This window comes from Tiliqua scincoides, chromosome 1, assembly GCF_035046505.1.
Source record: "Tiliqua scincoides isolate rTilSci1 chromosome 1, rTilSci1.hap2, whole genome shotgun sequence".
In the NCBI taxonomy this organism is placed as follows: Eukaryota; Metazoa; Chordata; class Lepidosauria; order Squamata; family Scincidae; genus Tiliqua; species Tiliqua scincoides.
In genome coordinates, this window is record NC_089821.1 from 249,808,709 (window position 1) to 250,097,066 (window position 288,358).

At 43.3% G+C, this 288,358-nt stretch overlaps 3 protein-coding genes and 1 pseudogene across 3 annotated transcripts; all 4 read left to right on the plus strand.

Annotated features, from left to right (window-relative positions):
• The first annotated feature begins 6,641 nt into the window (after nucleotides 1–6,641).
• Nucleotides 6,642–63,855, plus strand: LOC136636547 (calpain-8-like). Its single transcript, XM_066611678.1, has 21 exons — nucleotides 6,642–6,878; nucleotides 15,473–15,542; nucleotides 19,927–20,045; nucleotides 20,425–20,558; nucleotides 20,776–20,944; nucleotides 22,530–22,613; nucleotides 23,259–23,344; nucleotides 25,023–25,097; nucleotides 28,367–28,527; nucleotides 39,339–39,514; nucleotides 40,520–40,531; nucleotides 44,324–44,535; nucleotides 46,835–46,871; nucleotides 47,350–47,415; nucleotides 48,603–48,660; nucleotides 50,882–50,946; nucleotides 54,746–54,814; nucleotides 55,891–55,969; nucleotides 57,065–57,181; nucleotides 59,724–59,782; nucleotides 63,832–63,855. The coding sequence occupies exons 1-21, from the start codon at nucleotides 6,642–6,644 to the stop codon at nucleotides 63,853–63,855; spliced, it is 2,109 nt and encodes a 702-aa protein (XP_066467775.1).
• Nucleotides 63,856–104,933: 41,078 nt separating this feature from the next.
• Nucleotides 104,934–105,049, plus strand: LOC136638450 (5S ribosomal RNA; annotated as a pseudogene).
• A 15,808-nt stretch (nucleotides 105,050–120,857) lies between these two features.
• Nucleotides 120,858–243,205, plus strand: SUSD4 (sushi domain containing 4). Its single transcript, XM_066611679.1, has 6 exons — nucleotides 120,858–121,021; nucleotides 185,887–186,099; nucleotides 238,444–238,635; nucleotides 239,036–239,180; nucleotides 240,732–241,114; nucleotides 242,716–243,205. Exons 1-6 carry the CDS (start codon nucleotides 120,868–120,870, stop codon nucleotides 242,742–242,744), a joined length of 1,116 nt encoding a protein of 371 aa, XP_066467776.1. The 5' UTR covers nucleotides 120,858–120,867; the 3' UTR covers nucleotides 242,745–243,205.
• Nucleotides 243,206–258,531: 15,326 nt separating this feature from the next.
• On the plus strand, nucleotides 258,532–271,833 carry TLR5 (toll like receptor 5). Its single transcript, XM_066611680.1, has 2 exons — nucleotides 258,532–258,550; nucleotides 268,608–271,833. The coding sequence occupies exon 2, from the start codon at nucleotides 268,617–268,619 to the stop codon at nucleotides 271,221–271,223; it is 2,607 nt and encodes an 868-aa protein (XP_066467777.1). The 5' UTR covers nucleotides 258,532–258,550; nucleotides 268,608–268,616; the 3' UTR covers nucleotides 271,224–271,833.
• Nucleotides 271,834–288,358: the final 16,525 nt, after the last annotated feature.

Consider the following 288,358-nt stretch of genomic DNA (forward strand, 5'->3'; position numbering starts at 1 on the left):
TTGACAGTGAACCAACCCTAGAAGAACTTCACGTGGTCCTGGACTCCCTTGCCTTTGGCAAGGCACCTGGAAAAGACAGCATCCCTGCTGAAGTCCTAAAATGCTGCAAAGAGATCATCGTCACTGAGCTGCATGAAATCCTCTGTCTCTGCTGGAGAGAAGGTGGAGTACCTCAAGACATGAGGGATGCAAACATCATCACGCTGTACAAGAACAAAGGTGACAGGGGTGACTGCAACAACTACCGTGGCATCTCTCTCCTTAGCGTTGTAGGAAAGCTGTTTGCCCGAGTTGTACTAAAGAGGCTCCAGGTACTTGCAGAGAGCGTCTATCCAGAATCGCAGTGTGGATTCCGAGCCAACAGGTCCACCACTGATATGGTATTCTCCCTTAGACAACTGCAGGAGAAATGCAGGGAACAACGACAGCCACTCTTTATAGCCTTCATAGATCTCACAAAGGCTTTCGACCTGGTCAGCAGAGACGGCCTCTTCAAGATTCTCCCCAAGATTGGATGTCCACCCAGGCTCCTCAGCATCATCAGATCTTTCCACAAGGACATGAAGGGCACTGTTGTCTTTGATGGCTCCACATCAGACCCTTTTGACATCCGAAGCGGAGTGAAGCAGGGCTGTGTTCTTGCACCAACCTTGTTTGGGATTTTCTTCGCTGTCCTGCTGAAGCAGGCCTTTGGAACTGCAACAGAAGGCATCTATCTCCGGACCAGATCAGATGGAAAGCTCTTCAACCTCTCCAGACTGAGAGCAAAATCCAAAGTCCAGCTGAAATGTCTGCGTGACTTCCTCTTTGCCGACGATGCAGCTGTCACTACCCACTCTGCCAAAGATCTCCAGCAGCTCATGGATCGTTTTAGCAAGGCCTGCCAAGATTTTGGACTGACAATCAGCCTGAAGAAAACACAGGTCATGGTTCAGGATGTGGACTCACCTCCCTGCATTACAATCTCTGAGCATGAACTGGAGGTTGTCCATGACTTTGTGTACCTTGGCTCAACAATCTCCGACACTCTTTCTCTCGATACCGAGCTAAACAAGCGCATCGGTAAAGCAGCTACCACGTTTTCCAGACTCACAAAGAGAGTCTGGTCCAACAAGAAGCTGACGGAACATACCAAGATCCAGGTCTACAGAGCTTGCGTCCTGAGTACACTTCTGTACTGCAGCGAGTCATGGACTCTTCGCTCACAACAGGAGAGGAAACTGAGCGCTTTCCACATGCGCTGCCTCCGACGCATCCTCGGCATCACCTGGCAGGACAAAGTTCCAAACAACACAGTCCTGGAACGTGCTGGAATCCCTAGCATGTATTCACTGCTGAAACAGAGACGCCTGCGTTGGCTTGGTCATGTCGTGAGAATGGATGATGGCCGGATCCCAAAGGATCTCCTCTATGGAGAACTCGTGCAAGGAAAGTGCCCTACAGGTAGACCACAGCTGCGATACAAGGACATCTGCAAGAGGGATCTGAAGGCCTTAGGGATGGACCTCAACAAGTGGGAAACCCTGGCCTCTGAGCGGCCCGCTTGGAGGCAGGCTGTGCAGCATGGCCTTTCCCAGTTTGAAGAGACACTTTGCCAACAGTCTGAGGCTAAAAGGCAAAGAAGGAAGGCCCATAGCCAGGGAGACAGACCAGGGACAGACTGCACTTGCTCCCGGTGTGGAAGGGATTGTCACTCCCGGATTGGCCTTTTCAGCCACACTGGACGCTGTGCCAGAACCACCTTTCGGAGCGCGATACCATAGTCTTTCGAGACTGAAGGTTGCCAATACAATAGTGATATACTGTACCCTAAAAGCTGGCTGTTGTTGCATGTCACCTGCAGGCTATCATTCTAGCCTCCAATCCCTAACTGAGCTGCTGCATTATTCCATACCAGGGAAAGTTTATAAGTATTCTAATTTTTTATGGAAAAGGGCTAGTGATTAAATGCTGACTAATAACAATATTAAAGCACCTAAAATCTGCACAGACAGTATGTGGCAGTTGAAAGGTTAACTTGGCTGGGAAAAAAGTCTTAAAACAATGCTAAGGGAAAGGGAGGGCTTTGCAATGCAAGGGTTGTGAGAAGGCAGGATATTTAGGCTGCGATCCTAACCACACTTTCCTGAGAGTAAGCCCCATTGAACAAATAGGACTTACTTCTGAGTAGACCTGGTTAGGCTTGTAACCTTAGAGTCAATAAAGGGGACAGTGGATCAAGGAGGCAGGGAAGTGATGGGAAAAATGCCCACATTTGTGAGTGAGTAGTGAACAGCTTCACACTGTGGTTGTAGGGGTCTGGAATGGTGAGGGGGAATGCATTTCCCATGATTTAAAACAGAGGTCTCCAAACCCCAGCCCGGGGGCCAGGTGTGGCCTGCGGTGAGCCTCTATCCGGCCTGTGGCCAGCCTCTTGTCCCCTGAAAGCCTCTGGCCCACTTGGCCAAACATGATTGGAGCTGTGCTCTGGTTGTATCTGGAGGGTGTTCTAAGGGCCAGAGAAGTTGAGTGAATGAGCCCATTCATTCATTATTCATTCATCTAAGTTCCATCTCTAATTTATTTATATAAATTTTATATTTAAATTTTTTTTCTGGTCCTCTGCACCGTGCAAGATATTTGATGGGGCCCTCTGGTCAAAAAGTTTGGAGACCCCTGATTTAAAACAATGAATCAAATATTTGGCTCTCTCTAGTAGCTGAGCCAGTAACCATAGCAGGAGATTACGAATCAGGGAGCCATCTAGTGGTATCTCTCTCCCAACAGCCTCAATTGCACCAAGATTACTTCACCTTTTAGTTTAATTCTCTTGCCCCATGTTACCTTTTCTAATCCTGCTCTAACTTTGAGGAGCCTTCTTTATTGAGGTTCAAACTATATGCCTGTTCTCTGCTGCACATTGTCCTTGAGAGAGGATTCTTTGCAGCAGACAATGAGGGAAAGACAGGACAGCATTCATTCATTCAACATTTTTTCCTTGCCTTTCCTCATTGAGTACCCAAGGCAGCTTACAACATATAACAATTCTTCCAATGCTACAGTACCTGCCTTTCAACTGAAACTCCATCCACCCAACTGCTTCACCCAGAGAGATTCTGAACCCACCTTTGAAAGATTAAACAGTGGCTGAAATATTGGCAGATGTGGAAAGGGGATGTTTCAGGGAAAGTGGCAGAGCTAAGTACCCCTTTCCCCCATTCTTTCTCAGCTGCAATACATCCCTTTCCAAGAGAAGGGCCTTTTGTCCTAAGATTATATGTGGGTTGTGTAGGCATGAGAGACAGGGTGAGGAAAGCACTGGACATGTGCACTAGGCCACCAGTTGTCAGTGTGGCTCCCCATACTTGCTCCATGCATTACTTGTGAAACTCCAGACTAGCATGCATGCCTTATGATGAGAAGTCTTTCTTCCTACCTGTTCAGGTTGGTTCACACACTGGAGACAGCTCCTTATCAGTACTGTATACTTTGCTTCAAACAACAAAAATTTGTGCATTATTTGGAAATAACACCTGTTGCTCTTGTGACACTGGAACCTCTGACACTGATTGGCTGAGTTGGCATGATGGCACAGAATATTTGTGAACATTCCTAGTAATGTACTCAGAAAGCAAAACTCAGAATGTTTGCAATCTGCTTAATTTGAGGGAAGAGAAAACTGTCAGTTTGGCTGGAATAAAAAAATTCATTGCCTCCTAGATAAATGAGAAATAGTGGGATATGCTGATCTGGGAGGTAGGGAAGATAAGGAGCAGGGAGGCAAGGGTGAAAAGTAGGAAACTGAATGAAATTAGGAATCCCAGGGAAAGGTAGCTGAAAGAGAGGTGGAAACCAAATTTCAAATATTTATTTAAACTAACCAATTGGTTCTTTGGCTGCAGGCTACTGGTAGATGTTGTATTAAAGTAAAAACAACTTATCCAGTATACTATACACTGAGGTGAAAAATTTATTTATTTATTTATGCTTCTGGTTGATACAGTGTTTATACATAGTGACCCACCTAACTTCAGTTGAAATGACAAACTCTTTCTTACTTTGGGCCAGCAACAGGTATGTGATTTGCAGAAGGTTTGAATATGGCATATGTTGACCTTGTAGGTATGGGAAGGCAATGAGTTTTTAATGGGAGAAAAACCCCCATGAGATTAAAACAAAACCCTGACAAAATCTAATAAAGTTATCACACTATAAAAATGACATGGCAAGGAGTGGACAAACAATTTGCAGTGAGTAGACAATTTGAACTCTGTTCAGAGTAATGATGTATGTGTGTGCACAGTGACTTATAGTGCAATCCTATGTATGTTTTACTCAGAAGTCCTACCATATATATCGTTCCGTCAACACATTCATTTCGACAATCTAGTACAGTTTCTCAATCCACATCCATACACCAGGAATTTCTGAGTTCTTCCATAACCTGGCATAGACCAATCTTGCTGCAATGATCACGTATAACAAAGTGTGTTTGAAATCACTGTTATATCCTTCAGGGAAGATATTCAGTAGAAACTATTCTGGTTGTAAGGGTATTACACAATTGAAAATAACTTGAAGAAGAAGTCCTACTATATTGAGTGGGCCAATATGCAGAGAATTACAGCCCTGTGTGGCGGTGCAGAGGAACAAACAAGTTTGGATTATTAGGGCTATGCAGGTACAAAGCACTTATGGATAGGAAATGCATGAAAACTATGTACCATTTCTCACCTGGTGCTCCCAAACAGTGTCCTAGAACAGTGGCAGACCTCCCCAGCCCCACGCCCCAGGGCAAAGGTCCGCAATGGTGCCGCCCCCATGCAGAAATTCACCCTCCCACTCACCTAAGGCTAATGAAGCCTCACCCGACCATAGACTGTGCTTTAAACTGTGCTTCCGGAAAAACGGGAGCCTTAGAGAGGCTTCTGCAGGCCTGGGGCATTTGCCCCATCAGCTATAATGGGAGGTCCGCCACTATCCCAGAAGGTCAAAGAGAAGCAAGGAAGCCTGTAAATGGCATTCCATTATGTTGGGCTGGAGCTCAATAGCTAGGAGTTTTATTTCCCTCTTCCAAATTGTGAATTTCATTGTTCCTGAAAGTAGGGATGGAGGACTGTCACTTTCATGAACCTCCCTAGCTGCTAGATGAGAGAAACAATATAGGGTGCAATCCTAACCCCTTATGTCAGTGCTTTCTAGCACTGACTTAATGGCAATGCAGCTCTGAGGTAAGGGCTTACCTTACCTTACTTTGAGGAGGTCCCCGTGAGTGACACCCAACTGCAGGATGCAGCACATATCCCATTGGCACCGCTATGCCAGTGCTGGAAAGTACTGACATAAGGGGTTACGATTGCACCCATAGTGTAATGGCTACTGTGTCAAACAAGGAGCAGGGAGACCACAGTTCAAATCTCCCCCCAGCCAGGAAGCTCTCCATGAGGTCTGTTCTGAATGTTCTTTTCAGTGGAGTTGTCATGTTCCCCACTGAATCATTTAAAGACCTCTCAGTCAGTTTTTTAAAAATGGCATAAGATCCTTTGCAGTTCACCCTACGCCATACCTCAGTTCTAAAGCAAGCAGTTGGAAAACTGAGGTTCAGGCATTGATAGTTCTACTGCATTTCAAGCAGTATAGCTGACAATTGTAATCAAGAATTGCAGAAACACTAACGGTGTGAGTCATTCCTTGAGCTTTATAGGGCATAATGTCAAAGCTGACAGCCTGAGAATTTGTACACATTTCCTACTTTTTAATTTCAAGTGCTGCATTTTTGTCACAGTGAAGAGCTTAGTTCAGTGTGGGCCCAGGTATCTGAACAAGGTGCATATTTTTCATTTGCACTAAACAAGCCAGGTTTGCAGGTGATTAACTTCTCACAAAATTGCAGTCCCACATGTCTGAGGAGTGGAGAACAGGTTTCTGTCTCCATAAGAACTTAATGAAAATCGCATATCCTTTCCTTCAGATAACATTACAGCTGCGACATTGTGAACCGTGTCATACCGCCATGCTTGGCCTACTTCTGTTCCCTCATTTTTGGCTCCTCCCCCAATGCCTCAATTCTCTTATGTATTTCTTTGACATTCAGCAGCTGGAGAGAAAGTTTATTAAAGACATTTATATCCCACCCTCCCAATTTCCAAATAGAGATATCCAAAGTGGCTCACACAATATTTAATTAAAGCAACATAAAACATGACAATAGAAATATAGGATAGGACAGGACCATAGTTCAGTGGTGGAGCCCATGCCTTGCATGTGGAAGGAGATTGGTTTAACTCCTGGCATCTCTAGGAAGGACTGAGAAAGACCCCCTGACTAAAGTCTTTGAGAGCCGCTGCCTGTGTGGACAAGACTGAGAAAAATGAACCTCTCAGGATAAGACAGATTTGTATGTTCAACTAGCATCCCCTTCTCATTGAAACAGTAAGTGAATGTATGCTACAGTGGTTGTAAAACATCCCAGATTTCACCCACTCTCCCAACCCTTTCCTCCTGAATTATGTACATATTTACCTTAGACTGCTTCCTCCTCCTTCTACAGGTGTTGGGTTGTGTAAATGTGTTTGCTTGCTCCACCCACGCTTATACACGTTCCACGTTTCTTTTTGGCTTTCAGACCCTGCAGTGTTTTCACTTCACAGGAGCCAAACGCTATGGCAAGTATAGCAACTAAGCTGGTCAGAGAGAAGGCAGTACTGGAAGGTCTGGGTTCCAATGGGAATGCAGTGAAATACTTAAAACAGGATTTTGAAACTCTGAGGAAACAATGCTTGCAGTCCGGGACTCTCTTCAAGGATGAAGAATTCCCAGCTTGCCCTTCTGCTCTTGGGTATAGGGATTTGGGTCCATACTCTGCCAAAACTCAAGGCATTATCTGGAAACGACCTTCGGTAAGCATTTTATATCATGTTGATAATCCATTAAGTTTCAATAGCGCTTTGGGCCCAAAATTTGACAACATTAATTTGGAGCTTCTTTGAATTGTAGAAAAGTTTCTTGTCATCTTTTTCCATTGATAAATCTCGTAGGTTTAGTTGGGGATGAATAGGCCAAGGTTTCTTTCTAGAAGATTCGTTCTTTGGGAACTGATGAGGTTGTCAGTCAAAGCAAGCATCAAAACTCAGGAACATTCTGGAGCTGCAATAACTGGACTGAGGTTGCAATTCTATACATGCTGACCTAGTTCTGAGTAGACATGCATAGGATTGCTTTGTAAGAGACATTCATTAAATTTCATGGATGTATGACACATGAAAGCAAAAGGCATCCATTTTGTCCTGTGGACTGTGACAGCCTGGAATAAAGGACATCTGGCAACATTCAGAGTTGAGAGTGCCTGGAGATATTCTTTTTAGATTTCCTCCAATGCTCTGCATATTTGTGATGTTTGAGTGTGCTTAAACTTTGCCAGGCTTATCAAAAATAACTTCTACCATTTTAGAGGACCTTGTTGCTTGACAAGGCATATTGCTGACATATGTGCTTCAGTTTCAAAGCTAATTACACACAACATGGAAGTTGCTTAAAAACTCCATCTTCCTTTGATAGAATACTGGGCTAGTGGAATTTTTCCCAAGCATGTAGTAGAAAATGATCTCTCTTTCTCTCTCTTGTTTCTATCTATTTTCTAAATGGTTTCCCTTTTATTTGAAAGAGTTTGGTTTCATTCTCTTTCTATCTCACTTTCCAGCGGTGGTTCTCAAACCTGCTTTATGTGTACTCAGGTATTGCATTGGGGCATTTTATTTCCTTCTCCCCATTGCAGCACTCTGAGCTCTTAAAGACCACTCCTAAACCTCCTTTGTATTTTGAATGCTGCAATCAAGAGAACATTTAAGGAGCACTGATGTCTTGTGTTGCCTATATCACTATTTATGATAGTGTTGCCCGCTGTTGCCAGAGGCTGGAGGTGTGTTGGGGGAGGGAATGTTTTCAGGAATATTTGTTGAAGTTCTTTGTAGTCTTCCTTTCTTCCTGTCAGCAAAAGTGTTGTGAAACAAGGAGAAATGGTAAAAATAGGAAAAAAAATGAGATGAGCAGAAAATGAAGAAAAGATAAAATAACAGTTGTGAAATCCCATAAGCTATTTCAAATTTTTACTTGCTTCGCTGCATCCTCTACATGTCACGCTGCAAAGCTCGACATGGAGGCTGTCAAGTCTGTGCCAGCAAAATAACAAATGCAGACTTGAGAAGTCCCATTGAGGGGCTTGGGGCTTTCCCTGGGGGAAGGGGATGAAAGTCCCCTTACCCTGAGGATACCTCCAGGTTCCTGTCATATCTGAGAGGTCTTCAGTGGGGCGATCAGAGGGTTTAGCATCCTTAGTGAGGTGGATGCTGAATCCACGGCTAAAGAGGCTCCACCTGTATATATGATCTGTAGAGAAATCGATTTTTCTACACCACAGTCATCAACTATGACACATTTACTTATATCTGTTTTTTTCATTCTGAAATTGAAAGTTAACACAGAATTTGGCTTTATTTGGCAACCACTGAATAAGGCAGTACTCAGTACAGCAGGTTCAACTATTCACCATTGAATAATAGGGAGGTCAACCATTTCAATCTGCCAACGCTAAGAATTGATGTTTTCATTTGAAGTAGCACTGACAGGTCCCAATCCTACCTTTTTAAAGCTGCTGAAGGAGTTGCTGCAATCCAACTTCAAATGACACATCTTTTTAGGCTATTCTGTTTCCCTGAGGACATGTAATATGGAGTGCAGGATACCCTGCTGGTACAGACAAGACAGCCCCTCAATAATTAGGGGGTCCTTCCTATCTGCCATGTGGATCTGGGAGGGATAAGCAGGAGATGGGTAGCCCAATCCTGAACTTCCTGGTTCCGCTGGAATAGTGGTGCCAAAGCGGCTGCTGCTGTATCCAGCAAGTGTTGTGAAGCAGCCAGAGGTCTCCTTGGAGGAAAGGAACTTTAGTCCCCTTCTCCCAGGGAAAGCCCCAAGCCCCGCAATGGGGCTTCTCAAGTTTTCTTCCACATGGAACTTAAGACAAGAGGGGTTTTCCATTCATCTGGGTGTGGACCAGACCTACATCTGCTTAGGCTGTAGCATGTGATCTCAGACTTTGCCCTGGGATGTAGAAGGCATTAGTGGACGCAGTGCAGCTATCCTGAACCTTTTAATTTCCTGTCTTCAAAACCCTCTCTTGGGATGGGGTGTTTTTTTAGAGACCAGTAAACAATGAATATGAAGCAGTGCTGAAATCATCAGAATTCTATCATGTGGCCTGTCCTCCACTGTTCTCTACACATTCCCAAGGCAACAGGCTCCTGATTTTAGAAATGGGTTATGTCAGAATGCCAGATGCAAGGGAGGGCACCAGGATGCAGGTCTCTTGTTATCTGGTGTGCTCCTTGGGGCATTTGGTGGGCCGCTGTGAGATACAGGAAGCTGGACTAGATGGGCCTATGGCCTGATCCAGTGGGGCTGTTCTTATGTTCTTATATCTTTCAAGCTGACCGATTATCTGCTGCTGTATCTCTCGCCTTCATGCTGGAGGCAAGCTAAAAAATAAGCCACTGCTCACCCTGCTTGCTGACTCATCTCAGGATCTGACAATGTGACATGAGGGGATCTGATCTTTCAGTAACTGCTAGGTAGGAAATTTCAACTGCCTCTTGAAAGCTGTGCCACAGTGGCTTCCTCCCATGGCCCACAACTGTCAACTATGTACAGCCTTTCACCTTCATTTAGAACAGTACACAATATGCTTTGAGAAACAACAGGGTTTTTTTTTCCTTTCTTTTCCCTGGAGAGCCTTGGTTGATTTGACATGAATTGTAACTGGAGGACACTTCAGGTTTGTTGTGGAGAGAAATGGTTGTGACTATTCAGCTTGGTCGCAGGCTCCAAATTTAGACCGGAATAAAAACCTGAGAAGATGACAATGCAGCCTATAGAAAGGGGTGTGTTTGTGATCCTTTCATGAACTTTTTTTTCATTCAGCGCCACAAAAAGAGAACTCAAGCACCTTTCTACAGGATAACCATCACGCAGAACTGACAATGATTGTGTGCTGATTTTTTTGTTAATGCAGAAAAATTGAGCCGAGTTGATGGCCACTTGTGATTCTGACTCACCATGTATTGGAACATCTTCCTTTGGATTCAGTACTGTTCTAGAAATCTGATTAGCTCAACCCAGGGTCTAGGAGAGGATGGTAAAGGGGGTAATTTGTACCCGGGCCCAGGGTCAGAAAGGGGGGCCCAGGAGCCAAAGGAGCAGGCCCAGAAATTTCCTAGGATCTGACACTTTCCTGTCTACTCAGACTTTTGCCTGTACGGGATGCAGGGGACACTAACCATGACTGGGGATGCTGGGGACACTACTGATGCCATATGGCTGGGTAGACCTGGGCTCCAAAGACTTATCCAGCTGTCTTTACCCTTCCCTCACCCTGCTTTGCCCCTCCCTGCCCCTATTCTGCTTGCCTGTCACCACCCTTCCCCACTCTTTCACCCCTCCCCCTTTGCAAAGGGGTCCAAAAGAAACTTTGTCTCCCCTGATACAGTTCCTCTCAGAGGCCCTGCTACAACCTGCACTTAAGTGTTCATAAGTTCTACATGCCAAGTTCTTTTCAATAAGCATAAGTTCTACATGCCATGCTCATTGAAAAGAGTCAGTTGTGGTTAACCATTGCATTAAAAAGTGGCTAGAATAGACTAACAATGCAGTCCAAACTTTGCCTTGGGCCGGCACAAGTCGTGAGTCGGCTAGACAGGCGCACAGAGGCGCACCAGCCTGTGGAGGCACCGAACCTTGTGTTGGCCGAGCTGGGCTGCTGCAAGGTTCTGAGGCGGGTGGGTAGGAGGCGGGAGGGAGGTGTTCTGGGGTGGGAGAAGGGTGGAGATGGGTGGCCCTGGGGGCGGGTAGGGGGAGCGGGAGGTGGGGCTGGGACCCAGCAGTTATGCAGGTCCCAACATCTGTTCCCGAGGAGCATGGATAGGTTTCAAGGTGGCGCAAGTTCGAGGAGACCCATTGGGGCCAGGATGGCTTACCTGGAGATAAGTTGCCCCCTACCTCTGGCTGAGCCACTTTGGGCACCTATCCTGCACTGAATACAGCATAATCCTTAGGGTGCAATTCTATCCTGTGCTCCACCTCAAGAGGTGGCACAAGTTCAAGGAGATCCATAGGGGCCAGCAGCCCTTACCCAGAGGCAAGGGGAAACATTTCCCCTTACTCTGGGTGAGGGCTGCTGGCCCCTATGAGTCTCCTTGGACTTGCGCCACCTCTTGACGTGGCACAAGTCCGAGGAGACAGGAGCGGCTTGAAGTCGCTCCATTCCCCCTGGGAATGGGGGTTGGGACTGCCGGATCCCAGCCCCGCCTCCTACTCCCTGCCTGCAAGGCACTCGGAGGAGGCCGCCATGGAGGCTGGATTCAGCCTCCATGTGTCGGTGCATCTCTGTGCGCCGATGCTGCTTCCTCCTTGTGGCATGTTTGCAACCCTCCTGGGCCAGTGCAAGGGACTTGCGTCACCCCATGAGCACCTTTGGATTGCGCCATTAGGCTCATATAGGGCACCCTGAATGCCTTGGAAGGAGAGTGGGATACACATAAGAAATAAATAATTTGAATGGCCTTTGCAATGTGGACAAACCTGAATTTGCTATTTTAGCTGAGAACCAATTTTACGTAGAAAATGGGGGAAAGAAGAAACTGAATCAAAAAACATTTTTAGGGCTTCTTCCCAAACAAATGCTTAAGCCAGTGGTTCTCACTCCTTTAGCACTGGGACCCACTTCTTAGAATGGGAATCTGTCAGGACCCACCAGAAGTAATGTCATGACCAGAAGTGACATCATGAAGCAGGAAAATTTTTTAACAATCCTAGGCTGCAATCCTACACACTTACCCAGGAGTAAGTCCCATTGTTAAAAGCATCTTCATAGTAGCCTGATAAACATACAGATCTGTGACATTTCCCCAAATGCAGTCACATACAATGGTAGCATCAAGTCTAATATATTAAAAAAAAAATATTGAAATGAATGGGGACCCACCTGAAAATGGTTTGCGACCCACCTAATGGGTCCTGATCAGCAGTTTGAGAAACACTGTCATAAACCGTGTGTACTGCATAATGTATCTTTTTCTGGGACTATGCATGTACACCATGTTCACACATATACTTCATGTTCCCAGAGCTAATCAGAGTCAGGACCGGTCTTAGGTGCTACAGGGCTCAATAGGAAAAGGTTTCTGCAGGGCCCCTGCTTCACAGCCAAGGTTTGTTGTAACCAAAAAGGGCTGTTATGTTTTAAGGGGAATTATTATATTACCCTTTTGGAAACCTCAGGATCGCAGGCTAGATAACAAGACAGCGTAATGCAAAGAAATTCCTTGTTTAGCTTAAAGAGGGGACTGGGAGAAAGATAACTTTCAATCAACAATTATATTTTTATTACAAAACACATAGGTAAACATAATGCACATGGAGAATTGATAAGTATAGGTTTCTAGTACTTGTGTCTAGTGTACCTAGCTTTATGGTGGTTGCATGTGCCGTGTATTTGGTGCATCCACGAAGGAATCAGAAAAGGATAGGTTGTAGGGAGGGATTTTAGGGGTCTCTGGTCTGCATAACCCAGTTGCTAACTAAGATGGGGAGAGAATGGGAGAAATAGGTGGGGGAGAAGGGAAAAGATTCCAGACGCAAGATATAGTTACCTGTCCTGGGAAGCAGTCGGGGGTGGGGGTGGGGTGTAAGAGTCCTATGGAGGACCTGTGCCTTGGGGGGCAGCCAGAGAGAGAGACCATGTGGCCAGAGCTTTCTCTTAAAGGGTTGTGGCTGACCTGAAATGACCCGGATGTGGCCTCCTGGATGCGCATGCTCAGTACACACAGTGGTACACGTGGAGTATGTAAAACAGTGGAAGGGTTCAGAAATCAGCTATCAGCAAAGGCTGACCCTGGGGGAGGGGGGGGTAGCTTGCTTCCTGTTGCTACTGGACTTTGGAGTCAGGATGTAGCTTAATGGCTGTGATTTAGTTAACAATAGGTGGAGGCTAGGTACTTAGACTTTGCTGCTAAAGTCTTCCTCCCTTACGGTGTTTGCATATGCAGTGATTGGATCAGGAGGCACAGTGATTAGGTTAAAACAATACACATTTTTAGGGGACTTTTAAGAGAATAGGAGACATTTGCTTGTCCCTATAGAACTAGGTGATCTGTAGCCATGCGCTTGTGACTTGACTTGGCTGTGGCCTGTATGCTGAGGTCCCGCCTACACAATATTCCAGTCCAAAATACATAACCAGATATAAAAATCACAACTTAAAAGGAAAAGGGGGATTTTTCACGTAACATTGTAGCATCTTAGAGATATAAATATTATGGACTTTATACCCCTGTGGTAGAATGGAAAGCGATCCAAATGAACTTTTAGTTGAAAAGCAGTATATAAATACTGTTAATAATAATAATCCAAATGTGCACATAAAAAGTGCATGTTATTTTATGGACCAAATGGATCTAAGTACGTTTTAATACAGAATTGCATATAAGACTAGAATAGATTACCCTAGTGTGGTGACCCTTTGGGTTTGGGGCCCAATTGGGAGCAATTGGTCCTACTGGCTTAAAGTCAGAGTTACCCAAGGCATGCATGACATTTTTGTGACTACTAATAAACCCAGGTGAATTTTGTGACCATCTAACAAATCTCAGTGACACAGCAAGTGAATGTAGATATTGTAACTGTCAGCAGTCATATTGGGTGTCCAAGGTTCCAGATACATGTGTACATAATCATGCAACTTGCCTTGATTGGGGCTTAGGTTTAATGATAAAGAACAAGTGTGGAGGTCAGCTGTAGGGCAGGGTAAAACCACACCCTGGGAGGGGGGAGCCTTTTGTAGTTTGCCATGTCACGGTTTTGATACCAATTGCATCTTCCTGCATGTCATTTTTAAATTAAGAAAAACCTTTTGTTGAAAGCCAATGGAAGTGTTTTTTTTAATTTAGAGAGTATGCAGTGGGAAGAGTAATCAAGATCAAAACTGCAGCAGTGGCAAACTGCGAATGCCTCCCCAGGTCCTGATGTGGTTTTGTCCTATTTTTCAGTCCCCTCACTTGCTGTTTATCATTAAACCTAAGCCCTGGTTGGGCAAATTATGCAATTTGCATAATGGCCAATCCTACCTAACTCCCTGCATGATGATGCAATGGCACCAATCTGGTGACTACTGTATCCCATGGGTGAATTTCAGCATGTTGGCGCTTCCTCAGGAGAAGAGAACAAATTCTGGGGTAGGTCCCTGTTGCAGTCATGGATATTGCTGCCACAAGTTCCTGTTGATAGGTGAAGGTGGATCAGGCTCAGGTATGGGGTTAGAATTTGTCAGGTGCTGCTGTCGTCAACCTGCCTACTTCCTGGGCTTGATCCTCCCTCCTCCTTCTGCCCACCTCTCCCCATTCCATCCTCTCCCTGCCTCCCTGCCCACCTATGTGTGAGCTTACTGGTGATGGCAGGTGTCCACTGTCCGTTGTCACGCAGACATGACCACTTGCAACCAAAAGCTGTTTATGTCATAAAGCTGTTTACGCCACTGGAACACTTGTTCAGGCAGTGTAAATGGCTCGTAGAATTGGGCTGCAAGAGCACATGTAATTGGACCTTTAAAAAGGATACATATTTATTTATTTATTTAAAGCATATACCCTGCTTTGTCTCCTTAACGGGCATATGTGTGTTAATATACAGTGTGACCTTACACTAAATTTTTCCTGTATCATGGGAATTGAGGCTCAACAGACCATACTGTGTGAGATCTATGAGCTTCAGTAATCTGGTCTTCTTGTGGATAAGATACGTAAGTCCCATTTCCTACACTGCAGTTAATCGAGACCACTGTGTTTACTGCATGTGACCAGGCAATTCATCCACAGGAAGAGCTCATCTGGTGAAGAAGCACAGGTGACAACATGTCTTGGGGCCAAATCCTATCCAATATTCCAGTGCATGCACTGGGGGGCATGCACTGTGTCCTGTGATGGGAGGCAGTCAGAGAGGCCACCTCAAGGTATGGAAAGATTTGTTCCCTTACTTCGAAGCTGCATTGCAGCTGCACAGGTGCTGGAAAATTGGATAGGATTGGGCCCTTAGACATTACAGCTTCTGAGCCTGTGCAGTAAATAGCAGCTTTCACATCAAATAGCAGCTCTCTCTCTCTCTCTCTCTCTCTGTGCGTGTGTGTAATTTTCAGTCAACACATAGTGAAGGAGTAAAGGGCTCACTCCCCCCTCCCCATTCAACACAGTTACCATCTAAATTTGTGTCCACATGACTACTTTCTGTTAAAAACAAACAAAATACATAGGGAACCCCCACAACAGGTGCAGGATATAGGGAATTTATTTATTTGCTTAATTTTTCTTGGTCCTCCCCCCCCCCATGGCAACCCAAAGAAATGTTCAAAACAGCATGCAAATACAATGTTTGATTCAACAATTATTTTCAGGAGCTTGTCCCTAACCCTCAGTTCATTGAAGAAGGAGCCACACGCACTGATATTCGTCAAGGAGCTCTGGGTAAGTTGAAGTACACATTTGCTTGAGTAGAAGAAAATAACATCTTGTGCAATCTGGAGAAAAGAATTACAAAATGCACCAAACTTCCATGTGCCATCATCAGAGAGCAGGTGTGCTGTGCCAAGGTGCACATCAAACAAGTTGCTCGAGATGACAATATCAAAACACTGAGTATGAAATCCAGTATGCAAATCATGTTGCCTGAACTCCAGCTTGGCACCTTGTTTTGCATATGACCCAGTGACTAGACTCTGCAGCAAAAGGCACTCCTCGCCCTTCTGTGAGTCTTCCGTGAAACGTTTTCCTTTCAAAACCAGCACAGAATGTCTAATTTAGAGGAATAAGAGACAGGCTGTCTCTAAGGTCTTACTTCATTAAACGTTATTTCTTTGTCAACAGTGCAAGTTAGATGAAACATCAGCCAGGCGAGTCTCATGAGAACTCGGCAGACTTTCAATCCTTTGCATACGCTGTTTGAACAAGTTGCCTTAAAAAAATAGGAGCTTAGTTTTGGCTTAAAAATGCATAATCATGCTCACAGTCAGAATAGTGTGATTTAAAGGTGCTCTTGGAAGGCCCTTTGCATTTTCTATAGTTACTAACCCTATCATGTATTTATTTGCTGAAAACTTCAAGTGGCAAACGGCAGGGGCTTACGTTTGATATTATTTTACAGCTCTTGGCATTTACACTAAGTTTGAAATATCTTTCCATATCCTTGCCATTTCCACTTATTAAATGCCTTGAAGTGTATCAAAGCAGTGCACATGTCTGCAGTGCAGGGCAAATTCCTTAGCTAAAAGAAACTGGAGGGCTTCGTAGGTGGGAAATCTCATTGAAGGGTGTTGCTCAATGGCAGAGTGCATGCTTGGCATGGAAAAGGTCCCAGATTCAGCCCCCTGGGATTAAGAGGCTTTTGTCTGAAACCCTAGTTAACTGCCAGTCACTGTGGACAGTACTGAGCTACTTGGATCAATCCTCTGATTCAGGCTAAGTCTTCATCATATGCATGATTCACTTTTAAAAAACACATGAGTTCTTTGTCAGGCATCCATGAGGCCAAAAAGACATGATGTGGATGAAAAGGGATCTACTGCTATTTTTTTCTCAAATTTAAAAGCAGCCATGCGTGGCCCCAGTTTGGATAAGGACTGCAGCATTGGGGCAGGGACTAAGTCTTTCCTCCACACTCTTTTCATGATTGAAATTTTTCCCAGCTGCTATTTACGCATCTTGGTATCTCAGCTGCAGCAAATAGAGTTTGTCTGGCAGGAATGGGGAAGTCTTCAATTGAGAAAATGATATTGAGGAAGGTATTAACCCCCTCCATCAGTGCTGTGGTTTGCACTCAAATCAGTCCTACATTAAAAAAAAAAAGAGAAGCAGGATCACCTTTCTCCTGTCTAGTTTGGCTCTAAGAGCCCAATCCTATGCATGTCTACTCAGAAGTAAGTCCCATTAGAGTCAATAGGGCTTGCTCCCAGGAACGTGTGGATAGGATTGTAGCCTATGGGCACAATCCTATCCTGTGCTGCAACAGGCAAGCCAAGAGGCCTGCGCTGTATCCAGCACAGGATAGGGGCCAGAAGCAGCTCAGCCACAGGCAAGGGGAAACTTTTCCCCTTACCCCTGGGTAAGGGCCGCTGGCCCCTATGGGTCTCCTTGGACTTGTGCCACAAGTCTTGAGGTGGCACAAGACTCAGGAGAGCAGAATGGCTTGAAGCCGCTCTGGTCTCCCCGGGAATGGGGGTTGGGATCCGGCATAACTATTCCAACTGCATAAAAACTCCAGCTGAAGGTCCTTCTGCACCAGTGTATCACCGTTGGCACACAGAATGTGGCTGTACCATTGAAGCTGGGTTTCTCTCAGCTTGTCGGCAATTGGAGCAACGCTGTACCACTGCTGGATGTTGTCATTGCGGATGTGGTCAAAACGAGTGATACCACTGATCAAATGCAGCATCTTTGTCTCCATGACTTCTGAACATCTTGTTTGGTCTTAAGGTGGTTGCCTAGGGCAGCAGCTTGCAGAGGGTAGAACTGTGGCAAATAGAAGGGGGTGCTCCTCCCAAGAGGGTTTCATGGTGCACTAGCTTCTTCTGATTTGAAACAAGCAAAAGCAAAAGCTTGACATGGCCTGATAGAGCACACAAGTCAGGGTGATAATGGGAAAGTGGTCTAATGGCCTGGGTTTGTTTATAATTGGAAGAGAAGGGCCTGGTAGCAGTCAGAACTGATGTGCAGGCTGACAGGAAATTCATTAACTCCACAGAAAAATTCAGCAGCAACATTCTGATTGTGGACTCACGGAATACTGATGAGTTACCACATGTAGAGTGGACTCTGTGATTGCAACACAGATGTGAAGCAGCCTTAGAGAACACTAATCACTTGGCATGATACTCAAAAGGAACACAATTATGGCCCTAGGCAGACGTAAAATCCCTGTGGTTAAATAGTTGGGTTGTGCAATTGCATGCTTCCTCCCCTTCCATTCCTTTCAGGATCGTGTCATTCTCCCCAAATGTTCTTTATTGACAGCAGCAGCCCAGTCTTATCCCCTCCACCATACAGCATTCAGCTGCACCAATAGAGCACACAATGTATGCTATGGTGGTGGTGTGATCAGAAGGCCAATCAGAGGTAAGTAAAAAACCTCTGGGTAGGCATTCTGTCTGCCTATGGGTCTTCTCAGATCCATGCCAGGTATTTTGCTGGCATAAATCCAAGAGAGGAAGGAGTTAGGAGGCGGGCTAGAAAATTGTGGATATGATTTAGTGTGTGCCTTTGCCATCAAGATCCACCATTTCCAGTCCACTCCCCGCCACAGAATGTCCCAGAATGTCCCAGAACACCCCTGAATCTCCCAATCCCCATCCCTGAGGCTAACTTTCTGACATTGGAGCAGCCTATGGGAGCTGCTGGCATGTAAGCCCCATCTCTGGCCATTTGCTCTAATGGCCTGACAGTGTGCAATGGCATCCCGGCTTTTGTGCCACTCCAAAGGACCTTGCACTGTTAGAGCACAAGTTCCAGCAATGCAAGATCCAGATGGAATTAGGACATAACTGTGGCTACATAATTGCTTCATTAGTGACACTAATGGTATCTATAACCAGGATTGCCACTGAACCAGGATGTGAAACCAATTTGGAACACTAGATTTGTGATGCTTTTTGAAGGACTATAGCTCAGTGGTAAAACATATGTGTCACATGCATAAAACCCCAGAATGATTCCTTAACATCTTCGGTCCCTTTTAGGGAGAAGGGCGGGATATAAATAAAGTTTATTAATTATTATTATTATTATTATTATTATTATTAAAGCATTTTCAGTTAGTAGAATTGGGAATTATCTCTACCTGAATAGAAACTGGATCCAGCCTGTTATATATGTAAGTTATGCAGGATATAAATCCTGCATAACTGATTGGCCCAGACTGATGGATTGAAATCCTACCATCCGATTGGCCCTCTAGTAAAGTTTCAACTGCACCAATCATGGGAAGTCTGGGTGGAGTTAAAGGCTATAAAAAGCCAGGGGTTTGCCTTGTATTTAGCTAGGTTCTGTTCTGAAGATGGAATAAATGTATTGAGCTGTTATCACTATGCCTTCCTTTATTCGCATGGACCCACTACATAATGCTGCCCATGGGCTGCTAGTTGGCCATCCCTGAATAGACAACCCTGGGCTTGATGGACTAGTGCAGGGGTGCCCAAACCCCTGCCTGGGGGCCACTTGTGGCCCTCAGGAACTCCTAATCCAGCCTGCGGGGAGCCCCCAGTCTCCAATGAACCTCTGGCCCTCTGAAGACTTGCTGGAGCCTGTGCTGGCCTGATGCAACTGCTCTCAGCATGAGGGTGACTGTTTGACCTCTCATGTGAGCTGTGGGATGAGGGCTGCTTGCTGTTTGTCATATGTGATTCAGTAGCAGCAGCGAAGGAAACACCGGCCTTGCTTTTTGCAAAGCCTTTTATAGGCCTTGAGCTATTGCAAAACCTTCATTCATTCATATGTTCCATCTCTAATATATTCATCTATGTAAATTTATTTAAATCTTATTCCTGGCCCCTGCCACAGTGTCAGAGAGATGATGTTGCCCTCCTGCCAAAAAGTTTGGACACCCCTGGACTAGTGCATTGGTTCCAAAACTGAACTCACAGAATAGCCCTGGTATCTTCTTTTTCCTGGGTCTTCTCTCAAAATCTGAGGGTGGTGGTGCTGTCATGGCACTGCCATAGCAGGCCACCATGGAAGAAGGGCACTGTGACCACGGTAAGTTTGGGATCCGGTAGACTAATGCTTTGACTTATGCAGTTTACTACACTCCTATCAGTTTCAGCTATCATATTCAGCTCTTTCATGGACTTGAAATTTTCAGGAGACTGCTGGCTTTTGGCAGCTATTGCATCTCTCACATTGGATCAAGAAATCTTAGATCGTGTTGTTCCCAAAGATCAGAGCTTCCAAAAGGGCTATGCTGGGATCTTTCACTTCCAGGTATTGCTTTTAAAATATTTCTATATTAAGACAAGGAGTAAAGGGAAAAAAAGAATAAACTTCTAACATAAGTGTAAATCCAGTGTCATATAACACAAAAAGGTCAGGCTTTGCCCATTGTATGTCTGCTAATGCCTTTATAGTACAGCCTATTTATAATCTCAACAAAAACTGTCTTCTCCCCCCACGCCCCAGTCAGGTTGGTATTGTACCTCCTTACATGTCCTCACTGTAAACTTCACAGTTATTACTTGCACAGAAAGATAAAGCAGTATTGGAACAGGTGTTTAAAGGTGTTGTGATTCTACATGTGGCCCAGGCTGGGACTGAGATTTGGCTTGATTTTTCAATAAAAGGGCCTTTTTTTTCTTTGGGTCAGTTCTGGCAATATGGAGAGTGGGTGGATGTTGTTGTTGATGACCGGCTCCCCACCAAAAACGGACAGCTACTCTTTTTGCACTCAGAAGAAGGCAATGAGTTCTGGAGTGCCCTGTTGGAGAAGGCCTATGCCAAGTAAGTTGGAGCTAATTCTGAGATAGTCTCCATTTATAATAATAATAATAATAATAGCTATTTATAGCAGTCTGCATCAGATCAATAATTCTGCTTGATCACAGTGCTGAATGCTACCAATTGACCTGTACTGCAAGCTGGTTTTAGTAAATGTATGAAGTTGGCCTCATGGTCTTTTTGTGCATCTTTCTTTTTAAAAACACTTCTTTTCCTGTAGATTGAATGGCTCCTATGAGGCTCTTACTGGAGGATCTACTGTGGAAGGGTTTGAAGATTTTACTGGTGGTATCTCTGAATCTTATGACCTGAAGAAAGCTCCACCCAACCTCTATCAAATAATCCAGAAGGCCCTTCGAGCAGGTTCACTGTTGGGCTGCTCCATTGATGTGAGATGCTGGCATCATTGCTTTTTTGAACTTCTGACCTGTCTGGCACTATTGGGATCCTTATTTTTAAAAAGATTCTATAGTGCTATTAACAATTGACAGTGGTTTCATAGTGAAACTTCAGACCAGAAGCAGGTGTCTCTGTCCTTGAAGTGGGCGGCTTTGCATGAACGTCAGTGAACTCTGACAAATAAAAAGGCAATTATCCCCTTTTCAAGAAGGAGTGTTGAGTTCAGAAATGGCAGAGAAATAAGGTTCAGCTATAGGAAAACATTTTCTGTTGTGATGAAGGTTGCTTTCATACTTACTGCTTAGCTCAAATTCCTGTAATCCAGGTGTTCTCAAACTTCTTGGGAGTTAAACTTCTGAGGAAAGTCCTTGTGGGGGAGGGGGGAATGGAGCGATGTGATCCTCAGGATCGTGCTGCTGTTGGAGGCAAGGGGCTTTCTTTCACTTATACATCACAGCAGCAGGCTCCAGGGATGCGGGGGGCCCTGCTGAAGCCTCCGCAGAGCTCCCTGATGTGTGGAGGTTGTGAAAATAACAATCACAACCCACTTCAAGTTTGCGATCATGAAACCAGAAGCGGGTCGCGATTGTTCTATTTTCATTCTCCGTGCATTGGGGAGCCCTGTGGTGTCTTCTCTGGGGCTCCCTGCACACCTGGGAGCCTGCTGCTGCAATGTGTAAGTGAAAGAAAGTCCCTGCTCCCCAGCATGATCCGGGGTGCAATCCTCAGGATCATGTTGCTGCATTTCCCCCTCCCCACCTCTTAAAGTGGTACGGGCAGAGGACCTCAGGCTGGGGTGTCACAATGCCCAGTCTGAGAATCTATTTTTTTACACAGGACCCAGCAGATGCTGTTGCAGTCCAGTTGCATTGCAGTATTTTCTCAGTTGTCCTCCAACCTTTTTTCTGACTTTTCCCATTCCCCATTTAAAATGCATATTATCAAACTATTTTGAAACATTTGATATATGTTCCTATGAAGCATAGGTATGAAACAGATTGGTATGATATATCTAGGCCTTCAAATATGAATCCAGGTTTTGAACTAACACCTCAGTGGGCAGATTTTGATATCTAGGAAAATTTGGCTCTTTGCCCCTCGCTCTTTCCCATATTTTCTTCCAATTTAATAGGTGCAGTACCTATTGCCTCATTTTCTGTACCACTATGTGATGTGTACAGGGATACTCGTGTATCTTCTTCTAGATATGCCCGTTTACTGCTAGAGAATCAGCATTCTTATTTATCTATGTTAGAATAGCATATTCTGATTTTGAAAGTGAAATTTTTAGGAGGTAATTTGATACATGATACACTATTGCAGTCCTATACACACTTTCCTGGGAGTAAGCCCTATTGATCACAATAGGACTTACTTCTAAGTTGTTTGTGCTCCAAGTAAAATAAATTTAACATAATTATTCAAGTTCCCTTGAAGGCAAGGAAAAATATATCTTGAACTTGAAATCATAAATTCCAGTCTGACCATTTAAAAGATTCACATATCTATTTTATCTACTAAACAGTGTGTGTATGTTGTACATGTCATGTCTTGACAATCTTTTTATTGCCCTAGATCACCAGTGCAGCTGAAACAGAAGCAATCACAAGTCGCAAGCTTGTTAAAGGTCATGCTTACTCTGTTACTGGAGCAGAAGAGGTAAAAACATGGACGGCTTATGCCATATTAGCACGGGATGATCAAGAATTGAATTCATGCTCAATGCCACTTTTAGACTGTAGTCCTTGGAACACTCCTTTAGAGCTGGTGCCTTTAAAAAAGTTTAATTCACACAGTGGATGAGCTACTTACATTGTAAGATCAGCTGGGCAGTAGAGCACATTTCCCAGTGAATATGTGGAACCTCTTTCCCTGGAGCTTTTAAAGAAAGTGTTATAGCTAGGAAAAACAGGTTATTGCAAGGGTTGCAGTAGATGACCCATGATGAGAACCTGTTCAGCTCCAGTTCACGGTTCCATGAATTCTGTTGCCAATTAGTTTGTGCCACAGATAATGAACAGATCATGTTCCTAAGGTAACACAGGGCCCAATCCTATTTAACTTTTCAGCTCTGGTGTAGTTACAATGCAGCTCCATGGAAAGGGAACACATGTTCCCATACCTTAAGAAGGTCCCAGTAACTGCCGCTTCACCACAGGATGCAGTGCACACCCCACTGACACAACTGCACCAGCACTGGAAAATTGGGCAGGATTGGGCCCACAGTCAGGTACATAATAGAGAAATGCAACACTATGTGAAATAACTAGGTGCCCGAGATTCTGTTTGTGATGTTTGCTGCAGGTCAACTATCATGGCCGCCCAGAGAAACTAATCAGGATAAGAAATCCATGGGGCGAAGTGGAGTGGACTGGAGCCTGGAGCGATAAGTAGGTTATTATGTGCTATGTGTTCTTTCTTGTGTCCTAGATCACCACTGTAATATCATATCCTGTTTCCTGGCTTGCACATGCAAAGCGTTGCTCATTTAACACACTTGATATGATTTTAATTATGGCATTGGCCCTAGAGAGTTTATTTCCCCTCATAAATAGTGCATGTGGGGCACTGATCGGGACCATGGGAATAGGGCTAAAGTCCTCATTCTCCATCATGGTTCCAATCTGCATCAGTAACTCCTTGCTCCAGAAGAAATGCCAGGGCCAAGGATGTGATTAAGTTTCCCTCTAGTTTTCCATCTAGTTGTCTTCTTAATTTTAAAATATGTAACCCCCCCCCCCTTCCTCTGCCATGGCAAAGGAAAGAGGGACAGACAATTCTTTACTACAGACAGTTGCCCTAGAAACAGCCACAGAACCCAGAAGAGTTTTTCAGTAATTTTCAACTGCTGTGCTCCAAACTTATGTTGCACACCTGTGGACCTTTTGTGGCATACCAATGTGCTGCAGCACAATGGTTGAAAAATCACTGCCCTGGTCCATTACGCTACCCTCCTCTATCTACATCTCCATTCTCCTCTTTCTTTTCAAAACTAGGGAGTGGGAAGAGGAGGAGTGGGTGGCCACCCCTCACAAATCAACCACAATATATGTGTGCATCACTTCAGCAATGAAGAACTGCACACAGGCCTTCATTGTGGGTTTTTACGTCACTTACAAGTGGGTCCCACAGCTTTTTCTGATCATGGCTTGTGATAATTTTTTTTTTGAAAGGAAAAACTGTGATTGACACCACCCCTTCATACCTGAGGTGATACCTAAGTGCGAAATTACTTGTGAAAAGCAGCTGGATGTGTTCCAGCCTTTGTGCTTTGAAGCAGTATCTTTCTGGGCAGCCTTGCTCTCAGCCCAGATGTCTCTCATTACTTAGTAATTCCAGTTACAGGGAAGCTACGTGTGTGAGGTTTGCTGCTTCAATGCCACCCAGCACCAACTGAAATTCTGAAAACTAAAGGGAGAAATGTCCTCAGCCTTGAGTTAAATGTGTTGGCTGCAAAATGGTGCTCTGCTAGCTGAGGCATGAAGCAGGTCCTTGGAGTAACTGAGATACAGTTGGCCTGTGGTACAACTGAAGTACCAATTTTTCAGTGAGTGCAGCTGACGCAGATGGGCTCAGTGTCAGGAACAGTAGCCTTCTGCATCCACCTCAGCATGGGCACCGAGGAGGCTGTTTGTATGAGCCTTCATTTCACAGCAGCCGGTTTATATTGCTGCAATTGTGGTTCTTTTGATCAAATCTTTTCTTCCACTTTCTGTACTTCGCTGGTTTGCATTTCACAGAGATGTGGGAACTGACAAAAGAGCTAATCTCCAAATGAACTACATATTGCGACCCAGTGTGTGTTGTTAAATTCAACATCCTTTTTTCTCACAATGGGTAACCAGAAGCCTCTGGGAAGCCATGAGCACAGGGTGAAGGGGCACTCCTCTCTCCCCCCCCCCCTGCTGAGCTGGACTTTCTCTGAACGTGGAAGGAGCATGTCACCATCAGAACTCCTTTTCAAGCCATCCAAGTTAGCGGCCATCAGATCTTGTGGCGGCAAATTCCATGCATTAATTGTTCTGTAGGACAGCCGTGTACCAGATTATTTTCCTTCTGTCCCTACAGTGCTCCTGAATGGAATTATATTGACCCCATGCAAAGAAAGGCTCTGGATAAGAAGGCAGATGATGGTGAATTTTGGTGAGAATCTTTAAATTGAGGTAATATTAGTAGGATATGGACACATCAGAGTTTAATCATATAACCTGATGCAAAGGTACCGCGCAGTAAGTCTCATTGATGGCAGCAGGACCAGGGTTAGCTCCAAGCCTTGGAAAGATGTCCTTGCTGGAATCCCCTCATCTCTGGGGGGTCTCTTCCTCCTCACTGCCGCCAGTGGCCTCAGTTGTTCTGCCTGGTCATCTCTTTGCTTACCCAGCTAATTAGCAGTTGTGAGCAATGAGTAAAGTGGCAACAGGGGTCATTAGACCCAGCACACTCAGTTCTTGCAGCTACCCAGAGAGAGAGAGGGGGGGCAGAGGAGTAAGCAAGAAAACAGATGGTATCGGCTCCTGCTGCTCCTTGTTGCTGTCACCACTGGTAAGGATGCTGACCCCAGCATCAGACCTGAGCAGGGCTGGTTCAAGACTTCCTAGTGCCTGAGGCAGTGTGCCAAATGGTGCCGCCCTTTGCCTGGTGCCAGCCTCTGTGCTTCCAGAATGGGAAAAGGAAGAAGAAGCGGAAAGGAAGAGGAAGTTGGAGGAGAGTGGTAGTCAAGAGTAGGGGTGGTAGTCAAGTGCATTCACACTGTCTTCTTCTCTATCCTCCCCTTCTTTTTTCCGATTGGGAGAATGAGGAGCAGAAGGAATAGTAAAGGCAAATGGACAGATGGAGGTGGTTACCTTCTACTAATCTCATTCCTGAGGCACCAGTCTAAAGGCCCAGTCCTATCCAACTTTCCAGCACTGGGGCAGCTGCAATGCAGCCCCAAGGTAAGGGAACAAGCAGCACAGCAGCACCGGTACTGAGAAATTGGATAGGATTGGGCTCTGCAGGTTGCAGAAGTAGCCGTTTTGGTGTTGCTGCATTGGTGTGGGGGGAAGGATAGGATTGGGCTGTGAATCTATGATTAAGGGCCCAAACCTATTCAACTTTCCAGCACCGGTGCAGCCTCAATGCAGCCCTGAGGTAAGGGAACAAATGTTCCCATAACTTGAGGAGGCCTCTGTGACTGCCTTCCCATCACAGGAAGCAGTGCATACCCAATTGGCACAGCAGCACTGGCATTGGAAAAATTGGATAGGATTGGGCCCTCAATCAATATATCAGATCAATATTTATTTCAGGGGGTTACAGCCCAGAGAAGTGTCTTGAGAAGTGTACAATACAAGACAAAAATGCATGAGATGCATTCTCATTCTGAAAATGTCATTATACTCTTCTTGGAAATGTTATATGTAAGGAAGCAGTGAGAAAATGGCTGTAGGCTAGGCCCTCATTAGTTCTGTCAGAATGGTGAGACATAAGGAAGAGATGTGTACTTCAGAAAAGATCCCATGAGCTTTGCAAGCTGGGTGATACATATTTGAACTTGACGTTGGGGGTTCAAAATAATCATGTCCTCCTTTCCTGCTTACTTGTATTTTCAAAATGCAAAAACAAAAGAAGACTGCAATTGGTGGGTAGGACAGTTGAACCCTTCATGAGTTTTCAGCTGTGTTCTCACTTTGCTTATAGGGACTAGACCAGAAGTTTCAAATATAAAGCCTATGACCCAGATATGGCCTGTGGAAGGTTTCTATCCAACACACAGGATAACTAGGTGCTCTCAGTGCCATGCTCCCAGCAGCACTGCTTTTACTGGGAAGGTGAGATGGAAGGAAGCCTCAGAAGGCAAGGAATGCTACGGGCAAAGGGGCAAACCAAGTGAAAGAGGGAGATGCAGCTGAGGCACTGGGAGAGCCGAATTATCATGCGTGCCTCCCTTTCAGTACTGCCACTTCTGCCGAGGCATTGCTTCACAGAGCATGTCTCAGCTGCTGAACTGTGAAGTGACACATCGGCAGAAAGGAAACTGCTGAAAGAGTGGCCTGCATGATAATTGGGCACTCCCAGCATCATCATCAGTTGCCCTCAGCTGCCTAGCACCTCTCAGATGCTGAGCTGCAAAATGATGCCTTGGCAGGGTGGCTCTGCTGAAAGGGTGACTCATGTGATGATTAGTATCTGTGCTCTCCCATATCTTGAAAATATGATCAAGATTTCCATATTTCCTCCTGTTGTATGCAGCTAATGAGTTTCCATGTGAGAACAAAGTGCTTATTTCTGTCATAATCTACTTCCTGCTAAACACATCACTTCCAGCCCTCAGCAGGCACCATATATGCTATATAAAACAAGGTTGACACCAATGGGCTAGACAGTCATGTGCCACCTCTGGCCTGGGTGATTGTGCAATGTGCAAGGTGAGAGTATGCCCCAAAAATCTTTGCAATGGTGCAGAGAGGCCCTGAACCATGCCCATACTTTGCACAGGGACAGGAACTGGAAACGAACCGTAATGACTCTAGTGTTTTGGTCTGGTTGGCAACCTTCAGTCTCGAAAGACTATGGTATAAGCCTACAGTACCCAGTATTTCCAGGCGGTCTCCAATCCAAGTACTAACCAGGCCTGACCCTGCTTAGCTTCCAAGATCAGACAAGATCAGGCATGTGCAGTCTACCTGGATTGTTAAGTGCCGGAGTTCAGGCACTGTATTTTTAATTTCTAGTCCAATGCAGTGTTGTCTGCAACTAGTAGCTGTGATGATTTTCTCTATCATCTCTTGAATTAAACAAAGTAGCCATTTGGTTTTGCCCTTTCTGTGTGACCTTTCCTTCATGATATGTAACAATAACAGCATTCCGGCATGTGTGCAAACCCACTGATCCTCCAATTGTCTCTGAGCATGTACAGAGTGCTTTCATCTCACTCTTGCTGCATGTCACAGCATGCAGGATGAAGGTAGTGACCATGAGATAAAACCACTCTGGACATATTCAGATATGGCCATTTGCCCCCTCCCCCCCTTTTCCTGGCCTTTGAATGTGGAGTAGATGGTACTATAAGGGTTTAATTGCCACAGGATGGCCTGGTGTTACAATTCACTTGTCTCCTCTACCACAGAGCTTTTTCTTGAACTGTAATGTGGGAAGCAGTTCTGTGTGATTTGGGGAAGATGTACTAGATTCTAATCCAGTGTGAAATCAGGATAACATGACTGGATTCAAGATACTGATCACTGAGGAGTTCAGGTCTTAAATATTGGCAGGGAATTCCTAAACGCTTCAAAGCTTTGAGAATCCGAATGCCAAGTTGTTCCCTCATGTGATTGCTCTTTGAAGCCTTAGTAGAAGGAAAAAACAATGGCAAGGAGTATATGGCCAGTTCCAACCTCACTGAATAGGCTTGTGTGCTCTTATGGTGGCAGGATATCCTACTCGGATTTTCAAAGGCAGTTTACAAAACTTGAGATCTGCAACTTGACTCCTGACACGCTGACCAGTAATGAGATTCACAAATGGGGAATGACCTTGTTCAGTGGAAGCTGGCGACGAGGAGCTACAGCTGGTGGCTGCCAAAATTATCCAGGTAAAGTGCCAAGGGAGAAGGGAACCACTACCCACAGCAACTGCCCACATAGCTATCTTTTCTGTTGTAGGATCACATGCAGGTGGTTTCAGTGGGCTGTCTTTATGAGCCCCCATAGAAGTTGCAGACAGTACATCAGATTCTAAGTGCCTTCACTTCATGAGAACATAAGAACAGCCCCACTGGATCAGGCCATAGGCCCATCTAGTCCAGCTTCCTGTATCTCACAGCGGCCCACCAAATGCCCCAGGGAGCACACCAGATAACAAGAGACCTCATCCTGATGCCCTCCCCTACATCTGGCATTCTGACTTAACCCATTTCTAAAATCAGGAGGTTGCGCATACACATCATGGCTTGTACCCCATAATGGATTTTTCCTCCAGAAACTCATCCAATCCCCTTTTAAAGGCGTCTAGGCTAGACGCCAGCACCACATCCTGTGGCAAGGAGTTCCACAGACCGACCACACGCTGAGTAAAGAAATATTTTCTTTTGTCTGTCCTAACCTGCCCAACACTCAATTTTAGTGGATGTCCCCTGGTTCTGGTATTATGTGAGAGTGTAAAGAGCATCTCCCTATCCACTCTGTCCATTCCCTGCATAATTTTGTATGTCTCAATCATGTCCCCCCTCAAGTGTCTCTTTTCTAGGCTGAAGAGGCCCAAACGCCGTAGCCTTTCCTCATAAGGAAGGTGCCCCAGCCCCGTAATCATCTTAGTCGCTCTCTTTTGCACCTTTTCCATTTCCACTATGTCTTTTTTGAGATGCGGCGACCAGAACTGGACACAATACTCCAGGTGTGGCCTTACCATCGATTTGTACAATGGCATTATAATACTAGCCGTTTTGTTCTCAATACCCTTCCTAATGATCCCAAGCATAGAATTGGCCTTCTTCACTGCCGCCGCACATTGGGTCAACACTTTCATCGACCTGTCCACCACCACCCCAAGATCTCTCTCCTGATCTGTCACAGACAGCTCAGAACCCATCAGCCTATATCTAAAGTTTTGATTTTTTGCCCCAATGTGCATGACTTTACACTTACTGACATTGAAGCGCATCTGCCATTTTGCTGCCCATTCTGCCAGTCTGCAGAGATCCTTCTGGAGCTCCTCACAATCACTTCTGGTCTTTACCACTCAGAAAAGTTTGGTGTCGTCTGCAAACTTAGCCACTTCACTGCTCAACCCTGTCTCCAGGTCATTTATGAAGAGGTTGAAAAGCACCGGTCCCAGGACAGATCCTTGGGGCACACCGCTTTTCACCTCTCTCCATTGTGAAAATTGCCCATTGACACCCACTCTCTGCTTCCTGGCCTCCAACCAGTTCTCAATCCATGAGAGGACCTGTCCTCTAATTCCCTGACTGTGGAGTTTTTTCAGTAGCCTTTGGTGAGGGACCGTGTCAAACGCCTTCTGAAAGTCCAGATATATAATGTCCACTGGTTCTCCCGCATCCACATGCCTGTTGACCTTTTCAAAGAATTCTATAAGGTTCGTGAGGCAAGACTTACCCTTACAGAAGCCATGCTGACTCTCTCTCAGCAAGGCCTGTTCGTCTATGTGTTTTGAGATTCTATCTTTGATGAGGCATTCCACCATCTTATCCGGTATGGATGTTAGGCTGACCGGCCTATAGTTTCCCGGGTCCCCCCTCTTTCCCTTTTTAAAAATAGGCGTGACATTTGCTATCCTCCAATCTTCTGGTACCGTGGCCGTTTTGAGGGACAAGTTGCATACCTTAGTCAAGAGATCTGCAACTTCATTCTTCAATTCCTTAATAACCCTTGGGTGGATGCCATCAGGGCCCGGTGACTTATTGATCTTTAATTTATCAATGAGGTCTGAAACATCTTCTCTTTTAACCTCTATCTGACTTAACTCCTCGGTCAGGAGGGGCCGTTCGGGCAGCGGTATCTGCCCGAGGTCTTCTGCCATGAAGACAGATGCAAAGAACTCATTCAATTTCTCTGCCATCTCCAAGTCTCCTTTTATCTCCCCTTTCCCTCCCTCACCATCCAGAGGGCCAACCGCTTCTCTGGCGGGTTTCCTGCTTCTAACATATTTGAAGAAGCTTTTATTATTCCCCTTAATGTTGCTGGCCATGCGTTCCTCATAGTCTCGCTTGGCCTCCCATATCACCTTCTTACATTTCTTTTGCCACAGTTTATGTTTCTTTTTATTCTCCTCATTAGGGCAAGACTTCCATTTATGGAAGGAAGCTTCCTTGCCCTTCACAGCCTCTCTAACTTGGCTGGTTAGCCATGCGGGCACCCTCCTGGATTTAGTGGAACCCTTCTTTCTTTGCGGTATACACCTCTGCTGGGCCTCTATTACTGTTGTTTTAAGCAGCCTCCATGCACTCTGGAGAGATTGGACTCTTTTTACCCTCCCTTTCAACCTCCTTCTAACCAGCCTCCTCATTTGAGGGAAGTCCGCCCGTCGGAAGTCAAGGGTTTTTGTGAGAAATTTGCCTGGTATTCTTCCCCCAACGTGCACGTCAAAACGGATCGCAGCATGATCACTGTTCCCCAATGGCTCAGTAACGTTTACATCTCTAACCAGGTCCTGCGTACTGCACAATATTAAATCCAGAGTCACCTGTCCTCTGGTGGGCTCCGTGACTAGCTGATCTAAGCCACAGTCATTTAGCACGTCAAGAAATCCGGTTTCCTTATCATGACCAGAACACAAATTGACCCAGTCAATATGAGGATAATTGAAGTCCCCCATGATTACAACCCTGTCCCTCCTTGTCACCTCCCTGATCTGTTTCCTCATTTCAAGGTCCCCATCAGATTTCTGGTCTGGAGGACGATAGCACGCCCCCAGTACTACATCGCTGCACAAGCCTGGTAATTTAACCCACAGAGATTCTACGGTGGAGTCGGATCCACCTTCAATCTCTGCTTTGCTGGATTCTATCCCTTCCTTAACATAAAGGGCCACCCCACCTCCAACACGCCCCTGCCTGTCCCTCCTGTAGAGTTTATAGCCTGGGATTGCGGTATCCCACTGATTCTCCGCATTCCACCAGGTTTCCGTTATGCCCACTATGTCAATATTTTCCCTTGTCACCAGACATTCCAGTTCTCCCACCTTTGCTCGTAGACTTCGGGCATTCGCATAAAAGCATTTATACATGGAATGCCCCAGGATGGGCTGCTTATTCGCTCCTTTGTCCCCGCATCCTCTCATTGTGCCAAACCGTCTATCACATCCCATCACCCTACCTTTCCCAATTTCTTCTCCCACCCTGCCTTTGTCTTGTTCTCTAACCTCCCCATCCTCATCCCATAGGGATGAGGAGTCCCGAACCGGATGCCCCTCGGCTCCTGTCGGCCTTTCCCCAGGGATCAGTTTAAAAGCTGCTCTGCCACCTTTTTAATGTTATGCGCCAGCAGTCTGGTTCCATTCTGGTTCAAATGAAGCCCGTCCCTCTGGTACAGGCCCCGCTTGTCCCAAAAAGTTCCCCAGTGCCTAACGAATCTAAACCCCTCCTCCCTACACCACCGTCTCATCCACGCATTGAGACCCCTGATCTCCGCCTGCCTAGCTGGCCCTGCGCATGGAACAGGTAGCACTTCAGAGAACGCTACCTTTGAGATAAAAGTATCAGCTGGCAAGGAGCAAGACCTTCACTGCTGTGGCCCCAAAGCAATTTCTGTTTTGAAATGGGTCGTTTTTATTGTTTGTTAATATTTTTGGTCCAGTGATGTGCCTTTTGCTAAGGACAGACAAAGTAATAATATTTTAACCAAGGATGGATACAAATGTACATCATTTCAACCATGAGCCCAGTATAGAAATGCATTCTTTATGTATCTGAGGCAAGCACTAAATTCTCATACCACCAGAGTCAGGAGAACCCAGTTCTGGAGAAGGATCACCAGTTCTTCGTTTCAAGAACTCACATGGATGGCAAAAAACGCACTATAGCAAATTAATTTAAAAAACCAAGTTTCTTTGCTCTGGTGATTTAAAAACAGCCTTGCTTACCTTTGTAATGCACACAGAGGCCATCAGTCTCTCTCAAGGAGCTTAGGCTTCACTAGGAGGCAGCAATCCCTCCCTTCACCAGGAGCCCCAGGAAAGAGGAAAGAATGGAGAAGGTGATAATAGCTACCATTTAGCCTTAGTTCACGTGCTCAGTGGGAAGGGAGGAGTGAAGCCTGCAGAGAGAATGACTGATGGATTGTCAGCTAGCTGACTGGTTTCCTTTAATTTAAAGGGCCATTCTCATCAGCTTTAAGATAGAAAATCTGTGAATACTTAGGTTATACCTGTAATCACTTGTATGACTCTCTGCAACAGTAAAAAGCAGTTTTAAACTGTGATTTTATAGGGGTGGATTTTCTCTTTCTCCAAGGTTCAGCACATTCCTTCTCATATGCAGAGGCCATTTGTGTTGAGTCAAATCCGTGTATAAAAAAAATCCATGTATAACAAGGCTGGACCTGTATCTTTTTAAAAATCCCGCAACCCAACCCATCTGGAGATACATACTTGTCTCACTTGAGGAGGGGAAGCAATCATTGCCCTGCAGCAAACACCCCTCCTGCAGCTGCTTTCTTTTTCATCATGCCTGTATGCAGCCTGTGCTCCTGATTAGAAATAGCTTGAGTGACTGCAGTCTGGAAACCCTCTCACAAAGACTCTGTTTAGCATGGTCCAGAAGGAACTGAGAAGCCTCATGGGCAACAGCTGCTGCAGGCGCTCATTTCAGGAAGGACCATATGAATACACTGTTTTTAGGACAACTTCTAGATCAGAACAGTGATTAATTCATTCACCAGGCTGTACACTAATCTTATTTGCTCAGACATAAGGCCTGTTGCATTTGATGAACTTCTTAGAAAGATCACATCCTTAACTGTCTGTGTGTGTTAGATGGTGGCAGGAGATTCCAGTTAAGCTGAAGGCTGAAATAGAGCTATGGTTCATGGTAGATGCATCTGTGGTCTTTCATGCTCCTGACTACCTAGGGGTAATCTGCCAGTCTGAAAGGGCAGCATCCTGATTAGCAGCCCAGAAAGAGCTCCCTGATGCTCCCCTAACATTTCTAATGTGAAATTTGACTTTAGTGTTTTTGTACTGTCATTTTTAATGTATCAGTATTTTTTAAACATGTGTGTGTGTGCATATAATTCTATCATTGCTATGGCATAACTGCACTGGAAAGTACCAAGCCAAACAATATACAATTAAGGGCCCAATCCTATCCAACTTTCCAGAGCTGGTGCAACTGCAATGCAGCCCCGAGGCAAGGGAACAAATGTTCCCTTACCTTGTGGAGGCCTCCATAACTACCCTCTCACCACAAGATGCAACGCACACCCCATTGGCATGACTACACCAGGGCTAGAAAGTTGGATAGGATTTGGCCCTAAGAGTGCAATCCTAACCAACTTTCTAACACTGAGATAAGGGCAATGCAACTCTGAGATAAGGGAACAAACATTGCCTTACCTTGAGGAGGCCTCTGTGATTGCCCCCCAACTGCAGGATGCTGCACATGCCCCACTGGCACAGCTGTGCCAGTGCTGGAGAGTTGGATAGGATTGCACCCTAAGTATATTAACAGTTGAGCAAAACAGTTTTGTTCTTATTTTTCTAATGCTAGATTAATGTCTCAATCTATTACTGTTTGTGGCTGTTTGTTATGCACAGCTTGGATATGCAATCCAAATGAATAGTAATATTGTGTGTTTAATTAAGTATTTAAAAATGTTTTCAAAAGGGAAAACAGCTTTTCTGTAGGAAAATTAAATCTTGATTTCATTTGTAAGCGCCATTGGTAAATTCCATGCTGTGGTAGTTTAAAAAAAAATGCCTGTAATTAAGTAAATCTGGAAGACTTTATGCCATCTAATCATGCTATAATGGTGAAAGTAAATATTTGAATTCACTGCTGATAAAGTTCATGGACCACTGGGTTGAATCAAGAGTCCCTTTCTCTGGAGCAGTGGTTCTCAACCTATTGTCCGCAGAACACAGGTGGTCCACAAGAACCTGAAAAATGGTCTGCAAGGTCTCACCCCTCTCCAAATGATCAGCATTTGGTAATTTTAATAAGTACTTCTGATCAGAGACATCCCAAAGGAGTGTGATACCCAATGTAGCCAACACCCCTGTGGCATGGATAGGTTCACCTTGAGTAGGCCTTGCTCCTTCCAGGCTGCACCTGTGTGCCGATCGCTTGTGGAGCTGCCTGCTCAGTTGAATGTGGTCCACGACTATTCTAACTTTTGCATCAGTGGTCCAGGGTCTCCTAAAGGTTGGGAACCACTGCTGCGAAGGAAGAAAACTCTTTCAGAGGAAGGAAACCTTTGGATAGATACAACCACATACATGTGGAAGTAATGTCACGTTTTGCAGTGGGATGTTCTTCTGGGATGTCTGTTTGGCACTTGTGTGATGAGAGATCAAAATAACCTTTGCCCCCTCTTTTGATATTATTTTAACTAGGAAATTGAGAACTTGAAAAAATTTAACAAAAGACTAAATAAAGAGTGATTTGTGACTCCCTAAACTAGAAATTAAATAGCTCCTGTAATATGAATTTTGGCATAGGGACTCCTCCCCCCCACCCCCCACCCCGCCCCCGTAGTAGGTTGAAGGTTAAGTGGTATTTGGATTCAGATTGTCTGGTAATTTAATAATTTAGATCTTGTTCATGTGCTCATTTCTGCCCAACTTTTCATTGCATGTGTTTGTTATAAAAACATGAATTGGTTGAAAAAATTGTGGTTTTGGTTCCCTATACAGGTGGGGCCTTGTTATCCAAGGGGGATCCATTCTTGGACCACTCCAAGATAGATAGATACAAAAAATTGCAGATAATCAAATCTGTGATTTTTAGCCCCAGTAAGCCCTCTGAAAGGGACTGGAACTATGCTCTGGTCACCTCCAAAGGACTTTCTGAAGCCCACAGAGGCAGTGCACGTCTACCTGCTGAAGCTCATAGAGACAGTGTGTGTTTTAGGCCATATAAGATGGTTGTTCTCACACATTTAGCACCGGGACCCACTTTTTAGAATGAGAATCTGTCAGGATCCACTGGAAATGATGTCATGACTGGAAGTGACATCATCAAGCAGGAAAATTTTTAACAATCCTAGGCTGCAATCCCATCCACACTTACATGGTAGTAAGCCCCATTGACTATCATTGTTAAAAGTATATAAATATTAGCCTGTTCTTCTGTTTTTGTTACAGCAACTTCATTCCCATAATAAATGTCAAATCCGTCTTCCTTTTACCAATATTCTCTCTTCTAGTTTTCCTATCAATAAAGGAGTGAGGCAAGGTTGCATCCTTGCCCCTCTTCTTTTTAATTTATTCATTGCCGATCTTCCTGCCAGCTTAACCACCACCTCTCATTCCTTTCCTGTAATAAACAAAAAGCCAATTCCGATTCTTCTTTACGCCGATGATACAGTACTTCTCTCACTCACAAAATCCGGTCTTCGTGAGCTCATTTCCAAATTTCAAGTTTATTGTCATTCAAATGATCTTGTAATTAATGCCAACAAAACAAAAATTATGGTTTTTCCCCGCTCCTGGGCTCCTTCTAAATGGTCAATCAACTCCCAATCTTACACTCAAGTTAAATCCTTTAAATATCTAGGTTTACATTTTCACTATAATTTATCATGGACTCAACATAAAAAGTCAGTTATTTCTTCAACAACTACCCACCTTTTGGCTATAACAAATTTTTATTTTAATGCAGGAAATCAATACATCCCAGCAGCGATTCAAATTTTTAAAGCAAAAATTATTTCTCATTTATTATACGGTATCCCGATATGGATACAGGCAGTTTCTAAGGATTTGGATCATATTGCTTCTTCCTTTTTTAGAAAGATATTAGGTATTCCTAATCTTATACGGTTGCCCACTATTCTTTTAGAACTTGGTTTACACCTTCCCTCCACTTATGCCTGGCTTTTTACCTTTAAGTTTTGGTTAAGGATTCATTTATCTCCTTCCCCTGACTCTTTAATTACAGAATTAATGAGTGACACGTATATCTTTATTTGGTTTAAAATAGTGGAAACTAAACTCCACTCCATTAACCTATCAGTAGAATTACTTGCTGATCTAAACTTATCTCAAGCTTATAAAATTATCAAAGACCACCTTTTCCTAGCTGAATTCAATACTTTAAAAAATTCTCTTAATTTGACCTGTTCCCCCCCTTTCCCTAGGTCTTTTTCCTCAACTTGTTGTTGCCACTTCAAACTATTTTTTTCACCTCACTAATCCTAGACTGAAGAGAGCCTTCATGCTCGCTAGACTCAACATATTTCCCTCAGCTGTTCATTATGGTCGTTTCATGCGAGTTCCTCGCGAGAAACGATTATGTTTATTCTGTGGGGAGACCCCGGATACTCTTTTACATATTTTGCTTTTTTGTCCCTCTCATGACTCCCATCGTAGGATTTATTTAGAATCCTGGATTTCTAATTTCCCCCCTCAGGTATCACCCCTTCCCCAGTTGTTGGAAGACTCTATTGCTCCCTTGACGTATTCAGTGGCTAGTTTCCTGGCCTATATATTACAAAAAACGCCGGACTTTAGTTCTATAAAATCTTCTTTAAAATTTTTGTAGTCACCTTTCTCCATCTAACACCTGTTTTACTGAAAGGATAAGGCTGTCCCTTCTGGCTCCTTTTCTTTCTAGACCCTATTTCTTTTTTCTCTATTTAGTTTTCCTGAACTAGTCTAGTGGATAACGGTTGTATTGTTCCACTTTGTTGTCAGTTGTCTGCTGTAATATTTATAATGCCAATAAAGGTTAACTAACTAACTAACTATTAGCCTGTTAAAAGTACATGTCTATAACATTTCCCGAAAGGCAATCACTTACCATGGTAGCATCAAGTCTAATATTTAAAAATAAAGAATTGAAATGAATGGGGACCCACCTGAAAATGACTTGCAACCCACCTAATGGTCCCAACCCACAGTTTGAGAAACACTGATATAAGACATTCTGAGGCCTTGGAAAGCCCTCCAGGGGCTTCCCCTGGCCTCAAAATGCCTTATATGGCATAAAAACATCACTTTTCGTTTGTCTTAGAAAACCAGAAGTAGCGTTTTTCAGCCTATGAGGCCATTTTGAAGCCCGCAGAGGCAGTGGGCGGATGCTTGCTGCCTCTGTGGACTTCAGAAAGCCCTCCGGAAGCGACCACAGCTGGCAGCTCCGGAGGGCTCAGGTGGGGCCAAGACTGTCCCAATGCGAGTCCAGGGGACCCATGTTGAACCAGATCCGTGGATACGGAGGCACCACCTGTACTTCTCTCTTTCGGAGAGAATGTCTTGTTGATTGCGTCCTGTTGTTGTACTAGCTGGTACAGTACTATGGGCCCAATCCTATCCAACTTTCCAGTGCTGATGCAGCCATGCCAATGGGATGTGTGCTATATCCTGTGGTGGTGGCGGCAGTCACAGAGGTCTCCTCAAGGCAAGGCAACATTTGTTTCCATACCTTGGGGCTACATTGTGGCTGCATTAGGACTGGGAAGTTGGTTAGGATTGGGTCCAACCTCTCCAAGGTAGCTGGTGAGTCTCAAGGGAGCTAGGAAACTCCTATTGCATTAGGAAGCTAGTAAACTACTGCTATTAACCAGCAGTATACTAGGGGTGGCATATAGTATAGAAACTATTTCTGCTTATAGGGCTCACAATCTAGCCTCAGGTTTCCAGAACTTATATCTATGAATCTGTTTCTCAGCATTCCATCCCACATTGTCACACTACTGAGTGGCCATGAGGGCTATGCAGCTAGCAGCAGGAAGCAAATTGAGCACTCCCATTAGAGACAGTGCAATCTGTCTGTGCAGAGATTCATTGCAGGACTGTGCAGAGATTCACTGCAGGACTTCCAGCTGCCTTTTGAAATACTCCAGCCATTTCTGCGCAAAAGTTCTGCTCATCATATTGATGTTTACTTTGCTAGTACCTGGGTTGGATCCTAACCATCTCTTACACTAACATGGTCTCATGCTCACGCAGTGGAGGTGGGGAGAGAGCAAGAGAGAGACATGATTTAGGGTGGTTCCCGTGTTGTATACCATCTTGTTTCTAAGGGTCCCTCAATCCTCATGAGCAGATTTTCAGGGATGCAGGAAGCTCAAGAAGGAAGGAAGGGGTGGTAATCAAAAATCACCCCCTTTCCCTCTTGCATGAGACAGTGTGAGTACAAAAGAGAGTTTGGATCCAACCCCCTGAATGTAAAGAACATCGTTATAAGATATTGTTTGCTTCAACAATACCACACTGCAACCTCCTGGATGAGAAACTTGTATATTGTGATATAAATTTGGAAGTGCTGTAGAACAGTGAAGGAGTAGCTGAGTATAGACCTGAGCAAAGTTGTAACTTAGAAAGCCATAGTTTGTGGGTTTTTGTTTTTTTTAAATTACAGGATTCATTTCCAACTTGCTTTTGGGAGTAAGTTTATTGGAACTAGCCCAGGAATTAGTACACTGGGAATAAATGACTGATTTGTGTTAATGGCAACAGCCAATCTCAGCTGGTCATATCTCCCCCTGGATATACCTCTTAGCAGTTTGATTTATTATTACAGCAATAAATACATAGTACAGCTGGGGGTGGGGGTGGGGGGGTAAGGAAGCACAAAATATAATGGGATGGCAGGGCTGGAAGCCAAATATAGTCCTAAACCTATTCCTTGCAGTTCTAACAACAGTCAACTTGGCTGCATTAGCCATTACCTCTCCTCCCCCACCAGCTCCTGGTTTTTTTTAATACATATGTACATTTCTGCCTTGATAGCAACATATTGGACCAATCCCCAGTTTAAAATAAGGCTGGATGAGGCCGATGATGACCATCAAGGAAGTGTGAGTGAGCCATGTTGCACGCTGGTGATGGGCTTGATGCAAAAGAATCGCAGGAGGCAGAAGAGGATGGGCGAAGGGCTACTCAGTATTGGCTACTCCATTTATCAGGTATAGACTCATTGTGCCTTATGACCAATATAAGAATGATGTCTCTTACATTTGGGGGAGTAGGGCCATTGCTCTGTGTTACAGTGCATTCTTTGCATGCACAAGGTCCCAGGTTTAACTCCCAGCAACTTCAATTAAAAGGACCTCTGGTAGTAGGACTGTGAAAGACTCTGCCTGGAGATGCCAGGCTGGCAGTCTAGGCAGGCATCTGGGGTACTTGGGCCATTTGATCCAGCACGTTATATCTGCACAGAGTTCATCCTAAAAGATCAACTGTGAAGTACCCCAAGCCTTGTGAATTCCAAGCTGTGTGTTGACTAGCAAAAATGAACACATTCCAGGCTGTTATCAAACAAGTAATAGTTGTTGGCTTTAGCCTTTCTCATGCATGAAATAGCTTCAGAACCAACATTGATGAGGGACTGTTTTGTAATTAGGTATGATGGGCTGATACCAAATGTTTACTTCTGAGATAGAGATAGAGATTGTCCTTGTGGCTGTTCAGTGATAGATGATCTAAAAAGCGTTTGTATAGTTATGTTAATATGATTGTATGCTTATCAGTACTTTTCATGTACCGTATATGCATTTGTCTTTACAAGAAGTATGAATAGCTACTGATCTCCGACTTAGCACTGTGTATAATTAGATAAATTGTCAGCGTTGGGAAAGACCTTAGGATACTGGGCATTTGAATTTCAGAATTGAGAAAACTGTTAATATGCAGAGCAATACTATGCATATTTACTCAGAAGTAAGTCCCACTGTATTAAGTGGCACTTACTCACAGGGAAGTGTGCATAGGATTGCAACCTTAACGTCTTAGTTGAAGCAGAGATACTGCAGAGAAAATTGCATATGTCACTATATGCAACAAATGGATGTTATGAGTAAAAGGCCAATGGCTAGGATCTATGAAATGTTCTATTTTGCTGCCTTTTCGTCTCAGTGTTTGTGAAAAACATGTAACTCTCCTCTTTCATTAACTCTCTTTATGTTTTGCAGATCCCAAAAGAGGTATGCACGATGTGCTGGAAGTGTGCCCCCTCCACCATGACTTGTAGATAATCAACTTCTTTATCAAGGTTGATGCCTACACTCAGACCATTGCCCTGGTGATATGTGGGGACATTTGATGTTTTCCTAGGGGACTAGAATTTCTTTCTAAGGATGTATACAGAATATTCTTTTTCTTTTTTCTTTTTAGTAATCGGATAGAAAACAGCACTTCTAATTATTTGTCTGGTAGGGGCTACAGGTGCTCTCTTTCCAGGCCCACTTCTGCTGTAGCTCAGAGCATTCTATGAGTGCAGTCATAATTAACTCCCCTAGTGCTGATGTAGCCGTGCCAACACAGTGCATGCTACATCCTGTGGTGGTGGTGGGCAGTCACTGGGACCTCCTCAAGGTAAGGAAACATTCATTTCCTTACCTTGGAGTTAGCCTCTGCTTCTTTGATGGGTCTCTTCACATCTGTGCCAACTATTTTGCTGATGTTCAAGGAGAGTAAGGGAGGGGGAAGTGGAAAGGGAATGAGGCTAGGATCCTGGTGTACACTGGTGCTGCCAGGAACCACCCTCTCCTCTCCTGTTCCTCCCTGCCCTGTTCCTCCCACCCCATACCAGCTTACTTATGCTCCCACAATTAACCAGTAGTGGCAGTGGACCACCAACACTACTGTTGTTTGCAGCGGTGGTTCCAAAATGGCTGCTGGCAGCATGCTACGTGCGCCGCCATGTGACCATTTACAATAGCAGAGGAGTGTGTCCCGCTGCCATGAACCCGGTGTTCGGATTGGGCTGTAAGTCTAATTCCCCCCCCTCAGTTTTACTACCTTAAAATGAGGATTGTTTGGGCATCAGATTTGCTCAGCATATTTCAATACATCCGCATTGATCATAATATTACCATGTAGTCCAAATAATTACTGGGGGGTATTGATTTATAAGCTATGATTAGTAGTTACATTTCTAGCCTGCCATTCCTGCACAGAAATTAGGATGATGTGCAAGGTTCTCTCATTCCCCCTGATTTGATTTTCACAACAACCCTGGGCTAGCCCAAAGAGTGAGTTCCTAGGTGAGCAGGGACTTTACCCAGACTTTACCCATCTTAGTCCAAACACTCTAACCACTACACTGGATGTCTTTATTCTGGTTTTAGAAAAACATGACTAAAGCAGGGGCAGGGAGAGCGATGAGTAATATGGAAAGAGTGACTAAAAAGATGTTTCGCCTTCTCTCTTGATACTAGAACTTAGGCTCACCCAATTAAATTCACTAGCAGTAGATTCAGGACAGGCAAGAAAAAGTACTTCTACACCCAGTTCATAAATAACCTATCAATAAGGTATGAAGTTAATTGCTGCAAAGAGTGGTGATGACCACTGGACACCCCGCCTTCCCTATCTTTCTTCATGGGTAGCTTGAAACCATTTTGTCCTTGCCTGGCTCTTTTTGGCTTAAGAGCCAGGATAGGGGAAAACTGCTTGAAAGCAGTGGAGTGCAGTGAGGTGCAGTGGAGGAAGTAGGTTCTGCAAGTTTTTCTCCCTTCCTCCATGCACTCCTTATCAGGGATGCAGTTGAGGAGGTGGGGGGGAGGACCTTGGGTCTTCTACAGCAGGAGTGGTGACATCGGCAGAAGTTCTCAGCTGCTGTCTTTGTTCGATGCTTGTAGGCAAGGCTGGCCTTAGGAGTTGTGGGGCCAAATGCAAAATATTTTGCTGGACCCCCACCCTTGTGGGGGGGGCCTACTCACCAGAATGAATTGCAGTGGTAAGGCACCCAGCAACTGGGTGGGTGGATGGGAGAGCAGTCCAACAGCCATGTTCCACTTGTTGCGTTCTCCTTGTGATGCCTCAGTATGGAAGATTCCATGCCTGAGCATCAGCTACAGAGCGAGGTGCCAGCTATGACTTTGCTTGCCTCCCAGTGTGGGGCCCCTCCAGGCACGGGGCCCAATTTGGCCAAATAGGTCCTGCTTGTAGGTTTTCCAGATACATTCGATCAGCTACTGTTGGAAACAGGGTTCTCAACCAGACTTTTGACCTGATCCAGCAGCACTTTTCTCATGTTCTGATGATGAATTAATTTGATCATGGAGGGACTACACACTTCACCTGTTTAATTTTTTTAACCCATTTTTGCCTGGCCCGCAGAACATTTGGTCCCTGTTGTGTATATGCAACTTTGGGCAGAAATGGCTTGTTAAACTTGTGAGCTCCCACAGAGCTGAACTGCCAGTCTACTAGCTGACCCTGGAACACTCAAGCATCCTTTTTCTAGCCAATGATAAAAACTTGTACTATGCGTGCCTTAGTTCTAAAGCAAATGAGCAGCCTTATGTTGAAGAAAGGCATGGAAACAAAATAATCAATGTTCAAATAGCAACCTCACTGCACAGGTTTGCCTTTCAAAACGTGACTCATACAAACCAGGTGGAATTTGTTTGCAACAGGGTGTGCTACATTGCCTACTGATAATATATCTTTCTCAACTAGCCTAGCCACTCAGCAGTTACACTAAATATATTAAGAACTGAAATCAGATGTATGTTTCCATGCTAGGTTGATGACATTTTTATTTTGCAATAATCATACCCCAGAATATATTTTCTGTGATATCCACGTATGAATCAAAATGCTGATTTTGAGGAAAAGGTGTTATAGGAAGAAAATGATTGAGATACTAGGAAAGGGGAAGAGCGACAGGCTGGATATTGTAACATGTTAAGGGTCGAACTTTATGTGAAGTGAAGAATTGTTGCATTACTGCCTTTTTAAAAAGCCATGGGGGTGTCCTGATCCAGATTGGGACTGTGGCATGGGGGAGGGATGTTAATCCAGGATCTGTTGTTCATTAGGTTCTATCTAGGTGTTAATCAGTTTGCTTCAGGAAAGTAGCTGCTTGAAGTGTAAATATCTACTCCCATCCTAGGATAAACAGCAATTGGGGGCAGACTGTCATTGAGGAAATTGTATGGGGATAGAGGTAACTTCCTCCCCTTCATTCCACACTCCCAATCCAGAGCAACCTCATCCATGGCTGCTACTTTTAAAAGCAGACAGAAATGCAAATACAAATTTCATATCATGTGTAGCTGGACAGTGAAGAGGACAACTGTGCACTTAATGCCAGCTATGACTTGCCCAAACCAGCAGAACCAGTGCTTCATCACATTTTCTGTTGTGCGACTGGTCTGTGACATTGACCATATGTGTTCTCTTATGGTGGCTTTACACTTTGCATCCAGCCTCTGCTGTTGGAGGATACAGTGTAAACATTACATGAATGAGTAGAACCCCTGGGAGGGCATGTACTCACCCCACACTGCTGTTCTTTGCTCTTCCCACCTAGGCTTATTCACATTCTGTTCAGATATACAATGTGAATGAGCAATAAAACTGTGTTCAGGTACACACAATACATAGTGCTGACCTGAATATAGTTTATTGCACCTGTATCACTTATTACTTTTGCTCTTCAGAAGATGTTTCCAATTGTCTAAGGTGAAAATGCATAAAGCACCCTTAACACTCTATCCCACCATGGTAAGGAAAGGAGCAAGAGCTCCACCTGTCTGAGCTCCACCTGGCAGGTTTGTCTCCTTTTACTGAGTAGTCCCTTAGTGTCCAGTAAGGCAAATGTGTTGGTCAGTGTCAAGGGGATACCCTGATGCTCTCACAGGGGCTGGGAGGGTTACAGTTTGAAGCTGAGCATGTGTGACTTATGACTGGATGGGAATGTTTGGCATGCCCTCTTCCATGGTCTCGGCCTTACACTCATTTTTCAATCTTGCTACTCTCCCTAGTTGCAAAATCAAACGGATGTTCATCTCAGCAGAGATTTCTTCTCGAGGAACAGACCTGTAGCTCGCTCCGAGACCTACGTCAATCTGCGAGAAGTCTCTAGCCGCTTGCATTTGCCTCAGGGAGAGTACCTCATTGTACCGTCTACCTTCGAGCCATTCAAAGATGGAGAGTTCTGCCTTAGAGTCTTCTCTGAAAAAGAGGCCAAAGCTCAGTATGTTTTGTTCTGTCATAATTGTGCCAATATGCACTGTCAAATTTTGCATGCAATGCGTGGAAGCTGTGTTTGTGCAGATATCTAATCAAGTTTTTTGCTTTCTTAAACCCGTTAAGGAAAAAGGGCTATTCAACTGTGCTCCAATATCCTTATTGTTATAGTGATTGAAGTTATATAATAACCCCTGTGTGAGAAGGTGCTTGGAGAGAGTCTGGGAGTTTGACAAAGAAAATCCTCAAATACACATACAAATATGTATACAAGCAGAACCCCAAAGAAATTGTGTGTGTTTGTGCATGTGTGTGTGTGTGAGAGAGAGAGAGAGAAGAAGAAGGGGCAGGATATTTCTCCTCATCTTCCTTCCCCGTCCTTTTCCTGCTCCTGTTTGCCCTGTTCTTCCTCTTTGAACTGCAGTCTGCATGCTGTCCCCTTCCCCAAGCACTGAGAAGTTCCAGAAGTAACATTAGCCAGGTTTGGTTTCTTTTGCAGAAGACAACATTGGAGACATATGGCAATTCTGTAATATCTGCTTTAGTTACAGATATTTGCAAGTAGAGCATAAATGGAGGCAAATAGCAGGTAACAAGCAGTGGCAGACCTCCCCAGCCTCGCATCCCAGGGCAAAGGTTCGAGAAGGTGCAGCCTTGCAGGATGATGGTGCCCCCCAGGCTCAAATCTGCCCTCCCCACTCACCTGTGGCTCACAGAGCCTAGCATGACTGTGGGCTGCATCGCGGAGGCTTCCTGAGGCTTTGAACTGTGCTTCCATTTTTCCAGAAGTACAGTTTCTGACCCAATCAGGATTCTCAGAGAGGCTTCTGAGGTGCCCTAAAGGCTCGCGCCTGGGGCATTTGCCCCATCGTACATAATGGGAGGTCTGCCACTGAGTCCTAGATGGCAGCAGGCCCAATACTCAACATCAGATCTCCAGGTCTTTCAGCTACTCTCAGCGATTCCCTCTTTTTTTGAACTGAATTAGATGTGACTTTAAATACAACAAATCTATGCTTATGTTACTTGATACATTTTTTTAAGTGGTCATGGGGTCCTCTAATCTTGACTGGGGCAATGGTACAGGGGGTGAGGGTATTAACTCTGTCCCCTGCACCATTTTCCTACTGAAAATTCCCCTGCTCAGCACTGCTCTGAGAGAAATTTTTTTAATCAGAAAATGGCATAAGGGGAGAAGGGTTAACCCTCCTAATCTCGATGAAGACCCTCCTGGCTGCTTCTGATTAAATTAAATGCATCAGGAATTTCATGTACAGCAAAGACTCATCTCATTTTAGACACATGAAAGTCACAATTTAGCCCTCATAACCAAACTGAACTTGTTACTTTGCACAAGTGTAAGCACATTCTCTGCTAGTTCATGCCTACAGATGACAAGAGACCCTAACTTCTGATGGATTTTTCATTCATTCATTCATTCATTCATTCATTCATTCATTCATTCATTTTATAGCTGCTTTGGTCCCAAATCAGTACAATGTCAATCTTCCAATCATTACTTCCCATTGACAAATATCAACCAACCATTCAAAGTTATTAACAAGAAATTTCTCTAACTAACAGCCCAGTCCTATCTAGTGCTAGCATTGGCAGAATGTGCATTGTGTTGACGCAGACTGTCACAAAGCAGCTATAAAGCACTTTGTGGCGGTGCAAGAAGTTGTCATGCTAGTGGGAAGGCCATGCTGGTGGCAGATGTCATGAGGCCTGCTGGGAGCCTCGCAAGGGGTGAACAGAGCAGGAGGCAGGGAGGGGATAGAATGAGGCAGAGATGGGGTAGGGAATGGGTGGATCGAGCCCAGGAGGGGATGGGTTCGGCAACAGTGGCGCACACCTGCCTGGGCCTGATCCGCCAATGCAGACCAAAGTGGAATTGTGCCAGTGATATTGCTAGTGCAGTTCCAAGTTGCTCCATAGCTGTTGCTGGAGCTTACCCCAGGGCAAGGGGACAAATATCCCCTTTCCCAGTCTTCCAGAAGCTGAAAATCTACTGCAGAATGCAGTGGAAGCCACACTGACACAGTGTGAAGATTTAGGTATGATTGGGCTATTAGGAAGATCAGCCAGTAGCCCAAGCATTATGTTTCCTTGGGTCTGTTTCTTTTGAGGATCCTGGGAAAGATAAGTATATATTTATACATTTAAAAGGAAAAAGAAGAAGCAAGTGTATGCTATTTGGCAGTAAAGTTATTAAATAAGAATTAAGTACTTTGACTATTGTTCCCTGGTAGATAAATAGTTTGAGATCAGTAATGGTTATCTTTTTTTTTTTTTTTAAATCTTAGGGAAATTGGCAACAGTGTGGCTGCAAATCCATATGAGGTAAATAAATTAAGCATGGTGAAATTAACAGATTTCTTTTGACATTGGTATTTAGCCCAAGGTCTTGTAGCTGAATAAACCGAGGCCTCCAGCTATGGGTCACATCAAGTAACTGTATTCACAAGAAAAGAACGTTTTCTTTGCACTGTGACCAGGTTTTCTTCAATGCCTTCTTTGCACGTCCCATTTCTGGAGAACTGAAACTGTGTGTCATACCCAGCGTGAACTCACAAAGCATGACAAGTGCAGCCATCTCTATATACTTTTGTTTAGGAAGCGGAACCTTTGTAGTCTCTTGACACTGCTTCTCCATAGCCAAAGAGTAATCAGACTCATAAACAACATTGAGTAGGCTATGCAGACTTCTGCTCCTTTGAGAGCTTCTGCTGCTAATCCAAAGGCCCTTTGCAAGAATCCTCAGAAGACCCCTCTGCTTACTGGTGAAATGTCACATTACTCATTATCTCTTCTCCTTTAGCCTCATGTTGCTAACATGGATATAGACAACGAGTTCAAGAGCCTGTTTCAAAAGCTTTCTGGGGAGGTAAGAGGGTCATTGTATGTTTGATTAAAGCATCAGAAATTTTGTCTAAAATGGAAAGAACCAAAAGAGACACATACGTACTTTGTAGTATTTGTGAAAGGTAACACAGGGCCCAATCCTTTTCAGCTTTCCAGCACTGATGCAGTTGTGCCAACAGGGTATGTGCTGCATTTTGTGGTGGGAGGGCAGTCATGGAGGCTTCCTCAAGGTAAGGGAACTTTGTTCTCTTACCATGGTACTGCAGTGCAGCTGTATCAGACCTGGAAAGTTGGATAGGATTGGACCCAAAATCATGTTTTAAAAAAGTATATGCATTTGAAACTCTCTAGGAAGAAAAGTGGCAAGGTGGGAGGTTTGGGAGCAGAAAAATAGGTAGCCAGGAAAGGGTGAAGCATCTCTTGTTCCCTTCCACTGTTCCTCCAGGCCTGATTGCCTTCTCCCAAAGCTACGTTTGGCTGTTTAAAAATAAAGTGTCATCAGCATAGCAATGGAACTTATTTCCTCTGTTGAAATGGGCTCCATAGTACAGCCCAATCCTAGATCATAGTCAATGTGACATGCTCACTGGGGGATGGATGAGCACGGAGGATGAAGATTTGCAGACTCCTGTGCTGCTTCCAGGGATCAAAGATACAGTTGCTGGGCAAGCACAGAGTTTATATCAGCTTCTTGGCATGTTACTCAGGTTGGCCGGACAACATGGCTTTTAATTAGAGGGAAAAACACTATTTTGTTTTGCATTAACGTCCAATTAGTGGTTCAGAACTTCTTGTGGGTGTTGTGACTCTGTGTGCATATGGCAGAGGATTCCAAATAATGACAGTGATTAATAGAGCATATCTATTATTGTTTAGAGATTTCCAGACTAAGGGAAACAGCCTGTTGTAGAGCCCAACTGACTTCTTTTTGATGAGCCCAGACAAGCCATCACAGCCCCAGTTTGGTGCCTGTGAAACGTGCACAGTGCAGCAGTCCCATTCACAAAACTGAAATGAATGGAAAAGATTGTACTTGCACAGTCATGCACATTGGACTGTGATGAAAAAGCTTCCTTAGGTTTTTGTTTTAAATTGGATCTGGGGTAGAGGCTTGGGTCAACCAAGAAGGTGAAGGGTTGGTGACCAGTGCTGTGTCCTTTCTTAGTGTGGATGGTGTTGCTCAATCTCTGGTTTATCTTTGATCTGCAGGACTGCGAAATAACAGCTAATGAACTTCAGACTATTCTGAACAGAGTTTTATCCAAGAGTAAGTTACAGGAGATGCTCATAATTGTGGAGGGTGGCATGGTAGTCACATAGCCCAATCCACCGCGAAACCAATGTGGCATCTGCTGAATACTGCAGGGAGAGTTTTGTCCTCCAGAGGCCTCCTCAGGGAAAAGGAACGTTTGTTCTCTTGCCCCAGGATAAGCCTCGGTGGACCAGGTGGGTCAACTCAGACCCACGCCAGCGATATCACTGACGCAAGTCCATGTTGCTCCAGGCACTGCTGCAGCCGAAACTGCCCCTTCCTGGGCCTGGTCTGCTCTCCTCCCTGCCCCATTGCCACTCTCCCTCCCCATTCCCCCCCTCCCTGCCTCCCTCCTGTCACTTGTGCAGCTTTACCTGAGGTGGTGAGCTTCTGGTGTCTGTCGCCATGCAGATCAAGCCACGTGTTGCTTCCAGCTTTGGCCAGGCGATGCTCTCCAGCTAAGCTGCAGTTGTAACAGCCAGAAAGTGCAGTAAGCTGGCAGAACACATGTTCAGCCAGCATAGTGCCCTTTTAGGATTATCCCTGAATAGTTATCCCTATTATCCTTATCAATAGTTATTCCTAAATGGCAGGAATAATGATATTGGCAGAGACTTAAGGGGGAAAAAAGACTTTTGCCTCCAAGAGATTATGTCAGTACCTCAGATTAGCTGGTGTGAAATGAGCACTGTAGTCATGGCTAGATCCACCACCATTAGCATGAGGGATCAAGAATGACAGGATCTGCCTGTACCCAGATACCAAACCTGATGGTATCTTCCAAACTGATGAGGAGATTCTTCCAAAAAAGTGGAGTAGAACTCGATTATAAACCCTATTAAGGTCCCTGGCATTGGCCGAGAACCATTGTGCCAGCTGGACCCATTGAGGGCCCATCAGAAGGCACCCCCGCAAATGACTCTTTGCTAAATGAGGCTGCAATATTGAGAGATCCAACATCCTTTTTTCAGGACTCTCAGGCAAACTTTGGACCCTGCCTAATTATTATCTGAGGGCTGAAGTACACCAGAAATTATGAGTCCATGCAGCAAGTCCCAAACAGTCAATGTAGCTCGCATTTGGCCTTCCCAAGCCTTCCCTCTATTAGTTGAGAGGAGGGAACAAGTGCATATTTGGATTAGGGCCTGGTTGAGATTCAGGACAGGAAGAGCTGCCAACTCCACTCTAAAACCTTCCGCCTCTTCCTGATGACTGCTGGTACAACAGCCTTGTGGAGTCAGTCCCCTCACCATGCCCTGCAAACCCAGCCCCTTCTGGATAGCTTCCCAGCTTGAAAAGCCAGTCACTGAAAACAAATCCAGAACTAGCAGTAAAACAATTTTTTAAATTAGGTTAAAAAACCTAAAACAGCAGCATGGGGTGTATTAAATGTGAAAAGCCTGTGCAAATAAAAGGTCTAAAGTGCAAGGCCCATGAAAGGCCCATGGGTGTTGGCTCCCTCCCTAGTCACCTCTCCAGCAAAATAACAGCCACAATAAACTTTTCTTTGTACTGGAAGGCTTATTATATTGTAATATGATATTTAACTTTGTGGCTTGTTTTATTTTATCGCTGCTTTCCAGTGGCGTAGCTGGTGAGGGGTGGAGAAGGTGGTCTGCCCCAGATACCAGCCGGGGGGGGTGTGACGCCACAAAGACCCAACATTGCTAACATCGTGAAGGTTAGGAGTAACCCCATCATGCTATATATCATTGGATGTGGAATTTCTAGCAGAATGCAATGCAAAAAACCGGGATAAAATATTGCCTTTCCGTCAAAAGTTATGGCCAAAAAATCAGAAACAAAAAAAATGCATGGAGCACTATGGAAAGTGAAACCGAGCTATATTGTGCGTTTACTCGTGTGTCGGGTGTCAAATGACCTAGCTATGCCTCTGCTGCTTTCATGGATTGTTTTTAGTGTTTTCTATAGTTGGTTTTTAAGGTAGCTTTTATGCAACTTTTCAACTTTTGTAAGGCATTCTGTTTATACAAATACTTAAAAATAAAGAAAAAAATAATTAACCAACTGATCAGCAGTCTGAGGAAAGCATTTAGAATTGAGGTGCTACCACTGAAAAAGCCCTTTGCCCAGTCCTCATAGCTGTACGAACGTGGTTGTTACTTGCTACCTTAACAGAACAGCTAACTGTGCAGGAAGATACCTCCCTAGTGTTTTCATGGTATACAGATAAATGTTTGTCTAACATATTTTTTGCTTCTTTTTTACTGTATAGGAGCAGACATTAAAAGTGATGGATTCAACATAAGCACCTGTAGGGAGATGATCAGCCTCTTAGATGTATCCTTTAAATGTCACTCCTCTCTCCTCGATTTCCCCTGTGAACCCTTTGACAAGTTAAGGCAAGATTTACATGTCTCATTTTCCTTATGCATCTGTCTTCACTTGCTGTAGGCATAAAGAGCAAGAGTGTGGATCTAAACAGCTTGGTTTGGCAAGGACATTAACCCTTCATTGCTAGTAATGTATCACGGTTGATTTCCTGCTGTCTTGTGTTCATGTTCCGCTTGGATGCATGAGAGCGTCTCACCAACTGAGTCCTGTTTGGACTTGGCAGCAGTTACCTGAGTTATCATACCCAACCTGGATGCAGTTTGATTCAAATCAGACCAAATGTTGCACTTTCTGTTTACGTGAGGAACGTGCAGAGAGAGATGTGGATAACGGGGGGGGGGGGGGCACATCATTAGGTGACAATCACTCCCTCCCATCCACATGGCTCAAAAGATGGGGAGGAAAGAGATGGAAGAGCTTCCAATCTTTGTAGCATGTCCTTCTCTCATTGGAGAGTCATTAGCAATGCAAATGTTTAACATGCTAGAATGAATTTATTGCAAATGTGTAGGCAGGTGGCTGGCAGAAAGCCACAGGCAGGACTGGATGACTGGGCAAGCTGTAATCTAGAGGGCTGAGCTCTCCTGCTTCAGTAGATCAGGGTGTGTTCTTACAGAAAGATTGCTCAAATTGGAATAAATAGTGAGGCTGGGCTTTTATGGCCTAATCGCCACACCAACCCAAAGCTTCTAGTGCTCACTTTTAAAACACTCCACCTCCCTGCTCTTGATTATCTCTCCTGGCTTATCACTTTTCCATCCCTTTTTACTGCACACACCCTTCTCTGTTGTCCTTGTTATCTCTTCTGCTGCTACTATTGTTTGTTGCTTCCACATTAGACCCTATCTCTAGAATTGGTATCCTTTGCTTCCGCACTGTTTACAGAGCATCCACATGAAGTCAGATCTTTGCAGTCCAGTGTTTTCTGTGTTCCCCTTTTTTTTCAGACTTAGATTTATAGCGTTTTTGTATGCTTGTTTGTAATAAAACAAAATTGTAGCTCTAGTCTGTCCAGTTCTATGTAGCTCTAGTCTGTCCAGCTCTGTCCAGTTCTGTATCTTTAAATTGAACACAGCTGCTCTGCAAGTCCAGCCCATTTTATTGCTTCCTGTTGGTCCTGACTGGGAGAAATGTGAATAATTCCACTTAGATTAGCCTCTTTCAAGTGCTCCAGATACATTTCTGTTCCTGTGGTGTGGCATGGTGAAGTTTCAATTCATAGTTTTCTTCTTGTACTGCTATTTTGCTATTAAAAAGAATAGAAAGAGAGAAGAAATCAGTAATTAACCCCACCCCCAGGGTAGAAGGGAGCCCCTAGCCTGAATTGAGACCTCAGTGAGGTGGAGATGGTTTTTGTCCTGTGACAGCCTAAATCAGACCTCTGAAGTTACTACTTACTCCAGGAAGAAACCTCCCAGAGGCAAAAAGTTAAAGCCCCCTTCATTCCACTGCATCTTAGTCTGGATCAGAGCCTACACAAATGCTAATTATATTTTTAAAAACAGACATGCAGGCTCCATTCCTGCAACAAGTATGCTGTCTAGTAAAGATCCCTCTAGTCTCACTTGCTCTTCCATTCTCCCCCTCATCATTATCATCATCTTCATCTCTGTCTTGTTGACCTGCATCTGATATACACTGTAATCATCTGGGCAAGGAAGGACTAGATCTTTAAATGCTCCTGCGTGATATATTTATATGTTTGCAGCCATGTGAATGTATTAAAGAGAAGCAACTGTACTGATGTCTTCCTCTAAACTGTGAGTAATGATCAGCCTCACTGCTAGATTGGAAGAATGAAGTCTGTGAAGTTCCATGCACAATTAGGGACTGCAGAACTAATAAGAATAAATCCCTCGAGGACTGAGCTTCTTCATCACTTGTCTGCACAGCAAGCTTCCTTCTGCCCCCTGTGAAGCAAAGTGAGAGCATAGACAGACCCAGTAATGTGAGTGTTGGATTTGTTCTTTGTTCCCGCAATGGTTCTAATAGGCTATGGGTCATTTACTGACTTCATATGATGTCAGAATTGGACGCTGCATCTTGCTTATTACCCTAAATGTTTTGCTCTGCATTCAGCAGAATTACTATCTCAGCAAAAATATATTCTGCTGAACACACAGAACCACTTTCTTCTTCTTCTTCTATCTATAGCACTCACAACAATACAGTCAGTGGCTTGGGTTCAATCCAATCTTCTAATAATTAGTGGAAGCTTTTCCAAGCAACTTAAATGGAAGATGGATGGCACCCAAGCAGGCTGATCCTGTATATGTTTACCTGGAAGAAGGTCCCACAGTGACTTAACAGATAAGTGCACATAGACTGCAACCCACTTTTATGTGCAAATCAGCAAGCAATGGCCCAGTGATTGATTTGGGAGCTCCTGACATTGTAGAATTATTGAAACTAGGAAGGAGGAGGACTGATCAATGTCTGGATGGAAGACTGTTGGGAACTTTGTGGAAGATACAATATTTATATTTGAATCACTTATATACCACTTTTAGTTAAAAACAGCAAAAGTGGTTTATAATAAAATATATAAAACAGTAAAAATTACCAACAATTTATTTAAAACAGCAATTTAAAACCACAGACTGATGGTCCAATCCTATAGTTGTGTAGCTCCAGTGCAGTGGTTGCTGTGCCAGCACTAACCATCACAAACATGCCGTAAAGGACATTTGGACGTAAAGGACTCACGAGCAGGGAGCACCAGTGGGAAAGCCTGTGCTGTCCCGCCAGCACTGAATTCAGGCTGATAGCTGTTGGCACTGGTAAGTATAGTGCCAAGCGGTGCAGAAGCAGGGGAATGTGGAACAGAGGAAGGGAGGGGGTGTTTTGGGGCAGGGGGAGGGGCAATTCAGGCCCAGAAAGGGGGCAGGGTTGGTGGAGGAGGCTTCCGCCATATCCTAACCCCCTTCCTGGGCCTAGAAGCCCTCCGTAGATCTGCGTAGCCCCATTGGGCAGACTGGCGCTCAACGTGGGGTAGGGGAACAAATGTTCCCTTACCCCGAGATCTCTGGCCTGCTCAGTTTCAGTGCTAGATACAATATGGGCCATGGCCCTGCTGCACCAGTGCTGCATAGAATTGATCTGGCCAAGGCAGTCAGAAGAAGTATCTTAATATGACGTCTAAAACAGCCAAGGAGGGGCCAGGTGGATTTCTCTGGGAAAGTTATTCTACAGAAGAGGTGCTGCCACTAAAAAGGCCCTGTCTAGTGCCTGCCACAAAATTTCTATTAACGGTGCACCTATAAGAAAATTTTTATGGTGTTTTCATATTGACTGCTTGATTTTTATCTGGCCTACAAAAATTATCTGTGCTGCCTTGTTTTGTTTTCTTGTTATATTTTCATTGATTATAAGCTGATCCAAAGCTTTCTGATATCTACCTGCAAAGTGCAATAGAAATGCTTTAAGTTAAGCCCAAGACTGAGAATGCTGAGAATGCCCAGGACTTTTATTTAAAGGGACCATGAGGAAGGAGCAAGGTCCCTTCAATTGAAATTTAAAGGGACTGTGTGAAGGAACGGGGTAAGGGCAGGGCAGCAGACCTATATGGCTGTCTGCACCAGGATGGTGGGAGGCAAACGCAGACTTGGGGTGAAGGAGCACCCAGAGCCTGTTGCTCACCTGCTGGGCAACTCAAGCTACATCATTCACTTATCATACCTCCACACAGTTGATTTTGGTTTAAAAAAATCTGTGCATTATTAAACTAGACCTTAACAGTCTCCAGAACAATGGAACTGGAACCTTGGGACTTGTGGAATTCAAGACACTTTGGATGAAGATTCAGAAATATCTGGTAAAAAAAACCTTTCTAATTGCAGCCTTATCTTTGATATAAACTTTACACTCACTGAAAAGACCAGAAATGCACAGAAAAATGCATCTGTGTGATTCATGGGATAAGTATGTCAGTTTCCAGTTTGAGGTTTAGTTCAAAATTGTTTCACACCCACTGTCACTATTTCTTCTTCCCTGTTGCACAGAAATAGAAGTTCGTTTATTGACTTCTAAACAGTCATTCATTCTCTTCATGCCTCCCACAGACTCATGTTTTAGACACTATTGAAGACAGGAGAACAGCCACAAAATCTTCCAGTTATATTATCCTGTTACCTGCACCCAATGTGACTGTTTTTAAGCCTTGAAAAAGGGAGTTGCGTGTTCTGTTCATTCATCTTCTATGTCTTATCTATTTTGTCATCCATTTTCATTTTTCAAGGGCTGCTTGAGTTTTCTTACTTGAGTATAACAGTTTCGGATGAAGAATATTGTAGGAATAAAAATGCCATATGTCTTCATTCTGGTAGCCTGGCACCTGCCACATGCATGGAAGTGGAATGAAAATGATGTTAATGACACAGAACAAGAATAGGCAGATGAGCTAGCCCTCCGGCTCGTGGCAAATGTCTTATCAGGTTCTGAGGCCTCAACATTTTGATTACTTTTAGAGTGGAGGATGAGTGTGGAAGAAAAAAGCGTGGCAAAGCTTCCCACTGAGTCGGAGGCCAGAATAGCTTCTAATTACACAGCTGGAGCTGGATAAGAAACCATTTGGCTCACAGACGTGTCTGTTGTTCCTTTAAAGTATTAATCTCAATGGAGTTTTATATTGCAGCCTTTGCCAGAAGAAGGGGTTATTTCTCAAGGGCCTGTTTGTCATGTGGATGGGCAAGCTGCCAGCCCTGTGGGAACACTTTCCCAGGGTGCACAGCTTGCCATTAGTTAATTGAAATTTTTCCTTCAGTCATCAACACTTTCAGAGAGAACAGGCGTTCTTGCCAGGCAGGAGCAGCAGCACATATCCCAGCCAAACAGGTCTTCTAAAATTAGCTGAAAATGGCAGCAAAAGGTCTCATTTTTCTTTTCCTCTAGGAAATCTATAAGAAAGTGGATACTGACTACTCTGGAACCATAGATGCACATGAAATGAGAAATGCGCTCAAGGAAGCTGGTAAGTGTCTTGCATATTGGTGGTTTTCAAACACTTTCTCTTTTCAGGGAACCCCTTCTATGTTGACTGGTTTGCCAAGTACCTCTGTTCATCTGCTACAAACCCCAAGTGCACTGCAGAGGATTCTGGGATAGTTCTAAGGTCCACACTTGTATAGGCAGAGGAGCTGCGGGGCCCAATGCAAAATTTTTTGCTAGGGCCCCCTACTCACCAGAATGAGTGACCACAGTGAGGCACTCGGCAGTGGCATCACTGCCGACTGCTTCCAGGGTGAACTTCAAGCCAATCAGACCAGGGGTGGGTGAGTAAGTGGCCATCCAGCAGCACTGCTCCATGTGACAATTTGGCATGGAAGATTCCATGCTGGAACGTCAGTGACAGAGTGAGGTGCCAAATATGGGTGCTCTAGTCGCCGACCCATTGCAGGGCCCCTCCAGGTATTGTCCAATTTGGCCAATTGCCCTAAGGCCAGCTCTGTATTTAGAGCACTGCTGGCCAGGCCTCTAAGGCTTCATTGTTGCCCCACTCAAATTGAAAGTAATGACTGGGAACATACCCAACATTCTTCTGAAGTTCTCCATGAAAGGGAATGATTGGCAGTGCTGGACCAAACAGTCTTCTAGGGAAGCTTCCTAGAGTTTGTTTATTTCTGGTGAACGTGTGTCTCCATCCTGGCCTGAAAATGTGGCTGCAGCCAGCACTCAAATGCAACTTGAATACTGGTTTAAAGTCTATTTTATATCAAACTATCTCCCTGCAACAGCTTTCTGCTTTGCTGAAGCCACAGGAGTACATTAAAGCTGTACTAATTAGGTGCTTATCTTCCAGATATAGGATAAGGACACTCTTGTCAAATGGCATAAAATATGTTGCTTTAGGAGGCACTGTGTGGGACTGATAGGTCTGTGACCACTTCAAAAGAACAGTTATAAGGAAGAATTGCACTATAGAAATAACAGGGACCGATGTACCTGCCAGGAGGAACAGCTGATGATCCTTCATCCTTCAGCGGATGAAGCTGCAACAGGCAGAATTAAATGGAGTGGTGGATTAGTGCATTGCCCTTCACTAATTCTCTGTTTCCCTTCTTCATAGGTTTCACTCTTGACAATAAAGTCCAGCACACAATTGCTCTTCACTACGCCTGCAGCAAGCTGACCATCGACTTTGATGGCTTTGTGGCCTGCATGATTCGCCTGGAGACGCTTTTCAGTAAGTTCCCCTGCAGCCAGAAGAAGAAAAAAGATACCGAGCCCCCCCTCCCGCCGCCGCCGCTCTGTTTTGGCTAACAAGTGAAAGAGAAAAATTTCTCCCTATTTTTAGTCCGAGTACAAAGCACCATGTGTCAGTGAAAGAGAGCCATTGAAAAATGGCTCTAATTTGCAGAATTAGATAAGTAGCCAAGCCCTCTCTATTCCCCAGCCATGACAAGATCCCAAGCCTGTCAGATTCCATATTTGGCACTGCAGACACAGCAGCTCAGGCAAGACAAGCGGTTTTTCCACAAGGCCAAAATCAAACCAAAAGCAGCAGTCAAAGGGATGGATTTGCAAACTCTACCACATTGTTGTATGTGCTGATCTGTGTCAGTGCCCTGAAGTGTGCCAGTGTAGAGCCTTTTCAAATGAGGAGTCTTTGCACAGGCAGTGCACAATGGCCACGGGATACAGGTGACTCCCACCTCACCCCAGCTAAGGAAGGAAAACACCTTTCACAGCAATTGTACTACAAGAATGAATTCTTGGGGCAACCTGATTTTGTGCAAGTTAGTGCAGACCTCTAGTTATTTTTCACATTTCTATACCACCTTCCTCCAAGGAGCTCAGGGTGATGTACATAGTTCCTCCCCTTCTTTTGTCCTCACAAGAAGTAGTGAGGTGTCCTGTGAAGTAGTGAGGTGAAACTGAGAGATAGTGACTGATCCAAGGTCATCCAGGAAGCATCATGGCTGAGCGGCGATTTGAAACTGGATTTGCCAAGTTTAAGTACAAAACTCAAATCATTATGCCATCCTGGTTCTCTGTGTCCTCTATGTCCCGGGACATCCTCTCTCTCTCTCTCTCTCTCTCTCTCTCTCTCTCTCTCACGATATTGTGACTGTGAATGTAACAGTGTGCAATGTACCTTTGTGAGTTCACTGCCAGATATTGCCTGCAATATTTCCAGTGACCAACACAATGCGTCTATCTCCCAGGTCTGCACTATATGTTTTTCTTTAAAAATCCCTCATTAGAAGCTGAGCACTCCCTTCTGTACATGCTGTGGGAGCATTCACACAACCCTTTAAAGTGCTGAACATCAGCAATTACCCCCCTGTTACTCTTACTCGATACCCAGAGCCATGGCCTGCCATTTTATCACATCTTGTGTCCAGTTATTTAGTACTGTGGGGTCTTGCTTTCCAGTGCAGAATTATAGTATCTCTGCTGACTTTCAAACATAAACAAAAACAACATGACTTTTCATTTTGAGGAAAGGCTACCCTGAATTAGTTATGTGGGGCTGGAAATTGCAGTGATGGTGTTGAATTGAGTCTGGGTCATATGCTTGCAAAGAGAAAAATGTGAATGTTTTTGAATGAACTGGAATAGCCTTTTGTGTAAAAACAAGCAGGACCACACTAAGAAAGCACAAAATTTAGAAGCTGGGGTCACTGTATTTTATTTTAATGCCCAACAGAATGCTTGTTGACTCTTGCCGTTTGTCACCAAAATGCTGTCTCCCTTGGAAGTGTCTCCCTTGGAAGTGACACAAAGCCTTGGATAGAATGTATGACTCTAAATATCTAGACAACCCTATATGCAATGGCTTCTGACTCAAAAATTTGGCCCCTGGATGAGCCCCCCCTCTCCCACTCCTTACGTTTGCCAGATTATTGAATTGGAAGTTAGGTGTAATATATTCCCCCCTTGCCTCAAGCCGGTTTTGCTAGAAACTCTAGTGGTGAAATCACTAAAAGCAGGACGTGTCCATCTTACAGGTTTCTTACATGATTCTTTTGCTCCAGTTGTCCAGTGCTGCTGGATCAATGGATGCTGCTCTCCGCTTGTGGCACAGCAGTCCTGAATATGGGTTGATCTTGGAAGGGAGTGCATGTGTGGATGGTTTTGCCTTTGGGCTGGAGAGTTTGAATATATGGCCTTTCTGCTGACTCCTGTAAGAGGAAAGAGCACAGCATGTACAATGGAAAATATTGTGCGTCTTTTCCTCTCTTTTGACAAAAAGGGGATTGTGGTCATTGCTGGGCAGCCCAATCCTAACCTGCCCTGGAGCAGGCTGGCTGGCTGGCCTGCCCTGCATCCAGAGCAGGGCTGGGCCAGGTTGCAGCACAACTCAGAGTAAGCTGCAACTTGCATGGAAGCTTCCCCTATGGGGATACTTGAATCTATACCACATAAAGGGGTGTTGCAGATCTGAGCATCCCAGTGTAAGGCCGGGCTGCTCTGGAGGGGCGTTAGGATCTGGCCTAAGTGCTGGATCCTGGTCCTGCCACCCAATCCTCCCACTGGTTTACCGGCTGCCCACCCTCTCTCCACCCCGGAAAGCACCCAGACCGCCCTTCCCCCCTCCCCAGCTGTAGCGCTCTGTGACAACTGGAGGCCGGTGCAAGTGTCATAAAACAAAACTCAGAAGAAAAGAAACTTAACTTGAATAAGCCAGGTTCCAGGAATGCCTCGTAGCCAATCCCCACCTTTTGTACTTCCCCTTCATCACATTTTTTAACCTTAACATCTGCTCTTCTTCTGCCATCCAGAAATGTTTCAGATTCTCGACAAGGCTAAGCGTGGAGTTGTTCAGCTCACTTTGGCTGAGGTAATCATGATTAAATGAAACTACCATATGGTTCAATGTCAACATAGATGTAATAAGATGGCACAATAAAACCATGCCTTAGCAAACTAATTATGATTGTTTCTAGCAATATCCATTCTAATAGATCTGCTAAAACCACAATTCTGCATACAAAGGAAGACAGCCCTTATTGGATCAAAAGCTCATAAGTTGTAATTTGATGATAGGAATATATATTTGGAAACAACACCTGAGGTCATAGATAGTCTGGCCTCAACTACATTCCATGGTGGGTTTTTTAAAATTCACAAACATTTAGGATGAAACTGCACATTATGCTGGCAAACACCTATGTGTGAAAAACATGTCTGCCAGTTAATAGGGGATAGCTGAAAGGTTTCTTACCTTCCCTAGGTTTTTTTCCCCTGCAGCAGGACTTCTTCCAGCCACAGGGAAAGTTCTCCCCTCTAGCTGAAGGGAAAAATAGAAAAAAAAATATGCCAGGGGATTTTGCAGGGAAGAAGAGACAAGTACACGAAATGTTAAGCACACTCAGCATTAAGCATGTGTGTACTTTCATGCACATATTGCTTTGTATCACACAACCTTACTTAAAAATAACAGTTCTGTGACACTCACAAGCAGTGCTATTTTTGGAAATAAAAAGGTGCAGGAACTCACAACTTGTTAATCTTTTATTCATTCATTTATTTATTTATTTATTTATTTATAAGCCATTTTTTATTGGAGAAATAAAATATTTTTTATGTGCTTCCCCCTAAAGATGAACTTACTTCTGAGCAGACATGCATAGGGTTGGGCTGTCAATCTCTACATCCCCTTCCCCCTAGCTATTTTTTCTACACACGGGGAAAAATACTGTACAGGTGCACCTGTAGCGTGTAGTATGTAGTGTGGCACTACTTCGAGTAGAGGAAACAGTGAATGGATTCTGAAAAATGGCTTACATGAGTTCCATGTAGTAAAATTACTCTAAGCAACTGTGGGAGTAAGAACAAAAAAGGAATTCTTACATGAGGGGGGTCCTTAGGTGCACATAGAAACAGCTACATTTGCAAACAAGCGATTAAATATGGTTTAATTCAGGTATCAGAATACTCTGTGTCTTTGGGAAGGTACTTGGCATGCAGTTGTATGTTCTCTGCTGCCCTGAGCAGCTGCTGTGCATTGCTGGAGAGGAGCTGCAAACGCTGGCTGGCGGAAGGCATGCTTGTGGGGGAAGGATGAGGAGGATCTCTGGCAAGGCTGGACAGCACGTTGTACACACATAGAATCCCTTTTCACCTGCTCTTAGCATGTGAAAACGGGTGCAGATATATATCTCTGCCAGGATTAAGAGCCCAATCCTAGGTATGTCTACTCTGAAGTAAATCTTGTTCTAGTCAATTGAGCTTACTCCCAGGAAAGTGCCTAGGTTTGCAGCCTAAGAGCCCAATCCTATGCATGTCTACTCAGAAGTCAGTCCCACTAGAGACAGTGGGGCTTCCTCCCAGGAAAGTGTGGAGAGGACTGCAGCCTTAGAGCTCTTTCTCTGCCTGTCTACTCAGGCTGCAAGGCTATGACACTTTCCTGGGAGTAAGCCCCATTGAACACAATGGAACTTACTTCTGAGTAGACATGCTTGGGCTCTCAGGCTGCAAGGCTATGCACCCTTTCCCAGGAGCAAGCCCCATTGAGCACAATGAGACATACTTCTGAGTAGACACACCTAGGCTTGTGCTGCAGATTGGCACAGGGCTGCACCAGCCAGCTTCCTTCCCCTCCTCCTCCACCAAGCCAGTACCTGGGCGTTCCGTGGGTGCTGCAGCCCATCTCCCTGGCTGGCTGGCTGTCCGGCCTCCTCGGTGTCAGTGCGTCTCCCCTGCGCCCTCCACCAGCTTGGAAGCTGCGCTGGAAAGCAGAGCGCGGGGGGAGGGGAGGCAGGCTGGGCTCAGGTGAGAGATTGGAGATGGGGCAGGAGGAGGTTGTTGTGCAGTCAGGCAGGGGCCAGGCGCCCGCTCACCCTGCACCCCCCAGCACCCACCCAGCAAATGCCTCTATTTTGCTCCCCCCTTCCTGGAATGCCTCCAAAGGGGAGGGGCCCCTGCAAAAAGGTGCCAGAACTCCGTCCCCCGCGTTCCATTAGAAAAAAAGCCCTGCTCACAAGACTCTGAGATGCACGTATAGTCTGGAGAGGAAGGAAAATGGATGGTACCATTGCTCTGAGCTATGGTGGCCTAGAGTAGTCCTTTTCCTCCAATTCTTAATTTTTTCGCTGATTTGAAGCCGAGAACCTGAGGATGCAGCCTTAAGCATCCTTACTTAGAAGGAAGTTGTGCCTGATATCAGTGGAGCTTAGGACTGGTTCACACAAGAGCCTGTGTACCAGTCCCCAGATGTAGAAGCCTCTAGCTGAATTGTAGCTACTATAGGGTCCCTACGGCTGGCTGAAGAGCTCCATTCTAGCCTTCTTATTGCACTGCCACTGCAATCACTCTCCTATTCATCTGCCTTGGTAGCACTAATTTCTTCAGAGAGCAGGTAGGAATAACAAGGAGGAAATGGAGAGCTCTATTTTATTATTTTCAGGAGCATCACCATTGTTGCTGGGTACCTGCTATCTGAAGAGTTGGTGAGGAGGGACAGTCAAACAGATGATTAGTGAAAATAGCAGCACACTTCTGAGAGGGCAAGAATACGATGCTCTGGTTAACTGTGGCAACCATAGAGCCAATGGCAGCTACAGCCAACTGGAGGTTTCTGTTCCTGTAGAGAGTGGTTCACAAGGTCCTTTGTGACCTGACCTTACATTTGAGTAAAATGAGAACCAAGCTGTAAGTTTTATAGTTATAGAATACATCCTCCTCCCAAAAAAACAAGCATCACCAAATTCATCAACGAACATCATCCATTTTATCACGCATTTTTATTTTACAGTATCTTTTATAATAATCCATTGTGCATCTTTATTCTTCTGTTCTTAAAGGGAGTGCAATAAAGCACTAGAAAGGGCACAGTAGGATACAATTCTTGCATTTTCTGAGGTGAAATAAATGACCTGACAGGTTTCAGCAGTGATCTAAATGTTACCTTTCTTTGTCCCTTTTTTGGGATGCATTCATGCTCTTAGAAGTATACAAAAGGTGTCAGGGCCTGCTCCAGTCAGAGGAAGGGAAAGAAGCCCTGCTGTGAGACTACAATGAGAGTCACATCCTTAATAGATGTCAGAGACATTCTCTTTTATTTAATGGTACATGGAAAGCAAAAGAAACAGAAGACTGTTTTGTTAACTAGTAAATATTTCAACATATTTGCAATGTAATACGTATCCTCTTCTAGACCCCAGTCTAGTGGAATTGGTCAATGTGGAATGGGGCACATGTTTTTATCAACTAGGGATGGTGCGGCAGCTTCTCCCCCCACCCCATGTCTTTCATGATTTATCCAAAAAAGAAAATGAGACTATCACTGAGAGTGCTTTGGAGACTAGAATTCCCCAAATCTGTCAACATATCTTGGACACTCACCCCATGTCCATGCTACTTAGCATAAGAAGGGAGGGTAGATTCATTCTCACCCAGTAGCATGGAAGGAGGATTTCCCTCTGCCTGTGCAGTGCACCTGGTATGCTTGGGCACTGTGGGATTGATATCATGTATCCTTTGCCCATTCCAGCTTAAATTTGGCATGCTCCACCAGTACCAGTAAGTACTGTGGATAGGTTATGGAGGGGAGCTAGGTTGAGTTGGGAGGTGTGCAGGGTCACAGAACTCTTTTAGTCCTAATGACAGAAAGGAATTTAAAGGCACCTACATCTGCTGCATCACTCCCAGCATGGATGTGGCTATTCAGCTAACCAGTGGTTCAACTGGACATCCAAAATGAGCCTTAGTAATCTAGATGACCAAGCTCTGGTTTGTGGACCCCTGGGTTCCAGATTACTGGAGCAGCAGCTGTACTAACAATAGAAAATGTTACAGTGGCACTACGTGTGAATATTGTGAAGCTTAGTAGCAATAGAGACCTTGAGTAAATAATTCTAACTCTTATGTCCTCTCTTTCTTTCCTAGTGGCTGTGTTGTGCATTGGTTTAAAGCACATTTGTGGATACATACAAGAGCTCTACAACTTTTCTAGCAAAACATTTCTGGGAAAACATTCGTTCCATCTGCATTTTAATGATACAAAGAAACTAATGTCTATGTCTGGCAATGCATCTTAATGTAAAAAGCTCTTCCAGAAATAAACTTTATCTATATTTGGAAACAACAAATGGACTGTATAGCAGTGCATCTGCATAAGTGGCTTTGTTACAATGAATAACATCGGTTATGAAGTCCAAGCTTCGAAACAGTGCCTAGATTTCCTCTGTGTGTGTGTGTGTGTGTGTGTAGCAAGTCCATTTGCTGATTATGGGATAAAGTCAACAAAGGAGGCTTATGCTGGGCTTTAAAAATATTAATTGTACCATTATTTAACTGTTAAGTGCTACATCATGGGGTACAAGCCATGATGTGTATGCGCAACCTCCTGATTTTAGAAATGGGTTAAGTCAGAATGCCAGATGTAGGGGAGGGCATCAGGATGAGGTCTCTTGTTATCTGGTGTGCTCCCTGGGGCATTTGGTGGTCCGCTGTGAGATACAGGAAGCTGGACTAGATGGGCCTATGGCCTGATCCAGTGGGGCTGTTCTTATGTTCTTATGTTCTTATGCTAACAGTGCACTGGAAGGTGTAAAGAACACAGAAAAGTTATGGTCTTAGGCCAGGATGTGTCTCTAAACATACAACATGGCCTAGTGGGTGGACTGTTTATTTTTTTAAATGGGGGGGGGGCGCACAAATTGGACTGGAACCATGGCAGGAACAAAGTCCTAAAGCCCCCTTCATTTCTGCTGTGTTTCATGCCCACCCCCAGCCACTATTTTAAAGATAATCAATCCACCTGACTGGATCATGTTGAATGCTTAGAGGCACATCTGACTAGGCCCTTTGTCTTAAAGAGTTCCCCGTTTAAGCACTTCTTCTGACATTACATTCTCAACACACATTTTGGACATAGCATGGAGGGGAAGTAGCCAGAAAATAACCTGAAATGACCTGAAATGAAAAGAATCGCCTCTTTTTTTAACCATCAGAAATGAGGATGTGACCTGCATCTTACAAAGTTGTGACACCTTCTCTGCAGTTAATGCTTGTCCTACTTCCACTTGGATATTCTGATACTTTTTATTTGGCTGATGTTTTATTTGGCTATGTCTCAGATGTATACAGAAGGCAAGGTGAGAAATGTGGTATCTCTAGCAGTCCTGAGATAGACAGACAGACAGTAATAACCACTGGGTACTGGGGGATTAACTTGCAGTTCAGAAAAGATAAGACTTTGCAGACAATGCGAGCTTTTAGGAGAGGTCTGAATGAATTGGCTTAGGGCTGTACCTATGCACTTGAAACCTCAGAAATGATAGGCAGTAAATCTTGAAGCTTTAAACAACCAGATACCAAATATTAGACAATTTTATTATCTTCAGATTCATAGAGCTAAAGCATTCTGTGCTTCTTCCCAGGAATGCTTCCATCATAAACATAACAGATGATTAGCTTCTTTAAGGAGCAATCATTTTAAAAAATGAGGAAGTGCTGCATTGTAGACAGGGGGCCTGGGGGCCTCAGTCACTCTTTTTCACCATTGCTATGAAGTCATCCTGGGCAATAAGTTGCTTGCTACTTACAACTTGAGATTGGGTCTTAAAACGTTTTTCTATTCCTTGCATTGAACTCTTAGATTTTTGTTTGATTCCGGGCACAATCCTAACAAGGTCTACTCAGTAGTAAGTCCTATTTTGTTCAATGGGGCTTACTCTCAGGAAAGTGTGGTTAGGATTGCAGCCTTTAACGTATTAAGCAACTGGGTTTGCTCTTTTTTGTTTACATGTGTACCAATCATCACTCTGCTTACCTGGTTGCCTTCCAACCAGGATAAGGTGGAGCTTCCTCAAATGGCCTGTGAAAGGTTTAATTTGTGGCTATTTTGAGTATTTGGATGGTGATGACATATCACGGAACATGTTTCAATACGACAAGAGTTCAGAAAGTAAATACTGTCAGTGGGTTATGCTGGAACAAAAAAGAAAACAGTTTATTGAATGGGAATCTGCTTATTCATAAATGTAAATGCTGAGAACACGATGAAAAAAGTAGCATGGGATATTTTCAGTCTACTCCAGGTCTGCAGAATTCATAGCAATTGGAGAGCACAAGGCTCAAACTGGTTCTCAAATTTCTTTTCTAGCCTACAACTACTGGAGAAAAAAATCATGGGTGGGGCTCTCAGTTTTGGAAAATATTCTGTGCTAGGTCCAGAGAACCATAACACCTCCAGAAACCAAATCTACAATTGTGTTAACAAGAGAAACTAGTGACTGAGTGGGGCTCGAAAGTGGCTTGCAACTGCCCTAGCAAATATGCTGTCCTGAAGGGGTCTACAGATTCTTTCCATCATTGTGCATTGCAGTCCCAAGCATTCGATACATTTTATTCCCTAGCTCCATAGTGAGCGAACAGCAGGCAGCTCTGGATTAATTTTCTGTTCACAGATGCTGTTCATAAAAGGTTATCCTGAATCACAAGGACATCCCTTGGCAGGTATGAGCAGAGTCCACTGTACACAAAATGGATATGCCAGCTTCTTTTCTCCTCCTTGGGTGAGTTATCCTAATTGTATTGTTTCTCACACATAGCTCAATGGTTCCCTCTCACTCACCTGTACAAGCAGACAGAGTGCAGCACACTCCATCCTCCTTTATCTTCGGAAGGCAGACCCTCCTAGAGGAAGTGTTACCCCCTTTGTTTGTGTTTTTTGCACAGTATTTGAGTAGCTTGTGTCAGACAACTGTTGAAAAATGAGGTCTTTTCACTGCATCTGCTTCTTTTCTCTGGAGGCTCCATCTGCAAGAAGCTGATTGAGGTTGCCTTGTGTCTTCATCACAAGAAAAACTGAACAAGTCTCTGTGTTCATCAATCCCTCTTCTCTCTTAGCAGTAAAAAGCATGTTGCAAAAAAGAATGCTTACATCTGCTTCAGCAACACAGTGAACTGGAGCAAACTGGGGGCAAGGAGCCAAGAACTGCTGAACCACTTCCTCTAAGATAGGGGTAAGCAGCTAGTAACCTGGGAGTTCAATCTGACCCCCAAGGGCTTCTGACAGCCTTATTCTGACAGTCTCTCATGCCATATTATGGTAACTTAGCGACAAACTACATGTAATCATATACACGCTTATCTGGGGCTTAAGTCTCATTGAATTCAATGCAATGTACTTCTGAGTAAACCTTCATATGATTGCACTGTATGTAAGACAGCCATTCAAATATGGATGGAATGCTTCATTTAAAACTACAGCATAAAAGAAGGAAGGGGGAGGCCTTTCCCCCTTCCCCCCCCCCCCGTGCAATTTTCCTGCTGAACATTTTTGGTGCTCCTGACCAGAAACCATAACAATAGCCCCACTGGATCAGGCCATAGGCCCATCTAGTCCAGCTTCCTGTATCTCACAGCAGCCCACCAAATGCCCCAGGGAGCACACCAGATAACAAGAGACCTGCATCCTGGTGCCCTCCCTTGCGTCTGGCACTCTGATACATAACCCATTTCTAAAATCAGGAGGTTGCACATGCATATTATGGCTTGTAACTCGTAACGGATTTTTCCTCCAGAAACTTGTCCAATCCCCTTTTAAAGGCATCCAGGCCAGATACTGTCACCACATCCTGTGGCAAGGAGTTCCACAGACCAACCACACACTGAGTAAAGAAATATTTTCTTTTGTCTGTCCTAACTCTCCCAACACTCAATTTTAGTGGATGTCCCCTGGTTCTGGTGTTATGTGAGAGTGTAAAGAGCATCTCTCAGTCCACTTTATCCTTCCCGGGCATAATTTTGTATGTCTCAATCATGTCCCTCCTCAGGCGCCTCATTTCTAGGCTGAAGAGGCCCAATGTGCATGACTTTACACTTACTTACATTGAAACGCATCTGCCATTTTGCTGCCCATTCTGCCAGTTTGGAGAGATCCTTCTGGAGCTCTTCAAAATCACTTCTGGTCTTCACCACCAGGAAAAGTTTGGTGTCGTCTGCATTTTAGCCACCTCACTGCTCAACCCTGTCTCCAGGTCATTTATGAAAAGGTTGAAAAGCACTGGTTCCAGGGCAGATCCTTGGGGCACACTACTTTTCACCTCTCTCCATTGTGAAAATTGCCCATTGACACCCTCTCTTTGTTTCAGGTCTCAGTTCAGGAGAGGACCTGCCCTCTAATTCCCTGACTGCAGAGCTTTTTTCAGTAGCCTTTGTTGAGGGACCGTGCTGAACACCTTCTGAAAGTCCAGATATATCTGGACTTCTGAAAGTCCAGATAAGTCCACAGGTTCTCCTGCATCCATATGCCTGTTGACCTTTTCAAAAAATTCTAAAAGGTTTGTGAGGCAAGACTTACCCTTACAGAAGCCATGCTGATTCTCCCCCAGCAAGGCCTGTTCCTCTATGTGTTTTGAGATTCTATCTTTGATGAGGCATTCCACCATCTTACCTGGTATAGATGTTAGACTGACCGGCCTATAGTTTCCCGAGTTCCCCCTCCTTCCCCTTTTAAAGATCGGTGTGACATTTGCTATCCTCCAGTCCTCTGGCACCTTGACCATTTTGAGGAACAAGTTGCATATTTTAAGAGTTCAGCAACTGCATTCTTCAATTCCTTAATTGGGTGGATGCCATCTGGGCCCAGTGACTTATTGATCTTTAATTTATCAATGTCTGAAACATCTTCTCTTTTAACCTCTGTCTGACTTAATTCCTTGGTCAGGAGGGGCCATTGGTCAGGAGGAGCATATCTGCCCGAGGTCTTCTGCCATGAAGACAGATGCAAATAACTCATTTAATTTCTCTGCCATCTCTAAGTCTCCTTTTATCTCCCCTTTCCCTCCCTCACCATCCAGAGGGACAACCGCTTCTCTGGCAGGTTTCCTGCTTCTAACATATTTGAAGAAGCTTTTATTATTCCCCTTAATGCTGCTGGCCATGTGTTCCTCATAGTCTCTCTTGGTCTCCCGTATCACCTTGTACATTTCTTTTGCCACAGTTTATGTTCCTTTTTATTCTCCTCATTAGGGCAAGACTTCCATTTACGGAAGGAAGCTTCCTTGCCCTTTACGGCCTCTCTAACTTGACTGGTTAGCCATGCGGGCACCCTCCTGGACTTAGTCGAGCCCTTTTTACTTTGCGGTAGACACTTCCACTAGGCCTCTATTACTGTTGATTTGAGCAATCTCCATGCACTCTGTAGAGATTGGACTCTTTTTACCTTCCCTTTCAACCTCCTTCTAACCAGCCTCCTCATTTGAGGGAAGTCCGCTCGTCGGAAGTCAAGGGTTTTTGTGAGAGATTTGCCTGATATTCTTCCCCCAACGTGCATGTCGAAATGGATCACAGCATGATCACTGTTCCCCAATGGCTCAGTAATATTGACATCAATTGACATCAATGAAAGCAGTTTCCATGCACTCTGGAGAGATTGGACTCTTTTTACCTTCCCTTTCAACCTCCTTCTAACCAGCCTCCTCATTGGAGGGAAGTCCACCTGTTGGAAGTCAAGGGAAGTCAACCTTAGCAAGTGTAGTGTAGTGGCTAAGAGAAGTCAACTATCTGCAACAGGAAGATAATAGTGGCTATCTGCAACAGGAGGATAATAATACTGACCTACCTGAGAGTTACTGCAGGTATGGACAAGACAATGCCAGGGCAGCATTTTTGAAGTGCTGCATAAATACTTATTAATACTTATTACCACCCCCTGTATAAATACAACAGCAAAGGAATAGGGCAGCAGGCACAACTGAACAGGGAATGTGCAGAGTGATCCTGTGACACTTTACTCAGAATTCAGTTTACACTGAAAAAAGGCTTACTTCTGAGAAAGCCTGCACCAGCTTCATGCCCAAGTGAAAGAGAGATGGGGGTGGAATGAGGACAACTACAGACTTGGGGCCCAATCCTATCCAATTTTCCAGTGCTGCTGCTGCTGTGCCAATGAAGTATGCACTGCTTCCTGTGGTGGGGGGCAGTCACAGAAGCCTCCTTAATGTATGGGAACATTTGGTCCATCACCATAGATTTTCAAGTTTAAGTTGACCCCAGAAATGTTGAGGGCAGGCTTTCAGCCAAAAATCATGGAATTTTCTATGATCTTAAGATAAGTCCATGGTTAAACTTAGGGGAGTGTATGACCATAGTTTTGTCTGATTTTAGCTGTGACTAGATCCTGAAAAATAACCTACCAAATAATTGTTATCTAAGAAGTATACAGTCTCTAATTTATTAAAAATACAGCACAAGACCATAAGATAGATATTTATTTATTAACTTTTAAATTCTGGTCTTCACAATCTTTTTGTAAACACTATCAGAGGAAGTGCACTGTAAACAACATACCAGTAGAACCATTAATTAAATCCTTCTTTAAGGTTGCAGATAGTTGACGTCTCTTAGCCACTACAGTACACTTGCTAAGGTTCATTTCTCCCTAATGAGTGGAAATGCCCTTCTTATTCAGTGTAACTTTGGTAACTTCCTTATGTTTAACCTTGTCTAATTGGATCCTGGGCAATCCAGTTTTTAAAGTAGGGGAGAGCAACTGTGTACCTTCTTTACCTGCGTGAAACACTTGAGAAGATAGAAGGGATGACAAAGGACAGCACAGGTAGTTCTGAAAATGAAATCCTTAAAGTGTGGAATTCTCTGCCAAATAATTTTAAGTCAATGAAAGCACTTGGGATTGCTTTGTTTGGGTCATCTTATGCTTGGGAGCAACTGTTTTCAGCTTTGAATGATATCAAATCTGACACCAGAAACAGACTAACAGAAGACCTGAGTGGTGCTGCATATGTTGCTCTCAAACTTACAAAGTATGAGCCAAGGTTAGACAAATTATCAGCATGCATACAACAGCAAAAATCACATTAATGGTTCAAAAGCAGGCCAAATGCAAACTTTGAGCTTTCAGTAAAAAGTTGTATCATTGAAAGCTCTGTTATTGTGTTTTTCTTTAAAGACAAAAGATGTTAATGTATGAGTTGTTTTTTCTAAACTAAAACCTTAGTATTCAGGTTAAATTGCCATGTTGGCACTTCGCAATACATAAGTGGGTTTTGGGTTGAAGTTTGGGTACTCGGTCTCTAAAAGGTTCGCCATCACTGCCCTAGTGTTTGCTGCCAGATGAGTAGTTCATAAAACAACTATGTTCAACAAAAGGCAATGAGAAAGAACAAGCCATAGGCAGGCTTTAAACAGCTTTCCCCCCAAAATAGCAGTTCTGAGTAGCATCACGGAGAAAGAAATGCCACAGTAAAGAAGCCACCACTCAAAAGGCCTTGTTCCATGTCACCATTTGTCTAACTTTGGATGGGTAAGATTCCCAGAGCAAGTCTTCCTTGGATGAATTATGTGAGCAGGCCGCAAATGATATCAAGAAAATCAAAGTAAATATTGTAATGCGTACTTATTTATATCCTACCTTTCTTCCAACATGGAATTCAAGACAGCTTAGATGAGGTTCCCAGCTAGTCATGGACTCGTCCTAGACCTGATTAGGAGAAACAAGATGACTATATTATGTGCCCTCAGACTACTACACATTTCTCCTCCAGGACATATTTGTAAAAGTGTGTAAAAATTATTTGATGCTTCATAGAACTTTAAGGCAGTGCAGGAGAAGACTTCACATTTTTTGCAGATGATTTGTGCTGTGTTGCCAAACTTGTAGAGCAATTGAGCTGACTTGCAGTATCACTTTGCTTTGATCCAGTGTGTTCAGCTGGCTTACCTTAATTGCCAATGCCTTGTTAAGGAAAAGAAACCAAATAGAAGATAGTAAGGGAGCAGATTTCAGGGCAGCAGGGATGAAGATCCATTTTTAACATATTGAATGAAGTGTTCAGCGCCTGAATGACTATTCCCACTTGTAGGCAAATTTTGTTAGGTGGAAAGAGCATTTTCTTTGCAAAGGGAAAAAGCATTCACAGAAAGCAAGTTCAAAAGCCTGCTTCAGACAGGAAGCTGACTCTTTTTGCCAATTTCAAGATCCTATATAGCCTGTTACTGCACAGAGGGCTCAAAAATGTACTCTTTCTGGCCAGGGGCTACCCTCCTGCCACAATGCGTTGTTCTTCACTCACACACTTGCCTGTCCATGAATGCTTTGCCTGGGGGCTGCACACCTCAGATAAAGAGAGATCATTGAGAGGTTGAGAAGGTTTGCTGCACTGGTGACCTGTGGTTCAGATTGTACATGATCATTTTTCTCAGTTTACCTATTTCTAAAACACAATATATAACACTTCCTTAAACAACATTACTGAAATCTAAATGAGAACCTATAGATGGGGAGGGGGCAGAAAAATACTGAATGCGGTGATGTCACATCAAGCAATTCTTCTATTCATTGCTGTGAGATGTGTGCATGGGAGGGGGAATACGAACTTGTGCCCACCACAAGAGCTGTGTAATGTGTTAATTAGGACTATCTATGGAATGTTGTTCCTTGCTCTTTATGCCTGGTGCCTGAATTAATGTCTTTCTTGTGCTAGGTATGATGTTTCTAATGCAGTGGTTCTCACACATTTAGCACTGCGACCCACTTTTTACAATGAGAATTTGTCAGGACCCACTGGAAATGATGTCATGACCAGAAGTGACATGATCAAGCAGGAAATTTTTTGACAATCCTAGGCTGCAATCCTACCCACACTTACTCAGGAATAAGCCCCATTGACTATCATTGTTAAAAGCATATACATAGTAGCCTGTTAAAAGTACAGGTCTGTAACATTTCCCCAAATGTAGTCATATACCATGGTAGCATCAAGCCTAATATATTAAAAATAAGACAGTGAAATGAATGGGGACCCACCTGAAATTGGCTTGCGACCCACCTAGTGGGTCCTGACCCACAGTTTGAGCAACACTTTTCTAATGCATTCCTTCTTTAATTCAGGCCAATATTTTAGACTGCTTTGGATAATCACAAGCAAATCCACCCTTAGTGGCTTAGACCACTGAAGTGGAAGTTCAAGGGAATCTAGAATAAAGGGTATCAGACTGTTTATTGTTTTGTGCAAAGAATGAACCTGAATATAATTTCAACTAATTTTTGGTTGGAAAAGTTGTCAATTGTTTGTTGATGTGCTGTTTTTTGTTACATTGTAATTTATATTACTTTATTTTTTTACATTGGCTTTGTGGTTTTATTGTCTTTAAAGTGTAAACTGCCTTGAGCTTCCTTTTTACAGGATAGGAAAGGTGACGTTCTAAATCTAGAAAATAAATATTAGATGTAATAAGACTATTGTGCATCCTAAGTATCATTCCTCAGGCATCCCTGACCTTACACTCAGTAAAGGTGTTTTTATTTACCCAGGCTTTGAACTTAGTATGCTATTTTATATTTTATTTTATAACTGCGGTTTTTATTATCTAGTTTTTAACACATTGTTTTTTTTTCTGCTGCCATGATGTTCTAGTTTATATGTGCTTTATTTTATTGGCTGTTTTACACATTTATATTTTTCATAAGCCATCTTGGACATTTTTTAAAGAGATGGGTTTCAATCTGGACCAAAGACAGGCAGGGCTATAACCCTTTCCGCCTACCGTAGCCATGATCCAGGTCACCATTGTCATCCCCCAGCTCTTATTTACCAGGGAGTAAAGCTTTCACTGGAGCCAGTGGATTCTTTCTTCCTGTGGCAACTACTGGCCGCAGAGGGATTTTATCTGAATTGGGAATTTGGAATAATAGCAGATGAAGGTCTGGAGGTCTGGTCTAGAGGGTAGAGCCTCTGTTAGCCCAAAGATAACATCGGAAGGTCACCAGTTCGAGGCCACAGACACGGCCTTGTGTCCCCTGAACGGGGAGACCTTGAAGCAGCTGACAAGCCGAGCTGAGTTATTCCACCTGCTCTTTGCTGTGAGCAAAGAAGTGTCTTGGCTGCCCTTATGGGAGCTGCTTGTCAGCTTGGGTGGGAGGCAACAGGAGGCCAGAAGTGAGATCAGACCAGGAAGAGCCATCTGAAATGTTGTTGGTTCTTGAAAGAGAGAACCTCTGTGATTGTAAAAATCCCCTTGAGGGATTTAGAAATGCCTGCCTATGTAAACCGCCTTGAATAAAGTCAGAGGAATAATCCGATGACCAGAAAGGCGGTATATAAACACCTAGTTGTTGTTGTTGTTATTATTATTATTATTACTACTACACAGGTCTGCAACCAAAAAGCTGTTTTCATAATTTTATCTGATTCTTATGTTTTTTGGTGCACTGAATTCAAAAATGATCACTGTTTTTTCCTGGGATGTCAGGTTTTTTTCACAATCGAAATGTGCCTTGGTCAAACAGGTAGCTGGAAATCGCTAAATTTCAAATTCCTCATACTTGGGGGAAAAAAACTGAACATGGAAAAACAAATTTATTTTCACTGCCAGTGCTCCCAAAAACATGAAAATACATGTTCTAGACTTAAAAGCAAAAATTTGTTGATGGAAGGTTCATCTTTTGCATGGTACAGACATCGGGAAAAAGACTTTCTGTCTTACTTTTTTCATGAGGGCAATTTGGTATTTTGCTCTGATTTAGAGGGGTTGATGGCTCAGTTCCACATTCAGTATGATTCTTCTGAATGGAGGCTTTTCATTGACTCTTCCAAAAGAAGCTTAAAAGCAGTTTTACTTCACAATGGTGGCCGTTATGCATCCATTCCTGTTGCTCATTTGGTGTACTTGAAGGAGACTTATGAGAACTTGGAGTTGGTACTCAAGAAAGTGGGTTATCAAAACCAAAACTGGTTGGTATGTGGGGATTTAAAAGTATTGTGTATGCTGCTGGGACAACAGGCTGGGTACACCAAATACCCTTGTTTTCTATGTTTATGGGACAGTAGAGACCAACAAAATCACTGGAAGCAAAAAAATTGGCCACCAAGAAGTCTAGTTGTTGGTGAAAAGAATGTTCTCAGAGATACATTGGTACCCCCTGAGAAGGTTTTATTACCACCACTCCATATAAAATTAGGATTAATGAAGCAATTTGTTAAGGCACTTCCCAAAGATAGTGAATGCTTCAAGTACTTGGGATCCAAGTTTCCAGGTTTAACGGAGGCAAAACTGAAAGAGGGGTTTTTTGTTGGCCCGGATATTAGAAAACTCATATCCGACAAAGACTTCATCAGTTCAATGACTCCAACTCAAAAAGAAGCATGGGTTGCCTTTACTGTGGTCATAAATAACTTTTTGGGAAACCAAAAGGACCCAAATTACAAGGAAATGGTGGAAACAATGTTGAAAGCGTTCCACAAGCTTGGTTGCTCCATGAGCTTAAAAGTCCATTTTCTCAACTCACACCTTGACTATTTTCCTGAAAATTTGGGAGCAGTGAGTGAAGAGCAGGGAGAACGTTTCCATCAAGATATAAAAGAAATGGAAAGAAGGTATCAAGGGAAATGGAGTGTAACGATGATGGCTGACTACTGCTGGATGTTGTATAGGGATCTTCCGGAAGCCACCTACAAGAGGAAAAGCTCAAAAAGAAGTTTAGAGTTTAAAAAAAGACAATTTCACAAGCATTCTACTTGAGTATGGTGTTAATTTTGTTGTCACCTGTGCAAATGAGTTAATATTTTTCATGTAAATAAAATATTTGCGTTAAGAGATTTTTTAAAACGATGACCACCCGTTTGTTCGAAAACCTGACGTCCCAGGACAAAACTGCTATCATTTTTGGATTCAGTGCACCAAAAAACCTAAGAATTAGTCAACAAAACCAAAACAGCTGTCCAAAAATTTTTTTTTGCAGACCTGTGTTATTATTATTATGAAAAGGCCCCTCCTCTGTGGTCCAGTTTGGAGTCCTGTGCATCTGCTCTTTACGTTTAAAAAAACCAAAAAAACTCCACCCCCATCACATGATTATGATCTAGTTTGGCTTGCAGCAACTCTCATTGACTCCAGATGATTGAGTTTTTATTCATTATACAACTGTCACAGAACTGCACAATCTCCACATTACTATCACCTCATATGGATGTTTGCATGAAAATTCATGCATGCATGATCACAACCCGGCTGTGCACCTTGCTAGCACCCCACATAAGTCCTTTTGAGGCATTATCTGGTACATGTGAACCAGCCCAATGCTTGTTCTTTGAGTCTCCTTTCATCACAAAGTAGTGGCTAGCCTTGCTGTGCAGATAGAGAGTAGGGGCCCAATCCAATGGCCCACACACTCGCCCAGTGCTGGAGCAAACATGCCATAAGGCACACCTGTCACCAATGCCATAAGGCACACCTGTGATAGTCTGTACCAAGCAGGTGCCGGAGCTGCCACAGCGCAAGCCCATGCTGAACCAGTGCCAGGTGCAGGCCAGTCACACACCAACCAGGTGCTCCATGTGAGCACCAGGCAGTGGAGAGGTAAATTGGAGTGGGGAGGGAGGCATTCCAGGGTGAAGAGAGGGCAGGGGAAGATGTGGCAGGGAAGGCAGTGGGGCAAGAGGGGGCAGAACTGTAGGGGAGCGGGGTGGGAGGGGACAAAGGGATTCCTAGTCCTGCATCAGGCTCCTGGGCCCAACACAGGGCTGCTTTACTCTGTGCCAGCTAAATAGCTGGCACAGAGTCGAGTAGCCCCATTGAGGGGCCTTTTCCCTTACCCAGGGGGAAATGCGACAAAGGTTCCCTTCCCCTGGGGAGCCGCTGGCAGCTGCCTGGCATCCATTGGATACTGCAGCAGCCATTTTGGCACTGCTGCAGACCTGTGCGCCAGGCAGCTCAGGATTGGGATATTAATGTGCTAAAACAGGGGTGTACTTAGATTAATGTTGAGCAGAAGAGCACAGATTTGAAAAACTGTTACTATGAATTATGTGAAAGAACAGCTGTCCTCCAACTCTTCCCTTCCCACAGGGCAATGTTATTAAAGAGACGTATGGCTTCTTTTTCACATCTGAGATTAGCAGAAGCCTCATTGTGTAAATTTGGGGGGAAGCACATGACTCCCTGAGGACTAGTTGAGACTCTGCCCCCCCTTTGAAGAATCTGTTCCTTGATGGACAGAATTGGTGAAGGTCATAAAAGGTATGCATGGCAAGCCATTTTCTGTGGTATGCTTGTTTTCCCTTTTTGCTGCAGCAAGATATTAGCATTGACAGAACAGCCTGCTCCTCAGCATCTTATGAACCTCATTCCGCCATTGAGCTAAGTTAGTACTACTCTCCATTTTGCAGGAAGCAAGCAGGCAGAAAGCCCAATCTGATTACTGAGAGGCTGTTTATAGTGACCTGAAGCTAGTTTCCACTTTTTGCTTTAAAACAGGGGTGTTCAAACTCTTTGGCAGGAGGGCCACATCATCTCTCTGATACTGTGTCGGGGGACAGGAAAAAAAAGAGTTAATTTCTATTTCAAATTTGAATAAATTTACATATATAAATACATTAGAGATGGAACTTATATGAATGAATGAAGGTCTTGCAATAGCTCATGGCCTATAAAAGGCCTTGCACAAAGCAAGGCCAGCCTTTCCTTTGCTGCCATTGCTGCATCACAGATGTGAACCAGCAAGCAGTGGAGGGAGCCTTTGTCCCATAGCTCACAAGAGAGGTCGAACACTTGGCCATCACACTGAGAGCAGTTGCGTCAGGCCAGCATAGGCTCCAGCAACTCTCCTGAGGGCCAGAGCTCATTGGAGACTGGGGGCTCCCAGCGGGCCAGATTGGGAGTCCTTGAGAGCCACAAGTGGCCCCAGAGCCAGGGTTTGGGCACCCCTGCTTTAAAATATGAAGAGCCCCTGACAAGTCCTATGCAGATATTCAAACTCAACATGCAGCTGGGGATTAGGACTGTGACTAGCTATTCCTACTAGTGCTTCATGGATTAAAGAACGTATTTCCACAGTGATCCACATGCTAGATTCTAATACTATTGGTCCACCAACTGCTAGTAATCCTCCATTTCTTAGCAGCATTACTCAGATCTTTGAGCCCTCTCCCCCAGCTGCCTTATTGTAAACATTTAAAAATCCAGCCACAGATCTCTAGTATCATGCGTTGTTCAGCCTTAAAGATCATTGTCTCCCATGGTTGCAGTCCTAATAACACATGCAGTGACATAAAAGAAAATTGGCTGCATCAGACCACAGGTTCATCAGGCCAGCATTCTGTTTCCTACAGTGACCCACCAGCAGCCTCTAGGAAGCCAACAAGCAGGAAATAAGGCCATGCTCCTTTCTGGCATTGCTCCCCAGCAACTGGTAACCATCATGATGGCTAGTAACCAGTGATAGACTTGTCTTCCGTGAATATATCTCATCTCCTTTAAAGTCATCGAAACTAGAGGTGATCACCATGACAACTCTTCTTGCAGGTTTTTGTTGTTGCCTTTTGCACATGTAAGTTGATTAATATCCCAAAGATTCTGCTCTTTGTGTTTTCTGTCTCTGTTGTTTATATTTCCAGTTACAGTATTTTGGCAATCAGAAAGAGGTCATTACTCAGGCTACCAGGCTGCTTACTAGATTTGAGCTTTTCCTGTGCTTTAAGTGAATGCTTCTCAAAGCCTTGTTCAATCTATGGCTATCGATGATATTTGCAAACTGTCTTCCATAGTATAGACAGCACAATAGGCTTAGCGAAGAATTGAATTTTTTTCTAGGGACAAAATATTGCTACTCTTCTGAAAAAAAGTTCTTCTTTGAGGAAAGATCATGGATCATGGGGAAGGTATGAGAGTAACAGTGCCACAAATGTAGCATTAAAACTGTTGAAAAACTACCCATGAGAGCAAGCCTTTTGTGCTGTTTTAAGATGTTAACTCATTGCGGATGATTTAATGCTAACAGTGGTTATTTCACACAGAACAATGCATTTAAGAGCAGTGACTGAATTTATCTGACGGTTAAAGATACGTTACACAAAGCCTCCAGAGCTAACCCTACTGAGAAAATGACACACACACACACACACACACACACACACACACACACACACACACACACACACACACACACACACTGATTTGTATAATGATATTATTATACTTTACATTTCGGTTTCATTTAGATATTGCTGCTTCAATATACGTCTATCCAACCTGGTGTTCTGATGTAATAAGAAATACACACTATTGGAGGTTCTGCTTATTTGTCAATCACCATGTAAGGACGAAGGTCATATCCATACTAAGGATAAGCCAAAAATGTAGACAGTTTGGCTTACTGGGAAATACCAAATGGGCTGCAGTCCTAAACACACTTTCCTGGGAGTAAGGGCAGTGGTACACAATGGGACTTACTTCTGTGTAGACATGCATAGGATTTGCTTTGTTGGAGAATTACATGAAGATAAGCTGAGCCTTAAAGTTTCACATGGGAACAAAACCCAACAACAGTCCACCAGAGCACTTTCTGTTAGGATGAAGACTGGCTGAGGATCATATAGAACTTCCGAACATAAATATCAGCAAAACATTGTTTTTTACTATTGTAAGGTGCCTTGAAGCTGCTTAGAGCAGCGATTCCCAAAGTGGTGGGTCATGACCCACCACAGGAAACGGAAGATTCGCTCTGTCATGATCTCTGCAATGCCACAGGGCATCCCTCTGCCCCAGTCCCCACCTATGCAACTACTTAGTGTGGTCCCAAAGTCTGACTAGGACATTGGGAACTGCTGGCTTAGAGCAAAAGGTGGAATATGCAGTACTTCCATAGCAACCCAACACTATGTGTATTAAGGGATGTGGAGACAGCTCTGAAGATGAGCTTCTGAACAGTACTTTAATGTTCAGGATATTTCTTCCTACCGTTCTCTATAGCAGAGATCTATCAGTGGCTATTGACTACATTAGTCATGCCAGCCTGCTATATAGAAGCTCTAGGTCAGTGGCAGGAGGAGGCCACTGAATACAAGTTACAGGGAAGCAATGGCAGGAGAAGGTAACTTCCATCAAGCCTTGCTTGTGGGGTTGCCAGAGGCATCTGATTGTTTGCTGTGGGAAACAGGCAGCCAGCCTCCTGAGTTAACAGGGTTCTAGATCTGCTCTGATGCAGCAGGACTGTTCTGATGTTTGAAGCACAGTCAATGAGCCAAACTACACCGAACAGGGAAGCATCACATGTTTGCCCTATTCATGTATAACACAGGGATATATGCCTAATTTTAATAAAATGGATGTGCAGCTGAGAAGAACTGAATCCTCCCCTTCCCTGCCTTATCTTCCGATAGCCCATTCCTCCATGCCTTTTTTTCCTTAACCCTGTTTCTAAGCTGAGTAGAAGGAGAGGAACCCAACCATGAGGAAATCAGGCAAAGAGGACAAGGATTCAGCTCCCCTCATCTAAATGCCCCCTTTGAGTTTAAAACCAGACACCCAGTTCATTCGCCACTTTATACAGCAGGACTGCCTCCATCATGTTCAATGTAGCCCTCATCATCCAGGGCAAAGCACACTGCTTGCCTGCCTTTTTTTAAATACAAGATTGTAGTAATTACATTTCTAATTGCTTTCCCTTAGGGGCTGTGACTATTTTATGAGAGGATTTGAGGATGGAGGAGAAACAGGATGGAATGGTTCTTCCTCCAAGAAGACAGCCAAGAAGCTTGAGAATCTATTTTTCATTGAAATTAGGAATGGCCATTGTCCTGCAAAATGCAAGGTGTGCTCATCGTTAATATCTGCAAATTATTAACCAGGAGCTGAAAGACAATACCTGCTGGAAGAATTTAAAAGGTGCCCTTTATTATAGATCAAAATTACAGGCAGCAAAAGGACAGCTGCAGTCACAGCTGTAAAGAATTAATTCTCTGGAGAAGAGAAATTAAGTGGAGGGACTTCTCACATGTTGAATAAAGAAATACCACCAGCAGAGCAGGGGCAGCCCAGTCCTCTAACAGTGGCACTAGTGCTGGCTGCAGCGGCACCAAAATAGCAACTACCATATCTAGCAGCCCCACTGGGGCTGCCAGACGCCTCTTCCTCCAAGTAAGGGCACAGGGGCCATAATGGGTCTCCTCCAGTCTGCGCCAGACTGGAGAAGCTCTGTGTCAGGCTTTTCAGCCCAACACAGAGCATAGGATCCGGTGGAGCAGAGCTCAATCCTCCCCCTCCCTGCTCACGGCCCACCCCTGCTGCTGACTTATCGGCACGGGAGGATCCAATGAAGCCACTGCTGCACATCCAGCACTAGTCACCATTTCTGGCCACCGCTCTGTAGCATGCTATCAGCACAATGTTTTGCAATGCCATAAGTTGGGCTGTGCTGCCGGAACTTGCAAGTTCCAGCAGTGCAGCCCCATGAGAGGATTGGGCGGTGATTGATCTGTCCCTGGCATTGAAGGAACTTTGCAATGTTTTTGCTAGCCCTGTCACAAAAGTTTGCAACCCCCTGTCTTAGTGAATAGCAGAGGGTAAAAGAAGACTGAGCTATGATGTTTTAATTTGCTTTCATTACTGGAAGCAGTCACATTGGTCAGTCACAGATTTTTACTCTACACTTGTGTAATGAAGGAGCTTTCAGTCTCCATAAAGCGTCACTGAACCAGTGGTGCTGAATCATAACGATTCCAAACTCCAACAGGCAGGAATCTCATTATCCCAGGCCTTCACCATAGATCAGGTCTCACTGGGCAAAGGTTGACAAGCATGACAAAATGAATGTAGAACTCTTTGGCATTCAAGCAGCTCTAGTATATAACTGAGACCAGGAGAGGAGATAATGGACTTGGACTGGACATTTCAGTAATTACATAGCAAATAGAGGCAAGCCTAATTTGGTGGATGTTGTATTAGCTGTGCAGTTCAAATCAAAGTTATGCAAGAAACTTTTAACTAAGAGGATGGCTAATTTCAACATGTCAATATGCCTGTGTTTTGGCTGCTCACTGTTAACCTGACCTTTTGAGATCTTGGCACCCTGCAGCAGATATTCAGCTCAAACTAGGAGCCAGTATCCACTTTTACTCTGTACTGATATTTGTCCGCTTGCAGAGAACATATAGCTACACCTCAAAATTGGATTCAGCAGCATTTTGTTCTGTGCCTAGTTCCTCCTCACCTTTGCACTGATGTACTTGCCGCTGATTTACCAGCAGAAAATATCCTCTGATATTTCCTTCCTTCCTAATCTTTGGGAGACTGTCCATTTTTGATTTACAATACAACTTGTATGTTTATGCTTTTAAAAGTTCATCTGGCACCATATTTTTTAGAAAAAATAAAAATAAAAAAGAACAATCTCAAGTATAAGAATTGTTGTCCAAAAGAAAAGGTGTGATTGGCTAAAAAGGATCTCATGCTAACACAGTACCTAGGCTTGTGCTGACAGAAGCTGCTTGGACCAGTGGTTCTCAAACTTTTAGCACAAAGGACCCACTTTTTAGAATGAGAATCTGTCAATATCCACTGGAAGTGATGTCATGACTGGAAGTGACATCATCAAGCAGGACATTTTTAGCAATCCTATGCTGCAACCTTGCCCACACTTACCCAGGAGTAAGTCCCATTTACTATCATTGTTAAAGACATATACAGAGTAGCCTGTTAAAAGTATAGATCTGTAACATTTCCTCAAATGCAGTCACATACAATGGTAGTATCAAGTCTAATATATTAAAAATAAAATATTGAAATGTATGGGGACCCACCTGAAATTGGGCTGCAACCCACAGTTTGAGAAACACTGACTTAGACTGTGCTTACTGTTATCCTCATAGGCTGTGCAGATAGATGGGAGTCTAACATGGTTCCCAACTCAGCACACATATCTGTTGCAAGGATATGAGTGTTTGCATAGGACATCTAATTCTTCTAATCTTGCATAGGACATATAATTGCATTGACTACGTGCATCTAATTGTATCTAGTTTGCATAGGACAACTAATTCTTCACAAGATTGATCAGGGCAGATCAGCACAACATGAACCCTCAGAATTTATCTGCAGATGAAGAATATGGTGATACAATACTAGACAGGTTGGAAATTGTGCCGTAGAAACTTCAACAGAAATTATTGAATAGAAGCAGGTGGAGTTTCTAATTTGTTTTGGGGCTTCTGAGTCTACATCCTCTGTATGCCAGGCTGCATTTCAACCCCTTTGCCCTGAAAACTTTTTAACTAACGCAAAATTGCAGCATGTTTTCACTGAGAACAAAAGACCGAAGCAGACTATTTATTTAAAACATTTCAAGGCAATCTGGCAGCCTGTAAATCTGTCAGAGCAGCATACATAAAACAAAAATAAACAATAATGTATAGTATATAAAACTAGGTCTACCATGCTGGAAATGAATTAACACATAACTTAGTCTAGTGCATATCATTCCAGTATAATACATTGTCATGTCTAGGAATGCCACAGTGGTATGCACCATAGTTAACTTCCCACTCAAGCAACACGAGGAGCTTCACAATCCCCTTCCCCCCCCCCACACACTCTCAGTTGCTTCTGGAGTAGAGCAAGATTAAACCCTGCTGTTTGCTTCCAAGGTGACTGCAGAGGAAGTCCCACTCATCCAGCAAGAGAAATATGTTCCTCTGCGGGACCATATTGTGCAGTTTGGCCAGCTTCCTTTTCTGGTGTCCTCCCCATCAGGCATCCTCCAGATAGATGTAGAAGCTCATCTTCAGCATTCTGAAATTTTCAAAACCATTTGTGTCCATCAGCATGTCAATCTGCCCATGTGCTCTGATAGGTCAACCACATAGGGAGTCATGAGGTAAGGCTCAACATGAGGTAGCCATGGTAGAGGATAGCCAGGTGATCACCTGGAGGGATGAGGCAAGAAGACATCATTCCCATGACCACATGGTCCTCCCTAACTTCCCAGACCATGCCCTCCCTGGGAACCAACTCTTCCCCTCTGGCCATGATGCCAGGGTAGTCTTCAGAGTAGACACATCAAACACCTGGGCATCATAGATGCTGCCAAGGAGCTTGGCAGTGACATTGGTGAAGAGTCTCTGAGCATCGCATATTGCCTGGACATTCAGGGTATGCTGATGGTGCCTGTTGTGGTTCAGCCCTGGCATTTAATGTGGCGTGGCTATACCCACATGCGTTGCATCAACAATGCAGATGGCATTGTGGAGCCCTGCCTTCTACTCCTTAGGTAAAAGGCACAAGCGTGCCTCAGCAGTGGAGAATGTGCTGAAACTGGGACAGTACAGGGATACTGCATCCAGGACTGCGTCTGTGTACTAGCTGGCATAGGTCTGGATGTCTGCATGCCAATATCCCCATGAAACTTCCCATCAGGGCCATGAAGAACTTCTGGAGGCGAGGGATGTGCCTCCAGGCACCTCAGAGCCATGAGGAACTTCTGGAGGACAGGAATGTGCCCCTGGGTCATGGTATGGAACTGGAGCCTAGGCCCCAGGAGCTAGCATTTCTTCCAAGCTCACCTGTTCAGCTGGTACATCTGGATGCAAGCAGTACTGATAAGTCGCTTCACTTTGATAAGTGGGCAGACATACCAGGGTGCTGCTGCCCATGCCAGGTAGGCATGCAGGAGCAGCATGTCCAGGATGCCCTGGCTCCATAGAGGGGGACAGGCACTGCCACAGGGATAGTCATGGCACCCAACATCCATCTGGCCAGAGATCTGAGAGAGCTTGCTCTGCAGCCTCCTGCACTTTGGCCTCCACTGCATGGTCATCCGAATCCGCAAGTAGGTATTCCCAGGAAAGTGCATATCCATTGACGTCCATATCCCATTGAAGTGCATATCCCAAGTAGTGCATATCCATTGACTACCCAGCATTGTTAAGTCACCAGGCAAACACTACACATATATACGTGACAGTTGCCCAGTGACTGATCAACAGTGGATCATAGCCCCAGTGCTGCAGCTCAGTGTGGGTTTTTGTATGGTGTCGTCCCTAGTGATGCTGGCAGGGTTGGTCCACACTGTTTGTCTTCCTTCCCCCCTTGCTGGGTGGGCTTCACGATGTGGCAGTCATTGCACCATTGTTGGAACAACATTGTAGCATTGTCTGAATAGGATTGAGCCACAAATCAGGGTTTGGCACATCTCAGTCTTGCAGTGGTTTGCATTCATCGTCTGGATGCTCTGAAGGGGCCAGGCTTTTCCAGGCTCCTCTATGGTTATTACTTGCAGTTTGTTGGAGAAGTGAATGCTGAACCCCACTTTCATCATGAAAAAGACCAGGGGTGGGAGGGGGGTGGGCTCAGATACAGTTTAGCTCCTTCCCCTGCAATTTTTTGTTGGGTTCCTGCTTATTGAAACTGTGCTGCGTCCCATGAAGTGGAATTCCTATAGACCAAATCTACCTATGTTTATCGTGAAATAATTGATTTCAATGGGATCAATTTCCATGTTCGACATGGTTTTAATGTACCTGGAGATTCCTGCCTCCAAATAAGATTCATCAGAATTTAAATACAAGAGGAGGGAGAGGAACCAAACCCATATTGTTTTGTCCAGCATCTCACTAGTATGAATTATTTTTATCCAGATTTGTTTTGGGAGAAGCCTCAAGATGGAGATTTCACACTTCATCTCAATAGCAACAAGCACAGTATTTAAACAAGCTCTGGAGGTGATCAACTGGGCTGGGAATTCTTCCAGGAGATGATAGTTAATTAGGTGAGAGTAAAGCTAGCAGGGGTCTGATTACTCAATCTGCAGATACCCAGTTGTTTCTGGAGCACAACTGTTATGACTTTACAAAAAGGAGGAGGAAGTCGGGACAGAGAAAAGCACCATAACATTTTCAACCAGAAAGCTCTGGTAGGAAAATTCAAAGTAGTTGGAATGGAAACATAAACCTGCTTCTGACAAAGTGGAATGCAATTATACCTGAGTACAGGTCCAGCCTATTTACAGAGGGATTTTTTATACATGGATTTGACTCAACACAAATGGCCCCTGCAAATGAGAAGGAATGTACTGATCCCTGGAGAGGGGAAAAAATGCACCCCTTTAAAATCAGTTTAAAAAACTGAACAGTCCTTTAACAATAGCCTCCTTAATTAGAGAGAGAGAGAGAGGGCAGCTTGCTGACAATCCATCAATCCTTCTCTCTCCAGGCGACCTCTCCCTTCCCCCTGAGCACATGATAGAAAGATACTTTGCATTGGTGAAGGGAGGGATCAGAGTGAAGCCTTTCTAAGCACTTTGAGAGAGACTGATTGTTGGATTGTCATCTTAATGACTCTTATCTTACATCACAAAGGTCAGCAAGGTTGTTTTTAAATCAGGGGAGCAAAGAAACATTGTTTTTTACACTGATTTGCTATAGTGTGGTTTTTTGCCATCCACTTGAGTGCCTGGAACAGAACCCATGCGAATAATGAGGCTCAACCTGTAACTATAAATGGGTACATGCAGGGCCTAGGAGAGGGGGGTAAAGGGGCTAATTTGTACCCGGGCCCAGGGTCTAAAGAGGGGCTCAGAAGCCACAGGAAGGGGCCCAGAAATTTCCTGGGATCTGACATTTTCCTATCTACTCAGACTTGTTGCCCGTAGGGGATGCTGGGGACACGACTGATGCCACATGGGTGGGTAGACTGGGCTCTTAAGACTTTTCCAGCTGTCTCTACCCTCCCCTCACCCTGCTTCATCCCTCCCTGCCCCTATTCTGCTCGCCCGTCACTACCTTCCCCTGCTCTTTCACCCCTCCCCCTTTGCAAAGGGGCCCAAAAGAAACTTTGTATCCCTTGATAAAATTCCTCTCAGAAGCCCTGGGTACATGCCATAAAAAATGCCATTGATGGCTCAACAATCCCAAAAGGTGGATCAGTTGAGAATTTTGTTTTAGGAGCCAAATAGCTCCTGTCACTGTGCCTGGCTGCCTTGCTCTTCAGCTATGGGTGGCTTATCAGGAACCAGTTGCTACAGATGCAGGATCCATTCAGAACTGGCACAGTCAACTCTGCCTTCTCTCTTTGTCTGGGCACATGTGTCTTTAGATGGTGAAATTCATTCAAAAGGCTCAAGGTCTTGGTGTATAAGCCACATTCTTTGCCTGACACTAAAATGCAGGGGTGTCTTTTGAAAAGGAAAGATGTTTGCATTTATGCAATACCATCAGTTAGAGGAGAGCTAGAGTGTTGCCGGACAAGTTTTTTATTTGCTTTTTAGCATGTGACATTGGTATGCACATATACATGGGGCTGGGTGCCTGTGAGGGCAGTATGACGGAGGTCAGTAACATGACCACAGAATCAGACTAATGGCAAGAGATCTTTGATCCCACAGGCCACAAGCAAGGTCACATTTTAAGGGCGCACTCCTAACTTGCGCTGGAACAGGCAAGTCAGGAGGCTTGCGCTGTATCCAGCGCAGGACTGTGGCCAGCAGTGGCTTACCCAGAGGTAAGGGGAAACTTTTCCCTTTACCCCTGAGTAAGGGCTGCTGGTCAAAATGGGTCTCCTCGGACTTGCACCACCTCCTGAGGTGGCGCAAGTCCGAGGAGAGCGGAGTGGCTTGAAGTCGCTCCGTTCTCCCCAGTGATGGGGGTTGGGATCCAGCATAACTGCTGGATCCCAGCCCCGCCTCCCTCTCCTTGCCCACCCGCCCACCCCTGGGGTTGCCAATCACCCTCCCTCCCCCACCCAGGAACGCTTCCCTCCCTCCTCCTCCCCACCCCCACCCCTACCTTTTCCACTTGTGTCAGTGCAGGCGTTTGTGTTGGCACAGGCTGAGGGGAAGCCGGCGCAGAGGCGTCTGTCAGCCTCCGCAGGCCGGCGCTTCTCAGAGGGCCAGCCTGGCTTCCCCTCGAGGAGGCAAAAATGTGCTTTACAGCATGTTTGCGACCCTCCCAGGTTGCAGCCCTCTAAAGCAGGGGTGCTCAATAGGTAGATCGCGATCTACCGGGAGATCGCGAGGCAAAATGAGTAGATCGCGGAGTGCCGACCCCCCCCCTTCAGGTGCCTCTGGGAGGAAACGCTGGGAGTAAGGCCCATTGTACTCAATGGGGCTTACTCCCAGGTAAGTGTGGCTAGGATTGCAGCCTCACAGCCTAATCCTAGGCATGTCTACTCAGGAGTAAGTCCTGTTATACTCAGTGGGGCTCAAGGTACACCAACATATATTGTAAAAAAAACTCTGGTAGATCTCCGGGCCTTGCTGGGTTTCAAAGTAGCTCTCGAGCCAAAAAAGTGTGAGCACCCCTCCTCTAAAGTTTTGGATTGCGCCCTAAATTTGTCAGAGCAAATGAAACACTCTCACACACACTCCATTCTTGCAGGTTGGCTTAGAAGAAGCTTTGTCTGGCTTTCCTTTCTCAGAAAAGGTTGTGAGGGACTTCAACCTGCTTGCACAGCATATTTGACCCTGTGAAAAAAAGACACATCCTGGGAGCTTTCTGACTTGGGGCAAACAACACCATTAGTGACACAAAAGGATTCCTAATCCTAGCAGTCAACATCAACTCCATCACTAAAGCTAACCAAGAGATGTACATTAACTGAGGCACTGGTCTCCAGTTACAGGTTGCTTTCCAACAAAAAACCAGAGGTACTGTTAAGGGGGTTTCAGAAGCCCCAGATGGCTTTTGGAGAGCCATCTTTTTGGGGAAGGTTGGGGTGGGCTTCCCCTGCCCCCTGGAATGGCTCCAGAGGACAGGTGGAAGCATCAGCAGTGCTTGGGTGGGGGCAGTGCCAGGGGTGCCACTCCCCTTGGGGCCCACAAATGCAGTGCCTGAGGCTTTTGCCCCCTGCCCCCCTCACACCTGCCACTGTCAAGCAGATTGATTGGATGCAAAACAATAGAGACAACCCTTTCACACTGGGGAAGAGCAATCAAGAGCCCTCAGGACACAAAGGAAACGTCCTTAGTAAGCTCACCCCACAATAGATCCCATAAGTTCCTATGAGAATTTAGACAAAAAGGTGAGTCATAGACCCTGCCATGTTCTTCATTTGTTCACTGATCCCCAACCATATGTTTCTTTTACCCGCTGGTGACAGCACTTTCATTCCCTCTACTACCTATGGACCACTGTGTCAGGGCCCAATCCGATCCAACTTTCCAGCTCCAGTGTAGCCACAATGCAGCCCCATGGTAAGGGAACACAAGTTCCCATACCTTAAGAAGGCTCCAGTGATTGCTCCTCCACCACAGGATGCAGCGCCCACCCCACTGGCACAACTGCACCAGCACTGGAAATCTGGATAGGATTGGGCTCTCAGTTGGCACCTACCCAGGACAGTTTCGAATCAGGAGATCACTTGAATCAGGAGATTTCTGCAGTTTGCCATGCTGATCTCCTTGGATTCTCTTCTCTGTGTCAGAGTCATGGGCACTACTTCAGGTCAGGGGCCAAACTCTCTTTTGCCCCAGTAAGGGACAAGAGGGAGTAGGCAGGTAGCGTGGACAGATTTTTTTCCCAGTAGTTCAGAATATTTGCACTCCTAAAACTCCTGAAGTAAGCACAGTGGAGTCAAGGATTTTTGCTACTGTCCTATAACATTTGGGATTCAAGTCCCTGTGGAAAATATCAGAAAATCTATAATCTATATATGTAGATACTGCATTGCCATAAAGAAAACTGAGCTGGTTGAAAGACAGGAAAATTTCTTTTTGACACCTTATTGTGCAACAAAAAGTGGTGTGTGCGCACATGGGGGGGACGGGGACGGGACGGGACAGGAATTCCTAAGGGAAAATTCCTTTCTGACCCAGGTTGATCAGACCCTGAATGTGAAGCTAAATCTATCCAGTGAAGTGTTTTAACATGCCCTACATTTTCTCAGATCCTTATGTAATTCTCAGACTCCAGTGATGTTCTTTCCTTCCAGGCACAACTGTCTTCATTCTATCACTTGAGCCCTTTCTTTTAAGGTCAAGCCCTTAGGTTGGAGGGAAAAAAATACACACACACTGATAGGAACTTGCAATCCAGCAGTATCAAAAGAATGCATTAGACGGCAGCCAAGTCATTGCCCTCAGTAGGATACATTTTTAATAATGTCATACAATTATGTAATATAATCACAAATACGATCCTCACAGCCTCCTGATAAAACACAAAGAAGTTTCCCAGAGTCGTCACACACTCTCAAGGCACTGAGGACTAACTTCAGGGCATCATGTGCTGCTTGTGAGATTCCCAGAGGCATGTGCTTGGCCACTACTGGAGGCAAGAATGCAAGACTAGATGGACCCCCAGACCTCATCCAGCATGGCAATTCTTATGATGTGGTAGGTAACCCATTAGTTGCTATTAGAAACAGAACCTCCAGGTCAGAAGCAATATACCTCAGACTGTCAAGTGCTGCAGATAAGCAGCACAGGAAAGCCATCACTTTAATGCCCCTTTTGTGAGCACTCAGAGAGTCATTGATACAGAATGGCTCATCCAGCAAGACAGTTTCTATATCCTTAATTTCTGTGAGAAGAAGAAACCCTGAACCTCTGAGGTTTTCTGATTTTCCCCTCCAAAATTATAACAGCTCAAGATGTAACGTATTTCTTTCCTTTTGGTCTGCATGTACCTTTAATGAGCACCCCATGGCATGACAAAACTGAACAGTTACATAGTTAGCCAGTGACATAATTGGCTGTCACCTACTCTCAGATGTTAGCCAGCAGTGAAGGGGCAGAGCTGGCTCCATCCCTTCAAAGGACCCCCCCCCCCGCAGACCTGGAGAGAGGGAAGGGGCAGTGGAAAGGAGAGGTGGGACTAGGATGGAGGAGGGGAAGGAAAGAGTGAGAGATTGGACAGTTGTGGAGATGCAGAGAGGAGGTGAGCAGATAATGGCAAGTGGCACCAGGGCCTCTGAGAGGAATTTCACTAGGGGGTACAAAGTTTCTTTTGGGTCCCTTCCCAAAGGGGGAGGTGCAAAAGGGGAGAGTGGCGATGGGGGTGGGCAGAATGAGGGTGGGGAGGGGGTAAAACAAGGCATTGGAGGGTGGCAACAGCTAGAAAAGCCTTTGGCGCCTAGGTCTACAGCGTTTACCCACCCACATGAAATCAGCAGCTGGATACAGTAATACAGAAAACCAAACACACTTTTAAGTTTCTTTCTAAAATCTTTTAGATATAGAAAATCATTGCAGGAAATTAGCATCATTGTATTTGGGGTCACACTAGAATGGAAAGTATCCTGTGTGCACCAAAACTTACTTCTGCAGCAGCTGTAGTCCTGCAGCTGTGTTCCTGATCTCCTAAACATTCCTTCATGGTTAGCAGATCCAGGAGCCAAAGAACTACTGTAGCAGGCCAGTCTCCTCCCAGATTTGACACTGTGTGAGAGACTGTCATGTCTGCATTCCTCGGCCTGGCGCATATCGCTTGCGGAAGCATCTGCTGCTGCATGCCTGCAGTAGCACCCCAGCATCCCATGCAGGCAGCAAGTCTGGGTGAGATTGGAAAATGTAAGATCCCAGGAAATTTCTGGGGGCCCCTCCTTTGGCTCCTAGGCCCTCCTTTGGACCCTAGACCCAGATACAAATTACCCCCTTTACTTCCCTCTCATGGACCCTGAGAGGTACTCTAGACTCAAGGGAGAAGGAGGTAAGGAAGGAAGAGGAGCAAACAAGACTGGGCAGGAAATGAGAAAAGGGAAGGAAGGTGGAGAGGGCTTCAGAAAAGGAAGTTAACCAGCAGAAGTGCTCTGGCAGACAGCTAGAGTGCTGGAGGGAAGCAAACCAGCACAAGCTCCATTGGGAAAGCAAGGGAGCAGATCCAAAGAGATCCATTACCAATCTCTGGACAGGACCAGGGCAATACAATTAGCAGGTGGCCTGGAACTGGCTGTATTCCTGGAAGCCTCATCCAGGAGGCAGATAGGGCAGAATCCACACTTCTCCTGTTATCTCCTTTGGTTTTAGTGCAAACAAAAGCCTCAAAGAATCTTGGGAAGCAAAGTACTTTGTCTATGGTGTTTCAAAACCCTGTTGATGTGGGGCTTCCCCTGTGGGAGGAGAAGGTGGAGGCAGAGATGAACAAATCCAGCACAGCTTGACTCAAGTTGAGTCACGAGTCTCCACCCTCTAAAAGGTTCAAGTTCCGAGTCTTTTTTACAGAAAAGACAGCCTTGGCTCTGTGGAAAAAAACGAAGCTGCTGCCGGGGTGTGTGTGTGTGTGTGTGTGTGTGTGTGTGTGTGTGTGTGTGAGAGAGAGAGAGAGAGAGAGAGAGAGAGAGAGAGAGAGAGAGAGTTCTCTTTAAACAATCCCCTGATGTCCCATCAGTAAACAGAAGGTCACATCCTCTATCCAATGGATAGTCCAGGAGACAAGAAGAAACACCTCCCTCCCCAGTGTTCTGGACATGTGCAGCATGCAGCTAATTACTTCTGCTGCTCAATACCCTTAAACTCAAACAAATAAACAAAAAATTAACCATTTCCCTCCACCCCAAGCCCCTGTCTCTGCCTTCTGACTGAACATAACGTACCCTGCTGCTGCTTGCACAGATCTGAATGCCCAGCTTCTCAAGCACTGCAAGAGGTATTTTGGGCAACACAGAAGTGGCAAAACAGCACCCCTAAGCCATGTCTGGGTGACTCCAGTCATCTAAATCCATGCTGCTTTCTGAGTCAATAGCCTCAGACTCAAGTGTTTGACATGCCTGACTTGAGTCTGCACAAGTCTCAAAACCAGAATTGGGTCAAATATTATTTTTAGATGCTCTGTAGCTTGGAGAGCCCCGTAGAGGCTTCCGTGGGGCTCCCTCCACCCTCCCGGAGGCTACTGCGCCTTCCAGTAAATAAAAGAAAGCCCCTTGTGCCCTTGGCAGCAGCGCAATCCTGGGGATCGCGTCACTGCCTTCCCCCCTCCCTGCCCCTAAACGGGGCAAAGGCAGAGGTCCTCAGGTTGGGGCATCGCAACACCCCAGTTTGAGAACCTCTGCTATATGAGCTGTCAAGAAAAAGTCATCTGAACCATCATCTTCCACATACATAAGCAGCTCAAGCATATGGATGTCTACTCAGAAGGAAGTTCCATTGTGTTTAATGGGGCTTACTTCCAGTAAAGTGTGTATAGGATCGCAGCCTTCGACTGGCAAATTGGGAAAGAAGAGTTTTCTTGATGCTTATCCCCTCAACATTTAAGCAGAAATGCACCATGTTTTCCTAAGCACAAGAAACAGATCTATATGTAAGAAACTTTTATTTCCATGTCTTCTCACTTATAGTCAGAAATGGACAATGTTCTGACTTGTCTGTCTATACTTTTTCTAAGAGGACAGAAAAATCCATTCTGGTTGTCTTTTTTAAAAAGAAAAAGAAACATCACTGTCTATTCCTGCTGAATAGAATATGCAATGTAACCCGGCAAACTCATTAAACAGTAAAACTCTGGTTCAGTGAGGCAAGTCATGATCATTTCAAAATCTTCTTTGGGATCTTTTTCTGTTACTCACTATGAAGATTGTAGGGCAACTTGACTACAGGTGAATCCAATTATGCTTTATTGTATTACAGAAATTGTAAGTAGCCAAGGCTCAGTCGGAAGGAACATCTTGACAATCCACTGTCCATCAAAATATTAAAAAATAACATAGAAATTAGGGAGAAGCTTGAGATTCAGTCTTTGTTGTTACAGAAGTTCCTGTGTGGGATTAAAATTTCTTCCATTATTAAAGAAATAACTATGAAGGTTAGGTTTAAGGCAAAGGGCTTTCTCAGACAGCCTTCTTGTCATTTTTCTACTCAATCAAAAGGTAGCATGAAGTATGCTTCAGTGAAGGACAGCACATTTGCAGTGAAAATCTCGAAGGAGAAATGTTCCTTTCATTTTAAAAATAATGAGACAAATGAAATTGGAAGGCCTTGAGGTGTTTACCTCTGCAATTTTAAAATGCTACAGAGTCTCCTGTGGCAAGGGTCTGTTTTCATGGAGAAGTCACTGACCTGTGTTCCCATGTACTATATACAGCTAGGAAATAGAAAGAAAAATCAAATCCAGGTTTGAAATCCAGAGGTTCTCAAACTTGGGCATCATGATGAATGCATGAACACGGATTATTGTATGTTTTTTTTAAATTTTGAGCCCTTGTTTTAATCCTAGATCCATTTTTATTAAACATTAGTACGAAGTGTGATTTTTTACTGTATACCACCCAGAATGTTAATAAAATATGTAGGACAGAAATTTACAAAATGAAAGGCCGTGTTAAATAAAATATCTGCAGATGAAATGTATTCCACCCTGACATGATAATCTGAGTTAAAGAGTCAACGATAGCTAATCTTACTAGGATGCTGTACAATTAATTTTAAAATAGCTTATTTAGTGGAATTGTAAATGATCAGTGTTGTGCTATCTCACTAGATGACAGGTCCATTAATTTTAAACTGCCTTGGGGTGCAGTACAGAAAATACTGTAGTTAAATTGCAGGTCTGTGTGTGTCACGTGTAAAATATTAATATTCCCTCGCTCCCACCCTGTTCCCCACCCCTGGTCTTTGGCTTATTTGACTTCAAGCTCAAAGGGAGGAGGGACCCTTCTAGTGATCAAAGGTCAACACACAGTCACTCATTGCCAGCTGTGTACAGTTTTAATCAGGGTTTAATTTCAGCAGCCTGCTGTTTAATATAAAACATAAATAGCATCTGCCCCATCCCCCAATCAATTCATGTAAGACTCAACCAAATGTGGAGTGGCTGGAAAGAGTCCTTTTCACCTTTCTAGTAACATAAAAAGCAAAGGGGAGAGAATACTGTCTTTACATCATAAGAGGAAGGCAAGCTGGGGGGCGGAAGGGACAAATTTGAAGAAGTTAGTGGAAATTCCCAGATGATTTTTTAAAAGAAGAAAAATAAAAACCTTGTAGAAATTTTGCAGCCCTAGTATCAGTGAGAACCTAAGCCTAGGCAAAAATAACCCATCAAATCCCCAATCTTGTAAGCTTTTCCAGAATGATAGGGGAGGGGTTGGAAATGTTATTATCTGGAGTTTCCATAAACAGTGATCAAAGGATGGCATTAAACTGCTAGTGTGAAAGAACCTTCTTCTATAATATGAATCTCTTTAAGTTAAAAACACTGATTAGAAGAGATTAGGTTATGAGTGTTAGAAGCACATTCTTCCCTGTGGTGGCACTACAAGTGAGGGACCCCCTCTAATGAGATTAGATAAAGTCTCTCTCTCTCTTCATCTTCTGATGGATACATAATATCTTCCTTTAATTTTTGCTGTATCCTTAGACCAGTGTTTCTCAAACTGTGGGTCGGGACTCACTAGGTGGGTTGCGAGCCAGTTTCAGGTGGATCCCCATTCCATCATTCCATCATCCCCATTCATTCCATCATTCCATCATTCCATCATCCCCATTCCATCAGGTGGATCCATCATTTTATTTTTATTTTATTAAACTTGATGCTACTATGGTATGTGACTGCATTTGGGGAAATATTACAGATCTGTATATTTAACAGGCAGGCTGCTATGTATATGCTTTTAACAATGATAGCAAATGGGACTTACTCCTGTGTACTTGTGGGTAGGATTACAGCCTAGGATTGTTACAAATTTTTCCTGCTTGAGGATGTCACTTCCAGTCATGACATCACTTCTGGTGGGTCCTGACAGATTCTCATCCTAAAAAGTGGTGCTAAACGTTTGAGAACCACTGCCTTAGACTGTTACTATCTATTTTTAATTCACTGATGCATTTACCTTTATTATTCTTATGCATGTGCTGAAGACCACTTTAGTATACTGAATTTAAAAGCAAATATATAGCGGTTGGTCTCCTGCTCAGCTTTTAATTGAGACATTCAATGTAATTTGTCCATAATTGATAAACTGAACACCAGCAACAATTACAGTCTTGGAAAGATTAAAGGTATTCAGAAGCAGAATCAAGAGGGCTGTGTTGATAGGGGAAAAAGTGACCTCCTTGTACTAAATTCAGGATTTGGGGTTTGCATGAGAATTCCAACACATAGAATCAAAGGGGCCAATCATGAGCATGTAATCCAGCCTGGAAGTGGAAAAGTAGTGCACTGTAACTACTGCAACATCTGAGTTTTCCCAGTGCAATCTCGAGAGTCTTCAGAAAGTATTGATTCCTGTTCTGGCCAGCTGACAAACATTATTTCCAGTAAAGATGAATGTATGCAACTATAGAAAGGCCCATCAGATTTCCATGGCAAACTAGTTCTGACATCCTAGCATGAAAACAAAACCTCCAGAATGACCTCAAGAGACCTGCTAATAAACTACCTAAATGTAAAATACACATGACTTGGAAGACAAGTTCAATTTCCACTTTTTTTAAATTGAGGAAATAATGCATGAAGGGCCTAATGAGACAGCCCAAAACTGCAGCAGAGGGGTGAGGGGACTTTAGCTCTTTGCTCCTGAAATAAAGCTTGTCATAGAGGAAAAAAGATAGGCAAAAACCTCACTTGCTAACCTCACCTGCTAACCTCACCTGCAGCCTTATCATATTACTATGATAGGCTGCAAGTACAGGCAAGACTAGTTTACAAATTTGACAATCCTAATCATATTGAAGACATGCCTCTCCTAGTTTTAATTTAATTTGCTGCTATACAGCATGGAAACGGCCCAGCCACTATAGATGCCTTCCAAAACATGTCACTAGAAACTCAGAAAGCATTGCATTGCATTATAGAGAAACAACAAGTTGTGGAGTGGACAAAAGGGAGGAAGTAAAAGCCTGAATGACATTCACTACCATGTCACCAAAAGTTATAATCATCCTGAATGGAAGGCAATTTTCTCTCTCCTTGTGGCTTATAGTGGGCCTGTTCCAGCAGCATCTGGGGATCCTCACTTTTAATTTGAAATGCAGGCACATCTAACAAAGAAGGAGCGGCTGCCAGGATGAATGATGCAAATGAAAACCTCACACTGATTATAGGTCTGCATACCTTGCCAAATGAAAGCAAACCCTCAGCATGACACCCTGGAAAGCAAATCCCCAGATCGACTGTTTCTAAGACGCCTTAAAAAGTGGTAGCTTATTCCTTAGCTTCCTGCACACCTATGAATACATATTTTCAGCTTCTGCATGGGGAGCTGCATAGCATAATCCTTAGATCAAATTCTAAAGAGTATATTTGTTAAATATAGCTCCCTCTCTCTTTCTCTCTTTCTGTGTGTGTGTGTGTGTGTGTGTGTGTGTGTGTGTGTGTGTGTGTGGTACACGAACAGGCACAAAGTCATCTTTTTAAAAACCCAGAAGTCTTAAGGAATTTTTCTCTAGACATAGATAAATTGCTCTGGGATTGTTAGAACAAGTTGAAGGCTTTGGGCATCATTAACATCAGGAGTTGTTGCACTTACAAAAAGGGATCCTTGCTGAGCTGAACTCTGAGGGTATATCTGCAGAAAAGCCATAGAAAGGCTCTTCACCATTTGAAGAGTGAGGATTGACAGGAAACATTTTAGAGCATTGGTAGTGTCATCTTCTGCCCCTACACCTTATTAAAATAAAATAAAAAAAATTACAATGCTTTTCTTAAAAAAAAAATTCAATCACATGAGAACAAAAGTAAAGCACACAATAGCTACAACAAAATAAAAAAGAAATACAATAATGAAAATTAGACCACTGCAGCAAAACCTGCAAAGCATGATAGAACAGAAGTGGCAGAATAAAACAAACTAGACAAAGGAACAAGAATATGGGAATCAATTTATTTTGAAAGTTTTCCCCAAAAGCCAGGTTTTGACCTGGTATCTGAATCTTCATAGTGTAGAGGTCTGACCTGTATAGGGAGGTCATTTTGTATGGTTGGCATCACAACTGGGAGGGTATTCTGTAAAGCCTAGTAGGCATCTACTCAGTGGCACTAGGGTTCGCATCACCCCCCATGCAGTGGGCGGGGCAACACCCAAGGTGGTGGGCATGATGATGTACCATCACTCCACCCCACTGGTTTTTTTGGCTGAACCTTTTGATAGAAGAAAGATAGAACACATTCTGCATGAAATTACGCATTGATTATATATATAACATTCCTCCAAACTGTGATTTTGATCACTAGTGGTGTCACCCCTCCCCCCGGGTGTCAACTTACTAACACCTTATTGCAGTAGTTCTCAAACTTTTAGCATGTATTGGAATCATGGAAGATTTGGCGAGGAGGTAGATGTGGTGTCAGCACTGGCCTCTTTAAGGGTAAAGGCTGGGCATCCAGCAGAGTGTGCTGCACAGCTGCAGCCACTTGAAGGCAATAGGGCCCTCAGGGATATAAGGAGCACCTGAGGCAGAAAGGGTTGGTGGGTTGTAGAAGGAGTGCAGGTTGGAGGGAGGAGACTGACTGGGCTTATTGACTTTGGAATCTGACCTTGGACTGTGACTTGGCTTATTGACTTTGACTTGGATACTCTGACTGATTTGACTGACTTACTTTGGAATCTGACCTCGGACTGTGACTTGGCTTATTGACTTTGGACTCTGCCCTGGGTACTCTGACTGACTTTGTGACTAATGGACTGCTGGAGACACTGGAGTTTGGTGTGTGGCTGCTGTGCCCAAGACCTGCTGAGGACTAAGGGTCTTCTGTAGTGGTGGGAGGCTGCTGGCAGGAGAGAGGATCTCTGCAGGTTGAACAGGTGAGCTACCCTGGATGTGGATCCAGCAGGACTGTAGGGCAGAACCAGGGTCATTTGTTGGGGGAAAGAAGGGGAGCTAACTTGCTTAAAGTGGGCATAATTCTCCAGGCAGAGCTTGGTTTGGGATTTGGCAGAACATAGCACTGGGACCCACTTTTTAGAATGCCAATCTGTCCAAGACCCACCAGAAGTGATGGCATGGTGGAAGTGACATCATTGGGCAAATTAAAATAAGTATAAATAATTAAAGTAAAACAAATAAATAAGCAGCAGCCAGCCCTGGTCCACCAAGTGAATTTCCTCTGTAGCCTGCCTGTAATAACACCCGCCCTCCAAAATCAGTAAGGTTTTCAACCCTCCCCAGTGCACTGTTCAATTTAAGAACTTCTGTTTAAACCACATCACTGTCAGGATCCAGCTGGCTTTGCAAGTCTCAAAAAAGTTCACCTTACCAGCTGAAGCCTCTGTTTTGATCCTTTTGGGGGGGGGGGGGCTTTTGGCTCCAGACTGCCTTCTGGAGCACTTCTTTAGCTGCAGGTGCATAGGATCAGGACCATTCTGGTAGCCTTGCACTCTCCTTCACCTGATCTTCCACACCTGCCAAGGCACGTTTGCATACTCTTGAGTAAATGCAACTGTGAGGCTTAGTTTTGCTTTCCATAGGGCTCAATACATTCATCTGCTTGGAGACAAGGACTTCCTTCTCAGGTGTTTTTTGGGGCTGCATTCATTGGATCAGGAACATTCTGGTGTTGTTGGATTCCTTTCAGCCTGCCCTTTCCGAAGGAACTATGGCAAGTTTGTCTGCTCATGCGTAAATGCACAATATGGCTCACTTTCACTTTCCATAGGGATCCATTCATTTTTTGTTCTCCAGTTTTTTGGCCATAACTTTTGATAGAAAGGAGATATTTCACTCTGGTTTTTTGCATTGTATTCTGCTCAAAATTCCACATCCAGTGGTATATAATATGTGTGAGTTACTCCTAACCACTGCAATTTTAGCATGTCACCCCCCCAGTGTGCATCACCGCCTGTACGTGTCACCCAGTGCAGCCTGCCCCCCTGCCCCCCTAGTGACGCCACTGCATCTACTATTTCATTCTCCCTCAGCCAGAAGAGGTACCTGGAGTAGGGCCTCAGAGATGCAGCAGAGTTCACAAGAGCAGATGGTTCCGCAAGTACTGGTGTCCCATGCCACTTAGGGCTCAAAGGTCAAAAGCATCACTTTGAATGGAAAACTTCTGAATACCTGTTGCTGGGAAGAAAGAGGGGACGATTGACCTACATGTCCTGCTTCTAAATGTCCCAAGGATCTAGTTGGTCACTGTGGGTGCAATCTTAACCCACTTTCCAGCACTGGCATAGTTGTGGCAATGGGATGTTTGCTGCATCCTGCAGTTGGGTGGCACTCACGGAGGTCTGCTCAAAGTAAGGGAATGTTTGTTCCCTTACCTCGGAGCTGCATTGCCTTTATGTCAGTGGTGGAAAATGGGTTAGGATTCTGGCCTACGTGTCACAAGATGCTGGACTAGAGGATTCTTTGGTCTGATTTTTCTCATGATCTTATTACTATGTACATGAGCAGGTAACCAATGTTTATATCATGAACAAACAGGGTCGTATTTAAGAAAATTAGTTCTGTTTGTTGTATTAAGTAGCATACAATGCTATATGCAGTTTCAGTTGTTTTGTCTTTTCGATTGCCAACAGACTGGTGGTTGGAGTGGCTTGCACAACTGCAGAACAAAAACATGAATGAACTCCTCTCCAATTCTTTCTGGACATTCTTCAATTATATCTGTTCATTTATGTAATATGTCCAATTATAAATTGATGATTGCCAAGCAATGCTGCCAAGCTCCGAAGAAAATCTGGAAGCCAGTCATCCCGAAGAGACCAGCTAGGCAACTCAAAGGAGAGAAACTAGCTACCTAAAACAAATGCCAAAACTCAATAATGGCGCTGACTATTTTGAAGAAAGAGTATTAAAACAGGGTATGTATCATATGCTAAGAATCATATAAGGGGTACTTTCACATGGCCAAAATCTGTTCCAAGGCAGCCCAACAGAAGGAGAACCTGAGGCCAGTGTTTTATGTATTCCTTAAATGTGTGACCAGAATGGGGATCTGCTTTGGGCAACAACTCTGGAGGAAACCGGCTTCCTTGTGGGATAGACTAGAATCTTCCTTGTGGAATATCATGCCTTGTGGAATATAATAATTGATGGACTAGTAATTTAAGTGACATGGAATAATTTGCTGGTTTCGCTATAACATGTTTACTTTTCTGGAATTCATTGCCCAGTGTAGTGGCGCCAAAACAGCTACCGCTGCATCCTGCAGCACTGCGGCAACCACCAGAGGTCTCCTTGAGGTTTGTCCCCTTCCTCTGGGGAAAGCCACAAGCCCTGCAATGGGCTTCTCAAGTCTGCCGATGCAGACTGGAAGGCCTGACATGGAATTTAGGCTCCGCCAGTCCAGCCCCCCACCTTTGTTCCTCCCCCACCCTCACTATGCCTCCCCCACTCTGGAACGCCTCCCCCTCCACCCCTAGCTCTTTCCTAGCTCTGAGCAGTATCTGGCTGGTGCTGGGCTCAGTGCCTACTGGCGCTGGACCAATGCCAACTCGGGGCAGGGTGTTGTGGCACCCAGCACTGACACTGGCCCAGCTCAGGATTGGGCCCTAAGCTAGCTTTAGGTACATGGAAAAATCCTTTGCTGCATTATTGCTGTTGATGGCAATGCTTCTTGAATCAAGCTTTCATTCCTCATCTCTGCTTCATAAGAACTGAAGAAACAGTGAGGTTGGTATCAGAATCGGCCAGACAATATTTGCTCATAAAACATCTATAGTAATACATATTGTAGGTCAAGATCCTTCCACAGCTCAAAGTGATTTTATGGGTAATTAGCAAGGGCATGGTGTTATAATTAAGGAAATTAATTAGCAGGATATTTTAGGAGTGGATGTTGAATACAGATGATAGCACAAGCAGGCCTGCCTTCTTCTTCATTTTTCCCTGCATTGTGGGGTTTCAAAAGGATCTCATTGTAGGTCTGTATAACCTTTTCTCATCCACTAGCTCTGAGGGATGCTTCTCATTTTATATTCTGGTGCAAATCCCTGAAAGTGAATTGCATTCACCTTGCATCAACAGAGAATAACTTTCCAGTCACACATTCATTCTAGGCAGCGTAGACTGGAAACTAAGCCACAGGAATATATTTGGGTTTGGCCCAAATGTCTGAATTCCTGCTCGTGTATATAGTCAAACTGCAGCTATCCTTTATTTTACCCAGAAAACTAAAACCCCATATTTTTGAAGGAATAAATTCCGTATCATCTAACCCTTTAGCTGTATCTGGTGAAGCTCCACAATGTACATTTGCATAGGATTCCAGATGGGTAGCACCATCGTAAGCACACTCACTTAGAAGCAGTTCTCTCTGAGTTCAATGACATTTTCTAGTCCTAGCAAGTGTGCTTTGGTTTGCAATTTTAGGGTCAAGCCAGATGGGATACTAAACACACAATGTGTGCTTACATTTTGAAAATGAAAAGAACAGCCCTGGGGGTGCTATCAGGATTGGGATTGTGAAATGCTCTTTCCCTCTTTTAAGAAAATATAAAATCCAGCAGTTTCTTCTGTGTTCAAAGTTAATTGGAGTACATGAGCTGCTTGTAATGCAGGGGACAAAGTTAACATGGAAGTCCTTACAGGTTGAGCCTACTTATCCATGGATTTTTGATCTGCAGATTTGGCTCAATGCGGTCCTCTGGACCTCTATTGAGCCACACGCAGCCCAACCTGAAGCCTCCGGACACAACCAGAGCAAGGCTCTGGTCACGTTCAGAGCTCAATGAACCCCCAAATCCACGTAATTTGATATTAAGAGAAATTCAGTATCCACAAGGGGTCCAGGAATGGATCCCTCATGATAACGAGGGTCCACCTATATATCAGCTAAGTTGACTTTAAACTTGTGGTCCAGAGGCCCCTAATCACCTTCACCTTTTCTAAAAGTGGGGGACATCCATTATTATACTCCCCCCCCCCCAGACTTCTGGGCACATCCTGAAATCAGTGTATAACTGAATACCTACAGTCCAATCTGATGTAATTCTCTGCATGGAGATGCGACAGCACCTATGCGGCTTCTGCTGTATCCCACAGTGGAGTTTCAGCGTATTGAAGCCTTCTTGGGATAAGGAAGCATTTGTTCCCTTGCCCTGGGGTAAACCCCAGCAGCTTCCATGGGTCAACCTGGATGTGCACCAGCTCTATAGTTGCTGCAGGTCCACACTGACCTGTGAAAGCGGATTAGGGCTGGGAAGGGGGTTAGGTTTCAGGGGCTGCCACTGCTGCCAAACTGACCCCATTCCCTGGCCATCCTCTCCACCCCATCGTCTCCCTGTTCCCCATTTCACCCCTCCCTGCCTCTCTCCCACCCCCTGCATGGCCTTACATGTGGCAGCAGGTACTCCCAGTTCATCATCACAAAAACTCAGCTGCTCGCTGTGGTGGCTAGGCCACATCCTTTGGTGCTGTCACTTTTGTGACAACCATAAACTGATTTACACTACCAGAACATTTGTTATAGCAATATAAAAGCCCTTGGGATTTGGCTGTTAGTCACGCTGTTACCCACAAAATAACCTGGTTGTGAAAGGCAGGACTCAATGACATCAATGTGCTCAAAGGGTGTTGGAATATTTATGAAGAAGGATTCCACGATCAAGCATCTGCTTTGAATGGAAAAGGTCCTGGGTTCAATCCCTAGCATATCCAGAGAGGGCAGAGATAATTCCTGTCTGAAACCTTGGACAGCTGCTACTAGCCCATGTTGAAAAGGTTTAACTCGGAGGATCAAACCACTGAGGGCCCAATCCTATACCGTCGCAGTACTGGCGCTGAGCTCCAGTGCTGGTGTTGGGTATTGCAAACATGCCGTAAAGCAGTCTGCAGCACTCGGAGAGGAGGGGCCAGTGCCAATTGGTGCTGAGCCTCAGCACTACTCGGAGGGCCAGCTGGCACTCCAGCAGAGCCAGCTGGTAGTAAGTAGTATCAGGCCAGGCGGAGGCGGGCAGTGGGCAGAACAGGGTGTGGGATGGCAGGGCAGGCGAAGAATTGGGGCAGGAGGGGGGTTAGACTACTGGAGCTCTGTTCTGCTGAATTCTGAATCCCATGTCAGGCCGGAAGGCCCAACATGGAGTCTTTCAAGTCTGCACCAGCAAAATAGCCAGTGCAGACTTGAGAAGCCCCATTGTGGGGCTTTCCCTGAGGGAAGGGGACAAATGTCTCCTTCCCCTAAGGAGACCTCCTGTGGCCTCAGCGGAGCCACTGGATGAAGCGGTAGCTGTTCTGGCACCACTGCACCCAGCAGAGTCACCAGTTTAGGAATGGGCTGTAACTCAGTAGAAAGCAGCATCCTATTTAAGGGCTCCTTCAGAAGCTCGTACACTCAAATCCAATATTCTCTACTATGTCACTGTGTACTGCTGCTAAATATGTAGGCTGCTCAATTAATTGGCAAGACTGCTTCTTTCTTGCTGTTATTCTGAACAGTGCGCCTAGGTGCTGTTCCTTGGCTAGTGTCCTTTTCCTGGGACACTTATTCAAAGATTCTTTGACTGATGGTGTTTCTTCACTTCCAGCCACTTCTCCAACAGATGTTTTCCCATCAATCTCCTCCATTTGTAGAAACACTTTGCCTCTCTCCAAGCAGTCAAAATATGTCACCTAATGAAGAGTGCAATATTTGATGCTCCCTCATATGTATTCCCCATACCATGTGCGCTCTCTCTCTCTCTCTCTCTCTCTCTCTCTCTCTCTCTCTCTCTCTCTGACATTGCAGTAAACTTCTGGATCAGTGAAACTTTTACTGCTGCCCTCTAGTGAGGACACATGTAAACATTAATGAGCAGCTTCTTCAGGCACTGTGTACAATCATATGTTATGTAAGTCTAAATAAAAGCACAGTGTAACCCCTTTGCTTGAATAATCCCTAAGCTTTAAAGCTAATCACTCTTGCTAGGCTCCCCTGAAAATTAATAGAGCTGCAAAGAAGTAGAATACAAGTATTATGTGTAATTAAATAATAACCCAAGGGGAATACGCTAAGAGCTACATTGAGCACAGCTGGTCATCATATCTTTAATTTCTAGTGAATAGCGCTGTTGTTGATGTACCACACTCTTCTCTCCAGTGCCACAGATTAGAAAATAATTGCTGAAAATGGAACGTGTAAAGCAATCAAGGAGAAAAGAGGGTTCTCAGTCCCTCTGGTTTGATCTGCTCTTTAGCTGATGGAGCACAACAAATTTAAGATGGGCAGATATAGAGATAAGATATAGAGATGCTTCATACTTTGCACTGCTTATAGGTGCATATTAAACTTCCAAGAGAACCTGCTTGATGCCAGGATGTATGAGGCAGATCCATTTATCTCCTGCACATCTGTGCTACCTTAGGTTGCATCAGGTGTCAACCAGATCAGGGACTGGAAAGGGTCTACACCTTCTGGTCAGGTCAACCCCTAAGCCCCCAGGACTAATGTCCAATGCACCATCAAGAGGCAGAGCTTGTTACCCTGCACATGCCCAATCTCATCTGATCTTGGAAACTAAGCAGGGTCAGGCCTGGTTAGTACTTGGATGGGAGACCGCCTGGGAATACCAGGTGCTGTAGGCTTATACCATAGTCTTTGGAGACTGAAGGTTGCCAACCATTTTACCCTGGGACCTCTGATCACCTTGAACTTGAGTTGTGTCTTGCAAAATTATACTGTGAGAAGCCATAATTACCTGTGGTTTTCTCTACAGCAGTGTTTCTCAAACTGTGGGTCAGGACCCACTAGGTGGGTCGCGAGACAATTTCAGGTGGGTCCCCATTCATTTCAATATATTATTTTTAATATATTAGGCTTCATGCTACCATAATATGTGACTGCATTTGGGGAAATGTTATAAACCTGTACTTTCAACAAACTACTATGTATATTCTTTTAACAATGATAGTATGAAGGAAACTTACTCCTGGGTAAGTGTAGGTAGGATTGCAACCTAGGATAGTTAGAATTTTCCTGCTTGATGTCACATCCGGTCATGACATCACTTCCGGAGGGTCCCAACAGATTCTCATTCTGTTCCGGTGGGTCCTGGTGCTAAATGTGTGAGAACCACTGCTCTACAGCATGTTTTCATGGGGACTGACTGTAGATACTCGCCTATAAGGCGAGAAATTTCTGCCAATAAATCAAGTTTAGATCATCTCCTTGCCTTATCTGCAAGGTCAGACTCAGCGGTCAGGCAAGTCCCAGACTGGGAGAAGCAAGAGGACAATGCAGAGATAATTAGAGGGCTATTTCTCTCTAGGCAACCCCTCCAGGGCAAAGCTGCAGCCAAAGTTAACTTTTTATTCTCCTCCTGAGGAAAAAAGCAAGCCAGGTCTCATGGCTTCCATTTATATCAAGCAAGCCTCATTCTCCTTAGCAGACCCTTCTATCCCTTTTCCATTTTGCAAATGTTGGCAGAGGTTTGTTTTTTTTTAAACACCGGGATATAATCCTCATTTCCATCTGAAACAAGAACCAGGCTACAATTCAGTGCACCATTACTTATGAATAATACCCATGGAAAGCAATGGGTCTACTGCTGAGTGAGAGCCCAATCCTGAGGTCCACACTGTGCCTCCGTGGTGCGAACCACAGTCGCAAACGTGCCATATGGCACGTTTGCGGGGCTCACCGCTGGGCTCCTGCCAGAGGTGGCTCAGCTCCGGCCGGTGCTGAGCCACCGCCCTGTGGGCGCCCGCTTTCCACAGCTTGGCGGTGCCTGCGACCACCGGGCTGCGGAACGGGGAATGGGGTGGGGACGGGGGTGTTCCAGAGGATGGGGAGGCCAGTGTGACGTGGGGTGGAGGCAGGGAGACCGGTGTGACATCAGGAGGGGGGGCGTGCCCGGGGCAGGCAGGAGGAGGATCCGTGGAGCTCTGCTCGGCAGGATCCTAGGCACTCATGGAGGCTGTGTGCCTTACACGAGCGCCTTTACTTTAGCAGTGTCCGCTGGGCACCACTAAAGAGAGTAGCCGAATTGCAGGGCTACCTCCCTTACCCGGGGAAAGGGGATGAACATCCCCTACTCCCAAGGTGCCTCCCGCGGTTGCGCGGGAGGCGTTGGATTCAGTGGCAGCCCTCATTGTGCCGCCGAGCGGGGTCTCCCCGGGCAGCTCAGGATTGGGCTGCCTCTTAGGATTGGGCAGTCAATCAGGTTGCAAATGAGGGTGCAACTATGCATTTGCTCATGCTCAGTCCTGGAAAACAATTGAATTAAATTTTAGGAATAGACTTGGATCTAAGGTTCTAGGTGAGATCAGAATTTCATATTTTGTTTTATAAATAAATAGGTTTAATTTACATCTGATAAAAATAAGTATATACTACAAACTTGCATTTATCTTCAGATATGTCATTTTCATTACATTGAAAATCCTCGAGAATTCCACTGGTAAAATGATTCTCAGCTGCTTTCAAATGAAATTTTGAAGGAAGAACAATACACAGGAATACATTTAAATCCCTTGCAATTGTGCTCTATTTTTCTTTCCTGGATTCTTTTTAAATGCTAATTGGTGACTTTGTAAACTATACCCTTGATTAAAAGGAAGAACGTTAGTTCATTGGTGCTGTTTTCTGCTCCCAAACTGATATGGAAAGATTTGATTACTGAGACTTGGTAGTTGTTTTTTAAAAAGAAAAGAAATGGATGATTTAATGAAGTTATTTCTCTCATTTGCATTCATGGGTAGACATCATGCACATAGTATGAGTGATATACACTAAATTAAAATAAAGTGTGATACAGTCATTGCCAGTATTGTAATTCTGCATGAGGACACTTTTATTTGTAGTGGCAGACCTCCCCAGCCCTGTGCTCTGGGGCAAAGGTCCACGATGGTGCCCCCCTTTGGGATGTGGCCACCCCACGTGCAAATCCCCCCCTTACCTAAAGCTCATGGAGCCTCACGCAACTTCTGGAAAACTGGAAGCACAGTTTCCAACCCCATCAGGAATCTCAGAGAGGCTTCCATAGGGTCCTAAAGGTGTGCGAGACTCTGTGCTTGGGGCATTAGCCCCATAGAATGAATGGGAGGTCTGGCACTGTTTATTTGTTAACTTGAATGGTTTGCAACCCACTCCTATCTAGGTGGAGCACTGGCAGAAGACATATTCTGCCAGCACTGGCTACTGAAAAAGTGCTATAAAGCACTTTCTGGCAGCTTGCTGAGTAGCGCATTGCCAGGACACTAGTGAAAAAGACAGAGCCTTCCCACACGCACCATCAGCTCTCCTGCTGTCTGCTGGTGCAGGTAAGTCAGTAGGAGAGACATGAGGCGTGGGGAGAGGGTAGAAGTGGGCGGAGAAAGGGTGTAATGGGGTGGGGAGGTTGCAGAAGGGGGTGGATTCAGCGATAATGGTGCACCAGATGCTATCTGCCTTTCCTCTCCACCCCTTTCTCTCTTTGGAGATCACTAGCACAGGCCCAAAGACATGTGGAGCAGGAGGTTTACAGAGATGTAAGGGGATTTAAACCCCCTTAATCTCTGAAATCTTCTGATCTGTCCACGTAGATACCGTGCACTGTATCTGGGAGGGGCAAAGATAGGATTGAGCTGTGAGTTTCCAGATAAAATCAGCCCATCAGAAAGTAGATTTCGTTTCTACATGGGAGAATACATATGGCTTCTGAATTCTATATGTCAGTGGTTCCCCAACAGTGAGCCATGGCTCCCTGGGGAGCTGTGGAAACCAGCCAGGGGAGCTGCAGAATCGTCACAAAAAACCTGCCAACCTATACAATCTATAGGATTATAAATCTAATGGGGTGCCACAGCCAATGGCACAGTTGGTCAAGTGAGCTGTCAGTCAAAAAAGTTTGGGAACCACTGCTGTAGGTGCTCCTTTCATTTTTTCTTCCAATAAAGAGAGTAGAGACTAGCACATCATCAGGTAACGGGGGCAGCATTTGGCATGCTGCCTAAGGGGTCAGGAGGTTTTGGACCCACTGTTCAAATGAACCAAGATATTTTGCTAGAGGCTTGGAACCAAATTTTGGGCAACTGTAGGAACTGAATATTTGGTTGATAGAAGTAACACAGCTTTGAGGAAACACAAAATGTGTTACAGCAAATTCCAGGAATTGACCAATTTATACGGTATCAACCATTTGTACAGTATCAACCATTTGTCACATCATTATACTGTATAATACAGTATCAACCATTTGTCACAGCCCTAGCTTCAGTTTTATCCTTTAACGCAGAGGTTCTCAAACTGGTGGGTTGCAACCCACCAGCTGAGAAGCCCTGTCTCTGACCTCTTAGAGGGGGTGGTGGGGCAGGATGGGGCAGGATGGGGCAGGGGGATGGCAGCAATGTGATCGCTATGATTGTGCAGCTGTTGGGGACAGAGGTTTTTTTTAAAAAAACTTACCACAGCCTGCGCCAGCCTCCGGGGTGTATGGGGAACCCCGTGAACCCCTCTGCAGGGCTTCCCATGCCTTGGAAAACCTAAAAATAGTGCTCATAGCCCACTTTCAGTTTCACAATTGTAAACCAGAAGTGGGTCTCTATTGCAATTTTAGCTTTTCTAAGGTACAGAGAGCCCTTCTGAGGCCAGCATAGGCTGTGGTAAGTTTAAAAAAAACTCTCTGTCCCTGGTGGCGATGCAATCATGGTGATTGTGAGCCTAACCCTATCTAACTTTCCAGCACAGGTGCAACCGCAATGAGGCCCTGAGGTAAGGGAACAAATGTTCCCATGCCTTGAGGAGGACTCTGTGACTGCCTCCCTACTACAGGATGCAGTGCACGTCCCATTGGCGTGGCTGCACCAGCACTGGAAAATTGGATAGGTTTGGGCCCTGTGTGGCTGCCATGCCCTCCTCCCGCAAAGACTTAGAGTAAGACTTAGACAACCTTTCCGTCCCAAACATACAAAGTCATCTGTGGATAGATACTGTATAAAGGGTGAAATAAAAAATTGACTTAATTTTGTTCCCCTCTTCTATGATTAAAGTCTTTCATTTAAAAGAAGATTTTGTTTTCAGTGTAATATAAATATTTCAGACCTGACCATTAATTGCAAAATAGAAGAAAGGGCCGTCAATAAAAAGGAATAATTTACAGCCTAGGAAGGGGCTCCTTGGCTATCATATGGTTCAATTCAGCTAGAACTGGAGGGATTGGCTTTTGTTCTAGAAAGCCCCCAAAACTTGTGAATTCGTCTTTTAAAAAATGGCATAAAAATGGTTATATTATTTTAGAATCATCAGAAAGGGCTCATTTTAACGTCTTTGTAACTTCAAGGCAACCCACAGGCCATTCCTTCATGCAAGTGAAAGCTGCAGTTTATCTTTATTCACAGTTTCCTTGGACATGAACAACAAAGTACTATTTTCTGAGACAGCATGCAGCTTTTTCGGGGGCCAATTTCAGCACCAAAACCTACTCATGAAACAAATCCAGAAGTTTGCTCCTCTCCTCCTGCCCTAGTGCCTGTTTCTAAAGTTTCTGCCAGTTCTGTGGTGTGCTCAGTATCAGACAGGTCTGGCTCAAGACTTTGTGGTGAGGAAACAGTCTCTGCTCCTCTTACTCCCAGGACCGGAAAAGAAAAGAGGGTCAGGAGAGAGGGAGTGTGGAGGAGAACAGAGTGGCAGGCTAGAGGGTTAGACACACTCATCTACAGTTCTCTTCTCCTCCATACTTCCTCTTCTCTGGCCCCCTCTCCCTTTTCCAGTCCATGGAGTAGGAAGAGGAGGAGCAGTGGAGATGACTAGACAAAAGGAGGTGGGCTCTCACTACCAGTCTGCTGCCTGATGTTTTCACCTCAGTTGGCCTCATGTATGGGCTGGCCCTGGTTGTAGAACACATTTGTTAAATGTGTACCAGGTTACATAAGAAGAGCCCCGCCAGATCAGGCCAAGGGCCCAACTAGCCCAACTGCCTGTATCTCACAGTGGCCCACCAGATGCCTCAGGGAGCACGCAAGACAACATGATACCTGCATCCTGATGCCACTGCCTTGCATCTGGCATTCTAAGGTAGCCTACTTCTAAAACCAGGAAGTGACATATACTCATCATAGCTTGTAACCTGTGATGGACTTTTCCTCCATAAATCTGTCTAATTCCCTTTAAAGACATATAGGCTTTAAAGACTATCAATGCAGACAGACTATCAATGCAGAGAGAGAACTCACAAATGGAAATTAGTTGGGTAGTGAATAGTGACCAAAGATTATGGATCATGTTGTTTTCTTTGCAGGCACAACAAGAAAAAATGTCAAAATCTTAACAAAAAAGTTACACAAATACTTTCATCAAAATATGTGACTTTTTCAAAAAGAAAAGTAGTCATTTTGAAGTTTGATACAGTAGTTTGAACAGAAAATGTTAAATGAAATTATTTTGGAAAGTACTCAAAGTGGCTGAATTCATTTAGCACAAGACAGATGGCCTTTTTTCCTTAGTGACTAATTTAAAAAACTAGTGAACTGGAAAAAAAACTGAAGGGAGAAAGGCTCTGTAACTTATTTTATATAATCTAAAATATAATATCCCTCATGACTTCTGCCTTGCCCTAGAAACTCTAATCATAGACTCGTACATGTTGCTGATAGGTTTCTTGTCTAGATTGGTGTTAAAAATCAATATAGAATACCAAAGAGCTTAATTATTGTTCAAGGAAGCTGTTTTTCTTCCTCTGGGATGATATAGGAAGTGGGTATTGGGAAACTGTTCTTAGATGAAATGCACTGCTTAAAATTGGTAAAAATTAAGCCTCATTGTTCACTGTATCATGAATATTTTGGCAGCAAACAGCTTTCTGAAGAGAACTCTTCCTTTAGTTATCTTGGTAAGATTGTGTTGTGGTTGTTCATGTCTTATATTAATAAACTATAATAATAAATAAACTATATTAAACTATAATGAATAAAAGTATTCATTCAGTGCACATGGTGCTTTACATCATAGTAACCTAAGCAAAAGTTAACCAATTTGTTGAAAAGCAGTGTATATACTGTTTAATAATGATAATGATGTGTCCATTTTTTTCTTCATGGTTAATAACAGCTGGGGGCTAATTTGTATTGCAGCCTAGGAAAGGGTTAGACCCCATGCAGAACAGCCCCAATGAAAATTTAGAAGAAGCTTCTTTAACAAGATGAAAATTACTGTATATGGAGAGGTCTCCCACTTAATAACTTCTAATGTGACCCAGAATTGTCAGTTCTAGACCAGTTGACTCAGGCAACTTCATATGTTTTAAGAATCTAGGTTAACTGAAGCTGATTTGGCATCATCATACTTGAAATCCACTTTTAAGAGTCAAATCATTTATTTAGGTTACATTAGCCATAGGGAAGAAGAGGTTCAGTCAGAGTTCTCTTTCTGCTTGAAGGCTTTCTAATAAAGCTTAATTAGCAGTAATTGGTAAAACTAGAATGATAACTTGATATGTACACATGTGATTGGTGGAGCTCAGTTACAGCTGTATTCCTGCTGGTAAATTATAATGATTCACTGATTAGACCAGGATCCGCCTCCTATATTTCATTCATTTTACTTGACAAAAAGGAAGAGTAGAATACAAACTCTTTGTCCAAATAATATCCCATCCGGGGGGGGGGGGGGAGAGATGCTGTGAAAAAGCACTTTTTGCCCAGTTTTATTTCTGTGTTCAGTTTAGCCATTCAGTTAAAGTAGTGGTACAAATACAATAAAACCAAAAGCTAGCATGTTATAACACAAATTTTGAGCCAACAAAAGAACCATTGCCAAATACTTGTCAAATTGTCAAATAGCCTTTGGGCTGCCGCAGAATCAAGAGCCTCTGTGTTGGGCCTTGTGGCCCAACATGGAGGCTCTGGATGAGGTGGAGTGGAGCTACACCAGTCCTGCCTCCCTTCCACCCTGCTTCCTCCCCCTGGAACACCCCCCCATCCTCTCCCCTCCCCCTCCACTTCCCCCACCCCAAAATGCCTCCTCCCCGCCTCCCCCCATGCCCCCCCCACCTCTCCTCCACCAGCAGTCTGCGCAATCGTCAAGCAGTGGAGCACCGATGATCCACTGGTGGTAGCCCAGCACCAGCTGGCACTGAGCTACCTCCGGCACTGGGCTGGCTTTGAGGACTGTGAAGTGCTTTACGGCATGTTTGTGACACTCACCGCCAACGAAACACAGGCGGTACGAGGTCAGAATTGGGCTCTCGGTCTCATTGACTTCATGAGATTTACTTCCGAGTTATGCATAGTTTCGAACTGCATAGCTATTAATGGGTTAAAATTAAATTCATTTGCCTGTAACCTATTTTAATAACAACACTATTTTCATCCAAGTGATATTTTGAAGATAATTGCAACTGGGTTTTTGAATGAATTAACACAGGCAAATTGAAAACTCATCAAACTACTGTATTTGAACACTCATCTTGAACATGTTGCCAAATCTAAATTCCGATTAATCTGGTTAATGCTTTTAGCGTTTCTAAAGAACACAATTATTGTTGTTTATGTAGCACCATTAATATTTGTGGGGCTTTTCTGAGTAACATAAAGCAAAGTCAGGTCCCTATTTTTAAGTGGTTTGCAATCAAAGGCTGTGGTGCTAAATCTACTTAAAAAGGAGCAAGTGAAGTCCCATTCAGTGTAATGTATTTTACCCATCTTGGATTTCTTTGGAGGGATAAATAGCCATAGAAATAAACAATACATTTACTTCAGAGTAAACTTGCATAGAATTGTGCTATATTATTTAACAAAGATAAAAAATGTAGAGGGGAGAAGAGGCAAAGTAAGGGTAACAAAGCAAACATACACAAATACACTCATACATACTAAGGGCCAAATGAGATGGCATGCAAAAGATGCAACAGTTCCTTTTTTTTCTTCAAAGGAGCTGGAAGGCCCTTGTACTGGATCAGGGCTATGGCACTGGCTGTGGGGTGGACTAACCTTCTCCTTCCTTTGGGAAAACAATCTAAATTCTCCCTTCTTCAAAGCTTCTGTGTCTTATGGAGGAAAATATAAGGATATCTTTGAGTTTAGCAGGGCTAATAGCAGTTGGGAGGGGGGAAGAACTTATATTGGGAAAATGTTATAGAGGTAAAAAGCTAAACTTCTCTCACTCTAGCACCATAATCACAATCTACAGTAATTTGGACCTCCCCCAAAGATAAATTGAATCAGTGACAGAGCCAGACATGGATATCCCACATCTTGTTTAATTTTGCCTTTAGACCAGTGGTGGGATTCAGCAGGTTCTCACCTATTCTATAGAACCCGTACCTAATCCAGCTGTTGGTTCTAAGAACCGTTTGCTGGCCAGGGAGCTCGCGCCTTGAAATGTCAGGGCTAACCCTCCTGGGGGCAGCAGCCGTGCGGGGCCAACCCCTCCCAGGGGAAAGCGGGTCGCTTCCAGCGGGTGCCGAGGCTGCTGGGGCTGAAGGGGCGAGCCAGACGCGGCCAACTGGAGTCTCCCGCGACGCGCGCCCGCACATGCAGTCTGCTGACTAGGGTGAGAGAAGCAGCCCAGCTGCCTGCCCCGCACCTCCCCTCCCCGGCCAAGCTGGCTGACTGGCGAGTAGACTGCTCCTGCAACGGGTCGGGGGCGCGGGCGGGACGAAGAGGAGGGCGCCGGAGCAGCTCCCGCCCAAAGAGCCCCCGCTGCCCCTGAGAGCAAGCCCCCCCCCTCCCCCCCCCCCACATCCATGGACACACAATGGAACTTACCTCTGGGTAGGCACTGAGCACAATCCTAACCAGGTCTACTCAGAAGTAACTCCTATTTTGTTCAATGGGGCTTACTCTCAGGAAAGTGTGGTTAGGATTGCAGCCACTGTCAATCAGAAGGCGAAGGAAGGAAGCCTCTCATCCTCATCACTGAGGCTGCGATCCTATCCACACTTTCCTGGGAGTAAGCCCCTTTGGCTATAATGACTTACTCCTGAGTAGACATGCATAGGATTGTGCTCAAAGGCTGCAGTCCTAGCCACACTTTCCTGCGAGTAAGCCCCTTTGGCTATAATGAGACTCTATAATGAGTAGACATGCATAGGCTTGGGCTCTCAAGCTGCAGTAAGCTCTGTTGACTATAATGGGACTTACTTCTGAGTAGATGGGCATAGGGATTGTGCCCTTACTTCCCAAAAGCACAGGACCGCACCATGGGGTTGGTTTTCATCCTTGGGGTTTGGGAATGCAGTTTTGTGCCTGGGATCTTTTCATTGCAATACAATGTGTTGTTACACAACGATTGTATAATACACTATCAGACACATGCTCCCACAGCTGAAATTCCTCAGGTTAAAAAAAAGGCAGGAATGTGGCACAAAACATTACTTCATTAAGGGTACAATCCTATGCAGGTCTTCTCAGAAGTAAGTCCTGTTGTGTTCAATGGGTCTTACTCCCAGGAAAGTGTGGATAGGATTGCAGCCTTTGAGCAGAATCCTATGCATATCTACTCAGAAGTAAATCTCATTATAGCGAATGGGCTTATTCCCAGGAAAGTGGAAGTAGGATTGCAGCCTTAGGGCACAATCCTATGCATGTCTACTCAGAAGTAAGTCCTATTGTGCTCAGTGAGGCTTTCTTCTAGCACCTGTGCAGTCACAATGCAGCCCTGAGGTAAGGGAACAAATGTTCCCTGCCCCCCATCACAGGATGCAGTGCATGCGCTATTGGTACAGCTGCACTGGCACTGGAAAATTGGATAGGATTAGGTCCCAAGTCCTCTTAACTGTAACTTTCCAGCACCAAGTCCTGGAGGTCTCCTTGTGACAAGGGAATGTTTGTTCCCTTACCTTGGGACTGCAATGTGGCTGCATTGGCTCTGGAAAGTTGGATAGCCCTTAGGCTGCAATCCTACTCACACCTGAGAAGCAAGCCCAATTGACTATATAATGTGATTTACTCCTGTGTAGGCTTGCATAGGATTGGGCTGCTATTCCTAGGTAAGTGTGCTGAGGATGGTACAGTTAGCATTTGCTCCTTCTCTACCAGAAAAGTTCCTTTAGGTTATTCTCTTCCTTCCTTCCCCCCCCCCCCCCCCATGGCAGGCTGACTAGAAATTGAAGATTTTTTGAACAAGTTTGCAAATTGGGTTTAGGTCTTATCACCTAATGAAGAAGAACTGGAGAAGCACTGAGAAGAACTTGTGATCAGGGTGAACCTCAAAACCTGCAAGGCTTGTTACATGTGCTGTTAATTTTCATTTTTAGGCTGGGTTGTGGGTGCTTGGGCACCTACACAGCTGCAACACTTTCAAAGGACTGTGGTGGGGAGGTTCTGCCTCACCTGCCTCCCCACCCACTGCAGGCCCCTGCTTTGCACTCCCTGGTCAGTAGCAGCCCTCAAACTTGTGGGAGAATTGCCACTAGAGTAGACCAAAGTGATGGGTATCTGCTGTTGCCTGTCGGAAAGCAACCTAGAAGAACAGTCCCCTCATAGTACTTTTTTGCTCATTAGTGAAACTGTCCTTCAAGGCTGCCATTCTCTCTCAAACCCTGGAAGTCAACAACTCCCCTTGAACTTGTTGGGTTTCTGAGTAGACGTGCATTGGATTGCAGAGTTGGAAGTTGGAGGGGGAAGCTTTAGAAGTAGACCTGGTTAGGATTGTGCTCAGTGCCTACCCAGAAGTAAGTTCCATTGTGTGTCCATGGATGTGCGGGGGGGGGGAGGGGGGGCTTGCCCTCAGGGGCAGCGGGGGCTCTTTGGGCAGGAGCTGCTCCGGCGCCCTCCTCTTCGTCCCGCCCGCGCCCCCGACCCGTTGCAGGAGCAGTCTACTCGCCAGTCAGCCAGCTTGGCCGGGGAGGGGAGGTGCGGGGCAGGCAGCTGGGCTGCTTCTCTCACCCTAGTCAGCAGACTGCATGTGCGGGCGCGCGTCGCGGGAGACTCCAGTTGGCCGCGTCTGGCTCGCCCCTTCAGCCCCAGCAGCCTCGGCACCCGCTGGAAGCGACCCGCTTTCCCCTGGGAGGGGTTGGCCCAGCACAGCTGCTGCCCCCAGGAGGGTTAGCCCTGACATTTCAAGGCGCGAGCTCCCTGGCCAGCAAACGGTTCTTAGAACCAACAGCTGGATTAGGTACGGGTTCTATAGAATAGGTGAGAACCTGCTGAATCCCACCACTGGTTTAGGGTATGTATCCCATTTCAGAGTTTATGCTGGCAGTAGTTGTCCTGGTGTGGATGGTACAGAGGCATAGCATTGCACCAGTACCTGTGGCACATTCATTGGAGAAACTAGGGTTATGAAGGCATGATGGTCATTGCACTGGCATCCAAGGGTAATGCTGTTCAGACTGGCATTTTGAAGTATAGGATTGGGCTGTTATTGTTAAGCTGCTTTGAGTAAGTTGCTTTGAGTTATAACAAAATTGGGTTAAAAATCTATGAAACAAACACACAATGTGTGATGCACATGTTTGTTCTTGGGCAACAGTGTTTTGACATTTATTCTTTTCATGCAGTGCCTGAAGGGTTCACAATGGAATATAACTGAATATCAGTTGACACATTTCATGAAATGTTGACACTTCCAAGTTGAGAGATGCAGCTGATACTGCTGGTAACTGCATAATTCTTCCACAACTTGGCAGGCTTCCTGCAATTTGGCAATGACCAATCTATTATGGAAGTATATCTGTCTAGGTTAGACAATTTAGGGCACAATCCTAACCCCTTATGTCAGTGCTTTCCAGCACTGACATAAGGGCAATGCAGCTCTGAGGGAAGGGAACAAACATTCCCTTACTTTGAGGAGGCCTCCATGAATGACACCCAACTGCAGGATGCAGCACATGTCCCATTGGCACCGCTATGCCAGTGCTGGAAAGCACTGACACAAGGGGTTAGGATTGCGCCCTTAGTTAGATGCTGCACAAGTAAGATACTCATTGCATAGAATGATTCTTTGGCCATTGTAATCAATGTGGTCTATCCCTGCAGTTGTAAAGCTATGGAGGATCAATTGCAGCTATTTGCACGTGTAGGATATGACTGTACAGTATGTGTGCAGTAAACATATGAAGTTGCCTTATACCAAGTCAGACAATTGGTCCTACTAGCTTGGGCTTATCTATATGGATTGGCTGCAGTTCCCCAGGATTTCAGAAGGATATTTTCAGTGCTACCTGGAAGTATTAGGGATTGAACCTGAGACCTCTTGTGTATAACGAATATGTTCTTACCTTGAGCTACAGCCACACCCTCAATTTCTCATAAACAACACCTTCTTGCTCACTATGTTGACAAATGGCATAGCAAGATCCATTAATGCTGTGAACAAATAGTAGAAATAGAAAAAAAATGCATCTATCAGTTCACAATCTCTAGTTTTGGTGTGATTTTTTTGTGGCCAAATATAGCATTTGTGAATTCAGCTGCATCAAACCATCTCAGCTGCTGTGTCCAGGGCCTAGGAGAGGGGGGAAAGGGGGGTAATTTGTACCCAGGCCCAGGGTCAGAAAGGGAGCCAGGAGCCAAAAGAGGGGGCCCAGAAATTTCCTGGGATCTTACATTTTCCAAGGCAGTGAGTCACCCAGACTTACTGCCTATGTGGGATGCTGGGGGCATTATTGTGGGCACACAGCGATGACTACTGCCACAAGCCAAACACAGCAGGCCCAGGAATGCACCCATTCCTTAACAGTGTTCACATCTGGGAGGAAACTGACAATAGCTACAATAGCTCTTTGGCTTGTGGATTTGCTTACCATGAAGAAGTTTATAGGAGCTTAGCAACACAGCTGCGGGACTGCAGCTGCTGCAGAAGTCAGTTTTGGTGAACATAGGACACTTTCCATTCTAGTGTAAGCCTAAATACAATGCTACTAATCTCCTGCAATGATTTCCTATATCTGAAAGATTTTAGAGAGACGTAGGAGTGTGTTTGGTTCTCCATCTTACAGTATCTAACTGCCAACACCAGGCAGGTAGGTAGACCTGAGCTCTGTATTGGGGAGACTGGTAGACCTGGGCTCCAAAGACTACTCCGGCTGCTGCCACTTCCCCTGGCCTGTTTTGCCCCCATTCTGCCCACCCTCATTACCACCCCACCACTCTGTTTCATCCCCTCCCTCTTTGGGAAAGGACCCCAAAGAAATTTTGTATCAGCTGATAAAATTCCTCTCAGAGGCCCTGGCTGTGTCACTGTACTGTCTCATCATTCCGCTGGTCTCAACCTCCACCCACTAGAGGGGGAGCCAAGTGCACTGCCCTTAGCTTCTTAGAGGAAAAGATGTATAGAAGTATGAAAAATGAATATACAGGTTGAGTCTCATTCAGTTCCCAGAACTCATGAGGTTGGCAAAAATCACATTAAAGCAAATACATTTAAAAAACAATGTCCCTTTGCTTGGTGATTTAAAAACAGCCTTGCTGACCTTTGTGATGTAAGGCAGAGTCATTAGGCAGACCATCCATCAATCAGTCTCTCTCCAGGTGCTTAGAAAGGCTTCACTCTGAGCCAGCGACCTTTCCCTTCACCAATGCAAAGTGATTTTCTTTCTGGTGCTCAGGGGAAAGGAAGGGGCCACTCGCCTAGGAGTGAATCTGTTCTAAGTGCCTGGAGAGAGAATAATTGATGCATTGTCAGCTGGCTGCCCTGTCTCGCATTAACAAGGCTATTGTTAAACAACTTTTTTCCTTTAATTTAAAGGGCCCTTCTCATTGCGTTGTGATAAAACCGCAGGTGAAAACCATGGATAATTAGGTTATACCTGTGTGTGTGTGAGTGTGTGTGAGTGAGTGAGTGTGTGTGAGAGAGAGAGAGATGGCAGCTTTGTTTAAAAAGTTTTTCTTTGAGTTTCCCTTAAAATAAATTCTAAGCTGGCTGTGTTTAGCTGAATATTTACGTACAGGTACAACTCCCTCCCTCTGCCCCGTGCATAAGTGAACCTGCGTAGGCAAAAGGTTGGAAACAGCGCTCCTGGTGGCCTTCTGGTGCATCCTTGAAGATGGAACTTGGGGCCCGATGCCATCGAACTTTCCACAGCTGGTGCAGCTGCAATGCAGCCCCAAAGAAAGGGGACAAACATCCCCTTACCTGGAGGAGGCCTACCAAAGGATGCAGCGTACGCCCCACTGGCAGGGCTGCAGCGGCACTGCCAAGTTGGACAGGATCGGGCCCTTAATTCGCGACAGGACACCCAGGGTCAGCAAGTTCCTCCCCGCGTCTCTGTGCACCACCGGAGAGGCCGGTTTGGAAAATGGCTGCTGCCACCACTGCCAAAACGGCCCGGGATGGAGCTGGCCCTGCCAGGCCTCCTCTGCTCAGCACTGCGAACGTGCCACTTCCCCCCCGCCTGCCTCCACAGTCCTGCAAAAGGGGGAGGGGCGAGGCGAGGGAAGGCGCCTCCTCCTGGCGCTCTCGCCGCTCCCGCAGCCTGCGCCGCCGCGAAGGACTCGGCGCCAGGCAGCGCCCGGAGAAGGAGCGACCATGCTCGGGGCTCAGGACGTCTCTGCAGCTGCCGCCTCCCGCCGCGCGCTGCTGCCCGGGCAGGCTGGGCTGCCTGCGAGGCGGAGGACTCGCTCCGCGGAGCCGCGCGGAAGGCGGCTCGTGCACTAAGCAGGTGCGCGCTCAGCCTCCTCATTGGCGGCAGCCGGAGCGGCAGCCTCGCGGGTGTCGCGCTCCGCTCCGCTCTGCCCTCCCGCCTCCCCTGCAGACAGGTAGGATGAACGCGCGCCCTGCGTGTCTCCCGGTCCTCGCCGCTGCTGGCAGTCTGTCTGTCGAGGGGAGCGCGGAGGCATAAGCGAGCTTGGCTGGGGGGTGGAGGAGAGAGAAGGCGGCTCCATGCAGGCGGGCAGCCCTCAGGTAAGGGCGCACTGCGCAGCCGGGGGGGGGGCGCGGAGGCAGGCAAGCCTTTGCCTCAGAGGCAGGGCTGCGGGTGGGCGATGCGGGGAAAGAACTTGGGAGCCGCTCTCCGCTTGCAGCCGGGAGCGCATCCCTCCCTAAGGCGAGTCGTTCTTTCGCCCCCTCCCTTGAACGCTCCCCGGGGATTTAAGGGGGCGGCTCCCTCAGTCAAGCCTCCAGAGGTGAGCCGAAGCGCCGCTTTATCGTGGAGGGAGGACGCGTCTCCTACGCGTTCACACGAGACGAGAGCCAAGGGGGGTCCTGGGTGCCGGTTGGGAAAGCGCTGCGTCTTGGCACATCCGGAGGAGGCAGGAGGCAGGGATGGATTGGCCTGCCAGGATGGACCCCTGTAACGCAGGTGCTGTTTCCATCCGCCACCAGAGGGCAGGCGAGCGCTGCTGGGCAACTGGGTGACCGGCTGAAAGCGGCTTCTGGGGTACGGTAGTAGCCAGAGATCATTTGCCACTGACTGCATCCAGTGTGATCTCTCCTGGAGGGAGGGGGAAGGTGTGTGTGCAGGAAACTGCCCATGTATTACTAAAGCAGCGCCTGGGTGAATCTGTTGGCAGACCCTTGCAATCCGGATGCCCTTTGCGGATGAAAGATGTATCATGGAATGAACCCGAACAGCGGCGATCCCTTCTTCGAAGAGCAGCAGACTCCACCGCAGCAACTGCAGCGCTCCCAGTCCAAACTCTCCCTGGTGGTCCTGTGGTTCCAACTGGCTCTGTGCTTCGGCCCGGCACAGATCACAGGCGGTGAGTGAGTGAGGAACTCATGTGACAGGCCATAGCGGAGTGCTCAGATGGGGGTGGTGGGAAGGGGGAGAAAAATCGACTGTCAGCCTGAGGTCCTGCTTCACGCAGGAAGAGACGGCTTCTGGCTATTGATCTCATAGGCACAAAATACTAAACGGGGAGCATCCTCTCACTGTCTTGCTCAGCTGCCACTCAGATCTTACAGGCAAAGAGCAATATGCACACAGCCACCCATTATGAAGGTGAACTGCCTTTTCCTTCTCTCCAAGATGTGCAGAGGAATGACCTCTTAAATTGCTACTTCCTGCTTAAGTAATGCATGAAAAAGGAGGATTGCTTCCAAAGATGCAGGGGAAAAAAATATGCTTCCCTTCCTCCTAGAAATGGTGCTTCATGTACATGGATGCAGGATCCTTCTGTTCTCCTGCCCCCCCCCCCCAGCCCAGTTGAATTCCTGCCAGGAAAGCATAGTCATCTCTCACAACCCTAACTTATACTCTACTCCATGCTAACAGGAGAGTCCTGTTTTTTCATTGTATGAGAAAAGAGAGCCCACACATGGATATTAATAGGAGGAGCTCCCACTATGGTTTCCCAAATTTACATATAAAAAGGCTGCACAGAGATGCTGAGGGGGAGGAGTCTTTTTTTTTGTTTCTCACACCCACAATGAAGAGAAATCCTTCTCCCAATGATATGATGTGACATCCACCTACACTCTTAGGAATCCCTCTGGGATCCATCTAATATGTATGCCTAGATCCTAACAGCTGAGAGTTCCCATTACCTTCAATCCATAAATTATCAGGGCAGTATGCTCCACTTTCAAAGGAGTGGGCTGGCATGGAGGCACACATCCTTTTCTAGTAGAAGTAGAAACTAGTTTAGGGATCTTCTAGTATGAGTTTTCCCTTCGCCCCCTGCCACACATCCATGGATAACTGTGAGAGACAGGAGGAACAAGTGATAATTGTAGCAGTGGAATTCCATGTACAGAAAGGGTCAATGAAGCCACTTTGAAATGAAGCTTGGCACTGCTTGAAGAAGAGACCCCAAGGAAATATTCAAGGCCATATTTCAATGTAGAGTTTTTCAACTGCTACAAGGTTGCATTATTTCTTTGTTTTTATTGAAGCCCTGGAAGCAATTTCTGTTGCAGGTGATGGAACTTAAATCCAATTATGTATATCCTGCAGTAACAGACCTGCCCCATTGTGCCCTGGGGTGCAGGTCTGCAAAATGCCACCCCCCACATCATGCCACCTCCCCCCCCCCCCGGATACTTACTGAAGCTCACGGAGCCTGTCAGCACCGCTCGAAAAGCCTTCTGAGGCTTCTTGTGCAATTTTAAACAGTACTTCTGGTTTCCAGATGAAACTGCTCCAGTGGGCAGGCAGGGTGGTGTGGTGGGTGGAGATGGCAGAGGCATGGTGAGCACAGTGCTCAGGGCTTTTGCACCCCCCCGCCTCAGGTCTGCCACTGATATCCTGGATTAAACTTGCTTTATTTATGCATGCTGCAGGAATAGTAAACTGATGATTTTATGGAATGTAACACTTTATTATTGAACAAAGTGCTGGCCATTGTTCGAGGTTTGAAATGGCTGCTAATATTTTGTATTGTATTTCATTTGGAAGTCATTTCTGTCCTTCAGGGGGAACTGAAAGACATTATATTGTTGTTGTAAGTTATTGCTGTGATGAAATTTTTAAAGGGACTGTTCATCCTGTTAAATTATTTTAATTAAAAGGAATTAGTAGAAAATATTGGTGTCTGATTCTGCACCAAAACAATATTTTCTAGTGTACTATGCTAAGAATTATTCTTTATATATAACATCATGTATGCTAGTTACAGAATTAACAACTATTTGTAGTAGAACATGTGTGCTTTCTTTTCTGATGCGTGATTGGAAAATTAATGTTAATAATGAGGTGTCTGGTCTGGTTCTAAGGCGTATCCCATGTTCAGAGGTAAATCTGGAGTAATCCTTTCTAGTAAAAGCCAAACTGGGCATGCACTTAATTGCATTAGTTTAGTATGTTCTTTTTTTTTTTAAACAATACTACAGGTCCAGCCTATTTATACATGGATTTTTTATACACAGATTTGACTCAACACGAATGGCCCCTGCAAATGAGAAGGAATGTGCTGTTCCCTGGAGAAGGGGAAAAATGCATCCCTTTAAAATCAGTTTAAAAAACTGAACAGTCCTTTAACAACAGCCTCCTTAATGAGAGGGGGGGGCAGCTGGCTGACAATCCATCAATCCTTCTCTCTCCAGGCAACCCCTCCCTTCCCCCTGAGCATGTGAAAGAAAGGTGATCATTTTGCATTGGTGAAGGGAGGGACTGAGTGAAGTCACTTGGAGGAGGACTGATTGATGGATTGTCCTCTTAATGACTCTTATCTTACATCACAAAGGTCAGCAAGGCTGTTTTTAAATCACCAGAGCAAAGAAACTTTGTTTTTTAAATTGATTTGCTATAGTGTGTTTTTTGCCATCCACTGAGTGCTTGGAACACGGAACCCACGCAAATAATTAGTCTCAACATGTACTTGCAAATGTCCAAAATGATGAAATCAAGGGTGGGGTGGGGGAACCAAGGGGTTTAGGGATGCTATAGCACTTTGGCCCATAGTGGCTTTTGAAATTATTTATGAATAATAATGTATTTTAAAATAATGTAGAAGGAGGCATTCAGTAGGAATCAGAACCATGAGAAAATTGTTACAGGCTCCCTATCCCCACCATAACTCTGTGACAAAATAGCAGACAAGTGTTGCTATAAAAACTGGAATATCAAACTTATTCTAAATACTGTATACTATTTAATGAATCAGTTTGAAAATGTATGCCATTTTAATGGAAAGGAGAGATGGTGTCATGTTTTAAAGCTGTTGTAATTCTGCCAGTTATGGGAGCGGAGTGTGTGTGCTCTTTTCTCCCTTGTCCTAGGTGCAAATTTTCCTTGTTACAGCGCTGTTAAATCCACAGTAGCATCTGCAAGGCAAATAGATGTGATAACCCACTAAATTACCTGTGAATGTGGATTAGGCAAGCAAGAGTCAAAAAATGGTTACTAGTTATTAAAAGTCCAAAAGAAGAGAATTAAGCAAACTGGGAGCTGGAAGGGGGTGGACAAGCAGGCTGATGGAAAATGGACACGAAGCAGAACTTGACCAAATTGATGCAGAATTCAGTAATACTCTGAGGATGGAACTGGAATACTATCCAAGAACAAAACTTGCAACCCCTCCCCCCATCTTGTCTCTAGTCCAGTTAAGTTTGCAAGCTGACTTGGAGTGAAAAAAGCAAACAGAGCAAAATAAATATAATTTCTCTAACATTTTAAGCTAATATTGCATATCCCATCATTGGCTACTTATGTTGTCCAGGAATCTTGGTCCCTGTACTCACTGGAGAGTAAATAGTGAATCAGCATCAGATACAATGTGAAGAACCTGGCAGAACCTGGCAGTGCTTTCCAGCACTGACATAAGGGCAATGCAGCTCTGAGGTAAGGGAACAAACATTCCCTTACTTTGAGGAGGCCTCTTTGAGTGACACCCAACTGCAGGAGGCAGCACATGTCCCATTGGCACTGCTGTGCAGTGCTGGAAAGCACTGACATAAGGGGTTAGGATTGTGCCCTAAGTGTACTTGTGCTTGGTTTTAATTTAGGATTAACTCAGGTCTTTAACTTAACTCATCAAGTTACCTGATTGGAGTTGTGGAACCCACATGGCCACTCCATCCCTCCTCTTTATCTTGATGGATAGGTTTGACTGCCCAATGGTAGATGCCTGACAATCCTAGAGGAAGATAGCTATTCCAGACAGGATGAAGGACTCGAATGCACATCCAGCATATGGCTAGGGAATAATGGAGTTTCAAACAGACAAAGGGTAAGGGCTGCTTGCCAGCAGGTTTATAGGCTGCTGAACCTAGGAGCTTCTGAGGAGTTAAGAGTGTTCAAAAATAAAGAAAAATAGGGGAAGAGACCAGGGCATTAATTGCATAACTATTTACTAAATGCAAAATAAGTGCACTAGCCTCATGTAATTAACATAATGTCTAGTTACACTGCAATTAACAATACCAGTTTGAGTTTCCAAAAATCTTTAAGGCAGTGGTTCTCAAATCTTTAGCACTGAGACCCACTTTTTAGATTGATAATCTGGAAGTGTTGTCAGGGCCAGAAGTTACATGATCAAGAAAATTAAAATAAATAATTCTAAATAATTAAAGTAAAACATAATTAAATAAGGGAAAACCAGCCCTGTTCTACCAAGTGCATTTTCTCTAACCTGCCTGCAATAACACCCTCCCCAGTAAGATTTTCAGCCCTGCCCAGTTCAATTTAAGTTCTTATGTTGTTGGCATCCTTCAGTCTCGGAAGACTATGGTGTCACGCTCTGAATGGTGGTTCTGGAACAGAGTGTCCTCTCCAGTGCGCGAAGCCTGGGTAAAGTAGGTATGGAGGATAGGCTGTTACCCATGCAGCAAATCCCCCCTCTCCACGTCGCTGAAATGGTCCAATAGAAAGGCAGAGGCCAATACGGTTGGTTCCAGCAGCGTCGCAGGAGTTGCCAGAACGTGACTGTGTTCAGCCATGAACTGCCTCAGGGACTCCGGCTTCGGATTTTGCCTCGAGGTTGACTCCTGAAGTCTTTTCCATAACTGGATGTAGCCACAAGGCAGTGGAGGTTTGGGATCAGAGTTTTCCTTCTCTCAGATGAGCTGCCTTCCCAGGCTGACGAGTTCCATCTACCTGGTGGCTTATCTAAGTTATCTAAGTTCTTATATTTAAACCATAACACTAAAAGGATCCACCTAGCTTTACAAGTCTAAAAAAGATTTTAAAAAATCACCTTACTAGCTCAAGCCTCTGTTTTATACTTTTTATGTGCTGGGCCCCCCTTTTGTTGAGTTCCACTTTCATCTGATCGGGGCCATTTCTGGCGGCCTTGCATTCTTTTTTTGCCTGACCTGACCATGAGTCCACATTTGCTCACTTGTGAGTAAACTTGCCTGTGTAGTTTCGCTTTCCATAGGGCTCAATACTTTTGTCAGCTTGGAGGGAGACACTTCTAGGGTGTTTTTGAGGGGGCTGTTTTCATCAAATTGAAACCATTCTTGTTGTCGTTGGATTCCTCTCAGCGTGCCCATTCCAATGGACTAAGGCAGTGTTTCTCAAACTGTGGGTCGGGACTAACTAGGTGGGTTGCAAATCAATTTCAGGTGGGTCCCCATTCATTTTAATATTTTGTTTTTAATATTTTAGACATTATACTACCATGCTATGTGACTGCTTTTGGGAAAATGATACAGATCTGTACTTTTAACAGGCTAGTATGTATATGCTTTTAACAATAATAGTCAATGGGGCTTACTCCTGGGTACCTGTGGGTAGGATTGCAGCCTAGGATTGTTAAAAAAATTTCCTGCTTGATGATATCACTTCTGGTCATGACATCACTTCCAGTGGGTCCTGAGATTCTCATTCTAAAAAGTGGGTCCGGATGCTAAAAATGTGAGAACCACTGGACTAAGGCAAGTTCCCCTACTTGCAAATAAACACACAATATGGCTCAATTTCACTTTCCATAGGGCTCCATGCATTTGCCTTCTCAGATGTCAGCTAAAGCTTTGCAACCCACCGACAATCAGGTTGGGAACAATTCAGCCCCAAAGCTAAGCACTTTTCCACGCTCTGTTATTTTCAGAGGAGAGTTAAGCCCATATCCCGCATAGCTTTAAGCACCTATTATGATCCCACTGAAATCAATGGAACCTAAATGTGCTTTACTTTGACTGGATTATGCACTTAGAAAGAAAAAAAGAAAATGACCTACTATCTGTAAAATAGAGCTGCTGTAATAATCATAAGCTTTATATGTATGGTATAAAGTGAATATATAATTGGTTCAATTTAATTGTATTTTTCTTAGCTATAGGCCATTGCAAAAAGTAAAATTAGCAAAAAGAATTACATAACCGAAGCAGAGTCAATACAAAAGAAATTTTGCAAACACTTGTTGCAGTCGTTTAACAGCATGACACCTATATAAAATTGTTTTTCCTTTGCTGAAGAGGAAAATATCATTAAAGCACAAATGATCTTTACAAGAGATAGTATCTCTTGTGTAGATAAAAATAGGATCATTATTTTCAAAGCAATCAAAGTATTGAGTTGAAAGGTGACCTCCATGGCCACTCTGAATGGTGAACAGAAAGTAAAATAAGTCAAACTATTCAATGTAGTGATGAAAGTAGTTTGCTGTTTTAATTTTTGATTCTGCAAGGTTTCTGTGCATGATTGCCTGAGGATAGATTTAACCTAAGTAGTAATCTTGAAATGACTGCTAGAATTCTTTTTATTTTCTAACTTTTTATTTTATTTTATTTTTATTTTCTAGCTATATTTTCTATTTTCTATAGCTGTTCTCTAAGCTATATTAATAGCAAAGTTCTTCTACTTCACCTCAAAACAATACAACATATAAATCTTCTTTCTTTTCCTTGTCACTAACTCTGTAATGAATAATTCTGCCTACATGTTTCCTTTTTTTGAATTTGGAGAGAGATTCTTTGAAAGATGCAAAAGAAATTTTTTTCCTCAGAGTGAATTTAAATGAAAATCCCTCATGGAAACAGATTTCTTCATACAGGTGTGTCCCTATATCCATGGAGGAACCATTCCCCCATGTATATGGAAACTGTAAATACAGGAGAAACCTGTATTAATAGTGGCCTCCATGCCTCCTGGTGTGCCCATTAGTGTTTAAAAGCTTACTGGTGAAGTGTTCTTGTTTTAACAGATCGCTATAACCATTCAAGCTTTAAACATCCACAAATGTTACTATGACATTTTTATATAGGAATTTGAGTATTCGCATTTTTCAGCATCTGAGGGGATTCAGAGAATAACTCCAATCATATAACATCATATGACATCATTAAACCTCTCTTACATAAGTTCAAGTTACAGGGATGCTTGTGTTTTTCTGCCAGATCTACCATGAAATCTAATGTACACCCACTGGTGTACATCGATCCAGAGCCCTGCATGCTGGCTCACTACAGGCGCGCACTGTTGCAAACATTCTGTAAGGCGTTTGCAAGCCCTTACCACTCCTGGTGGTGGAGAGGTGAGTGGGGGTGTGGGGGGAGGTGGGGAGGAGGCTTCTGGGGAAGGGTAGGGAGAGGGTGGGTAGGAGGCATGGCAGGGGAAGGGACGGAACTGGTGGTGCTCTGTTCCATTGGATCCTGAGCCCTGTGTGGGACCATGGAGTCTGGACTCTCCGACTCTGCGGCAGCTCCAGAGCTGCCATAGAATTGAGTAGCCCCATTGTGGGGCTGCTTTCCTTACCTGGGGGAAAGGGACAAAAGTCCCCCTACCCTAGGGAGCCACCGGTGACTGCCTGGTTGCACACTGGATACTGTCATTTTGGCACTACAACAGCCCTGCATGCTGGGAAGCTCAGGATTGGGTTGTTGTTCTTTAGCACAGGTGTGTCAAACTCATTTCATACAGTGGGCTGAATAGCATTCATGATGCCTGCTGCGGGCCAGAAATTATGTCATTAAGCTGGAAGTGATGTCATTAAGCTTGCTCATGACCATTAATAACACCTTTTTCTCACTTAGGAATCATTCGCTGCAAATGATAGAATAGAAAATATTCAAATCTTGAGCATATTTCCAAGATTTGGGAGAGCCTAATTATCACATAAGCTCCTCTTTCAACAGTGACACCTCAGAACAGCTCAGCAGCTGAGAGCAGTTGGTGGTGCTGTCAGAGCCTGAAGGCTGAAAAAAGAGCTTCTGTGGGCCACATCTGGGATAAAATTGCTAACCCTCTAGGATTGCGCCTTACGTTTGACACCCCTGTTCTAGCAAGTGCAGGGACCTGGGGTCCTTGGACAATGTAAATGGCTAGCAATAGTGACTTTAAACTTAGGTAGCTGCATTAGAGTTATTTTATTTTGCTTTTTCTCTTTCCCCTCAAAACCAGTGTGCAAACTTCACTGATTTAGGAATATGAGTGTGTGTGTGTGTGTGTGTGTGTGTGTGTGTATTTTCTCTTGAGTAGTATCCCAGCTTCATCTGCTGGATGGTGTTGGTTACTGTACCTAATTTGGTCAACATTTTTCTTTGTGTCTATCCAGCTGAGTGCAGTCATTTTTGATCAGGCCACTTTGACGTTTTCTACCTCCCTTTCCCCCATTTGATTTAATTGACTATCTTTTGGATTTTTAATAAACTACAGTAAACCCATTTTGACATTATCTTTGCCTAGTCCGTGGTTACAGGTAATTTAGTCCAGCGGTTCCAAAATGTTTCTGCACAGGGACCCACTTTTTTAAAAGACAAGTCTTTTGGGATCCACCTAATTTTATAAGACTTAAGGAAAAAAAGTTTCATCTTACCAGCCACTCAAGCCTCGGTTTTTATACTTTTTACTATGGTGGGGGAGGCCACATTCCTGAGCGTTTTTTGAGCTCTGTGTCGCGTTCATCAGATTGGGAACTTTCTGGTGTCCTTGTGTTCCCCTTTACCTGGCTTTCAATAAGAGCTGAAGCACAGTCAACTACTCTCAAGTAAACATATAGTGTGGATCCATTTCACTTTCCATAGGGCTCAGTACATTTTCCTTGTCAGCTTGGGGGGGGGGAGGGAAGACATCTTTCTCCAGTTTTTTTGGAATTTGCTTTCATTGGATTGGAACTGTTCTGGTGGCATTATATTCCTCTTGGCCTGCCCTTCAAAGGAGACCAAAACATGGTCACCTACTCATAAGTAAATACACTCAAGCTGCTTAGTTTCACTTTCCATAGGGCTCAATACATTTTCCTCATCAGGTATCAGCTTGTCGGTCTCAGTTAAATAAATAAATAAATCTTGACCCCACAGTCTGGGAAATACTGATTTAGTGGATTGTCACAATTGTTCTTACAGATGCTATTGTAGTTTTGATTTTTAATAAGAACCCTTGGAGTTTAGTGCTCTCCTGGGAGGAGTTTTACTTAGATGCGCCCCCTCCCCGGCCTGTCTAAGTGATAGTGATAGTGGCATAAGATGGAAACTACCATATTTCCCTCCATTTAGCTGCTGATCCAGAAAAAAGGAGAAAGCAGGGAGCAGGAAAGGGTGTATTTGAACACTAATTATTCGGTGCTGCTCTTTTTGGTCTTTCTCTCAGGATGTTTCCTGATACTGGCCATAGAGACATACACGGCTACTGTACAAGGGATAAAATGGCCAACCCTCTAGGATTGCAACCACAGGCAATTCTGGGTATTTCAACAGGGCTTCTTTGATTTAATTACATTTTGTCTTACAGGGAACAAATCTCCAAGAATAGCTTCAGCCAGAGTTGGCAACGCTGGCAAGGGAATCCTTCTCATTTTCCATAGTGCTGATAAAATTGGGCAGGCTTTTCTTTGTTTCTGGAATCATGTTTCTGGAATCCAGCTATCACTCCTATATTACTATTTTTGAGTAATGTATATTCTAGCATGGCCGACAGGACTCCTCTCTGATGTACGTGACAGAAAATTTAAATTCTGTAGATCACTGCCATTTTATTGCAATAACAGCTAAACTCTTATTTACATATGTGCAATAATAATAAATACTGTATTCCTCTTAATAGAGGAATCCCTGGGGGCTGGGGATAAGAATAGGCCCTCAGTTTGGCTGTACTTGTCGTAGGAGGCGACTAAACAGCCACCGGGTAGATGGGACTCGTCAGCCTGGGAAGGCAGCTCATCTGAGAGAAAGAAAACTCTGATCCCAAACCTCCACTGCCTTGTGGCTACATCCAGTTATGGAAAAGGCTTCAGGAGTCAACCTCGAGGCAAAATCCGGAGCCGGAGTCCCTGATGCAGTTCATGGCTGAACACAGTCAACCATGTTTCTGGCAACTCCTGCGACGCCGCTGGAACCAACCGTATTGGCCTCTGCCTTTCTATTGGACCATTTCAGCGACGTGGAGAGGGGGGATTTGCTGCATGGGTAACAGCCTATCCTCCATACATACTTTACCCAGGCTTCGCGCACTGGAGAGAACACTCTGTTCCAGAACCACCATTCAGAGCGGGACACCATAGTCTTCCAAGACTGAAGGATGCCAACACAAATTCCTCTTAAATATTTCAGATGACTGGAGCCTCTAACTCTCCAGTCATCGCATGCAGAGCATATTTTATGGAACCCACCTGCATGCCAGGGTACCTAGAGGAAGCAGGTGACTGACTTACTGTGTGTGAAATATGACAGGGTTTCTTGGTACTGGGAATGATCATGTGTCTTTCAATATACCTGGCACATTGGCAATGAGGCCGATTGAAGGCATAGGAAAGCGTAATATAATACTTATGGGAATCCCTTTTGTGTGTGTAGAAGCTGGAGAATCCTGTGCAAGGAGATGATGTAGCATTGTACTAATATTGGTTTTTGTGGACCTCATTTACTTGTAGTAAATGCTACATTTAAAAGCTGTGTCATTACATTTTTTTTCCTAGTAGAATAATGAAGACAAAGTGCAATGATATTACTTCCTTACCTGTCTCTGACAGAAGTATTTAAATTGGTATTCTTAATATGAGACGGTTAAGCAATGCACTCATCCTTCTTGGTTGCATGCATTTTTGTTCTGTCTACTTGCTTTTTGAGTGGTCAAAGGTGTGATGAAGGCCAATTGTTCTGCTAATTTTAACTTGAAGGAATGATCTGCCATGTTACTCTGCCATGACACTGGAAATCATTTAGAGTTAGGCTTGTTACCTAATTGTCTATAAATTATTCCCCAAAATGTCTATAAATGGTTCCTAGAAACACCCATGCTTCATAGAACAGCATACTTCATTGAAGCAGTTTGACTGTGCAGAAGGTTACATATAAACTTGGACTTTGATGCAAAAGCATAGCAACACCTTGCGTTTTCATAATTATGTTCAGTATTGGTTTCAGCCTTCTTGTTTTTGCTTGCTGAAGAGTTTTGTGAAACTTGTTTAACTGTGATTTAGGGAATGATTCAACCCTTGATTTCAGTAGGAGAGATTTAAGTACTTTAGAGTGCAATCCTTACATGGACTTCAGCTGGAGAAAGTCCCTTGTGCTGGCCCAGGAGTGTCACGAACATGCTGTAAAGCACGTTCACACCTCCTTTAGAGCAGGCTGGGCTGGCATAATCCAGCAGTCCAATTATTGGCATGATCCACAGCTCTAGTAAGACTGTGTAGCTTTTGTTATGCTACATCATTCCTGCATTATGCCACATCAAATAATTCTGGGTTTGAGCTGCATCTTTTTGATTGGGCTGCAGTGTATCCATACTGATTCCCTGGATAGAGAAAAATGTAAAAAAATGGGTTTACCCTCCCCCCCCCAGCAGTGACCTTGCTACTAAATTCCCTTGACCCTGCCTGATTCGTACATGTGAGGTAGTTCAAAGCTAACCACAAAATTCCTTTACTGTTTTCCCACAAATTCAAGGACAAGGAGAGTAGGAGGGAATGAAAAGATTGCGTGTGGATGATTCTGACTCGTTCAAATACATATTGTTTCCAGATTGTCTGTTCATATGGACCTTCTATTGATATATAATGTCCCTGTTGCAGTTATACCTAGGCTTCTTTGAAGAAGTATGTTTTTGTTTCTAAATAAATTGCATGTCAATGTTATTTACAAATAAGTGCCCATGTTTTATTAACATGAATACAAGGGGTCCCTGTATTTGTGAATCCCAGATCCATAGTTTCATTTATCTGTGTATCGGCTCTGTGGCCCCCCTCCCATTACCTCTAGAGATGAGGGTAGCTCCCCTCACCACTGGAAGGTCTTCTGAACCCAGCAGAGGCCGCATGTGTCCGCCCACGGCCTCTACTGTGCTCAGAATGACTGAAATAAGGGGGAAATGTGACTTCCAATTTCTCCATGATAACTGGAAGTGACCTTTTTAATAAAGCGTAGCAAAGCCAATGGAACCTCTGAAGGCCTCCCTATGCCTTATAAGTGTTTCTTAACCAGTAGTATGAGTACCACTAGTGGTGCTTGAGGTAGTGTCTGGTGGTACGCACAGGACCCCCAGACCCTTGCTGCCTGGCAACAAGACCAGTGACACAATGCAACAAGCAGAGGTAGGAGGCTTGACTCAGTGGGCAGACCTCCAGTGAGCACTTTTTATGTGCTCAGAAAAGCTCTGCCATCTGTCCTAAGCCTCTTATGGGTGTTTATCATGTTGTACCTGGCCTCCCAATCCAGAAGTGATGATGACATCATCATCGGTTACTTCCAGTGGTACTTCCAATAGGTGTATGATGTGAAATGTTACAGCAGAGGCAAATGTTGAGAAACATTGCCTTATAAGGCATTAAAACTGCTTCCGGTTTTCATGGAGAAACCAGAAGTTGTGTTTTTTCTCTTATTTCAGTCCGTCTGAGTCTGGTAAAGGCCACAGGTGGACGTACGCAGCCTCTGCTGTGTTCAGAAAACCCTCCAGAGGCAAGGGGAGGGTGGGGGCAGTCCCTCATATCCGCGGTTTCACGTAAGAACCCCTGCGAATACTGGGGCATGCCTGTCTGCTTTCATAAAATGCATGGACAGATGATCTGGAGAGAGAAGTAAACAACAAGGTGGCTAAGTTTGCAGATGACATCAAACTATTCAAGCTGATTAAAAACCAAAGCAGACTGTGATGGGCTCTAGAAGGATCTCTCCAAACTGAGTGGATCGTTAAACATATGTGGTTATGTACTGACAAGTATGAAGTGATGCACAATGGGTTAAAATATCCCAACTTTATATGTACATGACAGGGTCTGAGCTAATGATAAATCAGGAAAGAGATCTTAGGGTCATGACCCAGTGTTCAGCAATGGGAAAGAAGGCAAATTCCATTCTATGCATCATTAGGAAAGAGATAAAGAATGACTGCTCCTATACAATGTTTGGGCTATGTTTGTAACACTGTGCCATAGTTCTGGTTACTGAACCTCAAGAAAGATATTTTAGCATTGGAAAAGGTGCAAAAGAGGGTACCCTGAAATGACTGGAGGATGGAGCACCTTCCTTATAAAGAAAGGCTACAACATTTGCAACTTGGTAATATGTGGCTCTTTGTCAGAAGTAGCAATGCACATGGGATCTCAAAAAAATGTACACACTATTTTAGTGAGCTCTAATTCATATATTATTATTATTATTATTATTATTATTATTATTATTATTAACAGTATTTATATACCATTTTTCAACTAAAAGTTCACAAAGCAGTTTACAGAGAAAAATCAAACAACTAAATGGCTTCCTGTCCCAAAAGGGCTCACAATCTAAAAAGACGCAAATGAATACCAGCAGACAGGGGTTATATACTTCATTGCAGAAAACCTGCAACACTCAAACGTCAAGGGAAGTAGCTGAAGAGATGAGTGGTAGAACCATCCCAGCACTCACATTGGTGGATGTCTACAGATCCTTTAGTTAGCAATGTCAGCAGTGTATAGATGCTAATGGGGAACATTTTGAGCACTTGGTCAAATTCATTAATTCACTAACTGGGTCAAGGAACTGCTTCTGTGTACACCATATGCAATATATGTGAATTATAGCATAATAAATTTGGTACTATAGAGTTTTCTTGAGATGTTAAACCTTTCTGATCTTAAATGTTTAGACACAGCAATGACTTGTGATTGCACACAAATAAATCTACTAACTGTTGGATTTGAGGAGGATAGGATGTACCATGTTGTGTGTCTATAATTGGTCCAGTGATGATGAGAAATATTTGATTGCTTATTTACCATAACTGTTACCATACCTCTGTACTAAAAACATTAATCTACAACAATTCACAACAGGGATATGCTGGAGTCACGGTGCTGAGTTTCAGTTCTCTGCCCCTTTTCAAGTTGCAAACAATTCATAATAGGTCACTGTCGCAACACGTTCTCAACCTTTTTTAGATTTATTTTGACTCGATTCTGAGTCTCTTTGAAAAGTGAGTCAAGCTGTGAGTGAGGTGTAGCTCCACAGAAAATACAGAGGTGCTGGGATGTGTATGTGTGTGTTGGAGTCCTCATTTAACACTTCAAATGAGCCACAAGTTTGGAAGATGTTCCTCTTCTATCACAAGGAAATGCCTCCCACTGCTTTGCCTGCCTCCTTAGCCCCATCTCTGGGCTATCCAGGCATTTTCATATTGCAAGACCTGTCCCTCCCTTGTCCATTGGGCTACTCCCCTAATTCACCCAGAGGAAAAACTCAGGCCATCCATTGGTGGCTAATCAGTGGTCTGAGTTGAATCTGTGAGTCATGAGTCTGACTGTGCTGCCACTAGCAGAGGTGAGGGGGGTGGTGGCAAGAAAGAGGGCCTTCTCCGTGGTGGCTCCCTGTCTGGAACTCCCTCTCCCTGAAATTGAGAACAGCTCCCTCTTTAGAGTCCTTTCGACAGGGGCTTAAGACCTTTTTATTCAGAGAGTCCTTTTGAATGTATTTTAATTCAGGATCCAGGTTTTATTGTGTTTATTGTTTTTAAATGTCTTTTATGCACATAGGTACATTTTATGTTTTTAATATGGTTTTAATTGTGAGCCGCCTTGAGTGCCCTTCATTGGATAGAAAGGAGGGATATAAATTCTACAAATGAATGAATAAATTCCTAGTTCACAGCATGCAAAACCACTATAAATGAATCTATAATATTGACAATGTGGGGACAGTGCAAGTAGTAGAGCTAGAATCATCACTTGATTAGTAAAACATGAATTCAAAACCACACCTTTTTTGTCTACTATTACTGGCATGAAGCATCATTTTAGATGCAACTATGAGACATTACAACACTAACAATTAGTATTCAAGCAGCATAAGTACTTATAAGAGACAGACATTTTTCTCTGCATCACATCACGCAAACAATGCTGCAATATTTTAACACACTGAATGCACAATGTACAGTTGAATAGACTCAACCTGCTCCAAAGAAAAACAAATACTGTAGTAATTGGTTTTTGTTAGCATACGTTGAAATTATAAGTGCCTTTTGAAAATAGCATAATTGCAACTAATTGCTTTATTAACCTCAGCCACAACAACCTGGGGACATAAGGACAGGTGAGATAAAATGACTGTCATTATAGGGGGAAATGTAAATGTGTCTGTAACTGGAATTGTACAAAAAAAACACAGTTGCTTCTCCTCTTGTTAAGGACTCTTAGTAGTTAGGTATATTAAATCTGGCCTTTTTTGTACAGTTTAATTGGAAGAAACTTATGCAAACAAACTTAGCTAAACAGAAACAATACTGAAAATACTTCCTTTTTTTGTGGGATAATAATGAGTAAGGTTGCCAGCCCTCTAGGTTTTTCCTGGAGTCTGCACAAATTGGCATCTGTCTCCAGGTGACTACTGAGAGCAATCTTAGAGATTTTAACAGGCACTTCTTAGCATAGTTATATTATGCCATGTTGGAAGAATCAATCTCCAGGAATGGCTCCCTTCAGATTTGGCAACCCAAGGAGTGGATAGGAAGGAGCAGTGTGTCGTCCTACAATAAATGCCTCTACTATATTTAGCTGAAAGCAACATCTGGGAGGTAAGGCTCCCAGGAATTTAATTGAAAGTCTCTTCTGGGAGACACCAGCCACAGGGCTAGGGTTGAAGTAACTTGTAATATGCTCGCTTGAATTCCAGACTGTTGTTACAGGTTAGAGCAGGGGCGTCAAACTCGTTTCATACAGAGGGCCGAATAGCATTCATGATGCCTGCTAAGGGCCGGATGTGATGTCATTAGGTAGGAAGTGATGTCATTAAACAGGACTTCACCGAAAATAATCGCTTTTTCTCACTTAGGAACTCATTAGCTGCAAATGTCAGAAGAGAAAATATGCAAATCTTGATCATATTTCAAGATATGGGAGAGCCCAATTTTCATGGGGGCTGCCCTTTCAGCAGTAACTTCTTAGCACTGCTCAGCAGCTGAGAGCCTGAGGGCCGGAGAAAAAGCTTCCGTGGGAAAGAAGGATGGGAAAGGTATGTGGAACTCTTTCTAAGTGCATTGAAAAATGGGGAATTGACAGTAGGTTTCTAAACTCATTCAATACTTACTCAGTTTTCCAAATAAGGATTGAGGTATGATTGCCCTTCACTGCTCTGTGGTTTCCATCACTGCTGCACATGTTTGCTAGAAAATGGGGGGGGGGGCAGAGAAATGTTTCCAATAGTCACTGCAGTGCTTTCCTATATTTCCAGTGGATTGAGCAAGTAAGTGCCCACAAGTATCAGTCACAGTAACTTATATTGTTTTTCAGCTAAGGAGTTTGGGGTAATCTTTAACTGCAACAATACACAACCTTGAGGGTATTATACTTTTAGTTTGAAGCGCCAATCAAGTTTTCAGAAAGTATTGGTTCAACACTCTTTTTCAAAGGAAAACTGTATCCTTAAGAAGCCTCTAAGCCAGGGGTGCTCAAACTTTCAACTTTAGGGATCCTGGACCTTTAAAATTGTGTAGGAGAGATAATTTCAGCAGGTGCAGCTTGTCATCTGTGGGATGACAAGTTGCACCTGCTGAAATTCTCTCTTCTATACACTTGTTAAAGGTCCAGCATGCCTAAAGTTGAAGGTTTGAGCACCCCTGCTCTAAGCAGGCTTTGCTTCCCCACCTTTTCCATTTCAGCATATTACTTTAACTCCATATTCTAACTAAAAAGCAATATTGTTGATCTTGGTATTGTTTTTGAAGCTGTGGCTGTAGAATAGCATTCAGTCTTTGCCCACGTGATTATTGTGGGAATGTGTATATCATTTTGAATATGTTCATGTAGAAATGTATAAATCCTCCATGCTCAGATTTATTCTTGTGTTAATCTGGCTGTCAAGGACCAAATGGTCTTCCATAGAGCTCTATTCAACTTTCCCTTTTCTTTCTCTGTGTGTGGGGATGGATAACAGGTAGAAACAGGCATTGTTAAGGGATTACTATACATTCTTGTATAAAATGTGTCAAATCTTGCCAAAGTTACTGGTTCTTGTCTTAGTACTATTTCACATGAAATTTTTTTTCATACAAGGTTGTGTATATTAGCATAAAGATGCTGCACCTCCTGTAGGAAGCATCAAGGAGTAGATTAAAATTTCTCTTGTAAATGATAAGAGCATGGAATAAAATTAGATTCACATGCACTCCAGCAAAAAGGGGGGGGGAAACAGTACCTTAATTTGGTGCAAATAACACAGGCCTACAAAATTGAGGGTCAGATAAGTTTTCCCCGAACATTATGGTGGTTTGATAAGAATTTGGGGTGCCGATTCCAAAAATGGCATCCGTTTTGTCCTATCATGTTTTGTTTTGGAGATATAGTATAGCCTCATTAGTGAATAGTTTAAGCAGCTTCCTCATGAGGAAGCCATGGTGTAGGCTTTCTCATGAAGAAATGCTTGAACCATTCACTAAAGAGGCTATGCCGTGTCTTCAAAATTAGATGTGATAGGGCAAAACGGATGCCATTTTTGGAATCAGCACTCCAAATATACCCAGAAATTGGTGTAACGTTTAAGGAAGCAAAATGTGTGTTGGCCTGTGTAATCAAGCCTGACCTTCTCTAGCTTATCCCACCAAGAGTGGCACAGCAGCTGTAAGATTTCAGCTTGTCTTATTGACTTCTGGCCACTCGGCAGGATTCACGAAGGATTTTAGCTGATTAACAGTGTAATCTTATATATGTTATTCATACATAGTTCCCATTTCGGTTCAGGACACTTACTTCCTAGTAAGTGTGTTTAGGATTTCAGCCTAAGAGACATGTGACCTAAAGAGATGAAGATTGTCCTCCGAAACATTAGGGGTTCCAGAAACCTAGTGAATTAAAAAAAACAACAGTGAATACCAAGTCACTGGAAAAATAGCTTTAAAAACCCACTTCCAGGTTTCTTGCTCCTCTATTGTCGTTGCAGAATGCATTGGCATAGACACTGTATCCAATCCTATCCGACAGTATAGACACTGTCCAATTCTACCTAACTCCCTGACAGCATTGCAAACATGGCATCTGCAGCATTCCATGGGGGAGTTTTCGCCTTTAGAGGCCTCCTTGGGGGAAGGGAACATTTGTTCCCTTTCCCTGGGGTAAGCCCCTGTTGGCTTGGTTGGTCAACTCGGACCTGTGTGTTGCTGGTGCAAATCTTCATGGACCTGCAAAGGCGGATTGGGCACAGGAAGGGGATTCAGATTCGGTAGGCGCCTCTGCTGATGAACCTGCTCCCTTTTGCCCATTCCACCCTCCCTGCCTCCCTTCCACCCTCTACATGATCCTATCTGGCGTGGCGGGTGTTTGGTCTCCACTGCTGCACAGAACCAGCTGCTTGCCGTTTCCATCAGTGGCCGGCCAATGCACTCTGGCATGTTGCCTTTTGCAACAGCAAGAAAGTGCATTATGCTGCCAGAACACTCATTCCAGCTGCATAACAAGCTTCAGGATTGGGCTATTAATGTCTGATTTTATGTCTTTTTATCATCTTGTAGAGAGACTGACCTGCTTTGCTTATGTAAATAGAGGAGCATTATTGACAGAGGATTGCCTATATCATATTTAGATGATGTACAGATGAACAAGCACTTATTGTTGTTGCTCCTTTGGCTGTTGCTTGAATAGATATGGTAACAGAGTTTGTTCCTGGGTTTCTGTTTGTGCTTCTTCCTGGTTTAATGTTATGATCAAAGCATTTCACATGCATAATCTCAATAATCCTTACAAAAACCCTGTAAAATGGCCCAGTGTTATCCCAGAATTACAGATGAGAGCTAAAACTAAGAGATAATGGCTGCAATCCTAACCACACTTTACTGAGAGTAAGCCCCATTGAACAAAATAGGACTTACTTCTGAGTAGACCTAGTTAAGATTGTGCCCAGTGTCTTGTTCAAGTCCATATGGGATTGAACTGATATTTAAATATTAAATTCCAACTCATAGGTTCTGCTCTTAACCATAACAGCAAACCTGCTATGTACACACTGGCTTTTAATTGTTATAGCTTATAGTCAGTAGCATAGCTAATGATCGTGTAGCCCAGTACCAAGCTCAAAATGTTGCCCTGGAAGTGATGTCACAACTGGAAGTGACATCAGGCCCGGGCTTTTTAAAAAGTGAAAATTGGGGGAAACCCACCTTCTCCCCCCAGTAGCTCACCACCCAGTTGCTCTGATGCCTCCCCACAGTCAGTGCCATAGCTAAGGCATCTATCTGCTATCTGGGGTCAAAGAAGGTTTTGTAGACCCCCCCTGCACGATAAAAAAATAATCAAATTTAATTAAATAAATAAAAAGTTATTTGTTCAATGCTGTATCATAACAACATCTCACTGGTACTCAGAACAATCAGTCTCATAAGTCCGTTTGAAGTTAAGCAAATCCACTTTTTGTTCCCCAAGACAGTTGTGTTTTCATTTTCTGGTTAATTGGCCATAACTTTTGATAGAATACTGATATTCCAGTGCAGTTTGTTTCATTGCACTCTGCATTAAATTACCTTTCCAATGATATATAACATGATGGTATTATTCATACATATCAAGATTTTCACAATTTTGGTCATTAGTGTCAAACTCAGCTTGTTGGCCCCCTAAAGCTTGATGCCTGGTGCAACTGCTACCCCCTGCACCTCCTTAGCTATGCCACTGCTTATAGTTTTTCTTTGATTAGTGCTAGCCACTCATATAACCTATTCTGCTTTTTGCTCCCTATCCTTTTTTAAACCAACTTACACTATCCACATGTAAGTTTCTCCCAAAGGTTAATTTGCAGAGAAGGAGAAATGGAAAATGGGAAATTCCACACAAAGGGGTGACTTCATGTTTGGGACAAATGTTTTACATTATTTTAAGATACATTTAAGAACTTTGCTTCTATCTATTTTAACTCAGCCTTGAAATGGCTGATAAATAGCCCAAATCAATGCTGACCTTGGCAGCTAAAGCATAGGGGAATAAGTGTTCCTGAACAGTTTCTCCTGCAATGCATTTAGTACTGTTCAGCATTCTTTCAGCATTGACTGTAGAAACCTGTTTTATTTCTAAGCAAACACAATGGTTGCAAATAATGAATGAGTAATTTAGTCCCTGTGTCTGAACTCCATTGCTTAGTACCTCAGGGCATTTTTGCATTAGACCTTCATTTCACATTCTCTCTCCATCTTTTCCACACTGAGGTTAATGATATAATGCTTTCATGTTTATACACATGAAATTCTGTCACTTTGGACAGTACAAATAATTGTTTTGTGTCTTGGAGTTTTTACCTTGGTGGATGCACACCTGCTTTGTTTGTTTTTTAATGTATGCACGTATGCCCACATGAGAGTTAAATTATTGTGTGTATGCATCTTTTACTTGAATAGTTTTCAAGAATTAGAAGCAGCAACTTCAAGCACATCAGCACTAGGAGGCAAAGCTGAACCAATTCGGCCACAACTGTACTATTTTAAGCCTTCCCTGCACTAAATAATACTGCCTGTGAGAGATACAGCAAATCAGCAGCTAAATATACTGGGTCTGTGGGTGTTTCTTGCTGCCTCAACGTAGATCTTTACATTGTATAGTAGAGCTGTGGGAGCCCAGCTTGCATAATCTTTATGAAGATAACAAACCATCTCATTGTTCAAGAGTCAGGCATGGCATTGAGCCCACCCTATAGTGACTATATAAGAACATATGAGATGCCCTGCTATATCAGACCAAAGGTGGTTCAATTCTATCACTATATTTTCCATTGTTGGAAGCCTATAAGCAAGCATAGACAATAGCCCTCACCTGCTGTTACCCTCTAATATTCAGAGGTATACTGCCTCAGAATGTGGAGGTTCAACATGACTAAAAGCTCTTGTCCAAGAATTTGACGAATCCCATTTTAAAACCATGAAAGCTTATTGCCATCACCACATCCATGCCAATGAATCCTATTAATGTAGAATAATTTGTGAAGAATCATTTCCTGTCTGCCCTGAATATTCTGCTTATCTATTTCAGTTGGCAAATGTGAGTTTTATTATTATAACAGAGGAAGGAAAAAAAGTAAATTCCTATCATGCCACCTTTTGTCTAAACCAAAGAGCCCCAAATACTTAACCTTTCCTTGTAGGGAAGATACTTCAGCCCCTTGATCATTTTAATTGTCCTAGCTCTGCAATATTCTTTTAGAGATGGCATGACCAGAGCTATATATGATATTCCAAGTGTGGTTGCACTATGGATTTTATATAAGGGCTGACCACCAGCCAAGGCACGTTTGCTTACTCGTGAGTAAACGTGACTGTGAGGCTGAGCTGTGCTTTCCATAGGGCTAAATACATTCGTCTGCTTGGAGGGAGGGACTTCCTTCTCAAGTGTTTTTGGGAACTGCATTCATTGGATCAGGACTATTCTGGTGTCGTTGGATTCCTCTCAGTCTGCCCTTTCTGACAGACTAAGGCAAGTTCACCTACTCATGAGTAAACGCGCGATACGGCTCAGTTTCACTTTCCATAGGGCTTAATGTATTTTTTGTTCTCTGGTTTTTTGGCCATAACTTTTTATAGAAAGGAGCTGTTTCACTCCAGTCTTTCGCATTGCATTCTGCTAGAAATTCCGCATCTAACGGTGTATAACATGACGGTTTTACTCCTAACCACCGCGACTTTAGCACATCAACTCCCCAGTGCATGTCAGCCCCCCTGTGTGCGTCACTCGCTGCAGCCTGCACCACCAGCACCCCCCTAGCGATGCCACTGTAGTTACCATTGTAGCAGTTGAATCAGATTAGGTCTTGCTGTTGCCAGCAGTAGGGTTGGTTTGGTTTTGTTGTTTATTATTGGTGTTTTATGTAGCAGCTCTATTTTCTTATCTCTTTTTTTCCTGTCTTTTTATTTTAAAGCGTTTGTATCCCACTATTTTTTATCCTTGCAATGTTGTCCTTGGCATAAAACAGTTTTCTTTTTTCCATTAAGTTGACATTGCAATGTGACATACAGCCACAGGCATATATACAGCAGATACTCACCTATAAGTCAACCCCACAGATAAGTCAAGGGCAGGTTTTAAGCCAACAATCATGGAATTTTCTGTGACCCTCGGATAAGTCGGGGGTTAAACTTAGGGGGGTGTCTGACTATAGTTTTGTCTGATTTTGCCTGAGGCCAGATCCTGAAAAATAACTTACCACTAATTGTTACGTAAGAACTGTAGTCTCTAATTTATTAAAAACATAGTAAAATATAATAAGATACATTTTTATTCTTTTTTAAATTCTGGTCTTCACCACCTTTTTGTAAACACTATAAGTGCACTGTAAACTACATACCAGTACAACAGTGGTCCCCAACCTGGTATTCATGTACTCCCAGGGACCCTGAACAGGACCTTTAGGGGTATTTGAACAGAATGGAATAATGGCAGAAAAAGGCAGGCCGTGCTCCAGAATGCCTTGCAAGGCAGGAAGGGAGGTAACTAGTTGGCTGTGAAAGTCCCACCAATAGCTAGTTTTTGGTCATCCATTCATCTATGAACCAGTGATTGAAAGCCAGCACAGTAAAAAAGCTGAAACATAATATGGAAAGTGATCAGTCACCCAGAATTTCTCAGCACACTTCTGGTGCAAAAACAGTGCAAAGGCAGAGTCTTCTGTTCTTCAAACAGATAAAAAGAGAAAACATGAAGTCTGGGCTTTCATATAGAGGAGATGAAGGCTTTTATTATTAATTACAAACATTTTGCTAATAGGAAGGGTACAATTTATGGAAATGGGCTGCCAAAGGATATGCAAGTGAAAAAGGTTAGGAACCACTGCAGGGGTTCCATGAATCAAATCCACCTTTAAGCACAACACCTTTAATACAACATACAACCCATAACACATAACTGAGAGTGTGCAATTCAATTCACAGCAGAGAGATGAGCTGCATATATTTGCAGCCCTTTTTACTCAGAAGTAGACCCACTGCTTTCCATGGGTGTTATTCTGAAGTGATGGTGCACTGAATTGTAGCCTGGGAAGGAGGGTCCCATCCTGGTGTTTCCAAAAACAGACCTGCCTTGCAATCATTTGCCAAGCAGAACCAGGCTGCAGCAGAAGGAAGGAGATTAAAAGGTGAACTTTGGCTGGAATGTCCCAGGAAAATTACTACAGCAAATTACTATAGCAGCTCAGGTGCCTGCCTGAGCTGAGCAGAGAAAGAAAACTTTTCAGAGTTGAGAAATGAAACTGTTCAGAATTGAAAGGCTCTGCCCTCGGATTGACCCGGAGATAAGGCGAAGTGATAATTGGAGCTTGATTACTTGGCAAAAATTTTCTTTGGTAATTCAGTCATACAATTTGCCACTTGCCTGGGTGTGGGGAGACATAAGATATGTAGTAATTGTCTGCAGATAAGCAGCAGTAAAGTATATCTCTTCATCCAAGCCCATCAACGAAGGGTACATATGGAAAAAATGAACTCAAAGCAGTGACCACTGAAGTTACTACAGTTAATAGGTTAAAATCATTACATCAGAAATGGATGTATTTATTCTGAGGGATGTGAATGAGTTCTATGAGCAAACATATTCAGTAGTTAAATAATATTCTACCCATTTTCTTTGTTTGCTTTTAAAGTGTAACAGTCAGGTTTTTGAAAGCTTTTTTGATTACATGCTGCTTGTATAGTAATAGGCTAATATCTCCCCTATCTGACATTATTGCATGCACACCTAAAAACATCCAGCAACATTAAATCTTGAAGAGACAAGCCTTTAAGGGTGCAATCCTAACCCCTTATGTCAGTGCCTTCCAGCACTGATATAAGGGCAATGCAACTCTTAGGTAAGGGAACAAACATTCCCTTACTTTGAGGAGGCCTCCGTGAGTGATACCCAACTACAGGATGCAGCACATGTCCCATTGGCACCGCTAGGCCAGTGCTGGAAAGTACTGACATAAGGGGTTAGGATTGCGCCCTAAGTCTCTTTAGGGCTATATTTCAGTTGTCCACTTGTGTGATGGATTCTGACTGTAGAGGAGTTTGATTCTAAATCTTTATTTTCAGTAGCTTTTAACACTACTGATGGATTCTTGCCTGTTGCTGAAGCTTAGTGCTTGAGGTCAGAGCACAAGAGCAAAGTGGAAGAAAAATGTTGTGACCAGAGTCCTTTGTTACTTGGTTTGTCATGGCATTAAAATAACACAGGCCTGTGAAACTGAAGGAAAGAAAAACCTTTTTTTCAAAATTTATAATTTATTTGAATTTGGGGTGCTGACTCAAAAAATGGCATCAGTTTTGCCCTATCATGACTAGGTTCAGAGAAACGGCATAGCCTCAGTAGTGAATGGTTAAGTAGTTTGGTGCAGGCTTCCTCATGAGGAAACTGCTTGAATCATTCACTTACAAGGCTATGCTGTATCTTCAAAACTAGTTGTGATAGGACAAAACTGATAGCATTTTCAGAAAGCACCCCAAATACACCTAGGAATAGGTCTACCTTTTAATTCAGCAAAATGTATGTTGGCCTGTGTAATCCAAATTGCAAAATAAAAACCTAACTTAACCTAAATTATCATAACAAAATCCATGCTTTATTATGTCCCCCCCTCTCTGTGGAGAAAGGATTCCAATGCTTAAACCGAAGCAAGTAAGCATCTTATCTGTTACAATATAGCTTTGAGTTGGCTTACAAGTCAAATTCTCTGTCATACAGTATTTGTTTATATCCTGCTTTATAGCCTTAAGAAGCTCTTAAAGCAACTTACAAAAACCATGACAGTAAAAACAGTCTTACAGTGCAAACATAAGCATGTCTACTCAGAAGCAAGTTCTGTTGTATTCAGTAGTACTTACTGCCAAGCATGCTTAGGATTAGTATAGTATTGGCAACCTTCAGTCTCGAAAGACTATGGTATCGCGCTCTGAAAGGTGGTTCTGGCACAGCGTCTAGTGTGGCTGAAAAGGCCAATCCGGGAGTGACAATCCCTTCCACACCGGGAGCAAGTGCAGTCTGTCCCTGGTCTGTCTCCCTGGCTATGGGCCTTCCTTCTTTGCCTTTTAGCCTCAGACTGTTGGCAAAGTGTCTCTTCAAACTGGGAAAGGCCATGCTGCACAGCCTGCCTCCAAGCGGGCCGCTCAGAGGCCAGGGTTTCCCACTTGTTGAGGTCCATCCCTAAGGCCTTCAGATCCCTCTTGCAGATGTCCTTGTATCGCAGCTGTGGTCTACCTGTAGGTCGCTTTCCTTGCACGAGTTCTCCATAGAGGAGATCCTTTGGGATCCGGCCATCATCCATTCTCACGACATGACCAAGCCAACGCAGGCGTCTCTGTTTCAGCAGTGAATACATGCTAGGGATTCCAGCACGTTCCAGGACTGTGTTGTTTGGAACTTTGTCCTGCCAGGTGATGCCGAGGATGCGTCGGAGGCAGCGCATGTGGAAAGCGCTCAGTTTCCTCTCCTGTTGTGAGCGAAGAGTCCATGACTCGCTGCAGTACAGAAGTGTACTCAGGACGCAAGCTCTGTATCACACGAAAGCTCTGTATCACACGAAAAAGGAAGGAAGACCTCGCATTGATACCAGCAAGACCCGGGATCAGAGAAAAGTGGAGGAATTTGCACAAGCGCTTGAGGAATCTCTTCCAGGCTTAGGATTACAGCTTTAATAATCAAGGTAATATATTAATCAGGGTATATGTTAATACACAAATTCCTGGTTTGTTTGTTTTTTTGAAAGTATCTGCCATCCAATGAAAGCTCAGTGAGGAGTTGGGTGCCTCTGGGAAGCATCTTGCCTTGTACCATGGGGATCCATGCATGTGAAGAATGGATGTGTGACCTGGGCCATTTATTTATTTAGTCATTGTGAAGTTATTCCTGTGAGCACTCCAGTTTGGAAAGTGTTGCTGTGACTATGAACATTGCTGCCAGGTTACTGTGGATCCAGAAACTTGGTGTATATGTCATCTGTAGAAAACGATCATTATTTATGTTGCTTATAATGGTTTCAAATTATTATCTAGCCTGTATTCTATATTTGTTTTGTCAGAGTTTCTATTCCATTTTTCTGTCTCCTCTATTTTGATCTGAGTTACTCAAAGTGAGCCATCTTGCTTTGTTATAGTACCATTGACTCTGATATTTAAATGCACAGACATTCTGTTTGACTTATTTCTGTCCAGGAGTACACCTGTTTTGTCTCACCTTGGTCACCAACTCTCTTGATGTCACTGACCTTGCTTGTCTTCCTAGTCTTCTGGCATTCACATAGGACAGGTGCAGGGCAGGGTCTTGTTTCTGCATTTACCTTGCATTTTAAAAGCACTTAGCATGCCCCTGAAGTTTCAGAACAACAAAAGAGTTTCAAACTCCTGGGTAGTGAGAGAAAAGATCCACCTCTTTCCAAGATTCAGAGCTCAGAGGAAAGGAAGGTAGGGTTGATCTCTGAGAACAGCTAGTTTTCATAGAACGTTAGAGCTTGAAGGGGACCATGGAGACCTTCTAATTCAGTGCCCTTGCTCAGTGCAGGCAACTTCAGAAGCTACAGTGCTGGCAACTGGCAGGTGACAATCCAGCCCCTTACAGTTAGGAAAGTCTTCCTCATGTCTAACCTAAACCTACTTCCATGTAGTTTAAGCCCGTTGGTTCTTGTTCTGCCCTCCAAAAATTACGGTGTGTTATCCCAGCTTCCATGTTCAGATTCCTGAATTTCTGTGCAGGTGTATGCATTCTTTACATATGGTACAACTTCCCCTGCCTTTCTGTTGGGTCTGTTCCTTGTCTTAATAAGTTATGTTAAAACTGCTTTAAGCATCATGCTTAAGCCTGGTCATATTAAAAGCAACTGAAGGGAGATACTTGACTGGGATTGTGATGCAAGGGAAACTTTTTTACCCTTTGTTTTGGGGGTTCAGAACATGACATGCAGAAGTGATGAAGAGGGGTGCGGCATTTCTGATTTTAATTCATTTTTTAAACCCTTTTTGTATCTTTTTTTTGTAATTGTTTTATTTACATTTTATCTGAGACTCTTGTACTGGAGTGTAATATTACTTCCAAGCTTTCTGAAAGGATTGGACTTGCTTGTGTTCCCTCTCAACCTTCTTTCTACGAATTCCTTTAGTTTCTGAAAAAAGTCTGTCTCTTGACATTCTGCAGTGGTTTTTATGCTCTTAGCTACAGAGAAGTGCTTTCCAGATGTGGTTTGTAATGTTTGAAAGAGCTCTTAGAAATTACAGAGGGACATAAAGTACATAGTGAACATGATGTTTAGTATAATGATTTATTTACCACCTACCTTGAACTGAATAGGAGCAGCAAAAAACTTGAGAACATTTTTGGCTTCAACCCCTAAACATCACTCACCAGGCAAATATTGCAAGAGCTCCTCTTGGCATGGGAGGATGGAGTAGTAGCATCAGAGTACTATGTGTGGGTGTGGCTAGCTCTCTTGCACCCTCTTTTCTGGCAAACAGAATGTATGTCCATGACTAATAGCCATAATAGCCTATGCCAGTGAGACTCAAACTTTTCCAGCCAGTGGCTCCCTTGACCCCCATGGCTGTTGGCCATGACTCCACATCATGTTCCTGAGGGCTGGAAGTGACATCATTAAACAGGAAATGACCAGAAATATTAACTATACTAAATATATTAAATATAATATTTATTATAATATAATATTACATATTAAATATATGTTAACTATATTAATATTAATTATATTAATCATATCATTAATTAAATGCAGATCTTAAAAATGTATTATTAATGCACAGCAATATACATGCTTTATAAATGATCAGCTGCTGATCACTGTTGGAGACAGGATGCTGGAGTAGGTAGATTTTGTCTGGTCTAGGAGGACTCATTTTTTTAAACTTTGTAAGCATACAAATAGAATTGTTTTTTCAATTGAACTTTGTGAACAACCAGTCTGACCAACATTACTCTCTCTCTCTCTCTCTCTCTCTCTCTCTCTCTCTCTCTCACACACACACACACACCTGTGGACCCCAATCCAACTAGTCATTTCTCCCATTCTCCTTGGATAGGATTGAACCCTTTATTAATTTAATGAAATTAAATTTTTCCAGCAGCTGGTGGAGAAAATAAAAATAGACCATGAAAATATGTATCAGAGCTGATAAGGGTTTGGTTAGGAAACTGATTTGTATCCTATACTAGGAGATGCACAGCTCAAGCCTATGCATGTCTACTCAGAAGTAAGTCTCATTAGAGTCAATGGGACTTACTCCCAGGAAATTGTGGATAGGATTGGGCTGGCAATCACTTCATCAATGGCTGATAAGTATTCCTTTCAAATAGCAAGATTCATCACTTTAAAAATACAGCCTCTCCTCTTCAGTCAAACAACAAGATTAATAAATCACTTAGTACCCTTTTTCTGCTCCTAGCCAAGTAAAGTGTGTGCTTGTCTCTCCCCTCCCCCTTTGCCAACTGCATGGAAGCCACTTTAAGAGTCTTGATGACTGGTAAAATAGGAAGCATTTTATTTGGGGAGGGGGAGGAAAGCGGGAAGGTTCTGAGATCAAAAGGGGGTGTGGAAGAGGGAGGGGGTTGAAAAGAGAGATTTCACTGATGAGCAGTGATCCCAGGCTGGGAACTAGGAACCAACGAGACAAGGATCAGCGAGGGTTAAGGACTGCAAGCCGAGCATGCTTGGAAGAGGGCGGGGTGGCAGCAGCCACTCTTGCAGCTGAGCAACTCCCTTTTCTTCTGCTTTAAAAAAAAAGCGCAGAAGACAGGCTTGTACTCTGCCCAGGGGTGTGAGTGTATCGCTGCGAGAGGACACCCCGCGCCTCCCCTTTGAGTTCCTGGCACTGCTCTAAAGAGCCATGCCGCACAGTTTGAATAACACTGCACTAGCCTATGCACTAGTTCCATCTTTAGCAGCAGTGTGCCTCTGAATACTATTTATAGGGGAGCAGTGGAATTAAAATAAGTATGCTTTTCTCTCTTGCTTCTGGGCTTTCCAGAGACAACTGAAGATGCTGGACTGGGTGAAACAGAGCTGATGCAGCAGGGCTTTTCTCATTTTGCTCTTTGTATGGTCTCAAAATGCTCAATCAGAAAAGCCCCAGTAATTGCAATCATTTTAAAAGCATTGAGTTTGTTTTGTTTACACCTTCTTGCACTCTCAAACCTTTATACTTAAAATCAACACATTTGAGTTCAGTGAAGGAAAAAGTATTCTCAAGGACTGCTTATTAAACAGTCAACTGAATTAAGCAACAAACTCCACTTTTTGCAATTGTACTTAAAGCAATTGATTCCTGAATCAGAAACATTTATCTGCCAATGGATATACTTTGTGAAGTTGAACTTTAAACTTTACTAAGTTGGAAGGCTCTGGCTTTGAAATGTAAGTTGAAATGTTCATAGATAGCCACATCCAAAAGTAAACCTAGAAAAGACAGTTTGGTACTTAAAAGTAACAAGTGATCTAAGTGAAATAGGAGAGTTGTGCTTGATGAAATGAGTAGAGTTTTAGCCAGGTGTTGGCAAGCCATGTTTGCGTGATGATGATGCAAGGTCGAGAGCAAAGTTCAAAAGCAAACTCAGTAGGCAAAAGTGGTGATCATCTGCAAGCTTTATTTTGTTGCCAGCAACGGGCTTCTCAGGGACTCCTGTCCAAAGCGAAGAGAGCAATGAGAGCCATGTGGGAGCTCTCAGAGCCCTCAGAGAGAGCAATTTTCCAGTCTGACCCTCCTGCTTATATTCTATTCTGGCTCCTTTGTTTGAGGAGTCTTACACTTCTCATTGGCTGGTGTGTGACATCAGAAATGGGGGCTTTCTCTGGGTTGGCCACGGATAACTTTACAAACATTTGATTGGTTGGTTTCAAGTTACAAGTTCCAAAAAAAGAGAAAACATACATTGAGAAATATGGAATTTAAAGATTTCAGAAACCACTAGATGGCACTCTTTACTCATTTACTGGCTTTTGGTATGTCTTGTGCTTTTTTCTGACCCTGACAGAGCCACCAGTGTTATCTTTTTAAATTCCTTTCTGTCTGGTCTCATCAATCACTGTGGGCTTTCTGCCAACCTCTGTTTAAACTAAGCCCTTTGGTCTTCTCTCTATTCCATGTGTGATTCTCTATATGTAACCTGTTACTGTATAGTGGTATAAACATATATTTAATACAAGACAAACTAACCTTTTATTGTAAAAAGGATTTTAAGAACTCTTTCTAACTAAATTCAGCTTTTTCTGTCAGCTTAGAGGCTCTTATGATGTTTTGGCTTAATTAGGGGACTTTCTCTGGAATGTTATTGCTTATCTGTTCTTGTCTAGCTGTCTCTGCAGGTGTCCGTATCTTCCTCATTAAAATGCTTCTAACCTGTGTATAACCTTTGGTTTTCTTGCTTCTTGGTGCCAAGAGATATAATTTATTATTGCAAGTGCATCCTGGCTACACCCTATTTGCTATCTAAATCTGTCTCTCTTTGAGTTGTAACTCTTTAGTTCCAATTAAAGTGTCAGGCAGGACCTTGAGTCTACAGAGGAGATAAGTGTCTTATCTGTGAGGAGTAACTTTATACCACATTCCAGAGTCTCCCTGTTAGATAACTTTTGCCAGGCATCTGCCTTTCAAGGTTACATTTTCAGACTTGTGGCTTTAAGCCCCTTTAATAGCTTTTTCACCTTTCTGTGTATTTTATGCTTTAATCAAACTATTTTAACAGCTAAAAATTCACTTTAAACTACCATATATTGCTACTAACATTAATTTACACTTTTAAGCAATAACTATTAAAATATTGAAAAATGCATGCAAACATTGGCACTTCTATGTTGCTTTGGTATGCTGCTTTGGTATTATGCATATACATGACTGTTCTTTGATTTAAAGAGAAGCCTAAATGAACATTGTTTAAAAAATCCAAAAAACCTTTTTCTCTGTGGTTTAAAGAAGCTTGAATGTTTTAAAATGCAAAAATCTCTTCTTTTCCCCATGTGGTTTCCTAGCAGGGAAGAATCTGAGTGTTTCACTCCCTCATACTCCCTTTTTCATGAAGCGTTCACTTTATCTGATGCTTTGGCAGTTTGCCAAGTGACATTCCTTGAGACTAATTTACAGCCTGCTTGCAATTTGCAGACAGACTTCTTCAGACAGTGGATTTCATGTTTTAAGCATCATTTTCCCATTAAGCTGGTACACTAATGTGTTTGTGAGCATGCTATGCATATAAACATTTTTCCCTATTTCTTATACATATAAACTAATAATTTGTTTTAAACCAATTTAGCTATAAACACCCATAACATAGCATAAACATTTGATTTGTTCTAAGCATTCATTTGGTCTGTTAGCATAAGTGGCTTGCTTTCATGGCCTTGCCTCAATGATATTGCATTGTGTAACAGGGGCTAGCTTCTTAAACTCACAGAATGTCTTCAGTAGTGTGGCTGCCCTGTAGTACATATGCAGAATGTTAGATTTTTATTTTCTATTAGGCAAAGTGCCCAACAGGTATAGTATATACTACCACTCCTCCCCTGAATGCTCCTAATGCAGGTAGACAGTTTTTTGAAAGCTGGCACTCACACTGTGTTAATTAGTCCTCAAGAATTTTGCAGGATTCTTGGGACTCATTCTTACATATATGACATAAAGATTTGCATGCATGAAACAAGCACTGCATATCAAGCAGTAAGAAATGAATTTTGTACCTTCTTGTATCTTCCCCCAAAGATGACCCATTTCAATTGAATTATTTTTTGTATGATTTGACAATTGGGTCATTTCGTGATGAACGTGCGTGTGTGAATCAGCTTTTACTAACATGCTCTGTCAGTCTGAAATACAATATTTTTCTTTCAGTACAAAATAAGATATAGGGACATATTTCCCTGTTTTGTGATGTATTGCTTTCCATTACACTGTATTTGCAATGCAATGTCCTACTAGACATTGCCAATAAATGTAATCCATGCACTTCTATAGCAAACCCGTTTCTGTGTTATTGTGTCCATTCTAGAAGGCGAATGATATAAGCAAAAATCTTGTTCATTGTGCATTAAGTGGTGTTGGAGTAGTATTGAATATTAAGTAGTTTTCTGTAGTAATTTAGCATAATTTGTCTGATTATAGAAACTTGTTTTTCATGTGCATAAATTTATTACACATACATTCTCCTCAAAGCAGATAATTACACTTGTGAATTTCTGTTATATCCTTTGGCTGTAAAAGCCTTGCAGGATGAATAAGAAACTGTATAACTTTGTAGCCTCTTTCCTATCAAATATTTGGCTTTATAAAAGCATAAAAATAAATGATATAAATTTCATGTTACTATCTTGGAGGTAAAGATTGATCTTAATGGCTTGCTGCTAGCAGAAACTGGTCAAGTATATTGACCCTACTTATATAGAGACTTGAACCTCTGAAAAAGAGAAATCCTTAAAACCCAGTTCTTGCTTAATAATTGATTAAGCACTTTGAATAGCAAGCTTCACTTTCTTAAAATCCGCAATTAAAGTAAAATGTAGTTTGAATTAACAGTTTTCATATGGAACTTCCTTACTGACTGAAATCCCTGTTTTCTTCCTGTTGCTTTAATTATTGATCTTTTTATTTGGGTTTTCATGGGCTCCTCTTGTAGTTTCACTAATTCAAATTGTTCTTCAGAAAATTTTTTTAGATTAGTTGGGTTTAATTCTGGAGTTGGAGATAATCTCTGACAGATCAAAACTCAGATAACACAATTGAGGGACAGAAAACTCAGATAACAAAATTGAGGGTCAGAAAAGTTTTTCCCAAACTTTATGGTGGTTTGATATGAATTTGGGGTGCTGATTCAAAAAATGGCATCTGTTTTGTCCTATCACGTCTAGTTTTGGAGATATAGTATAGCCTCATTAGTGAATGGTTCAAGCAGCTTCTTCATGAGGAAGCCATGGTGTAGGCTTCCTCATGAGGAAGCTGCTTGAACCAATCACTAGAGGCTATGCCATGTCTCCAAAACTAGATGTGATAGGGCAAAACAGATGCCATTTTTTGAATCAGCACCCCAGATATACCCAGGAATTGGTATAACGATTAAGGAAGCAAAATGTGTGTTGGCCTGTGTAATTTAAAGGTCAAAACCAGCACTTTTTGAGTTGTACTTGGTAATGCATCTGCAGCTAGTGTAGGTGGAACAGAAGTGGTCCAAAGAAGTCAGACCAATCTCCCACACTACCATCACCACATGGGCCACCAAATTTGATGCTAATTACAATTTCTTAACAGTCTTCAAGGGCAGCCCCATATAAAGCTCACTACAGTAATTGATGGTTATCTTATGGGCTCTGGCCAGCAGTGGAATGCATGTTCTGCTACTGGCCACTGTTTGAAAAGTTCAGAAAAGCATTTACTGACAGCATGCTCAATAAATGACCTCTGACAGGAAGACCTAAAGAACCCACACAAAACCTGCAGTGCCTGTTTATCAGAGACAATAGTAAGGTAAGTGTATATACCACAAGAAAGAATTACTCTTTCAAATTGTTTCTCAAGGTGCCTTCCTCCAGCCTACCTCATTACAGTGTTAAGAACTATTGGTAAACCTTTATATCAAGTTAAACTTTGAAACAATATTGAAAAAATATTGGTGTGCAGCGTGTCATAGTAACTGAAAACATTTGCAGCATGAAGCCTATACCACTTGGCTTAAATAAGAAATATTGCCTTGAACAATACTAGTATTTCAGGCTTCTTTCTCTACTCAGAATAGGTTTGTTGGAAGATCAGTAGCTTCCGATTCCGAACGTTTGTTTTTTGTCTTTTGTGGATTGCAAAAGACTGAGGCTACAATCCTAACCACACTTTCCTAAGAGTAAGCCCCATTGAACAAAATAGGACTTACTTCTGAGTAGACCTGGTTAGGATTGTGCCTGAAGGTTTGTACAGACTGAAACAAGAGGCTCTACTATGTCACCTGTTGGCTTATTTCTTCATTTGGTGGTGTGTACATTTCTATACACAGACCTTTTTCATATACTGAAGAAGATGGAAGAATCTGAACTAGATAAGAAGTAGTAAGAGTTGCAATATACAGTAATTGTGACTGTGACCCTTGTACTGAAAAGTTTGGAGACCCTGTTTTAATGTATATATTTTAATGCAAATGATAAAATATACTATAGTCCATAAAAGCTCATGCTGAAATAAATGTGTTGATCTTTAAGGGGCTACAAACTCACAATCAGTTTTAAGCAACCTCAAGTCTGAGGGGATACCAGCGTCAGTCCTACTGGTTACCCACCTCTGATCAAAATTGAGCACATAGCTTCTTTTTTGCCATGTGGATCTTGAAGGTCAGTTCAAAATATGGTCACCTCAATGCTATGGTGAACCAATATTGTTTGTTTGGGGGTGGGTAGTTAGAGGAGGAGGGTACGACTCCCCTCCCCCGACTTTCCTCCATTGGGATCTAGGAATTACTGCTTTTAGCTATGATTAGAAAAGTGCACCTTCATTGTGTGTTATTCTGCAGTACTTCTAATTTTTTCCAGTCTGTGCACTGCAGACAGGATGACTCATTGTATGGCAGAGAAGTGATAATGTAGAATTTCAGTAATGTGGTCATTTCATTGTGACAGGAGTTCATTATCTGTTTCCAAATAGAACCTGGACTCTTTTATGTTGAGCTGTTTTAGTTGTGTCAATCACAGAAGCAAGCAAATCTTTCTAGTTGAACTGACTACCCATTTCTACATTTTATTTTTCCATAGAAAGATATCTAGGGTAAGACAGGCTTATTGCTTTGGTGCATTTATTTTGCTGTATCAAAGAAGGTGCGGTGTAGCAATTAACTTTATGAAAATACAAATATATTTACACTAATAAAAAAGGTTACAAATTTCATTTGTACAGTCATGTGCTACATAACAATATTTCAGTTAATGATAGACCGAATATATGACGGTGGTACTACAATATTATAATGGAATGGGAAAACCTTGTGGTACTTGTGCTGGGCTCACATTCTGCTGCTAGGCGGTCACCCAGACCACCTGGTGGTGAAGAGGTGAGGGGCATGTGGGGGAGGCGGGGAGGAGGTGTTCCAGGGCAGGTGAGGGCGGGTGGAGGGTGGGGAGGAGGCGTGGCAGAGGGAGGGGGCAGGGCGGGACAGGTGGAGTTCCACTGGATCCTGAGCCCTGTGTGGGACCTTGCAGTCTGACACAGGACTCTCTGATTCTGTGGCAGCTCCAGAGCTGTTGTAGAATTGAGTAGTCCCTTCCGGGGCTACTTCCCTTCCCCAGAGGAAGGGGATGAATGTCCCCTTCCCCCAAGAAACCACTGTGGTCTCCCTGGTCGTGCATAAGATACCACGACAGCCCCACGTGCCAGGCAGTTTAGGATTGGGCTGTCATAGAACCCGCCGTTTCTCCAAATGTTTCTTTTAATAGTGCAGTCATCATACTGGCTTGCCTCTGTGTTTCCACGTTTGCACAGGCAGCTGCAAATCAAGCCTCGGGCTTGATAATCTTGGTATCAAATCAAGCCTCGGGCTTGGTAATCTTGCCAGTTGACTGCTCTGCATTCTTTCATACTCATCTGCAGAGATCCATCAGTGGCTTCAGTCTTTGACTTTCAGTTTCCCATTGGTCTCCTGTTCAAGGCTGTTGATTCTGCTTAGCTTTTTCTGGCAAGAGCTCAACCTCCAGACTATACCTTTTAATAACAGAGATAGAGGTAGGTAGACTGTTTTGTTGGAGGTCTGTTGAAATCCTGATAAATCATCTGCCAAGGGGCAAACATTTGTTGATAGTTTGACTGCAAGATATACCTTGTTATCCAATGAAGCTAAGTTCTGGGAACTTCAGGAGCTTTCTAGGGATTTTTTCTAATGAACCCAGAGTGCTAGCCATTTGTGCAGAAGATAAAACCACAGATAAAACCAATCTCTGACCAGCCAAAATAGCTGCTTTAATTCTAATTGTGCAGTAGGTTCAGTGTGCAGAGAAGCACATGCCTTGTGATATTGTTGGCTGCTCTATAGTGGTAGTAGCGTTTTCCTACACTCGTCAGAATTTGAAACTGAACATTTTAATATGGTGTGAATAATTTGTTTTATTTTTGATTTGTGCTATGTAATCACTGTTTTAAAAAAAATTTAGAATTGCCTTTCTTCTTTTACCAATTTGCCCAAGGCAATGTACATATTAAAAATGCAAAGTAACAACCAATTAACAATCCAATCCTAACCAAATTCTCATGCTGTAGTGCAACTGGGCCGGTGTGGCATTGTGGCTTCTGGCGGTCTTCTCAAGGTAAGGGGATCTTTATCGCCTTACCCCAAGGAAAGCACCAGCAGCCTCTATGGGGCTACTCAGATCCACTCCGGCTCCATAACTGGAGCAAATCTGAATCACTTTGTGTTGGGCTTTCAGGCTTGGGGGGGATAGGATATAGTGGAGGCCTCCTCTGCTGTCCATCCTCCCCCCACCCCGCTATACTCCTCCCTACCCCATTCAACCCTCCTCCCATTATCTTGCAGAGTGTTCATCTGCTCTAGCAAGCGATGGCCTCTGACTAGTGGCAAGGAGACCAGTGCAGGCTTTTCTGCTGGCGGGGCAGGCCTCTGCGCTGGCACAGCATGCCTTATGGCTCATGCTCATGCTTGTCCTGTTGGCAAAGGCTGGAAAAGAATTGGGTTTTGTAATAAAATAATTTGTTTTGGTGGGTTATAAAAGCAGTATGGGATAATTGCTGTGTGACATGTACAGTTAATACATCCGAGAAAATGAATGTGTTGAAGGATCAGGATTTTACTCTTTGGCACTGTGTCCAACTTCTGAAAGAGGCACTGAACAATGAGTCAGATGAGTTCATTATGGGTGAGGCCAACCAACTTAATCCCCACTCTTAATCTGTCCGATACGTTGGCTACACAGGGCTAATGTATTACTGTTGTTTTATACAGTATTATAAGCAACCTCAAAAACATTGTGTGCACTGAGCTAGAAAGATATAAGGATGTAAGAGGGGTAGTATAAAGAAATAAGAAGGGAAGCGCTTCTCCAAAGACAAATCTGTACAGCCTTGAAGTTCCTCAAGTACAGTGTCTGTATAATTGGTGGTGTGTTTTTTTTTCTTCAACCTCTTTATCCCAGCTCAGCCCTGAAATGGTTTCTTTTCTTATCTGTGAAATTACTTTGCCATCTAATTGACCAAGTAGAAAGCCTTACCTTTTTTATTATCTAATTTGGTTGCTAGAATAGTAGGAAGAAGATATCCTTATATGATAGGAAGTACCATAGCCTCATTCTGGCTGCTTTTGTCTGTTGGTTTCTATTTTATTTCACATTTAGAGCCTACTTTCGTTTCCCAAAGAAAATGCAAACAAGCAAAAATCAAGGCGAAAGCCAATGTCAAAATCCATAAAACCACAACAAGAATAAACATATAAGAACAAATCAGTTTATAATTAGCAAGTCAAAAATATTTCAGTAACAATCCATCCGATATATAATATCAATAATTACTTTTATTATTTTTCTTAATTTTTAAGTATTTCATACCATATCTATATTTGAATCTCATTTGAAACAGGACCTTTTCCCATGAAAAATTCAGGTTCCTGGCTTCAGAAAAAGAATTCTGTGTTTTTATTTTAATATGATGATTATTAGACCATTGTTTCTCAAACTGTGAGTCAAGACCTACTAGGTGAGTCGCAAGCCAATTTCAGTTGGGATCCCATTCATTTCATTATTTTGTTTTTAATATGTTAGACTTGATGCTGCCATGGTATGTGACTGCATTGGGGGAAATGTTTGGGCAAATGTTACAGGTCTGTACTTTGAACAGGCTATTCTGTATATGCTTTTAACAATGACAGTAAATGGGACTTACTCCTGGGTAAGTGTGGGCAGGATTTCAGCCTAGGATTGTTAAAATTTTTCCTGCTTGATGATGTCACTTCCGGTCATGATGTCACTTCCGGTGGGTCCTGACAATTCTCATTTTAAAAAGTGGGTCCCGGTGCTAAATATGTGAGAACCTCTGAGTTAGACATTACAACACTGAGTTTGAGGTGATAAAATAATAATTACTACTTCTTTATTTGGACTTCACATTTTGATCCCTGCTATTACATCAACTTATTCTTACGGCCTGCATATAGTTGTACAGCATTTCAGTGGGGTCTATCCAGAAACGTCCAGAAGATTTTGATCATATTCAAATCTGTGTTTCTGTTTCAACAGAAATGTGTTAAAGTTTAAAGCTGTGATCTTTTAAAAAAAAAAAATCTCGGAATATAAGGCACTCTTAGGGTTTTTAAAAAATTAATTCCCAAAAGGTTCTTGCAGTAAGTGCAGAAAATATTTCTGATGTCTAGTTGCTCAGGAACCAAAATATGTCAGTCAACAGTCAGTCAACAAAACCTTTATTAGGCATAAACATTTGATAGGTGAAAACTCTGTACAGAAATCATAGAGAGAGTATAAACCTAAGTAGTACCCAAATATATGTATATGTGTGCACCTACGTGTACACACAGAAACGAACGTACATTACATTTTACATACAAACATGAATTATTTAAAAGACAGAAAACAATCAGTTACTGTGCAGATCTTGCCAATATGTAACCTACTCAGTGATTACTTGGTGCAGAAAGCTTTGCTCGATTCAGAACACTCAAATTTAGGAACTGTGTGACTGAGAGGGTTGTATGCTCTACATCACCTGCTAGAAGGAATTGAATTATATCTTTCTCAGAATGCCCTGTTTTAGGATGGAGCAAGGGAGAGAGAAATTGCTGTCAAAATATCTGATCCTGTTCTTTAATTGCTAGTGGGTGGGTAGTGCTGGGTGCTAGTGCTAGTGCTAGGAGCCGATATCGTCTGTTTCGTTAGAGCAAACAGCTTTAAAAAGAAGACCTGGGGCTTTGTTTTGCCTGTGCTAATTTTCTGGCTAATAAGCTGCAGCTGAGACTCACTGGATATATTAATAGAGCAATCCCTTTAAAAATGAGAAGGGGGGAATCTTTTTAGTTCAGAGCCCTTATGAATAGCTTTATTATCAGTCACTTCCCTGGAGCCACTCTGAACTCAGTCCCCAGTTTTCTGAGAATGAGAACTTGTTCATACAACAACCTGCATGCAGGGGGAGGATCCAGTGTTTGTATTTTTTTTGGGGGGGGGGGCATCAGCAGCACCAGTTCCAAAGCCCAGATCAACCAGGTGGGTAGACCTGAGCTCCTGATTAAACTTGATGGCCTCTGTGGCCAAGGCTAGTGTTTTTTTCTTTATTCAAAAGAGAATTAATATATCTAAGCACTTCGTTCTGTTGTCTAGGAATTCAAATTTTTTTTCCTTCCTTGCTTTCAGTAATAGAAGCCAAAGGTTAAATTACATCTTGTAATTCTTATGTTTTATATCTTCCCCTATCTCCAAACTTCTTGGGGTGGCACGTATGCAGTAGTGTAGCTAACGGGGTGGGGGGGCAGGCTGCCCCAGATGCCACCGTCGGGGTGGGGAATGACACCATTATTAACCAAAATAGCAAAAATTGCAGTTTTTATGAATAATTGCATCATGTTATATACCATTTGATATTTACAGCAGAATGCAGTGAAATAAACTGGAGTGAAATATCTCAGTTCTATCAAAAGTTATGGCCAAAAAACCAGGAAACAAAAATATAACAATCTTATGTAACAAACAGTAGATTTCCTTAACTCAAAACAGTCCAATGAGACTGATTGTTCAAATAGCCAATGAGATGTTATTATGATACAGCATGGAACCAATAAAGTGTTAGTAAGGTGACACCCTCTGGGAGGTGATTCCACTACTGATCAAAATTCTGGTAATTGTGGTTTTTAGGAATAATACGTCATTGTATATATCATTCAATGATATATAAATGCAGAATGTGATGAGACAAACCCCAGTAAATATCTGTGTTTTGTCAACAGCTAGAAACAAATAACCAGAAAAAGAAAACACAACTTACTTACATAACAAAGTGGAGTTCCTTAATGAGTCTGAGTGTTCTGAGAGCTAACAAAGTGTTATTATAACACAACATGGAACCAATAAAATGTTGTTATGAGTTCGTTCCCTTTGCCATGTATCAGACCTAATACTCAAACTCCTGTTCAGTTGTAAGAGTGTTATCAAGTTGACCGCTGTTTCTTGTTGGTTACGGATTGGTTGGGTGACCTGTAGTGTTCTGTAGTAAAATAATTAAATAAATTGACTTAATGGGGGTGTTAGCAGACCGGGTGATGCCAACTCTAGTGATGCCACTTGTGGGAAGGTTGGGTGGTGTGGATCACTGGCTTAGATGACATTTAAACTGGATTCTAAACATTCATGGTGAACCGTAGTATATCAGTGGTTATTAACCATGATGGCTACAGAATACAATGTGCAGGGGAGCAATAACAGGGGAGGGCACTGATGTTCATCCATTATTTGTGGGGAAATATTCACTGCATTTGTTTTCTGGCCATTATTATTCATTCCATGTCATGACAATTACTATCTCTCAGCCTCACCTATCTCACAGAGTTGTTGTGAGGACAAAAGAAGGGGAAAAACTATTCCCACCACCCTGAGGTACTTAGAAGAAGGGTGGTATAAAAATGTGAAAAATATAGAATTAATGAATTTTGTTGTATGGGGATGTCAAAAATTTATGGGTCCCAGATGTCAAATGACCTAGCTATGCCAATGCATGTATGGTTTTTTGGGAACCAGTCCAAGACCTTCTGACACTTAAATCAGCTTGCCAAATGCTGCCCCCATCTGGTGATGTGTTAGTCTCTGTTCCTCTCCCTCCCTGGATTGTAAAAGTAAGGAGAGAACGGAATGAAAGAAGAACTGAATGAGAGGAGAGATGCTGTAGCCCACCACCCTCCTCTTTTCTACACATTTTCTTCCACTTCATTCCCTTCTTCCAGGGGAGTAGGGAGCAGAAGGTGCAAGCGAATGACCAGAAAGATGTGGAAACCCCTTTCAATTTGCTGCCTTATGCAACTGCTTCACTTGGTGTCATGGATGGGCCCATGTTGTCCTCCCTCTTAATTTCATCTTCAGACAATGCATCACAAAACAAATGCTAAGAACTGCAATGGAGGTATGTTCCAAAAAAGAACAGATAGCTTTCTGTCAGGATGTTGGCTGTATATGAGAAATTGGTAAGGTACTACTTAAGTTGTGAATTCTGTCTTGAGTATTCAGAAACAACAAAGATCTGAGTGTGTTAAATCTTGCAAATGTCATAGGATTATCGACTTTGTAGTCATTTTATGGTTTATACTACAAAATGCAGTTATTAATTTAATGTGCATTTGTATGTAGCTGGTATTGAAAATAATAGTACTTTGCAAATTAGCTGCATTTATATTTGCGTTTGCAGTGATATAAATATACATCTGATTATTTGTGAGAAATTCTACTAATTCTGCTTTCCTGAATCATCTCACAATCGCTGCTGTACCCGAAACAAACAACATGTAAAGACATGTAAATAAAGTGGAATTCTATAAATGGATGTGCTGTAAATGCTGTAACTCAAACAGTGCAATCCTGTGCATGTCTACTCAGAAGTATCTCCCACTGTTTTCAGTGGGGCTTACTCCCAGTATGCATAGGATTGCAGCCCTCATGACATAAGATGGCTGTGTGACCTTCAGCATTTAAAAAACCAACTGAATGGAGTAAGTGATATTTCATTACAGTACTCTGAATTTGCTTTGATGCATATTTGTACTAATGGTCTAGAAAAAAATATTGCTAGCTCATACTTTATTCTGCTATTACATTTCCTAAGGGGTGCATGTACAGTGTAAAACTAAACTACTGAATGGCAATAGTAATTAATTTTTTCTCCTGTTCCAAATGTGACAGATATATCTTGCAAGAGTTTCATTGCTATAGTACCTCAAATGAATATACAGGTTGAGCCTCATTATTCGAGTGGGTTCCGTTCCAAGCACTCACACACACTATAGCAAAAAACACACTATAGCAAATCAATTTAAAAAACAACGTTTCTTTGCTCCGGTGATTGAAAAACAGCCTTGCTGACCTTTGTGATGTAAGATAAGAGTAATTAAGAAGACAATCCATCAATCAGTTGTTCTCCAAGAGCTTAGAAAGGAGCTTCACTCAGCCCCTCCCTTCACCAATGTGATCACCTTTCTTTTAGGTGCTCAGGGGGAAGGGAGGGGTCTCCTGGAGAGAGAAGGATTGATGGATTGTCAGCCAGCTGCCCTCTCTCTCATTAAGGAGACTATTGTTAAAGGACCAGTTTTTTAAACTGATTTTAAAGGGATGCATTTTTCCCCTTCTCCAGGGATCAGCACATTCCTTCTCATTTGCAGGGGCCATTCGTGTTGAGTCAAATCCGTGTATAAAAAATCCATGTATAAATAGGCTGGACCTGTATTTCTAAAATCAACACAACACAGAAGTGTGGATATTATGTCTCTGGGTCCTTTTCCTGTATTAACTCTTACCTTACATTTATTTTTGTTGGCATGACATCTCTGAACCTGTTTGGAAACTTAGAAGCTTGTTCTTTTGCAGCTGAAGTTAAGCAAATTTTGAATGAAATACAGGGGGAGTAGTGTACATATATTTACATTATATACAGTAAGCTGTTTTTGACAGTTGTAGCAATCCTTTCATATGAAAACGAAAGCTGTGCCAGTAAGAGCTAAATGCTCTGAGAATGGTGCTGGCAGATTTACTTTGTACATTTTTGTCTTTTGTTTAAGACATTAAATTCGGGGAACTGTTGAGTAGTACATTGAACTTATTTCACAGGAAATCATAAATTATGCATTTGGACCTGTCTTCTTCCTTTAAATGGCTGGTAGCATTAAATCTATCGTGTATGAATAACTCATTCCAAGGCCCAATTTACACAACTGTTGCTATTTTGACTTATCTTCAGTTTTGGGTAACTTTATTTTTATTTAGCCGTACTGTATATTGAAGAGGCAGATTGTTCTGTAAATTGAGAGGTTGTACTCCATATTGTACATATACTGTACACTAATTGCCAGTTGAACAATTGACCATTCCATTGACTACTTGTTTGTTGGCAACCTTCAGTCTCGAAAGACTATGGTGTCGTGCCCTGAAAGGTGGTTCTGGAACAGCGTCTAGTGTGGCTGAAAAGGCCAATTCGGGCCTACTTGTTTGACTGTGGTCAGATATGACCAAACAGGGAGGGGGAGGAGGTTGTTGTAGTGATCATGCTTTCCAACCACATGACTGGCTTCTGTGGGCTTCAGTAGCATAGCTACAGGGGGGTGCTATGTTTTGTACTATGTACTGTGTTTTTCAGGGACCCTCACCTTGACTTGCCAGAGCACTATGTATTACATAGAGCCTCTATGCTAGCTGACCAGAATAGCTCTGAAGCAAGGACATGCTGTGCAGGGGCGGCAGGTGAGGCAAAACCACCCTATCATAGTCCATGGAAAAGCACCACAGCTGCCCTACGTGCTTACACCTGAGGAGGCTCTCTTTACACCTGAAAAAGAGTGTAAGGAGAGCCTCCTCAGGTGTAAGCTGGCGGGGCAGCTGACTGCAGTGTTTTTGCCATGGAAAACAACAGGACAGTTCTGCGTCACCTGCTGCCCCTGCAGTGCACGTCCCTGCTCTGAGGGGGAAGGGTCCGCTTGCACGCCTGCAGTGAGGTTCTGTGCACATGTAGTACTTTGCAAGCTGAGGTGAGGCTCCCTGCAAAACCTAGGGCTTTGCACCCCATTTGTACCCGCTTTAGCTACGCTACTGGTAGGCTCTGTTACTTGGGAGGAGGAAGCCTCATTGAATGACCAGCTACAGTGGGACTACTTCTGAGTAGAGCCGCGAAGGATTGGGTCATGCTGATAAGCCTCCCAGCTGCTGCGCATGGCCATCTTGCTGCTTCTATCCCCGCTCTCACGCCCACTTACCTTGTTTACAGATGGGATGGGGACAGCAGGGGAGTATTTAAAGAGAACTCACACACACACACCCCTGCAGCAGCCCTGTTTTATCCCCATGGCTGACTTTTTAAAGGGAACAACTTGAGATCGAGTATTTTCAAGTCACCAAAATTGTCTGGGCAACTTATTATGGCCCCTTATGACTCGTTTGAGTTGAGTTGTGGGGTGGAGACTTGTGACTCAACTTGAGTCAAGCCACACCTGACTTTCCCATCCCTGGTGAGATGTTTTGTGAGATCATGCAGAGGTGACTTTGATGTTCTTTCTATGTCAAATCTTTGACATCTAAATGTTTTCTCCTCTCTAAAACTTAGTGAACTCAGCTTTAGTGCTTAAATAAAGCTGATTCTCACTTTCCATTTGGTACTTAGGTATGTTATTGTCATCACTAATAATAATAATAATAATAATAATAATAATAATAATAATAATATTATTATTATTATTATTATTATTATTATTATTATTATTAACAACAACAGCAACAACAGTATTTATATATTGCTTTTCAACAAGAAAAAGTTCATAAAGCTATTTACAGAATGTATCAAATAACTAAATGACTCCCTTTACCAGAAGGGTTCACAATCTTTAAAAATGCAGAACACCACCAGCAAACAACTACTAGCAAAGTTGCTGAGCTGGGATGTCAGTTACTTCCCCTTGCTAAATATAAGGGGAACATCCCTTGAAAGATTTCCTCTTACCCAGCTAGCAGGGGATTTACAAAGTATAAAATATGAGTTTGAACCCCAAAGTGATGACTGAGAAGAATGCTCTTAATTTTACATACTTGACAGAGGGTGTGTACATTCTGTACTTAGGAGTGAATACCTAAGCATTAAAAAAAAATGGGAAGTGGTTTTTTGTATCCAAATGGAAATTAAACTTTGAACCTTCAAAAAGACAATGTAATGATGGTCAAAAGCATTTGTGACCTAATACAAATTTTGCGTGCCTTACAATCAGCTCAAGGAATGGGCTGTTCAACCTCTTGTATTGCAATGATAAGACACTAGGTGGTGATGGTGGGTGGTAGTCTGCCTCCTGGTGAAATCCCAAGAAACATTAAGGAAAGTGGAGGAACTTGTATCTTCTTTGGAACTGTCATTTGCTGGGACCCTGCCTTATAAACCACCACTTAAACTCATTGTTTTCTTTTTTTATTACATTTTTGTAGGCTCTGAAAATTAAAACTTACATTCAGAGAAGGGTACATGTTACTTATTGATATATAAAAAGTTAAGCTTTACAATGAAGGTAAAAGACAAAGAAAAAATTCTGTCATCTTTATCATACAGCCCAGTCCTATCTAAATCCCCATACAGCATTGCTGTGATGCCAGCACAGGTACCACTGTATCTCACAGGGAATTTTTGGCTGCTGGAAGTGTCCTTGGGGTAAGGGGACATTTGTCCCTTTTCGCCGGGGTAAGCCGCAGTTGCCACTATGGGTCAACTTGGACCTTGTCAGTGATATCACTGGTGCACGTCCGAGTTTATCTATGCAGGTGGATTGGTCACAGGAAGGGAATTAGGATATGGAATACCTTCCTGAGAGTCCTGGAATCTATCCACTCTGACCCATCTCTTCCCCATTTCACCCCTTTCCTGCCCTCCTCCTCTGCTGCATTTATCTACTCTGGTGGCATCCTGATGACTGCCAACAAGGCTTTACTGCACTTTTGCGACAGTGCATACCGGAAGAATAGGCGATTGGTCTGCGGAGCACTTAGATAGAATGGGGCCATCTATCTAAGTCACACTCTTAGAGGATAAAATAAAAGTCACACTCTTACAGGATACTACAAACAAAAACAGTTGAACAAAAGGGTATAATGTAGGACCCTTCAGATTTGATTATGCCTTGGTAACTTGTATTTGGTGTGCGAGATTTTTCTTAGTTAAACAATCTCACACCTGTAGATAGCATAACTGAGTATACTTGAGTTTTCCATTGCTTTCTAGTTATTGAGCACATTACCGAGCATGTTAGCCTAATCAAAGAAATCATAATTCATTAAATCTTTATGAAGCAAGTGCTGTAGAAATTTTGCAAAAAAGGTTCAGGAGTGCTACCCAAGGATCAGGTTCAGTTGATTCTGTGATTGTTCTTATTTCCAGAAAGACAAGATCTCAAAATATTTAGGCTAAAGAACTCATCCACTTCATAGAAAATAATGTTCTGCGAGCATTGCAGCTTTCTTGCAAAGCTCAGAAAGGGTGCATGTGCTCATGTGTGAATAGTCATGATATGCAGTCTGTAATATTGAGCCAAATGTCTTATTTTATTGCATCTACATCTCATTCTTCCTCCAAGATGCTCATATTGGTATGCATGATTACTCTCTCTTTTCTGTCCTTGCAAAAATTGCATGAGATAGGTCAAACTGAAAAATACTGACTGGTTCTCATGTGACCTAGCAAGTTTCATGGCTGTGTAGGGATTAGCCATGGATCCCAGTCCTGTTCTGAGACCCTGTCACACTGGTGTTCTTAACTTCTAAGCATGGGGTGGATCCTTACAAAACCTGAGATTTGCTAAGGGGAGGTGCTAACTACTCCATCATTCCTCTGAGCCTAGCTTTTTGATACAGAGCATGTAAATAAACCAATGGGATGCTGGATAAGAGCTTTTGCGTACATTTCTTTAACAGTGCCTTGCACCAAGCTTAGCATACTGGAACTTGCTTGTTTTTGTTCCTTTGCTTCTGCTTACTCTACTGCATTCATTCTTATTAGCTTCTTCCTTGGTTCTATTAATCTTTCCTGCAGTCCTTCCCAGTCCTGTCTGGTCATTTGCCCCCTGCCTGGTTGCCTTAGTTTCCCTAGTTCCAATGCAACCAAAACTTGATACATATCATTTTCCTATTGCTTGCTAATGCCACTCACATCCCAGCAAGCCCCCTGACAATGAAGTAAGCAAACTGCATCTTAAATAAGAATGGGGTTTACACAGTTGTTTTGTGCCTGGAGGTACAGTCAGTAGTGGAGATTCATGAAGGATAATGGGAGAGGGAATATGTTTGTATGTCTGCGCGTGTATGCAATTTCAGGAGGAGATTCTCTGCTGAAATGCTAAGCTTTGCATTTGATACCGAAGGAAAGCTTTGCTAATCTGGGCACGTCTGTCCTTTTTCTTGTCATGGCAGTAAGTGGACACTTCAGCTAATGTCCCTAATGATGGAGAAAAGCAGCCTGAGGCAGAGAGCTCTGCATCTACATTTTTAAAAGCAGGAGCTCTTGGTATTTGTGATTGTTCAAGAGGCTCAAATGGTTCCTTTGCGTTCAGTGTGATGCATTTGGCATATTTTTTGCCCCTTCCACTCTGGTCCCTCTGCAGCATTTTGTTACAAGCTGATCTGAGGTAACCCTGCAGCTGCAGTGTACACTGAGTGCATATGAGAGGCATGAGCAGAAGATTGTGTCCTGCTGTCAGCAGCAAAGTCTATGCTTCCTGACACAGCAGAACAACAGAGAAGAGAAAAGGCCAGCCAGAATCAGATGCCCAAAGAATACAAATACAAACAGATGAGCCTGCTTTTGAAAGCAATGGATTCAACTAAGGAGAGCACAAGGGGCTAGAGATGGGTGATGCTCAGTATTGTACAGTCCAGTGTTAATACTGTAGTATTGCCCTGAGTTCATATCCTGTTTTTCTGTATCTTTAAAATAGCAAATAATTTCCAAGATATGCTCCACAGCATATCTCAAGACCTGATACCAAACAGCCCTTAGACATGGGATAGACTGCCTTTTCTTCTGCTCTGGCAAGAGTGGTGTTTGTGCTCATGACAAAGCATTAGTAAATGCAAAATTTTGTCACAAATCTATGATTACAGTTAAACCACCATAATGATGCACTTGCTCCAAATTTTAAGGACAAAGTTTTGTATTCATTGAAATAGGAATGCTATTGATCTTTCTAATGAGTAACTGGAATATATTAGCCTCCTGGCCTTGTCCAACTTTTAGCTACTAGTTACATCCTTCCTGATAGGTAAGGACAACAAAGCACTATGAGAATGTGATCTTAGCCATTGACTCTGTTTCTACTTCTCCTGCCTTCGTTATGGTTTCACATCTAATATAATAACCAGCCGCACTAATTTCTTTCCCATTTTCTGTAATTCTACCTAATAATCTTTGCCCCTTCTTTGGACCATGAACTAGCGTTGCTAGCCTGAAGTGTGGAGTCACAAATGAAGAACAACTCTGCAGCTGTTCAGTAATGCGCAGTGAATGTTGTACTGGGGCTAAGAAGGGCCATACCCTAGAATAGCAATTACTGTTTTGCTTTTAGTTATAGAATAATAGAATCATAGAATTGGAAGGGACCTGATAGGTTGTTTAGTCCAACCCTCTGCCTGTAGCAGGAAATCCTCCTAGAGCAGTTTTTCTCAAACTCCACAAGCCAATTTTAGGTGGGTTCCCATTCATTTCAATATTTTATTTTTAATATATTAGGCCAGGGGTGTCAAACATAAGGCCCGGGGGCCGGATGTGGCCCGCAGAAGCTTTTTATCCGGCCCTCAGGCTCTTAGCTGCTGAAGTGTTACAGCTGAAATGGCAGCCCACATAAAAATTGGGCTTTCCCAAATCTTGAAATATGACCAAGATTTGCGTACTCTCTCTTCTGTTATTTGCAGTTAATGAGTTTCTATAAGAGAACAGGGTCTCATTTCTGGTCATTAGTGATGTCACTTTCTGCTTAATGACATCACTTCCGGCCCTCAGCTAGAACCCTGAATGCTAACTTCGGCCCTCTGTATGAAATGGGTTTGACGCCCCTGTTTTAGACCATGGTATGTGACTGCATTGGGGGAAATGTTACAGACCTGTACTTTAACAAGCTACTATGTATATTCTTTTTAATGATAGTAAATGGGATTACTACCCAGTATTCTACCCAGATTACTCCTGGGTAGAATTGCAGCCAAGGATTGTTAAAAATTTTCCTGCTTGATGGTGTCACTTCTGGTCATGACATCACTTCTGGTGGGAGCTGACAAATTCTCATTCCAAAAAGTGGGTGCTGGTGCAAAATGTGTGAGAACCACCGTCCTAGAGCATCTCCAACAGGTGCTTATTGAGCCTGTGTTTGAAGATCTCCAGTGAGGGAGAGTCCACTATGTCCCTTGGCAATCTGTTCCACTGCTGAACCGCCCTTGCCATCAGGAATTTTTTCCTGATGTCCGGAATCTCTTCTCCTGTAGTTTGTATCCACTGGTTCTAGTTCTACCTTCAAAGTCAGTTGAGAACAAATTTGTCCCTTCTTCTGTATGACAGCCCTTCAGGTGTTTGAAGAGCACTATTGTATTGCCCTCAGTCTTCTCTTCTCCAGGCTGAACATACCAAGTTCCCTCAACCCAGGGGTCGGCAACCTGCGGCTCTAGAGCCGCATGTGGCTCTTTCAGCTGTCTGCTGCGGCTCTTCCCGGTGAAAGTGGCAAAGGGGGTAACAGGAGGCACCTGTGCTGGGAGGGCAGGCTGCTTTCCTCCGCCCCCTGAGCTCACTGCCCTCCTCTCCCTTCACCCCCACCTGCCCCGCATTGGTTTCCCTTTTCAATTTTGCCTGCTCTGCAGGCTTAAGCTCCCTGTTTTTCCCTTCCCCAACTCTCCAGCAGGCTCAGCCAATCAGCATCCAGCAGGCTCCTGGCTTTTTCAGTTGGAATGGCTCAGGGCCCTTCACTGGTAGACAGACCAGCCAATCCTGAGCCTCCCTCCTCCTCAGCCATTGCGAGCCCTTGCAGCCTGCCTTTCCCTGAGCAGGTCCCCACTCAGTGCAAGGAGAGGCTTTTCCTCCACAGCTGAGGAGACATCCTGTGTGTCTACTCAGTTGTAAGCCCCATTACAGCGGATAACATAAGAACAGCCCCACTGGATCAGGCCATAGGCCCATCTAGTCCAGCTTCCTGTATCTCACAATGGCCCACCAAATGCCCCAGGGAGCACACCAGATAACAAGAGACCTCATCCTGGTGCCCTCCCTTGCATCTGGCATTCTGTCATAACCCATTTCTAAAATTAGGAGGTTGCGCATACACATCATGGCTTGTACCCCATAATGGATTTTTCCTCCAGAAACTCGTCCAAGCCCCTTTTAAAGGCATCTAGGCTAGACGCCAGCACCACATCCTGTGGCAAGGAGTTCCACAGACCGACCACACGCTGAGTAAAGAAATATTTTCTTTTGTCTGTCCTAACCTGCCCAACACTCAATTTTAGTGGATGTCCCCTGGTTCTGGTATTATGTGAGAGTGTAAAGAGCATCTCCCTATCCACTCTGTCCATCCCCTGCATAATTTTGTATGTCTCAATCATGTCTCCACTCAGGCGTCTCTTTTCTAGGCTGAAGAGGCCCAAACGCCATAGCCTTTCCTCATAAGGAAGGTGCCCCAGCCCCGTAATCATCTTAGTCGCTCTCTTTTGCACCTTTTCCATTTCCACTGTCTTTTTTGAGATGCGGTGACCAGAACTGGACACAATACTCCAGGTGTGGCCTTACCATCGATTTGTACAACAGCATTATAATACTAGCCGTTTTGTTCTCAATACCCTTCCTAATGATCCCAAGCATAGAATTGGCCTTCTTCACTGCCACCGCACATTGGGTCGACACTTTCATCGACCTGTCCACCACCACCCCAAGATCTCTCTCCTGATCTGTCACAGACAGCTCAGAACCCATCAGCCTATATCTAAAGTTTTGATTTTTTGCCCCAATGTGCATGACTTTACACTTACTGACATTGAAGCGCATCTGCCATTTTGCTGCCCATTCTGCCAGTCTGGAAAGATCCTTCTGGAGCTCCTCACAATCACTTCTGGTCTTCACCACTCGGAAAAGTTTGGTGTTGTCTGCAAACTTAGCCACTTCACTGCTCAACCCTGTCTCCAGGTCATTTATGAAGAGGTTGAAAAGCACCGGTCCCAGGACAGATCCTTGGGGCACACCGCTTTTCACCTCTCTCCATTGTGAAAATTGCCCATTGACACCCACTCTCTGCTTCTTGGCCTCCAACCAGTTCTCAATTCATGAGAGGACCTGTCCTCTAATTGGATGAAGCTTACTCCCAGGGAAGAGTGCCTGGGAAGGCAGCCTTGGAGCCAGTGGGAGCCCACGCAGGTCTGTTCGAGAGTAAGCCCTGATGTAGTCCCTGGGCTACACCCAGGAAGGTGTGGAAGGCTGTAGCGTCAGCCTCCTCCTGTGCAGGTCTACTCACAAGTAAGCCGTAGTCAGTGGGGCTTCCTCCCAGGAAGGTGTGGAGGGCTGTAGCCTCAGCCTCCTCCTGTGCAGGTCTACTCACAAGTAAGCCCTGCTGTAGTCAGTGGGGCTTCCTCCCAGGAAGGTGTGGAGGGCTGCAGCCTCAGCCCCCTTCTATGCAGGTCTACTCACAAGTAGTCAGTGAGGCTTCCTCCCAGGAAAGTGTGGAGAGGACTGCAACCTGAGAGCTCCAACCAACTTGTCTGCTCAGATGTCCCATTGTAGTTAATGGGGCTTACTCCCAGGATAGTGTGGAGACGGTTGCAGCCTGAGTGAGGGAGGGCAGGCAGACAGGGCAGAAGCTGGCATGTGGCTCCCCCCCCTTCTTCTCTTCCCCACCTCTGGAGTCTGTGACCTTTCTTCCTTCCAGCAGGGTGCCTCTGGAAGGTGGGGGGAGTTCTTTAGTATCCATGTAAGATAAGCAGATGTCATAACCGCCATATGTATTGGAATCCTGGAAGATCTGGTGAGAAGGTAGCATGTGGTGTCAGCAGTGGCCCCTTTAAGGGTAAGGCCTGGGCATCCAGCAGAGTGTGCTGCACAGCTGCAGCCACTTGAAGGCAATAGGTTCCTCAGGAATATAAGGAGCACCTGAGGCAGGAAGAGGGGTGTAGAAGGAGTGCAGGTTGGAGGTACGAGAGGAGACTGACTTGCCTTATTGACTTTGATACTCTGACTGATTTGACTTACTTACTTTGGAATCTGACCTTGGACTGTGACTTGGCTTATTGACTTTGGACTCTGCCCTGGATACTCTGACTGACTTTGTGACTAAAGGACTGCTGGAGACACTGGAGTTTGAAGTGTGGATGCTGTGCCCAAGACCTGCTGAGGACCAAGGGTCTGCTGTAGTGGTGGGAGGCTGTTGGCAGGAGAGGACCTCTGCAGGTTGAACAGGTGAGCTGCCCTGGAGGTGGGGTCCAGCAGGAGTGCAGGGCAGAACCAGGGTCATTTGTTGGGGGAAAGAAGGGGAGCTAATTTGCTTAAAGTGGGCATAATTCTCCAGGCAGAGAATGGCCTTGGAATCGGGCAAAACACCATAGAGGACCAGGCGTCTGAAAACACAGGACAAGAATGTATGACAAAACTAACTAAAAGCTACAAGAGGGGGCTACATTATAAAAACGGGACCTATAAGAGCATAAAGGTAAAAAAAAAACTATATATGCAGTATTATCTTCATTTTAGATGTCAAAAGGGTTTTGTGGCTCCTGAGGTGTTTTTTTCCTCCGGAAAATGGGTCCAAATGGCTCCTTGAGTGTTTAAGGTTGCTGACCCCTGCCTCAACCTTTCTTCATAGGGCTTGTCCTCCAGCCCTCTGATCGTCCTTGTCGCTCTCCTCTGAACCCACTCCAGTTTGGCAGCATCTTTCTTAAAGTGAGGTGTCCAGATTTGGACACAGTACTCCAGATGAGGTCTAATCAGTGCAGAGTTAAGCGGAACAACAACTTCTTGCAACTTGGAAATTACGGTTCTACTAATGCAGGCTAAAATTGCATTCAGTTTCTTTGCAGCTGCATTGCACTGCTGACTTATATTCATCTTGTGATCCACTGCAACTCCAAGATCCCACTCACATGTGATCCCACTCACAAGCCAGGTATCTCTCATTTTATGCCTGCATCTTTAGTTATTTTTGCCTAAGTTCAGAACCTTGTATTTGTCCCTGCTGAACTTCATGTTATTCATTTCAGCTCAGTATTCCTTTTTGTCTATGTCTACCTGAAGGCTTCTACTGTCTTCTATTGTGTTTGCTATTCTTCCCAGCTTGGTGTCATCCGTGAATTTAATGAGGCCTGTTAGAGTTGCAACCCTTTGTCTGGTAAAGAGTTGTATGGAACCTTGGATGAGCAGGCACACAAAACAGCATACACCAGCAGAGTTCTCTGAATGCAGTGGTTATATTTCAGAGCAAGGGTTATCACAGGTAATCAGTAAACAGTCCTAGTCAGCACGATGAGCAGTCAGTCCATAAACAACAAATCCAAATCAGTTTTCCAAGATACACAGTCAAAGTTCATTCCATGGTCAGTAACAACATGTATATACTCACATCCAGCCTCCCAAGTAACTGGCAGCAGTTCAGTAGTCTCCTACTACACTCCTACTGCTGCACTGGAAGCTCAACAGACCGAACATTAAGTAGTTGGAGTGGCCGATCAGTGTAGGCTAAGCCACACCCAGCGTGAGGCAGTCACAGGTGTTTGCTGATCCTGCTGACTCCAGCAATCTGCACCTGTTCCTGAACCACCTTGTTGGCTGTGTTTCTGCCTTATCCAGAACATAGACCTGACAAGGCCCCCTTGTATCCTCTCATCCAAGTCTTTGATGAAGGTATTAAAGAGAACTGGGCCCAAGACAGAGCCCTGGGGCACCTCACTCGAAACTGTCCTCCAGGTTGACAAGAAGCCATTGACAAACACTCTCTGTGTACTGCTGTCCAGCCAGTTGCTAACACATCTATTGATTGCATAATGTAGCCCATATTTTACCAACTTCCTTACTAGAATGTCATGTGGGACCATGTAAAATGCTTTACTGAAGTCTAGATAAATTACATCCACAGCATTCCCACAGTCCAGTAAGCTAGTAACTTGATCGAAAAAGGAGATGACAAGGCTGAAGGATAGCATTCTAGTGAAACTGTACAGATCATTTTGAAGGACTGCAGAATGTATAGCAGGTTTTTTGTGATCATTGGGACATTAATGTTCTCTTATTAAGCTCCTGACCATTCATTAGTTTTTTAGTGATAATCCCATTCATGGCAATTAAGACAACCAACTTCATAACATTCTCTGCAACATGGGAAGCTGCTAAAAGTGTTGTGATACATAGACTGAACAGGTTGGATTAAATATTGAGATGTTATTTTTGAAGTGAAGGACATTCGGTTCTAAGTGTTTAGCTGTTGATTCTGTGACTATAAATGACACTAGTACCATTCTTCTATATAATGGTTACTCATTTCATACTTGTTGTCTCTTAAGGGTTGTAACATAATTTTGAGCACAGTTTTAGCTAACTTTCCAGCACTGACCTAGCTGCAGTGCAGCCCCATGGTAAGGTAACAAACATGTCCTCACCTTGAGGATGCCCCCTTGACTCTCCCCATTGCAGGATGCAGTGCACCCCACATTGGCACAGCTAGGTCAGTGCTGGAAAGTTGATTAGGATTGCGCCCTTTGAAGTTTTTTTAACCTGTGCGCTTGCTACTCCTTGTAACAAAAGAAAAAAAATCTAACTCTATATTTTATAACATTTTAAGCGTTTTTTATACTTGATATTGTAGGCTGGTACTCTGTTGGTAAGTCAAAGACTGTTCAATATCGGAACAAGAAAGGTTCCAAAAAAAAAAAAAAGAATAGATGTTGTATTATTTTATACAGTTTATAGAGAAATGAATTCATACTTGATTCTAAAGTGATTCTTACTTGGCTGGAGATACCCTTCCCTGCAAGATAAGGCTTTTTTCTGTTGAAGCCCACTAGATTGCTTTTTGTGCTTATAGCATTTTCATGGTTTTTTCAAAGGCTTATCTCTTGCCTTGCTCTAAAAATTCTCTTGCCTGGTTTAACCATGTTCTAAAGTGACCAGAATAAAATATGTCAAGATCTTAATAACAACATTGAGGTTAATTTAATGTGTATAATGTGAAAGAGTCACTTTGAGCTTTAATGCCTCTGAATTTGCTTACTGGCAGCAGTCTCTTCGTAGTCAGAAAACGGTGTTTTCTGTCTGTCGACAGTAATCGACAGACAGACTCCTATCGATTACTGAAGCCACACTTTTATCTGTTATGATAGTAGAATTAAGGTTAATTGAGATGAGAAATTTAGGCAAAAGATTCTGTTAAATAAAATGGGGGCTGAAAGTATTAATCTAAAATAACATTGTAGAATACCCTTAGTAATGAGATGCTTGATCTATTAAAAATTTGACTTCATCATACTTAAAGTTAGCTTTGCTAAATAAATACAATAAGTGTATGAGTGGGAAGCTAGTTCCTTTTGTCAGCTGTCAGATCCAACACATGTCTCTTATCCTTATCTTACCCCCCCCTCCCATTGTCTCTGATCACCTTATGTATCCATTTGTTTCTGGCTTTGTCTGTATGTTTTCAGTGTGCAAGAGGTGTGTGGCGAACAGTTCTCATGTGGTTCTACATGCCTGTATTTTAGTTCTCATGTGTGTTATCAATAAGCTCAGTAAAATTCATTTATTTATATCAGTTCCGTCTCTAATGTATTAATTTATGTGAATTTATTCAAATTTGAAATGTAAATTAATTCTTTTTTCCTGACCCCCGACCCATTGTCAGCGAGATGAGGTGGCCCCTCCTGCCAAAATGTTTGCCCACCTCTGATTTTGATGATGATGATATATGTAACCAAGTTTGAATAATTTGGTCTGATTTTTCTAGAGTAATTGTACTAATACTAATTTCAGTATTAGATTAACTTTAATGGTTTAAAATATTTCTATTTAAATTCAATGGTAAATTGCATAGTATCTTTAAAACAGGCCTGTTGTATGAGGAAAAAGACAGAGGAAAGGAAAGAAAAACCTGTTGGGTGCATGATCCTTCTAGGTGAGGTATTTTGAGTTAAACAAGAAACCTTCAACTTCCTCTCCTTTTAAATATATGGTTCACAGTTGCTCTAGGCCACTGTTTCTGACACTTTTAGGGAGATTTACTCTCTAAGTAAGTCTTTGCAGGAGGGAGGGGAGGGCAGCGGCGCAATCACCGGGATTGCGTCACAAGGGGGCGGTGATGGAGTGCTTTTACTTACTGTGTGCTTGGGCTGTCATCGACATGGAGCTGAGCAGACTGCAGATGGCCATCGTCGCCCTTCAAGAGACAAGGCTGCCAGATTCCGGATCTGTCAAGGAGAGAAATTTCTCATTTTTCTGGCAGGGAAAACCACCAAACGAAACCAGGGAACATGGTGTTGGCTTTGCAGTCAGAAATACCCTGCTGGAATCCATCATCCCACCTACTGTGGGAAGTGAAAGAATTTTGTCCCTGCAGCTCCAGTCATCAGCAGGACCTGTCACTCTTATCAGTGCTTATGCACCGACTCCGTTGTCTCCAGCAGAAGCCAAAGACAAATTCTATGATGACCTGGCCACCACTATCAAGAAGATCCCCGTAAAAGAGCCATTTTTCATCCTCGGCAATTTCAATGCTAGAGTTGGTGCTGATAACAGTTCGTGGCCCACTTCCTTAGGTCAGTTCGGCACTGGGAAGATGAACGAAAATGGCCAACGCCTGCTAGAGTTTTGCTGTCATCACGGTCACTGTGTCAGCAACACGTTCTTCAGCACGAAGCCCCAACGTAGAGTCTCTTGGAGAAACCCAAGATCAAAGCACTGGCACCAGCTCGACCTGATTCTCACCAGATGCTCCAGCCTTCCCAGCATCAAGATCACACGCAGCTATCAGGGTGCTGCCTGCGACACTGACCACTCCCTGGTGTGCAGCAGAGTGAAACTGCAAACAAAGCGACTGTACCACACAAAAAAGGAAGGAAGACCTCGCATTGATACCAGCAAGACCCGGGATCAGAGAAAAGTGGAGGAATTTGCACAAGAGCTTGAGGAATCTCTTCCAGGCCCGGCCAACGCAAACACATCCAACAGATGGCAACATTTCAAGAATGCCATTTACAACAACGCCTTGTCCATATTTGGCAAGAAGACCAACAAGACGGCAGACTGGTTTGGAGCCCACTCTGAGGAGTTGACACCAGTCATTGAGGAAAAGAGGAGAGCTCAAGCAGCATACAAGGCCTGTCCCAGTGAGCGCAACCTGCAGGTCCTCTGAACTGCTCGCAGCAAAGTCCAGCAGACTGCCAGGAGATGTGCTAACGACTACTGGCTCCAGCTCTGCTCCCAGATACAGATAGCAGCTGACATGGGCAACATCAAGGGGATATATGACGGTATCAAGCAGGCCCTAGGTCCAACACAGAAGAAAATTGCCCCTTTGAAGTCTGCCACAGGCGAGGTCATCCAGGATCAGGCGCAGCAGATGGGTGGGTGCAGCACTACTCTGAGCTATATTCCAGAGAAAATGTAGTCACCTAAGAAGCGCTGAACAACATTGAGTGCCTGCCTGTGCTGGAGGAGCTTGACAGTGAACCAACCCTAGAAGAACTTCACATGGCCCTGGACTCCCTTGCCTTTGGCAAGGCACCTGGAAAAGACAGCATCCCTGCTGAAGTCCTAAAGTGCTGCAAAGAGATCATCTGATCAAACTGATTTTAAAGGTATGCATTTTTCCCCTCTTCAGGGATCAGCACATTCCTTCTCATTTGCAGGGGCCATTCTTGTTGAATCAAATCCGTGTATAAAAGACCTGTATTAAGATGTGCTGAAGAAATTGACCAATTTCCACATATGGAGATGGAATCTTGATTCCATCTTCATGTCTTGTATCTCCTGTACTTTCTCCTGTGCATTTAAACATGTGATAAATAATGTAACTCTTGCTAATTTTCTGCTTTTGTAGCAGAAGCCTAGTAAAAGAAACAAACTATACAGTACAAAACAAATTTAGGAAGGGGAACCCAATCAGGCATCTTGCCTCCAGGCCCAGTGTCAGCTCTCAGAGGCCCTGCCCGTTGCCATCAATGCAGGAAATAGCTGGACCGATCCATTTTGTGTTGGCAGGCATTCAACAACAGTGAGTCCCTCCTGGTTGTTGTTTTTTCCCCCCAAGAAATGTATGAGACACACATGCAACAGGTGTATGCATGTGTGTCTCATACATTTCTTGGGGGGAAAAAACAACAACCAGGTAACAAAATGTAGTCTGAGAAGGGACTGAATGGGTGTCCTAATTAATCAGTTGCAAAGACTGTCAGTCTAACCGACAGCTTTGCATAGGGCAGCCCACATCATTCTAGCCATGGTTATTCAGGAACAGTGGGAAACAGGCCCTGGAGCAAGTGATTCCAGATTATTCGAGCTTGACTTCCTAAATACTCATTTTAGATTGGTATACATTGGGTTGAGCTAGATATGACTTGTGATTTGCTCTGGCATGGTTGCATTGTTCCTGTAGTTGGAATATGTGAGGACCCTATCCAGATCTGGGCCCCAATGAGGGGGTTGGATAAGATATATCCCAACCATTCCAATGTATGTGTTCTTTTTCAGGGCAAATAGCGCACATGAAGAGGGAATCTGAACTAGATCAGGATTATAGCAGGTAGGGTTAAAAACCCTCCTCATGATCTCAATCTGGATCTACCTTGTATACTGTTAACAGGAAAAAGGGCAAATAAATCTGGGCAATGTCACAATAAAGTCACGTCTAGCATGGCCCTCAATTAGCTTTATCCAGTGATCTACTCTAAAGGTCCACCAGGGCTTACGTTGGATTCTTTGCACCGCTTCTGAGATTATATATCTATGATTGGTAATAAAATAACTGAAGATTTATGTTTTTGCTTGAATTAAATGACTTCACAAGTCATCTACTTGAGAATATTTTGGGAACTGAAGTTTTGTTCTAAAATTTCCTTGGCTTTTTTTTTTTTTTTTTTGCAACTTGCACAGTGAGATTTAATGGTTTGTTTTGAAAGGTGTTGAACTGTGTTTTACAAGGCTGTGAATCCCTCCCCTCACCCGCCCCGGTGTATCTACAGTGGATACACTTGGTACCTAATGTGCAGAAAATGGCAAGCCCTTAGGACACTTCTCATTCAAAATCAAAACATTAAAGTCAGAAATTGATAGCTTTCAAATTTTCAAGACCTTCCTCCCAGTGGAATTAATTGCTCTCCTGCTGTGGCAGTTATGAAGCTGCTTGCTGTCTTAACTTCAACAAGTGTTTGATTTGACAGCCTTATTTTCTGTTTTATTTTCTGTTAAGTTTTGTGGTGAACTACACACTGAACTGCACACTGAACATGTTGCAATGAGCTTTATAAAGCAGTCATTTTGTATTGTATAAAGATGGTATCTGGATAATTCCTATTATTAGAGGTGTTTGTTTCTATGAGTAAGATAGGATCACAGTCTGTGTCTTACTGAACACAGTGGGCTTACTTCTGAGTAAAACAAACACCTCTACCTATTATGCATGTAAATATGAAGTGAATCCTGGTACTAAATCCTTATAAATCTTGGTTCACCTGATCTCTTTCCTACTGTACACTGGCAAAGTAAGAGCTCTCCTACCTATCTGGTGCACCTGTCCTACTACCAAAGCCAAAGGGCAGCCAGACATAGACTTAAATGCTTGAATAGGGCATTCATGCATGAAATCCAACATGTCTTTGGTGAAAAATGTGTATGCTGTTGCAGATGAAAATCTGGGAATCAACCATGTGATCTAGATATATGTGTGTATAGCCTATTGAAAACATGTTACATGGGCATCTGGTAACCTTGGTGATGAGTCAAGCACTCCTGCATTCAAGAGGGAGAGATAATATTCTCTGAAACAGGTCTTTGTTATAAAGATATCTAGTCTGTATAACATAACTCCTTTATCCAACATTAAAACTATTTGTTTTGTATTTTGGGGCAGGAACTGATGGTGTGTTTGATTCTTTTCAGTTCAGTGCTCCTATGAAGATGTCTATCCTTCAGAGAGATCATATATGCTACGAATACTAAGTTTGGTCTTTCTCTTAATACTGAAATATTCTTTTAACTTTGTCAGGGTTGCTAGAGCTAAAGGTTAGCTTTCATGTGAAAATAGTTGTTGCTCTAGCCATGGTTATGGGAAGTTATTCAGAGCAAGTGCTTTGATGATTATTCTAGTCTACTTGGTGTTTCCTGGCAGATAGAATTCACAACATTTCCAATAGTCTGGTTCCTATGTTTTATCTTTTCCTCTGTCTTCACTGCTGGGATGAAATCTACATAGCAAAACTATAGTCCTGAGCTATAACTATGTGTACGCTTTGTTCCAAACATGAATGTGAATCCTATAATTTTGGTTCAAATAGGAATGTCTTGTATGCAGTTGAGAACCTGGTTTTCATGTACCCTTTCCTCTCTCTGCAAACAGTTTAATTTGGGTGTTAACATTGTATAGCCTGGGGGTATAAATCTTGAATGGGGATGAAGCCATAGCATTGGGTAGAACGTGCTTTGCTTGTGGTTCCAGGTTCAATTTCTGACATCTCTAGTTAGAACTTGGAAAAGACCCCTGGCTAACACTCTGATTAGCAGTAGCTTTACATGGTAGACAATAATTAACTAGATGGACCAACGGTCTGACTTGGGGCTAGCTCAAGCTATGCTTCAGGCAACAAGTCATTGATGGCCCCTGTATGTTGCCCCTCCTTTTTCATTCCCATCACTGTTCTTCTCTTCACACTTCTCACTTTAAAAAGGCCACCTCACTCACTCACCCTTTTATACACCCTAGGCTCTACCTTTTTAAAATGAGGAGTGTGAAGAAGAAAAGTATCAGTGGTAGCTAGCACTGGGCAGAATGAGTCGGTGGCTGGCCAGGTGGGTCTAATTTGGATCTAACTTGCCATATGCCAGCATTCCATGTACTCCAAATAGGTTATAGGATTAAATTCCCTGCTGAGTAGATGCTCAGGGCCACATTTTGTTTGTTATAAAGTTTTATTCCTCAATGTCTGTCATATTGCTTTAGGCAGCTTACCTGACACAATTATTCAGTAAAATAAAAACACCAATTAAAGCAATGTGTAAGGCAGTTTAACAGCAGCTATAAAACAACAGTTTTAAAAGAAGATACAAAATATCAGCTATCATCAGATTAGAAGCCCCCCAGAATAAGTGTGTTTATGGCAATGAAAAATTTAACACAGAGGCTCGATGAGCCTACCTAGGGAGGGATTTCCAGAGTCTGGTTGCAACGATAAAGAAGGTTGCATATGATGCTTTCCTGCATCCCAGCTAGAAAAGTCTCTGTGGAACGCAGAGAAAGGGCTCCTTGGCAAAGCCTAGAATTGGGGCTAAGATCCAGGATCTTTCACTGAAAAATTGCCAATTTTACATCTTGCCTCTTGAGATTCTTTCCTTAGCACCTTTGCTACCCCTAATTTCCAGCATGCCTTTCCTGGGCTTCCTAGTTGTATAAACTGATGCTATTGATACCTGAAACTGATTTTTTCCTTCTACAAAGGAAGCAGAAAAGATACCTTTTGAGAAAGGTGCTTTCTGTTCACTCTGACTGAGATGAATACTGCAATGGAGTGTTGGCCTTCTAAAGAACTCCAGCTGTCAGGTCATAGTAGTTTCCATCTTCAGTGAAGTTGGAGCTTAGGCTAAGTTATCATGCTGTTTCTATGTTTATTTTCTTGTATTCTTGGCATTCTTTTCTGCATTTTTCTAGCTAAATGCTTTTTTCTTGCTTGTTCACTCCTTTTTTTCCCCTGGGGTTAATTCAAACACTCTCGTTTGCCAGAAAGCCATATATGCTGCTTCTATATAGCACTCCTGAGGAAGGAATGATAAGACTAGAACACACACACACACACACACACACACACCCCGGCCAAATAAGGAGGGCGTGGATAACCCTACGTCTTTTGAGCATCTTCAGAAATAATCAGGCAGAAATTTGTTATTGTCTGACATAAAAACTCCTGTCAGGTAGAGCAGTAAAGTGGTTATAATTGGTCTAAATGGGTAACCAGAATGGGTGTGTTCATAATGGTGCCTCCAAGAAGTGCTATTAGTATGCATATTGCTTGAGGGCAAACATGAGTAATGCATAAATATTGCCTTCACTGCTGTAGGATGCATTTTGTGACAGATCGTGTAGATCAGAATCTGACACTTAAATCTACCTGAATTGACAGTAAGATAATCCATCCTAGTGAGGACTATACGTGTATGTCGTTACACTTGTGTGTCCTGGGGCCACAGTTCCACTATCTTGGGATGGCTGGTGCAAACATTGCTGGTTCCACCTCACTAGGGACCCTGGGGCAAAATTCTTGTCTGGATGCATTAGGCTCTGCTGTGGCCACTGGTACCAGACAGTCCAAGAATCAGTCTGACCAGGTGAACCCTCAGCAGTGCTCACCCTAGCTGACATCACTTTTGGTGCAGAAGAAAAATGGTACAGTTAACAGTACCATTATATTGGTATAATATATATTGTACCATATATATTGTACCATATAATATATATTGTATATATATAATTGTGTGTGTGTGTGTGTGTGTGTGTGTGTGTGTGTATATATATATACATACACATACATACAGTTATATAACAGTACAGTTAACAGTACAGTATATTGGGGAATTTCATGCTCTTCTGGGGTAGGATAAAATTTGGAAAAATATTAATCTAGAATCTCCCTATACTGAACACTATCTCCCGATCTTGTCTGATCTCGGAAGCTAAGCAGAGTCCGGCCTGGTTAGTACCTGGATGGGAGACCGCCTGGGAATACCGGGTGCTGTAGGCTTATACCATAGTCTTTCAAGACTGAAGGTTGCCAACCATTAATCTAGAACTCGGTGACTAATGGAGGGAAATCTTAAGTAGCAACTCTGTATAACCTTCCTGTTTCATTCAGAAGTGTGCCTTCTCACACTTTTGTTCCCTCTAAATTTTTCCCCACTGTATAGAATGGTTAATTATCTGAGCGGTGTATAACCACTGTATAGTCATCCCTCGGCATCCTTCAGGATTTGGTTCCCCGATCCCCTGTAGATGCCGAAATCCACAGATAGTCCAATCCACTTGAAAAACATTTTAAAAAACTTTTTGAAAAGGTAAAAAAGTGTGTCCTATCCTAGCATCTCAAAGCACACCAGCTACAAGACAGTCTCCAGAGTTCCCAGAAGCCACTTTCGGGTCACGCCAAGACCTGCGACCCCCTCCCTTGGCCCTGGCATGCCTCAGAATGATTTGTGGAAGTGTTTCCCAATGTGCAGGTGCTTATGAAATGCAGGGCAGTAGTACAACCCATACCCTGATGAACTTGTGTTCGGAGGAATTAAGATAGAAATCTTCAAGCATGTCATTTAATAGATTTTTACAAGAAAGTCATTTTTGTGTCATACCCCTAACACTGTCACATTACAGGGTTAATACAAATTACCAACTCTAGAGGGATTTTGTTACCAGCAGTTTTTGCAGTTGTGACTTGGAACTGTGCTTAACTTATATACATTTAACCATATAATATTTCATGACCATGTGGTTCCACTATTTACAATTTTTTTAATTGCATGAGTGAAGATTTGAGTGAAGATTTAAAAAAACTTTCCATCTAGTGCAGGGGAGTCCAAAGTTTTTGGCAGGAGGGCCACATCAGCTCTATGACACTATGTCGGGGGCCGGGGAAAAAAAGAATTAATTTACATTTAAAATTTGAATAAATTTACATATGTTTACATAAGTGAATATATTAAAGATGAACTTATATGAATGAATGAAGGTCTTGCAATAGATGAAGGCTTATACAACGCCTTGCACAAAGTAAGGCTGGCCTTTTCTTTGCTGCTGCTACTGCATCGCACACATGTCTCCTCCATGCCTCTCCCCTCCCTGTCTTACCTCTCCTCCATCTGGAGGTTCTCCCAGAGCACCGTTGGTGGACTGCAGGCCCAGCACTGGAGCTAGCCCAGTGTGGGCACGCACTGGGCTAGCTCTGGTGCTGGGCCCCCATGGTAAGGCTTGCAAACGTGCCTTATGGTGCATTTGCTACAGTGTGAGCCTGCAGTGAGCTGATGTGCCAAATTCAGGATAGGACTCTAACTCCCAGGAAAGTGTGCATAGGATTGCAGCCTTAGAATCAAAATCTGTATCTGTTTTCAAAAATTCAAGCCCTACCTCGGAAAGCCCAGGACTGAAGCTGGAAGTGGGACTTTATTTTTATTAAACTTCCTTAAGATGTTGTGTCTGTTCTGCTGGTATTTTTTAATTTTCTTTCTTTCTGCTTCCCAGTCCCAATTACGTCTAATTTCATTAAATCTCTTCCCCACGATAACCCACCCCACCTTCCTAACCCTTTTTCCAGTAAACTAAAAAGCCCCTGAACATTTTGGTAGTCCTTTACACCTTTGTGCCAACTTATTTCAACTGCCTGGGGCAGTGCTCACAGCTGTGCAGCTTACAGGGAACAGTACTCACAATATTTATTAAAGAGAAATGAAGAAATTAACTTCAGTTACTCTGTCCTTCCCTGTGTATAATTTTGTCTTAAATGAAACACCTGATCCTAATTAGCAATGCCCTTGCTAATTAGGATCAGGTGTTTCTCATAATTCCTATCTTGTAGGCCCATTATTCCAGAACTGCTGCTGGAGGATAGATTAGAGTACACCACATTTTGGGCATTTTGTAAAATGATTTAAGTGGTGTCAAATTGTGACCAATTTTATGCCCTCTAAAATGTGCCTCAGCAGCGCCCAAGGTAGTGGCTTCACTATCTCATGATAGGTCAACCTTGTTTCAACGTATGCTTCATCAGAGATTTTGTCTAGCGAAATGTATCTGTAAACCTTCTTTACTCTGTATCACTTTCTCAAATGAGCACGAGAGTAACTTTGTCTTGGAATCTGTATTTCACATTAGTTTTTCCAATTTTAGCAGTGGAAAGAATGTTACCTAAGCAATTTGACTCGACATAAATGCTTTCCGTTTTTTGTTTTTTGTTTACATAGGCTTTGATGACCTCCATGCGTGTGCTGATCCTGGATTTCTTGAGTATGGATATAAAATGCCCAGCGCAGGTGTTTTCTTTGAAAGCTTAGTAGTCCGGTTCCATTGCCAACAAGGATACAGACTTAAGGGTCCATCCGAAAAGCTTTGCGTGAGACATTTTAATGGCTCCCTAAGCTGGAAGCCAAGTGAAAAACCTGTGTGCCTACAAGAAGGTAAGTCTGGTTTATAATAATTAATAATAATGTTAATAAACTTAGTTTGTGATAACTCTCAGATTTATACAATGTCTCTGTTTCCAGTTGGTGGGTTCAACTGTGTTCACTTAATCGTGTTCTTATTTCTGAGAAAACTTAAAAACATTGTATTTTACAAAACAGAAGCAGGAAACATGAGGTTTGTTCATACAACCCAACATACTATGGGTTGTTTGGGTTGACAGTGTGACCTGAACGAGCTGTGAGCCTGTGCACTCTCTCACCTCTGCGCATGGAATAGGAATTCTTGTTTGTTAAACCGCAGCTCTGCATAGATCGCAGTTTCATATTCTTGTTTGTAAATGGTAGTTAAACTGCGGATCTTGGATCTGGATGAATAACTGAATCAGGGTACACCCAGGGTACAAAGAAGGATTGCTGCATTATAGTACAAAGAGCATTGTGTGCTGGCTAACTTTGTTAGATGTTTATGCTTGTGTTTGGGGATGATGGTGGCACAGAATGAGTTCCTGGGATACTGTGATTAATGTCAACAAATGGGTAAAAGTGCCTCTGATAACACTGGTTGTATTTAATTACTCCGCTGCCAACTCAATGCCCTTAGTAGAACATTGATGTTCTATTTTACTGTATGAGTATAATTAATTTATAATAATAATAAAACAGGTGTATGTTAAACAGTATTATGCTAGTTTCTACTGAGATGCTGTACATTTATTACTCATGTGGGTGCAAAAAGGAGTGCCAATTGAATGATAAAATGTAGCAATAAAACACTTCTACTTTTATATTAGGAACACGTCTTTGAATTTGTTTTCCTATGCATATTTTCTTTTTCAGGGAAATTTGACGGAAGCAGGGTAGACAAGTAAATTATCCATGTTGGTTTGGGACAAATCTGTGTCCAAATAAAAATTCATAATTTATTAAACAAAATGGATCCCTTTATTGGTTTGCTGGCTGTTCGTTCAGCAATCAAGAAACATACAAACCCAAACTACATTTAGGGGCCCAGTCCTATCCAACTTTCCAGCTCTGATGTAGTCATGCCAACAGGATGTGCACTGCATCTGCAGTGGAGAGGGGGAGTAGTCATGAAGGCCTCCTCAAGGTAAGGAATATTTATTTCCTTTGGGACTTCATTATGGCTGCATCAGTTATGGATAGTTGGGAAGGACTGGGCCCTTAAACTATGGGTGTGAGCATGCATGTACAAGCACATACCCTATTGAAAGTGTTCAGATGCCATTCTCATGATGACTGCCCTGTCGTCCCCCCTCCCCATTTTTCCTTATTTTTGGACACATCTAATTGTCCTAAAAGTGACTGGATCATGCTCCTGCAGCAGTGTTTGTCCTTTGTTTGAAAATGCCATTCCCAGTGGTGTTATGAATATGAATTATCCTTCATGGCAAGGACTCCCAGTGGCTAAGATTCCTATTGAGATTGGCATGTGTCTACTGATTTGGCAAACAAACATATCTGAATAGGTAAAGGGGTGTGATAGAGTGACTAGGTGGGTTCCACTTCTCCGGTCAGGTAATGCTATGACATCATCAAGCCTAGGTTACTTAAGCTCAAGCACAGGGACTTCTGCTAAGTCTGCTGTGAACCAGCTGTGAGTGCTGGTTCACACCTGCTTACTCTCTAGAAAGTGCAAGGACAGGATTCTTGGGACAAAGTACAAGTGCCCCCCCCCCCGTATCCACAGACAGAACTACTAATTTCTCTTTACCATTCAGCTAGTGATTCAGTAAAAAGGAAACGACTCCATAGAAGGGTCCGGGAGGGACCCAGGAGGGACCCTCGGTGGGAGGGGGGTCGGGTGCTTCTTGTAGTGGGGGATTCAATTATGAGAAACATAGAGAGGGGGTTTTGCGACAGATGTGAGGACTGCATGACGACTTGCCTGCCTGGTGCAAAGGTTGCGGACATCACTTCTCGTCTAGACAGGCTGGTAGATAGTGCTGGGGAGGAGGTAGTGGTTGTGGTGCATGTCGGCACCAACAACGTGGGCAAGTGTAGCTGGGAGGTCCTGGAGGCCAAATTTAGGCTATTAGGTAGGAAACTGAAAGCCAGGACCTCAAAGGAAGCATTCTCTGAAGTGCTACCTTGTTGAGGTCTGAACCCAGGAAATCACTCAGGTCCTGTGCACAGGAGGGAATGTAACAAATGCTGTGGTGAACAGTCTGTTTGTAACTAGTAACAGGTAGCAGCTGTTTCAGATTGCTAACTCTGTGCAGCTGATTGTGGGTGTGCCTTGTGCATTTAACAAGGCTGCAGACAAACACTCAACGGTGAGTGAGGGTGAGGATGTAGGTGAGCTGGGAAATAGGAATCAGGATGCCGTATATGTGTGTTGCTGTATGATTGACCAGTGTTGCTGTAAATATCCTTGTATATAATATATCTTGGTGATGGAACCTAACTCTCGTGTCAAGTGCTTCTTTGCCTTCTGAGAGATTGCCTTGGACATCAGCCTCGAGTTTCTGTTGTGCTGCCGTTTGTTTTTGCTCTGCTGGAGACTCCTACACACACCCTAACCACCCGCAACATACCTGTTCCACGCGTGGGGCCAGCTAGGCAGGCGGAGATCAGGGGTCTCAATGCGTGGATGAGACGGTGGTGTAGGGAGGAGGGATTTAGATTCATTAGGCACTGGGGAACGTTTTGGGACAAGCGGGGCCTATACAAGAGGGACGGGCTTCACTTGAACCAGAATGGAACCAGACTGCTGGCGCATAATATTAAAAAGGTGGCAGAACAGCTTTTAAACTGATCCCTGGGGGAAAGCCAACAGGAGCCGAGGGGCATCCGGTTCGGGACTCCTCATCCCTATGGGACGAGGATGGGGAGGTTAGAGAACAACAAGGCAAAGGCAGAGTAGGAGAAGAAATTGGGAATGGTAGCATGATGGGATGTGATAGCTGGTTTGGCACAATGAGAGGATTCAGGGATACAGGAGCGAATAAGCAGCCCATCCTCTGGCATTCCATGTACAAATGCTTTTATGCAAATACCTGAAGTCTCCGAGCAAAGATGGGAGAACTGAAATGTCTGGTGACAAGGGAAAACATTGACATAGTGGGCATAACGGAAACCTGGTGGAATGCGGAGATTCAGTGGGATACCGCAATCCCGGGCTATAAACTCTATGGGAGGGACAGGGAGGGGCGTGTTGGAGTTGGGGTGGCCATTTATGTTAAGGAAGGGATAGAATCCAGCAAAGTAGAGATTGAAGGTGGTTCCGACTCCATAGAATCTCTATGGGTTAAATTACCAGGCCTGAGGAGTGATGTAATACTGGGGGCGTACTATCCTCATATTGACTGGGTCAATTTGTGTTCTGGTCACGAAAAGGAGACCGGATTCCTTGACATGCTAAATGACTGTGCCTTAGAGCAGCTAGTCATGGAGCCCACCAGAGGACAGGTGACTCTGGATTTAATATTGTGCAGTACTCAGGACCTGGTTAGAGATGTCACTGAGCCATTGCGGAACAGTGATCATGCTGTGATCCGTTTCAACATGCACGTTGGGGGAAGAATACCGGGCAAATCTCTCACAAAAACCCTTGACTTCCGACGAGCGGACTTCCCTCAAATGAGGAGGCTGGTTAGAAGGAGGTTGAAAGGGAAGGTAAAAAGAGTCCAATCTCTACTGAGTGCATGGAGATTGCTCAAATCAACAGTAATAGAGGCCCAGCGGAAGTGTCTACCGCAAAGTAAGAAGGGCTCGACTAAGTCCAGGAGGGTGCCTGCATGGCTAACCAGCCAAGTTAGAGAGGCCGTAAAGGGCAAGGAAGCTTCCTTCCGTAAATGGAAGTCTTGCCCTAATGAGGAGAATAAAAAGGAACATAAACTGTGGCAAAAGAAATGTAAGAAGGTGATACGGGAGGCCAAGAGAGACTATGAGGAACGCATGGCCAGCAGCATTAAGGGGAATAATAAAAGCTTCTTCAAATATGTTAGAAGCAGGAAACCCGCCAGAGAAGCGGTTGGCCCTCTGGATGGTGAAGGAGGGAAAGGGGAAATAAAAAGAGACTTAGAGATGGCAGAGAAATTAAATGAGTTCTTTGCATCTGTCTTCATGGCAGAAGACCTCGGGCAGATACCACTGCCCAAACGGTCCCTCCTGACCAAGGAATTAAGTCAGATAGAGGTTAAAAAAGAAGATGTTTCAGACCTCATTGATAAACTAAAGATCAATAAGTCACTGAGCCCTGATGGCATCCACCCTAGAGTTATTAAGGAATTGAAGAATGAAGTTGTTGATCTCTTGACTAAAATATGCAACTTGTCCCTCAAAACGGCCACGGTGCCAGAAGATTGGAGGATAGCAAATGTCATGCCTATTTTTAAAAAGGGAAAGAGGGGGGACCTGGGAAACTATAGGCCGTTCAGCCTAACATCTATACCGGGTAAGATGGTGGAATGCCTCATCAAAGATAGAATCTCAAAACACATAGACGAACAAGCCTTGTTGAGGGAAAATCAGCATGGCTTCTGTAAGGGTAGGTCTTGCCTTAGAATTCTTTGAAAAGGTCAACAGGCATGTGGATGCAGGAGAACCCGTGGACATTATATATCTGGACTTTCAGAAGGCGTTTGACACGGTCCCTCACCAAAGGCTACTGAAAAAACTCCACAGTCAGGGATTTAGAGGGCAGGTCCTCTCCTGGATTGAGACCTGGTTGAAGACCAAGAAACAGAGTGGGCGTCAATGGGTAATTTTCACAATGGAGAGAGGTGAAAAGCGATGTGCCCCAAGGATTTGTCCTGGGACTGGTGCTCTTCAATAAATGACCTGGAGACAGAGTTGAGCAGTGAGGTGGCTAAGTTTGCAGATGACACCAAGCTTTTCCGAGTGGTGAAGACCAGAAGTGATTGTGAGGAGCTCCAGAAGGATCTCTCCAAACTGGCAGAATGGGCAGCAAAATGGCAAATGCGTTTCAATGTAAGTAAGTGTAAAGTCATGCACACTGGGGCAAAAAATCAAAACTTCACATATAGGCTAGTGGGTTCTGAGCTGTCTGTGACAGATCAGGAGAGAGATCTTGGGGTGGTGGTGGACAGGGCGATGAAAGTGTCGATCCAATGTGCGGCAGCAGTGAAGAAGGCCAATTCTATGCTTGGGATCATTAGAAAAGGTATTGAGAACAAAACGGCTAATATTATAATGCCATTGTACAAATCGATGGTAAGGCCACACTTGGAGTATTGTGTCCAGTTCTGGTCACCGCATCTCAAAAAGGATATAGTGGAAATGGAAAAGGTGCAAAAGAGAGCGACTAAGATGATTGCTGGGCTGGAGCACCTTCCTTATGAGGAAAGGCTACGGCATTTGGGCCTCTTGAGCCTAAGAAGAGACGCCTGAGGGGCGACATGATTGAGACATACAAAATTATGCATGGGGAGGATAAAGTGGATAGAGAGATGCTCTTTACACCCTCACATAACACCAGAACCAGGGCACGTTCACTAAAATTGAGTGTTGGGAGAGTTAGGACAGACAAAAGAAAATATTTCTTTACTCAGCGTGTGGTTGGTCTATGGAACTCCTTGCTGCAGGATGTGGTGACGGCATCTGGCCTGGATGCCTTTAAAAGGGGATTGGACAAGTATCTGGAGGAAAAAACCATTACAGGTTACAAGCCATGATGTGTATGTGCAACCTCCTGATTTTAGAAATGGGCTATGTCAGATGCATCCACACCAGGATGCAGGTCTCTTGTTATCAGGTGTGCTCCCTGGGGCATTTGGTGGGGCCGCTGTGAGATACAGGAAGCTGGACTAGATGGGTCTATGGTTGGATCCAGTGGGGCTGTTCTTATGTTCTTATGAAAAGTGGAAAGTAGGAAGGGTGTGTGAGCACTATTCACTAGACCAGTGGTTCTCACACATTTAGCAATGGGACCCACTTTTTAGAATGGGAATCTATCAGGACCCACCGGAAGTGATGTCATGACCTGAAGTGACATCATAAAGCAGGAAAATTTTTAACATTTCTAGGCTGCAATCCTACCCACACAGACCCAGGAGTAAGTTCCATTTACTATCATTGTTAAAAGAATATACATAGTAGCTTCTTAAAAGTACAGATCTGTAACATTTCCCCAAATGCAGCCACATACCACGGTAGCATCAAGTCTAATATATAAAAATTGAAATGATTGGGGACCCACCTGATATTGGCTCACGACCCACCTAATGGGTCCCGACCCATGGTTTGAGAAGCACTGCACTAGACGCTCTTCCCCTTGGTAAGCCTGCCTTCTCATGACAGTCCTGTTGGGAGAAGTGCCTTCCTACATATTTTAATAGTGTTGGGGGGGGGCCCCCCTTGGCATGAACCATGATTGGATTTGTGTCAAATGATATCAGTTCAACACATGGCCCAACTTGTGTGATGGGAGACCGTAGGACCGGTTTTTTTCCATTCTGACCCTCAAGTTCTGTCTAATCTTATGGCCACAGCTTCTGTATGTTGCAGTTGGTAATCAAAATATTCTTGGCTTATTGGGGAGAGGGTGTAATATTTATTTTGTTTTTCATCTTTGCTTGACAAAACAATAAAATACTTTTGTGCAGATATTTAGAATCTTGGTGGTAATCAGAAGAAGTGAATGACATCAGTATAGGTTGATTATACCTTATCCAGACTGCTTGGAAGAGGAAGGTGTCAGGTTTTCAGATTTTGTCTGGATTTTTGAATAATTGCTTAAATACAATGAGAAATGCTTTCACGTGCTCCTTTCACTGTTACCGTTATGGGCATCTGCTGGCCTCTTTGACATTTTTGCAACAATGAATGTACAGATACACACCACAGAGCAGAGAATAGAACTTACATCCTGTACCTGCACTGTACATGGGAATTAGCACAAGACCTTCTAGTGTTCATGCTACAGAAAACAAGTCTTGGACAAAAATGTCTGGATTTCAGAATAGTCCAGATTATGGGTAATCAATCTGTAGTAATATTTAATTGTGCAGAGAGCATAGAGTAATGTGTGAAAGACAATTGAGAGTTATAATATCAGCTGTGTGAAGTAGTCATGGGGAAATCTTCCTTGTGTTTTTATATGTAGAAACCAGTAATTTTGGTTGGATTTTGGTTGGTAGTAGTATCCTCTTTGGGCCATTGTTACCAGCTGCAAGGCAGTCACTTTATACGACTTGAGTTTTCTTGTGCTCTGTAGCATATCTGTCTTGTTGCTGGAGGTAGTAAATGGTGTGCGTATGCTAACATTGTTTTTCTCAAATTATTGCATTCTGTAGGCAAAACAAAGAACTTTCAGTTCCTGGAATTTCTGAGTCTAATTTTTTCATGTCTAGCTTTTGTTCAGCAATATGATGTTTGCGCATTTTATGCTGTGGCAAAAATATAGTGTTTCTTTTTTCTATGTGTTCCTTTTTTCACAATTTGAAACAAAAGAATTATCACATCAAGGAGAATCTCACATGTACTCTTAAGATTAATAGTTATTTTTGCCTGAAAATGGCACTAGATGTCTTACAGAAGTAACTGAATAAAAGGAAGCAATGTCATTGTGTACATACAGATCCATTAAATAAGATAGGCAGAAATTAATATTATGAGGGACAATTTATACTCAAATATTTGAAACTGTGTTTTTCGGCTTTGTAAATGAGGTCTTCACCATGTTGTGTTTGTTTAATAAAAACTGCCCCAGGTGACAAGATGTGGGTCTGCTACTTTTGTATGTGACCGTGGACTGTCCCTTCTCCCAGAACAAAATTCATGCATCACAGCTGCAATGCTCTACTGCATTTCTGTTGAAGGAGCTGCTCTGATTAAACTGCACATGTGCATTCACTTAATCCACAGAGGGAAAGAAGGAGAGAATGCATTATGAGACCATAGTAGTTATCATTTGTGTATATCTGAACTATCTCTTTTTCTCTCCCTGCCTTTCTTGCATATGACTGGAAAAGAGAGTGTACAGTCTTGTAAAAGCCGCAGGATGTTCCCAGTTATAGCAGCTGCCCGAACTCTGCTCTCCCGCTCCCCCCAGAGGGGGATGTTGTTTTTACTATATTTTAAATCTAAAATTAATAAAATTAGAATATAGAATTATGATGATCTTGCATACAGTTTTTTGTCAGCAACAACTTGGGTTTGTGCCTTTGCTTTAATTTTTACTGAATTTATGTAGAAATATATTTTAAAAGCGTATTTATTTCTTCTGACTGGTACATGGATTACTTTTGCAAGGGATGAGTTTCAGAGGTGCAGTGACTTCATTGAAGAATAGAACAATGTAACACATTTTCTGGAACAGATTAAAAATATTAATTTTAACTCTAAACTGTTCCCATATGGAATATGCATCTCCTAATCCAGTTGCTGGAAGGAAAAGTAGTAGCAGATTTTCAAGGTTTTCAGATTCATGAAACTAAAATAATACAGGCCTCTCCTATAAGCAACCTATGTGCATGTAAAAGTTCAGCTGACTTTCTTAACCACACTAATGGTGTTATTATAGCTACAGAGATGGACGATTGGAAATTGGTTTTTATCATATAAACCAGTAATAGAGTCATTGGCCACTAATGACTGCGTCTGGCTATTAGTATTGGCAACCTTCAGTCTCGAAAGACTATGGTATCGCGCTCTGAAAGGTGGTTCTGGCACAGCGTCTAGTGTGGCTGAAAAGGCCAATCTGGGAGTGACAATCCCTTCCACACCGGGAGCAAGTGCAGTCTGTCCCTGGTCTGTCTCCCTGGCTATGGGCCTTCCCTCTTTGCCTCTTAGCCTCAGACTGTTGGCAAAGTGTCTCTTCAAACTGGGAAAGGCCATGCTGCACAGCCTGCCTCCAAGCGGGCCGCTCAGAGGCCAGGGTTTCCCACTTGTTGAGGTCCATCCCTAAGGCCTTCAGATCCCTCTTGCAGATGTCCTTGTATCGTAGCTGTGGTCTACCTGTAGGGCGCTTTCCTTGCACAAGTTCTCCATAGAGGAGATCCTTTGGGATCCGGCCATCATCCATTCTCACGACATGACCAAGCCAACGCAGGCGTCTCTGTTTCAGCAGTGAATACATGCTAGGGATTCCAGCGTCTGGCTAGCATTCACACAATTAAAATGGTACAATCTACAGCTATCATCTGAGATAAAAGAGAATGAAATCATTGCAACAAGATCAATGTTTCCTGCTTCAGAAATGAAAATCTCATATTTCACTTGTCCTTATGTTCTGAGAGTCTATTTCTGGAACAGCAAGACTCCAAGACAACATCAAGTCCAAAGTCAGTGATGTTTTCATTGAGTTATACAGACTTGACAGCAAGTGAAAACATCAGTCTCAAGACGAGAAAATCTGTTGTTTCATGCCTGAAGCTCCTCTTTGCTTTACTCCATGTTGTTTTGTCATATTTTTCATTTTGCTTCATTTGGTGGTTTTTCTGGGGGGTGCATATGTATGAAACTTTATCCTCCTAGGAATAAACCTTGATTGTTGCTGCTATCTCACAAGAGGCCCTTGCTGCATTGAGTGTATTGAGTTTGAGATATAAACTCGTGTACAGGTATATACTTCCCTCTGATCTAAGAAGTATTTATTTCTTGATGGAAACCACTTTTAAGAATTGTTGTAGTTGTACATCAACTACTCTGGCTTGGTGTTAATGGCAGCTTATCACCCAGGACACCCAAGGGCCCTTTCCAAGTGTTGACCTAGAGTTGTACCATGGCTGGGGCAAAGTGTTAAATCCCCTCACCCCTGTTATAGTCCCAAACCTAACTTGCCCTCTGCTTAGTGTGCTAACTCTGGCTACAATCCTATCCACACTTTCCTGGGAGTAATCTTCATTGAATACAATGGAACTTACTTCCAAGTAGACATGTATAGAATTGTGCCTTCTGACTGAAACTGTTCCTAGAATTTTACTGTTGTGTGATGTTGCTGAGCCAAGGAGTCTATTAAAATTTCCAGGATTGGTCTTAGTAGTCACCTGGAATTCGGTTTTGATTCAGGTGGACTCCAGATCAATCCAAGAAGGGGTGGCAGCCCTGCTCCCGCTGTTTAGAAAGCAAAAACTAAGCACCCAATGACATACTTAATGTAAGATGCAACTTGGCCCTCAGAGAATGAAAGAGGTGCCAGTTTCACCTTGCTTTATGAGGTTAGTCCTGACTAAAATGTAAATTTTCAAAAACTCTTGTCTCTTAAGGTTCAACATCAATGAATGGTCAAATATTTTTTTTCCACTGAAGGTCATTCAAAAATGGTGTAGGAAGCCCCTTTTGTCTCTCCCCTCCATGGAGTGATTGTGATTTTCTGGAATGAAAAAGGCTTGTACAGGTGCTTGGAAATAATGTCATTTTTGTATTTGAAAAACCTTTACCTCGCTGTGTTTTGTGATGTCTAGTGGAGCCTCATTACAGACTGTAGGATGTCATGCTTATGTTTTTAGCAAAATGGCCTTTATGATGTTTGCTGTGTCTAACCCTGTTGAGAAAATTGTGGATGAAATTGTTTTCATAAGAATGCCGCCATTTCACCAGTGAAACAGTTGTGATTTTCAAAATAACTCAAGATTTTTGAATACCTCCATAAAAACTGTATTCTGTAGCTAGATGCAATTAGGTATGAATTTTGTTTTGCTTGCTCTTTCCATCCTGAGGCAGCCTATAAACTTCTCCGGTGAGCAGTATGTTGGAGTTTTGTGTGCTTTTCTCCTAGCTCCCCCTGTTGGAAATTCCTAGTTCTGCACCTAATTTTGTTGAGTTGTCTCTTGTGGCTAGCCAGTGAAATCTGGCCATTTTTCACCAACCTGCTTGTTGTACTTCTCTCCATTCCTTCCCTGTTTTTTTAAATTCCATTCTCTTTTGAGTTTTAATAAACTGTTTATATCACTAACACTTGCCTACCTAGCCTGTGTCCACCAGTGATTCAGTGGGTCGTCACATCTGATTGTGACAGATATCTACCAATTCAGCCACTGTTCCAGTAAATTGATGAAGCATAGAAGAGGGTGCACTGAGCAGTAGCCATAGGTGCTAGTACCCTTAATCAGCCTCTTGCTTCCCTAACAGCATCACAATTTATTTTAGATTGCTACTCACTATAATGCAAATTGGTGGAGTTCTTATGTATTGTTTACATCTATCCCATAGATTACTGATAGAGTTGGGAATGTGCTGAATTCTGCCTTTAAATTTTTGTGTGTTACAATTTGTGACTGACTGATATAAATCATTAAAAGTGAATGAATAAACTGATCCATAGTCATATGGAATAAAGTAGACCATGAATGCCAACTATATGGAAACAGAAGGCTATACATAGGCAGACACTTTCTTTAATGTCAGCCTTTATGTAAATAGGGATTTGAAGTAACTGATGGCAGGCAGCAAAGGTTCGGAAATAACTGGGGATGCGAGTACAGCCTTTTAAATTGTTTATAAATTATTTATCTGACTGAAAGTGTGTTGCATTAAAGGAAATCATTATTGTTTTGAGCTTTCCATCTCATACTGTGGTGGAAAAAAATTGGTCAGTGAGCAGTTGACCCTTTCTAGAAAATAAAACAAATTTCCTAGCCTATGACTGCGTCCTCACAGCTGGTTTCAGAGATGTGGGGACTGCCAGAAATTATCATGTACATGTTATCATGTACATATGTTTACCTGATGTTTTCCTTTTGGAACTGGAAAGGGCAGCATGCTACAAGGTCATGTCTTTATAAATATGCTCATTGTGAGTCGTTAGGAGAGGTATTGAGAATAAAAACTGCTAATATTATAATGCCCCTACACAACTCTATAATATGGCCACATTTGGAATAGTTTGTGTGATTGCACCTCCAAGAAGAAGAAGAGCTGGAAAAGGTGCAAAAGAGGGCAGCCAAAATGATTAGATGGTTAGTATATTTTTTTCCCAAGGAAAGACTAGAACATTTGAAGGGGTTTTAACTTGGAAAAAAGGCAATTACTGTATTGGGGTCATGACTGAGGCTTATAAACATGCATGGTGTGAAAATAGTGGGCGCAGAGACGTTTTTCTGACTATACTAGAATACAGAATGAAACGGATTGGTGGGAGATTTGGGTTGAACAAAAGGAGGGTGTTGCTTCATAATCATGCATAATTAGTCTGTGGATTTCATGGCCACAAGATATGGGGAAGGCTGCTGGCTTAGATTGCTTTAAAGGGGAATTTAAAGTTCTTGGAAGACAGGTCTATCAGTGCCTACTAATCATGATGGCTTTGCACTACCTATAGGTTCTACAGCAGTATGTCACTGAATACCAGTTGCAGGGAAATGATGATGGCGAGAAACATGCCCCTTCTCCTGCTTGTGGTCTTCCCACAGCTAGCTCGTGGGCCTTTTTGGGAAACATGAGGCTGAGTTAGACAAACCTTTGGCTTTATTCATCAGAACTTACGTTCTTCAGAAGAAAGGAAAATGAAGATTGGACCTCCTCCTTGTGTATTCTTGGAACCGACTACTATCCTAATAACATAAGTGTTAGATACAAAAGAGTGAGCACCCATGTTCAGGCATGGCCTGTTCAACATAATAACAGCCTCCCTTCTGAAGCTAAGTAGGTCACAGTGCTTGGTTCTGTAGCCATCTGCAAACCCTCACGTCAGCTACCCTGAGTTCCATGATGAAAGGCAGAACACACATGTAGCTTTTAAAAAAAAAAGTCATTTTGTTCACCAGATTCTTCCCAAGAAGTCCTGTTGCTTCAGCCCACCCATGTCTAAAATATAATTTGATGATTAGGTATATGAACTTTTCAATGTAAAGGTAATTGGAATTTTAAAGACTGATTTGAGGATTGGGAACCTTATATAGGTCATCAGTAAAATAACACAGGCCAACACACATTTTGCTTCCTTTAACCTTACACCAATTCCTTGGTATATTTGGGGTGCTGATTCCAAAAATGGCATCTGTTTTGCCCTATCACGTCTAGTTTTGGAGATATAGTATATATCTATACTATATATAGATATAGTATAGCCTCTTTAGTGAATGGTTCAAGCAGCTTCCTCATGAGGAAGCCTACACCATGGCTTCCTCATGAGGAAGCTGCTTGAACCATTCACTAATGAGGCTATACTATATCTCCACAACTAGACGTGATAGGGCAAAACGGATGCCATTCCAATATCACTAATGAACATACTGTATTTTGAAATATGGGGAAAGTGTATTTACAGTGCCATGCTCTATATTATGTGATCTTACCTTGAAAAGTGGGCCAACTAGGCTTCCTGGGGCTGGCTGAAATAAGACTAGGAATGCTGGGAATGAGTGCTAACACAATCTATGGCATGTTTGTATCTTGAGAGTTGTTAAGCTGAATATTCTTACATAGGGGAGCTTCTGTACTGATTATACTGAATTGCATTCGTCACACTTGTAGTGTGAGTGGAAGAAGTTCTGCTTATGCAAAGAGGTAAGAGTGATTTCCTATCTGCTTACACAATATTACTTCTTGTTGCAGCCCCCATGGCACATTCCATCTTGCTGTAGAGGTTCCCTCCAAAACTTGGGAGCAGAAGGAACTGCAGAGAGAATGGGAAAGTGGCAAAAATTGTCGCTTCTTTCACTTTCATTACAAGAATACAACTCAGTCTTTAGAAGATGGGATATTGCAAATTTTGAAAGGGAAGAATAAATCCCATTGTTTGGATCAGTATCAGTCTACAATCTAGCAACAAAGAATTCTGTGTGAAAAACGGAATAGTTATTAAACTAGAAACTGAAGGTGAGAGGCAAAGAGTATATAAAAAAACACTGTCGTTTTAAAATAATCCAGTGCTAAATTTACAAATAATATTTTGTACTTTGTCCCAGCTGTATGTTAAGCAATTAGAGTCATGATCTGGCACTGCGGGGGGACGGGACGATTTTGAGAGTGAGTCAGATAAGTAGGAATGGCATTTGCTGTAGGAGAGAGAAGGGAATATATAGTTTAACTTGACTACTATAATTAGGATGTTTTAAAAATAAGTACCTCATAATAAAAGATACCTCCTTCTTAATTTGCAGTTTGCCTGAGACGATTGGTTCTTCCTCATAGTTATATTAACATATCTGAGGTTGAATCCTCCTTCCCAGTAGAAGCAATGATATATTTTGAGTGCTTTCCTAGATATAAACTAGAAGGGACTGTGTTCCTTGAGAGCATGTATAACCTTATCTGGTCAGATAGTTCACCCAGATGTCTTGAGGTGGAAGGCTAAAGCATATTCTTTTTTTTAAATGTCATTTGTCTTGACATTCAGTATATTTTTATTTGAGCTAATAACTTCTCACTTCACCCACTTTAGTCTGTATTCCAAATATATAAACATTATCTGTTGTCTGTATGTATTGCATAACTTGTAATAGTTATTAAAGTTGTCCTGGTTGTTTGATATGTAAAACTGTTTTTACAAAGTTCTCATGTACAGTCGACTGGCCTTGTATGCGCATTTTACTTGCACAAATTCACTTATACAGGTGTGCGCCACTTAACAACCATTCGCTTAACGACTGACCGCATATATGATGGTGGTCAAAGCACAATAAAGATACTCTTAATGAAGCAATCACATCTCTCATAGCCTGCAGCAGCGTGTCTTTCTACACAACAGAGAGGCTCTTAATGCAAAAAAGAGGCAATCTATCTCCAGTGGCCTGTGCAGGCAGCTAGTGTCTGGCAGGGAGTGTCTGTTTACACAACAAAGGCAGTAGATTGGACTGAATGTTCACTTAATGACCTAACAACGGAAATAGGAGACTGTATCCCCATTGTTAAGTGATGTACATCTGTACAAGCTCAGCACAAAAAAGAGAGGCAAACAACAGTTTAAATAATACAGGTGAGTCCAACTGCCATTCCATTCACTAAGAGTCCAATACTATCTGACTTTCTAGTAGTGAAGCAGCCTCAGTGCACCCCCAAAGTAAGGGAACAAATATTCCCTTACATTGAGAATGCCTCCCCAGCACAGGATGCAACACACTCCCTGTTGGCCCAGCTGCATCAGTTCTAGAAAGCTGGATAGGATTGAGTCCTAGGTGTCTTCCCCAGAGTGAGTATGAGATGGGAGAATGAATCACTTTTGTCTCAGTTCCTGCTGTCTCCCATAGTGTTATTTTGGTTTTTAAAGAGATTTTTTTTTTAAATTTAAGAGTAATTATGACTATGTGTGATATTCACCTTACGTACTGGCTTCAAAAGCTGACAATTGTAGAATATGCAAGCTGACTAGATTGTGAGTTTTATGTTATCTTAATATTGAGGTGATCAGTCTACAAGTGCTCCCCTCCCCCGTGCATTTATGTTTGGTTTTGTTTGAGGGATGTTACAGCTGGCCAGATGTTTACTTACTGGGGTTGTTTTTTTTTGTCATTTCTCACTTTGAAAATCACTTACCCAACCGCAGTTAAAGGAAAACTAGCACCAGCCTTCTTGACTTGGCACATATGACATTCGCTCCTTGCACATCGTGGCTTGCAAATCAGGAGCCAGCCTTGCAAACATGCACTCTCTTCCCATCCCTGCTTTAGCTCATATCGTGTCTGTCTATCCCTTGGTCTTAACCACGTTTTCATATTGCATTATCAGCACCACTAACTATGATTAATGTCTACCAAGGTTTCCATTTTAACATGCATTTGAAACCTACTATTGATGTGGATTTTCAACTAAAGGTTGTGAGATAACTTGGTTAGTGTTCATTGTAGAAAGTGTCAGGTGAGATGTAATGTTAATCCCCAGTTAAGGTCAATGGCGAAAGGGCAAAAATTCATACTGAAAAGGACTGAAGATTGCAGTCCCCAAGACTTGCTCCCTTGATTTTCAGGGAGTTTTACATTTTCATTGGATTCTTGTGTCTCAGTCAAGGTGAACATTTGTGATGATATCTTGTAGGTACCTTCATTGTTTTCAAAATAATGAAGGGGAGAGGAAAACTGTAGTTGCTGTTTAGGCACCCTAGGATTATTTCTGGATACCAAGTTCTGTCACAAGCCCCAAATGTAAACAAGCATTGATTATACTTTTCCTTGGTTAGGTTTGGATAACATAATTAAAATCTACAAAAGCCAACTGAAAAATTAAAACTTTATAAATGTTTAATAATCTTACTTATTTAACTCTAGCATGAGTAACCATATTGTTGCAAGGTTGAAGAAAGCAACTCAAGAAAACTCAGTACTCAGGAGTGAAGGTTTGCAGGCTTTTATTTCATTGCAAGCAATGGGCATCTCATGGGACTAGTGTCCAAAGCATGAGAGCAATTTCCCAATATTAACTGGACCCTTTATACCATTCTGGGTTCTTTGTTTGAAATCTAGACTTCCCATTGGCTGATATTTGACATCAGAAATGGGGCTAACTGCTAATAGGATGCAGATACCTGATAGGTACATTTCAGATTTCATTTGCATTAAAGATGGAAAATAGGTGGGCAAAGAATAGGCAAAGCAATTGATTGGCTACAATTTACATACAGGTGGGTTTTCACCATAAAACTTAGCCAAAATTACACAATTTCCCCAAAGTTTTCAAGAACCAGCAGGATTCGCTATCTTTTGGCAGAACTTCAGACTCATTTCTTGGCATACATCCCCTTTAGACTCATCCTAGTTAGGATGGCCTTGTTTGAGCCCCCTATCTTATCTCTTCTGCATTTCTTTCCCTTGTGTTAATCCAAACCTTGAACACCTGTGAAGCCTCTCTGCAAAACTAAAACTTCTTGTCTTTTCTTAATACCTTCCTAAAATCAAGCAACCTTTTGGTTCCTTAAGAACTACTTCTATGGCTAATATGTCCCCATATGTGAATTATAATTTAGGGTAAAAACTATTCATGACATTGCACCTTTTGCTTTTTAAAAAAGAGTGACTGAATGGATGTGTTAACATAACTGTAGTTTTTGTTCTGGAATTGTATTGTAAGAGTGTATTGCATTCATAGAAGAAGCTATATTCTTTTAAGGAGGGAGGTTTGTTTATTTCCAGTTCTGTTCCCAGTGCCTGCCCCATATCTGCTACCAGAGCAGGTTTAGATGGCCTACGGAGCTGCAGAGGCAACGCGGGATTGGTGAAAGTTGCATCTGTCCCTTATATAAAACGTAGTGTATTTTTAAAAGTAACTGCAACAAGTGCCCCTAAAATACAGGTCTAACCTTGTTATACATGGATTTGACTCAACACGACTGGCCACTACAAATGAGAAGGAATGTGCTGATCCCTAGAGAAGGGGGAAAATGCATCCCTTTAAAATCACAGTTTAAAAAACTGCTTTTCTTACTGTTGTAGAGAGACAGTCATTCAAGCGATTACAGGAATAACCTAATTATGCATGGATTTTTCATCCATGGAAAAATCCATGGATTTTCTATCTCAACTCAAACAGAAGGGCCCTTTAAATTAAAAGAAAACAGTTGTTTAGCAATAGCCTCGTTAATGCAAGAGAGGGCAACTTCATTCCAAGGCAAGCGACCTCTCCCTTCCCCCTGAGCCTGGGAAAGAAAATCACTTTGTTCTGGGTGAAGAGAGGGGTTGCTAGCTTGGAGTGAAGCCTTTCTAAGTGCCTGGAGATAGAATGATTGATGGATTGTCTGCCTAATGACTCTGTTTTACATTACAAAGGTTTATATCACAAAGGTCAGCAAGGCTGTTTTTAAATTACCTAGCAAAGAGACTTGGCTTTTTTAAATGGATTTGCTTAATGTGATTTTTTGCCATCCATGTGAGTTCTGGAAAAGGAACCCTTGTGAATAACAAGAGTCAACTGTACCGTCAGTTCCCGTTATCCACTAGGGTTAGGTTCCTGGAAAAACTAGTGGATACTGAATTAGCAGGTGCTGAATCATTGAGCCTATGGGGGAAATGGGGTTAGGTTCCAGAGAACCCTCTTCACCATACACTCTATTAAATTTATGGACCTGAATCTTACTTTGAAGTCTATGGGGCTGGGTGATAGTGAGGGCCCATCAACGTCTGATGCTTCCTCCTCCATGCTGGCTATCCTTCAATTCGTTGAAGGCTGCTGACCCAAAAATGAAGCCTCAGAGTTAAGCAGTGCTGCCTCACCCTTCCTCCCCGTCTTCCTCGACCCTTCTTTTTGCTCTTTCCCAGGACTTGCCCCAGCCACAGTATTTGCAGATAACGAGAACAGAGTCATAGATGATGAAAGGTAGGTGGTGATTCTGCCCCTCGCACATAAGCAAATTAGGAGATAACAAATTCACATATAAAAATAACAATATGCTACTGTCTTTGCAATTTAATAGTGAATGTATTGAAGGGCAGACTTGCAGAAGGATGTCCTTTCAATCTTGCTGAGACAATCTCCTTCTTTTCCCCATGCTAAGAAATCTGAAATGCTGCCCCAAACTTCAAGGATCAGCTCTGGAGCATCTTCAGAAGATTTATAATACACTGTCTACCACTTAACCTTCCAGGGTACAGACCAATTATAGGGATAAATTACATACAGATCAAATCATTCAACAATTTCACTATCTGAGTTCCTTCAGAACACTTGAGTAAATGCTATCTGATGCTGGTGGCTTATTACCATTGAACGTATTGATTCCCTCTAAAATCTTATCTGTAGGCACTGCTATTAGTAACAGTGTTCAAAACAACCAATCGGCTAGAAAAAAAATTGCTCAATTGCAACTCTTTCTGTAACATTCAGTTTTGACAGAGGGAAGACAGAGTGATAGTATGCATCGGCACAGAGTTGAACTGTATGGCCTGACAGCTCCATGATCTTATGGTGTAATAATTTTGACTGTCTCCTGCTTCAGTGAGAGAATTCTTACTCCAAAACCCCCACTGGAACTCCTGCACTTTGTCTTGTTTCTAACAAATGTATCACTCCCTATATTAGTGAAGGGAGGATCGCAAAATAGGTAGAAATGCATGGGAGAGCAGATTCCATAGGTATGCAGGAAAGTATATTATTTCTAAAACAACAGAATACCTCTTCCTAAAATTCTACAAACAAAAGAAACCTTAGACCAGGGGTCACCAAACCCTGGCCCGGGAGCCAGATGCGACCTGTAGAGAGCCTCTATCCGGTCCACGGCCAGCCTCTGATCCCCTGAGAGCCTCTGGTCCTGTTGACCAACACAACCAGAGTTGTGCTTGTGGGGTGGGGGAATGGGGGTCCATTTAAGTGTATGCTTTATTTCTTGGGCTGTGTTGGTACTTGGAGAAATCCTGGACATTTGAGCCCACTCATATATTCATTCATCTAAGGTCCATCTCCATTGTATTTATTTAAATTTTATATTTAATTTTTTTTTCCAGCCCTCAACACCATGCCAGATATTTGATGCGGCCCTCTGACCAAAAAGTTTGGAGACCCCTGCCTTAGACTATGCATGTGCCCTTCAAAGATAATATACAAAGATGGGTAAACTGAGAAGGTAGGGGCAAGGAGTTGACTGAGCAGAAAGTGTGAGTGTAGGGAGCCAACCCCAGGAACCACACCTTAATGCAGTGATTTTCAATCAGTGTCACAGCATATTGGTGTGCCTCAAATGGTCCACAGGTATGCCATGGGAATTTGGGGGAGGGTCATTTATTAGTAGGGCATTTGGGGAGGGGTGAGTCCCCTGCTGGCAGTATGATATGCCTTGTCAAAAAACTGATGGTGTGCCTTGACAATTTTAGCACTTTGTCAGTGTGCTGTGAGATGAAAAATGTTGAAAATTGCTATCTTAATGTAAGTCGGACTGGAAATGGTAATCATTCTTAGAATGATAAAAAAAGGAAAACCAGACAATATAACTGAATGCAAATATCTGCCTTTCTTCATATATGCAGAGGCATATGTGAAGTTGACAGTTTTGAGATGCTGAAGAAAGAGGTGATGACTTGTACATAAAGAAAAACCACCTGTAGCCGGTTTCTTGTATTTGTGGAGAAAGTGAATGAGAATTAGTCACTCTAGTCCAGTGGTTCTCAAACTGTGGGTCGGGACCCACTTGGTGGGTCGCAATGCAGTTTCTGGTGGGTTGTGAGAAGCTGGTGGCCACCATCTTGGAAGATGGCAAAAGACCTGGGCGGCACCATTTTGGAAGTGGGCAAAGACTGGGTGTCGTCATTTTAAACTTGCCAGCATTGCGAAGTAACTAAGAGCGGCTTGCACATGTGCAAAGAAAGCAGCGTGCTGCTGCCTTTCAGCTGGACCTCCCTCTGAACTCGGAGGCTTCCCTCAGGAAGGGCAGATCACGGAGTGTGGCAAAGAAGGACAGGGAGAGACTTGGACGAGCCAGACAAGCTTCTCCCCACCAACCTTCTGTCAGCTCAGCTGCCTGGATAGGATGGGTTGCCTTGGGGTTGCAAGACAGAGCAGCAAATATTTTGTTCCAGATGTTTTATTTTTATTCTTTTTGCTTGATAGCAATAGTAGTAAGGGCAGGGAGAATTGGAAGAAGCTTCTGAGCTGGAATACTTTCACTTGTCATTTACAGTTTGAATTCCTAGGCAAGAACTTCCTGCTTGATGACATCACTTCCAGCTCTGACATCACAGTGATGTCACTTCCTGTTTTATGATGTCATTTCCGGCTATGACATAACTTCCAGGTTGATGACATCACTTCCAGTGGGTCCCAGACAAATTGTCATTCTCAGAAGTGGGTCCCGGGTTAAAAAGGGTGAGAACTACTGCTCTAGTCTGTTCTATTTCTAAAATGCTGTTGCTGATCAAAATGGCTCATTGTTGGATTGGCCCAGCATGCTTTAGGTCCTCAAGAATCTTGAGGAAGAGATTAAGATGCTGGATCACAACAGTTGGTTTGAGGGGAAAAAATGTTTGAAAAACGGTAGCTGACCTTTCCCAACCACATTCTGAGAGAAAAAAGATTGTTAGAGAATGGGTGACAGACCAATTTGCGATAACAGGAAAGCTGAACATGTACCACAGATTTGTACTAAGCAAAAAGTCAACCGAAACAAACAAGCAAAACTACAGAAAAACAGACAGAAAAATTTAACTCAGAAATAAAGAAACTTATTTGTAAGTACCCAGAAAACCAGAGAAAGGGTCAATTAGGTCATCAGCAATTTAATTAAGGGTACAATCCTAGAATGGACTTGGGCCAACACAAGTCACTTGCGCCAGCCTGGGAGCGTCGAAAAGTGCTATAAAGCACTTTTGTGCCATTTGTTGGGGAGATAGGCGGGCACACAGATGTGCACCAGCCTCCCCATGTCTCTGCAGGCCCTGAGGAGAAGGTGAGTTACGTCCACCAAGTTTGGCCGATGCAGGGACCAGGGTGTGTGTGTGTGGGGGGGGACGGAGACAAGTGAGACCATGGGCAAGCAGATAGTGGGAGGCAGGGCCAGGACCCAGCAGTTATGCTAGATCCTGACCCCAGTCCTGGGTCGCTCAGGGCAATCCTGGACTGCTCAGATTTGTGCCACCTTGTCAAGTGGAGCAGATCTGAGTATGCCCATGGGGGCTGCTGCAGTATAACACAGGGTTAGGGGAAATGTTTCCCCTTGCCTCAGGTTGGCCTGCAGTCAGCCCCAAACTTGTGCTGGATATAGCGCAGACCTGCTGGCCTGCCTGTTTCCAGTGCAAGTTAAGATTGCGCTCTAAGTTTAATCTATTAATGTCAACATTCATAAGAACATAAGAAGAACCCCATAGGCCCATCTTGTCCAGCTTTTTTAAGCATGCTTGCTTGATGGTACATTCCCTTTACTGCAGTTCTAAAACATTTCAGCACTGGGATCCACTTTTCAGAATGACAATCTGTTGGGACCCACTGAAAGTGATGTCATTAATCTGGAAGTGATGTCATGGCCAGAAGTGACATTATCAAGAAGTAAAAATTTTAACAGCCCCATATGGCAAAATTAGATCAATCAGTTAAGTAAATTAAAAGTTTACAATAAGTATATATATACTTAATAAGTATATATATATACTTAATAAGTGTGTGTGTATATATATATGTTTTAAAAATTATTTAAAATAAAGGAGAACCCCCCTAAACCTTCCCAGGCATTTGCTGATCTGTTTTTAAAAATTCCCCAAACATCCCAAAAGCTACAATCCTATCCACCCTTACCTGGGAGTAAGCCCCTTTGACTATCATTGTTAAAAGCATACGTAGTAGTCTGTTAATGTACAGATCTGTAATACAGGTTGAGACTAATTATTCGCATTGGTTCCTTCCAAGCACTCACTTTTGGATGGTAAAAAACCCACTATAGCAAATCAATTTAAAAAAGTTTATTTGCTCTGTGATTTAAAAACAGCCTTGCTGACCTTTGTGATATTGAGATAGAGTCATTAAGACGACAATCCAACAATCTGTCTCTCTCAAAGTGCTTAGAAAGGCTTCACTCAGCCCCTCCATTCACCAATGAAAAGTATCATTCTTTCATGTGCTCAGGGGGAAGGGAGGGGCCTGCTGGAGAGAGAAGGATTGATGGATTGTCAGCCAGCTCAGTGGCGTCGCTAAGGGGTGTGGGGGGTGCAGGCTGCACTGGATGATGTGCACCGGGGGGTGACACACACTGGGGGGGTGACACTCTAAAATCGCGGCAGTTAGGCGTAACCCCATCATATTATATACCATTGGATGCGGAATTTTGAGCGGAATGCAATACAAAAAATCTGAGTGAAATATCTCCTTTATCAAAAGTTATCGCCAAAAAACTGGATAACAAAAAATGCATGGATCCCTATGGAAAGTGAAAGTGAGCAGTATCGTGCATTTACTTGCAAGTAGGCGAACTTGCCTTAGTCCGTCGGAAAGGGCAGGCTGAGAGGAATCCAATGACACCAGAATGGTCCTAAGCCAATTAATGCAGCCCCAAAAAACATCTGAAAAGGAAGCCCTGCCCTCCAAGCAGATGAATGTATTGAGCCCTATGGAAAGTGAAACTAAGCCTCACAGTCACGTTTACTCATGAGTAAGCATACGTGCCTTGCAGGTGAAGGAGAGTGGAAGGCTACCAGAATGGTCCTGATCTGATGGAACTGGAGCTCAACAAGTGCTCCAGAAGGCAGCCTCCCCCCTCCCACTCCCACTAAAAAGGATCAAAACAGGCTTCAGCTGATAAGTGGACCTTTTTGAGACTTGCAAAGCCTGACAGTGATCTGGTTTAAACAGAAGTTCTTATATTGAACTGGGTACAGGGTAGGGCTGAAAACTTTACTGATTTTGGAAGAGGAATGACATTGCAGACAGGCTACAGAGGAAATTCACTTGGTGGAATGGCTGACTTCTGCTTATTTAATTATTTGTTTTACTTTAATTATTTTAATTTTCCTGATGATGTCACTTCCACCATGACATCACTTCTGGTGGGTCTTGGACAGATTGTCATTCTAAAAAGTGGGTCCCAGTGCTAAAAGTTTGAGAACTGCTTGATTGATTGAGAGACCTTTATTGGCATAAAACAATTTCCTGGAGATAGAAACAATGGACAGTATAAAATGCACACAGTAAAAACATGAACGTAATTAAAAAACATCAAACATTATACTACTGTACTCAGGGCACAAGATAAAGCATGTGGGGGGGGGAATTATGGGTTATCCCATTTTAACAAATTATTGGGAATGAGAAACTAAACTCTAGCACAGTGTAACTCCTGTAGCTTTGCTTGTACATTAACTATTATGCACCTCATCAATTCATATATGTTTAACTTTTCAAGTGAATAAAAGCTTTTTTAAATGGGCAAGGCTACAGTTCTAGAGAAGCAGCAGGCAATAAGTTAATATCTTTTCTAACAGGGTGAAGGGTTTTGCTGACCAGGTATGAGATGAATTCAGCAAAAATCAAGGCTACTACAGTCAACAGGAAAATAGAAAGAAAAATAGAATTTAACAAACAAAGCATAAGAAATCCACAGTAGAAAATCATTACTTGGACAGTTGTTCACCTTGTTAAGATCCTAGGCTGTATGAATATCTATTGGAACTCACTGCTGCATTTGTGGTTACTCTTTAGTGCCATGTCTACTCTAATTAGATACAAAGTGGTGGTCCAGGCTGGAGAAATTTGCCGTTGTGTGAGGTTTCTGAGAAATACATATGTCATAGATACATAGTCTGGCACAAGCGCAGTCTGGTTATAGTTCACAGTTGGCTAAGATTGAATCAATACTAAAGGAAATCCAGAGAATGCCAACAGAAGTAGTTTACAGAAATAGTTCAGTGACCATCAGGTTTTGTCTTCTGTTTAGGAAGATGCCTATGGTTGGTAAATGTTGTTGTGGGCTCTTGCAAAACAGAACTTTCCTCTAGGTCAGACTCTGGAATAGTCGCACAACCACCTAGTAGAACTGCACTGATAATTTTGTCTTTAGTGCTGTCAGTTTACTCTCCTGCGTGATCTTAACTGTCACTGAAAGACCACCTCTGCTCTTACTTCAGTGTCAGCAACTTAAGATACTGAATCAAGATCAGATAAAACTTCCACAACAAGAGCCAAATCTTCATTTTTCATTTTTTTTTTTAGATTTTTTTCCAGGTTTAGGTAAAATGTCTTTGGTTTTTGTGGCTTCTTTGGTTATTTTCTGAAGTTTATTCATTTCAGCATCAAAGTCTTCATAATTTATATCTTTAGCTTCAACTTTGGGAGTTTGAAATAAAGAAGGATCTGTACCAAGGTGAGAGCATTGTAGGTGACCATCATCACTCAGTGTGACTATCGCACCTTTCAAATCACTGCTTCTCCCAACTGTTAATTCGTGTTATTTTCAACATTTATTGTGGAAAGTTCAGGGTCATCCGAAGAAACAATTACATTGGACCTTAATGCTCTTCTGTTGGTTGTAACAGTTGGTTCCAACAGGGGTTGAGGCCCCTCCACAGAGGACAGTCCCTTATTCTTTAAGGTCTCCTTTGACAGATTGTAAGCAGAAGAACTAGAAGTAGTCAGGTGAACACTAGCAGTAGATGACTGTTTAATATATTTGGGAGAAAAAAACCAAAGATACTGGTCGTGTGATCATAGTATCTTGTTCTTCAGGAGGTAGGAAACCAGATGAAGACAGAAGTTTAGCATCCATCTCATCTTCTGTCATGTTGGAAGTCAATCTTATCAAGTTTGTCATTAGAAATTAGGGGGGATGACTTAATCATAGTGGCAGGAGGGTTTGAGAGTTTTACATTAGTCAGCTCCATTGGTGAGGATGGATCTAATGGTGCAGGTTGATCTAATAGACTCCATAAGGTTCCAGATTTCTCATTTGAAGTCCACCTTGGATTTTCAATTGCCTCTTTATGGCCCTCTTCTTTCCTCTTGAAATTTGGAAGAGCAGGCTTCTGCAATGAGGAATCATAAAAGTGTCGTTGCAGCCTGATCCCAAAGCCAATTAGCTCAGGAGCCTGCACAAAAAGCAACCTTGGAATACTATTTGTGTGAAAGTAAAGGAGAAAAAGCTCCTGGCTTCCCATGCTGGGCAGTCTTTCCAGCTTCTGGAGATCTATTACTGAAGGAGCCTTCCTGAGAAGAAATGCAAGATGTTGTCTAGCCCTCCATTTGGTGGACCAATCAATGTGTTTCCCGCTAAAGGGGGAGATATTGATGGCTAGGCTCTTTGTATCATAAATAAGAGTGACAGAGTCTTTTCCAGAAGCTGTCTGTAAGATGTTACCATCTGGCTGCACATCAGGAAAAACCCTTCTATTTGTAGATCTGCTCTCCCTATCACACACCGAAGGTTTCGACAAGTTGTCTGGCTCAATGTTTTTATCCTTCTTCTGGAGCAAGTTTGTAATACACTCAAGCTGAGTAGTTATTACCTAAAGTATCTCAGCCATGAGGAAAGACTGGTGTATTAAAAAATCAAGATCCTTATTTTCCCTAAGTTTATTAACGCTTGATAAGCAACTAGCCACCTGGGTAACATTAGGGGAAGTTTGCCTTAAAGAGCCCGGAGTCTCTGTGAGAACAGCCTCCATATGGTCAAAGCTGTTCTGCTTCTTTAATGGCGACTTTGCTGGTATAAAGAAATCATCAAGCTTGGATTGTTTGCTTACTGGTAATAACTTTTCTCCCTCCTCACCCTCCTGAAGGTAGGTCCTCTTCTGTCCCATGATACTTCTATCACTTTGTTTTCAGTTGGAATAACTTACAATTAATTGTCTGTCACGTGCCGCAGAGTCTTCAGACGAAGATTGTAGCCAGCCGCAAACTCTTATCACTGTTTTCCCTGTGTCGAGGTCATTCCAGTTTTTTCTGTCCCTCTGTGCTATTCTTATAAGACAACACCTGGCAGCAGATGAAAGAAGCTTCTTCTACTCTTATTAAGGAGGAAAATAATATTAAAAAGGCCTCATTGCTCTCAGAGCTCCTCACGGAGCATCTGTATCCTGAGAACTGCTTGCTTAAGGTGCTAGTAAGTTGACACCCGTGGGGGTGTGTGTGTGACACCACTAGTGACCAAAATCACTAAAATCATAATTTGGAAGGATAACACCATCATGTTATATATCAATCAATGCATAGTTTCATGCAGAATGTGTTCTATCTTTGTTCTATCAAAAGGTACAGCCAAAAAACCAGTGGGGGCGGAGTGATGGTACATCACCACGCCCACCACCTGGGGTATTGCCCCGCCACTGCATGGGGGGGTGACACACTGGCATCCTGCACCGGGTGACACGAACCCTAGTGACACCACTGAGCCAGCTGCCCTCTCTCTCTCTCTCTCTCTCTCATTAAGGAGGCTATTGTTAAAGGTCAGTTTAGTTTTTTAAACTGATTTTAAAGGGGTGCATTTTCCCCTTCTCCAGGGATCAGCACATTCCTTCTCATTTGCAGGGGCCATTCTATTGTGTAGCAAGTTGTGAGCGAGAAAGGGAAATGTTCTCTTGCTAAGAACTCCTGAAATTATTTTTGGACTCTCCTGTTATGTTCTTAAATATAGACGGATGGCCAAAGATTCTTTCCTATGGTCACTGATGGGAAGGAAGAATAAAAGGCAACAGGCTTAAACTGAAAGATGAATCAATTTAGATTTAATAACCAGGAAGAATTGCCTATCAAGGAGAATGTTTTGGCAGTGGAACAAATTTTCATGTGAACATGAGGATTCCCAGCACTGGAGACTTCTAAAGCAGGGTAATTAGATTATCTGTCAGAAATGATTTAAGCATAATTGGTCCTTCTGAAGGGCAGTTAAATAGATTTAGTTGACCTTTTTAGTCAGATTTTCTCAGAATCTGTGCGATATCACTGAAACAAATATCAATGGAATCGCCACAATGAAATATTTGGGCATCTTCTCCCCCCCCCCCCAAATTTTTATGTAGAATCAAAATTAGAGCTAGTAAGGAAAATTTAATTTTATCTACTAATGAAGAGTTTCTTATTATCCAGTAACATGTAAAATTCCTATTTTACCCAGCCTGATTTTAAATGTTTCCAGGGCTCCGGCTCCTGTTTTACCTTCTGAGAAAGAGGCAGTTTTACACCTCTTAATGGGCAATTTTTCTAAATAATGTAATACTGGATGACCATCTTAAGATGCGTAACACAAAATTGCATTACCCATTTCTGCATATATCATCTCTATGGATTCATATAACCAATGATGATGGGTTTTATTTTTTCCTTTCAACATGCTAGCTTAGTAAGCATGTTACTGCCAAAATAACAGAAGTGCTTTGAAATATGCCGCGATGATTTGAAAAGGCAAAGAACTAAAGCTACCTGTTGAGCCCCATGGATTCAATCCGCTGTTAACTGATCTGTATCAGTTTTTTTCTAGTTGGTGAAATGTTGGACATTATTCAAGCAACCTACATTGCATTGCTAAGAGAACAAAAGATTGACTTTTGCTACAGAAGATTGACTTTATGTCAACTCTTCCAATTTGATGAAAGGATTCTCAAACTAAATCGCCATGTTATATCTATTATCACCTGTGTGCTCACTGAAGGAAACCCCTCACTAAATTTTCTAGTTAACCAAATTTCAGGCTCCTTTTCAAAGTCATTTTCATTCCCAAAATGCTTGTTTTCCAAAGAATGCATGTACTGTATTCCCCTTCCTCTCCAACATATCAAAATATGCTGCAGGGTTAGACAAGAAGACAGAAGATCCACTTTCTCCCAAAGGCCTACCCTATAATATTGAACCATAATTTTATATGACAGTGTACCTCTAAAAGAACTAGCATACTACTTTGTGTTATATGGGGGGGGGGAAAGTATCTTAGGCTGCATTTATTGATTCCCATTCATTTATTGGGCACCAGATCAGTGGGGAAATCTTTATTTTGTACTGACTGAAGATTTTCGTATGTAACCGAAGCTATACTGTCAGTTATATGCTATTACCAAACACTACTCAGTTTTTGGTAATAGCTGAGCTGTTCCATCTGCTCGGACCGTGGGAGGATGGAGGCCAGAATGTTAAACCAGATCGGAGTGTAACATCTTGAATGTGGTGGTTCTTGAAAGAGAGAACCTTCTTTCAATTTGTAAAAATCCCTGCGTGGATTTAATAAGCCTGCCTGTGTAAACCGCCTTGAATAAAGTCTTGAATAAAGACCAAGAAAGGCGGTATATAAATACTGTATATTATATTACTCATGCAGGACAGAGAACCATTGATTTAAAAGGGCATTGATGAAATGCCCTTAACAGATTCTTTTGAATAATATACAAATAAATAAGAACCTGTATTTCTGTTTCTGAACACCTGCTACGACATGGCAGTGGTGGTGTTTGAATCCACTGTCAATGCTGGAACAGGGTGGCTGGGGAGAATGAGGCAAGAGGAAATTTCACAATCACGCATTTGAGTGAAAAAATTGTACACTAGAGTCCAAGCTCTTTTGACTTGACAGTCTCTACAAATTACACTGTATAGTGTTTTCTGTAGATTGACCATCACCTTCTATTGTCTTCAAACTAGAGATAATACTTTCCCTTATATGACTGCAGGTCACCTAATAGAAAGCATTTTCTCACATCCTGGAGAAGACATGTAAAAACTTTGTCATCTGTTCATATATGTATTAGGGGACACAACCTGTGACAGCTATGATTCCAGAAAATTTTTGAGTGCCACCATAGGGGCACTCAAAGAGGTTTCCTTTTATGCATTGGTTCTCACACATTTAGCACTTTTTAGAATGAGAATCTGTCACGACCCACTGGACATGATGTCATGACCGGAGATGGCATCATCAAGCAGGAAAATTTTAACAATCCTAAGCTGCAATCCTACCCGCATTTACCCAGGAGTAAGTCCCATTGATTATCATTGTTAAAAGAATAGACATAGTAGCTTGTTAAAAGTACAAGTCTGTAACGTTTCCCCAAATGCAGTCACATACCATGGTAGCATCAAGTCTAATATATTAAAAATAAAATATTGAAATGTATGGGGACCCACGTGAAATTGGCTCCTGACCCCATAGTTTGAGATACACTGCTTTTATGTGTTCAGGTTTCTTGAACATGTAAGTTCTCATTAATGAAGAATCACTGCTCTTGTTATCAAATCAAATGCCATGTTTTATATAGGATATGGGGTGGAGGTGCATCAGATCTTGAATTCAGCATCCCTCCAGCCATTCTCCAGCAGCTTACCTCTTGCACCACGTGTGTCGTGACCCTTAGCAAATCCAACCGGCCTTTCAAAGAAAAACATCCTTCAGAAAGGGCATGCAGTGCAAGGCTGGATGCAGCCATCTGTATGCTGTCTGTATAAAAAAGCCATCTGTTTTATAAAGCGCCAGGCTTTATAAAAACCTATGCTGCCAAGCCCAACCTAGCAGTTTGAGCAACTTGTCCAGGTAGCTGTACAGTCTCTCTCATCCTGCTCTGCCTCATCTCTAGCTTGCTATTAGACTGATTTACTAGGTTCTTGAACCCTACTGGACCCTGGTCACACCCTAGCTAAGGCATGGTCATTTATAATTTTAAATTTGTATTTTGACAGAGAAAACTCCTACTCCTCAATCTTTTAATATGTTAAAACCCCCTACTACAAATGAATGCATGTTTGTGTTTTACAAAAATGATCCTGTCAGGATTCTGAGTGAGTTTTGTTTAACAAAAAAACAAAAAAAAGTTCCATGTAATTTAAAAAACTCTCATACTGCATTGTGAACTTTGATTGGTCCTAACAACTGGACCATATATTATTCTTCAATTTTACTGTAATAGACTCAAAGCTACCTGCTTTTGATCTACAAATTTTTTAAAAAATCAAATTTTCATGAGTAGCAGAACTTCATTGAATGAATTCCCCCATCATAGCATTTACAGGCAGGGAAAAACTGCTTAATTTTTGCTTATACAGTTTTTAAAGACTTATGAGCCCCACCTTAGGAGAGGATAGCAACTGTAGATCTACATACTGTGAAAGAGAGGAGTTGCTGAAAAGACCTCCAACTTTTCTCCTATTTGTATTAACATCAGCACTCACAACAAGAGCTCTGTTCCGCTCTCTCTTCCACATAAGTGCATGGCACAAGTGATACTGATCAGTAAATATCATAAAGTAGACTTGATCCCCAGTCATTTGGGAGAGATGCTTCTTCCAAAACAGATTAATCTTCTCGCAGTCAATTCATGATTGGATTTCTGATTCTTCATGATTCCATTTCCCATCCTCGTACAGAAAGAGAAGAAAAATAAGATGAGATCTCCCCCCCCAAAAAAAACTTAGACCAAATATCCAGAGAGAATTCCAGACAACCTGTCTCATCTACATGCTAGCTACATTACTAATCTATAGATGTCTGAAGTCCCTCCAACCTTTTACAGTGGGCAATTTTCTTTTCTGCTCTTTCTTCCCACTACAGTTACCGCACACATTTCATAAGAAAAAAAAAGAAAGGGGTGAGAAAGCATGATGATTATCTAATTTCCAGTAGGGATAACCTCTGCTTACTATAATGATGCTGTGGTATCAGGGAATCGACCCCAACCTGCATACTTTCCTCAGGGTTCCTGACATTCTTACTCCCTGATTGGAGAGGTGCAGGCAAAAAAATAAGAATGAAATTTCCAGGCTGCCTGGGCAAACAGTTTGCAGAGAAGAAAAAGTACACATGCATTTGTCTGTACATACTGTGGTTGGAGTCTCTTTTCAAAGTTGCTTTCTGACTGTGGAGAGCTGTTGTCTAGGCAGGTTTTGTCAGGTGATACCACTGTGTTATCTTTTATTTTGTAAATAAAATGTATGCATGCCTGCACTTATGCAATGCTGCCCTGGGAGGCTTCTGCAATTCGAAACATTTTCCAGCATACTCTTGCGTACTTTCATATGAAATACTACACAAATGCAAATCAGAATGCTATTTAGTACCCAAGTTGCTGAGATCATAAAACTATATTTTCAAGAGTGCCATCCGCTTCATGACCTTGGTAGCACTTCTCAGTCTAGAGATATGAATATAGAAATTGTTCTGATGCAATTTTATGCAATTTTGTTTATGGTTCACAATGTATAGCAGTTAGCACAAATAATCTTTCTCCCATTATTTCAAAGGGCAGAGAAGTCTGATTATGTAGATATTCCAGAATATCATAATTTTGTATAGATATATTTTTAACTAAATGAGAGCCCAATCCTGTGGTCCGCCCATGCCTCCACAGCACGGACCACAGTTGCAAACGTGCCGTAAGGCACGTTTGTGGGGCTTATCACCGGGCTCCCGCCAGAGCTGGCTTAGCTCCGGCTGGCGCTGAGCCAGCGCACGGTGGGTGACCAGGTTCTGCGGCTCGGCGGTCTCCGTGACCGCTGGACTGAGGAACGGGAGATGGGCATGGCTGGGGGCGTGGGGGGAGGCGTGGCTGGGAGCGTGGGGGAAGTGTGGCCGGGGCATCAGGGGAGGCGGATCCATGGAGCCAAGCTCCACAGGGTCCAGGGTGTTCGGGCAGGGCTGCTAGCCCTACACAAGCGCCTTCACTTTAGCGGTGACCAGTCGCTGCTAAAGTGAGTAGCCCCATTGCGGGGCTGCTTCCCTTTACTCGGGGGAAGGGAACAAATGTCCCCTTCTCCCGAGAAGCCTCCTGCAGTAGCGCGGGAGGTGCTGGATCCGGCGGGAGCCTTCCGTGGAGCCGCCGGGTCCGCAGCTCTGAGCAGCTCAGGATTGGGCTGTAAATCTTCAGTTTTTCATTTCTGAGACAATATTTTAAAATCTTATTTTAAAGCTTCCTGCTGCATATAATCTCCATAGGTCTTATACAATCAGAATTCTTAATGAAATGTTCTGGGTAAACACTATGTCTGCTAGGCTCAAAAATACGTATTTTCAATCCCGAGGTGCCATATCCTATCAATTTATTCTGCATGCTTATGGAAAAAGTTTGCCAGTTTTTCAGTATTAAAACATATCCTTTTGTTGTGACACATTTTTTATGTGTTTTGCTAAATGTGATATTTTATTTGTTTCATTGTTCTTGGAAAATGTGCCTTTTCTCAGTTTTCATGCTCTCCATAGAGTTGCATAAAAGAACTTAGTGAGCAGTTGCCTTGTTATGTATGTATGTTTGAATTTATTAAACTTCCTTTTCTGTCACCCACAGAATAGGATTTTTATAAGGTCTCCAGGATGACTTATAACAGTTGAAAGAGTTTAAAACAAAGCAGTTTAAAAGAGTATGCCAGTAAAGGCATAAGCAGGGTGACAGCTAAAAGCAGTAGCAGCAAATTGTAAATCAAAAGCTTGCAAGAACAGATAAATCCTTGCTAAACTCTTAAGACCCCAATGTCTGGGCCATCTGGAGGATGGGGGAAGGAATTCTGCTATTTGAGTACCTCTTCTGAAAAGTCCCGTCAATAGGAAAGGTATTAGGTTTCCACATTGGAAACTTTTCCAGTGTGGAAAAGTAAACAATGTTTAAAAACAGATGCATAAAATACAAAACAGAACACAGATAAAAGCAGCACCAAAAATAAGCACAGGACAGATAAAAATAAGAAATGTAACCATAAATGGCCACAGGTATAGTTAAGATAGCACTAATCAAGTGGCAGCATAAATCTTCCCCTGCAAAACACCCACATGCACCCATACTGCTATAACAAAAAAGCCTTTTGAAAAGATTTTCAAACTCTGCTGGAAACCTCCCAGGGAGGGTACCAATCTCAATTCGAAAGGGAAGGGAGTTCCAAAATTGCAGTGCAGTGTCACCAGCTGGAAGTCTCATAAGAACATAAGAACAGCCCCACTGGATCAGGCCATAGGCCCATCTAGTCCAGCTTCCTGTATCTCACAATGGCCCACCAAATGCCCCAGGGAGCACACCAGATAACAAGAGACCTGCATCCTGGTGCCCTCCCTTGCATTGGCATTCTGACATAGCCCATTTCTAAAATCAGGAGGTTGCACATACACATCATGGCTTGTAACCCATAATGGATTTTTCCTCCAGAAACTTTCCAATCCCCTTTTAAAGGCATCCAGGACAGATGCTGTCACCACATCCTGCAGCAAGGAGTTCCACAGACCGACCACACGCTGAGTAAAGAAATATTTTCTTTTGTCTGTCCTAACTCTCCCAACACTCAATTTTAGTGGATGTCCCCTGGTTCTGGTGTTGTGTGAGATTTTAAAGAGCATCTCTCTATCCACTTTATCCTTCCCATGCATAATCTTGTATGTCTCAATCATGTCCCCCCTCAGGCATCTCTTTTCTAGGCTGAAGAGGCCCAAACGCCGTAGCCTTTCCTCATAAGGAAGGTCCCCCAGCCCAGTAATCATCTTAGTCGCTCTCTTTTGCCCTTTTTCCATTCCACTATGTCCTTTTTGAGATGTGGCAACCAGAACTGGACACAATACTCCAGGTGTGGCCTTACCATCGATTTGTACAACGGCATTATAATATTAGCCGTTTTGTTCTCAATACCATTCCTAATGATCCCAAGCATAGAATTGGCCTTCTTCACTGCCACCGCACATTGGATCGACACTTTCATCAACGTGTCTGCCACCCCCCCAAGATCTCTCTCCTGATCTGTCACAGACAGTTCAGAACCCATTAACCTATATGTGAAGTTTTGATTTTTTGCCCCAATGTGCATGACTTTACACTTACTTACATTGAAATGCATCTACCATTTTGCTGCCCATTCTGCCAGTTTGGAGAGATCCTTCTGGAGCTCTTCACAATCACTTCTCGTCTTCACCACTCGGAAAAGTTTGGTGTCGGCTGCAAACTTTGCCACCTCACTGCTCCCCCATCTCCAGGTCATTTATGAAGAGGTTGAAAAGCACCTGTCCCAGGACAGATCCTTGGGGCACACCGCTTTTCACCTCTCTCCATTGTGAAAATTGCCCATTGACACCCACTCTCTGTTTCCTGGTCTTCAACCAGGTCTCAATCCAGGAGAGAACCTGCCCTCTAATTCCCTGACTGTGGAGCTTTTTCAGTAGCCTTTGGTGAGGGACCATGTTGAACACCTTCTGAAAGTCCAGATATATAATGTCCACGGATAATGTCTATGTGGTTCTCCCACATCCACATGACCTTTTCAAATAATTCTAAAGGTTTGTGAGGCAAGACTTACCCTTACAGAAGCCATGCTGATTCTCCCTCAGCAAGGCCTGTTCGCCTATGTGTTTTGAGATTCTGTCTTTGATGAGGCATTCCACCATTTTACCCAGTATAGATGTTAGGCTGACTGGCCTATAGTTTCCCGGGTCCCCCCTCCTTCCCTTTTTAAAAATCGATGTAACATTTGCTATCCTCCAACCTCAGGCACCGTGGCCGTTTTGAGGGACAAGTTTCATATTTTAGTCAAGAGATCAGCAACTGCATTCTTCAATTCCTTGATAACTCTAGGGTGGATGCCATCCGGGCCCAGTGACTTATTGATCTTTAATTTATCAATGAGGTCTGAAACATCTTCTCTTTCAACCTCTATCTGACTTAATTCCTTGGTCAGGAGGGGCCGTTCAGGCAGCGGTATTTGCCCAAGGTCTTCTGCCGTGAAGACTCCACCTCTTGTTGCCATTCACCTGGCCTCAGTCAAGGAGACTGCGTCGAATGAGAGCAATAGGCTGCAATACACCTGTATTAATGTTTTAGAACAGTGGTTCTCAAACTTTGAGGGAGCTTTACTCCTTCAGTAAGTTCTTGCGGGGGGGGGTGAGGAGGGGTGCTTTGCACTTCCTTCAAGAAGGCAGGGCTGTAGCAGGCTGCAGGAGGTGCGGGGAGCCCTGCGCAGCCCTGCACAGTGCTCCCCAAGACTTGAAACGTTCGCTCAAAGCAGGCGCAAAACACCTCCTGCAAAATGGAAGTGCTTTGTTCCCGCTTTTAGCGAATGTTCCAAGCCTCGGGGAGCGCTGTGCAGGGCTGCGCAGCGCTCCCCGCACCTCCTGCAGCCTGCTACAGCCCTGCCTTCTTGAAGGAAGTACAAAGCACCCCCCTCAGCCCCCTTAGTGACACGATCCTGGGGATCGCATCACTGCCTCCCTCCCCTTCCCCCACCCCTTAAAGGGACAGGGACAAACCCACCAGTTTGAGAACCACTGTTTTAGAGGAAAGTTGAATAAGGGCACAGTCCTAACCAGGTCTACTCAGAAGTAAGTTCTATTTTGTTCAAAGGGCCTTACCCTCAGGAAAGTATGGTTAGGATTGCAGCCTAAGGGCCCCGTCTTATTATATGCCAGCACTGGTGCTGAGCTTGCGTGCTGGGTGTCATAAATGTCCCATAAAGCATGTTTACAGCACCCTCCCTGTAGGGACCGCCTGTGCTGGCCCAGCAGCAGTCACCACTGAACCCAGCGCTGGATGGGCTTTGTCTGGAGCACGGTAAGAGCACCAGGTGGCCTTGGGGACAGGGGGAGGAACCGACATGGAGGCGTTCAAGTCTGTGCTGGCAAAATAGCCAGCGCAGACTTGAGAAGCTCCATTGCATGGTTGGGGCTTCTCCCGAGGAGACCTCCGGTAGCCCCAGCAGTGCCACTGGATACAGTGTTAGTCATTTTGGTGCTACTGCATCTGGCAGAGTAGCCAGGGATAGGATTGGGCTGTAAGGCTGCAATCCTATCCACATTACTTTGGAGTAAGCCCCATTGACTATAATGGGGCATAGAATTGGGCTCAAAGGAATTGCTAGAAACCTGCAGCTAAATATTTGGCCCACAACCACTTCCAAAGCTCATGTGCTTGCCTCTCCCTTTGTGTCACTAGCATACCTCCTATTTCTTCAGTTGTGTGTTTTCCACCAGCTGCCTTTAACTCCTCCTTTCTTCTGTGAAGCCCGTATTCTTCACCTTTACCATCTGCAGTTTCATTTACAAAATATTATTTAGAATATGAAACATGAGCTGACTGAATTGCTTGCCTTGTTAGAAATAATGTCATTTTGGTCTTGTTATACGGACCTCTCATTATTAGAATTTTCTCCCCATAATTCCACTTCATACTGTACTGTGTGTTTATTTTGTTTCATTGATTGCATATTTTTTGCCTACAGTTCATTATACAGGTGTGCCCCCATATCTGCAGGTATTCCATTCTGGAACCCCTGCGGTTAAGTGAATCCGTGGGTATGAGCGAATGCACTCCCTACCCACCAGAGGTGAGGGGAGCAGAAGGGGTGTGCATTGGGAGGCTGGGGAACCAATCCGTGGATAAATGAAACCGTGGATACGGGATCCGCAGATATGGGGGCCCCTATATTGTGATTTGTGTTTTGTGACTGCAAATAATTGTCATCATTCTATTGCTGAACACCTCCCCCTGAGCATTAATATATGAACAATCAATGACATCACAGCATTCCAGAAAATGACTGTGGGGTCTTAAAAGAGTTGGGCAATAGTTTTTAGTGAACACTGTGGATATGAAATGTGTCTGCCTGTCGAGTGGGGATAGAATTGAATTGATCAATAAGCTAAGCTTAGTAAACCAAAATGAAAAATAAAAGTGACATACAGTATTATCTCCTGGATGCTTCTCTTAGGAAGGTAAAATTTTCTGTGTTGAGAGTGATAGATTAGACAGGTTATAATTTCCAGAATATATGGAATAGTACTGTTCTAGTGCATTGTAATACAGCAGCTAATCTGGGCCTGAGAGGAATGTAATGTAATGCTTTTTATTCAAAGTCTCTAAAGCCTTTTTGAAGGACGATAATCCTGGAGAAAAGGAAAGTCACATATGCTTTGAGGAGCTCAGGCTCCTGTGCATTTCTGCCACTGATAAAATGAAGAGAGATTATCTGGTTGGTTCTAAATGCACACTGATCTCTTGTGAACTTGTATTGCTTTTTCCAATCCCATTTGCTTCCCTTGTACTGCAGGGGGAGATCGCTTTTGGCTCACAGTGCCTGAATATATGTGTTGCCCATTATTCCCTGGATGCTTTTCTTTGGGAAAGCAAAGTTCTCTTTGGTCAGAGTGATAAGAGTCTATACTGAGTAGTGCACCTTAATCCTAGGTAAATTTAATATCTAGCATCATTTTAATTAGTCTGAAGTTAAGCTGATTTGTGCACATGACTGTATTTTGAAGGAGGAGACATGCAGATGACTTGTAATTTCTGGTGCCCAGTTTGATTGCAGTAATCTGCAGCATTGTGTATTTATGATACCTGAGCAATGAAGTCTTGATAAATCCTCATCTGTGGTCACAATTTACCCATAGTGTATGTGGGCTGAGAGGACAGTATTTATGAATAGAGGAGGTCCTTGCTTTTTCATTTCCTACATTTATACAGGCATTTATCTTGAATGCTGCTTGTAAACCTCCTTCATTTCCTGAAGGATAAGCAGGTAGGATTAAATGAGCAATTTGAAGTGCCAACCTGAAAGATCTTTGCTGTTCTCATGGTTGGCAACCTTCAGTCTCGAAAGACTATGGTATAAGCCAGGGGTGCCCAAACCCTGGCCCGGGGGCCACTTGCGGCCCTCGGGGGCTCTCAATCAGGCCCTCGGGGAGTCCCCAGTCTCCAGTGAGTCTCTGGCCCTCCAGAGACTTTTTGGAGCCCGTGCTGTCCCAATGCAACTACTGTCAGCAAGAGGACGACTGTCCAACTTCTCACCTGAGCTGTGGGACAAGGGTTCCCTTCACTAGTTGCTGTTTCACGTCTGTGATGCAGCAGTGGCAGTGAAAGAAAGGCTGGTCTTGCTTTGTGCAAGGCCTTTTATAGGCCTTGAGCTACTGCAAGACCTTCATTCAATCATATAAGTTCCATCTCTAATATATTCATTTATGTAAATGTATTCAAATTTTAAATGGTAAATTAATTCTTTTTTTTCCCGGCCCCCAACACAGTGTCAGAGAGATGATGTGGCCCTCCTGCAAAAATGTTAGGACACCGCTGGTATAAGCCTACAGCACCCGGTATTCCCAGACGGTCTCCCATCCAAGTACTAACCAGGCCTGACCCTGCTTAGCTTCCGAGATCAGATGAGATCAGGCATGTGCTGTTCTCAGCCCTTCCCGGTTCTTGCAATGTTAAATTATATATCAAAAAGTTAGAAAATATTATAAAAAGACTAGGACTGCAATGTTTGATTGATTGGTTAGATTAATTGATGAAAACATAGTTTGATAGGCCGAAAAGATGCCTCCCATATTTGTTTGAATTTTAGATTGCTTTAATAATTCTTGCTGGTAAAAACTGCAAATGCCTTAGAGGGGAGATTCCATCATATATGACAGAGTAGGGAGAATACTGTTTCTAAGCTGGTGTCTGCTGTGCCACACGCATGCATCATCTAAAAACAAAACTATTGTATTTGCTCCAAATAAAAATTGTTCTGATTTATAGACTAAAACCCCTATTGAGCAAGACTTCTTTAACCCATTCCTTATGCCCTCCCCTGCATCTGGCTTTCTGAGGTAACCCACTTCTAAAATCAGGAGGTTGCACATTCATGACTTGTAACCCATGATGAACTTTTCCTCCAGAAATTTGTCCAATCCCCTCTTAAAGGCATCTAGGCAAGATGTCATCACCCTGTTGCAGGGAGTTCCACAGACTGATTACACCCTGGGTAAAGAAATATTTACTTTTGTCTGTCCTATCTCTCCCAACACTGAATTTTAGTGGATGTCTGCTGGTTCTGGTGTTGTTTGAGAGGGAAAATAGCATCCCTCTATCCATCCCCTGCATAATTTTGTATGTCTCAATCATGTCCCCCCTCAAGCGCCTCTTTTCTAGATTGAAGAGCCCCAACTGCTGTAGCCTTTCCTCGTAAGGAGGAGCCCCAACCTGGTAATCATTTTCGTAGCTCTCTTCTGTACCTTTTCCATTTTTACTATATCCTTTCTGAGATGTGGCAACCAGAACTGGACACAATACTCCAGGTGTGGCCTCACCATCAATTTGTACAACAGCATTATAATGTTAGCCATCTTATTCTCAATACCATGATCCCCAGCATTGTTTAGAACATAAGAACATAAGAACAGCCCCACTGGATCAGGCCATTGGCCTTCTTCACCGCTACTACACATTGGGTTGATACTTTCATTGAGCTGTCCACCAGTATCCTTCTCCTGATCTGTCACAGACAGCTCAGAACACATTAGCTCATATGTAAAGTTTTGATTTCTGCCCAATGTGCATGACTTTACATTTACTTACATTGAAATGTACCTGCCATTTTGCTGCCCATTCTCCCAGTTTAGAGAGATCCTTCTGGAGCTCTTTAAAATCTCTTTCAGTCTTCACCACTTTGAAAAGTTACATGTTGTCCGCAAACTTGGACACTTCACTGCTCAACCTGTCTCTAGGTCATTTATGAACAGGTTGAAAAGCACTGGGCCCAGGACAGATACTTGGAGCACACTGCTTTTCTCTCCATTTTGAAAATTGCCCATTGAAACCCACTCTTTGCTTCTTGGTCCTCAACCAGTTCCTAATCCAGGAGAGGACCTGCCCTCTACTTTCCTGACTGTGGAGTTTTCTCAGCAGCCTTTGGTGAGAGACCATATCAAATGCCTTCTGAAAATCCAGATCTATAATATCTATAGGTTCTCCCACACCCACATGCCTGTTGACCTTTTTAAAGAATTCTAAAAGGTTTGTGAGGCAACACTTACCCTTACAGAAGCCATGCTGATTCTCCCTCATGTGTTTTAAGATTTTACCTTTGATGAGGCATTCCACCATCTTACTCAGAACAGATGTTAGACTGACTGGCCTATAGTTTCCCGAGTCCCCTCTCCTTCTCTTTTTAAAGATTGGTGTGACATTCGCTATCCTCCAGTCCTCTGGCACCGTGGTTGTTTTAAGGTATAAATTGCATATAGTAGTCAAGAGATTGGCTACTTCATTCTTCAGTTACTTAATAACTCTTAGGTGGATGCCATTTGGGCCTAGTGACATTGATTTTTAATTTGTCAATTAGGTCTGAAACATCTTCTCTTTTAACCTCTATCTGACTTAATTCCTAAGTCAAGAGGGGCTGTTCGGCAGCGGTATCTGCCCAAGGTCTTCTGCCATGAAGACAGATGCAAAGAACTCATTTAATTTCTCTGTCATCTCCTTTTATCTACCCCTTCCCTTCCTCACTGTCTAGTGGGCCAACCACTTCTCTGGCAGGTTTCCTGTTTCTAACATATTTGAAGAAGCTTTTATTTTTCCCCTAATATTTCTGGCCATGCATTCCTCCCAGATCACTTTCTTACATTTCTTTTGCCACAGTTTATGTTCCTTCTTATTCTCCTCATTGGGTCAAAACTTCAGTTTACAGAAGGAACCTTTCTTGTCCTGAACAGCCTCTCTAACTTGGCTTGTTAGTCATGCTGGCATCTTCCTAGACTTAACCGAAGCCTTCCTTCTTTGCGGTACACACTTCTGTTCGGCCTCTGTTACCATTGTTTTAAACAGCTTCCACACACTCTGGGGAGATTGAACCCTTCCCTTTCAACTTCTTCCTGACTAGTCTCATTTGAGGGAAGTTTGCCTTTTGGAAGTCGAGGGTTTTTGTGTCAAATTTGTTTGGCACTCTTCCCTCCAACATGCATGGTGAAACTAATCGCAGCATGGTCATTGTTCCCCAACAGTTCAGTAACATTTACATCTCTAATATCCGTAATGTTAGTTTTTGACCTTCTTGTTAGGCAAGTGTGTTTCAGACTCATTTCTTAAAAATGAAACAGCAACTGAAATGTGACCATATTCTGACATTGACCACCCAGCAGCTGCCAGAGAAATAAGAAACTGTTTTAGGTGGAAGTTTCCATACGCAAGAGACAAATTACTAGCTAATGATATTGTTGCTTTAAAATTAAAGATCTGTATCATCTTTAATTCAAAAAGAGTCTTGTTTTTCCAGTGTTGTTATCTGATGCTGTCATCATTCTAGAACAGGGGTGCCCAAACCCTGGCCCGTGGGCCATTTGTGGTCCTCGGGGACTCCCAATCAGGCCTGCAGGGAACCCTCAGTCCCCATTGAGCCTCTGGAGACTTGCTGGAACCTCTGCTGGCCCAATGCAACTGCTCTCAGCGTAAGGGCAACTGTTCAAGCTCTTGCATGAGCTGTGGGATGAGGGTTCCCTCCACTGCTTGCTATTTCACGTCTGTGATGCAACAGCGGCAGCAACAGAAAGGCCAGCCTTGCTTTGTGCAAGGCCTTTTATACCTACACTTACCCAGGAATAAGTCCCGTTCACTGTCATTGTTAAAAGCATATACACTGTAGTCTATTAAAAGTACAGGTCTGTAACATTTGCAGTCACATGCTATGGTAGCATCTAGTCTAATAGATTAAAAATAAAATATTGAAATGAATATGGGGGACCCACCTGAAATTGGCTCACGACCCACCTAGTGGGTTCCGACCCACAGTTTGAGAAACACTGGATTGGATTATAGAAAAATAAATTAGTCTTTGTACAGTAATTTCCACTAGGGGCTCATGTTACAAAGAGTTTATGTTTGAATCACAAGATTAACTGATGTTATATATATAACATGCATACATACATATACATATGTACACATATACATATACATACACATACATACATACATACATACACACACACACACACACACACACAAACACACACATATACGTGTGTGTGTGTATAATATATATAAAGCATGGCCTTTCCCAGTTTGATATATATCAGCTAATATATATATATATATATATGTATGTATGTATGTATGTACGTATGTATGTATGTATGTATGTATGTATGTATGTATGTATGTATATATAACATCATATATAACATATATATATGTTTATAAAAATGGTGTGTGTCTGTGTCTGTGTCTTAAATAGGAGTACCCATAGGGTACTCATTAAACCACTGCAAAATGCCTGTATACATTTGTCTAAATTATTCTCATGAAATTATTAAAGGGGGACCACGCCTTCTGAAATGCCTGTGAGTTATGTGCCCTCTCTTTAATAAATGTATTTAGATTTGTAATTTTAAATGGTATTCCAAATCCAAGCAGTTCTTACTAACAAGTTTCTTTTTTAATATCACCATTGGCTAACAACTAAGATTTTTGCAGCAGGGGAAAAAGGTATCCGATCATTTCATTATCTGGTTATAAGTCTTAAAAAACTCAAATGATTCACTGGAACAGTGTATCAGCTAATTAGGAGTCTTCCAGAAAAAAAACACACATGATTTTAGGATGATTTTAGAACAAACCCATCAAATATTGGTGGCAGAGGAGAGAAACATCTTCAACATCTGGCTACAATATTCTTAAGTCAAACAGATAATAACAATTTATGGTTGTTGGTCTGTGCTATTTGTACAAAGAGACAGTTCAGACTTCTTTGTATTTATAGAATGCCATTTTTGATAGACACCTGCATCTTTTAAAATCATACTTCATCATACAGTTGCAGCCATATGATTAACTGAATTTTTTATGCACTATTAATAGAAATGCTTCCATCTTTAAGACATGCAAAGCTGTTTTTCTGTTTACAACTAGTTCATAGCCTTCATTTTTGTCAAACCTTTCCAATTTTTCTGGTGAATTTCAATTTAACTAGTTATTTAACATTATAGAACGATGTTATCTTTGTTACATTTTGCTTTATGAACTAAAAGGGAGAGAAACAGAAGAAGCAGCAACTGAACCTATGAGCCAGAAGAAAAAAAATTTTTTTAAGAAATGTCAGTGTCCTAATTTGATAGAGGGAAGTGGCCCATGGATCTCCACAGGATGGGAGTAAAAGTTTGACTGGCACAATGGAAACATTCACAATAAAATCTACAAATCATCAGTAGCCGGTCGGTAGCTTTATACAACCCAATGAAATCCTACTGCATTTGTGTCTTCTGATCATTTCTGAATTGATAACTGTAATACAATCCTTAGCCGTCTGTAGGGATGGCACTAAAGTGTATCTCATTCTTTTTTGGACAAGCTTCCAAGCTGGCTTCTGGAAACAACTGCTAGAATCTCCAAGCTGAGAACCCTGGCACTTTGCACTCTTGAATTAGTATCAACTACCCAGATTCTTTTACTCTTAAAGAATTAGCAGTCTGCAAAATAAGGTCTGCACTTAATACCGGTGCTGAACTACATAGCAATCCTTTTATTGTCTCTGATGAATGGTGGCTCAGTTTTAATCATGATTATTGATGTTCATAATATTGAGACAAGAATTGGAATATGACAGGCTTTTCAATCCCCATCACTTGCTTGATTCTAAAAAGGTTTTATTTTATAGAGTCATTTGCTTGATGTTGTTTGCAAGACTTGTGAGAATCTGAAGGTTATCAATTAAAATACAGCATCAATTTCTTAATTGTAAACCAAAACAATGTGTGCTCTTACTGCATGCAAATTTCTAAAGAGGAGAGACTGCTATTGTCTGTATTAGCATAAAACTCATTAGCAAGCCCTGCCTGGAATGAAGGAAAGACCCTTATTCCCATGGGCATAACTACAAGAAGAATTGAAGTAGTATTTGAATCTGGTTATTCAAATAGAACAGGTTATGCTAAAACCTGCCCCATTATTCTCCCATTTAAGAACAATGAAAAGGACCATTATCGGGCAAGAATAGTAATTAAATAAAATTAGTTTCATTAAATTATGCATATTTAGTATCTGTTATCCATTAAAAGTATACAGTTTGCTGTTCATTCCAGCTCCAAAATATGTAAATATCTTTCTGAAGAGAATATTCTTACTGACATAATACCATTGTTAAACATTGTGTTTTGATTTGTTGTCAGAGTCTGCAGCTAGATCTAATGACACATAGTGATCAAGATGTTGTAGGAATGGGGAGGCTGAAGCTCAAATGTCTGTGTGGCCATGATCAGGGTGGTACGGGACCAGCCAAATTGGGCACTGGCCAAGTGCCTGAATGCATGAGAGCTGACCTGGCCAGGCTGACCCCTGAACCTTCAATACTGGTAGCAGTGAAAGTGCCCTATATACCATCAGAGTGGGCAGATGGGGCCCAAAGCACCACAGGAATTCTGACCTTAAAACAGCACTTCTCTCCAAAAAATGTTCTGCCTTTTTTATTTCAAAAGAGACACAGTTCTACTTGTGCATGCAGTGTACTTCTGATGAAATTATCAAGGCAGTGCTTGCAAGACTTTCTTATGTGCAGCAGATCCTGCCCTGCTTTGAATCAGTGAAGGTTGTTGTAGAAAAGAGAAACCAGGAACACTCAAAACAATAACTTTTTTCATTATGGAAATAATATGTCAGTGTCTTCTTTACCCATTTTTATACTTATAAATCCAAGATGTTTGTGTCCATAAAATTACTGCAATACTTATATTTTGCTTGTAGCCTTTTCCTGCATACACTATTATTATTTTTTAAATACAACACATTTTTGCAATTTATGAGGCACATTTAGTTGTTGCTGACAGAAAGCATTTTTCCTTACTAGCATCCTACCAGATTTGTGTCTGTTGTGCGTTGTTTGATGCTGCTACACAGCAAGCCATTTTCTTGGAGGCCTATCCATTAGTCAGCTTTTTTGTTTCAAATTATTGTTTTTGGTCCCCAATGTTATTAATCTATTTGGGGTTTTTGAATGCCAGCATAAGCAGCAGGTGGCATTACAATAGAAAATGTCATCAAAGCAGTTAGTCTCTCTGGTGGAAAATGTTTTAATATTGCTTTTGGATCAGTACTCTGTACTGACATATCTCTGGCAGTCTTGTTTATCTATGCCAGGTCCTTACAATCAACCCTGTTGCAAAGATGTTCAGATAGAAAAGCAAAGGAATGGCTAGAGACAGCAGTTTCTGATCAGCTAAGATTATTCTTGTCAGGTTTACTCATTGAGAGAGATTAACTTGGCTCAGATCAGTCTTTTTCCCTAGATTCTTTACAATTTAGAGGAATTGTGTTAAACTAAACAAGGAAAGTATTTCAGACCTTTCACTGCCTTCCTAATGAATAATTTGACTTCCCCTGGGTCAAGTCCAGTTTGGAAAAGATGCAGAATGTTTTCTCATCTGAATTACATGCTCTAGTTTCAAGTTGTTATAATTTATAAAACCTCACCTACTGAAAATGCAAACAAGGATGTGACTTGGGGGCATGTGGAAGAGACAGTGTTGCACATTGTGATCACCCTCTCCTGAGGGTTCACTTAATGTCTTGTTTTCATTTTTTCGTGTGTGTGTGTGTTGGAAAAATATTACTTGTGAGACACATTATTCATGTAGCTAGATGGATGGGGAGAAGTTCCAGAATTGTGATTGCTGTGGAAAATCCACAGTTGTGAATTGGTGTGTACATTATTTATATCTACGCAGTAGGTCCTTACTGCATAAGGGAGATGTGAAACAAACACAGCGGCCTGTAGAGGGGAGCAGAGAACTACTTTGTTCCTTTCTTGAAAGGGAAAGAACCTGGCTTTTCAAGGTAACCCAAATATTTGCACCTCCAGTGCACTTGAAGCTCTTTGTTATTAAACATTGTCTGTTGAAATAGAAATGCTAATAACATAAATTTAACATTGGAAGGCTTGTTAACACTCACAACACAATCCTAACTTGGATTACTGGAATGGGGAGACCAGCAGACCTGTCCTGTATCCAGCATGAGCTTGGGGCTGAAAGCAGCTTCTCCTTACCTGGGGAGAGCCACAGCAGTCCCAGTGGGTCTACTTGGATCTGCACCACTTAAAGAGGTGGCTCAGATCCAAGCAGTCTGGAGCTGCCCAAGGCTGCTTAGGAATGGGGTCAGGATCTGGCACAAGTGCCAGGTCTTGGCCCCAGTCCCTGCTCTTCCACCACCTGCCTATGGGCCTGCCCACCACCTGCCCCCCTCCCAGCCTGGAACACCTCCTCCACACACCCCCAGACCCCTGTGCTGGCCAAGCTTGGCTGGTGTGGACCTACCTCTGTCTGTTGTCACAGAGGCTAGATGCAGTGTCTGCCGGCCAGCACACATCCTTGCGCCTGCCCAGCTCACACTCAAGGAGGCGCAAACATGCTTTACAGCACGTTTGCAACCCTCCCAGGCCTGTGCAAGGGACTTATACTGGCCCCGCACAGTCTTAGGATTGCATTCTGATTTACTTTGGCTTAGGGTAGCAAACACTTTAATTTACTTTGGACTCACAAGACCATTTGGTGATGATTTTTGTATATCTTAATGCTGCTATCTTGCACTATTGATTATATGAACATGGCTGGTTCAGGATGTAACATTGGGAAGAGCCGGTAAAATGGGGCTCTCCACATCTGCCGATTTCACACAATGTGGGGGCTGAGCCCGCAGCTGGAGAGCCTCAAAGACCTCCTGGATGCAATTAGAAGTGCCTTCCGGATGCATCAAGGAGGTGTTCTGAGGTATGGGGAGGTCAAGTGCGATCTCCCATGCCTCAGAAAGCCTCCTGGACACTTCTAAAAGGCAATTCTGGTTTGCCGTGGATACTGAGGGCCCAGCGTGATTTATTTCTAAGAGAAAAGGCACCAGGGCTTTTAGTTTCATCCACTTGCATGGAGGCCCTTTTCCTAAACTGACAGCTATTGCTTGATTGCCTTTCCTTCACCATTGAGCAATTTGCACATGTTCAAGATACAAGTCCTGCTTTATTTAGCATGTTTGAAGTCAAGGTTAGCCTATCGAAGAGGTCGACTGAGGTGGCTGCCTCAGGCAACAGCAGATTGGGGGGGCGTCTAACTCTGTGTGTCCACTTGCCTCCATTTGTCATCCTCCCACTCTTTGGATTGGAGAAGAGGGGAGATGGAACAGAAGAAGAAGCATGAAGGAGACAAGAGTGGGGGCTTGAGCATTGCTGCTGTAGCCCTCCATTCTCTTCTCCTGTGCACTTTTCTAATCTAGAGAGTGGGCAAAGCAGTGGTTGGCATCAGGAGGTGTTGGGCTGGTCATGCCTGAGCTCAGTCAATGAATATAGGATTAACAGCTCAATCCTAAACAACTTTCCAGTGCAGATGCAACCACAATGCAGCCCTGGGGAAACGGAATATTTGTTCCCTTACCTTGAAGAGGTCTCCATGATAGCTTCCTCACTACAGAATGTAGGGCTTGCTCCATTGGCATGGCTGTATCGGCACTGGAAAGTTGACTAGGATTGGGCTGTAAGTCCTTTTGAGTCACAGGATCACATTAAGCTGTAGAAGCTACCAAATTTAAACAATTAGGTACTCTCTTAAAAGTCCTACACTTATTAAATGTACTGTGGAAAAAGAAATCTTAAATTTGCAATATCGATTGAATTATCTGTTGCTGATTATATTCTTATTGTAAATCTATCTTTTCCCCTGTTTAGTAGTGAATAAAAACAAAAATCAAAGCAAAGAAAAGAGGAAATTTCATAGCATAAATAAATTACATACAATTTTACAAAAATATTAATATTTGCCATATTATAGTATATGTTGAGTCTTGTTATTAGCGAGGGTTCCAGTTTCCCTTCCCAGAACTGAATGGCAGAAATCTCATTAATGCAAATTCATTTGAAAAACAATGTCCCTTTGCTCCAGGTGCCCAGCTTTAGGGCAGTAGTTTTCTGTTTTCTGTTGCATGGTGCAGAGTTGTCGATCCGCTTGTCGGTTTTCACCCTAAACCCCACGCACCCCATGAGGTTAACGGACCGTGGCGAGGCAACACCTTACTGGCTGGGGACTGCCCAGCTTAAGGCGGGCGGTAGCTGCCCAGTGAGATGCAATGATCTCTCCCACCGTCGGAAGCAGCCCCTGGCGTCATGCTCTATGCCAATCGAGCAAAGACTTATAACCGGTAACTGCTGCTTCCCGTGTTGTGCCGACGCCGTATGGCAAAGTTGGAGTGTCCTCTCCAGTGCGCGAAGCCTGGGTAAAGAAGGTATGGAGGATAGGCTGTTACCCATGCAGCAAATCCCCCCTCTCCACGTTGCTGGAATGGTCCAATGGAAAGGCAGAAGCCAATACGGTCAGTTCCAGCGGCGTCGCAGGAGTTGCCAGAATGTGACTGTGTTCAGCCATGAACTGCCTCAGGGACTCCGGCTCCTGATTTTGCCTCGAGGTTGACTCCTGAAGCCTTTTCCAGAACTGGATGTAGCCACAAGGCAGTGGAGGTTTGAGGTCAGAGTTTCCTTCTCTTAGATGAGCTGCCTTCCTAGTCCCATCTACCCAGTCTACCCATCTAAGAGTCCCTTTGCTAGGTGATTTAAAAACAGCCTTGCTTGCCTTTGTGATGTAAGACAGAGTCGTTAGGCAGTCCATCCATCAATCAGTCTCTCTCCAAGTGCTTAGAAAGGCTTCAATCAACCCCCTCCCTTCACCCAGAGCACAGAAAGAATGCAAAGTGATTATGTTCCTTTCAGTGCTCAGGGGGAAGGGAGGAGTTGCTTGCCTTGAAGCTGTTCTAAGTGCCTCGAGAGTGAATAATTGATGGATTGTCAGCTGGCTGCCCTCTTTCGCATTAAGGAGACTATTAAACTACTTTTTTCCTTTAATTTAAAGGACCCTTCTCATTGCGTTAAGATAAAACTGCAGGTGGAAAAATCCATGGATAATTAGGTTATACTTGTACAGGGGTCTCCAAATCCTGGACCAGAGGCCACATGCAGCCTGTGGCAAGCCTCTGGTCCTCTGTGGGTCTCTGGCCTGCTCAACCAAATGCAATGGGGGGGGGAAGGGTGTTTTGAGGGCTGGGGAAGCCATGTCCAGCTTCCCTGACCCTCAGGGAAACATCTCTTCCTGGTTTTTCCCCTAGAAAGCTTTCTAGAGGGTCAGGGAGGCCTCCTTGGCCCTCAGAACACACCCTGGAAGTTTCCTGTGATGTGCTGGTTCTGAGATATTTACTCCTGTACACATAAGTAAGCTGCTTGTGGGGTGGGGGAATGGGAGTCCATTTGAGTGTGTGCTTTATTTCTGTGGTGTGTGTTGGAGAAATCCTGGAACTTTGAGCCATTCATTCCTTTATTCATTCATCTAAGTTCTGTCTCTAATGTATTTAAATTTAATATTTAATATTTATTTATTTTTCTAGCCCTTGATAGCATACCAGATATTTGATGCAGCCCTCTGGCTGAAAAGTTTGGAGCCCCTGTCTAAAGATCAGATTAGGAAAAAGCATGTTGAAAGCCACATGTATCATTGAGAATTTCTTTTTGCACACTTTAATCATCAAATAGCTAGCAGCATGCACTGGGTGAACCAAAAAGGACAAGATTCACTGCCTCTGCTCAGTGATCTGTGAAGTCCTTATATTACATTCAGGAGAAAATAGTCCTTACTAGTCCACACTCCCAGAGCTACTGTGGGATGCCTTGTAGGTTATGGGAGCTCAGTATCCAGACTAACTTCATTCTATGATGGTCTGACTTCCAAAATGTTATGGGTTGCCCTTCACAATAATAAATAAAGTCAAAACCCCTCTTACAAGTTGTCTGATATATTCAGGCTGGGATTGCAGTGCAAGGTTTGTGAAGCAGCTTGAATGGTAATATGGAGTACAGGTGGAGCCTATTTATGCGCATGAGTTCCGTTATGCGTGTGAGTGACCCGCCGCAATTAAGAAAAATGCGTTGTGCTAAATTGCATAGAGTTACGCAAATATGCTGCAGTCTAACACTTGGGGATGGAAGGAAACTAAGGCAGCTGCTCACTATCGCCTCCCCCTCCCCCGCTCCCTACTCAGCCCTCCCCGTGGGCAGCTGTCTCCTCTTCTTTCACAGGTGGGATGCTGAACTTTTAAGTCCTATGCCTGCCTACTCAGAAGTAAGTCCCATTCTAGTCAATGGGGCTTACTCCCAGGAAAGTGTGGATCGGATTGTAGCCTAAATCTCATGCTTTGGCTTGCTGGGAAGACTTGCTTGCTGGGCTGTTTTGTTTCCATAGGCTGGAGCATGGGGAGCCTGCACCATCTCTGTCTGAAGGGGGGGAAATTGGGAAACACTTCCTGGGTTTTTTAAAGCAAACCTGTTGCTACGGAACCTGCCCCTGTGTGTGTGTGTGTGTGAGAGAGAGAGAGAGAGAGAGAGAGAGAGCTCCACCTTGCTGCATGTGCTCTGGCTACAGAGGTTTTCTGCCCACACCTTCCCCTCTTCAGCCTCTTTGCTGGCTCAGGGGCTCCAGGAATCTTACTGTTCCTTCACTGGGGGAACCTCTTCCATGGCTCCAGGGCTATTCCCTGCCTGAGCCAGGCTAAGCCTTTTTGCAGTGTTTTGGACTGCCTTGAAACGAATGGAGAAATCAGCGCAGGGCAAAGGAGGCAAAGGTGTGTGCGACTTTGAATTCTCCCCACCGGATTCGCTTTGAGACAAATCCTCAGATAAAAAATCCGTGGATAAATAGGTTGCACCTGTATATGGAATGTTCTCTTTAAAATACCATAAACAATATTAAAAATTGAAAAATAGGAATACTGCTGTATTTATCTACTTCACGTGATTGATGTGATGGTGAATAATAATGTAATTTGTATGTTTAAAATGCTAATAAAAGTTCAGACTTCAGTTGCCTACTTTTCTTTTCTGAAATGCTCTCTTCACTGTAGTATAAATAAAATGCTTACAGATTTGGAAAGTATATAAACAGTGAGGGATTCAAGTATCTGTTCACCAGAAGGTTCTCCTCTTCATATTAATTGGTTTCTAGAGCACATACAGTAAAAGACTAGATCCTTTTCATAACACTCTTCTCTGTGTCCATTTTTGTTCCTTCCACATATATGTTGCAGATGTAGAATAAAATCCATTCAAAGTTAGGTTTTCCGCAAATTTGAAATCAACAAGATTAACTTTAGTTGATTGTTCCATATCTGTTTATTTGATGACATGGATGTGTACTTTAATGTGTGCAGAATTGCACTTACAATTCTTTCCTTCACACTAGTGGATATATTTAAGTGTGGTATTAGGCATTAGGGAGTACTTTTGTGTTTTGATCTTTTTTGTAAAATATTCATTCCAAGGAAGCTGCCATCCATTTGCAGATGTACATCCAAATAATAGACAATAGCAAGTTTTAGCAGGTACAACAATATTTAACTGAAACAGAGAAGTAAATATTTACTGGTTGGTTTTTCAGTAAAACTTGCATACAGGTGGGGCCTCAAAATCCTTGGGGGATCTGTTCTTGAACACCCCGTGGATACCGAAAATCGCAGATAAGCCATTTTCAGCCACTTATGTCCTCTGAAGGGGACTAGAACTGCAGTCTGGTCCCTTCCAGAGGGCTTTCTGAATGGCCGAAGAGACCAAAAAAAACACCACTTCTGAGTTCCTGGTGGGCTTCACCAAGCCTCAGAATGCCTTAAAAGGCATAAAAACATCACTTCTTGTTTCCCCCAGGAAACCGGAAGTGGGGTTTTTTTGTCACTCTGGGTCATTCTGAAGCCACGGGTAGCTTCTGCAGGCTTCAGAAAGCCCTCCAGAGGGGACCAGAACACAACTACAGTTGCTTTTGGAGGTGCAGAACCCATGTTGAGCCAGATTTGCAGATACAGGTTCCACAGATACGGGGGCCCCCCCTTGTACACTTACTTGAGCTTTCTGATGTTGGTGATCTGCAGCTGCTATCCATCTGTTGCTTGAATGGAAGTCAGTGCTAAATTCTGCATGTGTGGGTACTGCTCTGCCACAGAATTCCAAGAGGTAGAGCTGAAGTAGATACCAGGAGCTTAGTCTTCTGCCCTGACCTTTTTTGTCATTTGTAATAAAATCAATCTCATCTTTGCCGCATAGCATTTCATGAGGCATTTTGACATGCAGGGTAGTCTGCTGGTTTTGTGTCATGTTAATTACATTATTTTGGAATGAAAACTATCATGAACAAAAATCAGAACCACTGTTGTTAGTATATTGGTTCCTAATGTCATTTATATGGTGCTGTATACTGGCAAGATTTTGTGTAGTGGGGTGGCAGAATAGAAAGCTATATAAAATGTTACACTAAGTTTATATGAATTAGTGTTGTAGAGCTAAAAGACACTACTGTAACTAACTCACCTTTGTATTATGTTTTTGTCCAAGTTTGTCCTCTACCTCCTATGGTGACCCATGGAGATTACATTTGCCATCCGCGGCCTTGTGAGCGTTACAACCATGGAACTGTGGTTGAGTTCTATTGTGACCCTGGATACACTCTCACCAATGATTATAAATATATCACCTGCCAGTATGGAGAATGGTTTCCCTCATATCAAGTATATTGTGTCAAGACAGGTAAAAAAAAAAAAAAAGAACCACCTAAGAATTCAGTATTGACATGAAAATTAGATGTTAAATGTTAAGGCAATTGTGAATAAAGGAGGCAGGGTCTTTTTGAACTGATCTTGTCTTTTAATACTTTATCAAAAATAAACTTGATTTTTCCTTACATTGTAGTTGTTTTGACACCTTGCTTATATTTGCAGATCTTAAAGGCATAATAAATATACAAAGTAAAGAGAACAGTGTGTCATGTTTTGTATATCATGTAGTTGAACTAAGTTTAAGGTAACTTGGTAACTTGGTAAACTTAGGTGAACTAAGTTTAAGGTAACCTGAACTGTTCTAGTCCTAACAAAATGTAAACAGTATAATGATCTAACATGATGGTTTTTTATTGCTCTTTGTGTCACAGAACAAACCTGGCCGAATACACAAGAAACTCTTCTGACAACATGGAAGATTGTGGCATTCACTGCCACCAGTGTTCTCCTGGTGCTTCTGTTAGTTATCCTTGCCAGAATGTTCCAGACCAAATTTAAGGCAACCTTCCTTCCAAGGTAAGTACTGCTTTTTGTCTGGATTACCCCAAATAGTTGGCAGTGAAGTAATTGGTCCTGTGACTGAGAGCTTGATTTGGGATTGGAGAAGGAGATTGTGTACTCCAACACCACAGCATTTGTTCTGTCTTCCATTTGATTCATACTGTTTTCGTCACTGGGAGGGAGGGGGGCCATCAGTTAGCGGTAGAATGCATGCTTTTCATGCTGCATGTTCCCATGTTCAGTCCTTGACATCTCAAAGTAGAGTTGGGAAAGATCTCTGCCTAAAACTGTGAAGAGATCCTGACTAGATGGACGAATGACCTGACTTCATGGACCAATGGGCCATGGACCAATAAGGCAGCTTAATATGTCAGGGGTACAACCCACACATGAGAGCTCTCGCTGAAGAACAAGGTAGTCCTCCCATTTATCCAGTGGACCCTCAGTATCATGGGGGATCCATTCCAGGACCCCCTGCGGATACTGAAGTCCATGAGTATTCAAATCCATGGGGCAGGCTCAGGGAACCTCCAATGTGACTGCAAGTGCCTTCTGGCCGCATCTGGTGGTGTTCTGACATGTGGGGAGGCTGCGCATGGCTTCTCTGTGCCTCAGAAGGCCTCGTGAATGCTTTTGAGAGGCACTTCTGGTTTGCCAAAAAACCAGAAGTGCTTCTCAGAATTCCTCCTGGATGTGAATGTCCTCTGAGGCCCTCCAGCATGGGCTTGTGATCTGAATTGAGTCAGATCTGCATATCATCAGCCCAAGGATGAGAAGGAGCCACTGTATTTCGTTTATCTCACTTAAGGGCAAAATTGCATGTTACACCTCCACTTCCATAGTATATAATACAACTTGCCTGAGACCCCAGTGACAATATGCTGAGTGTTTTCCCACTACTAGTAGTCATTCCATTTGAATAAGATGCACTTTGCTATTTGGCTTGTTAATGCCTAGAAGCTGTACACAATAGTGAGAAGATGTCCTTACGAGATAAAGAGGGGGCACCTTAGTGAGGAAAGGAAAAGTGGGCCAGGCAGGTAAAGTTAGAATGACCAGATGCATCTCAAGAAGATGTTTGGATTGGTAACAACAGAGAAGAAGACTATGAGAGGTGGAAGGGCATTCCAGAAGTAGGAAGCTGCCATGGAAAGGAGTATAAGGAAGGAGCAGGGAGGGTAATCTTAGCCTTGACGAAATTGATATTTAGACTTTAAACTAGGGTTTCGCACCCTGAGTTGTATTCTGTGATTCTGGAAATCTTACTGTGGGCTGATGTTCACAGTGCAGAAGAAGGAACTGCAGAAAATTTGTTATCTATGCCACCCAACTGTTTGCTTTCCCTTTCTAAAACATATCTTGGTTTGCTGGAGTTGATTATGATAAACTGCACATGGCTGTTTGTAACAGCAGACTCCTGCATATCTTAGAAGCAAATATTAATAATGCACTTGCTCCATTTCAGAGTATTAAGAAGTGTTGTAGTTGGGGAAACCTGTCTGTTGCCAGAAAATGATATTAAACTGTCTGCAAACAGTTGCTCTCCTTCTTTCTGTTCCCATGCAGAGGTGCCCAGGAGAGCTGTAGCAGTGCTCCTGACTTTGTGGTGGTCGATGGTGTTCCTGTCATGCTGCCAACCTATGATGAAGCTGTGAGCAGTGGCTTAAATGCCTTGGCACCTGGATGTGTGTCCCCTGCAGGCCAGGGGTATGTTTTGCAGGAAGATGATCAAAACCCTCCAGCTTATCCTGGGCCAGAGGATTTGGACAGGTTGCCAGCTGAATTTGATACGTGTGACAGCATTTCAGGTTCTTCTGAACTCCTTCAAAGTTTGTACACATCTTCTGTGTGTCAAATGGGAGCGCATCCTATCTCAGAGAGAACTGACGCTAACAACAGCACCACTGGGGACGTAGCATCTACCAGCCCGAGTATTGACATTGCAGATGGTAATTTTGATTTTTGAACATTGTGTGGGCTTGCTTTAATGTTGGTTTTTTCTATATGAAGCAACCCTGAGATTTTGCTTGGGAGAAACAGAAACTGATTTTAGCTTCAAATTTGGTTTTTTCTTTTTGTGACTTTAAAAAAGAAACAAACTTTGCCACCCTAAGTTTTAATGACAACATCAAATACCACCACGAGTTTTGTCTAAGAATTCCTTAATAGCAGGAGAGCATTAGGTGTATGACTTTACTACTGCACATTGTTGACAGAGCCACTGAGCAACAGTGATCATCCCTGCTCTCCAAGTTTGATTGTACTACCAAACTATTTTTAATGATGATTTCTGCCTCTTCTAGCAAAGGTGCATTACATAATTAAGGTTCATCGTAAAGTGGGGGGGGGGAGTTTTCTTCTTTGATCAATGGTTCAATACCACCAAAAATTTAATTAGCTTCATACTCGCATCACAAACTGAATGCTTGGTGATTTTTTTCACAAACATCAGGAAAAGTTGCATCTGTACAAATATGCACACAATCTGCAGTGCAGTCTGGGTTGTGAGTGTGAGGGCAGTAATGAAAATACACGTGCCTCATTTCATGAGCCCTGACATGGTTTCTTTCTTTCTTTCTTTCTTTCTTTCTTTCTTTCTTTCTTTCTTTCTTTCTTTCTTTCTTTCTTTCTTTCTTTCCTTCTTTCTTTCTTTCCTTCTTAAATAAATAAATAAATAAATAAATGGTAAGGAACTCAAATGTTATTTTGATTCAGTACAACATAGTATCTGCCAAGTATCCCATTACCTCTCTAAAAGAACAATCTAATTACCATGTTGTAATATTGATTTTCCTGGTGTCAGCGTGTGCATTTTAATGTGCTGAGGCTAACAATAGCTTGCTTTGTGCTCAGTCTGCAGAGTGAAAAGACAGAGTGAATAATAGCCAGGTGGTATTGGCCATCCATGATGAGTGAGAGCAGGCTAGTATGGTCACTTACTATAAAGTTGATTCACTCTAACTTAGTTTAGATTTAAAATATTTTACATAAATGAGCTAAAAGGAAAAGAAGCAATACTTTTGAATTCAACGTTCGATGAGCTTCAGAGCCAAAATGATTTTAGCAAGTCTTAAATAATTGGTTTACTAACATTTTGATAGCTTCTTAACCCATTTCACATTGGATGGCTTTATGCAACATCCTAATTCCCATGACCACTGAATTAGTCTTGAATGTTTGCCAAATGTTGAGCGATGAATCGAGCGGTCAAGTTTGGATCCTCATTCCATGCTGAAAATTGATCTGAGATGGGATAGTTGGAGGCCTGCTTCACCATACCACAACAGATTTCAAGATGCTTTGAACCTGTCAAAGAAATCTGCCTGAAGTCACCTGCTGTGGTTGCATGAAATCATCTACTGTGATTTCTCTGCCATACATAAAACAAAAACAAAATACAACAGATTGCCTAAATCCATGCATAGTTGTGCCTTAACATCCTAGCAGTGGTGGCCCTGTTGATGAAATGTTGTCACTAAATAAAATTACAGGTCCTTCCTTCAGACAGTTTATTATAAAAACCCAATTAACTCTTTCTTTTATTTTCTAGAAATTCCATTGATGGATGAAGACCCTTAATCTGCACAAATCTTGCTCATTATTTGCTCACACCTTTGTGGGGGGTAGGGGGAAGAATCATGCACATATGTATACATACATGCTTATATCTATATAAATCTCTATATAAAGACTGCCTAAAGATGGAGGGGAGGGTATTTTTTGTTTTTATAAATCTTCCACATGATGATGTCACCAGATTTTGTGCACATATCTTAATCAACTTTGGGGGTTGAGAGTATCAGCTATTCAACAGCAGCTTTACAAAATGAATCCTGAGGATTTGATGAGATTATTCACTGCAAAAGAACTATAGATTCACGGAGTAGTGATGAATGTATCTGCATCGCAGGAAGTCTTAACAACTATTTAGAAACACCAGTGAGAGTGATTTGTGGCATAGGTACAAGCTGCCTAATGAAAGCATGCCAGGTGATGTAAATTTTGCTTTATCAAAGCTGCTTCCTATTTATGATGGACCACAATTTACAAAGGAATCCTAACTTATTGGGAGAAAATAAACACTGTTGAAATTAAATCAAGGAGATGTTCCTTTCTAAATAGTCTGTGTTAACTAAGCTTGCAGAAAGAAAACTCTTATTGAGGTCATGGTGGTGTCATTTTAAAAGGTGGCTGCAGCTTTTAGCACATGGGAGCTGTTCACTCTGGTGCTCAAGCTGAAGCTCTTAGCCCAGCAGGAGAGTCATCAGTATTGTTGTGTCAGTGTTGCTCCTGTGAACATGGCAGGCTCTTTGGCACAAGGTTTTCAGGGACAGCAAAACAAGCAGAACTGATTCCTCTTCTCCATTTGCTATGGAGAGGCTGTTGCCTCTGCTACTGCACCAGTTAAAGGAAGCTCATATAAGGGCTGAAGAATTTAAAGAAAATTATCTTCCATAATTCAGTAACACTTTGGACAACTTAGCCAAAGTTGTACATTGGACAATTTAGGGTACTCGGGTGATATTTGTTTTTACTCCATCCATTTCTTTGTTACAGACAAAGAATAAGAATTTTCCTGATAGCTTCAGGTTGATTGACTTGAGCAAATTCTCTTTTATCTCACTTGGTACAAGTGTTACAAATGACAAGTAAAAGGTATATATTTATATCCTCTTTGAAAGTAGAGCTCAGAGTGGCATTAGTCTTGCAACAAAATTGCAAGGTAGGTTGGGTTAGCAACACAGTAATTTCCTGACCTGCCTGTGAAAGGACCTCTCCAAACTGGATAAAAAGCAAGCAATACAGTTTAATGTCACTAAGTGTAAAGTTATGCATGTTGGAGCAAGAAATCCCACAAGCTGCAAGTCATATGCACTGAGTCGAGGAATGCATACATAACCCAGTGTCAAATCTGGGAGGAGACTGGCCTGTACAGTAGCTCTTCTGCTTGAGGATCCGCTTTCCATGAAGGAGTGTATAGTTGCTCAGGGACAGAGCTGCAGAAGTAAGTTTTGATACACACAGGACCTTTCCATTGTAGTGTGAGCCTAAATATGATGATGCTAATTTTCTGCAATGCTTTTCCATATAGAAAATTTTTAAAAGAGACTTAGGAGTGTGTTTGGTTTTCTGTATTACTGTATCTAGTTGCTAATGCCACATGGGCAGATAGACCTGGGCTCAACATCAGGAAGTTTAGCAGATCTGGGCTCCAAAGACTATTTTGGCTGTTGCCACTCTCCCCCACCCTATTTTGTCCCACTCTTTGGAAAGGGACCCTAAACAAACATTGCATCCCCTGATAAAATTCCTCTCAGAGGCACTGCCTCTCACAATACTAGAACTCTTGGTCATCCAATGACATTGATTGGCAGGAGCTTTAGAATGAACAGAATAATGTATTTCATCACACATCTTTATGAGAAGATAACTCTTGCTCTGAAAAGCTTGAACTGTTAGCATGCAGTGACACAACACATGAATACAATAGGCATGTGGGGAAGAAGGGACCCTGAAGCAATAGTACTTATGCCTTCAGTTTAATGACTCATAATACTGACAGTACATAATGCTAAAAAATAAGCATTCAAAACACCCTGGAAATATGTTTGTAACACGGAAGAATTTAGATAACAATGGTCTGAAATCAGTTGCTGCTTAATAGCCATGCACCCTGGGTAATCATCCTTGGGAAAAGGATGGAATCAGTGAGTGATAAGAGCATGCCTTTCTATTGACATTTGTTTTCAGGTAGCTGAACAGAGTCCAAATCATCCTAGTGTGTATTGCAAAGCAGAAGTAAAAGTTGTCACCTTAATGTACCCAATTACTACATTTACTTAGACTACATGTAGACTTAGACTAATTCAATGAAATCCTGGAGACAGAAAGTGCTCTCAGATCTATTTCAAGTGGGTTATTCTTAAGTATTTCTTCCATAGAAATGAGACTTGCTTTTACCACCTCTCCCTTTTACTATTCTTTAGATTATATAACCAAAATCAGCCTTCACTTTGTCCCTTTAGGCAGGTCCTGGGGCTTAAAGTCTAGCACTAAAGCCCCAAGCAGCATAACCAAAGAACCAACCTCCACCTACGGCATACTACTATAAATTCTTGCAAATTGTATTGTCCTTCATTTGTAAAAATTAGGTAGGAATGAAGTTCTGCAATTTTAGGTTAATAGGGGTTTCCGTTCATTGTTCATTCAGTTCATTGAAGGAAAATTGGAACACAAAATATAGTAATTGTGTACTTTGGGAAAGAAGGTTTGTAGCACTACTGAGTGAAGGGGTCTCATCCCTTCCTATTGGAAAGCTGGGGTGAGGCCGGTCCAGTGGAGCTCCACTCCACTGGATCCAAGGCATTCGTTTGGGGCTCAGCCCCCTACACGAACGCCTTTACCTTACCACTGACCTTTTGGTCAGCAGTAACATTAGTAGCCCCCTTGTGGGGCTGCTTCCCTTACCCAGGAGAAGGGGATGAAATTCCCCTTCTCCCGAGGTGCTGCTAGCAGTAGCCCGGGGTGCACAGGATCCAGCAGCAGTTGTTTTTGGTGCCGCCAAAGCCCCGGGCAGCTCAGGATTGGGCTGCCATTCACATTACTTGATGCACCTGCTTGAATCTTTTGTTTATTAACATGCAAAAATATTGCTGAGCAGCCAGTTCAGCAGAAGCCAAATGCATTAAGTTAATATATCAACATTTGGCAAAATTAATCTTGTGAAGTACTCTCTGCCATCTTTCTGGGGTGGCAGTTTGCATCTAGGCTACAGAAATCTTGTTCCTTTATTCAAGGACCTATTGCCGGGCACATGATTCATTAATATACATACTCCCACAGTCCATCATAGTTTTCCTTGGGAAGTTACCTGTTCATATTTGTTTCTTTTCCGCTCTACAGTAAAACAGTACTGTGGGCCTCTTTATGATCTGATGACACTCTGGTGTGTATCCATGCCAATGACGTTTTCTATAACCATGTCATCAGACTCTGACAGCAAAGGGCATGAAGCGAAGGAGGCTCCTTATAATGCTGTTGTCTACTTCTTGGTTTGCATGAACATGCTGTCTTCAAACAGTCTGCTGGGCTCATACACACTGCCAGTATAGGGGCTGCCAAAGTGGTTTGAAAATGCAATCCCCTAGGTGCTAGCCAGCATCCCCTTCAGAGAGGTTGGAAGAGAGGTGCGTGCATTGCCAGAACACTGTAGAAATGGCTGATCAATTCTAAATACATTAATATTTTTAAACTGGCTTTTTAAGGAATGTTTTTTCCCTGCATATCATAATCTGGATTTCATGGGCAGCAGCTAGAAATGCACTGGTAATAACTGCAGAATGATTGGATGCACTTATCTCCACCTGGTGCTGAAACTGCACAGCATATGCCAGGAGCAATATCTATGTCAGCAACTAACTTAGAATCCATTGGCTTTGTTTATTGCTATGAGCTGTTGCCATGTTAGAAAACCAGTTACGGGAATGCATCTGTCAATCTCTCCTGTGTTGAACAGATGCTGTGAAACATCTTTGTACTACTTCATCTCTGCATTGTCTTCGTGTTTGGAGATGTTATTAGGAGAAGGAGCTAATGTGGTGAATTTACTGTTCAAACCATACGTAGCCAGACTAGCAAGGGTCACCTGCAAATTATGAACACATCTTAGATGTGCATGATATACAGTAACCATGGCACATTCTTTTGCAAACAAATGGTCAAATGTATGAGGCTTTCAATCTGTCCTTAAGTGACTTTCCCCTAAGAAATGACTTGTTAATAATCAAACATACGTAGATAGTATGGAAAGTAGGTGATAACTTTTCAGGGAAGGAAGAGGGTCTGGCTCCACTGTCTTGCACCAGTTTGTTCCAAGATCTCTTCACACCAACCCAGCATGTGCTTGTGTTCTTGACATAATACCTGCCAGCTTGATCACATGTGATCTGAAGTACAGGACCCCAGAGGTTTCCATAGCTTAGTATTTCTCAAACTGTGGGTCGGGACCCACTAGGTGGGTCGCAAACCAATTTCAGGTGGGTCCCCATTCATTTCAATACTTTCAATTTTTAACATATTAGACTTGATGCTACCATGGTATGTGACTGCATTTGGGGAAATGTTACACAACTGTACTTTTAACAAACTACTATGTATATGCTTTTAACAATGATAGTCAATGGGACTAACTCCTGGGTAAGTGTGGTTAGGATTGCAGCTGAGGATTGTTAAAAATGTTCCTACTTGATGCTGTCACTTCCAGTCATGACATCACTTCTGGTGGTTCCTGACAGATTCTCATTTTTAAAAGTGGGTTCCACTGCCGCATCTACTTCTCTTTGCAGTTGTGTAAAGGTTAAGCCAAAAGTCTTCATGGAATAATTCATGTGTTCATCGTTGAGTTGGGATGGTAGTCCTGGTTCTCCCAGGTTTTGTTGTCATAGAATTCCAACAAATGTAATTGGGTATCGTGTAAGGTTTAACATCTGGAGTCCTGTGCAGTGACTGGAAAATAGTCACCACAAGGTTCCATTAATTCTCCCTCAGTTCTGGAATATCGAGGCTAGTGTCCAGAACAGTGGTTCTCACACATGACACCCACATATATACCTAGTTACAGGATTTTTGTTGGGGAGATGTTGAGGGAATCTTTTGTAGAGATTAAGCAAGGAAATACATTACTACTGATAATACTTGCTGTAACGTGATATACTTGATGAAACATTCCTATAACTCAGTACACCCTTTTGTTCTGTCTTCATATGCTCAACTCATATCCTGGCAGTCCACTGTTTTAGATTCTCCTCCTCTAGAAAACCCGGAAGAGTGTGCAGTACAGTTAGGCTATTTCTCATCTCCTTTGAGCTCTTCTCCTGCTGTACGTTTCTAGCAAACATATTTATTTATTTAATAAAGAGTATACATTGCTCTTCAATATATGAGGCTTCCAGATTAAAAAATGAAATAATTTTAATTTATTTGATATGAACACCTCTCTCTGTCCATCTCCCTCAAACTCCTATTTAAAGTTTAGGGCTGCATAAAACACCACAGGAGTTTAATATGCTGGAAGAAATAAAAAGAGGAAGCATTTCAAAACTGGGGGGGGGGGGCACAAGCACAAAGACCTTTTTCCCTACTAGGCATGTCAACCCTCCAGAATTGTCCTGTGATCTCCAAGAATCAACATCAATCTTCAGGCAACTATGGAAAGAAGTCCTGGAGATCTTAATGCAATCTGCAGAAGTTTCCAACATTATATGATGTTGGCAAGAAAATCCCCAGGGTAAACATCAATCCAAGTTGTCAACCTTAATCAAGACTTGCTTTTCTTGAGGCTATGGGGGGAAACAGGAGGAAGGTCCTTGAAAGATTATCTCAGTGTTTGAACAGATTGATAAGGGAGTAGACATTTGTTCACATCTCAAACCATGTAGGGCATGAACAGGCCCACGTGAATTGCACTTTTATAATTCCAAATTTATAATTTGGAAGTTACTGAAGTATGGCAGTATCAGTGAAGTGTTAACTGATAGTTCTAAGTGAAGTTCCTGTTAGAAGATGCTGCCTTTTAAATACAATGGCAACATTATTAGGCTGTAATCTTACAAGTACTTTCCTGGAAGTAAATACACAATGGAACTTTCTTCAAAGTAGACATGCACAGGATTGTGCTGCAAGATGTTCAGCCTGTCCATGGGCCAGATATGCTGGAAATTCATTTAAAAGGCATGTGCCGATGACCATACTTAAATTTGTCATTGTAATTGATGATGACTGTATTTGAACTAAGTTGCAGTACAAGTTTAGGAGTATAACGTAAATGTTTGCGAGTGTGTCTCAATTGTTTGTTTTATGTTTGAAGATGATAAAACATGAGGATCGGGTGGGAGTACAATACTCATTGGGATTGTGTTATACAGGGAGAGCAAGCCTAATGCTTTTCCTGCTTAAAATTACCCATGTTGCAATTTGCTCCAAAACAGCTATTTGCAGCCAGTAGCATACCAAGGTGGGGGGGTCCACTCCATAAGGAAGTTCCAGTGTGCTTGTGACCTCAATTGCTAGGTATACCTGGCCTCCTCTGTAGGGAATCTTGAGGCAGAGGCCTGGTCTATTCGCCGCTTTGAAATCCAGATACACCGGGGGGGGGGGGGAGACATCTAAAGGTGGAGACTGAGTATACCAATGACTTAGAGCAGCCAAGGGCAGGGTGGTGGGAACAGTCCACCCTGGATACCAGTTGTTCATGGTATGCCACGCTGCAGCAAGTAGTTTCAATGATCGTTTAATGTTGCAACAGGAAGAGTTCCCCTTCCCGTCCTCGCATGCTGAAGTCCCACTCCTCCCCCTGTCACTCTGTTTTGTGAAAATTATGGAAGCACCCTCTTTTAAAATGCACTCCCACGTTTGAGCTGAATACTAAGGGAACCTGCTAATCAAGCAAAACGACATTCTTTCTAAGCTAACTGATTCAAGGAACTCATTTATAAGGTTATACTTAGAAAGAACTCATAAATCTGTGGGAGAGGAGATAAAAATTACATGCAGTACAACTTGTATTTTGAAGGGATAGTAAGGGTAGATGTGACATCAGTGGTTGGCCAGACACTGGCTATTACTGGGCATGCTCTAAGATGTGTAACTTGAGCACATAGCGGGTGGGGATAGGAATTGGTTATCTGTGCTGGGATTGAGTCCAAGGGCATATGGCACAACTCAATGGAATGGCAGTGAGAATACAGGCAAGGATATGTGGGCAACTTTATTGTGGGGATAAGCATATAACTTATGCTTTATTTATAACTTATAATTTATAACTTATGCTTTATTTATTATTTATCCCCACATTTATTGTGGGGATAAGCATATAACTATGGGGAGGAGAATTGAGATGGCAATGCAGCATGCACAGAGGTAAGCCCTAAATATTGGCAGTTTCTAGGCAGCCTAAGAGAGAGGGGAAATCCTTATACAAAAATGTGGGCATGCTATAGGGGGGAAGAAGGAGGGGAACCAAGACACTTGTGTCTCAGAAAAACCAGAGAGATTAGCCAGGGGACTGAAGAACTGGGGCTGTGCAGTAGCGAGGGAGGTGGGGGAGAAGTGGAAGACTGGGAAATGGAGATTAAACTAGAAAGCACCAATATTCCATCCACAGCACAAGACTAGGGTTTGCAGCCTGGAGCTAGGACTGCAGGTAAAGGATGAGCCCCACAGTGGCACATAAAACATTTCATTCCCTTGTGGTGGGGAAGCTTGTCTTTCCCACTGACTGGTTACCCTTAACTGATGTTCAAGCCTCCAAGAAAGAATCCAGTGGATGTTAAAAAGTTGAGTCTTTGACTCCAAAACACACTTGCAGTGCTCACATCAAACAAAGGAAGAAGGGATAAGCATGTAATCGATTTGGCTGCACACAAGACACAGAAGATAGGGGAGGTCACAGACTTGGGGTCAACAGCAGAGGCGTCAATAGGGTTTGCATCACCCCCATGATGGACCTCCTGTACCAGACCATACAAATTACGTCATACTCACAACAACATCATACTCACAACATAAATGCAGTGGCATCACTAGGGTTGGTGTAACCCCATTAATTTTATCTATTTTGCTATAGAACAGTACAGGTCACCAAACAAATCAGTAACCAACAAAAGGCCAGTGGACAACCTGATGACACTCACATAGCTGAATAAGAATTCTAGTATTAGCTCTGATACATGGAAAGGAGAGCTGACTCTTATTAACACCTTATTGGTTCCCTGCTGTGTCATAACACCTCATTGGCTCTCAGGACAATCAGTCTTGGTCAGTTTTGAGTTAAGGAAATCCATTTTTTGTCACATAAGCAGTTGTTTTCCTTTTCTGGTTATTTGGCCAGAATTGATAGAATTTCAGATATTTCATTCTGAATTAAATTACCCATCGAATGATGTATAACATGGTGGTATTATTTAAAAAAACTGAGATTTTCATAATCTTGGCCAGTAGTGTTGTCACCCCAAGTGTGGCACCTGGTGTATTCCACACCTCACTAGTGATTCCACTGGTTAACAGACAGAGATGCCAAAGGATGTTAATTTTCCATTTTTTGCTGAGACGAGGTTTGCATTGTTTCAGGGCCCCCCAATGATTTCCCCACAAAGATTTCCTGGTTCAAACTTGAGGGAAAAGGCAGATGTGAGTCTGATAGGCAAACCCAGGAGGACATGGCTGTTTTCAGCCAGGGATGCAAGACAAGGGAGCCAAAGTTTTCCTGGGGCAAGGCTTTTTGAAGGTGGTTCAGTGGGTATTTGTGTTGTGGCTTGTGGTGGCTCTTAGAGGGAAAAGTGCAAGGAAGCGGGCAGGCAACAAGGCTATGATGGATGCAGACTGATACAGCAGTTCTGGGACCCTGCTTTTTATACATAAAATCAAGGTGAGGAAGCACTAAGGATGCGGCATTGTTACATGCCTGAATTGGCTAGCCAAGCAAAGTGCAACTGATCACATAATTTTCCAAAGCAAGGCAAGGCCTCTCATGAACTAGCCAGCTAAAGGGGGGCGGTGTGCTCCAATGAATGCAAGTTTGGCCTTTACTCCAAATGTCCGTGAAATCTGAGGCTTCCTTGCCATCAGCCCAAGCAAAACATGGAACTGGCCTGGGTCCCCTGCACCTGGCATGCACCCAGCACCCACATCTATAAATGTGTCAGGCAACACAAGCGAGGCCCATGCTTATCAGGGGGCCAACAGATGAGGCAACCCTTGAACCCTCCATGGGGGTGGTAGTGGTAGTGCCCAATGTGTCTTTGGAGATACATGGGGCACCCTAGCAGGCCCAGTTTGGACCTTTGCCCTAGGACCCCCAGGAACCTGGCATTAGTGCTGGCACAAGTCATTAACTGCTTATTGTTGCAGTATGTGAGAGACCAATCCAGTTAGAGCCTGTTGGAGTACAAGCTGGTCTGTGTATGTTTCCTAATTTTGTTTTATGAGCACTGGAGAGGAAGCTATGACTTAGGAAAAATCCCCTTGAGATTATATTTATCCCAATAAACTGAAACAATTGGTTTTACTCAGGGCCAGGCTCCAACCTAGATGTATCAAATGTTATGTGAGAATTAACAGTTGGAAGTCCAGTTTAATACAGGTTGTGGCAAAAACCAAAACAAAGCAAAACCATATCATCATTGTTTGCATATATGGTTTATTTCAGTAATGAACAATGATCCTTCAAAGACATGTTGAAATGACACACCCACTCCAAACCAAATGAGAATGGCAAAACAAATTGTTCAAAATATGAAATTATACCCATACACGCCATAAATGTATAGCACGAGGTGAATTTAGGTTTCATGTTTAAAACAAAAACACTGTGGTCCCATTTCAAAGATCCACGTGCATAGTAGCAGGTTGTGTGCAAAGACTGGCTCACTCACACCTGCCAAGCATATGACAGTCACCTTCTGCACTGAAGAAATGACCAGAGGTTGTATACTCTGTGTGCTCCTCTTCCCTGCTTTTTCTCCTTAAAAAGGCAGAAAAACGTGTCCCTGTTTTCCTCATTAGCCATGGAAGATACTGTTGTCACAACTGGAATGTTGCACTCGAAATAAAATGTGGGGTTTTATCATCTAGATAGTGGGGATGATAATGGACGCTTCATGCTGAGCCATTTCCATCCCATGTCTTGTGTTCTGTACACATCTGGCCTTCAGTTCTGGCCTTAAAAAGCCACTCTTAGCTAATTTGTTCAGTGTAGAAAGAGATGGAGGTTGGAAGCAGCTCACCTGGAATCTGCCAACTGTGGATCCAATCCTATCCAGGTTTTCAGTGCTGGTGCAGCCGTGCCAATGGCATTGCATCCTTTGCTGGGGAGGCAGTCACAGAGACCTCCTCAAGGCAAGGGAACATTTGTTCCCTTACCTTGGGGCTGCATTGCGGTTGCACCAGTGCTGGAAAGTTGGATAGGATTAGGCCCTGTGTCAATAAAGGAAAGACAAAGAAAAAAACAAAAGGCAAATGGGGGAAAGCTGGAAACAGGAGTGGCAGAACAAATGTGAAAATGGGAGAGAGTCATGAGCAAATGGATTTATTTGCCTTATGAATGAGGGTGTTAGATAATACTATTCATTTAAAAAAAAAAACAACAACAGACTAAGGCTACAATCCTAACCACACTTTCCTGAGTGTAAGCCCCATTGAACAAAATAGAACCTACTTCTGAGAAGACCTGGTTAGGATTGTGCCCTAAGAAGGCAATTTTTTTTTAACTAAGTCTGATTCTCTACTAAAGTCCCTTGAATTAAGTTTCAAAGGTAGCATCTGAGTGCTCCTGCTGTAAGAAAAGTCCCACAGCTCCACTTCTTCCCTCATTGACACACCTGTGTAGGAGACACAACATGAATAGTTGTAGAAAGTGAGGGTGTTTTGCATAGAGAAAACAGTAGAGGAAGCAGCTCCACTGTGGGACTGATGACAAGCAACAGGTTGTGCTTCTAGGCTGAATGTGAAGACATTTAACTTCCTTGAAGGATGACTGGGCAATGAATCAAGACTATGAGTTTTGCAAAAGGTTGGAGCACCTTCCTTCTGAAAGCAGCATTTTTTTTTGGGGGGGGGGGGGTTCATCTTTGAAAGGGAAATAACCAAGGAGGGCAAAATAATTTGTAAAATTATGAAGATCCTCAAGGGAATGAATACTAATGTTGATCTGTTTCATGATACTGGGACAGTCACCCATTGATTTGTAGTAGGTCAGAACAAGGAAAAGGAAGTTTGTCCCCAGTGCACAATTAACCTATGGAAAAAGACATTGCTCAACTGTAGCTGTCACTAGAGGTCAAGAGAATGAAAAGTTCTTAATAATTTATAGCCTCTGACTGGACATGTTATACATGCTATACCTGTGACCTTCACATTGAATAATTAACTATTCAACTCAGGCCTGGCTACCTTCTGACTCCTCCCAGAATTTTTCTTACAGTTTGCTTAAGGCCAACTGACAGCAGCAAAGTGGTGGAGAGGCACCCATCGCTGTTTGCCTACACTGCCTCTTCCTTTTTCTGACTGAAAAAAGGGGGGCAGAAAAGAAGAGCAAAGTCTAAAGGGGCGGAGAATACTGGAGAGTGGGAGAAGCAGAAGTTGGCACATCACTGAGTAAGAGGACAGCATTTGGTATTCTGTTTCAGGTGTCAGAGGTCTTTGGCTGGCTTTGGTTTCTCCCTACATATTTTTGCCAGGTTGGACCAACTTTTGGTGGAAGATATGGACTAACTGGCCCAGAACAAATGTGCATTACATTTGTGGGGAATCACACCAGTGAGCTGTCAGCCCATGTGAAATTTGAAACCACACATTCACTCCAATCTGGGGGTTTATCTGTGGAAAAAGCCAGGATAGGCCCTCCTCTGGGACTGTCAATAATCTTTTTGGCTGTTTTCCTGTGCTTGCACATATCCAGCAGCACCAAAAGAGGTTTCCCCCTGAGGGTTTACCCTTCTAGGGCACTAGATTTCTTGATTCTGCAAACTTTCCCTTGCAGACAGCCTAGGACACCAGGGTCCTTCTCTGAAGACTCCAAACCCAAAGCTATCAAACAACCACACAAGTTTTCCAATCATACATTCAAAATCGATGTGAAATGAGATTCCAAACTCATTGATTAAAAATTGAAAAGCGTATTTGCTTTATTCCATGGGGATAAATCTTAGACTCATGGATTTTGCATCCAAATGTGCAGGGTACCCATGGGGAATGCTGACTTCTCTATGGGTTCTTGCACATTTGTTATGGGCCTTATCCAGATAGGCTTTTCCCATTTGATATCTTCTTAGTCCTCCTAAGTTCCACATTACAACATGGAAGACAAACCCAGAAGTGGTGGGTTCCCCCACACCCACCACCAAGGGGGCCAAGGACCAACTCAAGGTTCTGGTGGTTGATGGGTCTGTTGTCACTTTGACATCCAATGTAGTGAAGCAGCACTATGCATGGCCTTGGAGGCTTCTGCTTTGGCTTTCTGAGCCTCTGCCACCAACTCAGTATTTGCTAAAAGAAGCAGGGTTGCTGAAATGTTATGCAGGGCCTTGGGCTGACTTTTTAAGTTGTCTCAGGAAAAGTCTTCATAAGCTTCTAAAAAGAGCTTCAAAATATCCACAAATATATCCATACAGTTGTCAAATAATAAAAAAGAACCAGGCAGCCCAAACCTAACCTGCCCTGGAGCAGGTAGGGAACTGCTTTCCCTTACCCCATGTCACACTGCAGCTGCCCCAATGGAGCTACTCGGATTTGCACCACCTCAAGAGGTGGTGCAGATCCGAGCAGCCCAGAGCTGGTCTGGGCTGCCTGTGAACAGGGATAGGATCCAGCATGCCAGATCCTGGCCCCGCCCTTGCTTACCTGCTGCCTGCCTACTCTCCTCCTGTCCTAAAACACCTCCCTCCTGCCCTCCCCACACCCTCCACAGACCCCCACTCTGGCCAAGCTCAGCTGACACTGACTCACCATTTAGGCTGGCTGAGTGGGTTCCACCTCAGCCTCCAGAGGTTGTCTGTGGACTGGCCTCCTTTTTCTTCTGGGGGTGCAAAAGTGCTTTACAGCACTTTTGCAACATTGGTGGCCCAGTGCAAGGGACTTGCATCGGCCCAAGGAGAGCTCTGGATTGCTCCCTAAGTGTTCACTTGCTAGTTTCCAATCTATATCATCCTGCCAAGTACTAAGACAAAGTACAAAGTACAATGAGGTGCAGGCATGTGGCAAAATATCTGAATAGGAAGTGATATGAGTATTACCAGGGTTAAACAGCTTGAGGATCCAATCCCATGCACAATAACAAGGGCAATAACCTTTGCACCTATAGCCACACCCCACTAGCTCTATACAACAACATCAACTTTAATTTTCTCTGTTAGTGTTTTCTTCTCCTATTTTGAAATGTCTTATTCTTCTTTTAAAGAACTAGTTCATTCATTCCAGATTCTTGGAGTGGATTATAACAGTGTAAATTACAAATGCATAAATACTGACAAATTAAAATAAAAATTCAGATAAATATAAAAGGTTTCTTAGGGCGCAATCCAAACTGTGTCCTATGCTGGCCGAAGTCCCTTGGGCCAGCCTAGGAGGGTCACAAACGTACTGTAAAGCACGTTTGCACCTCCTCAAGGGGAAGCCAGGCAGGCACTCCGAGAAGAGCTGGCCTGTGGAGGTTGACATAAGCCTCCTCGCCGGCTTCCCCTCAGCTGCTTGTGTCGGCCGCATGCGCCAACACAAGTGGAAAAGGTAGGCATGAGGGGTTAGGGAGGAGAAGGGAAGGAGGCGTTCCTGGGTGGGGGGAGGGCTGGCGATGGGCAGCCCTGGGGGTGGGTGGGTGGGGAGTGGGAGGCTGGGCTGGGATCCAGCAGTTATTCTGGATCCCAATCCCCTTTCCTGGGGAGAACGGAGTGGCATGAAGCCGCTCCGTTCTCCTCAGACTTGTGCCACCTCCAGAGGTGTTGCAAGTCCAAGGAGACCCATTGTGGCCAGTAGCCCTTACCCAGAGGTAAGGGGAAAAGTTTCCCCTTACCTCTGGCTGGGCTGCTTCTGGCCACAATCCTGCGTTGGATACAGCGCAAGCCTCCTGGCTTGCCTGTTCCAGCACAGGTTAGGATTGTGCCCTTAGGATGCTAGCTCATGCAAGTCCACTGTGTTTAATAAAATTTACTCCTAGGGAAATTTGCATAGGAATGCAGTCCTCATTTAACATGTCTCTTAGGTAGCTCTTGGGAAAGCTAGTGGCCTAGAATAGATCACAGCTTCCCAAACTTCCTCCATTCACAGCACCCTTAGTGTCTCCGTAATTTTTTCACAGTGCTCCAGGCCAAAAGAAATACCCAACAGCCATGTTGCCCTCAAAAATTTAAAATATCCAGCAACACCCCTGTGAGTTCACTTTAGTGTCATGAGGCACTGTAGTGCACAGTTCAGAAACTGCAGACCTAGACATTAACACTGTCCTCAGGCAAATGTCTCATTCTGCCTTCTTTTGAATCTGATGCTACTTTCAAGGTCCACTTCTTGGCCAAGATATCTTGAAAAAGGTTTTCAAAGCAGTACCTGAATGTGTCTGCTGTAGAAGTTCCAGCAAGGAAGACTGACTTGCCTAAACCCCTAAGGAAGTCTCACTAAGTTCAGAAGGATCTATTTCTAAGGAAGCAGGATTAGGCCTGTAGCCAGGCAACCCAATTCTATGAATGTTTGCTCAGAAGGAAGCCCTATTAAGGACAATAGGGTTTCTCCCCGAGAGCGTGCATTGGACTGTGGCTTAAGGAATCCAGCACCAGCCTTGTAGCCTGATCCTATGCAGATAGGATGCTTTTCTCCATTTGACCTTTTCACCATACAAGAGTTTGCTTTTTGGCTGGTGGAAGTGCACACAGGTACGTTTGTGTTTCCCCTCTCTGGATACTTTTTTTGCTTTGGCTGCTGCCGCTTTTAATCCTTTGATGCCATTGGCTTTCTTATGACTGTTGGCATGCCTGGCTTTTTTACTGCAGCGCATCCCGACAATAATATTTATTTTATTTTTTATTGATGTAGTTTATGAGTGTTGTAAGCTGCCTTGGGCACCCCATGGGGGGGGGGAAGGCAGGATAAAAATCTTTAGATAAAGGCCCTAACCTCCACAGAATCCACATTCCCGCAGTAGGGGGAGAGCGGCGGGGCTAAGGAAAGACACCTGCGCCCTGATCGAGCAAGAATGACCATCTTGGGGCCCAAACCGATCCCATTTTCCAGTGCGAGTGCACTGCATCCTGTGGCGGGGAGGCCTCCTCAAGGCATGGGCACGTTTGTTCCCTTGCCTTGGGGCTGGGGCGCTGGCGAGGACTGGGCCCTTGGTCTGGCTCTTCCCGGCCCTTTCCTTGGGGCAGCAGCGCCAGAGTCCAGACTGCCTCGCGAGCTGAACCCGCAAGGAGAAGTCAGTCCCACGTCAGCCGGGCTCCTTGGCTTGCCTCTTCGGGAGCCCGTCGCGCCAAGACAGCCTTCCTCGCGAGCGAGCAAGCCCAGGCTCGGCCGGACGGCGAGCGAGAGAGCGCAGGCTGCACACGACCCCCGTCCCCCGTCCCCGCAGGCTGAGCCAGAGGCGCCCTCCCCGCAGGCGCAGCGGACCGAGGAGGGCGGAGTTTCTGCCCTGCAACCTGCGGGTAGGAAGGGAAGGGGCAGCCCTCGAGACTCGAAAGCAGCAGCAGCAGCTGTGCCCAGAGGACGGCGCGTGCCTGGCTCGGCGCTGGGGGCGGAGCTGCTGCAGCCCCCGAGCGCCTTGCCCGCTCCCTCGGCTGAGCCGCGCAGTTGCCGCTGGGTCTCTGCCCCTCAGCGCAGGCAGGACCCCTCGCTGGCTGGCGCTGCCACAGGTATGCAGGCAGGCAGGGGCGTGGCGGGGGGCAGTGCATATCCTCCCTGGGCTCCCGCTGGCGGGCAGCTCTGCCCGGGTGCGGAGAAGAAGAGCGGCTTCGGCTGTGGAAGGGGCACCTCCAAGAAACCGCCTGCCCTTCAGGGGCCAGTGTGAAGTCCCGCAGCCCTTCTGAGCGTGCTCAGAGTGCGCTCCCCATTGAGAGTCTGCAGGGCCCCGCCCCCTTGGATGGCCCAGGCGCAGAGTGCCTCTGAGCATGTGCAGTTGCCTTTCTTCTGCAGGGGAGACCCCGAGAGGCTCTGTGAAGACCCTTGGCAATGTGATGGAGGGGTCCCGTCCCCACCCCACCCCACCTGGGGAAGGCTGCAGACATCTGGGGTTGGGCTGCCTGGTGGGAGGGTGTGACTTCCATGGGGCTTGAGCTGGGGGAAATCAACTACCAGGATGGGGAAAGCGGGTGAGGTGCTCAGGGTTTGCCAGATGTCCTTCACGAACAGTCCACTGAACAGCGGCATCATTGGCAAACTGGGCCTAGATGGTGGTTTGGCTGCCATTAAACACAAGCCTGAGAAAGTCACAACCTTTTGTTCTTTAGTGTTGGTTCAAATGCAGACTTCTGAGGCCGATTCTCAGCCTATCGACTAAAATCATGTGTAGTATCTGGGAGCTGTGGCAAGCACTGTCTGTATAAATTGGTGACATGATGACCAACTGCAGAAACCCTACTCAGGTCCTTTACCAGAGTAGAGAAGAGAGAGAAATCATCTCTCTCTTTAGTAGCTCTTTCTGTTTATAATTCTGAGACCATTCATGTTGGTATCCTAACCCACCTGTGAAAGTGATCATCTTTATAACTTTGAGGTTCTTTTGTTGTTTTCTTTTCCTGGAGGGAAGATTCCCCATGGCAGCTGCCTGCTCTGGCAGAGGCGTTGCACTCAATCTCATAGATCCCTTCCAGCTCTGATCCTATGGCATGATTCATCAGAGTGACAAAATAATGGGCACACTGTCCTCCCTCAGTCATCACCGTTTTAATTAGACTGAGTAATAATTTTTATCTATGTCATGTTTGTCCTGAACATTCAGTGCCCTTCACGTGCCTTATTGCAAAATCAGCCCTGTTTCTCATAAATGGTCTGCTAACAATTGGTCTGCTAGTGTGCCTGGGAAGAACAGTTCTTGGTGCAAGTTGTCATGCTGGGAACAGTGATGGATGTGACGCTGCTATTGCTGAGCCAGTACACTAGTGGTCTAGCCCAGTATTGTCTACTTCAGTGGTTCTCACACAATTAGTACCAGGACCCACTTTTTAGAATGAGAATCTGTTCAGGACCCACCAGAAGTGATGTCATGACCAGAAGTGACATCATCAAGCAGGAAAATTTTTAACAATCCTAGGCTGCAACCCTACTCACACTTATCCAGGAGTAAGTTCCATTTACTATCATTGTTAAAAGAATATACATAGCAGCTTGCTAAAAAAGTACAGGTCTGTAAAATTTCCCCAAATGCAGTTACATATCATGGTGGCATCAAGTCTAATACATTAAAAATAAAATATTGAAATGAATGGGGACCCACCTGAAATTGGCTCATGACCCACCTAGTGGGTCCCGACCCACTGTTTGAGAAACACTGGTCTGCTGTGACTTGGCAGCAGTTGCCTCAGCTGTCAGCCTGAGGGCTTTCTTACTACTACCTCTTAGGACTAAAATGTGGGATATTCTGTGTGCAAAACATGTGTTGTGCTACTGAGCTATGACCCACTGAAATTCTTCATAGTGTGGCAGACATCTGTTGGGTATGTATGGCTTAATGTCAGGGAAGTAGCTGAGGTGGATTTTGAATGGGGTAAACTGTCAGATGGAAAAGATAAAGAAGCAAACCAGTCTCCTATTGCAAAATGCAGCTTCTGCACTTGCTTTAGGTAAAAACCACATCATGTGACTAAATGTCATGTGCAGATTGGACCTGATTCTATTTGTTTGTGTTATAAAAACTGTTATTGGTGAAGCTTATTACATTGGTTAGAAGTAACAGGATAAATTAATTTGAAAAACGAAGCTCCAGATCCCTTTTAATCTATTCTGATGTTTATCATTCTCTTCTAAATATTTCTGATGTTTACTTGGAGGTGATTGGTTTTTATAGTTCTGTAGCTCTTATCATTCTGTCATTATCATTGGAAGATGGCCAGTGGTCAAACAAATAAAAGCCTTACCATTACCTGTGTGCAAGCACCATTTCCATTCTGGAAGAACTGTAAGGCGTACTTTGTGATCTGTGGAAGCAATGTGACCAAAACATTGTGTGTGCTGCTGAAAGTAAACAGAATTTCTGCTGCCCTGATTATCATCACATTTAATTCTTTCTCATCTGCTGGCTTCCAAGGATGTGATGACTCACATATTTTCCTTGGGAGCATGCCTAGCCATCCTTTTTGTTTGTTTCCTTTCTTGAGACTTGGAAATATTCTGTACACCTTTGATACATTTGTGCACTCGTTACTAAAAGGTCCAGTTTTAAATTTTGGTTTTTGGGAGGAAGAAGGAAGGTCGTAGAAAGCACCTTAGCATAGGTATATTGTAGATTTTGACACCCACATGTCAAGCTGGCTCCAACAAACGTGGTCCTCCTGGGCAATGGGGGAAGGACTCTCTGACAAATGGAAAACATCCGCTACTGGATGGCAGTTGCATAATCCAGGAATATATTTGCAGTTGCACAGTCCAGAGAAAATAAGGAGTCTCTTGCAAAAACCTACCCAGAAGGAAAGCAAAACCACTTCTCCTTTTATTCACAGCTTGGGGAGGAGTAACTTCTATCTCTCAGCAGCATGCAATGTGTTTGGTCCATTTGTCTGTGCACGTGCAGACTGATTTTCATCACGTTAGTCCTTACAGGATTTGAGTGCCAAGATACAGCACAGTTCTTTGCTTTCCTGCTTGTCTTGCTATGCCTTCTCAGCATTAGGACAGCAAATCAGCAGGAAGGCTGCTCTCAGAATGTTTGAGTAGATTTAATACTTAGTATTCCTCCTTTTCACCCTGATGTTGCAATCCCTCCCTTCCCCCTCGCCTGCTTCCATTCTGGATGTTCACACCAGATAAAATGCGTAAAAGCAAAGCAAGTGGGTAAAAGGTCTTTGTAGAACATCAAATTTAACTGAGTTGCAAGAGTTTTCTTGCGCATGGAATCATGTGAACTTTTCAGAGTTGCTATGTGAAAACTGGGCTCTGTGCAGTAAAGTGTCCCACCTCAAAAAAGGAGAAAGCACCCAGATTTTACGACAGCTCCTTCTGTTTTGTCTTCTCAAGACTGATTTTTTAAAAGGAGGAACCTCCAAAGAAACTGCTTGGGGAGGAGGCTGGAAATTGGAAGTGGGCAACGTTTCTGGAGGGAGAGACTGCTTGTTGGCCCTTTTTAGCCCTGGTGATTAAAAACATTCTTATTGGACTGTGGTGTTGCACAAATAAAGCTCTGTGTCTCAGTAGGTGCAAACAGTGAAGAACCCAACTATGGCAAGAGAACTGAAGAGTTAAGGGAGGGGGAAAACGGCATTTGAATTGTGAAGAGCTTTTGGATGAGAATTGGGAAGAGTCAGTGTTGCATTTTAATGTATTAGGGACTCAGGCTTGTGAAGGAGCATTGGCTTCTCTTCTGTGACCCTATAACTCTGAATGGCGAGAGACCGACTGCACTTGCTCAGTGGAAAGCGAATACCTTGGGGCCAAAATGGAATACACAGGAGATTTCTTTTGGCCCAAACCTATCTCCCCACTGGCAGAGCATGCACTGTTGCAAATGTGCCATTAAGCGCTTTGTGACAGCATGAAGGCCAGATACATTGGCTGGAGCCTTCCCACTGGTGCTGGCAGCCTCATGGATGCCCACAGGAGCAGGTAAGGAGCAGCACAAGGGTGGGGGTGAGGGGAGGGAAAAGAAGGTGGAATGGGGCAGGGATGGAAGGATTGTGCCTGGGAAGGGATCAGCGGCCCCAATACGTGCCATATCCTATCACCCTTCCTGACACAGATTGGACATGTACCTGTGATATCGCTGACGCAGATCGAGATTGACCTATTGTGGCTGCTGGGGACAAATGTCCCCTTACCCCAAGGAGACCTCCAGCAGCCAATATTCCCCTGTGGGATGCAGCAGAGCCAGTGCTGGGACCACTGCATTGTCGTGTGGGAATTTAGTTAGGACTGGGCTGTGTCTTACATATAATGAGGTTCAAAACACAACCCTGGCTAAAAATAACCAAAGCCCTTGCCTTACCGAGCCTTTTAAACTGGGCTTTCTCATCAACTGCAATTTTTATCTTTCTCCTTTTCATAGCTGAAATATGAACACTCTGTTTAGTTTGTTCACACAATTTAGCGATAGTGCAGTTTGTTGGCTAGTTGGTCAAGTATTCTTGTGTCATTGTGATCAAAACCACAACATTAACCAAATGCAGAATTCTTATTGGGTACCATTCTCTTTGGGAAGCTGCAAGTGGCACAGATATTTTTGAGCTGCCAAATAGCAATTAATAATAATAATAAACTTTATTTATATCCCGCCCTTCTCCCCAAAGGGACCCAGGGCAGCTTACAACATATTAAAAACAGATTAAAAACATAATTTAACCGCAAATAAAAACATATTAAAACACATTAATAAATACCCATAAAAACAGTAGTCAGATAAAAAGTCAGATAAAAAGAGCAAAACGCAGCAAATCATAGAGGAATCAGGCCTGTAAAAATACTAAAAGATATAGAAAAGCTGTTAAAAAAGGCCATGAACTCAGAAGTCTTGTTTAAACAAAAAGGTCTTCAGGTCTCGCCGAAAAGTCTCAAGAGAGGGAGCCATTCTCAAATCAAGGGGAAGGGAGTTCCATAATGTTGGTGCCACTACTGAGAAGGCCCTATTTCTTGCCGCTGCCCCACGTACCTCCTTAGGCGGCGGCACTTGTAAAAAGGCCTTCTCTGATGACCTAAGAGGACGAGCCGGATTGTACGGAAGTAGGCGATCTCTGAGATACCCTGGGCCAGAGCAGTATAGGGCTTTAAAGGTCAAAACCAGCACCTTGAATTGGGCCCGAAAACGAATGGGCAGCCAATGCAGCCCCCGGAGAAGTTAACTGAACACGATTCAATCACAAGCGCCCTATTGAACCATTAAGCATGCCAGAATTAGTCATGCTTTGAGTGACAAGGCGCTTGACTGCTATGTTTGTGCTCCAAACAGAGGGCTAATAAGTTAACAAAGTACATACATTGTGAAACTGTTAATTTAAGTTGCAATAGAAAGCGTCTTTGAAATGCGCTTGGATAAACAACCCAAAATTACAGTAAAAAGACACTCAGTGGTGTTTGCCTGTGATATGAAGACGAGTTCAGAAACAGATAAGATTTTTATGGCATGACAGTGCCTTTTTGTCAAGAAAGCCACAAATGGAAAGGTGGCAGTTTAGTGGCAGAGAAATGGTTTGTCCTGTGGAATCATCATCTGATATGACTGCTTCATGAAAGTTTGGTCCTATTAATACCATTACATCAGTGGTTCTCGCATTTTAAGCATCAGGGCCCACTTTTAGAATGAGAATCTGTCAGGACTCACCAGAAGTGATGTCATGACCAGAAGTGACATCATCAAGTAGAAAAAATTTTAACACTCCTAGGCTGCAATTCTACCCATACATACCCAGCAGTAAACCCCATTGGCTATCATTGTTAAAAGCATATACATAGTAGTCTGTTAAAAGTACAGATCTGTAACATTTCCCCAAATGCAGTCACATAGCATGGGAGCATCAAGTCTAAAATATTAAAAATAAAATATTGACATGAATGGGGATCCACCTGAAATTGGCTTGCAACCCACCCAGTGGGTCCCAACCCACAGTTTGAAAAACACTGCCTTACATCATTGAAAGCTTTAGATGGGCCCATAACTTGAAAGCCCATCATTGAAAGCTTTAGATGGGCCCATAACTTTATTCAAAGGAAAATGAAAGCGGTTTCATAGTGGTGTACCTAAGGTCGACATGACAGATTATGCATATTGTAGTCAGTGCAGGCACTCTTATGACCTCCCTTATTCCTTCTACTTTTGGAGTTGACCACACAGTGTTGAATTTGCATGCTAATCATCCACTTTGGCTGAGACCAGAGTTTGCAAGCGGTGTTAGGAGTCACCTTGCATACTCTGGTTAGCTCAGAAAAAGAGTGGGAAGCACTCAAGAGTTCTGCATATATCAATTTGATTCAGCAATAAGTTATTTGTGGTTTCTTCCCTTTTCCCAAGTCCTCTACGTGCATCATAGTACTTGGGGGGGGGGATAGGCAGAACTGATTTCCTCATAAGCTGAGGGTGATGTAGGAGACCTCTTCCCCTGTTTCCTGCCATTCATGGGGGAAATCTGAGGTGAACAATGTGTTGCTGACCTTTGTCTAGAAGGTGTGGGACAGCTGCTACTAGTGTGCAGATCTGAGGAGCCCTAGGCAAGGGGGGGGCAGAGGGAATGGAAGCACATGAACCTAGTAGGTGATCTGATCTCCTTGCCGTGGATAGAAAAGTGGAAATGTGTCTGCATTTTCCTTTGTTTCCTTTCATAACATCGTTTTCTGTTCTGTTTTTTTCGTGTGAAAAGCAGATAATGAAATGTGATTTGACTTGCTAGGTTCATTTCTCATCCCTTGTCTCTAGATCTCCTGTTGTCCAGATTGGCTGTGAACCAGACAGCCTGCTTTTTATTTTGCCATAAAGTCAACTGTTAACTGAAATGTGCACTGCTTCAAAAGACAGCAATGGTCTCTGGTAATAATGGGGGGGGAAAATAACATTTGTTCAGCAGAAAGATTGCTTTTTTGAGGCTATGTAAGATGATGGCAGGCTAGACTGTTAACGTGGCCATTATCAATAATGCATGAGACTGACCTGTTTGCTAATTTTGGGGATGGAGTGGCTTGCAGAGATTTGGTCACACAGCTGCTTACACTTTGTATAAACATAATTATGCTGAAGGATTCATAATTTCCTTCTCTGGATTCCAGCCAGTTATTTCACCTATAATCGTGGTGATCTTTCTGTTGCAGAACTGACTGCTCTGCTGTTTGGAATGTTTAGTGTCTGTGCAGGAAGATCTCATGCTCTTTATGTGATCTAGCCTTGTTGTGGAAGCTGATTTCTTTAGGTTTATTCCTAATGACATTAGGATGTGGCTTTATTGTTTAAAGCCACATGGGCACAGCCAATTGCAGTGGATTTTCCTCCAGAATTGAACCAGAGAGAAAGACCAACATGAGGGGCCCACCTATTTACTTCTGAGTCTTACCATTATGATTGAGCCAGGGGGTGAAGCCACAGCATATCAGAGTTAGAGTTAGAACAGACAAAAAAAAATATTTCTTTACTCAGCGTGTGGCTGGTCTGTGGAACTCCTTGCCACAGGATGTGGTGATGGCGTCTGGCCTGGACACCTTTAAAAGGGGATTGGACAAGTTTCTGGAGAAAAAATCCATTTCGGGTTACAAGCCATGAGGTGTATGTGCAACCTCCTGATTTTAGAAATGGGCTATGTCAGAATGCCAGATGCAAGGGAGGCACCAGGATGCAGGTCTCTTGGTATGTGGTGTGCTCCCTGGGGCATTTGGTGGGCCGCTGTGAGATACAGGAAGCTGGACTAGATGGGCCTATGGCCTGATCCAGTGGGGCTGTTCTTATGTTCTTGTTCATGGGTATTTAACAGCTCAATCCTGTGTATGTCTACTTGGAAGAAAGTCCCATTGTATTTGGTGGAACTTCTTTCCAGGAAAGTGCAGGCATCTGACCCCCAGGCTGGGGTTTGGAGACTCTAGAACTGCATATGGCCTACAGTACTTTACTGAGGAGCTACAAATAATCTCTGTGCTGTAAAACAGTATTATATGGATCCTATTGTTAGATTTAAACCCTGCCTTACATGTGTAATTAGGGTAGATAGCTCCTTGCAAAGCAGTACTTTGTAAAAGCACTTGCAAGGTAAAACTCCTCTTACAAGAAATCCTGGCTTATCTGTGACCACTATGGGTAGGTTTCACAAAACATCTATGACCTGTAAGGGCAGGTTTCACAAACCATCTGAACACTTTTCCTCCTCTGTGTTAGTGCAGGCATTTGAGCGCTAGCAAGCCCCAGGCATCCCCAGCTGCTGTGCAACAGCACTGCTGCAGTTGGTTGACAGAAACTCCTGGCCAAGAAATAGGGTGTGATGTTCTGGTGACTGTTTGTCAGACTTGTGTCTGCACCCCCCCAGTCTTGGCTCCTTTGCTGATTGTGGCATGGGAACTAAGCTGTTCAGTCACTGCACCCTGGAATGACTTGGGGTTGCACTGGTTGGGAGGTGGTTGTGTGTAGTCGTCATCGTCCCCCATCGCTGTGCAGGTCAGCAGTATTTTGGAAACTGAATCACCAGGGCCAGCACTTCCATAAGTCCAACTGAAGCATTTACCTCTGGCAGAAGATTGACAGTAGGTGGCCACCTCTGCCCACCTGCTTGCCTGCTGATCTTCCTTCCTCCCCGCCACTCCCCAGACTGGAAAAGGAAGAGGGGACAAGAGGATAGTGGTGGACTAGAACAGGGGGCTCCAAACTTTTCAGCCAGAGGGCCGCATCAAATATCTGACATGGTGTTGAGAAAATGAATAAATTTTAAAGATAAATTTAAAAATATAAATAAATAAATTTTGAAGCTAAAACTTAAATACATTAGAGACAGAACTTCGATGAATGAATAAACAAATGAATTGGCTCAAAGTTCCAGGATTTCTCCAAGCACTAACACACGCCACAGAAATAAACCACACACTCAAATGGACTCCCATTCCCCAACCACAAGCAGCTTGCTTACACTATAGGAATAAATACCTCAGAACCAGCAGATCACATGAAAGTCCTGGGTGTGTTCTGAAGGCCAGGGAGCCCCCTCCCCCAACCCTCAAAGCCTTATATTTATCGTGGTTCTCTTAGCTTTACTTTTCATCATGAGTTCTGTAGGGTGCAGAATCCGGTTATCAAAGCCAAGGGAAGAAACTAATATTCCCCTTTTTGGATCCTCTGTTGTTAGGCAAATATGGTTGAGGGGCAACATGAAACCTGATGTGGTATTGGCATCACCACAGATGCTGTAGCAATGTCTCCTTGAGATATCTTTAAATGTAGATTCGTGCAAAGACTTTGGGAATTTATTCATTTCATTAGTAAACCTGCATTTCTCCAATAAGAAACTAGGACAGTATACACAGCGGCCATCTGTATATACACAGGGCCCTGTGTGGCACAATGCTACAGTCCAGAATGATTTGTAGAATGAGAGACCATGACTGGCCAAAAGATATCTAGGGGTTTTATGACTGAGGTACGGGTTTGAGTCATGCAGTCTTTATTGACTGCTGGACATGGTGGTTAAGTTGAAGCATTTTCTGAAAATTCTGATTACACCGGCCAACACACATTTTGCTTCCTTAATCGTTACACCAATTCCTGGGTATATTTGGGGTGCAGATTCCAAAAATGCCATCCGTTTTGCCTTATCACGTCTAGTTTTGGTGACACTGCATAGCCTCTTTAGTGAATGGTTCAAGCAGCTTCCTCATGAGGTAGCCTACACCATGACTTCTTCATGAGGAAGCTGCTTGAACCATTTACTAATGAGGCTATACTATATCTTCAAAACTAGATGTGATATGGCAAAACAGATGCCATTTTTTGAATCTGCACCCTAAATTCATATCAAACCACCATAAAGTTTGGGGAAAAACTTTTCTGACCCTCAGTTTTGTAGGCCTGTGTTAGGAGGACAAGCTGGGAATGACTATTGCTTTCATACCGTGAGTGTGACCTTCCAGAGGTATCTGGATGGCTACTGTTAGGATGAGGATATTGAACAAGATGGGTGTTGATCTGTTGCAGCAAAGCAATACATCTGTGCTTATGTTTAACTCAGGTCTCCTTAAGCTAAGTGGGAAATGCATGACAACCAATTTTATTCTCCTTGTTTTTCAATGTTCTTTTCTTCCCTTCCCCAGGGCAAAGGCATGATGCTGAATCATCACCTTATATTTCTCATTGGAATATCGCTAATGTGCAGAAAAACACTTGCCTTTCCTAAATGTTCAGTGGTAGGTTGGTCGGCCATCTATGACTGGTGCAATCTCACTCGGGTTCCGCCTGTGCCTGAAAATATTACTCTACTTTCCCTCAATTTCAATTTCATTCAGGATGTGAATGCTACCTCTTTTCCACTGCTCATGAGATTAACCTTTTTGTCACTTGGAGCACAGAAGGCCATTCCTGTGACCATACGAAATGAAGCTTTTAGAAACTTGCCAAATCTTCAACACCTGGATTTGGGTGACAATAAAATGCTTCAGTTGGAGCCAGATGCCTTTGTGGGCCTATCTGCCTTGGGTATACTTCGGCTATATGGAAATGGACTTGACGAGTCCATTCTGGAAGAGGGTTACCTTCGAGATTCAGTCTCCCTGGAATATCTGGATCTGGCTTACAATAAGATCACTAGGCTTCGTCCTCACCCTTCATTTGACAGCATGACATTCTTGCAAATCCTGGACTTGAAACTAAACCGTATTGAGGTCATATGTGAAGGAGATCTCAATAGCTTTCAGGGAAAAGCTATCATACTGTTCATTCTTAATTCTAATAGGTTGTATACAAATGGAAATTCTATGGACTGGGCAACCTGTGGAAACCCTTTAAAAAATATTTTCATAGACACGTTGGATGTTGGTGGTAATGGCTGGGATGTAGCTACAACCCAGAAATTCTGTACAGCTATTCAGGGTTCTCCACTTGTGGGTTTGAAGCTCTCATATCATGGCATGGGCAGCTCATTTGGCCATAATAATCTTAGAGATCCAGACAATGGTACATTTGCAGGTCTGGCTAGGAGTGGCCTTCGCTTGCTTGATATTTCAAATGGCCATATATTTTCCCTTAATCCATATGTATTTCAATATCTAACTGTCTTGGAATTGCTTAATCTTCACAAAAATAAGATAAATCAGATTCAAAAAGAAGCATTTTTTGGTCTTGGAAACTTGCAGCGCTTAAATCTATCCAACAATCTACTGGGTGAACTCTATGATTACTCTTTCAAAGGTCTTCATAATGTGCTTGAGATAAATCTGCAATATAATCATATTGGGGTAATTGATAGAGCTCCATTCAAACATTTACCAAAGCTTCAAACACTGGATCTCAGGGATAATGCACTGAGTACTATTGAATCACTTCCATATATGAATTACGTCTTTTTAGGTGACAACCGGCTAACCTCTACAGGTACCCACAAAATAATGGCTATAAATGCTTCATTCCTTGACTTGAAAGGAAACAGATTGAGCAATCTGCGTGATCTCTATGAATTTCTTCAAATTCCAGATTTGCAGTATCTCATTTTGCGGTATAATCGTTTAGCTTATTGTGAAGAATGTAATAAATCATGCAGTGATGTGGCAGAAAACAGTCAGTTAACCTATTTGGATCTTGGGGATAATATGTTAAGGCTTGTATGGGAAAGCAGTTCATGCTTGGATGTGTTCAAGGGGCTCTCCAAGCTTCACACTCTCCATCTGAATAACAACTACCTTAGTTTCCTTCCAGAGGGTATCTTTGATGGTCTAGTTTCATTGTACAGGCTTAACCTGGCATACAACCAGTTGACTTACATTTATCACAGAGTCTTCCCTAGGAACCTGAGGAGACTTGAATTATCACATAACCACCTACTTTATCCAAATTCTGAGCTCTTTGCAACACTAGACTTTCTTGATATTACATATAATAAATTTTACTGCGATTGTCATTTAATCAGCCGAATTGCGCAGCTAAACCACACAAACCTCACCTTAGCTGGATCACCAGAGGACATGTTTTGTTTTGGACCTCCTGAACTTGCTGGTGTTCCCCTTTATGAACTTCCTATAGATGACTGTTCTGAAGACAAGGTCTTGGAGCCTCTGCAGTTGTCACTCTTCATCTTTACCTGTGTCACTCTGATAGTGTTCCTGCTGGTAGTGATTGTTTTTGCTCGCTTTAGGGGGACTTGTTTTGTCTTGTATAGGACTGTAATAAGAACATTCTTGAAGGAACGTCAGCCAGAGTCTGATAGAAAGACATGTAAATATGATGCCTACCTCTGTTATAGCAACAGGGACTTTGAGTGGGTCCAAAATTCCTTGATAAAGCACTTGGACTCCCAGTATTCTGACAAAAACAGATTTACTCTCTGCTTTGAAGCTCGAGATTTCCTGCCAGGGGAGGATCACATTGTCAACATTCGTGATGCCATTTGGAATAGTAGGAAAACAATTTGCATTGTGACAAAACAATTTCTCAAAGATGGTTGGTGTGTTGAAGCATTTAATTTTGCTCAGAGCCGGTATTTTTGTGACCTGAAGGATATCCTCATTATGGTGGTGGCTGGATCACTTTCTCAGTATCAGCTGATGAAATACAATCCGGTCAGAGTCTATTTGCAAAGGGGCCAGTACTACAGGTGGCCTGAAGAAAATCAAGATGTGGAGTGGTTTTTACACATGCTTTCTCACCAAATACTCAAGGAGGAGGTGAAGAAGAAGATATCTGCAACATTAGAATTGCAAAATGTAGCCATCACATAATTGGGAGGATGGCTGCCGTTTCAGAGGCATAAAATGTTAATAAATTCTTCTAAAAATGTGCCAGTTCTGAAAACATTTTGATCCTTAATATCTCTACATGACATTGCTGAATAAGTTCACTGCCAAGTGAAAGGTTACCCAATTGAATCCTGCCCTATTGCTTATACTTTTCCAGAGGGGCCTTGCATATGAAAGGGTTTCTGCAGCTTTATGTTGGTGAAAAATATATAAATTCTTGTTGACTTCAGGATTCTGAATTGTTGGTGTGCTTAGGCAAAGAAAAATCCCATTACTCTGACTTTGAAACCTGTTACCAATGTGATTGCCAATTTTCTAGTTTTTTTTGTTTCAGAGATAAGATTGAATTTATGATGTTGCTTTCCACTGAGCCATACCATTGATCCATCTTAGTATTGTCTGCAAGGACTGCCAGGGGCTCACCAGGTTTTTAGGAAAAGGCTTTTCCAGTCTTTCCTGAAGATGCCAAAGAATGGACCCAGGACTCTCAACATGCAAAGCAAGTGATCTACCACTGAGCTATGGCTCCTCTTCACTGAGGATAAAATAGCCCATTTACCATGGGATGGCTAAATCTTCCGGTGCACCTTTTCCGACAGTGGAGCTGGCTGCTTCTGCTCACGCTTATGACAACCTTATGAGAAACCTAGCACGGGTAGGTTTCTCAAGCACAATTTCCTGATTCACCAAATGACAATAATGGTTGTCTGCCAACTACTGCAAGAGCAGAGAGGGTTTGGGGCTTTGGGGGGTATGAAGCCCAAATTCTGCATCCCCTGCTTTGTTCGGTTCATAATATGAAGTTGGTTGAAACATAGTGATTGTTGCTGAATTTCAAACTACCTCAGAGTTTGAAGGTGTGTATGGAAAGGGATTATCCAGACAGCTGCATTGGGCTCCAAGTTATTACCAGGCATGTGCCTGAAGGAATGTAAATGTTTAGTGTTCAGGATAGAAGTTTTAAGTCTGCTGCTTAATTTGAAGTCCCTAAATCCACTCATTTTCAACATGTAGAAGTGCAATCCTATGCATGTCTGCTCAGAAGTAAACCCCACTAAGTTCAATGGGCCTTTCTCCTGGTAAATATGTATAGAGTTGCAGCCTAAATAAAAGTTCCACCATTTTCAATGGGCATCATAGATAATGCTGATGCCAGATTACTACGAACCTCAGGACTAAATCCTGAACTAGGCCCCTGTGTGCTGCCCCCACCTTTTTCCTGATGGAGTATTCATCACTGCCACCAGTACTGATGGAGTTGTCCATCAGTACCAGGAGTTGTCAGGGTTTGATGGGGCTTAAGAGGGGCATGATCCCTCTGTAGGGGCCCAACTTCTGACACCTCCCCTGCTTTCAGTGGTGTTAGTTCCTATAGAATTCATTGGATGGAGGAAACTCTCTAAATACACCGGGGGGGGGGGATGATTTGATGCTTACACTAACAAATGGAGCTTCTTTGGGCATTAGTTGTGTAGAATCAGTTGGAAGGTTCTCGGGATAAGCTGTTCTGATAGTATTAATCTCATAGACTTTATAGAAATTGTTAGGCATTGTTGGTGGTTTTATAGTAATTTTTAAAAGTTTCTGTTGAAAACAATCAGGTTTTGTTTTTTATACTATAAATAGCACATCTGGTCATTACAATTGTCTTATTTTTAAAAAAATCAGTAAATGGTTCTAAGTAAAGTTAGCCTTCTGGGCTGCACTGATTGGAAAATTGCAAAAAAATGTGTATAAAGAATTTGTACAGAAAAATTATGAGACCATCTTGCAAAAGGTTGGTTATCTTTTTTATTGCATTACAATATTGATTTATTGAGCTGTTAAACATTTGATATTTTAATGTAGTTCTGTTCATTTTTTTCATATTGGCCATACTGTACCTCTTCCGCGTGTCTGTTTACTCTGGTAAAATGCTGCCTGTGGTGGGATCTTTGCCTTTTGCTTACTTGAATTGTATATATTTTCTAAAAACTAAAGCCTTCTTTAGTTTTTAGAAAGAGTGGAAACTTCTTTAGAAAAAGTGGAAACACATCTTGCAAAGCCAGGTGGGAAAACTCAACCTGAAGTGTTGACTTGAGCCTTTTATTTTATGAAAGCTGTTTTGTACAGAATAAAAATATGAAATGGACTTAAGTTTTAGAATCTGTCTACCTGGAAGGCTGTGCAACTAAAGCTGGGCTATTTACAGGATGCTGAGAAAAGAAAGCCCTCCTCATTCCTGTATGCTCTTCTTCTCCATTGACCATTACTACCCACTAGGCACATAGCTTTACTTTGAATTGCTCTCTGTTGCTCTCTTTTATTTAGTGCATCATCAAGGGCTGGCTCAGATGATACTCTGCTCAACAGACAAAGGACGTATGTGCTCATGAGTGTGCATCCTGCCCCCCCCTTCTGGGAAAGTTCAGGGCATTTTCTATAATTGTGTGTGTGTGGGGGGGGGCATTTGTGTCACCTTCCCCTTGGCATGCTGATAACCCCACTGTAAAAGCAGATTTATCAGTGCATGTGGAGGGATGGTTTAGGAAAATGTGGTGATTTTTTAAAAATATGCTTCAGATTCTCAGGTGGGAGGGGTGGAGAAGACTAGGGCACATACTCATGCAAGCTTTATTGTATGGGGCTGAGTAACGTCTGAACTGGCTGCAAGTCATGTCTCTTTTCATTTTACAACATTGCAAAAACATAATCCTTCCCTTTTTCCCTTGACAAACTCTAGTGCACACCCTAGTCACCTCTTGCCTTGACTGTGACAACCTTCTCTTGACCCCCTTGCTTCTGTTCAGCTTTCTGTTTCCAAATTAATAAGAACTTTTTCACAACTCGCAAGACTTACTTCACACTAACTATTTCTTTACTGTCTTGGGGGGCGGGGGGTCATGTTTGTCTTTACAGCAAAGACTGTTGTAACACCATAAAGTCTAACCAAGTTATTTCAGCATAAGCCTTCATGAAATACAGTCTATTTCTTATTTAGAAAAACTGTACCTCACTGTGACTCCTTCCTTTTGAAATGGCTGATTAATATTTGTAAATGCTTGATAAGTTTGCATTTTTAGTATAAAATCATTCCACTAAAGTTTAAAATTAAACCTCTAGTTTAATGGAGGAAAACACTGGTATATATATAAAAAAAAGAATTCTATTAACTAGCAGCATTTCCAACTGACAATTTTGAAAATGAGTGATCGTGCTCATTTTATCCTCTAGGTGGAGCTATAGGACTAATATAAAGTAGTTCCACTGCTATTTGAGTTGCAAGTCCCTGTGGTAAATAAGCTGTTTAGTCTTAACAATTTCAATAAATAGTTTGTCAGGTTAGATTTAAACAAGCTCCCATGGTTTGTGGTTAAATTTGTGTGGTGCCTGTGCACCTAGAGGCAGTGGTGAACCTCCCCAGCTCTGGATCAAACCTCCTCTGTCCAGGAGCAAAGGCTCATGATGGCGCCCCCTGCAGCATGTAGCTGCCCCCTGCGTGCAAATCCATGCACCCCAAATTTACAGAGCCTCATGCAACCCCAGGCTGCGATGGGGAAGCTTCCTGAGGCTCCCCCGACACCTTAAACTGTGCTTCCCAAAAACCGGAAACACAGTTTCCGACCCTGTCAGGAGCCTCAAAGAGGCTTCTGCAGAGTCCTAAAGGCTCGTGCCCAGGGCATCTGCCCCATCAAATGAATGGGAGGTCCACCACTGCCTAGAGATAGCGTATATAGCTATCATGGCTACATACCCTTTATAATCTTGTCCTCCCCTGAACTGGCCTAATTATTATTATTAATTATTAACAGTATTATATACTGCTTTTCAACTAAAGTTCACAAAGCGTTTACAGAGAAAAATCAAATAACTAAATGGCTCCCTGCCCCAAAAGGGCTCACAATCTAAAAAGATGCAAAAGAATACCAGCAGACAGCCACTAGAACAGACACTGCTGGGCTAATTCCCTTCTGAAGTCATCTAGGCTAGAGGTAAGCACTATTAAGAGACACTGCATTCCACAAATTATGTCCTGTGTGATGGGCTTCTGCTTGTCTGACCTTAATCTCCTGCCAATCAATTTCATTAGATGATGGTAGAGTCCTATGTAATGCAAGAGGGAGCAAAACTTCTCACTGGGTGACTTTAGGATGAGTGACTACTGTAGGCCCAACTTTGAGCAAGCCTCCCCCACCTTCATGGAGGTTTATGGGATAAAAAACTTCATGGGATAAAAAAAAATTTCTGTTATGTTTAATGAGGCACACAAAGTATACTGGTAGAGCAAAAACCCAGGTACACTGCCTTAAGAGATTAACATGGACTGGAGCCCACACCTGTTTCAAAGTGGAGTCACATCAGATGCAAAGAGAGAAACACAATAGCTTAAATACTATGGCCAAGTCTGCCAGTCATTCCACTCAATGAGCACAGGCCCTGGGGTGTATGTGAGATAGGAAACATCATTCTGCTGTCCCTTCAGTCTCTCCCCACATGCCACACAGTGTGATTCTAGTTTTTAAAGAGATGTATTTAGTTTTATTTATTTATTTATTTGGCAACATGGCCCCTAAATGCAAGTCATGTCAAAGATTTTCAAGGGTAATTTCAACTAAATGCAATTTTTGTGCTGACTTCAGACCCTAACCCCTGGGTTAAATGTGACTACTAAATCAAAAGAAGTGGGCTAGAGTTTAACACTCATGATGACATATGGTGGTGTAATCTTCAAGGTAGCTCAGAACTCTTCAAACCATATTTATTGCATGAAAAAGGTGACTCTCACTGCCTAGGTGGCTATAGTCTGTATTGTTCTCAGCAGCTAGGAAGGGGTATAGACTGTGTGGACAAGCAGGCTTTGAAGTCCTTTTACAGTTGAAGTTATATAAATTGGATCTGCTGCAGCAGGACACCTGCCCCCACCCCTGACATACTGGCACTGAATGCTCATTTAGATAGCCATGCGGCTACTCAGTCAGCATCTTCATCAGTCATCCTCTGATGCTTGCAGTGACTGCTGAGCAGGAATGCTTCCCACCCCTCTGATTCTGTACAAAAACCAGAATGCCTGTTTGATTAATAGAGACAGGCTCATAACTATTGATTGCAGTGCCTTTAGTCCCACTGGGAACATTACTGCTTTATTTGAATTTTATGGCTCTTGTTGCATCAGTTTTATGGAGCTCATCAGAGAAAAGGTGTTGAGGTGCGGGCAGAGCCTCCAGTCAAAGCTGCAGAGGAGGATTCCAGGTGTCTAAAACCAGTTGTGGTGACAAAAGCCAGAATTATTTGCTGTAGCAATTCAAGACAAAACATCACATTAAACCAGTTGTTCTGTAGCGAAATCCACACAATAGTGGTCTAAAGCAAATTATATCAGCATTTCTTATTTTCAGCTACTTGAAGACCCAGGGCATAGTGTGGGTTAGATGCCATCACTCTACATATCTGATGTAAGGAAGTTTTAAGCCAGGCAGGACGGAAATAATCCAGTCCCCTTTTCTACCATGCTGCCCTCATCTCTCTCTCTCCCCCCCCCATGCCTTTACTGGCTGAAAAGCGCCATAGGAGAAGGAGCACCTTTGTGCTAAGTACTCAGCACTTCTCCCACTGAGAGGAAACAGGCGTCAAAGAATTGTTATCATGTTCATCCTGTGGGTTCTCCATGAGATGATCCAACAGGGCCTTTAAATCTGCAGTTAAAAGTGAGGGAGGTGACAGGCTCATAGTTTCACACAAGCATATACAGTACTTTTCTCTTTCCCCACGGAGAGGGGTGGCCCGTGATGCTGTGAGTCCCCTCTCCTGGTACTGAGATTGTTTTTGTATAGGATGAGGTTATGGGTAGAAACACCAGCCATTACTTCAGCTGCAGGCTGCCTTGGAGCAAGCATCATTGCCTGCTTAGCATGTGATAGTGCAAGTTTAAAAATCTTGTGCTCTCCCCTGTTCTTGCATTATCAACATGCAACTCTGCAGCATCAGCTTGGTGCGTACTGAGCTTGGTTGAGCACACTCAGGCATATCCTTGCTATAGGTAGTGTGGAACATTAGTTCAAGAGAACACAAGACACATGCTTTGGATCACTTGTTGACAAAGGAAGAGAGAGGATAAAAATCTTTTAAACAAAGCAAAACATTTTATTGGGCTAGCTTTTAAGAACACCCCTGAAACCTCAGCCACGTTAGTACTTGCTTGCTCAGTTTCAGTATGGTGATCTCCACAAGCATTGTTTGCTACATTCTTTGACTGCAAGGTAACAAAGCATAAAAGGGTACCACACAACTGTTGTATAGTACAGCATGTGGCACTTTGATGCCAAGACACATTGCAGATGCAATGCATGTCTCTTCTGCCTGTTACTACATGTACAAGCACCTTTCAGGTACGGAAATGGATCCACCCAGCACCTGGGCCAGTCTGGATGGGATTCTGTTGCTACTTGTACTCAGCTGGAAGTTATAATATTCTGTCTGTAGAAGTGGTGTGAATTCAGAAAACATGGAGCACAAAAGCATTCAGGTGATGAACAGAACCCCAGAAAAAGTATCATTAGCTACTCAGCCTCTATCTGAGCAATTTTCAACATTTTTATTCTCACAGCACATTGACCTTTGTGGTCTTCACCTCTTGTGATGTCACTTCTGGCTTCCAGGAGACTCTTCTGGGTTTTGTGGCTCTGTTTCTAGGGCATCTGGCCATAGTAATGAATTGTCTGCCCCCTCCTCCTCTGCCAGCAGAGCTGGCAGAGGAAGCGGAATAATTTGTTACTACAGACAGTTGCCCTAGGAACAGAACCACCCTGCAGAGTTTTTCAGCATTTTTCAGCTGCTGCGCTCCAAACTCCTGCAACACACCAACAGGACTTTTGTAGCACACTGGCTGAATCACTGCTCTATCTTGCCCTGTGCACACTGCAGTTTCTCTTTACAGAGGGCAGATTTAATGATGTGTATCTATTCTTGATTTCCCTTCCCAGACACTTATGCTATGACATAAGTAACTTATTTCACATTGCAAAAACAAAATTATCCATGGTGGAGACCATTTTGCTTTTTCCTTCCTTTCAGACAGACACACTAAAGCAAACAATGGCCTATTAATAGTAAAGTCTTTGAAAACTCCTAGTAAGGAGGAAAGACTTCATCCTCAAAAAAAAGACAATGCTTGAAAGGGAAAGATAGCTATTTCCTGCGTAGGCATCCTGTCTAAAAAGACAACATTTGGCTGTCAACATTATTATATTAACATGATAGAGGAGGGATATGCAAACACTAAGAGGTATTTGTCATGTGTGCTAAAGAGTGCAAATGTCTTGAGCTTTCTATTGCCCATCTGCTCATGTATCACCCAGAGAGCTCAATACTACCACACTCTTAATCAGGGTCAAGAGATGAGGACTGTGCCATAGGATCACATGCCCCTCATTGTTCCCTCTGCATATCTTAACATTGCTATTGGTGTTAATCAAAGCTAACATTAACCAGTTGTCTTTTTGAAAAGGATTGGGGCCGGATGTGTGCATAGATGATATTTTTAAAAATCCCACTTCCTGGTCCTGTTCCTGACCATTTAACCATGAACAGAGAGGATCTTTAAAGATCAGGGAGGTATCTCAAGCTGGCATTTTGGGCTAATTCATGCATTTCATACTTGAGTTATCTTCAACTGATGTGACATATGAGAGGATACCACTTCAAGGCAGAGACTTCTTCGTTTCAGTTGTAAAACACCAAATGCATTAATGGTGCAACTAAGGGGGGGCTGGAAGGTACATTGCCCTGGTACCATCCTTGAGGGGGTTCCAACCCACGTTCCTACTAGGAGATCCCAAGGCAGAGCTGGAGGTGGCCCAACCACAATGTCTCTCTACCCATACTGCAAAGAGGGGTGCAAGAGAAGGTACTGTGGCAGCAAGGAGGCCTCCTTGCTACTGCAGTTCCTTCTTCTGCACCCCTCTCATGGGCACTTGGAGCAGTTGTGTGCAGCTCTGAGCAGCCAGCCGCTTTTTTCTACAAAGTGCTGTAACCCAGAAGTAATTGTGGTGACATCATCTCTGGCACTTTGGGGTAATGTGACATACCTGGCCTGTGTGCCAGAAGGGCCAGCTATGCCACTAGATGGTGCTGTATTAATAGATAACTTAAATATTTTGTAACTGAAGCCAACAACTGAATTCCACCTCTCTTTATCCCGGTAACTTAGCAGGTACTTGGTAAACTGGCTTTGATGGGCGACTTTGACTCCAGTTTCACCACTTGGAGTACATCCATCTTAATTCATGGATTTTATGGAGGCCATCTCTATAAAGCAGTAGTTCTGGTACTAGCTGTTATTGCTTACTAAGCAGTATTCAGCTCTTGGATTAAGGAGGAGCTGCAGAGACTGAAATAATATGTGGACTGCTGAGGTTCAGAGATCTACATTTGATAGCATGTACCATGTTCCAATCTCAAAACCACCCACCTTGCCTCAAAGAGTTATTTTTTGACTCCCAGGCTCTGTAGGCAAAAAGGACGCAAAGACACTCCCATGGAGTGAAATGAACCTTGCAGAATCTCTTCAGATCAGAACATGCAGAGCTGTAGCAGGAAGGCGACTGTTGCCACATCCATTAGAAATCAGAATCCCTCTGTCTCCCTGTCAGAAAATGTTACAAGGAAATCAGTTGTTCAGGCTTGCCTTAGCAGGAACATTTTCATTTGAGAGCAAAGCTGAACCAGCCATAATTGGTAACAAGGGAAGTTTGTGGGCAGCCAGGCTCCTCTCCCCCCACTTCTCAGGGCAAGGAGACTGCTTCAGCTCCCATTGTTAAATCACTATCTGCACGAACACCGCTTGAGCCTCGCATGATGTTGTGTGACTGCTGATGAAGCATCCAGTGGCCTAAACCAGGCTGGCATAATTGATCACCAACACCATTATGATGTTCTAGGTGCCTGAAAATACCTTGCAGGCAGCAAAACCAGACATTGATCAAGCTATCATCAGTTACAATTATCATCAGAGAGCAACTAAGATGATTATTGGGCTGGGGCACCTTCCTTAGGAGGAAAGACTACGGCGTTTGGGCTTCTTCAGCCTAGAAAAGAGATGCCTGAGGGGCAACATGATTGAGACATACAAAATTATGCAGGGGATGGACAGAGTGGATAGGGAGATGCTCTTTACACTCTCACATAACACCAGAACCAGGGGACATCCACTAAAATTGAGTGTTGGGAGAATTAGAACAGACAAAATAAAATATTTCTTTACTCAGCGTGTGGTCGGTCTGTGGAACTCCTTGCTACAGGAAGTGGTTACGGCATCTGGCCTAGATGCCTTTAAAAGGGACTTGGACAAGTTTCTGGAGGAAAAATCCATTATGGGTTACAAGCCATGATGTGTTTGTGCAACCTCCTGATTTTAGAAATGGGCTATGTCAGAATGCCAGATGCAAGGGAGGCACCAGGATGCAGGTCTCTTGTTGTCTGGTGTGCTCCCTGGGGCATTTGGTGGGCTGCTGTGAGATACAGGAAGCTGGACTAGATGGGCCTATGGCCTGATCCAGTGGGGCTGTTCTTATGTTCTTACTGTGCCTTGACAGTGAGCTGTATTGAGCTGCACAGGCCTGACAACACCTACTTCCTTTGCTTTAGATGCATACTTGCAAAATACCACCTTAGTTGGAGGGAACAAGACCTGGCTAATAGGTGATAAGAGGGTGACATATGATTTTTTTTTTTTATTCCTAGCAAAGCCCCTAGCAGAATGAAATTTCATCCTGATCTAGTGCTGTGTCAATTTTTGTTCAGCCAGCATTCTCAATGATTTGGTGAGGACTATTTCCAGTTTTGGGGCACCACAAGTATCAAAAATAGTCCAGATACTTGGGGGTGCCTTATGAAAAATGTTGGCTGGTTTTTAGGGGTGTATATCAGGCTTAAACCGGAAACACCCCTACTTCTGAAAATGGTGAAAGCATGTACTTTCCCTAGGCACCTGGCTGGTGCTGAAAATCATCTAGCCTGGAGTACACTAGCACATCATGTGACCAGCGTGATGTGCCTGCATTCCAGGATGGAAGAGGACACCCAGCAGAGAAGCAGAACTTTCATAGCTGCCATCGGAAGTGATGGCATTTCAATTTAAAGCAAGACAGAAAGCAGCCATCAATGCTGATAAGACACCCAGACCTCCACAGAAACCAAACTGATTTCCATGGGCTGACCTACAAAAATAAATACTACCCTCCCTGCATTTTCTCCTGAATTTTTGGGACTGGAGGTACCAAGCCACCCCCATCTTGGACCTTGAGATTTGTCCATCAGTTGGAATAGTGTTTGTGTTGCACCATGCTTAGAATGTGCCTTTTCCCTCAAGTATGTTCCCCAATTCATTAAAAACAGGACTTTTTGTTTTGGTTCCTTCCAGAGATGAGGGAATTGTCCTATTCACCAAGCCCATAGACACAACATGGTTGACTAGGAAACCACACTGCTGTGTGGGCTTTCCCTGAAGCATGTGCTCTTGCCTCTGCGGTTATTTGTACTTAACAGTGTCCTTTTCATTGGTGTGCATCTCTGAAGAGTTTCATTCATCATATTCTTAGGTGGTGGCATACATGGGCCGCATTGATTTTTCTTTTCTGAGTCCACAGCTTCAGTCATTTGCTAAACACACACTCGCTTGACAGTGGATTAAAACAGCCAACGCCGAGGAAGTTTGCTCACAGATACATTCTATTTTAAGCTTTGGGTGTTTTACATCTAGAAGATTTGGCAGCCCATCTACATTTCCCAACCACATGTGTGCAGCTAGAACAACATGTACAGTACACCATGGGAGAAAGGTTATTGCTAAACCAAGAGGCAAGAGAGAGAGAGAGAGAGAGAGAGAGAGAGAGAGATGTTAAGGATGTATTATGGCAGTTCCTAGTACCCTGGGCCCACGGTGCCTTTAGAAAATTGAAGGGGAAAAGTCAAAACCAGTTTGAAAAGTCAAAATCAGCAACTTGAATTGTGCCCAGAAATGAACGGCCAGTGCAGCCATTGGAGCAGTGAATCACTGAGCCCGCATAACCACCTGGGCTGCCACATTCTCCATTACACTGCATTGACATAATCAATAGCAATGATCACGGCATTGCCTTGAACAACATGAACATAATTCAGATGCACACGTGCATCCCTTTTGCAGGCTTGGTGCCTCCTCAGACAAGGAAATTTGCTTCCATATACCCCTTGTCCTTCCATGGTAAGCAAGTTTTCATCTCCAGTCATTCTTTCTCCAAAGCAAACTTGATCTGGAATACCTACCCCCTTGAATGCTTTCCAAAGAAGGGGGTGCCTGAAACAATACAGATGCTTTTATGGAGATGCTGTTACTATCTTTTTTTGTAAACACCCTGATTGAGAAACAGGCAATGACAACATTGCAGTGGAAAATTGTTATAGACTAATCTTGATCTGAAAGTGCACCAGACGGCTCCGTGCCCACTGCTGTGCTTCCAGTTACTTCTGAATCTGCAAGGGGCAACAGGTGGCTCAGCAACATTATTCCATTATTAGATGCAGGCTTTCTGAAAACAGTCATTCACAGGCTCTTTTATCAAGCAATATAATCAAGCTATCCCAGCTCTACCCTTCCTTGGAACTCTTAGCCATAGTATTGCAGAAATGAATGTGTCTGGACAGGTTTCTCTTTGTGGTGGTAATAGCTGCAAGATATTCCTTCATAGGCACAGCAATACACTCCTGCTACAGGTGTCCTGGGGGGGGGGGGCATGAGGCAATAAACTACGTATATCTCTAATCCAGCCCTTGTGCCTAAAGGCAACCTGGCAATTCTGCAGGCCAGCAGAAGTCTACAAACCCTCTGAAAGTCTGAAACCAACAAATGCTCCATTGGGTATACAGGTTGAGTCTCTTTATTCTGGAGGGTTCCATTCCCAGAACTCACATGGATGGCAAAAATCACATTAAAGCAATTCCATTTAAAATAGGATGTCCTTTTGCTCAGCAATTAAAAAACAGGCCTGCTGTCCTTTGTGATGTAAGACAGAGTCATTAGGCAGACAATCCATCAATCAGCCTCTCTCCAGCCACTTAGAAAGGCTTCACTCCAAGCCCGAGACCCCCCCCTTCACAATGCAAAGTGATTTTCTTTCTTTCAGGGGGAAGGGTTGGGTCGCTGGCTCCCTTCCAGTGAAGCTGTTCTATCTGTGAATGATTGATGGATTGCCAGGCTGCCCTCTCTCACATTAACGAGGCTATTGTTAAAGGACTATTTCCTTTAATTTAAAGGGCCCTTCTCATTGCTTTGAAAAAGAAAAATCCATGGATTTTTCTATGGGTTAAAATCCATGGGTAATTAGGTTATACCTATAATGCAGGGTTTTTCAAACTGGGGCATTGCGACGCCCCAGACTGTGAGCCCTGGCCTCTACCCCCTTAAGGGGTGGGGGCAGCCTGGAGGCAGGGAGGAGGTAGCAGCATGATCCCCAGGATCGCGCCGCTCAGGGGGGCTGCAGGGGCTTGGGTGCACTTACCCAAGCCTCCTGCAGCCTCCCCAGGCTCCCCACAGCAGCGAAAACAAATGCGGAGCGATCGCGCCCCGCCTCCGCTAAAGCCCTGGGATGCATTAAAGGGATGCATTTTTCCCCTTCTCCAGGGATCAGCACATTCCTTCTCATTTGCAGTGGCCATTCATGTTGAGTCAAATCTGGGTATAACAAGGTTGGACCTGTACAGCTTCCTTCTTTTTGCTTCTGCCACCACTCACCCTTAGTAAGTTGGCATCCTTCAGTCTGGGAAGACTATGGTATCGCGCTCTGAATAGTGTTCTGGAACAGAGTGTCCTCTTCAGTGCGCGAAGCCAGGGTAGAGTAGATATGGAGGATAGACTGTTACCCATGCAGCAAATCCCCCCTCTCCACATCGCTGAAATGGTCCAATGGAAAGGCAGAAGCCAATACGGTTGGTTCCAACAGCGTCGCAGGAATTGCCAGAACGTGACTGTGTTCAGCCATGAACTGCCTTAGGGACTCCGGCTCCTGATTTTGCCTCGAGGTTGACTCCTGAAGCCTTTTCCATAACTGGATGTAGCCACAAGGCAGTGGAGGTTTGGGATCAGAGTTTTCTTTCTCTCAGATAAGCTGCCTTCCCAGGCTGACGAGTCCCATCTACCCGGTGGCTGTTTAGTCGCCTCTTACGACAAGTACAGCCAAACTGAGGGCCTATTCTTATCCCCAGCCCCCAGGGGATCACTCACCCTTACTTGAGCTCCAAAGCCCTAAACAGGAATCCTTGTCTAGAAGTTGGTCTCTAAGGGCCTTTTATCCCAGTATACAGGATAGTGGGTTTGCCATCAACTGTGGACTCAACAGGGAGCCATATCCAATCCTGGCCTTCTGATCAGTGTAGCTGTTTGTTACACATTTTTGTTTCATTCACATCTAGGTAATCATTCACATAAGATTGTGAATGTGCCCTTTGAAAAGTGACATTAACATTGTTGGACCAAAGATATGAACTAGCAACAAGAGGCTATATTGATCCAAATTTGCAAGCAGACTGACTGATAAGCTATGAAACTCTAGCACAGCTGGTAAGGATTTCTGGCATGTCCTTCTGGCTATGGGACCATCTGCTGTGACTGATTTCAATGGGGCTCATTCACAGTTCAGCCCCATTAGGGCTTAGGAACAAACTAGCAACTATGTTGGGCTTCAGTAGTGCTCTTCAAATAGCAATGGTGGAGATGGGAAATGATCTGGATCAGATTATGGGGGAAGCAGGCTTTAACCCTTTGCCCCCACCATGGTTGCAGTCTGAACTGAGCCCTTCATGACTGCTTTTTGCTCCAGGTGTTAATGGAAGCTTTCCTTGCAGGACAAACAGCAGGCACAAGGGCCTGGTAGGGATTGGGACCATGGCAAGGGGAAAGGGTTAAAGCCTCCTTCCCCTTGCCCTGCCATAGTCCCATTCTTTATCAGGTCCCTAGCACTGCTGTTTGGAAAAGAAATACTAAGCAGCACTAATGATGCGTTTACTGGGACCTGTAGTTGCCTACCTTTGGGTTCCTTGCTCAATCCTAATATAAAGAAGAGGTGGTATGGTTCTTGGACTCTCCCCTTTCAACAGTTGAGAGAAAGAATCTCTGGGAAATGTGGAGTGCAATCCTTGGAGGTTTTCTCATGTGAAAATTGCATATCCTATTAGAAACAGGTCACCCTCATTCAGAGAGATGCTACTTAGAAGATTTGCCTCTCAGCCCAGAGGTCAGCCCCACAGGGTTCAAAGGCACTAACCCACAAGAAAAAGTGCATAGGACTGCATCTTTAGTCTTCTTGAGGCAGTTCCCTGGGTAAAAGGAGCAGCAAATGAATTTGTAATTAGGTACTAATTGACTCTCAGAATAGGGAGATAACAATAATCCTGTAGCAATTCAGGCCATTTCCCAAGCAGCTTTATAAAGCAGCATACATTTCAAAACACACAAAATCAGAAGTCAACCAATTTAAGTTGAACAAGAACCACCAATATGTTGTGAGTAAAATTGGTTGCAGGGTAACTAGTTTGCACGAGGGGTGGATTGAAAATGTCCATTTACTCTTGATTTTTGCAATCAGACAAAAAAAAGCATTAGGCTGTAAGAATTTTTAATACTAACATTTTAAGCTACACATAGTGCAGCATACTAAGGAAGAATATAATAAAGGTGATAAACTTCTCGAGAAAATGACTGTAAGGGCTGCTTTCCAGATTGCTTTATTGAGATGGATTTTAGGGCCCTGGCCAATGCAGCTTAGAACAGTTTGGTGGTAAGTCCATTTTACTCCCAAGAGGAGCATTTCTGCATAATGTTCTGCAATTTTCTGCAGGCCCATCTCCAGAGTGAAATTGACACCCATCTAACAATGCTAAAACCTTTTTGCACACAAAACACCAGTAATCTCACTAGTTAAATGAGCTCCTCCATCAACCACCTGAAATTAGATGAGCCTCCCTTAAAAAGTAAAGAGTGCCGGTGTTGCTTTGTCAGCCTGAGACATGAATGGCATTTTAATAGTCCACTTAACTGTAATGAAACAGTAATTTATCCTAATTGGTAGAACACTGATTATATAGGAAACGTGATGTACTCACAGACACAGATGGCAGAGCACAAAAAAAAATAAAAATTATAGCATGATGAATTGGCAAAATTTCTTGGCAAAGTCACAGTCTTTGTGCACCCCTTGAGGTTTCCCCCCAACCTATTGGAACCTGGTACCAGTTAAAACTCAAACCTTGGAAGTTGGTTCACCTAAATGCCTGTCTTTTCCAGCTGGGACTAATAAAGCAGCAATCCTATACACAAACATGTGGGAGGAAGGGGCAAACTACATGTTAAAATAAATGTATGGTTTGAGTGTGGGGGTGTTTTTTTGTTTGTTTGTTAATAATCAGCTGGGTAAAACTGCTGCAAGGTTGGTGGAAGGCTTTAATTATTGCTCTCTACCACCATCCCAGTCTAGACTATGGCTCTTGTAGCTGCCACCTTCCCTGGAAAGAAAGTTCCCATCGGCACCAACTGGCCCCCCCATGGCTGTTCTTAGCAAACAAGGTGCTTCCTCCTGAGTAAACATGCCTCTTAGAAATGCCTTTAAGCTCAAGTCTTGTATGACTAACCTACATCATCAAATTTTGGTGATTGTAAAGAGGTTAAAATCCACAAGCCCCTTAAACATTGGCAGGATGCAACATTCCACACTTTATTTCCAGCTAAAGAGTGGTCATGTGAGCTCTGTCACCACTTGATACTGGCATATGCAGGGATGGGGCTGGCGCAGTGGTTTTCAAACTCTCCGCTGGTGCCTCCTCCCTGCCTCCTGGCTGCCCCCACTCTTTAAGGGGGCAGAGGCCAGGGCCCACCGGCTGGGGCATCACGAAGCCCCAGACTGAAAAGCCCTGGGCTGGCAGAACAGAGTGCAAACTGATTCTGGGTTGGATTCAGTTTCAAGGGGCTAGAGAACTAACTGAAATGGAGGCCAGACTTTTCAAGTGGAGGGAGTTTGTATGTGCCCTGTCCCCACACACATACAAAAAGTCAAACAACACCATTAATTTTGGTTGCAAAAAAATGCTTATTTGTCTAGCAGCACTTAAATGCTAGGAGAGGGAGGAACACAATGGTCAGGGGAAGTAACAAACAACGGGGACTGGAAGGGAATGGAGGCGTAGCAGCAGTACTGTAGATGAATGGAAATGGAGGGGGGATATTGCCTACTAGACAATTATTTATTTGCCAGGCTTCCTCATGGACACACAGCCAGATGTTTCTGCAACCAGTATCTCATAGGGCAAAGCTTACAATGTCTAGTGCAGTGTTTCTCAAACTGTGGGTTGAGATCCACTTGGTGGGTCGCGAGTCAATTCCTGGTGGGTCCCCATTCATTTCAATATTTTATTTTTAATAGATTAGACTTGATGCTCCCAGGTATATGACTGCATTTGAGGAAATGTGATAGACCTGTACTTTAAACAAGCTACTCTTTAGGTTCTTTGATATGATAGTCAATGGGACTTACTCCTGGGTAAGTGTGGGTAGGATTGCAGCCTAGGATTGTTAAAAATTTTCTTGCTTGATGATGTCACTTCTAGTCATGACATCACTTTCGGTGGGTCCTGACAGATTCTCATTCTAAAAAGTGGGTCCCAGTGCTAAATGTGTGAGAACCACTTGTCTAGTGGACTGTGAGGGAGGGTGGCGGTTTTGCTGCTCTCTTTGGTAGTCTGGCACTTGGGCTTGAACCTGGGACATCTGAATTCAATTCTTTAACCATGAGTTAAAGATTATTCTCCTAGCTTCAGCTTTTTCACTACATAAATGTGAACATTTAATAATCTTATGATACCATTCTGAGGATGAATTGTAGATAATACTGATAGTGCGAAAATTCCATCTAGATCAGTGTTTCTCAAACCGTGGGTTTGAGAAACACCCAATAGGTGGGTCGCAATCCAATTTCAGGTGAATATAATATTCATCTCAATATTTTATTTTTAATAGCTTAGACTTGATGCTATATACGTAGTAGCCTGTTAAAAGTAGAGATGTGTAACATTTCCCAAATACAGTCACATACCAGGGTTTAATTAATAATATTAAA

What these genes read in the sequence shown, in the direction of transcription:
- LOC136636547 (XM_066611678.1), top strand. Translation starts at nt 6,642, where the DNA reads ATGGCAAGTATAGCAACTAAGCTGGTCAGAGAGAAGGCAGTACTGGAA. An exon ending in TGGCTGCAAATCCATATGAG is followed by an intron (nt 46,872 to 47,349) that starts GTAAATAAATTA and finishes CTTCTCCTTTAG; the next exon opens with CCTCATGTTGCTAACATGGA. An exon ending in TTCAGCTCACTTTGGCTGAG is followed by an intron (nt 59,783 to 63,831) that starts GTAATCATGATT and finishes TTTCTTTCCTAG; the next exon opens with TGGCTGTGTTGTGCATTGGT.
- SUSD4 (XM_066611679.1), top strand. Translation starts at nt 120,868, where the DNA reads ATGTATCATGGAATGAACCCGAACAGCGGCGATCCCTTCTTCGAAGAG. An exon ending in AGTATATTGTGTCAAGACAG is followed by an intron (nt 238,636 to 239,035) that starts GTAAAAAAAAAA and finishes TTTGTGTCACAG; the next exon opens with AACAAACCTGGCCGAATACA. An exon ending in AAGGCAACCTTCCTTCCAAG is followed by an intron (nt 239,181 to 240,731) that starts GTAAGTACTGCT and finishes GTTCCCATGCAG; the next exon opens with AGGTGCCCAGGAGAGCTGTA.
- TLR5 (XM_066611680.1), top strand. Translation starts at nt 268,617, where the DNA reads ATGATGCTGAATCATCACCTTATATTTCTCATTGGAATATCGCTAATG.